Source organism: Fonsecaea pedrosoi, assembly GCF_000835455.1.
Source record: "Fonsecaea pedrosoi CBS 271.37 unplaced genomic scaffold supercont1.6, whole genome shotgun sequence".
In the NCBI taxonomy this organism is placed as follows: domain Eukaryota; kingdom Fungi; phylum Ascomycota; class Eurotiomycetes; order Chaetothyriales; family Herpotrichiellaceae; genus Fonsecaea; species Fonsecaea pedrosoi.
Genome location: NW_013550610.1, coordinates 1 through 212,742, shown reverse-complemented (window position 1 = coordinate 212,742; position 212,742 = coordinate 1). Strand labels below are relative to the sequence as shown.

General features: G+C 52.0%; 68 protein-coding genes across 68 annotated transcripts; 32 read left to right on the top strand and 36 right to left on the bottom strand.

Moving 5' to 3' along the window:
- Nucleotides 1–1,588: 1,588 nt before the first annotated feature.
- On the top strand, nucleotides 1,589–2,809 carry Z517_09056 (uncharacterized protein; the record flags this gene model as incomplete). The annotated part of the gene is made up of 1 exon (XM_013424966.1): nucleotides 1,589–2,809. The coding sequence occupies one exon, from the start codon at nucleotides 1,589–1,591 to the stop codon at nucleotides 2,807–2,809; it is 1,221 nt and encodes a 406-aa protein (XP_013280420.1).
- An 859-nt stretch (nucleotides 2,810–3,668) lies between these two features.
- On the top strand, nucleotides 3,669–5,669 carry Z517_09055 (uncharacterized protein; the record flags this gene model as incomplete). The annotated part of the gene is made up of 1 exon (XM_013424965.1): nucleotides 3,669–5,669. The coding sequence occupies one exon, from the start codon at nucleotides 3,669–3,671 to the stop codon at nucleotides 5,667–5,669; it is 2,001 nt and encodes a 666-aa protein (XP_013280419.1).
- A 732-nt stretch (nucleotides 5,670–6,401) lies between these two features.
- Z517_09054 (uncharacterized protein) lies at nucleotides 6,402–7,903 on the top strand (the record flags this gene model as incomplete). The annotated part of the gene is made up of 3 exons (XM_013424964.1): nucleotides 6,402–6,603; nucleotides 6,723–7,651; nucleotides 7,742–7,903. 3 exons carry the CDS (start codon nucleotides 6,402–6,404, stop codon nucleotides 7,901–7,903), a joined length of 1,293 nt encoding a protein of 430 aa, XP_013280418.1.
- A 4,625-nt stretch (nucleotides 7,904–12,528) lies between these two features.
- Nucleotides 12,529–13,127, top strand: Z517_09053 (uncharacterized protein; the record flags this gene model as incomplete). The annotated part of the gene is made up of 3 exons (XM_013424963.1): nucleotides 12,529–12,540; nucleotides 12,638–12,789; nucleotides 12,872–13,127. 3 exons carry the CDS (start codon nucleotides 12,529–12,531, stop codon nucleotides 13,125–13,127), a joined length of 420 nt encoding a protein of 139 aa, XP_013280417.1.
- A 1,036-nt stretch (nucleotides 13,128–14,163) lies between these two features.
- On the bottom strand, nucleotides 14,164–15,159 carry Z517_09052 (uncharacterized protein; the record flags this gene model as incomplete). The annotated part of the gene is made up of 1 exon (XM_013424962.1): nucleotides 14,164–15,159. One exon carries the CDS (start codon nucleotides 15,157–15,159, stop codon nucleotides 14,164–14,166), a length of 996 nt encoding a protein of 331 aa, XP_013280416.1.
- A 1,501-nt stretch (nucleotides 15,160–16,660) lies between these two features.
- Z517_09051 (uncharacterized protein) lies at nucleotides 16,661–18,211 on the bottom strand (the record flags this gene model as incomplete). The annotated part of the gene is made up of 3 exons (XM_013424961.1): nucleotides 16,661–17,488; nucleotides 17,542–17,681; nucleotides 17,737–18,211. The coding sequence occupies 3 exons, from the start codon at nucleotides 18,209–18,211 to the stop codon at nucleotides 16,661–16,663; spliced, it is 1,443 nt and encodes a 480-aa protein (XP_013280415.1).
- Nucleotides 18,212–21,857: 3,646 nt separating this feature from the next.
- Nucleotides 21,858–26,429, bottom strand: Z517_09050 (uncharacterized protein; the record flags this gene model as incomplete). Its single annotated transcript, XM_013424960.1, has 1 exon — nucleotides 21,858–26,429. The coding sequence occupies one exon, from the start codon at nucleotides 26,427–26,429 to the stop codon at nucleotides 21,858–21,860; it is 4,572 nt and encodes a 1,523-aa protein (XP_013280414.1).
- A 922-nt stretch (nucleotides 26,430–27,351) lies between these two features.
- Nucleotides 27,352–27,820, bottom strand: Z517_09049 (uncharacterized protein; the record flags this gene model as incomplete). Its single annotated transcript, XM_013424959.1, has 2 exons — nucleotides 27,352–27,499; nucleotides 27,570–27,820. 2 exons carry the CDS (start codon nucleotides 27,818–27,820, stop codon nucleotides 27,352–27,354), a joined length of 399 nt encoding a protein of 132 aa, XP_013280413.1.
- A 1,678-nt stretch (nucleotides 27,821–29,498) lies between these two features.
- On the bottom strand, nucleotides 29,499–33,439 carry Z517_09048 (uncharacterized protein; the record flags this gene model as incomplete). The annotated part of the gene is made up of 6 exons (XM_013424958.1): nucleotides 29,499–29,989; nucleotides 30,039–30,134; nucleotides 30,186–32,588; nucleotides 32,646–33,200; nucleotides 33,265–33,295; nucleotides 33,350–33,439. 6 exons carry the CDS (start codon nucleotides 33,437–33,439, stop codon nucleotides 29,499–29,501), a joined length of 3,666 nt encoding a protein of 1,221 aa, XP_013280412.1.
- A 2,234-nt stretch (nucleotides 33,440–35,673) lies between these two features.
- On the bottom strand, nucleotides 35,674–37,960 carry Z517_09047 (uncharacterized protein; the record flags this gene model as incomplete). Its single annotated transcript, XM_013424957.1, has 2 exons — nucleotides 35,674–37,859; nucleotides 37,930–37,960. 2 exons carry the CDS (start codon nucleotides 37,958–37,960, stop codon nucleotides 35,674–35,676), a joined length of 2,217 nt encoding a protein of 738 aa, XP_013280411.1.
- Nucleotides 37,961–38,626: 666 nt separating this feature from the next.
- Z517_09046 (uncharacterized protein) lies at nucleotides 38,627–39,487 on the top strand (the record flags this gene model as incomplete). The annotated part of the gene is made up of 1 exon (XM_013424956.1): nucleotides 38,627–39,487. The coding sequence occupies one exon, from the start codon at nucleotides 38,627–38,629 to the stop codon at nucleotides 39,485–39,487; it is 861 nt and encodes a 286-aa protein (XP_013280410.1).
- A 662-nt stretch (nucleotides 39,488–40,149) lies between these two features.
- Z517_09045 (60S acidic ribosomal protein P0) lies at nucleotides 40,150–41,261 on the bottom strand (the record flags this gene model as incomplete). The annotated part of the gene is made up of 4 exons (XM_013424955.1): nucleotides 40,150–40,172; nucleotides 40,226–40,903; nucleotides 40,965–41,152; nucleotides 41,200–41,261. The coding sequence occupies 4 exons, from the start codon at nucleotides 41,259–41,261 to the stop codon at nucleotides 40,150–40,152; spliced, it is 951 nt and encodes a 316-aa protein (XP_013280409.1).
- Nucleotides 41,262–41,651: 390 nt separating this feature from the next.
- Z517_09044 (uncharacterized protein) lies at nucleotides 41,652–43,469 on the top strand (the record flags this gene model as incomplete). The annotated part of the gene is made up of 3 exons (XM_013424954.1): nucleotides 41,652–42,106; nucleotides 42,158–42,889; nucleotides 42,941–43,469. The coding sequence occupies 3 exons, from the start codon at nucleotides 41,652–41,654 to the stop codon at nucleotides 43,467–43,469; spliced, it is 1,716 nt and encodes a 571-aa protein (XP_013280408.1).
- Nucleotides 43,470–43,939: 470 nt separating this feature from the next.
- Nucleotides 43,940–45,311, top strand: Z517_09043 (uroporphyrinogen decarboxylase; the record flags this gene model as incomplete). Its single annotated transcript, XM_013424953.1, has 2 exons — nucleotides 43,940–43,994; nucleotides 44,317–45,311. 2 exons carry the CDS (start codon nucleotides 43,940–43,942, stop codon nucleotides 45,309–45,311), a joined length of 1,050 nt encoding a protein of 349 aa, XP_013280407.1.
- An 85-nt stretch (nucleotides 45,312–45,396) lies between these two features.
- On the bottom strand, nucleotides 45,397–45,772 carry Z517_09042 (uncharacterized protein; the record flags this gene model as incomplete). The annotated part of the gene is made up of 2 exons (XM_013424952.1): nucleotides 45,397–45,421; nucleotides 45,570–45,772. 2 exons carry the CDS (start codon nucleotides 45,770–45,772, stop codon nucleotides 45,397–45,399), a joined length of 228 nt encoding a protein of 75 aa, XP_013280406.1.
- A 1,510-nt stretch (nucleotides 45,773–47,282) lies between these two features.
- Nucleotides 47,283–48,379, bottom strand: Z517_09041 (uncharacterized protein; the record flags this gene model as incomplete). The annotated part of the gene is made up of 3 exons (XM_013424951.1): nucleotides 47,283–47,501; nucleotides 47,555–48,029; nucleotides 48,096–48,379. 3 exons carry the CDS (start codon nucleotides 48,377–48,379, stop codon nucleotides 47,283–47,285), a joined length of 978 nt encoding a protein of 325 aa, XP_013280405.1.
- A 668-nt stretch (nucleotides 48,380–49,047) lies between these two features.
- Nucleotides 49,048–51,028, bottom strand: Z517_09040 (uncharacterized protein; the record flags this gene model as incomplete). Its single annotated transcript, XM_013424950.1, has 2 exons — nucleotides 49,048–49,569; nucleotides 49,622–51,028. 2 exons carry the CDS (start codon nucleotides 51,026–51,028, stop codon nucleotides 49,048–49,050), a joined length of 1,929 nt encoding a protein of 642 aa, XP_013280404.1.
- Nucleotides 51,029–52,448: 1,420 nt separating this feature from the next.
- On the bottom strand, nucleotides 52,449–53,716 carry Z517_09039 (uncharacterized protein; the record flags this gene model as incomplete). Its single annotated transcript, XM_013424949.1, has 3 exons — nucleotides 52,449–53,474; nucleotides 53,523–53,619; nucleotides 53,667–53,716. The coding sequence occupies 3 exons, from the start codon at nucleotides 53,714–53,716 to the stop codon at nucleotides 52,449–52,451; spliced, it is 1,173 nt and encodes a 390-aa protein (XP_013280403.1).
- Nucleotides 53,717–54,363: 647 nt separating this feature from the next.
- Nucleotides 54,364–57,205, top strand: Z517_09038 (uncharacterized protein; the record flags this gene model as incomplete). The annotated part of the gene is made up of 5 exons (XM_013424948.1): nucleotides 54,364–54,408; nucleotides 54,478–54,570; nucleotides 54,623–54,708; nucleotides 54,756–55,390; nucleotides 55,437–57,205. The coding sequence occupies 5 exons, from the start codon at nucleotides 54,364–54,366 to the stop codon at nucleotides 57,203–57,205; spliced, it is 2,628 nt and encodes an 875-aa protein (XP_013280402.1).
- A 738-nt stretch (nucleotides 57,206–57,943) lies between these two features.
- On the bottom strand, nucleotides 57,944–60,137 carry Z517_09037 (uncharacterized protein; the record flags this gene model as incomplete). The annotated part of the gene is made up of 2 exons (XM_013424947.1): nucleotides 57,944–58,717; nucleotides 58,773–60,137. The coding sequence occupies 2 exons, from the start codon at nucleotides 60,135–60,137 to the stop codon at nucleotides 57,944–57,946; spliced, it is 2,139 nt and encodes a 712-aa protein (XP_013280401.1).
- Nucleotides 60,138–60,957: 820 nt separating this feature from the next.
- On the top strand, nucleotides 60,958–64,998 carry Z517_09036 (uncharacterized protein; the record flags this gene model as incomplete). The annotated part of the gene is made up of 1 exon (XM_013424946.1): nucleotides 60,958–64,998. The coding sequence occupies one exon, from the start codon at nucleotides 60,958–60,960 to the stop codon at nucleotides 64,996–64,998; it is 4,041 nt and encodes a 1,346-aa protein (XP_013280400.1).
- An 873-nt stretch (nucleotides 64,999–65,871) lies between these two features.
- Nucleotides 65,872–67,073, top strand: Z517_09035 (uncharacterized protein; the record flags this gene model as incomplete). The annotated part of the gene is made up of 2 exons (XM_013424945.1): nucleotides 65,872–66,369; nucleotides 66,441–67,073. 2 exons carry the CDS (start codon nucleotides 65,872–65,874, stop codon nucleotides 67,071–67,073), a joined length of 1,131 nt encoding a protein of 376 aa, XP_013280399.1.
- Nucleotides 67,074–67,272: 199 nt separating this feature from the next.
- On the bottom strand, nucleotides 67,273–67,917 carry Z517_09034 (uncharacterized protein; the record flags this gene model as incomplete). Its single annotated transcript, XM_013424944.1, has 1 exon — nucleotides 67,273–67,917. One exon carries the CDS (start codon nucleotides 67,915–67,917, stop codon nucleotides 67,273–67,275), a length of 645 nt encoding a protein of 214 aa, XP_013280398.1.
- A 627-nt stretch (nucleotides 67,918–68,544) lies between these two features.
- Nucleotides 68,545–70,047, top strand: Z517_09033 (uncharacterized protein; the record flags this gene model as incomplete). Its single annotated transcript, XM_013424943.1, has 3 exons — nucleotides 68,545–68,577; nucleotides 68,644–69,718; nucleotides 69,770–70,047. 3 exons carry the CDS (start codon nucleotides 68,545–68,547, stop codon nucleotides 70,045–70,047), a joined length of 1,386 nt encoding a protein of 461 aa, XP_013280397.1.
- Nucleotides 70,048–70,824: 777 nt separating this feature from the next.
- Nucleotides 70,825–72,086, top strand: Z517_09032 (uncharacterized protein; the record flags this gene model as incomplete). The annotated part of the gene is made up of 5 exons (XM_013424942.1): nucleotides 70,825–70,896; nucleotides 71,074–71,224; nucleotides 71,321–71,398; nucleotides 71,477–71,989; nucleotides 72,058–72,086. 5 exons carry the CDS (start codon nucleotides 70,825–70,827, stop codon nucleotides 72,084–72,086), a joined length of 843 nt encoding a protein of 280 aa, XP_013280396.1.
- A 649-nt stretch (nucleotides 72,087–72,735) lies between these two features.
- Nucleotides 72,736–73,927, top strand: Z517_09031 (uncharacterized protein; the record flags this gene model as incomplete). Its single annotated transcript, XM_013424941.1, has 4 exons — nucleotides 72,736–72,837; nucleotides 72,959–73,031; nucleotides 73,142–73,369; nucleotides 73,446–73,927. 4 exons carry the CDS (start codon nucleotides 72,736–72,738, stop codon nucleotides 73,925–73,927), a joined length of 885 nt encoding a protein of 294 aa, XP_013280395.1.
- A 1,119-nt stretch (nucleotides 73,928–75,046) lies between these two features.
- Z517_09030 (uncharacterized protein) lies at nucleotides 75,047–75,724 on the top strand (the record flags this gene model as incomplete). Its single annotated transcript, XM_013424940.1, has 1 exon — nucleotides 75,047–75,724. One exon carries the CDS (start codon nucleotides 75,047–75,049, stop codon nucleotides 75,722–75,724), a length of 678 nt encoding a protein of 225 aa, XP_013280394.1.
- A 1,532-nt stretch (nucleotides 75,725–77,256) lies between these two features.
- Z517_09029 (uncharacterized protein) lies at nucleotides 77,257–77,841 on the top strand (the record flags this gene model as incomplete). The annotated part of the gene is made up of 1 exon (XM_013424939.1): nucleotides 77,257–77,841. One exon carries the CDS (start codon nucleotides 77,257–77,259, stop codon nucleotides 77,839–77,841), a length of 585 nt encoding a protein of 194 aa, XP_013280393.1.
- Nucleotides 77,842–78,285: 444 nt separating this feature from the next.
- Z517_09028 (uncharacterized protein) lies at nucleotides 78,286–78,758 on the bottom strand (the record flags this gene model as incomplete). The annotated part of the gene is made up of 3 exons (XM_013424938.1): nucleotides 78,286–78,368; nucleotides 78,410–78,426; nucleotides 78,541–78,758. The coding sequence occupies 3 exons, from the start codon at nucleotides 78,756–78,758 to the stop codon at nucleotides 78,286–78,288; spliced, it is 318 nt and encodes a 105-aa protein (XP_013280392.1).
- A 1,361-nt stretch (nucleotides 78,759–80,119) lies between these two features.
- On the top strand, nucleotides 80,120–82,729 carry Z517_09027 (uncharacterized protein; the record flags this gene model as incomplete). The annotated part of the gene is made up of 1 exon (XM_013424937.1): nucleotides 80,120–82,729. The coding sequence occupies one exon, from the start codon at nucleotides 80,120–80,122 to the stop codon at nucleotides 82,727–82,729; it is 2,610 nt and encodes an 869-aa protein (XP_013280391.1).
- Nucleotides 82,730–83,140: 411 nt separating this feature from the next.
- Nucleotides 83,141–84,896, bottom strand: Z517_09026 (uncharacterized protein; the record flags this gene model as incomplete). Its single annotated transcript, XM_013424936.1, has 2 exons — nucleotides 83,141–84,783; nucleotides 84,845–84,896. The coding sequence occupies 2 exons, from the start codon at nucleotides 84,894–84,896 to the stop codon at nucleotides 83,141–83,143; spliced, it is 1,695 nt and encodes a 564-aa protein (XP_013280390.1).
- Nucleotides 84,897–85,664: 768 nt separating this feature from the next.
- Nucleotides 85,665–88,877, top strand: Z517_09025 (uncharacterized protein; the record flags this gene model as incomplete). The annotated part of the gene is made up of 1 exon (XM_013424935.1): nucleotides 85,665–88,877. One exon carries the CDS (start codon nucleotides 85,665–85,667, stop codon nucleotides 88,875–88,877), a length of 3,213 nt encoding a protein of 1,070 aa, XP_013280389.1.
- A 1,229-nt stretch (nucleotides 88,878–90,106) lies between these two features.
- Z517_09024 (uncharacterized protein) lies at nucleotides 90,107–94,537 on the bottom strand (the record flags this gene model as incomplete). The annotated part of the gene is made up of 1 exon (XM_013424934.1): nucleotides 90,107–94,537. The coding sequence occupies one exon, from the start codon at nucleotides 94,535–94,537 to the stop codon at nucleotides 90,107–90,109; it is 4,431 nt and encodes a 1,476-aa protein (XP_013280388.1).
- Nucleotides 94,538–95,173: 636 nt separating this feature from the next.
- On the bottom strand, nucleotides 95,174–97,381 carry Z517_09023 (uncharacterized protein; the record flags this gene model as incomplete). Its single annotated transcript, XM_013424933.1, has 1 exon — nucleotides 95,174–97,381. One exon carries the CDS (start codon nucleotides 97,379–97,381, stop codon nucleotides 95,174–95,176), a length of 2,208 nt encoding a protein of 735 aa, XP_013280387.1.
- Nucleotides 97,382–97,746: 365 nt separating this feature from the next.
- On the top strand, nucleotides 97,747–99,099 carry Z517_09022 (uncharacterized protein; the record flags this gene model as incomplete). Its single annotated transcript, XM_013424932.1, has 1 exon — nucleotides 97,747–99,099. The coding sequence occupies one exon, from the start codon at nucleotides 97,747–97,749 to the stop codon at nucleotides 99,097–99,099; it is 1,353 nt and encodes a 450-aa protein (XP_013280386.1).
- Nucleotides 99,100–99,252: 153 nt separating this feature from the next.
- Nucleotides 99,253–100,368, bottom strand: Z517_09021 (uncharacterized protein; the record flags this gene model as incomplete). Its single annotated transcript, XM_013424931.1, has 1 exon — nucleotides 99,253–100,368. One exon carries the CDS (start codon nucleotides 100,366–100,368, stop codon nucleotides 99,253–99,255), a length of 1,116 nt encoding a protein of 371 aa, XP_013280385.1.
- A 508-nt stretch (nucleotides 100,369–100,876) lies between these two features.
- On the bottom strand, nucleotides 100,877–101,971 carry Z517_09020 (uncharacterized protein; the record flags this gene model as incomplete). The annotated part of the gene is made up of 1 exon (XM_013424930.1): nucleotides 100,877–101,971. One exon carries the CDS (start codon nucleotides 101,969–101,971, stop codon nucleotides 100,877–100,879), a length of 1,095 nt encoding a protein of 364 aa, XP_013280384.1.
- A 1,575-nt stretch (nucleotides 101,972–103,546) lies between these two features.
- On the bottom strand, nucleotides 103,547–104,068 carry Z517_09019 (uncharacterized protein; the record flags this gene model as incomplete). The annotated part of the gene is made up of 1 exon (XM_013424929.1): nucleotides 103,547–104,068. One exon carries the CDS (start codon nucleotides 104,066–104,068, stop codon nucleotides 103,547–103,549), a length of 522 nt encoding a protein of 173 aa, XP_013280383.1.
- Nucleotides 104,069–104,354: 286 nt separating this feature from the next.
- Nucleotides 104,355–105,593, top strand: Z517_09018 (uncharacterized protein; the record flags this gene model as incomplete). Its single annotated transcript, XM_013424928.1, has 1 exon — nucleotides 104,355–105,593. The coding sequence occupies one exon, from the start codon at nucleotides 104,355–104,357 to the stop codon at nucleotides 105,591–105,593; it is 1,239 nt and encodes a 412-aa protein (XP_013280382.1).
- A 65-nt stretch (nucleotides 105,594–105,658) lies between these two features.
- Z517_09017 (uncharacterized protein) lies at nucleotides 105,659–106,534 on the bottom strand (the record flags this gene model as incomplete). The annotated part of the gene is made up of 3 exons (XM_013424927.1): nucleotides 105,659–105,780; nucleotides 105,840–105,982; nucleotides 106,044–106,534. 3 exons carry the CDS (start codon nucleotides 106,532–106,534, stop codon nucleotides 105,659–105,661), a joined length of 756 nt encoding a protein of 251 aa, XP_013280381.1.
- Nucleotides 106,535–107,654: 1,120 nt separating this feature from the next.
- Nucleotides 107,655–108,713, top strand: Z517_09016 (uncharacterized protein; the record flags this gene model as incomplete). Its single annotated transcript, XM_013424926.1, has 1 exon — nucleotides 107,655–108,713. The coding sequence occupies one exon, from the start codon at nucleotides 107,655–107,657 to the stop codon at nucleotides 108,711–108,713; it is 1,059 nt and encodes a 352-aa protein (XP_013280380.1).
- A 32-nt stretch (nucleotides 108,714–108,745) lies between these two features.
- Z517_09015 (uncharacterized protein) lies at nucleotides 108,746–109,300 on the bottom strand (the record flags this gene model as incomplete). Its single annotated transcript, XM_013424925.1, has 1 exon — nucleotides 108,746–109,300. The coding sequence occupies one exon, from the start codon at nucleotides 109,298–109,300 to the stop codon at nucleotides 108,746–108,748; it is 555 nt and encodes a 184-aa protein (XP_013280379.1).
- Nucleotides 109,301–110,049: 749 nt separating this feature from the next.
- On the top strand, nucleotides 110,050–111,249 carry Z517_09014 (uncharacterized protein; the record flags this gene model as incomplete). The annotated part of the gene is made up of 3 exons (XM_013424924.1): nucleotides 110,050–110,426; nucleotides 110,487–110,925; nucleotides 110,977–111,249. The coding sequence occupies 3 exons, from the start codon at nucleotides 110,050–110,052 to the stop codon at nucleotides 111,247–111,249; spliced, it is 1,089 nt and encodes a 362-aa protein (XP_013280378.1).
- Nucleotides 111,250–113,104: 1,855 nt separating this feature from the next.
- Z517_09013 (uncharacterized protein) lies at nucleotides 113,105–114,400 on the bottom strand (the record flags this gene model as incomplete). Its single annotated transcript, XM_013424923.1, has 3 exons — nucleotides 113,105–113,341; nucleotides 113,451–113,907; nucleotides 113,985–114,400. The coding sequence occupies 3 exons, from the start codon at nucleotides 114,398–114,400 to the stop codon at nucleotides 113,105–113,107; spliced, it is 1,110 nt and encodes a 369-aa protein (XP_013280377.1).
- An 11,991-nt stretch (nucleotides 114,401–126,391) lies between these two features.
- Nucleotides 126,392–128,798, top strand: Z517_09012 (uncharacterized protein; the record flags this gene model as incomplete). The annotated part of the gene is made up of 3 exons (XM_013424922.1): nucleotides 126,392–128,338; nucleotides 128,412–128,429; nucleotides 128,493–128,798. 3 exons carry the CDS (start codon nucleotides 126,392–126,394, stop codon nucleotides 128,796–128,798), a joined length of 2,271 nt encoding a protein of 756 aa, XP_013280376.1.
- A 6,619-nt stretch (nucleotides 128,799–135,417) lies between these two features.
- Z517_09011 (uncharacterized protein) lies at nucleotides 135,418–138,547 on the top strand (the record flags this gene model as incomplete). The annotated part of the gene is made up of 3 exons (XM_013424921.1): nucleotides 135,418–135,712; nucleotides 135,763–137,897; nucleotides 137,960–138,547. The coding sequence occupies 3 exons, from the start codon at nucleotides 135,418–135,420 to the stop codon at nucleotides 138,545–138,547; spliced, it is 3,018 nt and encodes a 1,005-aa protein (XP_013280375.1).
- Nucleotides 138,548–139,462: 915 nt separating this feature from the next.
- Z517_09010 (uncharacterized protein) lies at nucleotides 139,463–141,481 on the bottom strand (the record flags this gene model as incomplete). The annotated part of the gene is made up of 1 exon (XM_013424920.1): nucleotides 139,463–141,481. One exon carries the CDS (start codon nucleotides 141,479–141,481, stop codon nucleotides 139,463–139,465), a length of 2,019 nt encoding a protein of 672 aa, XP_013280374.1.
- A 1,173-nt stretch (nucleotides 141,482–142,654) lies between these two features.
- On the top strand, nucleotides 142,655–144,190 carry Z517_09009 (uncharacterized protein; the record flags this gene model as incomplete). The annotated part of the gene is made up of 1 exon (XM_013424919.1): nucleotides 142,655–144,190. One exon carries the CDS (start codon nucleotides 142,655–142,657, stop codon nucleotides 144,188–144,190), a length of 1,536 nt encoding a protein of 511 aa, XP_013280373.1.
- A 953-nt stretch (nucleotides 144,191–145,143) lies between these two features.
- Nucleotides 145,144–147,006, bottom strand: Z517_09008 (uncharacterized protein; the record flags this gene model as incomplete). Its single annotated transcript, XM_013424918.1, has 1 exon — nucleotides 145,144–147,006. One exon carries the CDS (start codon nucleotides 147,004–147,006, stop codon nucleotides 145,144–145,146), a length of 1,863 nt encoding a protein of 620 aa, XP_013280372.1.
- A 319-nt stretch (nucleotides 147,007–147,325) lies between these two features.
- Nucleotides 147,326–148,345, bottom strand: Z517_09007 (uncharacterized protein; the record flags this gene model as incomplete). The annotated part of the gene is made up of 1 exon (XM_013424917.1): nucleotides 147,326–148,345. The coding sequence occupies one exon, from the start codon at nucleotides 148,343–148,345 to the stop codon at nucleotides 147,326–147,328; it is 1,020 nt and encodes a 339-aa protein (XP_013280371.1).
- A 393-nt stretch (nucleotides 148,346–148,738) lies between these two features.
- Z517_09006 (uncharacterized protein) lies at nucleotides 148,739–150,172 on the top strand (the record flags this gene model as incomplete). The annotated part of the gene is made up of 2 exons (XM_013424916.1): nucleotides 148,739–149,635; nucleotides 149,693–150,172. The coding sequence occupies 2 exons, from the start codon at nucleotides 148,739–148,741 to the stop codon at nucleotides 150,170–150,172; spliced, it is 1,377 nt and encodes a 458-aa protein (XP_013280370.1).
- Nucleotides 150,173–150,537: 365 nt separating this feature from the next.
- Nucleotides 150,538–152,390, bottom strand: Z517_09005 (uncharacterized protein; the record flags this gene model as incomplete). Its single annotated transcript, XM_013424915.1, has 3 exons — nucleotides 150,538–150,882; nucleotides 151,099–151,473; nucleotides 151,566–152,390. The coding sequence occupies 3 exons, from the start codon at nucleotides 152,388–152,390 to the stop codon at nucleotides 150,538–150,540; spliced, it is 1,545 nt and encodes a 514-aa protein (XP_013280369.1).
- A 334-nt stretch (nucleotides 152,391–152,724) lies between these two features.
- Nucleotides 152,725–153,978, bottom strand: Z517_09004 (uncharacterized protein; the record flags this gene model as incomplete). Its single annotated transcript, XM_013424914.1, has 2 exons — nucleotides 152,725–153,358; nucleotides 153,410–153,978. 2 exons carry the CDS (start codon nucleotides 153,976–153,978, stop codon nucleotides 152,725–152,727), a joined length of 1,203 nt encoding a protein of 400 aa, XP_013280368.1.
- Nucleotides 153,979–154,799: 821 nt separating this feature from the next.
- Z517_09003 (uncharacterized protein) lies at nucleotides 154,800–158,530 on the top strand (the record flags this gene model as incomplete). Its single annotated transcript, XM_013424913.1, has 3 exons — nucleotides 154,800–154,837; nucleotides 154,891–158,147; nucleotides 158,202–158,530. 3 exons carry the CDS (start codon nucleotides 154,800–154,802, stop codon nucleotides 158,528–158,530), a joined length of 3,624 nt encoding a protein of 1,207 aa, XP_013280367.1.
- Nucleotides 158,531–159,179: 649 nt separating this feature from the next.
- Z517_09002 (CTP synthase) lies at nucleotides 159,180–161,109 on the top strand (the record flags this gene model as incomplete). The annotated part of the gene is made up of 3 exons (XM_013424912.1): nucleotides 159,180–159,340; nucleotides 159,391–159,862; nucleotides 159,916–161,109. The coding sequence occupies 3 exons, from the start codon at nucleotides 159,180–159,182 to the stop codon at nucleotides 161,107–161,109; spliced, it is 1,827 nt and encodes a 608-aa protein (XP_013280366.1).
- Nucleotides 161,110–161,782: 673 nt separating this feature from the next.
- Nucleotides 161,783–163,435, bottom strand: Z517_09001 (uncharacterized protein; the record flags this gene model as incomplete). The annotated part of the gene is made up of 1 exon (XM_013424911.1): nucleotides 161,783–163,435. One exon carries the CDS (start codon nucleotides 163,433–163,435, stop codon nucleotides 161,783–161,785), a length of 1,653 nt encoding a protein of 550 aa, XP_013280365.1.
- Nucleotides 163,436–164,421: 986 nt separating this feature from the next.
- Z517_09000 (uncharacterized protein) lies at nucleotides 164,422–165,410 on the top strand (the record flags this gene model as incomplete). Its single annotated transcript, XM_013424910.1, has 3 exons — nucleotides 164,422–164,497; nucleotides 164,566–164,679; nucleotides 164,764–165,410. The coding sequence occupies 3 exons, from the start codon at nucleotides 164,422–164,424 to the stop codon at nucleotides 165,408–165,410; spliced, it is 837 nt and encodes a 278-aa protein (XP_013280364.1).
- Nucleotides 165,411–166,145: 735 nt separating this feature from the next.
- Nucleotides 166,146–167,824, top strand: Z517_08999 (uncharacterized protein; the record flags this gene model as incomplete). The annotated part of the gene is made up of 2 exons (XM_013424909.1): nucleotides 166,146–167,255; nucleotides 167,336–167,824. 2 exons carry the CDS (start codon nucleotides 166,146–166,148, stop codon nucleotides 167,822–167,824), a joined length of 1,599 nt encoding a protein of 532 aa, XP_013280363.1.
- Nucleotides 167,825–169,495: 1,671 nt separating this feature from the next.
- Z517_08998 (uncharacterized protein) lies at nucleotides 169,496–170,137 on the top strand (the record flags this gene model as incomplete). The annotated part of the gene is made up of 1 exon (XM_013424908.1): nucleotides 169,496–170,137. The coding sequence occupies one exon, from the start codon at nucleotides 169,496–169,498 to the stop codon at nucleotides 170,135–170,137; it is 642 nt and encodes a 213-aa protein (XP_013280362.1).
- Nucleotides 170,138–171,258: 1,121 nt separating this feature from the next.
- Nucleotides 171,259–175,379, bottom strand: Z517_08997 (uncharacterized protein; the record flags this gene model as incomplete). The annotated part of the gene is made up of 2 exons (XM_013424907.1): nucleotides 171,259–174,106; nucleotides 174,160–175,379. The coding sequence occupies 2 exons, from the start codon at nucleotides 175,377–175,379 to the stop codon at nucleotides 171,259–171,261; spliced, it is 4,068 nt and encodes a 1,355-aa protein (XP_013280361.1).
- Nucleotides 175,380–176,600: 1,221 nt separating this feature from the next.
- Nucleotides 176,601–178,641, bottom strand: Z517_08996 (uncharacterized protein; the record flags this gene model as incomplete). Its single annotated transcript, XM_013424906.1, has 8 exons — nucleotides 176,601–176,736; nucleotides 176,787–176,997; nucleotides 177,046–177,511; nucleotides 177,564–177,676; nucleotides 177,731–177,865; nucleotides 177,919–178,070; nucleotides 178,124–178,232; nucleotides 178,287–178,641. 8 exons carry the CDS (start codon nucleotides 178,639–178,641, stop codon nucleotides 176,601–176,603), a joined length of 1,677 nt encoding a protein of 558 aa, XP_013280360.1.
- A 1,016-nt stretch (nucleotides 178,642–179,657) lies between these two features.
- On the top strand, nucleotides 179,658–181,295 carry Z517_08995 (uncharacterized protein; the record flags this gene model as incomplete). The annotated part of the gene is made up of 1 exon (XM_013424905.1): nucleotides 179,658–181,295. The coding sequence occupies one exon, from the start codon at nucleotides 179,658–179,660 to the stop codon at nucleotides 181,293–181,295; it is 1,638 nt and encodes a 545-aa protein (XP_013280359.1).
- Nucleotides 181,296–181,695: 400 nt separating this feature from the next.
- Z517_08994 (uncharacterized protein) lies at nucleotides 181,696–185,568 on the bottom strand (the record flags this gene model as incomplete). The annotated part of the gene is made up of 2 exons (XM_013424904.1): nucleotides 181,696–181,802; nucleotides 181,863–185,568. 2 exons carry the CDS (start codon nucleotides 185,566–185,568, stop codon nucleotides 181,696–181,698), a joined length of 3,813 nt encoding a protein of 1,270 aa, XP_013280358.1.
- A 1,174-nt stretch (nucleotides 185,569–186,742) lies between these two features.
- On the bottom strand, nucleotides 186,743–189,138 carry Z517_08993 (uncharacterized protein; the record flags this gene model as incomplete). Its single annotated transcript, XM_013424903.1, has 3 exons — nucleotides 186,743–188,711; nucleotides 188,769–188,880; nucleotides 188,937–189,138. The coding sequence occupies 3 exons, from the start codon at nucleotides 189,136–189,138 to the stop codon at nucleotides 186,743–186,745; spliced, it is 2,283 nt and encodes a 760-aa protein (XP_013280357.1).
- Nucleotides 189,139–189,987: 849 nt separating this feature from the next.
- Z517_08992 (uncharacterized protein) lies at nucleotides 189,988–191,918 on the bottom strand (the record flags this gene model as incomplete). The annotated part of the gene is made up of 2 exons (XM_013424902.1): nucleotides 189,988–190,135; nucleotides 190,189–191,918. 2 exons carry the CDS (start codon nucleotides 191,916–191,918, stop codon nucleotides 189,988–189,990), a joined length of 1,878 nt encoding a protein of 625 aa, XP_013280356.1.
- Nucleotides 191,919–193,727: 1,809 nt separating this feature from the next.
- Z517_08991 (uncharacterized protein) lies at nucleotides 193,728–194,664 on the top strand (the record flags this gene model as incomplete). The annotated part of the gene is made up of 2 exons (XM_013424901.1): nucleotides 193,728–194,523; nucleotides 194,579–194,664. 2 exons carry the CDS (start codon nucleotides 193,728–193,730, stop codon nucleotides 194,662–194,664), a joined length of 882 nt encoding a protein of 293 aa, XP_013280355.1.
- Nucleotides 194,665–195,539: 875 nt separating this feature from the next.
- On the bottom strand, nucleotides 195,540–196,064 carry Z517_08990 (uncharacterized protein; the record flags this gene model as incomplete). Its single annotated transcript, XM_013424900.1, has 1 exon — nucleotides 195,540–196,064. One exon carries the CDS (start codon nucleotides 196,062–196,064, stop codon nucleotides 195,540–195,542), a length of 525 nt encoding a protein of 174 aa, XP_013280354.1.
- Nucleotides 196,065–196,809: 745 nt separating this feature from the next.
- Z517_08989 (uncharacterized protein) lies at nucleotides 196,810–198,243 on the bottom strand (the record flags this gene model as incomplete). The annotated part of the gene is made up of 1 exon (XM_013424899.1): nucleotides 196,810–198,243. One exon carries the CDS (start codon nucleotides 198,241–198,243, stop codon nucleotides 196,810–196,812), a length of 1,434 nt encoding a protein of 477 aa, XP_013280353.1.
- Nucleotides 198,244–212,742: the final 14,499 nt, after the last annotated feature.

Genomic DNA, 212,742 nt, shown 5'->3' with positions numbered 1-212,742 from the left:
TTTTGCAAGGGAGCGACCTGGTCTTTTCAAAACGATACCCCGACCTGTTTTCCTCGACGACGAGGTTTCAGGGGCGTGGAAAAAGGAGGAAGAGGTTTTTCGTTGCGTGTTGTTCGGGGTTTTTCTGTGTGCCAACTTGTTTGGTTTCTGGGGGGAGCCTTGTGCGGATGGATTTCAGATAAGCGAAGCCTGAATGAAAATGTGTGTGTACGCGATGTGTGTGCTGATTTCTTTTCATTGGGGGGTTGTCTCAACTCTCTCCCAAGTCTTCCTTTTTGAGATATTCTATCCCCTCAAGGAGATACCTCAGGTACCTAGCAGGTCTAGGTAAGTGAATAAAGAAGTAAGAAAGTCATGCACGTCCAGTCCCAGGTGGAACGTCTTGCAGCGTGAGGCGTGAGGTGTGGCATTGATCGAAGGGGAGGTTCCCCAGGAAGTCGGCGGCGGCAGTAGGACACCAGCATCACGGTTTAAGGTGCTCTTGGTGGTGCACTAGAGGTTGCAGATTGCAGATTACATGTAGATTGGAGACGTAACATGCGGGTCGTAGGACTAGAACATTAGAACGATAGATTGCGTGGGCATGCTCGTACATGTATGCGTGGATAAGTACAAGGCAAGGCTCGGTCAAAAGCGATCGATTCGGTCGAGAGAAGAGAGAGGACCGACCATTTACCATTTCCATCACCGAGGATCAGGAGGGGAGGAGGCTCTTATGGCCGAGATTGACATGAGGTGATGTGATGTGATTTGGTCTGTTTCTGCCTGGTGCCTGGGATATAAAGACGTAGGGAGAGTGCAGCAGTCAGAGAGAGAGGGAGAGAGGCTCGAGTACCTTGTTAGACATTATCTGGGCACCTATTACTATACCTTGGACAGCTACGACCTAGCTTTCTCATCCCCCCTCTTCACCTTCAGCTTATCACTTTACTCTCTTGACATTGACCTATGCTCTTCTCTCCTCTCCTCTAAGCACCCAACACACTTCGCTCCTTCATCCATCCAGGTACTCGCTCGGTCGGTCGGTGTTGGGCGATCGGCCCAAAATACGCGCGGTACGACAGCAAATACCGAGTAATCAATCAATCAATCAATCAACACCCCCTGCCACGCACGCACGCTCCCCGCCGGAACACATTCCGTGTCTGATTGATAAGATAATCACACATACTTTTTTCTCCTCCGTCGGGATTGTGGGGAAATCTGTTTCGTCAAAAGGCCCTGGCACGCAGGAAGGCAGGCGGGTAGGCCAGGCCGTGCCGTGTATTCGTCATTGAGGGATCGTCGGTACAAAAATAATATAAGGGTATTGTTACTTTTCTAGACGAGAAGAAAAGGGACGAAGGAAAAACAACCCCCCAAACTTCCCTCCACCCTTCAGCCTCTAGCGAGGAGGACTTTTCTTCCACGACTCGACCAGATCAATCGACCGATCCATGTCCTCCTCCTCCTTCTGCTCTACGAGGGACGGGAACAAGCACAACAACTGCTGAGAGACACATACTCCCTCCTCAACCGCTGCTAGATCCTCCAACCGGAACATCCCCTTCTCCAAGTCCGCCCATCCTCCCTTCCACTGGTGGTCGGCATGTCGTCGCTACTCCGCAACGTCAAGACGTTCCTCACGCCCTCGTCATCACACTCACACCTCCCGACGCGCGACGGCTTCACCACCGCAAAGACCGAGGCCGACCTTTTCCCCGCGACCGACCCGGCCGTCGACGGCCAGGAGTGCCTGCACGACTGCACCTCGTGCACCGTGCACTACCCGGCCAAGTTCTCCGTCGACGAGAGCGACCGACTCTTCGGCCACGTCAAGGGCTTCAACGTCCACCTCCTCGTCGGCACGGGCAAGTCCGACTGGGTCCGCGATGTCACCGACGAAAAGGGCTCCGTCATGCAGGCCGTCGGCAAGGTCGGCTTGGACCTGAGCGGGAAGCGCGGCCGGGTCATGCTGAGCGCGAGCAATTTCCCTTCTGGGGAGGAGTGTCACGACGCTGGCGAGGAGCCCGGCACGAGTGATTGCATGCTACTACCTAGTTGGGTCATGATCGAGAAGGTCAGGCCGAGTCAAGCGGCCTCCCTGATGAAAGACGTGGTGGACAAGAGTCCCAGAAACGACACGCCTGTTGGCGGCGCGAAAAGAGCGGAGGTCAATGGGCATGATCATGTGCCGTCACGCGCAGGAGAGCAACAAGAGCGTGAAGACGTTGCGGATGTATCTGGTTTGCAGATTGGAGAGGGTGCAGAAGCGCCACATCAAAACAGCTCACAGCAGGAGGAACAACAGGAGGAACAACAGCAGACGTCCCAGGACAACACACTTGACCCAGCGCCACTACCGCCATCAGTCTCCTCGTCCTTTAGAGTCCGCCCTATACCTCATTCCTATCTAATCCTCATGTGCAGCCAAAAGACCCGCGATGCCCGCTGTGGCCAGTCCGCGCCGCTCCTCCGCAGAGAATTCGAACGCATTCTGCGCCCCATGGGCCTCTATCGTGACCTCCACGACGACCGACCCGGTGGTGTCGGGATATATTTCATCAGTCACGTCGGCGGCCACAAATACTCTGCCAATGTGATGATCTATCGGAGACAAGGACGGAAGAAAGAGGTTGGAGGAGATGATGTGGACGTGGGCGGAGAGAAATTGGAGAAAGAGGCGGTTCAACTCATCTGGCTCGCGAGAGTGAGGCCGGAAGATTGTGAAAACATTGTGCGGTATACGGTGTTGCAGGGTAAGGTTGTCAAGCCGCAAAGGCAGTTGAGGGGGGGATTCGATCGGGAGAGGGGAGTGACGAGTTGGTAGAGCTCTGCTTGCGTATATTCATCTCTCCTGCTGTTTAAGCGGTGACGGTTGCACAGCATCATGTACTGCATTGCACTGGATCACATTAGACTGGTTATAGACGAAGATAATAAAGGCTGGGCAACAATCGAGCGGCACTCTGCAGCACATCAGCATCGAGTCCTCGAAGCACGACTCTCGGGAAATTCTATAACTTTTGGGATTCATATATCTTCAATGTTGGAATGTAGACAATAGCCTTGGTTTTGCCCGGTGATCATGCCTCGACGAGGCTCAAATACACCACGCTTGGGAATAAGACGTCTCCCCTACTACCTCAGTCTACCGAGCTGACAAGGCTCCCCGTTCGGGAGAACCCGAGATCGCGAGGATCTCAAGGGCTCTCTGTCCCAAGGACCGAGCTCAAGGGTAGACTGGCCCCCCCGCGAAGGGGGGCAAAAGGATTCGGTGGTTTCTCTCAGTTCTGTCGACGGGGAAAATAGACATTAATGGGGGTGCTGTTAATGGCTCCGCAGTGTTTCGTCGAGAACGTCGCAAAACGCTGCAACCTTGGACTAAACCGCCGAAACGGTTAGGAAGGGAACGTTTGCGACACAGAACTTTTTGGTATGAAAGGAAAAAGAAAAGAAGGGAGGGAAGGAAAACAAACGGTTGAAATGAAATAGGGCCTCGAGAAATTCTTGCCAAGATTTAAGTCGCGCTAGGATAAATATGGTTTAGTGAGAAGTGCCTGTCTGATAACCTCCGCAGCCCGATGAGGGTTTTGCCTGTTGTCTGCGCTGTTATCATCCTACCACCCGCTGCCTACCTGCTGTCCTCGTTAGTATTTCTGTTGGCAGTTCAAGCAGCATCTCTCAAAATGGCGGCCGCTGCGGATATTGAGCAGATGAACAAGCTCAGAAAGACCTTGGGTCTGCCTCTGTTGAGCGTAAGTGGACAACCTCCACAATCATCTGAAGGACCAACATTCAAAGAATCCAAAAGAAGAGACCAAGACTCCGACAGCGACCAAGATGACGACCCCGCGTCTACCCTAGAGACCCGGGAAGCCGCCGGGTACGAAAACTGGAACCAGTTGCGCGAGGAAGAAAACAGGCGTGCGCTCCGTGAACAAAGAAAACGGGAGATCCAAAGACAGAGGGATGCCGAGGCCAGGAACAAGAAGCTCGAGGGCAAGGGTCTGGGGGATCTCGATGATGAGGCAGAACTTGACACGAAGGCTTGGTTGAAGGGCCAGAAGAAACGGCAGTCCAAGATCGAGCGCGAACGTGCCGAGCGATTAGCACGAGAGCTGGCAGAGCGCGAGAGAGACGCCGCTGTCGAGTATACCTCCAAAGACCTTGCTGGCGTGCAGGTCGCGCACGAAATTGGCGACTTCGACGAAGGCTTGGGAGAGCAGATCTTGACGCTGAAGGACACGGAGATCGGTAAAGGCGATGACAGTGAGCAGGAAGACGTGCTGGAGAATGCGGACCTTATGGCCAGAGAAAAGGTCCAGGAGAAAATGAATCTCAAGAAGCGAAAGGTCTACGATGTTAACGACGACACTGAAAAAGGACTACTGGCTCAGTACGACGATAAGAAGCGGAAAGCATTCACCTTGGATGGTCAGGGTGCCACTATCGAAGAACGCGAAGCCAAACGCCAGCAGATCGGCGAGAAACTCAAGAATACCGTCAGCTTGGACGTTCTCAAGGCAGAGCCTGTTTCGGACTATTTGGAGATCAAGATCAAGAAGCCCAAGAAGGAAAAGAAGAAGTCAAAACGCCAGAAACTTGTGGATGAAGATGATGACGTCGTCGTTCCACAAAACAATAGCAATGGCGATGCTATGCAGGTTGACTCTGCTGGCACCGCCTCCGCCCCAAGGGCGCGAACTGCTGGAGACCATTTTGATGACGACGAAGATCTTGCGAGTGCCCTTGCGAGAACCAGGACTGCATTACTGAAGAAGCAGAAAAGAAAGGCTGAAGACATCGTCAAGCTGCTGAAACAAGAACAGAACGAAGAGCCTGAAACTGGAGACACGAATGGTGGTCTCGTGCTCGACGACACCACCGTCTTCCTGGACAATTTATCTTCCCGGCCAAGGGATGAGCAGCTTGAACGAGGTGTGAAGAAGTCCATTGAGAAGGCCGAGTCAGAGAGCCCTACTCGGCAGTTGAAAGATGAAGACGAAGACCACCAAATGGGCGAGGCTTATAGTGGAATCGACAACGAAGAAGAGCTCCTGGACCGCATCAAGCGCGAGCGCTCAACTGTGACGCCAGAAGTGCCGCACACGGGTCTTGAGGAGGAAAAGACACTCGATCAAGGTATGGGAGCCGCCCTCAGTCTTCTCCGACAACGTGGCCTTCTCAAGGAGAGTGATGCACCCAACAAGAATTCTTTGTACAAAGATCGGCAAAAATTCATCATCGAAGCGCGCTTGCGCGAGCATGAAAATGAACAAAAGGCACGAATGCAGCGCGAGAGGGACCGTCAATCGGGTAAACTGACGGGTATGTCTGTCAAAGAACGAGAAGAGCATGCCCGCTGGCAAAACACCCATCGAGAGCACCAATCTTCCATTCAGGCTGCCGCCACCTTCAACCGGGAATACAAGCCTGATGTGCAGATCAAGTATGTGGACGACGACGGCCGTATCATGAACCAGAAAGAAGCTTTCAAACACCTGAGCCATCAATTCCACGGCAAGGGTAGCGGGAAGTTGAAGACGGAGAAACACCTCAAGAAAATTGCCGAGGAGAAGAAGCGCGAAGCAGCCAGCGTTCTAGACAGTAGCAAGGCCACTGGAATGAGTAACGCGCAGGGAACGATGGGCAAGAAGAACAAGGTTGCTGGCGTAAGGCTGGCCTAATATCAGTTTTGTGTGTTGTGGCTTGCGCGGATTCTTGACAAGGCTATGGTTTCTTTTCACAGATTCATCGAGACGGGCTTTGGTTGCTGTGAGGAGGTGACGGGCACGTGACAGGGTAAATGAATCCCGGCCTTGGGGAAGTTTGGAGGCAGCACCCAGTGGCACCTGGCACTGGCCGCGGGTGGCCGGAGCTTATACTTGTAGCTGTTCCGGTGGCTGCAAGCCCCTAGAACCAACCCTGTTCATTGGCTGCGCTCAACCCGATCCCCGCCTAACACGCACCTAGTGGCTCGCCTGTACCTCCCTGGCCTCCTGGAACACGCCCTTCCCCCAAGCATCAGTTCCAGGTACCGAAACGGAAAAGCAAAAGCGTTACGAAATTTTTTTTGGAGAAGCAATCTCAGAGACAGTCGAACTCGAAGGGAACCATAGCAGACAAGAGTTAATTCCACCACCTCATCCATCATTCATCATCAAAGGTCCTCAACGCCTTCATCTCTCATCTCTATTAATCCTTGGCAGATCTAGATCGAGACGGATAAAGTGTCTCTGCTGTCCTTTTGTTGACTCAAGTCCCCTGAAGTCACTGTACCATCCACACGACCACCTTAAACCGAACGAGCTTTGACTTGAGCTGGCTTTTGCTCTGAAAGAGACTTTTCTACAACCTGTCCTTGCGTGTGCCATATCAGATATCCATCTCTAGCTTCACTTCTGTTGGCCCTCTCAACAATGCTCTCCACCCTTCGACCTGCAGTCGCTCGCTCAGCTCTGCGCCAGCAGGCTGCGACCGCCACACAGGCAATCCGCATCGCGAACGCATCGACATGGGCAAACGTCAAGGAAGGACCTCCTGATGCCATCTTGGGCATCACCGAGGCGTTCAAGAAGGATAGCTTCCCTGAGAAGATCAACCTGGGTGTGGGCGCATATCGTGAGTGAGCACCAGAGCCGGAACGCATACCCTAGGATAAATCATTGGCCTTTTTCTCCTCTGATAGAAAATGCAACCCACCCTCACGAGTTGTACTGATGTTTGTGTTTCTCTTGCAGGCGATGATAAAGGCAAACCCTACGTCCTCCCGAGCGTGCGCACTGCCGAACAGAAAGTCGTCTCCTCCTCCCTCGACAAAGAATACGCAGGAATCACCGGTGTGCCCTCGTTCACCAAGGCCGCAGCGCTGCTTGCCTACGGACCCAACTCCAAACCAATCCAGGAAGACCGCATCGCCATAACTCAGTCCATCTCCGGCACTGGAGCGCTGAGAATAGGCGGTGCTTTCCTCGAACGCTTCTACCCGGGCGCAAAGACAATCTACATCCCCAGCCCTTCGTGGGCGAACCACAAAGCCGTCTTTTCCGACTCGGGACTCGAAGTTAAGCAGTACAAGTACTACAACAAGGACACAATCGGCTTGGACTTTGACGGCATGCTCGCGGACCTCAAGTCTTTCCCCACCGGCTCACTCGTTCTCTTGCATGCCTGCGCACACAACCCCACCGGCATCGACCCGACCGAGGAACAATGGCAGCAGATCGCCAAAGTCATGAAGGAGAAGTCACACTACCCATTCTTTGACATGGCCTACCAGGGATTTGCGAGCGGTGACACCAACAAGGACGCATACGCCGTGCGCCTGTTCATTGAGCAAGGCTTCGGTCTCTGTCTGTCACAGTCTTTCGCCAAGAACATGGGTCTATACGGTGAACGTGTGGGCGCCTTCAGCATCGTGTGCGACAGCGCCGAGGAGAAGAAGCGGGTCGAGAGCCAGATCAAGATCCTCGTGCGTCCGTTGTATTCCAACCCGCCGGTCCATGGAGCCAGGATTGCCAGTGAGATTCTGAACGATGCTGGGCTGAACAAGCAGTGGCTAGGTGAGGTCAAAGGCATGGCAGACCGGATCATTGAGATGAGGGCTCTGTTGAAGAAAAACCTCGAGTCGCTGGGAAGCAAGCATAACTGGGATCACATCACGAATCAGGTACGTCTCAGCCGTCCGCGGAGCCAAGAGAAGATAGCTCTAACCCACTGATATAAATGAGAGCTGGGACACTGACAGTTATGCTTCTAGATTGGCATGTTTGCCTACACCGGCCTGACGGCCGAGCAGATGGATAAGTTGGCCAAAGAGCACTCTGTGTACGCGACCAAGGATGGACGTATCTCCGTGGCGGGCATTACCACCGACAACGTCAAGAGATTGGCAGAGTCGATCTTCAAGGTGACTGGTTAAACTTGGTTCGAATGACACCTCTCTGTGTTCCAATACGAGCAGGCAAGGAGTTTTGGGTCAAGAGCGAATACTCTCCAAGACTACCAGCCAGCAATACTCGGCTATCTAGCACAGGAAGCCATTGCTGACGATCTTGCTGGTGAGTGTTTAAGCCAGTTGGGGTGGAGATTTTGTGGTTTTTTGTTTAGCGTATCGATCTGCACGTTCCGACTTCACACCAGGCACCATGTATCAAAACCGAGGGCGGCATCCGGGGATAGATAGAACGGGGGCGGACAAAACTCTCCATAGATTTGAGCAAAGCACAGAAAGAACGTTGAACGTGGAAGATTCCTTATGCGATTTTATCTTTCCCTGTCTCTAACTGTGTACCTCGGGGAAGTGGTTTTGATTGAGATGCTGTTTGATTAGGTGGAAACAGGAGAGGGGAGGGAAGCAGGAAATCGACCGAGTGCAGTGTGCACCATATCCATCCCTTTGGACGCCTGTTTTGAGGTACGTGGAAGGGTACGTACATGTATATGCACATATGTGTACCCCGTAGAAGAATGCATATGCATTATGTATCTACGTTATGCATGTATGCCATATAGGTATGTAGGTGGGTATCTACCGAGTACATTTGTGACGAACCGGGACGAACCTCCTCTCATCACACCCATCCCTTCTATTCTCCTTGGGTACTGGAGTGTACATAACATATTATGTCCATATTTAAAGAAAGCGGACAGACACAGATAAAAGCAAAGAGAGCAAAAGGGAAGGGCGAGGGTTCACTAATTAATTAATTGATCGGATCCCCGAAACAACCCAATAATAAATGGAAAAGGGGGGCCAGCACCAGGACCACGAGCACGGCTTGGGGCTCAAGGTTGACGATGTCCAAGGTCCCAGAACAGCGGCACCGGCACCGGCACGGCCACCGGTATCAGCATCAGCACCAGTGCACAGTTGAGAGTGGGTGGAGAGGGTTCAACTTCACAATAAGATTAATAAAACATCTTGGGAGACCTTGGGATCTCTTTCAGCGCGACCATCTATGGATCTGGGCGCTGGGGTGGGGGAATGAATACACAGCACACGGAGCTGAGTACCTCGAACCCGATCGACGCGTTGCTTCTATTACTTGGATGTTTAATGTTTTCTCCTCGTAAAGTAAGCGAGATGGAAATAATATACTGTACCTCGTACCTTGTCGATTGTTCCCCTAAATGGGTTTGACGAGGAGGTGAAAAAAAGGGAGTTTGGCCGTATTTGGCCCGCCTCGATCTCCCTCTCTCTCCCTCTCTCTCTCTCTATGCACGCTATCACCGCTGGCCATGTGGGCAACATGTGGGTAGCATGCAAACTAAAAAGAAACTATATCCCGGATCCCCCTTTGCTCCAAGAGGCCGACCGGACCCCCTTATACTACCACCCGTTCTGGGAGGGGGAAAACCATTTACTGGGTCTTCCGGGACAGATTTCCAACGGCTCAGACAAAGTCTTTCCGTTTACTGTTTGCTGCTCGGTGCCGCTAGCCTCACCGCTGAACGCCTCCACGTCTCTTGTGTTCGCTTCTTGTTGCTCAATAATTGCTCGCGACCCGAGATCTTCCCAGGCTGGCAGAGGCTGGCAGGGTCGCGGGTGCAGGCGGTTCCCGCCGCAGTGGAGGGCCATTTCACTACGATGAACATTTCGACTGCTCGTGTCATTGGAGAGGGGTTGAATCAGTTGACCTTTTGTTCGTATAGTATTCTCTCACCAGCAACCACCAAACAAAGCCCAGACAAATGCCGGTCAAACTGCGTTGGGAAGTCGAGGTAAGGTGGGGAGAGCCGCTGCTTGCTTCCGAACATGTCGTTTGGGCCCTTACTCCCCCAACCGAGTGGGAAGACCAAGAGTGTGTTCCAGTGGCGCCAGTGCTAGGCTCTGGCGTGATGGCAGCCGAATGGGCGCCCACCTGCGGGTTGACATCATTGGCTTTGTGGCCTCTTCGCCTACCTATCGGCGCGCCTCTGCTTTGCTTTTTCGTCTTTCTCTTGCAGCTTCAGCGGCCGCGTGGGCTGCACGAAAAGGGGACCAATCAAGCCTATTTCAGCGCTTAGTTGACCCCTTGGACAAATACTTCTGTTCTATAAAGTCGTCGAGGCCCTCCTGTGTTGCTGCCTCGAGACTGGTGACTTGTGCTCGTCTACACTCCGTATGTGCGACACCGATGGGACCCTGAACGCTTATCGACGTCATCGCGCAGGTTCGAGTTGAGGCAAAATATTTGACGTCCAAGGAGGCAGCGTAGCAGCAAATTCGAGGGGACAGGGTGATTCGGAAAACGAGGGGCAAACAGGCCTCGAGGGACCTCCACAGTAATGGCAACTAGCTGGAGCAGGTGGCCCCCTCCGTTGATTTTTGGATTGCATGCACCGTAGACAGGCGGACTGAACACTCACCAGAGGGATGAAATTGTAGTTGCACAGGGCATGCCGTCAGCTTTCCCAATTCATGGCGTATCAGTGTCGATCTGCCGTCTTCCTGGCCGGTAAACCGACTGTTTCGGGAATGGACCCAACTGTGCGGCTGCTCGTTGGCTCAAGCGTTCTGGGGAGTCTAAATATGCTCCTGCAGGATAAGAGAGGACTTGTCTTGTTTCCCAGCTGGAGTGGCAGAAGACTGGAGAGTGAGTGAAAGCATTCCACCTTCCGAAGTCCGCTAAAAAGTGGTGGTGCTGGGTGCGATTGGGGAACCACAAATAGTCACCTCATCTCTTGAGTCACTTGTTCTCCGTCAAGCAGGGTATTCCCCACGCGACGAGCCACCCGTCAGCTTACCGAGCCCAAGATACGAGTAGCTGGCTGGTGGCTGGAAAGGACGGGATGTGGTGGTATCGCCGATGTCTGTTTGAGGGTGAGAGAGAGTTGATACGTAGGTAGAAGCCGTGGGAGTGGTATCTATGGGAGGTACCGATGGAGGGATCGAGGGAGGTGAGGAGTGAGCAAAGGGTCTCGTTGGAAATCGGAACGAGAGTAGAATGAATAATGGGTCTCGAGACGGGGACTGACTGGTGGTGGGATGGCGGGTATCCTAGGTAGGCCGTGGTTCTCTTGCGTGCCGTATCTCTCTACCTCTCTCTTGATACCCACGGGCTCCAGTTTTGTTCCTTGCGCTGTCCTTAGCCCATTGAGGTGTTGAAAATCCCTTCAGCCTCGAACTGGTCCATCATAGAGTAGGCTCCAAAGTCGCCAAGCAGACAAACTCGTCCCCAGATTTTATTCCCTTTACCTCAAGCTCCCTTGTCGAAACCATCTCTTCCAGAACGAGCGTCCAGGTATACGACAGGGTCGCCTCACACCCTTCGGACACGGTCGAGTTTCAGGGTCCTACTTTCTTCCTTCTTGTTCCATTCGTGTCTTTTGGCCGCGTCCGAGTGTGAAGTGGGATTGCGCTTGGCCCCCGCTTGTCTTTGGGACGACTTGACGCTTTTGGTGGTTGATCTGCGCTGCCGGACGGAGATCTTGGGCTCGGTTGCTCGCGAGACAAAACGCATATCGCAGGCCAGCATCGCAGGAAGTAGCCGGTTGACCCGAGTTTCGCGCAAGAGAGCAGGGCCTGAGGTACGTTAGCAGCAGTCTTTTTGCCCCTCCCAGTTGGTCCAGGGGTGGTACATTTTCAATCGCAGTTTGGTGCATGGGTGCGTAGGATTGGAGTTTTTTTTTTCTCGAGGGGACATTGACCCCCTTCACCACATCGGTAGCCCCGCCCCTTGGGAAAAAAAAGCTGAGAAAACAAGAGCCCCGTCAGATCTGTTCCTGATATCATTTTGCAGGCCCAGTGCTGTTCAGCCTCAAGCAAACTTGCCGGCTTCTGGTGAGGGTAATCCAAGGGACATTTTTTCGAATGAGATTTGGTGGCTCTCCCGCTCTCCCGCCCTCGCCGCAGACTCGAGCACCTCTGATTTCGGCAGAGCGAGTTGATTGAGCTTCAGGATCAGCAATTCATCGACAAAGACGTCCGACGTACGTCACTTCCCACTGGTCGAGCGGTTTCAAAATTCGTCAATTCGGCTTCCCAATTCACTGCAGGCAATCGTCTGTCGACAACACCTCGTAGCATTTTTGTACAACTGCAGTGTTACTTCCATCTACAATCTTGACGTTGGATTCCCGAAGGAGTTGATCCGTTGCTGAGATCTGATTACCAAAAGTCTTCGGCTCCCGCACATCCTGGTTGCCTCTTGCATTTTACTCGACTGTTTACCTTTTGCCCTCTGTGGGATTCTGAGGTCGGTTGAACCCGCTGCACATACTTTAGGGGTCTTGTGACGCCAACCAGCACGAGGGTTTTGAGTCTCGATCTGACCATCCTGCCATCTTGGTAAACCGCTGACACCATGTCTGCAGACAGACTATTCCCACCAGCGTCCTATCTGTTATCCTTATCTTCACCTCTGACTCCGCATCATCAACATCAGCGACACCATCGTCACCCTGGTTGCCATCCCCAGACACGCCTGCGACGGATTTTTGCCAGGATACCCTACAAAGCGGCGAGTGAGATTGTGACGCTCCTATTAGCCAAGGGCTCGCCCACCACCTCGAACAAGTCTGCATCCTACCCACAGACTCCTCGTTTCACATACACGTAACGCCATGTCTGAGGAAGTAAGTACGACAGGCAAATAGCGACGACCTATTCCGGGGGCAGGGGGCTGAAAAGCCATCGTGAACCTGCCATGGCTGACATGTGGGCTCGCAACAGATCGAATTCGACTTCGGCGATAATGTCGAGAAGAGCACATTTGAACAGATTCTCGACATGGACGAGGAAGATGATCGAGACTTTTCAAAGTCAATAGTCTTTGGATTTTTAGAGCAAGCAGAGCAGACTTTTGGCAAAATGGACACTGCCATGTGAGTCTCTGCATGCCGGCTGCCGATGGTCAACGTCTCGCTGCATGCATTCAGGGTGTAACTGACCCATGTTTTCCAACAGGAAAGAAAAAGACCTCGCCGAGCTTTCCAGCCTGGGTCACTTTCTCAAAGGCTCGTCTGCGACATTGGGCTTCACAAAGGTCAAGGATGAATGTGAGAAAATCCAACACTATGGACACAAGAAAAACGAGACCGGCGAAGTGGATGAACCAGATGAAGACAAGTGCCTGAGACTCATTGGCGAAAGTCTTGCTGAGGCTAAACGAGCTTATGAGGTTGTCAATAGCCTGATGAAGCAGTTCTACGCCGAACCCTGACGAAAATTTGGTTTCCCGGGATCAACGTTCCTGCGCACGAGCACTGGCATCACCACCTGGTTCTCTGTTTCAACGAGAGAAATCTGGGATCTGGACCACCAGCTGGTATGTCTACGGAGCCGAACGAGACTACGGCACTCTTTCGCAACTCTATGACTCGAAGTGCCAGCATGGAATCGACCAAATCACCTTTCAAGACTCCTCTTTACATACGGCATGCGTTTAGACTGCAAGATATGATGGCTTGTTTGATTTCATTTGGGACGGGGAGGGAATTGGGCATCGTTCGTCATCGAACTGAGGACTGACAGAACAGACATTCTTGCACGCACTGTTCGGGGTTATGCGCCCACGAACGGATACATAGTAACCCCTTTCACCATTCCCCTTCCTCTCGAGGCAATCTTCTTTGCTCCTATTTTCGTCTCCTAACGCAGTCACAGTTCTCTTGTCTTTTTTTGCCTCCAAATCGATATTGGGTTGCACTGGCGGTGTTCGGCGACATTGTTACATGGTGAGCGACAGAATACAAACCGACTTCCTTCGCCGCTGGCTATGCTGGTCCTGATTCGCGCGCTGCAAGGAGAATCGTTGTCGCTAGTTTCGTCCACTGCACCACCATACCAAACTGGCCATCAAGCTCAGACACAACGCGAACGAGGGACATCATAGAGAGCAAGATTATCTGCCTCCGGCATAATGAGAACAGTAAGAGAGGTGCAGGGCACAGGGCGAAAAAGGCAACAACCGATGCTAGACGCCGGATCTGCTAAGCAGTTGGACACCCGTAACACACAGGAATCATGATCCATCACAGCCTGTGGCTTCATTTATCCTCTCGACACCGCGGTTGATGAAATGCGGTGCTGCCACTATCAGTTGGGAGCAGTTGCATCTCTCACAAGGTGTCATTATGCGTGCGACACAGCGAGGATGGGGTGTTCAATATTCTTGAATTACCTCGGTTGATCAACCAGAAGCGTTCCGTTGTCGGGTGGCTCGGTTGGAGGACATGCTGCTTGTCGCCGAAGAAAGTCTACACGGTGGTAACATGTCCGACAACGGGTTGGAGATGCGAGCCATATCCACGTCTTCTGACACCAGCTCTGCAGTTCCAGTGGTGAGGCGTCGGGATCAATGCGCTGTTCTTGGGTGTGAATCGAGTGATGGCGCATTTGAGGGATGTCTGTGGCGGTGGCATTGGAACGACGCTGGATGTTGGAATTTGACCTTGCGCTCTGGCAGCAGCAGTCGAGGCCGCGTTCACACCATTCTGAATGATATCATTGTCGGGCTGGTCGTGCAGATGCTCGTGCAGATATGCGTGTTCCAACGTTGTCCTCAGAGTTTGTGACTGCCACCTGTCGGCCCGGTGCCCTGTTCGCCCCCATGTTGCGCATTGGAGGGTGGGAATCTCCATCTCTATCTCAGAGGCTGTGGCTTTGCTGGCACTGATGTCGTCGCGCAGCCAAGAATTCGGCAACAGGGGTGCTTGTTGATGCCTACTTTCAAAAGGACAAGGACCTGCTCGGGCAAGGGGGTGTTCGACGATACTCGCACCTGCGGCTCTGCTGGACATCGGGGAAGCTGGAGTAGAAGCACGAAAAGAAGAGATCGAACTTTCGTTCTCCCAGTTGTTCTGACTTGGTGGTGAGGAGAAGGCTGACGAAGACCGCCTGCTTATACCACCATCTTGAGACTCGCCGAGGCCACGATACTCCTCTGGGATCGGGCTGTTGTCTTCCTCGTCGCCGGAGTATACACGTGCCTCTGTCGGCGTCGAATGGCCACGAAACTGAGACTGAGACTGAGACTGGGCCTGAGACGTGGCGGGGATGATGTGACTGTCGCTTGTCGCCGCAGATACAGAGAGTTCCTCCGGAACGACACCCGCTTCTGCACCACCGCCGCGGCTTGCGCTCCTCCTCTGTTGTGCCCGAAACGCCAGTTCGGCAAAGAGTCCAGCGAATCGACTTCGTCTCGGGCGGTTTCGATACTGGATCGCCAGGCTCGGGGACTCCATCGGCGTCATCGTTCCTCCACGCCTCTCTGATCCCCAGCCGCCGTCGCTTGCGATTGTGATTGTGAAGTGCAATGAGGGTTACCGAACGGAACAGAGCTCCGCTAGAGGAGAGAGAGAGAGAGAGAGAGAGAGAGAGAGAGAGAGATGGGAAGGAGAGACGCAGTCTTTCTCGTGACGACTGATACACGAAAGGTAGGGAGAGTTGGGTTGGTGGACGAAGAAAAATGGGATCGACGATATCCGTGGGCCAACAAGAGAAGAACGATCGGGTCTTTAGAATGAGGATTGAAGAGAGAATTTTCTTGAAGCAAAGGAACGAGATTGTTTGCACGAGGAGAAAACAGGTCTATATATTATTATTACTGTGTCCATCGTCGTCACCACCGTCTCCATCACCATCTCCATCCCCAGAACAACTATACAATGCAGTAAAACGCAATGTAATGCAATGCAATGCAATACAGTTCTTTGCCTCTCTTGCTTTGTCTTGTCTCCGGCTTGTCTGTAGCCAGCCGTGTTTGCATTCCGTGTGTCTGCGATTGCGGTTGTGGTTGTGGTTGTGGCAGTGTTTGTATCCAAACCTTTGTTTGTCGTCCTTGTTGTCTATCGACATGCAGGTCTATAGGTTTCTTGGTCTCCAAGTGTCCAGGTGTCCAGGTGTCTAGGTGTCCAGGTCTCTTGGGAACATCCTCGGGTTCTAGGAATCAACAACCCTTCAGGCAGAAGGAGAAACTAGGGACAGCGAGCTGGAATTCAACCTCTTACAACAAACAACAAACCAATTTGGCGTATTTGTCCTCAGAAAACCCACACTAAATGCCTACATCCAGAAAGGGACATTCTCTAGATTGCCCGCGATCAATGTAATGCAAGTACAAAAGAAAAGATACTAAAGGTATTAATGTCCGCCATCGAGGACGACGATGACGATGCTGATGCTGATGCTCCGTGTGAATCCCGCCTTGTCCCCTTTGATAAAATGCCACCCACAGACCTGCCGCAAGTCAATGCCACCAGCCAATGTTGCTCCCTTGTTGCGCCATGGTTCATGATTGCGCCTCTGCCTGTGCCTCATAATTGAATGGTGTATGCCGAACCCTGCCGTGGTATCAAAATCACCAGACTCCTTGCTGATCGATAGCCTTGGAATATTACCCCAGCCCACCCCCATACCTGACCGACTTAGTTCGTTCCCTCCAAAGGGTATTCCTTGTTTTTATACAAATTTCAAAGGTATAATTTGTTGATCCACCGTGCTCGACCATGACAGACGTGGCTGTTCGTTGAGCAGTGCGGATAGTGACGGAATTCCCGACTTTCTTCTCTTGGGCCTGGCCGTCCTCGCAGCTATACGCCCAAGTAGATAGCTCGACATTCTACCCCAGGATCGTCGCTGATCGACTTCTTTGGTAGAGGGCTTGCCACCATTAGGAACACCCTTCACACCACGGTCACTTCGAGTTTCAGGACCCCCTTCGCCAGAGGTCGGGCAAAAGGTCTGAAGCCCATGCTACATGACGTATCGTTCCTGTCGATTGTCCTGGACAGCCAGTGGCATTGAAGTCCAATCAGTCGGAAGCGGTATGTGGGTAACCATATGAGGCTGACGAGGTCGAAGACCATAATCTTCGGGCTCCGTGCTCTGAGGTCTTCGAATCGCACTTCCAGGATAGTAGAGCGAATGCCCACCATAGGCTGGTTCTGGGTAACCGTAAGTCTCCAATGAGGCTGGTGTTGGCAGTGATCCGCTACCAGGCGACCCCCATGCCAGGGCTCCCAAGTGAGGAGACGTACTGCCACTGCTGGTGCCGTTGGCGGGAGGCTCCAGAGGTTGAGGTGGTCCATACGCTGGCGGATGGGATGTGACAGGTCGCTGTTGCGGCGCACTCGTATATTGCTGGAGGGAATGGCTCGTTAAAGGTGGTGTCGAGCGGGGCAAGTTTGGCCCAAAGTCGGTCCGCATATGAGGGGGTAGGGAATGAGTTTGGGGCAAGAATCCATAGTCTGAACCTTGACGTTGCATGCCACTGGTCATAGGCGGAAGCTCTGAATGCGGTGAAATCGACAAGATTCTATTTGCGGGCGATGCTGTGGAATTTCTCGAGGAGCCTCCTGAAGTCGACTCGTAGGTGGACTGGCTCCGAGGATGCGATAGTGCTAACTTCGCATTCACCTCCGCGGCAGCTTGCTCCAGTGTGCCCGTATGTTGGGATTGGTGCTTCGTCAGGGTGGTACGTCTTGTGAAGGTCTTCTGGCAATTGGCAAATGCACACTGGTATGGGCGGGCTCCCGCGTGCATACGCCGGTGCCGTGCAAGGGAGCTGGAGTCTGAGAAGGGCTTACGTGCCGAATTAGTCTCTGAGGGTGACTTGGTTGGTATTCAAAACTCACCTTGCTACAATGAACACACAAGTGCGGTTTCTCTCCTGTGTGAACCCTCACATGCACAGTCAAAGCAGATCGTTGTATGAATGACTTGTTGCAGCCTGGGTGTTTGCAAGCGTGAGGTCTGTCACCGCTATGAATCCGTTCTGGTGGGAAGGTTAGCGCGTTAGCCATGCCCATGCAGATGTGGAGGTCTCTCACCGTGTCTGGCAAGATCACTGCGTCGTGCAAACCGTTTCGAGCAGGTCCCGCAAGGAAACAGTTTGGGAGCTGGCTCGCTCTTGATTTGGGTAGGCGGCAAGTTTTCGTCCGAGATGGTGCTCTGGCTGTCGTGCCTTGGCATGTAACTGCTCGCTGCGTATATCTGAGGGCTATTCTGAGGCGGCGCCATAAGACTGTACGGCGTCACATGAGACTGTGGGAGGGATGGCTGGTGGTGAGCCATATCCGAGCCTTGGTCCATGCTGTACGCTGCACCGTCCAGGTGAAGTGATTGCCGAAACCGGGCGAGCTCTTCGCCGCCCTCAGAACGCTTCCTCGAATTGAGGAGCGTCGAAACGTCCATCCCTCCCTTGACTGGAAGAGGTGGCGATGGTGCCAGAGCCCGCTGATAGACACCCAGACCCCGAGGATTTGGGAGGCGCTGGAAATTGAACCCGAGGTGTAATGACTGCATGATTTTACCTGTTAGCAGAGGAATACGTAGACGAAGCAGGAATGGAAGATGGGAATCGAGGCATTGAAGAACACCTTGGCCTTCAAAGGATCAGTGCTGGGACGAAGAGGGTCAAGGCGCCGTGGAACGCAGACGCTCATGCCTTTGCCCTTCCTGGTCCGGCGGCTGGAATGGTCGAGGGCCTCAATGCACAGTCCCTTGTCCTCACGAGACCACCACCAAGTGTACGGGGCGTTATGGTATCTCACCTAAGGCAGTAGAAGACAGTCGACCAGATGCTGAAAAGAAAGCACCAAAGAAGGGAAACGACTGAAAGGTGGCAGACGTGTAGCTCCTCGAAGTCCCCCTACACCTAACAGGAATGCCAGCAAAACAAGGGGAGCAGCAATGCTGGTATTCCCTTGGCAACCACCTAATTCTTCTCCGAGACAAGTTCTTCGTCGACACCAATAACTCGGATTTCTGTCCCTGTGACGCAAATCTGGCTGGTCTCTGGTGTGGATTGGGCGGCAATGTTCCAGGTCTCGGTCAATTGGTGTTGGCGTGGGCAGATGTCGGAGATATGCTTGTAACGCAAGACTGAAGAGGCCGTTGTCAAGAGGGGGTTCTTGGAGTTCTGGAACTCGAGCTTCCCGCACCAGGCGGTATTTGAGAATGAATGAGGTATGTTTGTGTATAATGATAAATTCCAATGCCAACGGAATCGATCCTCTAGAACCGGGGGGTCGGTCCGAAGGTACAGAGCCAGAAGGTCAAGACTGCATTCGATTGTCCTTGTAGGGAGCATTGGAGCGGCGGATGCTGGGGGCGGAAGTTGAGGAGCCGCGAGGTGAAGGGACAGCGATTGTTCTTCTGAATCTAGACTGCACGGAAGAGGAAGAGGTCGAAGCGGCGATTGAAGGGAGTGACAGCGATGGGATTGGCAGTTGAGGACAGGAGGAGCCGTGCATCGAGCGCGGTCTCGCTGGGAGAACTGGCAGCAGTAGTGGCAGCAGCAGCAGCAATAGTAACGACAATGTGGAATCGATAGCATAGACGGCGGGAGTACGAGGAGGGCACAGACAAAAATGGTCAGGCACGGATCGTCTGAGAAAGGGTCACAAGGGTGTAGGGACGAACGCTTGTTTCTTTATGTCTCGAGGGACACTGCCAGAGCCAGCTGGAGTCGCAGAGACAAGGAAAAAGGCAATTCAAGAATTCAAACACATCATGACTCTTTAGAAGGGTGTTTGAAGCCACTGTAGTCGTCGTTAGGGACAGTGGTCTGCCAAAAAGTTTGAGGCGTTTGTTGGAGGTGGAACTGAGGGATTGGGATTTGGGGGAGAGGAGAGAGAGGGGCCACCTTAATTGCCCAGGCTGCCTTAAATGACTGGCTCGACAGCACCTGGTGACACCAGCTTTTTTCAACTGCCTCAACTGCCTACCCACCTACCTTAGGTGACCCAGGTGCCTAACTAATTACACATGTATTAATGAACTTGGGGTCTGCCAATGCGAAACGGCGTCGGGTTCCTCGGGCCCTTGCCACGCTTGCTTAGACAAGCTGCAGGGGTGCGCTGCAGGTTCGCAGCCAGCAGCCAAGCGGAGCTTTCTCTGTCTCTGGGTGTCTCCATCCCCGGCCCCAATTCCCTGATGGATCCCCTTTGTTCTACCTCCTCCACCTCCTCGTATCAACCTGGTATTCCAATTCCTTCTAGTTCTCCCCCTTCTCACACTTTGCGTTCCTACTAAGTTAGGCTCTGGCAAATGAGGTGTGCAAGGGTATACGGGTACCGACACTGACATGGACGACGCTCTCCACCAAAACCCAGTCCCTGCATGGCGTTCGAACTCTATGGCCCGTTTCCCTCACCTCATACCTCCTCCGTGTACCTCATACAACTACGGTTCCATGATGATGAGACTGCATAACCCTTCAACTTGCTCATCTGGGGGCATAAACCCATGCGCACATGTGTCTCGCTTGTTGCTGCTGGCATGGCATGGCATGGGCCCAACTCGACCAAGGTAATCACCTCTTTGGGATCTTATGCGATTGATAACACTCAGAGAGATCGACCGTCATCTACCGAGATCACGAAATGACCCCTCCTCCTGTACGAGTAGCTCCTCATCCTTCCTCCTCGTCGACTTGCCGGCTTGTAAGCGAATACAAGCTTGTCAGCATTGACAGCATGGTCTGAGAGAGAGGAAGATTAAGACAGCCTTCGCGGCCCAGCAATTGCCTGGATTAGCGGGTTTTCGGTACCTGTCAAAAGTTCTTGGTTCGCTGGAGTTTGGCAGTGCGATGTCCTTGACTTCGGCTTTGTCTGATTCAACACGTCTCTCGTTCATTAACCCATGCCAGAACAACCACGAAGTACCAACTCCCCCCAAAATCCAACCTGTTTCCTCCAATCAAAACAAGACCGGCAAGTTCCTCCTCCCCGGAAAGGGTTAGACCAAAGCATGGGTTTCCGATCCTCTTTGTCTGATCAGAGGAGACTCCCGGCGGCGATCTCTTATGCTGCTTCTGCAAGAAATCCTTGACCAGGCACGAGTATGAGGTATTCGGTATGCACGTTCCAAATCCCATGTCTCGGCGTCATTGCTCGTGGAGCTCACCTATAGAGGATGAGCCACGCGTGCATCACTCAGCAGGAAGGAAGCTTGAAACGATGCACATGCGCATCCTGTGGAGCGACGCACTCACCAACGGTTCCGCACCAGTCTCTCGCACCAACCACTACTGGGGAGCTGATGAGCACAAAGACCAAGAGACCAGATCCCCAGGTATGTGTGTGATGTATGTTAGAGGCCTGAATTGGATCGTCGTCATCAACCAACATCCAAAAACCGAATATGTCACCACTACTTGAGCATGTTTTTCGTATACAGCTTCTGGAGAAGAAACAAAGAAAAAGGTTGGAAAAAGTCGATTGAGAATAGTTCCGCCCTCCGCCCCCGATACCCCGTTTCCGACATATTTATCCCATCATCATTTGAAATTCTTCATATGCTTGATTCCTGATTCCATTTTGTCTTTCTTCTTGGCTGCTGCTCAAAGCCCGGCGCTCATCGGGTGCCAGGCACATCTCTGAAGCAAAAAAACATCAAAGGGCTTTCAGCTGGACAGGGACAGATGGAGACAACAAAGAGAACTTTCGTCGGGAAGGCGTTTTTTTCCTTTTGTTTTTGGTTTGGTCTTCTTCTTTGTACACAGGACACCGATATCCTCAATCATATACCCTTGTATCATAATAACAGATATCCCAAGAAGATGGAACTCGCATGAGCGTCTTTGCAGTCCATAGTCACGTACATTTCCCCTCGACGGCATCGGAGCTGAATGCGAAATCCCCTGTTCGTTTCCCCTTCATTCCTTTTCATTCGTTTCAACCTCCGCCAACCAAATGCGCTTCAAAATCCCGTGTTCCTTTTCGCGAGAGCACTCCAAAAGTAAAAAAGACGCTCCTTATTCCCCTTGGACGTCGTTTGGAGGAAGGGGGAAGAAAAACTCCCATGTAAACACTCGGCTGGAGTTTCTCAACGTCTGTACTTCTGGATCCTGGGGCGACGTGGTGCTCGTAACAATCGCCCTCAGCCAAGAGAGGGTTTGTCGCCTCATCTCCTCCTTGTCGGACACATTGCCATACCTCATCCCTCCCTACCTCTTAAACATGGCCTGCACATCCTCTTTTCTCCAGTCAATCTCTAGACTGCCCTCGTAGACTCTGTCCACGATTGTCTTCATCCGGTCGTGGGCGTGAGAGTATCGTACTGCACATTCTTCAAACACCCGCGCGATCAGATCCTTCTTTCCAGCCCTCTCGAGGGTTGTCGACGATGGATCGTCCGCATCAGTGAAGTGCTTTTCGATCCTCTTCTTCAATGTCTCCACGCCCTTTCGGACCTCTTTCGCGTCATAGCTGCCGAGAATCTTCTTGGCTGCGCTGCGTGAGTGGGATGGCTTGTTCGCAATCGACGTAAAGGACGAGTCGGTGCCCTTCATGAGCGCTTCGGTGCTCTCCAAGAAGTCAAGCCATTTGCCCAGTGGCCGTCGGATCACAGCATCTGTGTACTGTGCGAGATGGGATAGTTGATCGCGCGACGCCCGTTCCACCCATTCTTCGAGCACCGCATTGTTGTGTGTCTTCACTTCCTCAACAAAGAAGTTCATGTTCTCGATCAAGAGAATATGATAGTTCAATGCCTCTTTGTCTTCGGGGTCCCCGCTCAGTGGTACGTTCGAAGGGCCAGTCGTTGTCCCACCAGAAGAGTTTGCGGCCGGATTGTCTTTGGCGATGAAGTTGAGAGACTCCCACATGGCTTTCAGAAGTTTGGTGTACGCGTCGTTGACGATGAAGCGCACTTCAAGGGACTCGTGATGTGCAAATTCCTGAGGAATCATGTCCTCAACGACGGCAATAAAGTCGGGGAAGATCCTCATGAAAGAAATCAGACCTTTCCTCTTCTTGACCTTCACCTTGGTTTCCTCAATCGCCTTGACTTGTTCTTCCACAAATCTATTGAAGAGACCCATCAAGCGTTCATGAAGGGTTCTCACTGTCCGCGTGATGAATTCTTGGTTCGTTTCCTCATACTTTGACAAGCACTGTTCGAGTGAGACCAGGACGCCAATGCCCTGCAATTGATCCATCTTGAACACCCATTCCATCAAACCCTGAAGGTCTGTAGGCCAGAACGAGTAAATCCCTTCTGTAGTGCGCTGTACGATCTTGGCCAAATTACGATCTGGATCGTAAGCTTGTTTGGCCTGCAAGTTGGGCAGCTTGCGCTGTTCAGGAGGTCGAGATTGCACTAGTTCCATAAAATCCTCGTTCGACTGTGAGTTCAGATGGAAGAAATGTACAATGAAATTCTGCTCTTCCGAAATGGCTGTGGCTTGTTGCTCTAGGACAGTGTCGAATACCGCCCAAGCATCGGGTTTGCCGTCTCGTCTTTCGCCAACCGAATGTCTCATAACGCTTGCCTTGACTGCTCTGCCACGTTTAACCGTGAGCTTGCGAGCTGCCGTGGAAAGATTGGACTCCTCTGCCTTCTCTTTCTCTTGATGGGTGAAAAGGATTTCCTGCTCTTCTCCCATGGGGTGCCTGACAGTCTTTCTCAGACCCATGCTGAAGTCTCGGAACTGGTCTTGGTAGATGCTCTTGACATTGATTTCGTAGCTGCCAATTAAAGTCTGCCATTCATACTGGTTGACTTCCCGCACAAAGAGCATCATAGCATTGTAGACCCAAAGCTCTTGTCGCGAAGCGTTGAGAGCCCGTAGGTTGAGCGTGAAGGAGGATGTCCCGGAAGAAATGCTGATGCTGGCATTTTCCTCACTTGTTCGCTGCTCAGCCAGTTGGAACATGGCCTTCATGTGCTGGTTGAAGCGGTTGACAAACATCATGCTCTCATCCTTGTATTCCTCCTTCTTCTCACGCACCGCTCGCATCTTGGTGAGGTCCGCTTCGGCATTCGTTGGAAGTCCAGTGCGGTTGCTTACTGTGGTTGCTTGACGGAGTTTGTTTTGACGCAGGTCTGGATCGATTGTCAGCATCGCTCTGTAGAGCAAACTCAGTGCACGCTCGACTGCGTGGACGCCTTCGAAATTGTCGATCGGCGCTTGCCTTAGAGCGCGAAGATCTGAGGGTGATATTGTCAATGTTCTCAGGAGATTTTGCAACTCAGCCTGCAGCAACTTCTGATTGGCAGTCTGCACTTGCAACCCCTGTCCTTGTGCCTCGATATACTCGATATCTTCATGGAGAGTATCGAGCTCATGGGCATACAAGGTCAATAACCCGTCAAGCTCTTCACATTCGGCAATCGCCTTTTCGAACGCTTTTCCGAGCTCCTGAACTTTGGTCTCCTGGTGTTCGACATGGCCGAGCCAGCCACTCGCTTGAGCACGGCCAATTTCCCTTCGAATGTCGGTCTCGAAGTTGTCCAAAGCATGGTCTTTGGCAAGTCGCCCATCCCAAGAAAATTCTGTCAAGATTTCGTTCAGATCTGCTCCGCGGCCCTCAGTGACCCGTGGATCAATGCCTAAAGCTGTACAGTGCTTCTCAACTTCCGCCTCCAGTCTTTGGCGACGTTTCCTTTGTGGCGAAGAGGACCGGCCCTTATCCGGGGACTCCGCACTCGGTTCTTCCTTTGGAACCTCAGGCTCGGCCGGGAGAGGCTTTTCTGCTGGCGTTTGCGGTCTGGCGACGCTGTCTGAGGTAGCAGAACGCTCGACCTGAACTCGAGGAAGAGGCTCACTAGACACAACCTTCGGTGTCGGCTGATCCTTTTCATTTTCAGTGTTGATCGGATCAGGTGTTCCGCTCCTTGGGCCATCCGAGCTCATGCCTCTCTTCAAAGGCGCCGGGACAACACTGGTTATGCCATCGGGCTCGTTGGAGAGTTTGTCCTGCATTGCCTTCAATCGTGCACCTGCACCGCCTTGACGTGGTTGAAATGCACCTGCGGCAAGGGCAGCTTTTCGGAATTGGTTCGCGATGTCCTTACCAGACCTCTTCTTGATCATAGGACCAAGGCCGGGGCGATGCTCTTCTTCAGCTTTTGGAGGGGCTGGAGGCTCGAGTGGCTCTGGAACAACGGGCTCGTTTGGGGTTTCGACAGGTTTGGGCTCTGACGTAGTTACTTCTGTGTACACAGTCTTTGGTGGCACGACGTCGTTTGCTTGTGACTGCTTGTTCTCTGTCATGGCCTTCTCGCCCACAAAATAGTCCGTTTTCTTCTGTGACTGCTCCTCTTTCATCGTGGACGGCGTCCCCGCCGGTGTTACAAATGCGCTGTTACTCTGACTCGTGGGAGCTGGTTGTTCGGGTTTGAGGTCGGGCGCAGCTGCCGCTGGCTTCTTACGCTCAGGGAAGAGCTCAAAGTCAAGTGCTGGAAGACTGGGAGGAGGTTCGGGCACAGGGACCCTGCGATCGCTCGCTGCCGTGCTCGGCCTTGAGTTGTTCAATGGTTCGCCACGAGGAATATCCCTGTTTAAGTCCTGACCCGGCATGGGACCCATCCTTTTCGGCGAAAAATCTTGCGGACCAGCCTTTGCGACGCTCAATCCGTTCGGTCTTAGAGGTGGCGGCTCGAGGGTAGGATCGGGTCGCTGTAGGGAGGATTGAGAGGCTTTGGGACTAATGGAAGGTCGTAACGGAGCTGGTTGGAGGCCGTCCGACAGCGACGGCGTACGGGCGTCATCACGCCTTAGCGGAGGGCCATAAGGTTGTGTGCGAGAGAAGTCCTGTGCCGGTGTACCGCGGTTCGGTCTAGGGGGTAAGCCCAGAGGTCGTTCTTCTGCCTGAGAAGGTAGCGGCACGGCATCTCTTGTCGGTGGACGGTAGTCTGGTCGGCCAAATGACCTATTTTGTTCTTGCACCTCCATCCGACCACCATCTCGACTCGGAGGCGGCTGAGCGACATATGGAGACTGTGGCCGGGCGGCGCTGAGTGGTGGTACGGGAGCAGGTTGGCTCGCAGCCAGGGGGGGTGGAGGAGTTGGGGATGGGATGATCGGGGAGAAAGTGGTCCTCGAAGGGGGAGTATTCTGGGCGGACTGGACACCAGTGATTTGTTGTAGTTCCTGGGGGGCAAATCCTATAAGCTCTGGAAGCTTTCCTCCCGTGTACTTTCGGTATATCTTGATCAGACTGGCAATGAAGAAATCCTTCTCTTTTGGTGTGGGGGCGGACCAAAAATAGGGCTTGCCTAGAGACACGGTGAAGCCGGTATTGGACGCCCACTGTTTCTCCATCTGCTGCTGGGGGTTCGCGGGGACGAGAGAGGTGTAGGAGATGATTGCGGTCAACTCGTCGAGATTCCATGTCTTGCCGATGGAGAAGGAGCCGTTTGGGTTCTCGCGAGCCTTGTGAACCCTGACCTTGCCGGAGCGTCGGACGGCGACAAGGATGACTCGGTGTTTCTTGTTGGAGTTGGGGGAGTCCGGAGGAGGAGGAGAGGAAGGGTAGGAGGCATCTTCAAGCACTCGGACGTGGGTGATATATGACTCGAGTTGCATGCCCTCGGGATCACGCTTGCTGAAGCAGGCGTCGATAATGCGCCGCTTCTCGTCTTCGAATCGCGCGGCGCGAGACTGATTGGTGTCTTGCTGGTCGGGTTGCTGCCTCGTGTGAGGTCTCGGCTGAGAGAAGTTGTGGTCGCCATTCGAAATGGGCGCAGGCTGTCGAGGCCCAGAGTAGAGAGGTTGCGGTTGTTGCTGATTCATGGTTGGGAGAGTCCAAGGTTACCAACCTCATCTTCCAGAGAGAGAGGCGGAGAATGGTGTGAATGAGGGAGACAAATCACTCATAGCTGCCCAAATATACCCAGATGAGACGACATGGCCTTGCCCCAAGGTTTTTCGTGGTGTGGGATTTCAACTCCAACCGAACTTGTAGAACCCTTCATGCCAGACAAATCGAGACGTGTACCAGAAGGAGAGAAGTGATACAAGTGCGCATGGCATTGGCGAGCACGGAAAGCCGCCAGCCGCCAGCCGACAAGCCCCCAGCTGGTGCCAGCGGTGCCAGCGGTGCCAGTGGTCCGCCGTGGGCCCAAGCCTAAAACGAGGTTGGGCGGCCAAGCCCCGACCCCCCCAGTAGCCGTTATCCTCCAAGTACAGTTAGACTCGGTGCCGTCCGCAGGCTCCTCCTGACCCTGAACCTCTACCACCTGTTGGACGTAGAGGTAGACGACCTTATAGCCTTGTCCCTAGCATTACTCTACAGACCAAGAAGAGAACCCTTTATATCGGAGGGCAGCAAACGAAGCCACAGAATTGACCTTTGACCCGAGTACATTGCTTGTCATACACGTCTCGTTAGGCCCAACTTCATAGTGCCTGTGCCTGCGCCTGCACCTGCATTGGGTATAGATGGGAATGTAGCTTTTCGGCTCCTATCCTACCCTATCCTTCCTACTGCACTCCTGCTTCTCATCAAGCTGAAGAGTGTTGACAATCACTTGAAACGTTTGAGCATGCTTTCACTGGCTGCACAAATCACTTCCGACGTCTGAGGCTGCGCCTGGTGCCTGGTTCAGTAGGACCCCCCATGGTATCGTGAGATCCCTTCACTGGTCCCTTCAGAACGGCCTCAAGAACAGCCCCGACCTGTGCCAGACCAGTGGTTTGGCCCCATCCAACGACGTTAATGTTCAGGGCGGTAAACCACGAGTCCATCGATTTGTTGGGTGTAGTGTTTCCAACTTCCTTTCTTCCACAAGACGAAGAGGCGGGCTTCACTCCCGGCCTTGGCCATGCTGAAGGCGGTGGTGTCCACGGGCGGAACGGTTGACCTGTTGAGCCCATCGACGTATCTGTTCAGCTTTTCTGCCATGTTGACACAGGCTGCTGCCACTCCGAGACCTTGGTTTGTCGTAGCCCAAGCTGCCCGTTGTGTCTCCGGATGTGTCGCCTGTGAAGTCGACCACGAAAAACGGATAGATGAGTCTTAGGTTTTTGGCGGTATAGTCGGTATGGGTCATCCTCATCAATTGTGTTTGCTGGTTGGTTGTAAAGGCATCCCAGGTGTAACCGTAAAGGATGTCCGGCTTCGGTCGACTTAGTCGAAGGCCGATCCTCGGATCGAATAACAGGGGAACATGCTCTTCGTGCATGGTGCATGCTTCATTCACGGCAATTTGACCCTTGAATCTACTTGAGGTCAACGGATTTTCGGCAATGCGTGTTCTAAAGTGATTTTTCACCACGGACTCGGCGCCGTTGACATCGGTAAGCTGCGATGGATTGGCCACATTTCTGATATAGCCCGGCTCTTGAGGCTGACCCTCCTGAAACACTTTACTCGCAATGCTTTAAACATTCTTCGGGGCTGTCTCGTTCATGCCGCGCAAGTGGATGCCATGGCTGGCGAGGTCGAGTTGCCGGTACCCAGAGCTTCCAGCGAGGTGAGACGAGATGGTACTGTTACGAGAAGGTCCCGAAGGCGGATATTATGAGGCAGACTCTGCGGGCATTATCAGACAAATTTTGGCCGATCCTTCCGTGGGTTGGAATAACTGGGAAATCCGAGCCTCGTGACTATCCGACTCGGAATGGTGTTTCTGGTGTTCGTCCAAGGATTAGAACCAAGCATCAACGTACGGAGTGTGACGGTGACGAGGGCTTTTGGGACTGAGAGATGAAGCGAGCTCTGGAGAATGCACTCGCGGCCAAGGGAGGTCTTCCGCCTGCGCTTCCTTCAATGGCGATTTCATGGAAACGAGTCGAACAGGTCTCGAAGGACGAGGCATTTCGATTCAGGCAGTTTGCACGCAGTATGAGTATGCGATGGCATCCCATGAGGCTGGGCCGCAAGCAGAGCAGAGAAACCTTTTTTTATAGGCATATTGACGACGGGCGAATAAGTGAAGTGTGTTTTTGATCTTTATTGATTGAGGCACATGGTCCTTGCAGACGTGTACAGACAGACCTGAGATCAAACATGCTAATTTACACTAAGACGCTAGTCCTATAAAGGACTAGCTCACAGAAGACCTGCACCTGCATCTCCTCATCTGTACAAGTGGGTAAATACATAGGGGCTCTGATTGGTCTCGTGATGATGACGGTGCCTCAACTCTGCAAATATTTATAGTACCGAGTACTTGGAATAAGTGCAGTCTACTCCGTACCCCCTCCGGACAAGGTACTAATCGTAGGTACTTGGGAGGCTGAGAGACTGGAATATTTAGTTGCCTAGATCGTCGCTTCTAGAACATGGGGTAAAATACGTTCTTTCTAGCCCCCTACCAGCGTAACCCGAGGCGTGAGATGAGGCCATCACGGAAGGTCAACTTGACCAAAATAGGTACGAGGGTATTGTAGCTTTCCATTTTGGCAAGTCGGTCAATCATCCTAATCCAACTGGTCTCGCAGATCACCCTCACTCTTCCCTCTTGCCCTTGAATGCCTTGGTCTTTGTCTGTCCTTATGTTTTTGACGACCCTGATATCGTCTCGCTGTACCCATATCTCAAGAGCGAGAGAAGAAGGAAAAATCGGATAGATACAGCATTTCAAAAGGCCCAGCCAAAAACAAAAACAAAAAACAAACATCTTCCCGTTCTAGACAGACAGTGGTGGACCTTGACTGTCCACCGTTCGCCTCGCAAAAACCCGAATCCTCTTTCCGTATGACGCCAGGCTGAAATGGATGTAGTACACACACAGAGTATCGTGGTCATAACTTGCCGCAAGAGACAACCCTGCTCTTTGCGCCCCTAAACTCAGCCGGATCCAAAAGATATCCCTATTCAATGCTTCGAAACTATAGCAGCTCCAACTCTTTTCTCTTTCACTTGCCAAACAATCTTTCGCTGTTCTCCACCATCCACATCACTGCTTCATTCTTCATCTTGGTGTCACTAAGCTCGCGATTTAGACTCTCCGGTCGCATGATGGTTGGTGCGAACACCACCGCGATGTTCATGCTCGTCATGAGATTCTCTTTCTCCTGTTCAACCACCCGTGCAAGGTGCCGAATCAGATACTCCAGGGTCTCAAGATGGACTTTGGGCAAGTCCTCCAAGGCTCGCTGCATGGCGTCGAGTCTGAGCTCCTTACTTTCAATCGTCGTGGTATCGAGAAGTTTGTCGTAGACGTCGAAAGTTATGAGTGGGGTGGGCAGTCGTCGGAAATACTGTTTCAGTCCAGAGGTCACGGCGTGGATGTCGAGATCGGGATCAGAAAGATCAAAGTCCTTTGAAGGGTTCTCGAACCAGTCTTTCACTTGTTGCACCTGTGAGTTACCCCCAGATTTTCGGTAGATGCCTTCAACATCCATACCTGAAAGAATATCAGCGCGGTCAGATCAGATATTTACGGCAGGGCTTACCACGCGACTCCACTTCTTCGACACACCTCTTCACAATCGCAGGAACGGAGGTCTTCTCATATTCGGCCCGGTGTTCGAGTTCGGACCCAAACAGTTCTGCTTTCAATGTTAGCCGGAGTACAACTGAGTAGAGGACAAACTCCTTACGTGCGCCAGCCTCAGCCAGTAAAGATGGTGTGCTCGCATTAGCTTGCGTGGCGTACAGTCCATTGGATTTGGGAGCCACTTTCTGAGTGCTGAAGAACCCAAAGCCACTTTGCTTGACAGGTTCTGGGTTGGCTCTCGGCAGACTAGAGTACTCCTGGGGAGGGCCAGTGGTCGACCCATAGGCCCCTGTCTCCGCAAACTGGAGGTCCCGGCTGTAGTTCTGTTGAGTTGACGAAAAGGCTCCTTTCAAACCTTTCGTGACACCTTTGGCAACCTTCTGTCCTTTTCTCCAATCAAATTTCTTTGGTTGGCCTTTGCGGATGTTCACCATCTGAGGACCTTGCAGGACGGTCACAGGTTCTGCTTCCCCTTGTAAAGTACTGGTCGAATCGATATTGGTCAAGTCGGCGGACATGTTGCGCATTTCCCTCGAGTCGAAGGACACATTCGACTTCTCTTTGTGGTGAGAGTAGATTCCAAGTCCGTTCATGGCCGACTTTGGCTGATCAGTGTCCTTGCCCGAATTGGCCTTGTACAGACCTTGGATCTGGTGGACCAGCTGATTGTTGAGTTCAGCCAACTGGGCATTTTTCGAAGACAGCTGCTCGAACTCCATGAAGCTCTTATCTTTCATCTGAGTTAGATTGGCTATCTCGTCGACCAAATCATTTCGTTTCTGGATTGAGGCTTCGATCTGAGGCGCGAACGAGTCCTTGAGCTTCTCCAGTGCCTCTGCAAAATCGCGAAGCACAACGTTGCTCAACTTTCCAAGGTCGAATCGCTCGCCGCTGTGCTTTGCAGCCGCTAGATGTTCCGTGAGAACTTCCAGCTCTCTTATGACAATCTCTTTTTGTGTATCGAGGACGACTATCGTTGATCTCTTCTCCTTGAGCTCAACATTCACCTGCTTGATATTTGCGGCCGAATCAAGCTGCATTTCCAGTTCAGCAATCCTCTTCTCCCGTTCAATGGTTCTCTGCCGCTCACGTCGTAGCTCATTCTTGAACCAAGCGAGTTCATCACGATTCTCGGGAGACGCTGTGCTGGGGCTGCTGATTTCCTGGCCAATTGACGAGATCGGCATAGCCGGCGATCGAGGCCAGCGGTCCTTGGACAGTCGACCCGTTTTGTCACTGTAACTGCGACCATGGCGAACAGAGTTCGAAACCCTCCTAAGGAAGGACTCATGCGCGCTGGGTTCCTCGCCGGCCATTATCCGGGCCATGTCCTCATCCATAGTGAACTCTCCGCCTGCCGAATACCTGGGCAGACCTGGAGACCTGTAGCCATCTCCAGATCGCTGGTTCTCCGACTGAAGAGTGCTAAAGGACTCATTTCTCGACCTTGAATGATCAAAAGGCGGCAGTGGTGGCGCTCGGGGGTCAACGAAAGATTCATTGCCCGTCTTGCCGGTGTTGTGAAGGTCGTGAATCAGAGAATCGTCTACCGCCGCATCGAAGATACCTTTAGAGTTCGGAGAACCTATGGGGCCAGAGATGACCTTCCCACCATTTGCCTTCGCGAGATCGGCCACCGGTTTGGGAGTAGATGAGCCACTGTTCATGCTGCCACCTGACGGGGTGCCAATGTTTGCCGCGGCGCCCAATTCCTTACGCGGTATGTTTTGAGTGCGCTTCGCGCTGTCTAAAGAGTCCCCTCGTTTAGGCAGGTTCTGTAGGATCGAGGTCGCGGGTAACTGTGCCGGCTTTGGGGAACCGTGTGAACCACTGAATGCTGGACTGGAGTCGTTCGAGAGCATGGGCGTCGAGAAGTCGCCATCTGAGGGTGACCCGATGTCCGCGGCAGTCAAAGGCTTGGTGGCTAGTTGGTCAATGGGATCGGTAGAGATGTCGGCTTTGGGAGTCGACCCCTCTGACCGTGATCCCGTCGAGGCTGAAAACTTCTTGGATTTTGGTGCTTCTTGAAGTTTGAATCTGTCATTGTGTTGTCCTTCGTTGGTGTGGACGATTTGCGACAGCCGTGGTGAACCCTCCGATCTCTTCGACTGCTCTACCGGGATATAGGGTGATGCGTTCGCAGACCCCGAAATGCTCAGATTTCCCCTACGAGTTTGGTCGACAGCTTCTCTCGACGGAAGACGCCCTTTCTCTTGGTAGGCAATATGGGGACTTGAGGTATTGGACTTAGTAACGTGTGACTGGGCACTTGCCGCGTTGGATTTGCTGGTAAAATAATCCGTGGACTTCTCCTCGATAGATCTTTGGGTTGTTTGGTTTGATATGCTGGGCGATTCAGTCGCCGGTTGTGGGGTAGGGTCAAAGGCAAGCGGGATCAAGAATTCTTCTCCCCCACCACCACCTGCTCCACCAGATAAGTCTGATCGTTGCGACATCACAGAATGTCGATTGTTGCGGAAGGTTGTCGATGGCAAAGTGAGCATATCTAGAAATAGATTGGGATCAGCATGCGGCCCGCAAGGCTCAGACGCGGGATGCTTACCGCGTGAATGATTTTGATCTGATGTGGATGGCCTCGAGTCCGAATCGCCTTGCAATTCGCTAACCATCTTACCCACCGAAGGTATGCCTGCTTCGGAGGGCTCTGTGTAGACCTCGGGAAAGGGGGACGAGTGACTTTCCGGAATGTAGGCGGTCTTCCTGGCTTCTGGGGGCGGGATTGCGGGCAAAGACTTGTCCAGCTGGACATTATTTGACAATTTGGAGCGTTGCGAGCTGTTTTTGGTCGTCCTTTTGCGTCTCCGGGCCATCAGAGCCTCGTGACAATCCATGCAGAATATGCCCTGCGACGTCCGGGCATAACGGAGATTTTCGATCTTTCTCTTGCAGTTCCGGCATTTGAAGCAATTGGCGCAAAATGCTTGGTCTCCTGTCAGAATAGCCAGATCCTCAATCTTATTTCCACAATTACTGCAGCTGTAAGTGCAGTTGTTACATATCAAAGATCCATCGCCCAGAAGAAGTAGATTGGCGTCGGAATCGAGGAGGGTGCCGCAGGTATTGCAGGCAAAGCAATCGATGTGCCATCGGTTCCCAGCTTGATGATGTTAGTCACAAGGGTGTCCCCCAGCCAGAAACAAGAACGGGGGTCTGATAATTACCCAGTTCAAATGCTTTGCCCTCCTCTAGGATCTGTATTCTCTCATTAGCTTGTCTGTCTGGGAGATGAAGTTGGAGCACTCTCACCTTTCCACAGCCTTTGCAAGGGTATGCGGCGTCATCTGCCTCCATTGGGGACTCAGGGAAAGCCACAGGAGATTCCATCGCAGTGGCCATTATGTCCTGTGCTATCGGTATGTGCTGGCGATTGTCGACATATGGTGGATTTTATGTCCACGTGAGATTTCGCCGTTTCAAAGTCGATAGAATGGGTGTAATGGCATTAATAATCCCACTTTTTCTTCTTCCCTCTCGTTGCAAACAAAGCTCAAACACGTTCAGATCCTGTACATTGTACGTTTGGCGGGGAATTATTTTATTCTTCTGAGTTATGGGCGAGGTCGTGTGCTGACCTGCAGCTGAAACACTGATCGGGACAAACTTGAAGGACAATCGACGCTCGTGCCGCGGCCAAGTGATGCTGGTATGGTCGCCTTTTTTCCCTCCGTTGGCCAATAAGCCAAAGACCGTAATTGAGGAGTATGAAGAACAAGACAGACAACAATGCCTCGAGTGGAATATTTCTGTGTCGTACAATGGCGAGTGTAGGGAACGAAAGGTAAACCAGTGGCAAGGATCGTAGGGCGGATTCAGCTCGTGCAGAGAAAGGCGGGTTGAGGAGAGTGAGAGACTGGGATGTGGTTGCGCAGACAGCAGCCTTTGGTGACGGGATGGTGTCAAGTCAAACGGTCAACGAAGGATCATGACGGAGGGTCTAGACTTGTTCGCGGCAATTAGAGTGATGGTGTTCAGCGTACAGCCAAGTGTCGAGGACGGGTGACAGAAAGACAGGGAGGCGTGGAAGATGGGTTGCTGCTGGTCAATGGAGGGTGGTGGTTGTGAGAGAGAGGCGTGATGCAAAAGATGGATGCTCTGGGGGAGTTTGCGCAGAGTTCACACTTGGTGTAGGGCCACGAAAGGCTCACGCCTCACTCACACGCACACACGCACCTACGAGGATCGAAGTACGAGGCCCTGAATTGGCCTCTCAGGGTTCAAGCAGGTGATTGGATGTGCTCGAGCACAAGTGTGAAAGTGTGTGCAGGGAGCATTTGGACAGGCGTTAGCGGGCGGATGGTGCACCGTTCAGGAGACTTGAGGGCCCCCCATGGGCCTCCCGTTTAGTTAAAGGTCACTGGGGCTAGTGGGCGACGCGCACCACCCAGTGCCACTGAACCCCCCGAAGTGTCCCGCTAAAGTGACCTTCCAGGCGCAATCGAACGAGTGAGGTTGCGCAAGAGCCTTGAGAGCCCTAGTTGGGTTCAAAGTGCCTCTGTGGCTCTGCTGCAGCTAAAACTCTTGATCCATTCTTGGTCCCGCCTGATCGCATTTGATCGCTTGGATCGACTTGCACCACTGGAGCATTTTTAGCACTTTTAGCACTCGTCCTGCAATGGTCGAAATGACTAGCAGCGTAGCGTCAACGCAAGTCAGAAAATCTGCTGAAGCTTTACTTGCTCAGGGGGGGATTTTTGAGGGGGAGGAGGGAATACAAAGATGCAGTGCGCAATCTCATTGCCTACCCACCACCATAACATACTCGTACGAGGTACATCTGGTACAGGGGAGAGAAATAACAGTTGTAACGGCAATCGAGCTGGAACTGCAGTGGCCTAGCAGGTTGAGAAGAGATACGAGCAGACTCCGTACAGTACGAGGTATACCCCCAAGTTACACAGCCTCCTCGTGGCGTGGATACCAATCTGTAGAACAATCACAAACTCATCTCTATCTAGCTTTACCCCCTCCATGAGAAAAGGTCGGCATCCTATAGTCCCTCATAGTCCCTCACGTTTCGTGTCACAACTCACTACCCTGGCAGATTACTCCAGGCCGCGTGCAGCAAATCTATTGTTTCACTTGGCACAGCCCCTGACTCCAGCTTACGGAGTACATATGTACGAATTGGCCACCTCAGCCTGATCTGTTGATGCCTTAGATAAGTACTCGGTGCTTATGGGGATTAGAATGCGGTTTGGGATGGGGGCCGTCAGAAAGTCCAGTGGCCAAAAAGGCAAAGAGGCAATTTGACAGAAACAATTTAAATTCATCTTCTCTCTATCCATTGCCCTGTCCGATTCCACCTGTGACCAGTCCCAGAAACGCCCAACTTACCAAAGCCCGTGGACATGTCCCCTGGGGTTCTTTCCAAATGCCAGCAACTGCTCGTAAGACGTCGTTGACAGTGACCTTCATGATGTTAATAACGACAATGGTACAAAAACACTGGTTGAAAAAAAAATTGAAAAAGAAAAAAGCCCCGTCCTCCCCAGCCCTTCAACGCCAACAGTGAATGTTAAACCCAACCTCCATACTAACAATAATAATAACAAGGTGTGCGACACCCCTATTCAATAAGGTGATGCAGCAACGTCAACATAATAATGAATCAAGTTCTTGTCCGACTCCTTCTTGAAGTACTTGTAGAATCGAGCTTCAGGTTTGATGACGGCGTGAAGGTTGATGCAAAAGTTCATGACCGCTCTCTTGATGATGGATGTATAGGTGGCGAGGAGGTGTTCGGCGTAGGCGGCGAGACGATCTTCTTGGATCTCGTAGAGGGTTTCATTGCACGAAACAACCCGGAGGAGGAGAGCATTAAGGATCTTCAGTCCAAAGTCCATAACAATAGGGAGCCTATTCGCAAGGCGAGGTCTTTCAGGGCCGAAGTCCGACGCCAGGCTCTGGAGGCTGTTGTACAAAATAGTGTCCGTCGACTTGGGGGTAACAATAGGATCGTTGTCGGTGATGATACACTCGATTTGTTCAAGGGTGTCGAGCACCGCATCGATTGTGGGGAGAACAGTCTGTGTGTGGCTGCACAGAAGAAAGGCGCCGTCGTCGATGGCCGACAGCACGGATGCGTATGAAGAGCTGTGATTGCATCGGGCAATGAGAAGGGCCGACAAGGTCATTCCAGGCTGTGGTTCAGGCCATTGAGGATATTGTTGGAAGAGGTGTACCAGGGTGATGAGGATCGTGTGCGTGTTATAGGCGGGATGGTTGATATTGGTGGCTCGCTTATCTCGAGGTTCGGTGATCATGTCCAGCGACGCCATATTGTGGATGAGTAATTCAAAAAGTTCATTAAACTGTGAGTGCTTGGTGATCAAAGCACCAGGATTCTCCTCAATCAGTTTTCGGAGCCTGCGGTAGCCTAGGGCATCCAAGCTGGACCGTCGAAGTGCCTCCATGGCCATCAGAAGCGTCTTTTTCTCCGAGGCCAGTCGATCTCGTTCGGGAGACCGCTTAGGTGACCTCTTAGGAGATCGCTTCTTGCGTGGACGTATCACCATGGCATTTTCTTTGCCATCGGATTTGATTGTCTCGTAGCTGGACTTGGTGACCGTCTCAAAACTGGATTTGGGCACGGTCTCCGGCACTATGTTGGTGGAGTTGTCTTTCGACACGGAAGACGCCGACGTTGCAGCACGGCCACGAGAATCAGGGCGCTGGACAGTGCTGGCTGAAGGCATTGGGGTAGCAACGATGCGTCTCCTGACGGGTGCTGAGAGAAGACTAGGTTTCTTTTCGGTGTCGTCCATGGTCCCAAAGACTTTGAAGTCGTCGGACTTGATTGGTTCGGGAGTCAAGCCCCGTTGTTGGGACGACTCCTTGGTTTGAGCCATGCGTTCTTTGTTCTGGGCTTTGATCGAGGCAAGTGCCGATTTTGGTCTGGGCGGCGCATTGGCATGCGCAGCAGTGGCAGAGGATTTGTCGGGATTGTGTGGATCAGCTTTCAAAGCCTTTTGAGCATGAGTATTGAGGGTCCCCATGATGGCTCGGGCACCTCGTGGGTCATATGAATGGAAAGTCCAAAAGACGGCGCGGCTATTTTCGCGTACTTTGACTTGTCCATCTGTGAGTCCTGCGGCAATGGCCTTTTCACAAGCAGGACCGTCCTTTTCACGATCCATCTGAGAGCGATAGGTTTCAATGAGGATGCGCAGCCACTCGGGCGCATAAGTGCGGGGAGGAATGCGGTTGTCTTTGAAGGCAGCGCAGACATGGTAGAAGAGGCGGGGGCTGTAACCAGCATGTTTGCAGATGTTCATGATGGCGTCATTGGCGTTTTTCTGATTGACCATCTTGGTCGAGCCGCAAATGGCAATGAGGCCTGGAAGAAGAAGATCGAGTTGAGACTGGATTTGATTCTCGAGGTGTTTGGCAATGTTGGAGAGGGCTCGGCATGCTTGAGCAGACAAGGTGGTACGCTCAGAACCGGCCGTGGAGACAATGTAAGGTAAGACGGCTTTGACCTTTTGGACAAAGTCGTTTGGGATGGTGCTGTTTTCTTTGCGTTTCTCAAAGATGTCCGAGAGTTCAGCTAGGAGATCCTGGCGCTTCTTCCAGCTCTCCTCGGTCTCTGGAAGGGTGAGTTCGTAATGCAGCAAGTTGAGCACATCAGCATAGGTTTTGCCGAGCATCTTGGCTCTAGCGCCTGCAATGGCAAAGTAGACGGCTTTTCCAACAGCAGGGATGGTAGTGTCGACCTTTTTGACGGTCTGATTGAAGGTAGTGGCGGTAGTAGCCTTGACTATACAAAAGGAGGTCAGCACCGAAGAGCGACACAGCCAGCCAAAGATGGTAACACGGTAACAGCATACGGAAATCCAAGTGATTGCGGAAGAACGCCATCTTGTCCTGCTTGCTAGATACCCAATGGTATTCCTCGCACCAGTTTGGCAGGTAGAGGGGTGAGAGGGGTGACGGACGGGGGAGAAGAGTGATATGGAGCAGTGAATAAGGCAGAGAAATGGATCAATGCAGTGCAATTGATTTCAATTGAACAGCTTACGGCAACAGTTGTAATCTCTTGCCAACGGGAATGTGTCTGGGGGAAGTCTTCATACAATCGGCGCAAGGGGGGGGAGCTGGTACATATGAGAGAAAATTTGACACCTACCTGATCAAGGCGAAGCGGGTTGGCGAGGGAATTTGCGATAAAAGGTCTGCGTGCTCATGGATATCGTTCTTGGTTCCAAAGGCTGAGAGAGAAAAAGGTTGTTGAAACAGAATGTCAGGAGGTGAAGCAGGCGACGACGTTGTGGTGGTTGAGGTTCGTGGTTCGTGGTTCGTGTTGATGTTTTGGCTCCAGCGACTCGGAGCGGGAAGTTGAGCGGGTGTTTCTTGGCGCGGGACCCAATCAGAAGCCCGCAACTGCCTCCGCTTGCCTTTGGCTCCCTTTGGCTCCCTTTGGCTTCTTTGTGGTTCACGGACCCTCTGTCATCACTTCCCACGGATTAACCATTGACGACTCTTCCCTTCTGTCTCCATCTCTCAAGCTCTCTAGAAAATATAGACATGGCAGAACTTCCATTGACTGCCCCTCCCTCCCAGGACACGACCGCTCCCACCCTGCCTCCACAGCTACATCACAAACCCGTCCTGCGACTTCACCTCGACGACGTTGGCCACCCGGCTGCCCAGGTGGCTTCCAGTTCCCTGGATGGAGGCCTATATCTGACCAGAGCTATTGAACACGTCGTAACGCACTTGTACAGACCTTACGGGTTGAGCGAAATTCCCAGAGTCAGATCGGTCACGGTAGTCCTACGCGCCATGGGTGGAGTTGCCTACACCACTGGATTGCCACTTGATGACCTCCACAAGGAGATTCACCTGTCGCTCGACTATGTGCACGGCGTCTTATCAAGAAACTCAGCAGGACTACGCCACGAGATTGCCGGAGTCATTACGCATGAGATGGTTCACTGTTTTCAGGGGAACTGCCATGGCACTGCTCCTGGTGGGCTCATTGAGGGCATTGCAGATTTCGTTCGATTGAAGGCCGGCCTCTCGCCTCCGCATTGGAACAAGTCACCCGAGAACAGAGGGCAGAAATGGGACGAGGGCTACCAGAAGACTGCGTGGTTTCTTGATTGGTTAGAGGAATTACGAGGACCCGGCACCGTAAGTCGAATGAACGAGACTATGCGGAGGGTGAGGTATCATGAGCACGAGTTCTGGACCGGCATTTTTGGGGAACCCGTGGATCAGCTCTGGACCCGCTACAAGGCGACGTGGGAGACTGGAGCTCAGGGAAGTTCCCTTTCAATAGCCAGAGTGCAAAGCAGTGACGGTTCAGCAAAAGAGGAGCCTGAGCAAAAAGAGAAGCGGCTGGTGATCCCAGAGCAAAGGAAACCCAAGCAATTTGCCGCTTAGTATTTGTCACTGCGCCATGCGCAATTCTGTAATTCATCAAGTCGGAACTACCTGTGGGCCACCTGTTGTAATTTTCGGAGGTTGAGCGAGCGGATTTCTGATGGGAATGCTGGAATGGAGGCACACTGGAAGACATGACTTAATCAAGTAAAAGATCACCATGGGGATTCGAAGTAAGCATTGAGGCATTGGACGAGGTTGATTTGATGCTAGGAGTTCTGGCATTGGGCACGAGGCTGGATGTGGCGACCGTAACTTGGAGTGGATACCAAACCTTGAATCAAACATCAGCATTGTGTTTCCAATAACAGAGGATAATCAATGGCAGAGAAAATGGGGGTCAGTAAAAAATTAGAGTGTTGTTGCATGATTTTGTTCTTCATGGAGCAAACAAGTTCTCGGGGTTAAAAATGGATCATCACATGGGCCGCATTCGAGGCAGCAGAGAATGGGATCATAGCTTACCCGAAGATGAACATTTGGAGGCAGAGAAGCCCTGGTCGTCCAACCGATTAGTTCCGAAAAGAAACGCCCGACTTGCGCGACATCGTGTTGCAATCATGCTATTGCACCTATCTTGCATGTCTATCGCTCTAGCTGTGGCCGCCTGAAGCTTTTTATTTGGATATGCACGTGCTGAAACCCGCCAATATTCGAGGGGTTTAATCGAACAAACCACCGAAGCCTGGTACGTGTTAGCTTGGACTGTTTGATCTTTGTGCAGGGAATGTTGCGCACCCTCATCGTCAGACTCTTCCTTCTCCTCTTCCTTTTCTTCTTCCTTGGCCGCGGCAGGTGCTGCCTGCTCAGTCGCAGCAGCTGCCACCGGCGCAGCGGCAGCATATGCGTCAGGATTGGCAATGCGATCCTTGAGCTCATGGATTGCGTCCCACTCGTAATCAATCTCAATGGCAACCGCGATAGCTTTCTTGTAGCCATTGATCAAGCTGTGGATGACGGATGGAAGCGTCGGGTAGTTGGCAGCGAGGGAGATGGTGGTAATAGTAGCGATGGCTGATGTAAGAGACTTGAGCAGTTGGCTCTCCTCAATATCCAACACATCAGGCGAGAACGTTTGTCCTTCCTCGTACACTTGCTGAACCTTCATACCATAGGTGAAGGGAGAAATATTCAACATGTTGAGAAGGGTGGCTTCAGAGGCACCGACTTTGGCGCCGGCCTCGACGAGCTTGAGATCGGTGGTGATTTCAATGGTACCACGAGCAATCTTGGTAGGGACACCGAGAGCCTGGAAGAAAGAGGTCTTGCCGGGTTCCATGCCAGTATTCCCAGCTGGGACGTAGACATCTCCGGGAGCAACTGCACCAGCACGAGCAGGAGCTGCGACACGGTTTGAGAGAATCTTGTCACGGATGGTCTTCAGGTCACCATTAGTGAAGATGAATCCAACATTTCCTGCCATCGGTCAGATCAATGGTATTCCTTTCTCTTTTTGGCTTGAAACTTCTAAACGCACCCTTAACGTGAGGCAGCAAACGTTCGTACTCGGGGCTGTCGGTGATGAAACCCTTGAGAGCTCGTCGGACCATGGTATTCTTCCCCATCAAGACCACGGCTTCACCGCGCAGGTTTTGTCGGATCTCGTGCATCTGTTGCGACGAGACATTGTCGACGCTGACCTGTTGAATCTTGTTAGTTGTCTGGCTGATTGGTCTTTTTGAGGGGGACTTGCGATGAAGATGGACTTGTACTCCTCGAGCAAGCCCTTGAGCTTGTCGAAGTAGACAGCTTTAGTGCCGGATTTGCCCCCCATGACTTCTTATGGGATGAAGTTAGGATGTTTAAGGGCAAACTGTTGGAATTGTGACGGGGTGGATTGGTGGTGATGTTTGGTGTACAACTTTTCGGCCAGACCTTGGGAGATTATTTTCGTGAGTGCGATTTGTGTCACGTGTACATATCTTGGCATAAACGGTGAAGCATTATTTCAGGAGAGGCACTATCAAAATTCTACCACACTCCAAGGAAGCAGGTTTCTCATGTGGTTCGAATCTGTTCTGCCTCGCTACTTTGTACGCTGGAGTTCTGCAAACCAGAATCCCAGTGGTGGTGAGTCCTGTAAGGGAGGATTTTCCTCAAGACCCAGATCCAGAAGGCAGTCCGCAGTTGGCTCAGACGCCTGATATATGCATTTAGTGTCCAAATGGTTCTTTACCCATTCCAGAAGCTATGCTGCGTCCAGCCGGTCGACGGTCAACATCCGTTCCTGCTAGCAGCTTCCGGACCAGTCGTCAATTCTCTCAACCTAAAAGATGGAACGTTATTAAGCGAATGGCGGCCGTTCGACGAGGAGGACGAGGAGTACGATGAGGCCAGGACCAACGGCGAGGAAGCTAGGCCACCAAAGAGGCGAAAAATAGGCGACGGACCTCGTGGAGAACCCTCCCACCTGGAATCGGAAGATTCGATTGAAATCATATCGGAGAGAAAGAAGGGTGAGCGACGGAAGCCCAAGGTAGAAAATACTACCCTGCCGAACGTCTCTCATATCATCGCAACCAGTGACGGAAAGACGGCCATCTGCGTCACAGCCGAGGACAAATCAGTCATCGTGTTCGATGTACTGGCGAGAGGCGTCTTGCACTTGAAAAGTCGGAGGTAAGCAAAGCTTCGACAGATGGGCTCGCTTGTGACGCTTAGTCTTACCAGGTCAATGCTAAAGCGCACCTGTGCAATAGCCCTAACGCCAGATGAGAAGAGTCTTCTTGTCGGTGATAAATTCGGCGATGTCTATTTGTTGCCTCTACATCCTACTCCTGGGTGGACGCCACAGAAGCCTGTTTCGGACCAGCAACAGGTGACTTTTTCCCCTTCTGCTTCAGAGTTGACAGTACATACAAAGGGTAACCTGGAAGCACTGAGGCAACAGCGTCAGCAAAAGGCGGCGCAACGCAAGAAGGAGGGTCCCCAGTTCGAATGCAAGTTGCTGCTGGGCCATGTATCACTCCTGACCGACGTCGCTATCACCGAAGTCCAAACCGGCCCCAAGCGTCGCCAATACATTCTGACCTCAGATCGAGATGAGCACATTCGCGTGTCCCGGGGAGTAACACAAGCTCATATCATCGAGAACTATTGCTTCGGCCATCGTGAGTTTGTGAGCAAGCTGTGTATCGTGCCATGGAATCCAGAAATACTGGTGACGGGGAGCGGTGAGCCTTCTCTGAAGGTTTACCATTGGCAGACCGGGAAAATACTCGATCAGGAGCTCTTCCAAGGCGACGTTGGGACAGACATCGTCAACTGCCTCGACTCGGAATCCGGTGCACGTTCGCTAGAAAACTTGGCAGTGTCCAACATTTGGCCCGTGCATTACACCGTCTCGGGCAATTCACCACGTTCACGCCATCCTCCGCACTTACTCCTGGTTGCACTTGAAGGGTAAGTAATACAGTCGAGAAATTTTGGGCCAGCGCTAAATGAGGTTTCTAGGCTCCCGATGCTGCTGAGCTATAGCATCAACCAAGACGGTCACTTGAAGCACCATCAGACCCTGACGTTAGGAGGGAACGTATTGGACGTGACCGTCGGTCCGGCGATGTGGGCAATTGTTGTCAGTATTGATACAATACATAAACCCGGTTCCATCCAGGTCTTGAGACCCGAGGAGACTCCAGCAGCAGAGGCCTTTGAGACATTTGAACTGTTTTCGAACCTGCCTATTGACGACATCAGCACAAACAACAACTTACTTGGGGACTTCAATGGGTCTGAGGCGGAACTGAGATGGGAGACATCAAGCCTGGCGATGCTTTTGAATTCGTCAGCCCGGGACTGCGGTAGGGGTACGCTACCGTCAGACGGTCGAGCAAAGGACAAGGGGGCATATAGCGCTGCTGGAGAGATGCTGTATGGCCTTGAGAATCTCCGTAAGAAAAGGGGCCAAGCTGAGGCGGATGCTGAGGAGGAAGCCGGAGGAGGTGCTGAAGGTGTTCCCGCCGATGCAGAAGGGATGTCGTGATCAGTGATGACTTACATAGCCATCAATGGCCTCTGTCTTCTTCTGAGGGTACTGAAGACTGCCTCGGGGGGATATGATGCCTAAATACTACAGCTTATCCAGTGCCTAGCTAGGTACAAAAGTAGGAAGGTCATTTGGTGCTCATTAGGGAAAATGCAGCCTTGCCGTATCATGTAGACGCGGGGCATGGCAGATCCTGCAAGGCTGCTTGGGCAAAAGACCTCAATGAGATTGTGGAGTCGATTTTGACCCAAAAAATATCACCTCTGGCGCCACCCCCCATCTGCGCCCCTCCAAGCATCATCATTGACAAAGGACCCAATGACATTTTTTCCAAGTTCCAAAGTCAGAGGGGTCCTGTACAAGGCAGTTTAGACTTGACCCGGCCTCCCTCCCTCCCTCTCTCTGTCTCTCTCTTTCGAAATCTTTGTCCCGGAGTTCAGTTTTGTCCGTCGGAAGGGGAAAAAAACATGGGGAAGACTTGGCCGCCTCTGAAGAATGACCGACTCCTGCGGGCCGCACGAGGTGCGTTTGTATACCGAATCACACAAGGGCGTTCGAAAACGTCTGCAAAGCAAAGCACCTGAAAAGGTTATGCAAATCGCCCACCGACTAAAATAGATGTACAGGCGAAAAAGTTGACAGGCCACCGATATGGGTGATGCGACAAGGTACGACCACACTACCGCTGTTGTTGTTGTTGCTGCTACTATTCCTCCCTCCCATGGTGGCATTGAAGTGTCGCTCTCTAGACCAAATCATCTTTCCCCTGTTCCCTTTTCCCTTACTCCCTCATCTCGCTGCTAACATTTCCCCCGCGCACCGCGGTTTCAAAAACCAAAAACAGCTGGCCGCTATCTTCCCGAGTACCACCAGGCCAAGGGCAAACGCGACTTCTTCGAATGCTGCCGGTCCCCTGAGATCGCCTCGACCCTGACTCTCCAACCGATCGACCGGTACGACGGCCTCATCGACGGGGCCATCATCTTCTCCGACATCCTCGTTATCCCGCAGGCCATGGGCATGGAGGTGCTGATGGTCGACGGTATCGGGCCCCGGTTCCCCAACCCGCTCCGCAGCCCCTCGGACGCACAGTACCAGGAGATTGTGAAGAGGGAGGTGGACGTCAAGAAGGAGCTGGACTACGTGTACAAGGCCATCACATTGACGCGGGAGAAGTTGGGCGGACGGGTGCCCTTGTTTGGGTTCTGCGGCGCGCCCTGGACGCTCCTGTGCTACATGGTGGAAGGAGGCGGCACGAAAATGTTCAAGGAAGCAAAGACGTGGGTCTACAAGTATCCCGAAGAGAGCAAGGTTCTCCTGCGAAAGATGGCTGCCATCTGTGTCGAGTATCTCGCGTTACAGGTGGCCGCAGGAGCACAGATTGTGCAAGTTTTCGACTCCTGGGCGGGGGAACTCTCGCCAGTCTCATTCAAGGAGATCGCTCTGCCGTCGCTAAGCTATATTGCAGAGCAGCTACCCAAGCGGTTACAGGAGATGGGCGAAGATGTGGTCCCCATGGTGGTCTTTGCAAAGGGCGCATGGTACGCTCTCGACGACCTGTGCGACTTGGGCTATGATGTTGTGGGTCTGGATTGGTTGCATGACCCCAAGGAGGCCGTGAAGATCGCGAGAGGGAGGGTGACATTACAGGGAAACGCGGACCCGGGCGTGCTCTACGGAGGCCGTGAAGCCATCACGGAAGTGGTCGAGAACATGGTCGAGGGTTTCGGAGGAGGAAAGGAACGATGGATCGCCAACCTGGGACACGGTGTGACTCCGGGCGTCAATCCCGACGATCTCAAGTTCTTCTTTGAAGAGATCCACAGGTGTACTGCATAAAGAGCCGCAAAGAGGGGGAAGAGGCAGTACAGATGCCGACTTGAGATGAGTGTCTGCATGCATATAGGATTTTATTGCTGTGTAATTATTGCTCCCCAATATCCTCGTTCCTAGAATGGGGTAATCAGCAATAAGATCCGAAAAGAAACACCCCCAGAAGGAAGAGTATTAGACGAAAAGAAAGTCTTCTTGACGAAGAAAAAACCCCCACACCCCTCCCAGACAGAAGAAAAGAGATGATCGGAAAAATGACCGTACCAGACATTCGGCTTCTCCTCGATAAACCTCCTCATCAGCTCCATGCACTCGCGGTTCTCGAGCACGACGACCTCGACGCCCCGCGCCTTGAGGTAGTCCTCGCCGCCGACGAAGGTCTTGTTCTCGCCCACGACGACCCGCGCGACCTTGTAGAGGATGCAGGCCCCCGTGCACATGTCGCAGGGCGACAGGGTCGTGTACATTGTCGAGCCGGCGTAGGCCGAGGCGGGCAGACGACCCGAGTTTTCGAGCGCGGAGATTTCGCCCTGCGGGTCGGACGGTATTGGTTTGAGATTCCATACGTGTATGTAGGCTGGAAAGGGGAGTGGGAGGGGAGGAGAGGGCAATTGGGTGGGTAGGAGGGTAGGTAATAAGCATAGGTCACTCTCGCCTCGCAGTAGAGGTCGAGATGTGAGGAGTGGTAGACAAAGGTGCGAGGTTGTGTATCTTGCGTGGGTACCCAGGAATGTGCTGTAGCAAGGGGTGCTGGGAGGTAGGTAGCCTGTGTAGGATGTTATGTACTTACATGTAACGTGGCACTCCCCTTCTGAACGCGCATGTTGTGACCGCGACCGAGAATCTTCCCGTCCTTTGAGACGAGGCAGGCTCCTGTTTTTTCCTCGAACAAAATTCGACGTTTAATTCTGACCTTCTTACTCTCTCTCATCACATGGCATTCCCCTCCTCATCCTCGTCCCTCCTCAAACGTCTTCTCCCATTGAAATTCAAGGAGGGGAGAGGGGAGAGGGGATTGGATGCTCCCATACCTATCGGCACGCCTCCCTCCGCAAAACCCTGTCGAGCCTCTTCCACGGCGGCGAGGAAGCCGACGTCTGTTTCTGACATTGTTTGGTCGGTCGGTTGGGAGTTGGAAAAAGGGCTAGGGTGTTGTGAAAGAGAGAGAGACACACACGCACACACAAAGATGCTAGACACCAGAGAAAGAGAAGGAACAAGAAAAAAAGCGCAGGATGACACAAAGAAGACGAGGCGGATCGGTTGGGGTCAGGTTAACGCAAGGGATTATAATTCTCGATATCGATCTACGTACATCTCTCCATATAGAAATGACAAGAGGGAGAATATTGTGTGTCTGTCTGTACCTCGTAGCTGGTGGAGTAGAAGATCTTCGAGAGCTCAGAAGTCCGCTTGATATCAGCCCCCATCTCGCGCTACTCCGATCGGGAACACAGCGAGATAGATACCCACCTACATGGAGGTATATAAATTATGTACTCGGAACAGTCATGTCTAAAAATGGTCCCGATGAGTGCTTCTCGAGTGAGGCGAGTATTCTCAACACCCACACACCTTCTCAGGAGGACAAAACCGTCTATCTGTATCGAGAGAGCCTCGCGGCGAAAAAAATGGTGGCAAGTCGAGCGTTGTGTTCAATAAAATTATTATTTCAAAAAGAGCTGACAGAGGCCTCTCCCTATCTATCCTTGCCGCACTTTGGACCAGGATCGACGGCTCGCTGGCCCATCGACAGAGGTTGAGGCTCCGCTTGACTGTCAAGATATGGACGGGGCGAGCATCGCTCTCTCTAGCTAGGTATGAAACAGACAAAGCCGTTGACGCCGCTCCCTCATGCACTCCATGCCCATATCCATGTCCATGCCATGCTCATCGTGTACACTTGGGGGTATCAATTCATACTCAATCATGAAATCGTTCTCCGTGGCTGCGCTCTCACAGCAGGAGCAAAAGCTGCTATCCACCCTTTCGCTGTGCCCACAAGGCCTTCATAGCTTTCTCCACTGCCTCGGCTTTCTCCACCATCGCATACAGGTCATCGGTCTGCAAGGTCATGGTCACGGATCCAGGAATTGTATTGCTGGTCAATTCGTCACCAAGAGCAAAGTCTTCGAGGAAGAGAGATAGTCCGATGCGATCGTGGGGATTCTTGATGCCGTCGATGCTTCGAACTTCCTAATTGACACAGTCAGTAATAGCATATGGCAGGTGGGATCTTATCATCTCACCACGCTATCGTCGCAGGCGACGCCCTCGAACTTCCCGTTTTCACCAAATTTGGCCCTCCACACCGAGATGCGCACCCCCGCTCCCATCCGATCATCGACGTCGAGGCCAATGACAGTTCGAATCTGACCGTCAGTTGACTCGACATACTCTCGTGCGAGGTTATCCAGAGCTTGTGTGGTCTGCGAGACTGCGACTTCGCCAATCATGACTGGGTATTGAATGGTGTTTTGGTTTATGACAGTCAGGTCTGGACGTCGCTCAATCCCGCCCTTACCATTCCTGGAAGGATACTTGACTTGGGCGGAACCGGTTTGCATGAGAGATGAAGCGAATGCGGCAATAGCTGGTTCCGGGTGCTCCATTGTCTTATTGATGAAAGATCCCAGACGCAGCTTGAGATAATCAGCAAGGGTTTCGTGTCTATGGCCAGCCATTCTGAACGTCAGTGTTTCGTGGTCGCTGGAATAGTCGTATCTGGGTCAACAAGTTAGTTATGGGTCGGGGTCAGGACATGTCACTGCCTTGCGGGTTCAAACGTACTTCACCTTCGCTTCAACAAACTCGTCATTTTGCATCAACTCTTGGAATTGTCGGTACTGCTCTGAAGGTAGGAAGAACTCGATTCCGTCGGCCACGTCCAAGCGGCATTGTTGCGTTCGGAGCCAGAGCAAGATTCCCTGCAGCTCAGGCTTGTAGGTCTCTTCTGGCTGTGCACAGACTGAATGCTCCATCACCACTCTTGCGACGTGTCTATATTGACGTGCAGCGACAGGAGGGCTGTCGTGGCGCAAGTCTTGTGACTCCTGGGTTTTCAAGGATTCCATCATTACAGTTTAACCTTGATGATCAATTTGTTGACGCGCTGATGAAAGACGTTATTCAGTGCTTGAAGATGAGTGTCAAGTCGCGCACGCTCACAAAAATATAGGTAATTCGGGTAAACATCGGATAAACATCGGACATTCCGCATCCTACTCTTCATTCCCCTTTCGCTGCCTGTGCATACTATTATGTGCCTCCTATGCAAGATGACTGACAGCTATATATACGAGGTAGACGAGAAGTAAGGTCCGGCAGCAAAGCCGTCAATTGCTACAGAGCGGATTCATCCCCAGCATTACAACACAAACTCAGACGTAAGCAATGTTCATTCATGTGGGTATTATCTATCTATCCTGGCATAAGACATATCTTGTCTTGTTCGCCTGGACGCCTGTTCTCCAGCCTCGCAAACCACTATCCGCTAAACAGCAGTCGGACCTCTCTGTTAGTGGAAGTCTTCGACAATTTGTTCCAGAAATGAACAAACGCACCAGCTTGGAAAAGTAAAAGCATAAAATGATCAAGTCCGGGCACAATGTCCTCAGCTGACGACGATACTGTACTTCATCGTAAAGTGCATGTTCCAAGGGCCGCGATGGGACCCGATTTGCAAACATTCATCTCATGGAAGGTACCGTGGACATGATGGGAGATACGAAAGATTGATAATCTAAAAAGCAAGGTCCGAGCCAGGTCCTAGCTTTGACGGACCAGCGGGAGAGTTGCGCTTGTCTCTGACGTTGCTGGCAGAGTTGCTCCTTGGTCGATTTGCTGCAGCCATTGGTGGCGGGCCACCCCGAACACCGTATGGTCCAGGAGACATGCTGCGACCCGGCGGTCCCATCCTAGGGCCCGGAGACATCGATCTCGGTCCCTGATTGAAGCCTGGGCTCATCGGTCGCCGCATTCCGGCTGGACTCATTCTTCCGCTGGGGCTCATGGGCCTTCCCATTGGACTCATTGATCTTCCTGCTGAACTCATTGGTCTCCCCGCAGGACTCATCGGGCGTTGAGGACCCATCGGAGTTCTGGGGCCACCAGCGGGAGACATAGGGCGGGACATCGGTCCTCCAGGTGGTGGTGGTCGGGCATATTGGTTCAGATGGGATGGCTTGGGCTTGGACGGCTTGGCAGCGAGGCATGTTCGAGGAACCACACCTTGTTGAGATCGATCAAGTCGAATGCAAAGCGCCTGGGAGTACATTAGTTGAGCCATCAGATACCATACGAGTATTGTCACTTACCCATCCATCGTCATACTCGTGCAGTAAACGAACCAGCTGGCCGTTCTTCAACTCAAGTTCGTCATCCATGGAAGGCGCGAAATCCATAAGAACTCGGTAAACATTGCCTTGAGACGATTCGGATGCAGAACCGGCCGCGGAGGATGGAGCTGGAGATGCGGGCGCCGAAGAAGCTGGGGAAGCAGGCTGCTTCGGCGTGGATACGGCAACAGGGACAGGGATAGGAGCAGGAGCGGGAGCTGTGGTCGAAGCAGATACAGGGACTGGAACAGAAACAGGTTCCGCACTTGGGGCCGGTGTCGGTATTGGTGCTGATGCAGCAGACGTCATAGGAGCTGTGATCGGCTTCGGAGCAGGAATGGTAGCTGATCCTTCAGGAGGAACCGGGGCTGCCTTGGTCTCGTTGATCGGAGCGGCAGTAGCAGCAGCAGCAGCGCCAGTGACGGCAATGATGGGAACGACAGGAGCTGATTTCGCGGCGGATGTTGCATTAGTGACCGGACCAGAGGCTTCCATGGATTTCTCAGGGTCTGCAAAAGGATTCTGTGGATCAGCAAAAGGGTTGTTCGGATGGTCATCCTGTGAAGGGCGAGTTGGACTTGGACCTCGGAGGCGGGTTGGGCTTGGACCGCGAGGTTGAGGCGAGGGACTCAAATTGCGAGCAGGGCCGGTAGCAGGGGCAGAACCAGATTCTCCGATGGTGTTGAGTAAATTGCCAGCGCTGAGTCTGCTCTTAGAAGACGATCCCATGAACTCGGGCAGCATTCGAGAAACAGGTCTGAGGCTTATTCGTGGAGCAGTTGAGCTGATGGGCGGACTCCTGAGCGCCATCTCAGTGCTGCTGATTCCAGCACTAGGATTGGGTTTCTCATTGTCTGCAGCAGCTTGCGCTTCGCGCTCACGCCTCTTCTTCCCAAGCAGCCACAGCAAAAAGACAGCGATGAGACCAACGATGGCGATCACCGCGATGGCGATACCCGCTTTCGCACCAGTCGACAGGCCGGAACTGGAGGTGGACGAAGACTCGGGGGTTCCAGTAACCGCAGCAACTGCGCCGCTGTCTGTGTTCGTCACAGACGCCAAGCCAGTTGGAGAGCCGTTGTCTCTTGTTGTTGGTGCAACCAAGGGAGTAGCAGTGGTCGGCGCAAGACTCCCACTTGAGACACTTGACGACCCGGCGGTGGGAGCAGATGAGCTAGCAGAATTCGTTGCGGCAGCGCTCGGACTGGAAGCTTGGGTAGCCGTCTCTACAGCAGAGTCGTCGGTGAGAGTGGTATAGCCTCCAATGACACCGGTAAAGGTTGGCTGTGCCGTGACATAAACGACGGAATAAACAGTGCCTCCATCAGTGATGGAATCTTGACGCCTGGCCAGCTCCACCACCTTGTCGTGGAAATTCATCTTCATGCTTGAAAAGTCGACTGTACGCAGCACTCGGCCTGGTAAGATTATGGCTCACCACCCTGATGCGAAGCTTGTTGCGGGATGGATTTCTTGATCGTCGCGTGGTAAATCGAAGGGTGTTGGACAGGCCTGCGGTGGTGGCTGCGGCCGTGTGTTTCGAGGACGACAATGTACAAAGGAGGATGTCACAGCGCTGCTGGAATTGTTTGAAGAGGGAGTGACTTGGTGAGGGTGGGAGGATAAAGGAGTGGCCGGTGATGAATTGTCGATAAAAGAGGGGCGACAATTCACACGCAGTGAATAACAGGATGAATGAAGGGTGTGAGAGAAAGAATCGAAAGAATGTCAACAATGGACTCGGCGGCGTCAACGAGCTTCGAGCAGAAGATGCGCGAGGTAGAAGAAGGAGCGACAGAGAATCGAAGCTAGAGAGCGTGGACGCTGAAGGGAGCGCGAAAGTGGCAGTGAAGCTGGGGTGTGAGATAAGAAGGACACCAGGGAAAGTGGTTTGACTGAAGGTGTTTCAGACGAGGGCGCAGTTGTGTCTGCCACTTCTGCCACTGTCTGGGCGTGGCATGGAAGAGGGATGGAGAGGAAATGATTAAACCAAGCCGAGCAGGGGCCCCTGTGGCACATGATTGGTGTGCCTGAATTTAGGCCTCAGTAGCCCAAGCCACCCCAACGCCTCCCTCCTCCCCGGGACCCCAAAACAGTTTAGGGGACCCTGTACCTGCAGCTCTAGCGGGAGATGAGCGAGATTGCTCCTTTTTTCACCCAAACTTAGTCGACCAAAGTCGTACAGGAGGGAGTCAGTTCGGGATCGGACAACTGTGTGGGTTGCTGCATGTGCTTTCAGAACAATGTCTATCAATTTGGCAGTTTAAACGACTGACTTCTGCTTGTTGAACTCATACACAGAATGTGGCTACTCGGGAGACTTCATCGGTACGGAGTGCTCGGATGCGAGGTGGATGTCGGGTATGTACAAAGCAGGTACACAAGCACCATACAAATATCAAGGAAGCTTCAGCACGCGAGATTTGCCGACCAAATAGACGCTTCATCCACTCGCTCATCATCCAATATTTCCATCAACACCCTCGTCGATCATGAGACTGTCCGTTTGTCCACATGTCCCGAGGACTCGCCAACTGCTCCGCTCTCGTCCCACTCACCAAACAAGATCCATCTCACTTTTGTCATTGAGTCGGCCTTTGTCAGCTTGTCGATGTCTGCGAGTAGGCTTCGTATTGGTTTGCGATTTGGCAGTTTGCTATTGGCGCCATACATCGGGTAAAATGCACTCTTAAGCGCCTGCTTCTGACGACAAGAATAGCTTGTGGGTAAGTACTCCCAGAGGTCGTTTTCCCTTTCCAGATCTGGCAGCAACTGTTCTCACTTGGCATCTGTTACGATGGCATCATCATCTCCCAATGACATACTTCAGATCATGCTGAAGAGCTTCCTTTGCGGTCAACCTCCGTGTCTTTTCGTAGCACACAGTTCTGGACACAAAGTCAATGGCAGACGCGGGAGCACCGGGCAGAATGTCGCTCCAAGGTTTCGCTGGGTACTTCTGAAATCTCATCTTGCCCCAGTCACGACATGCTTTCGCAGAGGGCCAACTGTCAGCATCCGGTGTCCCAAGCGTCGTAAATATGGATCTGATCAGACTGAGCTCGCTTCCCAACGGACCTGCGTCGAACACTGGAAAGTGGCCCTCTTTGACGATTTCTGCGACAACGCATCCTGCTGCCCATATGTCCAACGAGGTGTCGTATGAATGATCACCAAAAAGGATCTCCGGAGGGCGATAGCAGGTTGTACCAACATCGGTTATCTTGGACTCTGCCGGCTCCGAGTTCTTGTCCTCGGGAGACCATGCGATGCCGAAGTCTATCAGGTAGACTGGTCCAGTCATCGACTTTAGCAGGATGTTGGACGGCTTGACATCTCTATGGATTATGCCCAGTGTGTGAATGTGTTCCAAGGCTTGGAAGAGTCCATCAAATACCATGCTTGCTTGGTTCTTGTCCAACCTGCCTGACCGGAGCAGATTTTCCAGATCTTGCCTCAGAAAGGGGAACACGAGGATGAATTTCCCCCCTGATTCGTGAATGGTGTCTAGGAGAGGCACTACATGCTCATGCCGCGCCTTGACGAGCAGTCGGGCTTCCCGCTCCGAGTTATGCGGCGGCGCCATCATGGCCGGACAAGTAACTTTCAGGGCCACTATTCGATCAGGGCCTTTGTCATCCTTTGCCTGTGCCTTGAAAATGGTCGACATCTGCCCGTCTGAATGGTAAGTTGCGAACTCGTAAGCTCCAAAGCTAGGACCTTCATGGTTCAGTATTTCGGGCTCTGTTGGAGGATCGGACTCGACTGAGGGCGATACATCTTGGGTGTGGAAGGCTTGTAGGGCTTCTTGTAGCTGTCTCTGGTATTCTTCCTGGTCCTGTCAGTGGCAAACTACGGAGTTCTTTGGAGTGGCGAATACTGGAGAAGAAGCCGACTGCAGAATTTCGCCCTCGACATCTCTGGCCTTGTTGCGAGCCGCATCTCCCTCGTCGCCTGCTGAAATGAAAGCATTCGTCCTGGTTCTAGATTAGATGGGGCGGCGCGAAGTGTCTGCTATTCTTACAAAGACACAATGTTGCCTAGTCTTTCGGTAAAGCTGACGTCCACCGACATGGTGATTGTGTATTGCGCAGAGAAGTCGACTGTTGTCCCTGTTGTCCCTGCTGTCCCTGCTGTTCTGCGCTTGTCCCTATGGGAGGCTCGCTTTCGTAGTCTCCGATGACATACAAGGCGAAGTCGGTGCTCAGACCTCAGGAAATGACCTGGAGACTGCGTAATAGTTCATCGTTCACGTAGACACGGCCAATGCGCCCTAATTCAATGGGGATCCGTGTCGGTGATGGAGGAGTCAGTCACGGCGATACATGACACAGAGCCGCAGAGACACAATTGTCCATATTCTGAGCACTTCTGTACCAAGTAGAAAAAAGGGACGCCCCTTGAAAATTCTCCGAAGCGAAGTGTGGAGGGAGTGTCATTGCTCGGCCCTCACCATCGGCCCTCTGCGCTTATTTTCATCCTGGTACCTACCATCCCTACCAATAAAGGCACCCACGGCACCTAGTTGTGTATGTAATCGCGACCCGCCGAATACCGAAGAGCTTCCAGACCATTTCCATCATCTTTTCTCTGCTTCATCGACGGTGCCGTCTCCACACCTCATCCCGATTTCTTGTATCTGCCATGCCACCTTGTCTTGGAATAACTCTGGGTTTGATCACTTGATAGAGTGTGTTTAATGCTTGAACCATCTATTCACAATGTCCAATCCGGATTTCCAGCGCACCGACTATCTGAATCTTCTGGTAAGACCAGCCCTCCGAGGACCCGTGAGCCTTCGACTGTAGAGAAACTCACCATCTTGTTTGCGCCAGGCCTCGTTACAACCGGAGCAAGCCGTAAACATCCTCAATGACCGCGTCACACTCATCACCAAAATCAACAGTGACATTGCCGATTGGCTTCAGGTCGGTCATTTTCGTGTAACGCCTTGGAGCTGCGACGTTGACACTTAGCCAGGAACGTCGGAAGGTAGAGGAAGCCTACGTCGCAGGTCTGCGGAAGCTTGCACGACGGCAACAGCAAGATGGAGCCGCTGCTCTTGGGTATGCACCGTTCCGGTCGATTGTTTGTGGTTGCTAAAGTGACGCAGCATTTTCCAGATGCCCTGGCAGCGCATTGTGTCTGGTACCGAAAATCTTGCGGCTTCACACGAAACTCTAGCGACCAAGATCGAAACCGACGTCGAGAACCCCCTGCGCAATTGGGCGACACGAAACAAGGCACTCCATAACTTAAACACCGCGCAGGGAACCCTGACCTCAATCGCAAAAGAACTGTCCAACGCACAAAGAAAGGCTGCAAAAGGTGGAAGAAGGGCCGACACAGCCAGTACCACGGTGGAGGACGCCTCGCGTCAGTGGGAAGCTCAGGCACCATATGTCTTTGAGCAGTTGCAAGTCGTGGATGAGTTACGAGTCAACCATCTGCGAGACGTCCTCACACAGTTCCAAACACATGAGGTGGACTGCATCGAAAAGAACAAGGTCAGCGCGGAGTCGTGTCTGAATGCATTACTCAATGTCGAGACCGCGGACGAAATCAAGACCTTTGCAGCGAGAGCCGCGAGTGGGGGACCCAGTACTCTGCGAAGGCTCAGTTCCGCGACAGCTGGTGGGAGGCCGACCAGCTCTTCCCTTCGTCCTCCACCAACGCCGCCGCCTCCTCGTGGCACGTCTGATGGTCAACGCTCAAATTCTTTTGCCGGCCAAGACAGACTGGCGCCCCGTGAGTTCCATCAGTATGTCATTTGACTGGCTCTGACTTGTTCTAGTACCCGATGCCACACCGCACAAAGAGAAGAGCAAACTGGGTGGCCTCAAGCGACTTGGTACCGTCATGAATAGAAGAAAGAGCGTTGCTCCACCAGTGCCTCCCACGGAAGAGAAAAGGAGAACACGATTTGTGCCCTTTAGAAGAGGGGACTCATCACGAAGCTTTCAGGATCTAGAAGAGTCAGGACCGGATCTTACGCCAGCCGTGACCCAAGAAAGGCCAACGTCTTCCGTTTCCCAGGACCGGCGGCACGATGTTCCCATTCACGATATGTCAGAGCCACCTCTCCCTCTACCGCTAACAAATGGAACCACCCATCCACAGTCTTCCGAATCACAGTCGTCTGTTGTTCAAACGCAACCTGGCGTGACAGACAGCATCAGCCCAATACCAGCTCCGCTTAGCAATAACCCCTACCAACAAGTTGTGTCCTCTCAACCACCTGTTGCTGAGTCCATGAACCCGATCACCCAGGCTCAACAAGAGGCAGCCTTGGCTTCCCCCCCTTCGGACGAACCGGCTCGCAATTTCATGATCCGGGATAAGCCAATTGAAGAGGACGAGAGTGAGGCTCAGCTAGCAATGAGCAATATGGCCAATCAGCTACGTTCTCAAGCGCAAACTGCCGGCATTAACCGTGTCCAAGGCAGTGTACGTGGACGAAGAGATGTGCGGAACACGATGTACGTCCCGAACACCAAGGACGTCCTCCCTCAGACAGGTCGCAGTCCTGCGCCTGTGACAATACCAGAAAACGCCACCTCGCCCGAGGCCACCCTCGCATCACCCCTTCAACGGCCGCCACCTGTGGGGGTTTTGCACGACGATCATGGTGCAATGGGTTCCGACACCGCCTCAATGCACTCATCCAGGAGTTTGGCTGGGCCGAGTTTACATCCAGATCTGCACGAGCCTGGCCTCAACGCGTCTGTGGTTGAAACAGTACACTCCTGGTTTAACGAAGCCGGCATCAGCAGGTCTTTCGTGCTCGGCGAAGTGGCACTCGCCTGCAATTCGACGGGTGCGAACGATGCAGATACGGAAACCATTCGCATTCAACATTTCGAACTGCTGGATAAGGTGGCCGCGAATCCCATATTCATGAGCCAGATCAAATCTCCTGAAGACTCGACAGCTCAAGCCGAGGAACGAGCGGGCTGCTATTCCGTGCTTGCCTCCTCTCTGAGGCGACCGACGCCCATGATCTGCTTGAAGTACCAATTGCATATGGAAGAGAACCACCTGGCTCAATACAGTCCTGTCTTGATCACGCCAGCGTGGCAAATTGTCGAGGGACAAGTGAGCGTGATTGTGCTGTACAGCCTCAATCCCATCTTTGGTAGCGAGCCAGTGACTCTCAGAAATGTGAGTATCAGCGTGAGTCTCGATACGACCGATACGACTGGGGAAGGAACCGGCAAAGCTGTGTCTGCCATGATGGCGCCAACCCAAGGAGCAACTTTCCGGCGCAAGACATCGTCAGTGGTGTGGCGCATGAACGAATTCACCGTCAAACCCGAGCAAGAGCGTCTTCTTGTTAGGTTTATGACCCAAGGCGGCTTGGCCAAAAAGGGTGGCGTTGAGCTGAAATTTGAGCTTCCTGGACGAACGGCAAGTGGTGTTGGGGTAGAGAAGCTTGTGGCAAAGGAAAACGACCCCTTTGCTGATGATGGAGGGGCGGTAGAGGATGGAGAGGCGGTGAAGCAGAGCTGGGAGACGGTGCCGACCAAGACAAAGCTGGTCAGTGGACGGTACACTGCCTGCTGATGAGGCCCCTCGACATACCTCTCCATCATGTTCCCGCTGTTGGGGAAGGCGAAAGGGACATTGCTAAGGGTTTTACCAAAAGGATCTGAAGAGGGAAGAGCGAAGAGCGAAGATGGTAAAGAGTAGTATAAATTGGATACCGGATCCCTATGTTTTTACTGCAAATAATGTAACGACCAGCGAAGCCACAATCATCCACCACCACCACCATCATCATCATATAGTGTGTATAGCGCCAGCGGATGTCCATTGTCTCTTCTTCTTTGTGTGTGTGTGAGAGAGAGAGAGAGAGAAATGGTCAGAAAGAGATTATTCAATTTCCCCCTTGTCTGCCATGTCTGGTCTCACAGGAGTTCTACAGCACATATGTAGATAGATATCTCGACGAGGCTGTGGCATTAATGTTGCCGGTGAATTGAATGCCCAGAAGGTGATCCATCACTGGTAACGAGTACAAGTCTGACCGTCGGTCGGATGGATAGAATGCGTACAAGATATATCATTGGGGTGTGCTCGCTGCCTCTAATCCTTTCAGCAACATCCAGCGCCTCTTTTTCATCAATAACCATATGTAGCCTGGGTTCACAAAAGCCCGGTGTTGTTGGCGGCTTTCTATCAATCAGAACTGGACAGCAATACCACCTCCACACCGGAAGAATAGCACCTCTGCTCGACGACAGCTCTCATGTCCACCATTCATCTGTGGCGGCGACATGCCACCTCTTCGCTGACGAACGTCTATTTCGGCAACAATACACCCCGTTCCTTGTCGTAGCTCGCCACCTCCTTGACTAACGCCACAAACTCCTTTTGCTTGTCCTTGGGATGTGCCACTACCTTCATAAGATCTTTGACAGTTATTCCCTGAGGTGGAATCGCGTTCTTGATGTCTTGTGCCGAGGGGAATGCTACCGGTCGGGGGATGGACCCTCCAGCAGAGACTGGAGTTGGGGATGCTGCACGCGAGGATGGTTGAGCTGCCGGAGAGGCTGTCCCTGCCGCACCACTCGGGGGAGGCGAGGTTGACATTTTGAGCTTAAGGCGTCGAGCACGACTGCTGTCGGACATGGCGGCGGCGTCTGTGTCAGTGTCTGACCCAGCCCCGACAGAACCTGCGGCCCGCTTTCGCGCTTTCAATGCTGCCAATGGGTCCAACGTCTGCGGAGCAGATGAGCTAGGCGGAAAGTTGACGGGGGACATAGGTCTCGAATGACCCGGCGTGGGTTGGCTTGAGGCCAGATGTTTCGACTTGAGCTTCTTCTTCCGCGTTGAGACATCCGTGCCGGAGGCGTCAGAGAGATTCGGCGAGCCAGGGCGTTTCAAGGACCGTGTCGATGTTGACTTCTTCATGCCACCTTCATCTTCGCGGTCGGAGGCTCTCTTCTCTTTCCGGCCCGAGGGAGTATTGGCACCAGAGGACAGAGCAGACTTCTTGGCCTCTGCGTCTTCGTCCTTCTTGATGTTGGCCAGACGCTCACGCTCGATTCGTTCTCGTTCTTCCTCGCTGTCGGTCTTTCCGTAACGTATTAGTGAGCCGATCGAATGGAGCACAAAAGGAGGGACTTACCGAGGACTCATATTCAGAATCACTACCATGGTTGTAATTCCGTTCCCGTCTCTCCAGGGCCTTTCTCAGGTCCCGGAAATTCTTCTTTCTAGCCTCTGCTTCGCGCTTTTCTCGGGCTTCGGCCTCATCATACTCCTTGAGGTCCTTGAAATCAAGGAAATTGGCCTGCAGCTGATCTTCCTTGATCCTCTTCTCTGCAAGCTTCTCGTCCTCGTCCTTGTCCAGGAAGAGATCGCCCTCCTCGTCATCGGCAAAATCGTCTTCATAATCCAGATCGGCTTCCTCGCCAGTCCGCCCCGCATCGACTGTGGTCCGGGCTGCGCCCGAAAACAGTGCCTTGCTTTCTCTCGCCGCACGCTCTTTCAGGGCTTCCTGGATGCGAGCTTCTCGATGGCGGATCAGCCACTCGGGGTCAGAGCCTCCCTTTTTCATCGCGGCCTCGACCTCCTCGATAGTCATCTTTTGAAGGTTCTCGCGTTTCGGCTTAAATTGGTAGACCTTTTCAATGGGTATCAGCCGGAATTTGCCAGTCAAACCATCTCCTGCCGGCTCGAAGACAAAGGCCGCGTTGGAGCTGACAGAGCCGATTTGATGATGTCCCACGAGGCAATGCTTGTTGTCAAAATCTTCCAGATGCCACGGCAGTTTCTCTTCGTAGTTGTTCTGGATTCGGCGCTTCTCCTCGGCCGAAAAATCTGGACGGAAGACTTGTTGGGTTTTCTTTTTGAAGTTCAACTTCTTGCCAGCGTTTTGGGAGGGAGCTATTTGTGCCAGATTCGCCTCGCGCTCTTTTTGCCGAACTTCTTTCCGCCGGTTCAGCTCTTCTCTCTCTGCAGGATTGAGCCCGTCTTTTGGTTCGGGTTGCTCTTCCTCCTTCTTTTCCTGCTGATGTCCCGGAGGGGGGGCGCGAGGGTCGCGTCGATGTAGCCGAACGGGCTTTGCGAACTCGGATTCATTGCGAATGTCTAGAGGTTTATCGGTTACCACCTGGAGGATATGATACCTGAGGCCGTTGAGGAGATCCCTCTTTGTTGTCACTAGTTTGTAATCCGTATAAGATATCCCTTCAGCTGCAATTCGAGGGTCACTGAAACCGCTCACACGCTCGCGATCTGGAATAGCTACTGCGGATGGGGAGGACGCGTGTGCGGGATTCGCAGTCACGGGCGGTAACTTGGGAGCTGGATGACCGTTGACATTGACTGGGGGAGTGAGATGGCCGTTCAGCAGAGGCTTGGTCGTAGCAAGCTTGATCCTAGGGCCTTTGAAAAAGGGATCAGATGCAGGCTTCTTTCTTCTGATCATAGGAGGAGCGCCAGGAGGACGGGTTGCGGGCACCCCAGTGGGCGCGGAGCCTGGATTCATCGCTAATGCTGGGTTCTCCGTAACCACAGCATCGATACAGACAAATGTCAAGAGAAGGAGAAAGAAACGTTGTGGAATAAATGCGGTGACTTGTGAGTTCGACAGCCGAGGGTGTAGTTTGTGGGAGATGGGGATGCTACGAGTGACCCTTTGAACGGTTGATGTTTTGGGATGCAAGGGCAGCTGGAGGTTTTGCCGTCATGCAGAGTTTCCCCCCCACTAATTTTGCTGCCTCGCTGCCTACTTGTACTTGTCAGGTAGGACCTAAAAGTTGGAGGTGGATGCCTAAGAAGCGTGGGTGCCCGCTGCCGCAGGTAGTAGCGCCCTAGCAGGTATGTACGAGTGCGAGGATATAAACTACTCGTAGCGAATGCCAAGACATTCCTTTATCCTTGTGCGCCGCTGGGATGCACGAGCATCTGGGGGCCCTTGGGGGGTAAGATTTGCACCTAAAAGTAATGCTAGGCGGCTAATTCTCCGTGACTGGCAGGTGGCATATCCCATTCGCAGGCAATGACGAACTTAATTAGTCGTAGGTTCACCACTGCACTTCACTTCACTTCACCCCCATCTGATTCCCGTTCATCCATTCACATTCACTCCCCACATTGTTGACATTTCTATTGCACTCAGAGTTCCTGTTGACAGACGTGCTGTTCAAGGTCTTCACCTACTGTGAGAGGCGTCATTCCACTTCTGCCTCTTTCACTAATCGTGACACAATGCTGATCGATTCACCTCTTGCTAGCCAATATCACCCTGGTCGCGGCCTATCGTAAGGTTCATCTGAGCCTTGTTTCGCGGTTTCATCAGCGAAGTCATGGACACACCAGGGGATCAGTCCGGCTTTTCTCCTCACGTCTGGAATCGACTCAATGAGATGGCTCAGCAGTCTGCACCTCGAGCAAGAGGTGGCCGTCGTGGCGGCAGCCAAGGCCAACCCAGAGCAGCCTGGTTACACCAAGACCCAGGAGAGCAACATCGTCCGGATAGTCAACAACATGCTTTCTCGTTGACCTCTAATCCTGATTCATTCCCTCCTCTTGGAGCACAGCCACCATCTCGTGGGAGAAGCCGTGCTCCGAACCCACCAAGATCGCAATATCCGCCAGAGTCCCAACCCCAGTACTTCAATAATGCGCGCCACGGCTCTCCCAGGGAGTATCAAGAACGTGCAAGGGGTCACAACCATCGAGGTTCGCGCTCTTTCGGTGCGCAGCAACATCAACCACAGCACCATTTCCATCCAGAACATCAGGCACAGTTTGCAAATCCAGCCGCGTCATACTCAAACAGCCGACCTCAAACCCACCAACATGGGCAGCTCTACAACCCCAACGATGGCATGCACTCCAATACGGGTCAACAACAGCGCTCCATGAGACATTCGATCTTGATGCAAGCGGACTACCTCACCAGCGTCGGTAGAAAGGCATATGAGGAACACAAATTTGAACAAGAGGAGAGAGACGCCAAGGAGAATTTCCGACGCACTTTGGAAAGTATTGCAAAACAAGCACTGGGTTCCGAATACCCAGACTTGCAGCAAGACCAGATCAGACTGAGGTGCTATGGCAGTCTTGCCAACGGCTTCGCCCTTGCAGGATCCGACATGGATCTCCTTCTATCGTTGCCCACCAACAAAGAACCAGAAACTGAAGCCAACCTGCAGCCCACAAGTGAATCCAAGAACGCATCGGATAATGAAGAGCAAGAACAGGCCTTCAAGATTGACACTGGTCGCATCTTGGAGAAAGCCTTTCTTGACCACGAATATGGAGCCCGGCTGATCACTCAAACGCGTGTTCCGATCCTTCGCATCTGTCAGAATCCAACCCCAGAGCTACTTCGCAATCTGCGCGAGAATAGCATCGCGTGGGAGGCCTCTCGTGGCGATTCAGGTGTTGTCGAGTCCGACGTCCCAATGGCAGACGAGCCCTCAAAAGAGATGGACTCGGTTGAGCAGGCCTTGACCGATCTCAATCTTGGAGAGATTGCACCTGCGAGGCAAATTCGCCGTGGTAATGCTGGTCTAGAGTTCACCGATAATTGTGGCATTCAGTGTGACATCAACTTCTCCAACTTCGTGGCTCTTCACAACTCGGCCATGCTTCGACTCTACCAGAGTTTCGATCCGCGAGTCAGAGAAGTGGGTGTCTTTGTAAAGATCTGGGCCAAGACTAGGGACATCAACACTCCATATCGCGGCACTCTGTCAAGCTATGGTTGGATTCTGATGGTTCTTCACTATTTGATGAACGTTGCGAGGCCACCCGTCATCCCTAATCTACAGCATCTCGCCAAGGTTGACGACTCATGGCATCCAGATAGACCAATCGAATTGTTCGAGGGGTTTGATGTCCGCTTTGTCCAAGACCCCCAAAGTCTGAAGGAAATTCGGGAAGACATGGCTGCAAACCCAAATAGAGAGTCGGCAGGCCAGTTGCTGAGGGGCTTCTTCCAGTACTACGCAACCTATCAAGGCTTCCATTGGACTCGGGATGTCATCTCGATCAGAACAAAAGGTGGTCTCATGTCTAAGCAAGCCAAAGGCTGGACTGAGGCGAAATGGCAGCAGACACAGCATAAATCAGTCCGACTTCGTTATCTGTTGGCGATTGAGGACCCTTTTGAGGTTGAACACAACGTCGCGCGCACTGTCGGACACCATGGCATAATCGCTATCCGAGACGAGTTTCGCCGAGCGTGGTCAATTATCAACACAATTGGTACGGATCGGGAGACCCCTGCAGAGGATTTTCTCGCTCCTGTCACGGAGCGGGTTGACACGCTGAGAAAAGACTTGGAGTCCCGCAAGGAAAGACAAATGCAAATGAGACAGGAATTGGAGGCTAAGGAAAAAGCATTGCTTCGGAAACGGAATGAGGAATTCCCGGATCCACTTACAGATGGTACGTTGGGAGTTTCCAGTCCAGGGAAAGCCGAGACCCATTTATCTGAAGAGAGCAAGCGCTGGTCAACAAAGTCGAAGCTGACATCGACAAACTATCACCAGGACAGGAACCTCAGATTCAAACCAGAGAGCTGGCGACACAGAAGGGTATTAGTCGAAAGTGACGACGAAGAAGAAGGTGATACCACCCATGCTCGTGATCAAGGAAAAGGGCAAGAGAAACCCTATAGTGCCGCTCCACCAGTCAACACCGACCAAAAGGAAGGTTTCTCCTCCATACCGGATGTGCTACTGAGCCATGGCTACAATCAGGAAGGGAATCCTGTGGCTTGGGATATTAGCACTCAGGATGGACGCTGGCTCCCACGGAGAGATCAGAAAATGAGGCAGGGCACATTGTTGTCATCCTCCCAACCAAGTCTATGCAAACTCAACGAAGGGTGTCCCTATGACCCTAGACGACCAAGTCCGTACATCGACAAACCACACGCGGGGCATCAACAGAGAATAGCCTCCGAGCGACCACCATGGCCTTCTAGTAGCCGTGATGGGAGAAATAAAGGCAGGAGCACACTTGTCCAATCTCAGTCTGGCGAGAACAAGCCCACTGTATCCAGAGTTGAAAGAGGTGTCCAGGCGCAGGACATGTTAGCTGCTGATGTGACGGAGAAAGGGGTCAAATCGTATGAGGCAGACAACTATGAAAATCGCAAAGTCGCCCCTACAGGTCCTAATCACAACCCAGCACGTCAGAGTCCGGCAGATACAATCGGGTCTGACATTCCATGGGACGGAGACACTGAGGGTGGTCGCTGGCTCCGATGGCGAGATGCACGCATTCGTGCAGGAAAATGGCAGCTCCACCCAGACTCTCGGTATGCAGAAATCGACCTTGCGTTCCCGTACAATCCGGAGATGACACGGAAAGAACTAGATGGAATGAACAAACTATTGCGGCGCTCCTACAAGCGAAGTATTTACAGTAGCAAACAGCGCCACCCCTTGTCTCGACACGTTGCGACAGACTCCCCTAGCATTAAACGCAACGATCGAGCTTCATCGTCTGGGTTGGGCCAGACAGCAACGTCAGCAATACAGACCGATGCAAAGAAGTCAACCGAACACACATTGGCAGCAGAAAATGATCCACAACCATGCAGTCGCTCAGTTATCTACTCAAATTCTTCTCCCATCACTCTGGTGACAGACAAACCACCTTCGGCTGACAATCGGGCTTCTCATAATAGCATTTCCAAAACAGTGCCAACACCCAGCCGAGATGATTCTCGAAACCCAGATCTAGACTTTCTACGGTCCCAGCGACTCGCCTTCTTTTCAAAGACGATGGATGCGTCCGAGGGCGAGTCTGACCAAAATATTCCATTGCACTCCAGACCAGCTATCGCGAATAACTCACCTGCTTTGGTCGATCAACAGCCCCAAACACCTATTGAAGTGGCGTGTGGCGCAATTGGAAATCCCTCTCACGAGATGGGAATGAAGGCCTTTTCTGAGAAGGCGAGCAACCCTTCTCACTTGGGCGACAACGAATCGTGCTTGGAGATAATAGAGTCGGGAAAGAGCCAAGATACGCAGAATACCTCGCTTGAAGTCCCTGCCACATTATATCCCTGCGTCGACAGTAACGAACGACCAAGAGATGAAGACCCCAAGATTATTCCTATCCCTCGGCATCTCGGCTTTCGTTTCGATCCACGACAAATGGAGGATCTTGCTGTCATTGCAAGAGGCGGCAATGGATGTGCAAGGGCAGGAGCCCAATTCCACATTGAAGAGGAGTACGAATGGGGCGGCGGGGGGATGATGGGATGGAAGACGAGCAGCGGACCGCAGCTTGCCAGTGTGAGTGGCCACCACACAACGTACGAGGCTGGGAAAGGGGATGAACAGGGATTGCTTGAGGAGCTTCCGAGGGATGTGGACTGATGGGTGACCTGGAGATGTTGTCAGAACGACGTGGGGAGTGGACATGGACATCTAGCAAGTGCATCGGTATTATTCCAGCATTACTCGGAGGGCTACAGATGGTTGAAGTCTGTGAGCATTGTCCGTTTGCCTGGAGGGCGAAAGACCAAAGATCAAAAGGCGATAGATTTGCAGGGCAAAGAGTCAACATGGTTTTAGCTGAGAAGTGCTCTTCTCTCAGCATCTGGATAGAATTGGTCAAGAGGATGAACAGAGAAATGCCTCTCGGCAGTCGACAATATGAAGTCGTCTTGCCAAAATGGGTTTGAAGCTGTGTCTTGCTTCTTCTTCTGCTCGTTCCTGTCTACTGTCCCATCTACATGGTTCTGTGGACATCTGTCGGCGACAACTTGGTCACTGTTGTCCATGGTCGAGTCCAGCTATCGTACAGGAGAAAGACTTGCCAGCCTTTTCTGAACAAAGGTACAGTAGTTCTGTCGTCACAGTTCTACAGCATAAGGGTTTCATTATTGGTCTTAGATAAATGCCAACTGTCTCCCTGAGGCTGCACGCTGCACAGGCTGTTGACCAGATAGAGAGTAAAGCAGCGTGGCCGTGTCTGTCCAGAAAGGGTCTAGCCTATCTTGGCTGCACCGTTGATCATCTCCTCCTCGATGCTTGACTTGTCATCGTACCAAACGTTATTTCTTCTCCACCTGGGCCGGCTCCAGACTGTTTTGAGTCGTTGATCTTTTCAAGCACTGTAATTACAAGTGTTTTACAGAAGGCGTCCGGTACGCTGTCAAGGGGAGAAAAAAAGAGAGAAATCGAGGTCAGAACAAAGAAAAAAGGGGGCTTGCAGAAAGACCAGGGCGGTAAAAAAAGGCAGAGATCATGGTGTCAAGACCCTCGACATCACCGAGACTTGTCCCCTCGGATCGACTGTCATGGTCCCGCCACGTCACGCTGGATCTGCTGCTGCTGATACTGGCCAACTCGGTCTTCCACCCCTGGATCACCCTCGTCTTCTACCTGTGTCTGGCCGCCGTGCACAAGCACAAGGAACCCCTGGCCTTTTACACGCTGTACTACACGGCGTTTCTGGTCGTCGCCGAACTGGCCGTCTGGCTCAACCACCGCCTCACGTACGGCCGCCACCGGAAAATCGATTGGGAAGACGAGGTGGTTGTCGTCACCGGCGGCGCCCGCGGGCTGGGCAGAGTGCTAGCAGAGATGCTCCTGAGAAAGGGCGCAAAGGTGGCGGTCGTGGACATCCACGGGCCGGACGAGGAGGCCCGCGAGGAGATGGAGCGCTGGGACCTTGTCTGGGAGGTTGTGGACGTGAGCAATGCTGCAGAGGTCCAGGGGGCGGTGGACCGGGTCGTTGACGACGTAGGTTGGACCGTCCTTCTGATTCTCTACTTCTTCTATTCTCTCGTAGGCTCACGATAGATATCAATCAGCTCGGTCGGCCGACAATCCTGATCAATAACGCAGCAACATCCATCAATGGCCTCCCTCTGATTTCTCCAGCGTCCTCGGAGTTGTCGACATCGACGCTGTCTCCCCAGCAAGCCACTAAAACCATCACCACCAATGCCCTCGGCCACTTCACCGCCCTGTCCGCCGTCCTCCCTCATCTACTCTCCTCGCCCCAGGGGGCTCACATCATAACCATCTCCTCGATCCTCTCGCATCTCAACCCTGCCCAACTAGCCGACTACAACGCGTCGAAAGCCGGCGTCTCGGCGCTGCACAACACCTTGTGTCACGAACTCCGCACTTGCCGCGATCCCACTGTCTTTGACAAGGTGAAGACCATCCTCGTCGAACCAGGTCAGCTCTCCACGCAGCTATTTGCGGACATTACACGAGTACCCTTCTACGCACACTTTTTCGGGCCCGTGTTGGAAGCCAAGGATGTAGCCAAAGAGATTGTGCGGTGGGTGGAAAGAGGTGACGGCGGAGTGATACGCATGCCCTTTTATGCCAAATGTGTGCCCTTTCTGAATGTGATGCCGGGGGCAGTGCAAAGGGTAGTGCGGTGGTGGAGTGGAATCGATCGGGCGATCGTGGCGAGGGAAAAGAATGCCTGAGGAAAGGCTGTACTGCCGGATCTGAAGGATACTGCAGGCAGGAGTCCGTTGTATGATATGTCAAAGTTGTAAAGTGGTTCGGCTCTTTGCTCGGAATCTGTCAAGTGGTCGGTACCCAAACCTTGGAAGACGTGCCTGAGCTTTAGTGAGCCGTCCCGTCTAGGCTCATCCCATCCATCAGACGCATGACGGTGGTTTCCTAATCATCATCATGGATCGTGATGCCAGTTTCTTTGACCACTTCCGCCACACCAAAGTCGGAGCCTTGATCCTCTTCCTGACTCCCTTTTGGTGGGATCTGCAACCCACCAGCCTTTCTCTTCACGCCTTGCGTCTCCCCATTCTCAACGGGCTCCTTCGTTCCATTTACAGTGTTGTCTGTCTTTTTGTCTGTGTCCTTTTTGCCCTTCTTCCGATTCCTGCGCTCCCGATTCCGTCTGGTCTTCTCCTCGTCTCTCTCCCTCCTTTCCCGTTCTTCTCGTTCCCACCTCTCGTCCTCCTCCTCCTTTTTAGCCTCTTCGTCCATGGCGCGCAATCTCTCATACTCTCTCCGTCGACTCGCCTTGTAGACGTGAAACTCTCCGGAGCCGGCACCGGCGCTGGAACCCTGGACATTCGCGACGATTTCGGGAGGCGCGGGTCGAGATTTCTGGACGGCGGTCGACGGGGGCGGGAGTTGGACGGGACGCGAAGGGTCGAGGAAGAGTGATTCCACTTCATGGGCCTGCTGCGAGATTGCGCGGGCGTTGGGGTTGGCAGTGTAGGCGCCACGAGCGCGTTTGAGCGGGCGGTGCGAACGAGGGTCGGCAGAGGTGGGGATGGCTTCTGGAATGGGTTCAGACATTTTGTCGAGTACCTAGTGAAGGTGGCTGTCTCTTTGTGGTTCCAAGCCCAGCCTGAGTGAGGATGAGGCGACGAAAGGATGGGGGAGAGAGTACCTCGTACGGCGCGCGAGATGCAACTGCAAAGTGACGTACGTACGAGGATCCCCGACTTTTTCTCGGCGCTAAAGAAACCAAAGATCCGCAGTAGCATCACGGCAGTTCTCCACGGTGAGGCATAACTCCATACGTGGCGACAAGTTCAACTTTCGCAGTCATGGTGGAACGAACTCTATGCATAGAATTATCCTATCTATTCCTGAAGGCTGCTTCTCGATGTTCATATTGTCAGGCGGCTTTTCTACTCCGCCATGAATCGGTGACGGGAAGAAAAGTCCACCGGACTGTCGATCGGTAGTGCTCGACCCGCAAGATGCAGAAAGGGACCGTGCCGAGTTTGAAAAGAACGTACGAGGTAGGCCAACTCCCTCTCAACCATTCGAGAAAACCCGTGCTTAGAGGGATAGAATGCATTGCGACTCCTCGACACCAGGCGGAGGAAGGCGAGGCCCCAAAATGCAGCCGGCCCGATTCCCGGGCGTCATGTTGCTGTCCAGTCGTCTCTCCGGGGAACGCCCAGCATTGCCGGCATGCGGAATTGGCTGCAAAAGATGGGCTACACGGTACGTTGCGAGAGTCTCTGTTTTCAAAAGCTCTGCAGATACTAGTTCTGACGAAAAGGGGGGAAGGACGGCGACGTAGACGCTTTGAACATTGTCCACGTTGCCGGGACCAAAGGTAAAGGCAGCACCTGTGCTTTCACACGATCTTTGCTGCAAGAATGGGGCAAACGAACCGGGTTCCCTACCAGGATTGGCCTCTACACGTCGCCGGATCTCACATGTATTCGCGAGCGGATCCAGATCAACGGGCAACCCATCTCCGAGGATCTTTTCACAAAGTACTTTTTCGAGATCTGGGACCGGTTATTCTTACGGCAGGATCGAGTGGCGGCCGAGGACGAGAGACAGCCCCGGTACCTGCAATTGGTTGCGTTACTGGCCATCCACACCTTTTCGAGCGAAGGGATCCAAGCGGCCATCTTTGAGACACACCACGGCGGCGAATACGATGCCACCAATGTGTTTGCGGCGCCCGTGGTGACAGGAATCACCTCGATCGGACTAGATCATCTGGCGCAGCTGGGGCCCGGGATCGAGGATGTGGCCTGGCACAAGGCGGGCATCTTCAAGCATGGGGCTCCCGCTTTCTCTGCTCCACAAATACCCGCGGTCGAAGCCGTGCTGAAATCTCGGGCTGCTGAAAAGGGCGTTCACCTTGAGATGGTCCCAGTCAATCCCTCGCTGCCTCTCAATACGAATGCGCTGCGTGCGCAGGTGCAACACATCAACTGTTCCCTGGCCATCGCCCTCGCTAACGCCTTTCTCTCCCGAAAGAGCCCCTCTGAAGAGAAGCAGCTCGGCGAGCAGGATGTCAGGAAGGGGATCGACAACTTCTCCTGGCCGGGCCGATTTGAGGTGATCCAGACTGCCACATGTACGTGGTTCCTGGACGGAGCTCACAATGAATTAAGCATTGGACAAGCGGTCGAGTGGTTTGCTGAGATGACGAGGACTTCGTTCGGCGACGGTGATGGACAAGATGCTCCGCCGTCTATGATCATCTTCTCTCATATGTCAGAAGAACGAGACGGTCCGTCATTATTGAGGGAGTTGGCAAGTGCGGTCAAACAGAATGGTGTCCCATGTCCTGAGATGGTGTTTACTACGTACCAGGAACGACGCGACGGGACCATTCGACCAGGTAGGCCGCCACATGCTGACCTACCTGTTTTGGGAGACTGACCGAAAGCAGACAAGACGTTGCATGTGCCGGACAAGGTAGTGGCGGATCTTCCGAGACAATACTGTGACCTGTGGGGGTCGATTTATCCAGACGCAAAGACCAGCTATGTGCCTTTTATTGAGGACGCGCTGGAGTATGCAGACGCGGTCGGCATGCATGGAAGGGGCCTGCAGGTATTGGTGACGGGCAGCTTACACCTGGTGGGCGGCGCAATTTACCTGCTGCGACAAGGGAAGGAGAAAGCGGATGAGGACGAGGAGAAGGGCAAGGACAAGGCTGAGTATTGATGAGGGCATGTACAAGGTACCATGGCGAGAATTGGTTGGATATACCAAATACGGGACGAGAATTTATGGGGGAATGTACAAGATACTCTGATGAGCATTGACTGGGAATATACAAGAGACTCGGTTCGCATAGCTTGTACACACACGTACTTGTTGATACAGATATACAGGTGCAAAAAGTCCCGTGCTTGATTGGCTGACGAGGCTGGGTATACCAAAAAGAGCTGATTGGGTAATGTTCAATCAACTTATCACGTGGAATATCACGTGATCATTATTTTGCTGCTGACCCCGAGTATTTTCAACCGAGGCTGTTGAAAAGAGGAGAGAGGATGATTCGGCGATTCCCCTAAACGGCTGACTGCCGGGGCAGCATGGCATGGGGGAAGCAAGTAAGAGCAAGTGCCCTTATACTGTACTTGGTACTCGTAGTCATCCTTGTGTGTTACATAAACTTGGACACGTATTTTGCATGCTGATTCTTTCCCACCCTACTACCTAGGTACGCTGTTTCGGCTATTCAGCTATCGACCTACATACCTACTTGCTCAGCTACTCAGCGACTCAACTACTCAGCTACCTACTTCCCCATCGATCTTCGGACCAGAGCACATACATATACATATATCTCTCTACCTAGGCATCCTACCTACATACCTAACCTAGGGTACACACATCAACACACGCACGGAAACTTTTCAGCGTTTCATTCTCACCCCCAACTTCTAAGCTCGATTTCAATTCCTCGGTTGCTTTGTGTTTACATTAGCCAGAACCATGTCCAGCCAAAGCAAATACAAGTACTCGGACATTGTCTTTGAGATCAAGGGTAAGGTTGGGATTATCAAGGTATGTTACCAACCCCTACCTATCTAGGATACCGAGAAGTATACTTGTACACTCCATTTCCTTTCCATTTCCTCCCAAAGAGAAAGAAAGCAAGCAATGAAAATGTCATGAATGAAAGACCTACCCACCCACCCTATGGCACTCACTAACCTCTTCTTTTAATGTGCGGATCTCCAGCTCAACCGGCCCAAGGCCCTCAATTCCTTTGGCGGGTCCCTCCTCCTTGACACCGTTCAGGCCCTGCGCGAGCTCAACGAACACCCAGACACCGTCTTCACCGTCCTCACGGGCGAGGGCAGGTTCTTTTCCTCGGGCGCCGATGTCAAAGGTACGTTTGGTTACCTAATATACCCTCCTACCTTGATAGGTATCTACTTGGTTTATATATTATTCCCAAGACTGATATAAAGCCGCCCCTGGTCAGCCCACGCCAACAAACCGGTCGAAGAATTCCCTCACCCGGCAGCAAAGAAAATCGACTTTATGGCCAAAAGCAGCACCAGTAAGTTTCCCCCACGTTTTCCGAGGAAGGGGGGAAAAGAAGACACAAAACCAACCTTTTTCTCTTGTCAAAACACAGACGTCGAACTCCTCCGCTCCATGATCGACCATAAAAAGGTCCTCGTGCTCGCGCTCAATGGTCCAGCGATCGGCGCAGGCGCCGCGTGGTTCCCCGGTGTCGCCGACATCGTCCTGGCCGCCGACTCGGCATACCTCCAGGTGCCGTTCAGCGCACTGGCCCTGGTACCCGAGTATGGTTCCGCCACGTCCTTTGCGCACTCGATCGGCCCCCGCCGCGCCAACGACATCCTCATGCTCGGCCGCAAGGTCACCGCCCAGGAACTCGAGCAGTGGGGGCTGGTCAACCGCGTCTTTCCCACCCAGGGTTTCCACCAGAAGGTCGACGAGTTCCTCGCCGAGCAGCTCGCCGTCAACGACGGCAAGTCCATGATGGAGGCCAAGCGCCTGCAGAACCTCGCCCTGCGGCGGGACCGGATGCTCGCCGTCCACGAGGCCGCCGACGCCCTGGCCGAGAGGTTTGTCGAGGACGCCCCGAAGCAGAGGTTCGCCGAGAAGAGTCGGCTGTTGCTTGGTAAGTTCTTTTTGACGATGCCCAGGCCTCTCTCTTTTGTGTTTTTGGCGCTAACGAGAGGATCCCAGAGAAATCAAAGTCTCGCTCGAAACTGTGAAGGAGGAGGAGGAGGGGAGAGACTTGATTTGGAATTGCGAGGGTTTAAGGAGGAATCGTAGCGCTGTACTCGCTAGCAGTGCGTACATACATAGTGGTGGTAGTTGTGCATAGTGGTAGTTTTGTTGGCGGCGGGACAAAAAGAGATTCTTCATCACCAATCAATCATGTCCCACCTCACTACATACATTGTACTCCCTAGTAACCATTTCCCTCCCCCTTGGATCTGGAATTAATTATTGTTTCCCACCCCTGCTTGCCTGGTATTAGCTTTGTAGCTTTGTACCTTTGCAATGGGATAACCGAGGTTCATGCTTTTCATGCGCGGCCCCCCAATGTCTCCATGACATTCGGACTTGGTCATTTGACTGGTACATACTGGTGGGCGGGCTTTTGTCTCCAACCTACCTACCTACCTTCATATTATTCAATCCTCACTTGGCGCGCCGCCGAGAGTGACTTGATAGCGGGGTTCAAAGACAGCCTGGGACATTTCGTCAAGGGACCCGCGATATATATATATATATATATATATGCTGGTGGTGTCGCACTGCACCGCACCGCACCGGCTGCTCAGCGTGAGACTGTCACCTTTCACACAAAGGGTGTGACACACAACACAGAGAGTGCCCAGGGAAACCAAAAAAACCATGGCTAGCGCAAAGGAACAGAGCATCCCGCCTGTCGCCCCGACCAGGCTGAGACAAATCGCTCTCATTACAGAAGACTATGATCGGGCTCGAGATCTGTTGGTATGTGAGACCAGTTTACATACATACATATTGTCTGCCCTGTTTCCCCCCCCACAGGCCCCTCCTCTCGATGTCAATGTCAATGCCAGCTCACTCACACACCTTGTACGACAACCAAAAGACCAGGGTTCTCGACACGGAAGTCGTATTCGTGGATCCGCAGGTGGCTCAATGGGGTCTGAAGAACTTTCTAGGTACAAAAATACCCTCGCTGCCCCGTTCTTGGGGGTGGATGGTTTCCCGTTGTGCAGGCCTTTTCTCAAATGCTTCGATTCTGATTGATCTTAATCTCGTAAACTCTCAGTGGCCGTTGGAGGTGACCTGATTGAAGTGTGCTCTCCGTTCAAACCCAATACGACGGTGGGGAGACTACTCGAGAAACGCGGCGACGGTGGGTACATGATCATCATGCAGACATTGGACGCCGCGTCGAGGCGGAAATACATCGAGTCGAGGAACCTGGCCAGGGTCATCTTCCACCACTCGCACGGAGATGTCGAGTGTGTCCAGTATCATCCAAAGGGGATTGCCGGTAAGTGTGCTTCGTGGGGCTTTCCGCTGTTTGGGACGTGCGATGAGACGCTGATCAGACTGAACATCGCAAAAAGGGGGAATGATGCCGGAATTGGATTCCCATACCCCGTCGGCCACGAACTCAACCCCACTGGAGAGCCCCTTTAGTCCATGGCACGCCTGCGGATCGGATTACCCAAAGTACTCGGCCGGGATGAGGCGTCGCGCACACCTGAAGCTGGTCAGGGCAGTTCTCCGCTTGGCGCCCGGCCAAACCGACGTCCACGCCGCCGCTCAGCAATGGCAGGACTATTTTGGGGTGGAGAGACGAGGGAGTGAGCTGGTCTTCACAAATGCCCGCCTGAGTTTCGTGCCGGGAGTGGAGGGGTCGCCCGAGGGGCTGGAGAGCATCACTATTGCAGTTCAGGGCAAGGAGAGGCTGGACAAGATGTTGAGAGTGGTGAGCGACGAGGGTCTTTGCGGGAACGGATGGACGAACATGCTGGGCGTCAAATGGTACTTTGAGCTCCAGGGCGAAGAGAATGACCAAGCAAAGGGACGAGAGAGCAGACTCTGAACCTGTGATCAGCATGAAAAGAGCAGTGGTGATGGTTATTGTCTCATGGACCCATGTGCCCTCGCTGCGCCTACAGCATCTTCATTCCGCATTGCCGCAGTGACTGCGGATGATCAACCATCCCGTGCCTGATGTCATTCGTGGCGCGTTGGTTACTGAGGAGGTGGGAGGCTTCGAGGCTTCAAGGCTTCAGCCTTGGTGCAGTAGGAATGCGGCGATCGCTGTGGGGGGGAGGGGGGGGGATGACAATGTTTACCGATTGGCTGCAAATCAACCTTTTCCAGCAAGGGTCAATCTTGTGGCGCAGTAGCAGATATTCCTCATAACTCACAAACGAACCACTACAAGTAGGCTCTATTATGTTCTCGGAACAAAAGATTGGATTAGTGTGCCAATATTGCGAAAATGTCTCGAGTTGTCGTCGTGAAACAGTCATGTCCACTGCACGGCTTTGATTCACATTCTTGTCCTGCCTGCCTGTCTAGGTCACTAGACATATTAGGGACGAGAGGAAGTGTGACAGTAAACCCAAGTTATTGTACTCGGCAGACTTGCAAGTTCTGAGCCCTTTGAAGCAACTCAGCCGAAGGGTCTGTGTATAAAAGAAACTAAATATCAAACAAGTTAGCCAACACCTTTTGGTTCACTTCCTTGTCTGTTTGCAGTATTGTCTCATCACAAAAACTGTCTCATCTCGGTCTGTGAGCCCTTTGATATTATTGTCGTGAACCTGTCTATAAACCCGCGACAGAAACAGAAAATGACACTTCATCGCCAGGGCGATGGCGCCAGCACGAGTCACTCTTCGGGTCCTTCACTGCTTTCTCCCACAGCCACGCATTTATCACTTCCATCAGATTGCCCTCGCACCGTGTTCTTCATCATCCATGACATCAAAGCTCGTTTATCTGGTAGCTGCACAGACGAGTACTGGAAAGAATACCCACTTGGAATCGACGACTGGAAGATCCTACATAGTTTCCTTGACAACAGTGGTTGGAAAGTGCGGTATGTCTTGAAGCCCAGTCTCGATTCCTTCATGTTGGCTCAAGCTAATCCACCGGCTCCGGCGTCTACAGGTTTGACTATTTTTCCCGAATTTCAACCTTTGTCCACCGTATGCCTTCTTCCGCCCACGAAGCCTTCCTCTATGAGTTCTACTATCAGCTTCGGTCCAAGCTGAGCCGCCTTTGCGCGGGGGACCAGGAGCTCGAACAGTTTGTGGCGCGGATCATAGCTCATGGGAGTGCCGATGTGGTCGGTAGGACAACCTGCGACAAACATCAACCTGATAACTACATCACATACCGGGCTGCACCAACCTATGGTCTCTTTCTCGAGTTCGCCTGGTCACAAAATCGCAATAAGCAACCGGAACTGGCCGAGTTCTATCTACTGGAAGCTAAGCGACTTACTCAGATGGTGATTGGCATCGATTGTGACTCCGCTCGAACAAAGAGAGTGACTCTACGCACTTGGAGACGCGGCAATGAAGATCATAGTGATACCAACAGCGGTCTCATTGAATACTCTCAGGTTAGTACGTCCAACCCGGTCTCGGACGATTGCTTATTCCGACGGCCTCCACAGGAACTTCGATCGAAAAATGGTGTGCGTGTCTCCGGTCGTCCCTTGAGAATATCAGTGCTCGACATAGTGCCTCTGGAGCATGTCCCGCTCTCACTGCACAACGCGACCATCGACTTCTCGGTTGACGAGCTTTGCGGGATTTTGGAGATGGCAGAAGAGCAACAGACATTGGTGAAAGCTGCCGAGGGCGAGGGTGTACATCAATGAGCCAGCACGAAATGAGTGGCACCTTCAGCTCGCTGTGTGCGCCCGTTGCTGTATGCCGCAACGCGATCGATCCCCAATTCAAATCCGAAGCCGAACTCGCCGAGGCCGGCATGCTCCTCCCAAATGTACGACATACCTTGAGCAACGCTTTTCTTTCCTGCCTGTCTTGGGCGCTTTCGGCGAGGACAAGTCACACGAGACCCGCATCAGATACCCGACAGCCAGGCTTGGAGGCACCAGACCGAACCAAGAATACAAACGACAGTGATTACGACCAATGATAATAATAATAATAATAATAATACCAGCACAAGCACCAAGACCCCCCCCCTCTTGGCCCCCCCCAAAAAACCAAGTAACCCTTGAGTTCAGCTCGTGATGCAGGCATGCTATTCGGTGGACCTGAATAAAGGATCGGCGTCTATTGTATTTTCTTTTCTTTTCAATTCTATTCATGCTAGGTCTCAAATGTCTTGCCTAAATCAAGACAGCAACCCAAGACAGAGACAGTGATAGCGTCAGAGATAGCATAGGTAGTGACCAAAAAAGGCACACGCCACAATAAATCACAGTTTGTAAACGCCCCTCCATCCCCCATGTTGCTGCACTTCTGTTCAATACCGGTGGGATAGTTCTCCCCTGCGACAGAGGCTCAAACCCGAATGATAGTCCATGTTAATATTGCGTAGGCAAATTACCATAGCCAATCCAGTTTCCTACTGTACCAAGGGTGAAGCATCGAAGGATCGAAACCCTTGGAGGAAAAGGGTGATATGCAGCCAATCGGCAAATATTGAGATCACCGCCGTATTATTTCTGATCGATGCGTCCATGTAATATTTGGTTGCTGGCAATATGGCCTACAATCTAGGTAGATTTTTGGACTTGAGGTTAAGCATTTGTCTAGTTGGGGAGAAGCGGATGATGCACTAATCCCAATCCGGAATCTCGAGCCTGGTCCCCACAGAGAGTTCAACGGGAGTTCCCATGCGAGCCAGGATCTGAGACAAGCCAAGCGAAAGAATTTTTGCTGGATTTGTGGAGAACTTGCACAGCCTTGCAGCTCGCATGACCCTCTTCACCTGTTTTTGCAGGGGGTTACATCTGGGGAAAAATGGCTCGTTGTCACCACCACCACCACCACCACCATCGTCATAGGTCTGGGCTGTTTCTAAGTATACCACAAGGAACACACGGAAAGTTTGGAAAAATATGACTGCAAGTCTGTGGACTGAGCCTCATAATATGAAAACATGTGACCACCTATCTAAGCGTAGGGCAGTCCCAGCCTCTTGTTTTAGTTCGCCTATACTAAGTGAGGTCAGTCGATCAACCTTTCCCTCAAACATATAAAGGGTCGCATCCGTCTGGCTCAAAGCATTCGGTCGCTCCCAACGCCATCACAGTTATCAGGAGCAGATATTGATCACAAAGCATACCACGTCGCAACACCGACAAGTCTCCAATCAGTGCACGTCAAAACACCTTCAACTTACCGCCTGTCTCACTCACCCCGTCCACTTCTTTTAGCCATGCTCTTCCTGTCCACGGCCGCGGCCGCGTTGGCCCTCCTCTCCACCGCCAGTGCCGTCCCCCTCAAGGCCGAAAAGCGGCAAGACGCCGTCGACGTCACGTTTGGCCTGGTCGTCGGCAACGTAGACCTCTTCGACAGCAACGAGGTCCAGTACTTTGGGTTCTCCTACGCCAACAACTCGGCGTATTTTGGCCAGATCAGGTACCAGACGTACTCGGAGCCGCTGGTCATGGCTGGGGCGCACGTCGGCGGCGACACGCAGGGCACCTTGGTCTTCGACTCGATCCACTCGAGCCCCACGGGCTGGCAGAACGGCTACATCCAGCCGGACAAGACGGCGCCGTTGCAGTTCACCGTCCCTCACACGGGCGGCAGCGTCCCCGCCGACGCCGCCTCCACGGGCTTCTCCTTCAACCAAGCGGGTTCGCTGGTGTGGGACGGTGAGAACAAGTTCTGGGCCTGCCAGAACCCGGAACTCCAGGCCCTCAACACCTACCAGATCTGGTGGAACGGTGCGGGCGAGTTCCCTCTCGGCGTCGACTGCAAAGGACCCATTGACGCCAACATGGTTGCTGGCTGCTAAGGCGTGTGCAACTAAGCGCTCGGGATTCGCCCATCTCTTTTTCTCGCATTGCCATGGAGTTTTGGTTGGTCTAGTCTTTTTCGCTTTTTGTCGTCTGCATTGCACGGGGTAATTGGTCGGTGCTTGTTATCTAAATGATTTCTCATCTGTTCTGATATTGTCAGGTGCTGAATAGTACTTAATATCATATACTTAATCAACCCTCAAGACACACAAGAGTTCATGTGAGGCGACCCTTTTCGAATAAAATTACGGAATCGGGGGGAAAAAAAAAAGAAAAGAAAAAGACATATTCTAGAGGAAAACGATCAATTGTATATTGCTCTACCACTGCGACACAAAGCCATCATACTGTCAGACCTTTGTGAGACAATCATCGAGGAAAAACCCCTAAAAAAAACTCCCCACCCCGGACCCTCACTTACCATGACTTATTGTTTTCACTTACCTTGTCGGTTTGGCTGCTTTTCGCCAGACGTCTTTATTGTCGTCGAGATCAGTAGTAGCCTGCCACTGCCACTTCACGTCTGTTTGGTCAGCTTTCTAGCAGGGCCTTTTCATTGCTTACCTGTTTTGGAGGATTCACTTGAGATAAAATAGTGTATCTCCTCAATTGGGGAAAGGGAACTCAGGGGAACTTATTTGCGGGAATAGTGGTAGGGGCTGTCCGCATCGGAAATTGCGCCGCGTCTTCCATACTTTCCGCTGGCGTCACGAGTCGTGCCACCATAAGTCCCGTACTCTGCTTTGACCGCTGCAGTCACAGCGGTGGCCAAGCGGTCATAGTCTTCGGAGGACCAGGTCCGAGCAGAGCAGGTGTTGGAAGAACCAGAACCGGAGCCAGAGCCAGAGCCTGAAGAAGAGCCATCCTTCTTGTCCGAAGACGCCCCGCCGCAGGATTTTGAATCAGAAGGCATTGTCAAGGTGCAATTGGAATTTGATGGGTTTTCGGAATAGTTGGTGAGAGTGTTGATAGGTCTTGGCCTTTTGGAAGTTGAGAAGAGCGGTGGGATTGAGAGAGCTGGAGTCTTTAGAGAATTTTGTTTTTCTTGCCTCAAAGATGAAGGTGTTGATTTTGTTGCGGAGCTTTTGGTATGGAGAGAAGCACTGGAGCGTGGAATACTTCGAGATATTTAAGGGCCCCAGAATCGAGTCCCCACGGCAAGAGACAGGGTGGTACACAATGGGTCAATGCCTTTCGAGAGAGCTGCCTCAGACAATGCCCCATTGAGGTAGCATGAGGTTCAGGAATACAAAGCCGATATCAATGGGAAAAAGACCTAAATCCTGTCATCCATCAATGAGCCTTTGTTGGCGTTCGCTGCAGCGTTCAAGGAGACATTCTAGTTGCATAAAGTCTTGGACAATGCTTCACTCGTGCCTTCGAGTCCTTCATTGTTCTTCCACAAAGACCGTAAGAAGAGAGACCATTTGACTTCTGGAACTGTAGCGGGGCTGACAGGGAGCCTGACAGGTTGAAGGTTTCTACCGCGACGTGTTGAAATGTTGGCTTGATGTATGCTGATTTGAGTTAAAAGCTCAGGGCGAGGAAGAGTTGTATGTGCTGCCCAAGTCTAGATGAGCATTGGGTTGCGCCTTGCACGAGTATCACTCACAACTTAGTGGTCCAAACAGAACAGGAAGCATTCGAGGAACCTACGAGGACGCTAATAGCCTGTGTGGCTTTCCGGATGGGGCAATAGCGTCTTTTTAGTCTGTATTAGCACTAACCTTATCGCCAAGTCTGGCAGGGTCTGGATTCCTACATTCGGTTTCTTGTCACTCGTCACCTTTTCTGCTTGAACAGTCGAGATAGATTGCTGCTACCCCGTGAAGTTTGTGAAGCAGAACGGCTGGCTCACGACTCATGATGGTGATGGCGCTTCTGGAACTAGTCAGACCCCAGACAGCGATCGGTTTCCCACACATCCACTGCTTTATCGAGGTGTCCCTTCGTGAACACCGCACCATAAATGGCACGCAATCAGTACCACCGCACATACCAGTTCTCAGCTGGGTTGCTTGCCACTTCCCCAGCCGTCAGATTCTGGTCCAAACATGAATACATGCCTTGACTGCTTGAATATATCGAGGACTTTTGATCATACGTATCACGTGTACCCGTGACGTGACGCGAACGCGTCGCGTCACGTAGTCTATATTTTCGCGATGGAGTGTGCCCCGCCGAGACGAATATACGCCAGGCTACTCTTCACACAATAACCGTAGCGTTGCTCCTGTCACCCTCTCTTGTGTCAAAGTATAGCATGTATGTGTCATGTCCGGAGTTGTTCGGTCGATCACAAGCACCAAACGAAAGACCACGCCTGCACCTACAGCGGCGAGGAAGCGACCACGACCAAATGGTACGGAAATCACCTCTAGCGCTCGACCCTCGAAGAGTCAACGGACTCTGACCCAAGTCGAATGGATCTCCACCTTCTCTCCGAGCTTCGACGACCGCGACATGCAGTATCTAGATGACGTGAAAAAGCCGAATGCGGCACCAAAACGGCCCCGTCCGAGAGCACAAAAGCCTGATTCTACATTGACGCAGATGGATTTCTTCGGTTTGACACCTCGAGACCATCAAGAAATTGATGACACTATGATTGATGATTCAAAATGGGAACGTGACAATTGCGTTGTGCCACAACTGGACGGAACATACGACAGCCCGAGGAGGCCTCGAAAGCGCAAAGCGACTCCGAAGGCCACCAGTCTGCCAGGCCAGAAGACCGAACCCTCCAACCAAGATAGCCAGGCAGAGTATAAACCTAGGAAGAGAAAGAAAAAGGTGGGATTCGCGGATAATGGGAGCGCAGAGGCAACTCGAAGGTCATCTAAGCGACTGGCAGTAAAGGATGAAGTTCTCTCAGATCCGGTGAAGAACTTCGATTATTTTGCGCAGGCATTGACCGATCAGGTAGAAGACAGAAAACACCACGCCGCGGATGAATCCTTGGACCGACCTTTGGAGATTGAGGACTCAACAGATGAGGTGGAGATTACATCCGATACGGTTTTGGGAAAACAGGACTCTGCCCTGCCCAAAACGCCAAAGCGGAAGACGAACGTCGTTCTCTCAAGCCAGTCCCCGGAAAGCCTATGTGAGAGTACACACAAGAGCAACCGAAAGACCCCCGAAACCCTTTCCACACTTCGCCGAGCACCATTAGCTGAACGATCGGTCAATATACCTCCGGAAGTCTCTCCAACTAGGAAAGAAATGAACAGGTCGCGGACCCCGAGGCGTGGTTCGCCGAAGAGCAAGGTGATCGTCCTGAAGCTTCCAAAGCGCGACCAGCTTCGACGTCCCGCACGTATTGAGGACTCTCAAGTCAATTTGTGGTCAATTCCGTCATCCTCGCCAGAGTTTACAAGATCTGCTCCCACCGTTCAAGCACCCACGACTTTGAATAAAGCGACCAAGGATTTTGAAATTCCTCCCACAAGCCAACTGCAAGAAAGTGGATTGACTACCTTAGTTTCCGCGAGTGAGGACAATCTGCCAAACTTGAGTCAGATTTTTGCGAGCAGGAGCGGTAGCTCAAGGGGAGACATTGCCGTGGACTCTCTACAAGAAGAAAACCTAAGCGTGATTGTTCGAGACTTTGCTGACGCTCATTCTCCGCCGTCCAAGTCCACTGCTCCAGGTCTTGACTGCTTCATCAGATCTTCGCCGCCCGTTCTCGCAGAGACACAGGATCCGAATGAGCACGCGCGTGAATCCTTGGAGGAAATTTGCGACGCTGCAGATTTCGGCTCGCCAATTGCAAACGATACGCAGTTCAATATCCAGATCCTGCATCGTGTGTCATCCCCTATGCAACCAGAACAATTTCCTGGGCAGTCAGACGCCGGATCTAATGCTGTTATATCCTCCGCACCGCCGCCGAATGGTTGTGATGATGCCGGTAAAGAGGGTGAAGCTCCACACTCTGGTGGCCCAGACATTGATCATGTGCAGCCTTCGGACTCGTCACTATTGATTCCTACTCTGCTAGGAGGATGCGGCGCAGATGCAGAAGGCGAGGCGCCTGAGATACAAGATGAGGAAGCAGAAGAGGTACCTCTGCCAAAACCGGTGTTTGTGCATCCAGCAAGCACACATCGGAAGATGGCAAAAGCGCCACGGAGCGACAAGTTGCATACCTCTTCACCTACCCTTTCATTCGGAAGACACGTCACGCAAAGATCTGTTTATCCCGCGTCAATTCCTCACCCGTCACAAATATCGACCCAAGATGTCACGCAAGGATTTCTCCCACAATCATCGCTTCCACAATTGCCTCAGGAAGGGTTGCTCGAAGGCGAACCTGACAAGATTTCGATCAAAGACTCCAGTTCTTCGAGCATTCCGCTCAGTCAGATTCCCCAGCATGTTGGGCCGGAGGAATCTCAACTGAATGGCTACATCAATGCGGCTCAAGAATCTAGTTCTGAAGATGATTTTGATCTTGATCTAGATCCACCTTCACTGCCAGTTCAGCCATCTCGAGCACCTGCTGCTCTTCTTCAACAGCATACCGAGCAACTCATGGCGCACAAAGTTAGATCGGGAACTCCGACGCTGATCAAAGACAGTCACGCTTTCAAATGTGAGGAGTCTCTGCAATGCTCACAACCCAAAGAAACTCAATCCGGACCCGAATCGACAGCCGCGCACTCGCCCGAACCCTCCCTACCGTCCTCTCCAGAACGGCTAGCACCGTTGCAGAAACAGTATTCACCTATCCCTGGATTCGACAACGACACGCAATCGAATTTTACACAGAATGGACACGTCACGGCCGCGTATATTCATCGACAGCGCGAGTCTGGGACATTCCCCAAATGGTTTGTTCCCACGCCGTTCCAGGTCCCGGGTTATACGAGAAGGAAATAGACTGCGGTCCATTATAACTCGACGGGAAATTGGTGTTGACGTTGACTGTTTGAGCTTTTTCGTCCCTTTGCTGGTTCTGGAGCTGTCCCGATTTCCTGGTAGCATGAATTTGTGTTTCTGCGCGCGCAGTCATCCCATGGTAAGCCCATGGTAAGCCCATGGTAAAGCATGCATCGCATTCTTTGTACATCTTCTGTTGTCTTTTGCTATCTGGAAGATCGTGGCATGGGTCTGTCGTGTGCAATGGCACTGTTTCTAGCAGTTTGTGAACGGATCGAGTTACATTGCGCAGCATGCGCTACAAGGCACTGATGAAAAGGTCAAATTAGGCAAGGAGTTTTTGCAGGTGAAATGACCGAGTGAAATATCACTCAAGAAATATCTCGGCCGCTTCAAAAAGAGGAAATAGTCCTAACTCCTGAAGAGTCTTAATGCTTCGACCTCTCCCGTATCCTCCTCATCCACACGCAGCCCATCCACTCCGCCCGTATCGTCGTCTTCAACACTGTCTCTTTCCCGCTCGTCCAATGCCCCAACTTTGCCCAATAGACTGCCGAAGAACTCGTCACGGGCCGGCTCGGTCCACGTCGAGCGATCCTCGGGCGCCATGAAGTTCTCCAGCTTCTCGTGCACCGTGTACCGGACCTTGCGGCCTTTGCTGGCCTTGGTGTCGACCCTCTTGTGCTTGCTGCCCGACACGTGGAGCTTTGCCGGCAGCACCGACGTGCCGGCGGGACCGTCGGTGAGGATGGCGGCGGAGCGCGAAGCGATGAGGTCACGCAGCAGGGACTGGTAGAATGGCCCGTCATCGTAGGTCTGGGTCGCGGGCGAGAAGGACTGGGCGACGAGTTTGGAGGACTCGGTCGCGAGATAGGTGTCGAGCACGTCTGTGAGCCGCGAGGTCGTGGTCGACTGGTGGGAGGGCCTGAGCAGTTTCGACCGCGGCGCGGGATCGACCACCGGCTGGGTTTTGGTGTGCCATTTGTCGATCACGCTGCGGCGGTGCGCGTGGGCGTCCGCTTCGAGGAGGGTGTAATGCTCCCAGAGCTCCGGCAGCGGAGTTGTTCTCGTCGGGTTGAGCGGGCGTTTTCGCTTCAGAGTCTTCTTTTCCGGCCTGTCATCAGACGACAAGGGCCCTTCTCGGGCGGACAGGATGGCCGTGCGGATGGAGTCGACGGTTGACCACAGCGCCAACGCGGCATCTTCAGCTTGTTTCGCTGCCGTCTTCACCTCCTCTTCGTCGACCAGGGGTGAAGGCAGGTCGTTCATGGCCGTGATGCCTTTCTGCAGCTTGATCCTGGCATCGAGGAGGCGATCAAAGGTTTGCCGCTGTTGCTTGACTGCTTGACCTTTTTTGACGTCGGCAGCGGTGCCAGCTGACAATGCCGACGCCAGTGCTGCTGTCGATGCAGATCCGAATGCAGCTTTCCTCAATTCTTCGCGCTCCGCGCTTCGAGTGGATTTTCCGGCTCGTGTTGGAGGCGGTGAGGCGGCTGATGATCTCGAGGAAGACGAGGAAGCGCCATCGTCGTCGTCGTCGTTCATGCCAATGTCAGAGTCGTCCAAAGAGTGCTCCTCTGATAAATCTGATTCATCCTCCTCTGCCTCGTCTAGCGAGTCTTCTCCCGTTTCATTGATATCCTTCTGTGTCGTCGCCTGGCGCTCCTGAAGACCAAGATCCTTGAACCGTTTTGCGTTGTCTGCGCCGAGTGGTTCATCCTTCTCGGAATCTTCATCTTGATCTACCTCTGACCCTTCCGAGACCTCTTCAGAACCAGACATCTCCTCATGCCTGGGAGCAAAGGGATCTTCCTCCTGTTCTTCGTTGACGGGCGCAAAGGGGTCATCGTCTTCCTCATTTTCAAGTGCGCTGCGACTTACAGCCACTCCTCCATATTTTGCGTCCAGCGATGGCTGCTCTGGCTGCCTCAGTGCGCTCTTTCCCACGGTTTCATAGTGTGACCGACTGAAGTCTTCTTGGAGGCCTGGTTCGTTTCCGGAGTCTTCGTCGTCGCTCGGGCGCAAGTCATATGCATCGTCTTCCGGGTCATAATCTGCCAGGTGTTAGTGCGCGAAGAAGGAAAACCAACAAATTCCACGACTTCAACGACTGACCTTTTACTTTCTTCCGCTCCAGATCAGCGAATTGCTCCCGAAGACTCGGCATTTTATCACGGTGCTCTACAAGGTGACGGGGGTCGCGGTGTCACTGGCTCTTTTTCTGCAATCGAAATAATTTTTGTTGGAGAATTTCGCCGCAAGGATTCCCCGCAGGCCCAACGCCACGCGCTAATAGGGGGCTTGAATGCTTAGGAGCCTCAGTACAACAGCCACCCATTCCCCGGATGATACCGGGATTTGATCATTGTTCATGTATTGCACTTCCCAAAATTAAGCTAAAATTCGGCTGAATAGTTCAGAGGTAGAATTCTTGCTTTGGGAGCATCAACGTCTTGATTGTAAGAGGTCCTGGGGTATGTTGGCACTGCACTCTCTACAGTCATCGGTGATGGATAACTAACTCTCTGCTTCAGTTCAATTCCCAGTTCAGCCCTATCTATAAGTTTTTTTTTGGATTGGAATATTTCCAATTGTTTTTTTGTTTCGTTCAAGACAAGGTCTGCTCTTTCATCCGGTATTCAAATCTTCAAAAAGGCAGCATTGTTTTCATCGGTTCGAAGGAACCGGGTGTGTGATCACGTGGCTGTCAGTTGACGACATCAGGCAGCCACGTCGATCCTTTACAAACGCAAGTTGCTGGCATGTCAAATGTCTCCCTCGACATTATTATTGACATCAAGTCCATGTCTCTGACCTGCCCCCGGATCAATACTCGCCTTTTGGATAACAGTATTTGTACGATCACATCAGTCACACGCGCAAAGGAAAAGCTCTCTGCTTACAATGAGTCACGGTCGCCACATGCTCGGACGCAATGCCACGCAGGACGAGTCGGCCAGCCGCAAGATCGACAAGGGCTACGCGTCAGTCTGCTCGTCAACCCCAAAAAACCGAAGATGATATCCCAGAAGTCTATGGCGACATGCTCGCCGAAGCTGTCGCCCAGGAACAGGCGTCTGCCTCTGACCCGCGGGCCACCAAGCGGCGGAAGATAAGCGACGAACCAGCGGCTGAAATCTCTCTCGACTTTGATCTATTTGGCTCCTCGACACATGTCCAGGGTATTGACAATACGAGGTCTGCCGATGATGCACCGCCGAAGCTTCAACAGGTCGTCTTCGATGATTTCGAGGTTTCGGACGAATCCGATGCTGAGTTCGAAGATGTGGATCTCGAGGCAGCCGCGAATGATGTCGTTGACGATCAGCAACTCGAACAGAAGACTCTCGAGCTCGACTTATCCAAGAATAGTACGCCGAGGCGATCTATACAACGACGCAAGCCTGTCGGTCTGGCAGAGCGCAGGCTTCGGTTGGATGCACACAAGGCACACCTTGTGTTATTGCTGGCGCACCTCAACTGTCGTAATAAATGGTGCAACAGTGAGTCGGTACAATCCGTCTTGAAGCCTCTCGTACCTCGCAAAGTGATCTCATTACTTCACGTCGACGAGTCCAAGCCTCAGTACCAGAGATCGCATTCGTTCAACAAGGGCATTGAGGAGGTCTGTGCCATCTGGAGACAGCAATGGAACACTACTGCACGAGGCATGAAACGGGCTTTCTGGAGAGATGACATCGACGTAGTCAAGGAGAGCGACGATGCGGAGGACTTGATTGACTTTGACGACTTCAAGGCCGCAGCGGTCTCTCGCTCTGGTTCGAGGGACCTGGGAGCCCAGTTATTCTGCACTTTACTACGCTCAGTCGCAGTAGATGTCCGATTGGTATGTTCACTTCAGGTCTTGCCGTTCTCTGCAATTGCCAAAGGGCAAACTCCAGAAAAGCCCAAACCTCAATACATCTATGCGCCTCCCCAGACTTTTAGTTCAGCCGCGAAAGACACGGACGTCACCACCAGGGTCGCACGGACGCCAAATCCCAAGAAGAGGAAAATTGTTGAATCTCCGTTTCCCATCTTCTGGGTCGAAGTCTTCTCTCCTTCTATACAGACGTGGATCCCGCTGGATCCTCTCGTTCGCAACACAATCAACAAGCCGAAGACTGGTTTTGAACCTCCTGCATCGGACCAACTCAATAGTATGACTTACGTTGTTGCATTTGAAGACGACGAATCTGCTAGAGACGTCACGAGGCGCTACACTCAGTGGTACAACGCAAAGACACGAAAGCAACGGGTCGAAAGTACAAAGGGTGGCGAGAAATGGTGGGAGGTGACGATGAACGTCTTCCAGAGACCCTTTAGTGAGACACGAGATGAGATCGAGGACGCAAGTCTGCTCAAGCGCGCCGAAAGTGAGCCCATGCCGAAAAACATGCAGGATTTTAGAGGACATCCTGTGTATGTTCTGGAACGGCACTTGCGACTGAACGAGGTCATACATCCTCGACATGAGGTCGGTAAAGTGAGTGCTGGACCCTCGAAGAGTGCAAAGCTTGAGAGTGTGTTCCGTAGACGAAACGTACACGTTTGTCGGACTGCGGATGCGTGGTACCGGCGTGGCCGTGATGTCAAACAAGGAGAGCAGCCGCTGAAACGCGTAGTCCCTAAGAGACAGCGGAATCAGGACGGCCCAAGTACCGAAGACATGGAGGATGAAGACCAGGGCATTCAAGGAATGGCTCTCTATGCTGAATATCAGACCAGCCTCTACGAGCCACCCCCAGTTGTCGATGAGAAGATTCCTCGCAATGCCTACGGCAACCTGGATGTCTACGTTCCGTCAATGATTCCGGCTGGTGCAGTCCACATTCGCCATCCGCTCGCATCGGCAGCGGCTCGCGTTCTCGGCATTGACTATGCGGATGCAGTGACGGGATTTCAGTTCAAAGGTCGACAGGGCACGGCCGTTGTCGATGGTGTGGTGGTAAGCATGAATATGACCAACGCCATGATCAACGTGATTGAGGGATTAGAGTCCCAAGCGACCGAGGAGGTGCAGGAAGCGAGAACTAGGATCATTTTGGCAATGTGGAAAAGATGGCTCACTGCTTTGCGCGTGCATGAGCATGTACATCGGCAATACGGAGACCGCAGTCATGGCACAAAGGGCGATGCCGGTGGTGCAGCACAAGTCACCGTCTCTCGAGATGAGGAAGATGGTGGCGGATTCATGATGGATCAAGCAGACCTGGATGAACGCGAAGCATCTGTTGACACTGTTCCTTTGACGACGCCAAACCTGAAGCCACTCAACCAGCTTCTTCCCCCAGAAGTCGTGCATCAAGATGTGATTGTTGTTAGGTCTCCGAACAAGCTCACCCGACTGCCTTCCCCTGTTCGGACAAGGTCCCATGACCGTATCGTAGGGGAACCACCAAATGCGACCAACAGTGGCGGGCTGTTCCTTGATGCGGAGGACGCGGGCGGTGGCTTCGTCTCCGAGGATGGTTTGAGCCTGCACCCTCCAGCAAGCCAAAGGCATGAACGCGCGGTATCCCAGGATGGTAAACTCACCAACGATGAAGCTGGCGGTTTCATTGCCGAAGAGGACAATGAAGGAGGTGGTTTCCTAGCCGAAGACGAGGAGGCAGACACCGAATCCCATAGGCGGTCTGTTACGGGTCATGGCGACCCGATCCAGGCAGCGGAAACAGCTGAGATGCTATTTGAGACACACTACGCGTCAAGCACCGAGAAGCTGAACGAAACCGGTGCGGGAAATGCGACCGCGGCCGCTGCCGGAGATAGCAGTGCCGAGCCCCGGAGCATATCGACCGGAGAAGGCGGAGGACGAAGAGAGGATCCAGCAATCTCGACGTGCTCAGTGCAAATTCCTGATGCGGACGACGTGGCGTTGTGTGGTCAGCCACGGTCAATCAACGCCACGCTCGACCCGCCACATCCGAGCCTTGGGAGCGGGGAGACGACCGCAGGTGAAGACAAAGGGGGAGAAGGGGGAGAAGAAGAAGGGCAAGCAAGAGGACCAAGAGGCCAGACTTCGCGATCTGGTTCTGGTTCTGGTTCTGCCAGTGCCTCTGTGGCGGGTTCTCTGCTCTCCCACGACCCTGAAGAAGACGACGCCGAACCCGAGTGGCTGCTCAGTAGTTTGGGCGAGCTGGATTAGATGGGTTTGCTGTGATTACTCGCACTCGGTAGACGATGACGAGACGGGCAAGTAGTCCTCGTACTCGTACCTGCAAGTCCATGATGCATGGAATGTGTTTCCTCTACGAGGTATAGGGTATAACTAACGGCGAGGTAGGCAGGGGGAGGAACTCGTTGTTCTCGCTCCATTTACCCAACTAGGTAACATTACCACTTAATTAGCAGGGTAATAATACCGAGAGTACCTCCCGAATCGTACATGACCAACAATAAAATATTATATTATTACATATGTACATACCGAGTACATACCTCGTGTCCGGTACATACGCACATGGCCGGAGTCCACACACATACTCGGTACGGAGTACATACATACATACAGACCGAGCGGGCGACGCACAAATTTACTTCCTATTCGGGTCTTTGCTTCCTAACTGGGTACATATGTATCCATGTGCCTAGATAGGCAATGGGTACGCGGTATTACTTCTTCGTTACTTCGTTACTTCGTGACTTACTTCTTGTACCTGGTACCTCGTACTCGGTGGCTCGGTACTATGTATATTCGAGACATGCATTGCGTAGCACGCACGCACGCCCTGCACGGCGTCTTCTTTGTAACTAATTACTTACATTTCAGGTACCTAGCTAGGTAAGTGGTAAGTGGTAACTGGTAGGTGGGACCTCGGTTTGTTTGTTTGGTGTACTGAGGACTTAAGTCCTGAGCGCTGAGTGCTGAATCCTGGGTACAGAGTACAGAGTACCTCGTTCTGAGGACTATCTGGCTATTATCGACGCGCTTGCTCGCTTGCTGAGAACGAAAAGAAAAAAAAAAAAAGACAAAGCGGGAATGAATGAATAAATGAATATTCAGAATGAACGAGTCGATGAATGGGAAATCATGAATATAATCAAATCAAAAAAAAAAAAAGATACACACAAGCAATCACAACACAACACATTAGGGGGGAGAGGCGCTAGCTGAGCTGGCAGAGTCGCTCAACAACATGGAAGAAAATCCCATCGACAACAAACACCACACCACATGACAGGGACAAGAACAAAGGACTCGCTGATAAGTCGTCATCCCAAACAGAATCGAAACACCCTTCTTCTTTCTCCTCAGAAGTCCAATACCTCGTTCCCGGCCCGCGTGAGACGGACAACAGGCTGACAGCCTCAAAAGACATCCCATACATGTCCTCAATTATTCCATCACATCCGGACTCCGCCCGGCGAAGACCACTAATCTAAATCCTCGTCGTCGTCCTTTTCAACATCGGTCGTCGCCGTCGCGCTCTGAGTCTCGTCGTCAACACGGCTCAAAATCCCTGCCATCTTCTGATGCTCCTCGAGAAAGTCCTCGCTCAGATCGTCCAATTGCTTGATTTGCTCCTGAATGCCGGCCAGTTGGCCTGCAACATTACGGCTTTTCTCGTTTGATGTTGATGGTGGTGCTGATACTTCTTCTTGCCCTGCTAGAGGTGTTGTCTCGTTAGCCATGGCGCTCGCTGCCGCGTCTGTAGAAGCTGCGTCTGCAGGGCTAGCCCATCGACTAGACTCCAGACCTTGTTTGGGAGAGGCAGGTGAGAGGGGATTCACAGACTTCCCAGCGGACTTTGGGCTCTGAAGCACAGTAGTCTCAGTCTTGAATCGCTGCACTTCCTTCTGGGCGCTTTCGGCAAGGTTGCGTTGGGTGTCGATCTCAAGCATTGCCCTTTCCAGCTCGGCTTCAAGGGACGCGATCATCTTCTTTGCTTCATCGAGACTCGCTTTGATAGTGTTGACGTCCTCGGATTCCGAACTTCCCTTGTCCGCCAGTTTGGCGTCATTCAGCTCAGTAAGGACTTTCTCGAGTTGAGTGTCGTATTCCGCCTTGGCCTCGCGGATCGCAAGGTCGTGCTTCTCTTGCAGCGCCTGAAGCTCCTTTTGAGCATCCAGGTACTTCTCGTTCAGTGCCTCAAGCTGGGCTGGATCAGGTCGCTGCGCCGCTGCCTCCTGGGCATTGAGAAGCTCTTGCTTCATGGCTGCTAGAGCCGTTTCGCGTTCTTCGAGTGCTAGAACCATGGCTTCGTGGTGCTTCTTCTCAACTTCTCTGGCCTGTTCTTGTGCTTCTGCAAGTTGAGTTCGAAGTTCGTCCAGCTGCGCAGATGAAGACTGGCTCGACTCGGCGGCACTGTGCGCCCCCTGCAGCTCCGCTTGCAGTTGCGTCAGTGCGGCTTCGTGCTCCGACTTGATCTTTCGCAAGGCTTCCTCGTGTTGTTTCTCGGCTTCCGCAAGGCGGGCACTAGCGGCCGCACATTGCTCCTCAAGCTGGTCAACCTGGCTCTTCCACTGACTCTCCAAGGTCTTCATGATCTCGTCTAATTGGTCGTCGTGTTCTTGCTTCATCCGGTTTTGGACTTCTGCCAACTGAGACAAATTCGCGGCTTGACTCGACTCAATAGACTTGGTATGCTCTGCACGAATCCGCTCAATGTCTTGTTCATGTTGTCCCCGTAGCGTCTTCTCTAGCTCGCCGAGGGCTTTTTCCTGTTCTGCGCGTAGGGCCTCCATGTCCTCCTCGATTTTGGCCTCCAAGGCCTCCTTCGCTTCCAAGACTTGATCGTGTTGCATTTGAATTTCACTCATTCGTGCAAGTTTGAGGACCGAGGTCGACATGTCTGCTTGCAGTTTCTCGAGAGCTTCATTGAGTTCCTCCTCCTTTTCCTTGGCCTCTTTTTCGGTATTTTCCAGAATGGATTTCACCATCTGTGTTTGGAATCGGTTGCCCTCGAGTTCTTGTTGGAGAGATCTGGTCTGCGACTCCAACTGACGCTTCTCTTCAGCGAGGCTCGATCGCAAATCATCCAGCGCCTCCTCGTGATGAGATTTCGCTTTGATCTCCATCTCCTGAAGTTGCTGTGCGTGCTCCGCTTTGAGAGAGGCGATTGTCTCTGCATGACGGGCGGAGATCTGCTCTTCCAACTCACTGAGCTGTTTGGCGTGCTCGGCTCGGACTGTTTCCATGGACTCTTGCATGGACTTGAGCTGGTCCTCTAGATCCTTGACCGCAGTGGCGTGCGACTCTTTCAACGCGTTCACCGCCACTTCCCGCTCATCAGCTCTCTGCTGCTCCATCTCTGCTATCTGCTCCGAATGAATCGATCTTGCCTCTGCCAATTCGGCCTCCACAGTATTGAGTTGTTGCTCGAGATTCCTCACTCTTTCAATGTGAATCTTCTCGGCCTCTTCGACAGCTTTCTGCTGAGACTCCCATGCCTCAGACTTCACACGGTCGAGTTGCTGCAGATGTCCAGCTTCAATGGATTCCAAATCCCTGAGAGACATGTTCATCTGGTCCTCCAGCTGCTTGATCTGGGATGCGTGGGTTTGCTTGAGGATTGATGCCTCCTTTTGCGAGTCGTGGAGCTTTTGCTCAAGTTGTTGGATCCGCTCAGCGTGATCAGATTTCAGTTTCGCGACTTCTTCCTCATGTTTTGCCTGCGATCCGGACACAGCGAGTTCAAGTTCCTTCTCATGAGCAGATTTCACCGCAGCAATTTCCTCTCGCGCAGACTCCCCTTGGGACTCGCGGTCCTTCAAGGTCTTCTCATGATTCGCGGTAACCTCGTCGAGGGCGGTGTTCGCGGCGTCTACTTGACTTTGCAACGCCGCGAGAGCCCCTTCATGGTCTGCTCTTTTCGCCTCCGCATCTTCCCTGGCCTTTTGCAGTTCAGATTCGAGATCCTGAACTCTATTTGAATGCGAAGCCCTACTGCTTTCAAGCTCGTCGTTGATGGCGGCTAGGTCAGCTTCAGCCTTCTTCAACACTTTTTGCAATTCGCTGTCTTGCGCACCCTGTACTGTCTTCAGTTCTTCTTGGGCGTCGCTCAATTGTCGCTTGATGGTGTCCATTTCCGCTGCATGGGCTTTCTCGGCGGCCGCAAGAGATGATGCGGCCGCGGCATTCGTATCAGCCTTTTCTTGCTGTAGAGCTTTGATCTGGTCCTCCAGCTCACGCACCAGCGCTGCTTGCGCGTTGCTTTCGTTGTCTTTTGCTTGTTGGAATTCGAGCACTTGACTTTCCAAAGATTGAATGACATCGTTTTGCCGGGAAATTTCTCCGGCGACTTTCGCAAGTTCCTCCTGTTGACCAGCGATGTCTTTTTGTTTGCTTGCGATCTCTGTACGTGCCTCCTCAAGCTTGTCCTGGCTTTCGGCAAGCCGCGCTTGGTACTCGGCTTCGAGGGTTGCAATTCGGGTCTCCATCTCCTTTTCTAGTTGTGCATTGCTATCCCTCGTCGAAGTCTGTTCAGCAGCCGCACTTCGAAGTTCCTCTAGCTCCGACTTGGACTGATCAATCTCCTTCTGAGCAAGAGCCAGTGCCAGAGTGAGCTGTTCGGTTTTGGTATCGTGCCCTTGAGAAAGCTCTTGCAGCTTTTCTTGATGTGCACGCTCCATTTCCGAGATTTGAGTCTCGTGAAGCGATGAAAGTTGCTCAATTTTGGCGGCGTGTTCCTTTTGCATCGCGTCGGTGACCCCTAGCACACGCACGCTCTCTTCCTCCGCAGTCTTGCTGAAGTCTTCGAGTTTGGACTTCAGTTCCGTCAGCTCGGCTTGTAAAGCCGCGACCTGCAGACTGCTGTTTTCGTCCGGTAGTTGAGCGCCAGGCTCTTCCAGCTGAAGTTTGTCCGCTTCGACCACCGACTCAGAGGGCGTTTCTTCAACCACCGATTGAACCTCCTCCAACTCTGCGGCCGTTGGGACTCGGCCGTGAGTACGTTCAAACGCCCTAACCTTGGCAAGGTCCGACTTCAATTTTGCGATTTTGCTTGCAGCCTCGTCATCCATTGACTGCTGTTCTTGTTCATCGGCGCCATCCGCCGTCATAGCTGCCCTCAACATGCTGTTCACGAGCTCAAACTCTCTGATCCGCTGCTCTATCAAGAGCGACCTCGTGGATTTCCTCGACCCCAATGGTGGACGAGCGATACCGACTGCGGCGTTGTTGTCTAGAGCCGATGTAGCATTTTCCTTGTTGTCTTCCGGCTCTTCCATTCCAGCCTTGACTGCGGGAGAGGCGGGAATCGTGCTCAGGCGCTTCTTATCAGCAAGAGCACCGGTCCCGACACTTCTTGAGGAGGTGAGAGGTCTTGCTCGTGTGGTAGACGGAGTCGACAACGAGGTGCGGGTCGAGGTCGGAGTGGCAGCTACCTTTCTAGCAGCAATTGGACTGCTGCTGGACTGTTGTGCCGATGTAGTTGCAGCCTGCGTTGATGTGCGTCGAGCAGGGGTGGGAGCAAGTGACCTGGAGGTAGGGCCTCGATCAGAAGTCGTCGAGGCTGCCAGCGACATCCTCTTTGGTCTTGCAGATATGCCATCTTTGCTCTTCTCGTCGCCAGAAGGCTTCTCGTCCACCGACGTCTCTGATTCTCTTTTCTTGTGTGTTACAATTGACGAGGTCGAGGCTGTGCTAGGGGTCTTTCGGGCGGTCGTACTGGTCGCGGTCGGTCTGGCCGGCGGCTTGCTCAATGAACTTCCGACGGCAGGCCTGGTAGCGGAGGAAGTAGAGGTAGAGGTAGAGGCCGGTCTGCCCGTGGTAGACAACCTGGAAGCTGGAGTCCTGGCCACTGGCCGCGATGGAGGATTGGTCGCCTTTGGCTTGAGCGTCGCGGTTTCATCCTTTTTGTCCATGGCGGCAGTGCAGGGTTTGGGGCAGGATTTTTCACAAATTCAACCGCAGAACAAGAGGAAGACAGATGGGACCAGAAGCAGGAATCGATCGGGAAGGGAGAGGAAGGAGAGAATATCAATCAGCCTAGTCTCAGACCTGCTGGCGTGCGACCGATTGGGCGAAGTCACCGCGACGCGTTTCTTTTTGGCTGCGTGGGAAATGTCGTGAATCTAAGACTCCTAAGGACGAGCCACTCGAAAGAAGCGAACAAAAGCGAAGAAGCGAAGATGCACGCCCCCACCACCAGCAACAGCATCACGAGGCTAACTTCTCTATCACAGACGAGTCTCTCGCCAGTTCCTCCTCCCTCACTGATTCCCCGAGATTAGTGGTTTCAGCCTGCTCCCGTCCTCGTTCTCGGCTTTGAGACACCTGCGCGCCGCCGTCTCACCACCCATGACCGATACGATCAAGACTACTTTCAAAGGAGGTGGAAGTGACACGGCTGCTGGCTCGACCAGGACATTCGGGAACCAGAGAGCCGGTTCCCAAGGTGCCATCATTCAGTATCTCTGACATACGCATCAACTAAAGGGGTATCATGCAGCCAATGCTATCCAAAAAGAAGCAAAACAAACAGCCCACGTCTTTATACATTAACCAGGAACACTCCTCAACCAGTCCCAGGACTCATCCAGCTCATCTTCCAACTGTCTCGCCATGGTCTGCTTTACCCATCGGGCCTTCGCCATCAGCTGATCCATGTCGTATTTCTCCAGACTACCTCCAGGCCCACCGTAAGCGTCGATGATATCCTCCCATCTTGACTCTCCGGTGTACTCTTGCAAGGCGTTGACGAGCACGATCAACTCACATTCATTCCATTCCGTATCATCTGGAGGGGGAATCTCTTCCGTGGGTTCTCGTCTCATCCTCGGCCTGACACGCACAGCCGTGCCGTTGAAAGACCCAGTGTCTTGTCTGCGGCTAGACGCTGGCAGGACATATTCCTCGCCAATAGATATATCGTCAATGTCGATGAGCTGGCATTGTGAGCTGGGAACTGACTCATTCGGACGCGCCACACCATCATGGGAATAGTGATATTGTCGATGTTTTGCCAACGCCGCTTCTATGCTCCGCCGGTACTCTGCCTTCTGTTTTTCCAGGTTTTGCCTCTGTTGACGTTCAAGCTCGTCAAGAAATCTCTCGCGGTCATCCTCGTCAACCGCGCGACGATAGTTCTCCACGATGTTTAAAACGTGGACCTTGATATTGGAATGTGTCTTGCTTTTGACCGCATTTTCCAGCACAGGTCTCGGACTCCAAGCCTGGGCGCTTCTCACCAGTTTGGATGTGATTTTCAGGAGCTGGCAGAGTTCTCTCAACGCTGGAACGCTGAGCTCATCGTTCTGAAATAAAGCCCTGAGGGCCCGCTTGGCCACGTCCAACGACGTAGGTATCAAGTGCTCATATAAGTCACGAACCATTCTTTTCCGCTTGGGGTCGAAACGCATGTCTGGTTGATAATGGTGGTCACAGATATGTTTGCATCGTCGCCTCAACAGGCCCAGCGTCTCCCGTTTTTCACGTTCTAGTCCTCGAGGAGGTCCGGGGCGTCCACGACGGACCGCCTTGTAGATAGATGCAAGCTTTGTGAACTCGCGCGCGCATGCTTTGCCTTCGGTCGACTCTGGTTCAGAGCAAGAGCGGCTCTCGACGACTTCAGCGGCTGCGACTAGGGACTCCGTCCAAGCATCCATGCAGCCATGGATTTGCACTGCTGTCTCGATCCCTGACAATGCCGCTGTAACCAACCGTTCTCGTTTAGCTTCAGCCTCTGCCACAGTCTGTTCTGCAGCATCGCGGTCAGCTTGAGTTCGCGGGCGCCGACTCTGTTGCGTGGTAGGTTCGGCAGACTCTTGTCCTTGGTCAGCGTTGCCTATTGTGTCCCCATGGTCTGCTTCGATCGCCTCAACAAGGACATGAGGCTCGAGTATTGCCTCAGCCAGGGCCTGCTTTGCAATTTCAACGAGTGGGTTAGATGATCCACCACCGGGTGGTGGATTTCGTCCAATCTCGAGGCCTGCATCCGTCCCAGATCCAGCAGGCTGATGTGCAGGCTGTTGTATTTTGGGCCGGTATGACCCTTTAGAAGGCCAATTTTGGACCACCTCATTTGTTGGAGCTTCTTCTGAAAGTTCTCGCTCTTGTTCTGGTGGAGCTTGGTCTTGCCCTTCTCTTCGAGAGGCTTCGAAAAGATCCTCACCGTCAAAAGGCTCGCGATCAGTAATTGCAGTCGCTTCCTTCAGCTTGCTAGCACGTTGGGGTTTGTGGAGAGACCGACCAATCCTCTCAATCCTCCTCCTTACAGGCCGCTTTCTGGGCGAATCGTCCAAGTTTACCAGTGCATTTGTCCTGGTTTCTAATACGCCCTTGCCTTTGAAAGGCGATGCGGTGTCTTGCGGTCGTTGATTGAGCGCCCTGAGCTTCTTTGACGGTCCTAGCAGCACCGTTTTCCTAGAGTTCGTTTCCGCATCGTCAGGGATCTCGAACAGGTCGCGTCTATTGATAAAGGTAGGTGCTGAGAGGGATTTCCGCGCCTGTAGTCTTCCGGATCTGCGTCGGGAGGGGCTGGCAGTCGTTGCCATAACCACATCAGAGGCAGACGGGACAGGTTGTTCGATCCGGCTGCGCTTTCTCGGGGCGATTAACGCATCGGACGCGCCACGAGATTCGCTCTTCCGCTTCCTAGGAGAGCTTTGCACTGAGTGGGCTGCCTCTTCGTTGAGAATGGCCGTCACGTCGTCTGCCTCCCACTCGAGCGCATCGCGAGCAGCAGATCTGCGCGTTGAGCGCTGCATCGACGGCCAACCAAGGAGCGAGAACACAGTTTGGAAGTATCATAGGTTTCACTGTCATGGTGTTCAAAGTGTTGGTGCCAGGCTGAACTTGGGGGTTTAAAGTTCAACGTGATGCGCCCCGCGATGCATCGGTTGCGCAGGCGACGTGGCCACGAGGCTGAGATTACATAATCGAACCTCAGCCTTATCGACAAGCCAAGCACAGACGTCGCCAACATTGTATCATCACATCTACCAACAGCTGGATTCATTATCCTCGTTTTGCAGGATAATTCGACTTCACATACATCTCGCCACGGCCATCTCCATCCATTCTCAGATATAACCAGACTGGGCGGATCGCAAGGAAACCCCAAACAGCGGTCATGGCGAACTTTCCCCTGCTCGCGAAGATTGCGGACGTGAAAGAACATCGATTCGAGAAGCCAGTGAAAAAGATATTCGATGGTCCTGATGTATCCTTCTTCCTAATGTCTCTCGCGTATCGGGACATTATGATATTCATGCTTCAACTCAACAGATCTGTTTTACCACGCAAAGTTCAGACGGGAGGAAAGGACACAGTCTCAGCCTGGCGGTTAAACTCAGAGGAGGTCGTGTACTCAGAAGCTATCTCTCGACTGCGCACTCTGTTAGACCACCTAATAGATCTAGTCGATGCTGTTCCTCCCGATACCGGCCCCAGGCGATTTGGCAACGTCAGCTTCCGCAAGTGGTACAAGATCGTCGAAGGAGAGGTTGGCGACTTATTGACCCAGCATCTGCCAGAAGAACTCGGCCCAGCGCATGAAGAGCTCTCGTCATACCTCTTAGGGAGTCTCGGAAGTTCTCAGCGGCTGGACTATGGAACGGGCCACGAGCTCAGCTTTCTTGCCTTCCTGGCTTGCCTATGGAAGCTGAGTTTCTTCGCCGAGCGCGAACCAGGTGTGGAAGAGCGAGGAATCGTCCTCGGTGTCTTCGAGCTGTACCTCGTCCTCATCAGGAAACTCATCAAGACATACACTCTGGAGCCGGCCGGGTCTCACGGGGTCTGGGGCCTAGACGACAATTCATTCCTCCCGTACATTTTTGGTTCTGCCCAACTGTGTCCGCCGATCGCCGAAACCGATGACACCCCTACTGAAGGCTCGCTGCCCAGTGCTCCCGATGCGTCTGCGGTGACTAAACTCAACCTCGTCGAGAAGGAGAAGGACTCAAACATGTACTTTTCGGCCATCGCCTTCATCTACGACGTCAAAAGAGGCCCGTTCTGGGAGCACAGCCCCATGCTTTTCGACATATCCGGCATCAAGGACGGCTGGGGCAAGATCAACAAGGGCATGATCAAGATGTACAACGCAGAAGTCCTCTCCAAGTTCCCCGTCGTCCAGCATTTCCCGTTCGGCTCCCTGTTCAAGTGGGAGAAGGATCCCGAGGCTAAGCCACCACCACCCTCGACACACGCTGCGAGCCAACCTCTCCGAAACCCAACAGATACCAATGCACCCAGTGCAATGAGGCCGGGTGGTCCTCCGATGGGGTCAACAGCCGCGCCCTGGGCCTCGAAACCCTCGGCCGCACCAGCGGGCTTTGTCAACGGTGTCACGCAGGCCCCGTGGGCTGGTCGAGCACCTGCGCCGCCCCCTCCTCGTGGTGGCTTCGCTGCAGCACAGAGACGACCCCTCCAAGCATTGAAGGAGACGGAGACGAAGACGACCCAGCAAGTGCCCAAAGGGTAGAAGTTAAGCGCTGTACCAAGGAAATGCGAGACACGACTTCTTTTCTCTTGTGAAATGTATGATTTATGAATATGAACACCCCAGACGTAAGCCCCTGGAGATATCCTATTGAAACCCCGGAGGAAGTACTGCGTACATGGAGGGGCAGGGGTATCACGATGAATCAGAATCATAGCCCACCACCAACGCCGTGCTGTTTGTTTCCACTTTCGTCGTCTTCGTTTCTTTAGCTTCTGGATGGCGATGATGCCCTTCTGCGTCCCCTTCATCCGCCCTTTTGCGTTTGACTCTCGGCTGCCAGACATCTTGCTCTCGTAAGAAAGGATCGGACGTCATCCTCGTGTTGCTGCGTAGTGTGCTCTGAAGGATCTCCTTCCTTTGGTCCTGCTTCGCCGCGGTGCTCGACTTGGACCGAGAGGAGGAGGATATGGAGGATGTAGTTGCCGAAGAGGTCAGATTTCCCTTGTCGCGAGGGCTGTGAAACATGGGCGTGGTCTTGGAGCTACTCGTCGTCGCCGAGAACGACGAAGCCAGGTCGGGATGCTCGCCAAAGTCGACAAACTTGGCCCTCTCGCCATCCTCGGCACTTTCACCCACCACATCCAGCCCCAGTCCAAACTTGTCCTTCAACGCTTCTCCGGATTTCTCGTCAGCCTGTCTTTTCCGCCGGCCCACGCGAAACTCGGCGCGGAGGCGCCGACTCCGCTCGTACGGGTCGGCCCAGTCGCGGTCGCTGGCCTTCAGGAGGTTCTCGAGCCTCTCCTTCTGCGAATCGAACAGGGTCTTGTCTTGGATCTTTTTCTCCAGCGTGCCGAACGCGCCGTCGCGCTCCAGCCGCGCTTTGTCCTCCTCGCTCACAGCACCGCCGGCGATGAGTATCTCGCCGTCGAGGACCTTGTCGGCGCCCGTGTCCCTCCTCCGCCCGCCCTCGACGACCACGTACTCGGCGTTCTTGGGATCGGTCCGCACCTCCAGCCAGCCTCCGCAGGCGGCGTGCTTGAAGCGGAAACTCCACACGGGCGTGGAGAAGTAGTTGCCCACCTTCTTCTTCTCGGCGTTGAACCGCACGCCCTGCCCGATCAGCTGCTCGGGCCGGCAGTGTGTGCACCAGATAGCGAACGGGCATTCGAAGCGGACGGTCAGGATGCCTTCGGTCTTGAGCTTGCGGGCACGCGAGCCCAGCGCGTGGCCCTTGCCGGACGCCGTGTTGAACGAAACCACGCCCTCCAGGTCCGGAGGGACGTAGCGGCCCATATTGAAACCCTGCATTTTGTCGGCGGTGACGATTCGTTCTCTGTGACGTCTTCGTGGTTAGAGAAGGGAGGAGGGAGATTAGGAGTCGCCCGCGCGGCCCGACCTCGATCAGTCGGGCTCTTGTGATGTTGTTATTCGGCCTCCAATTTCCAGACGAGCACCCATTTCAGTATCTGCTCGGCTGTACGACGATGTTGTGAGGCAGAAATGCCAGAGGGACAGAGAGGTTTGGGAGCGGTGGCAAGTCTGGTGGTTGTCGAATGCCGTAGGGTCCAGATTTCTGAAGCGCAGTTGCACATGTGCATCGCGAATAAGGCTGAGGCTTAGCCGTTCCTCGGGATGGAAGATTGAGTTTATCCGCGTGCGGCAGCCTTACATACCGAGATACCTACTCGCTTCATATGATTGTGGTTTGACCAGCCACAAAGCCCGACAAGACTTGATATATAGTCTCGGCGCCTCAGAGAGGCGGAAGAGTATATACGTCGAGAAACAGAGTCCCTTCGCTGACCGTGATCAGCCCTCAGCACTGAAATGCTACACCTTCCCGCTTCGCCACATTCGACCCTCCGCCAGCGAAGCCTGTACCTTCGCAACTAATTTCGACCAACCTGCCGACCTTGCGACTATTGTCCTTGGCCTGCTTCTGTCTCTGCTTCTTGTCCTTGTTCTCCTTGTCGTCCTTGTCTCCAGCGGCTTCGGGTGCCGGGCCGCTCAGATCTGCTTCGCAGACATAGCAGAGAATGCTGGCATTGGTTCCTTTATCTGCCTTTGACGACACACCTTTGGATGCGGTGCCCACCAGAAATAAGTCAGCGCAGGCGCCGCAGACGACGTGCCCGCACCCTTCTGCCGTTCCCAACATCGGTTTCGAGGTGTTAGTCAGGGCCTTCTTGCAGCTTGGACAGAGCCTCGTTGGCTCATCCGCACCCGCGCCCTTTTCTGGCTCGATCTCTGCAAAATTGACCGTGATGAGCGATTTCAGCGAGTAGTTGTGTTTGTCCTCCGGTGTCGATGCGGGACACAGTGGATGGAGCTTTGGCTGTTTAGATTTTGACGTTGTAGCTGTGGATCCGGAGAGGCTGTCGGAGCCTGGGATCCAGAAACTCGCTTCGGAGGATTTTGGCTTCTTGTTCCTTTCGCTGCCTTGCTCACCATTACTCTGTGTTTCTGACAGACGGGCATGCAACTCCTCGGCTTCCCTCTTCCTCTTCCTTCCTATCATCTCAATCCCATCGTCCGCAAAACCCATTGCGGTCCTCTCAAACACTTCCAACTCCCTTTTTCTCTTCTCTTCTTCCTCTCTCGCTCTCTCCTCGCGCTCCTCCCTCTCCCTCATTTCGGCTTCCTTCTCCAGCCGTTTAATCTCCTTTCTCTGCGCCATGAGATCGTTTAGCGCACATTCCCTGCAAAAGAGATGGACTTTTAGATTGTTGTTGTTTCCCCCACAGCAAGCCACGGGAACCTTGGCATAGCCCAGACACAGGCGGCAATATCCAAAGGGCAGAAACGAGTCGCGTGTAAGTCGGGTTGTTTGGGTTCCCCAGCTTGAGCGCAGGAGAGAGCGTTCGTGAGAGGTGAAGAAGGCCAAAGATGTGTTGCGCTTCGAGTGGGACATTGTGAGCAGCAGGATCGTGGCCAACCCCCGAGATGGCGCACGGTCGACAACGACGACAGGTGGTCCTCAAACTGTGTTCCGCTTCTGGGGCAAATCTGCTTTACCGCTTGAAATTCTCTGAGGACCGCAAACTCTGTCCAAAAAATAGACAGATTTCCAGACAGCTAACAAATTCTTCGAGCCCGCTGGAGCCAGTAAACGTCATCCACATGGAACGCTTCGAGTCGAAATAGCCGGCTCTTCTTGATCGGTTTGTCAGATCCAATCCTCGTCGATTTCCGATATAGAGAGCGCTCGTGTCGTAGAGCAATCGTCGTAACTTTGTGCCAGTCTCGGTATGGTTGTATGTACCCAGCTGTGGGACAACAACCGCATCAATGTGGTCTATGTCACTGGTGGACGCGCCCTTCGAGAAGCGATTGAGGGACAGGTTACACCTACAGCTGTGACTGATTCAAATCAGGTACAAACAATACAGATCCGCTATCTGGAAAGGCGCTGTCTAGTACATAGGAGGACTTCCGGACCAAGTGTTGGTGACGATGCGCTTTTTGTATGTTCGGAACAACTCCGGATAAAAGAAGGGCCGGAGAACACGGGGATATCAAGAGATAATCCGGGACACCAGCCTGACCACTTGCAGGCTCTCCGCCAGCCTTAATTCATTCTCGCATAGTATGGGATAGAATATGTATTACTAGTGGCCGTCGTTCTCAAGCAATAGCATATTAATTGTACAAGACACGGGCCTACGGTCAACGTGTAATGACCGAAGCAATCATCTTGTACAGTGCGCATTCCGAGCCTCCTAGCTGATCCATCCATGCATCTAATATGTATCAGCCTCATATTGCACGAGCAGACATACAGCTCCCATAGATTCACAATGCGCTGGACCCCGACCCCCAGTTCGTGACAATGTAGAGATGTGTTTGCCCCTTTCAACCTGTCTCTCCTCTCCTACGACGCTTGAAGCAAGAGCATTCCATGAATAGTTGGACGGTAAAGTATGCCGGAATCCAGACCGTAACTACCAGCACCACCAGTAATATCTGAGCCCACAGAGGCCAGTCTAGGTAATTCGCCGCTGATCGACGTAGGATTTGGTCATGAAGACTGTAGTCCATTCCAGGCACAGGTGCCAGCTTCGGGGGTGGCTTTGGATTTGTGGCCTATCACGAGGCAATAACGCCTGCAGTAAAATCGTCAGACAAGAGTTCTAGCTCGTCGTTTATTGGCATCAAAGCTTTACCTGGCTCAAAAAGACCAGCCTTATCACGGCAAGCTGTAGCTGATAGATCGGACGACGTTCCAAATAATAATCCTTACGTGGCGCAGGTGCAAGCGATTCTCCGCGTTTAAAGTCATGATCGACTGCAATGCATGGCGCCGACGAGTCCGGGTGTACCGCAGGTTGACAACATAAAGGTAGTAATCTTGCCAGCTATGCCCGGGTGACGGAAGTCCTCGCTGGTTCCAAGGCATTGTTTTCGCGTCAAAGACGTTTGAGTGTTGCGTCTGCAAACAAATGTCTGGACAAAGACACATCCCACACAATGACTCGGAGCACAGTCATCACAGCCATTTGCGGCCAGCAGCAGTGACTCTTTGCTTGAAGACGGGACTCTTGATGGGATTTCCAATCGTGTAAAATGGGTTCATCAAGGTCTTCACCCAGAGTTCGAAGACCTCGTTCATAAATTGCCGAATGGCCTCTTCTGTCTGTGGACTGGTGGGATTCTGCGGTATCGAAGTCGATGAAATGGTCGTCGATGCTCGAACTCCAGCAGAGGAGTTTGTCATTGCCGATGGTTGGTGAAGAAGCATAAATCGCACATTCGTCCCGGTCATAAAGCAGCTGATGTGCGAATTGGTGGGTGCGTAGTTGTCAATGACTTTGAGCCACATGTTTGGCGTAAGCCACTGCACTTCTTCCACGACGTCGAGAGCGGCGTGGACGATAAATTGATTCATATAGCGAGAGGTCTCGCCATTGCGGAACCGAGCGACACCGTCACCGCCAGCTTTGGATGTGCCGAAGGTCAATTCGAAGAGCGGCGAGTCGGTGGGTGAGACGATAACGAAGTAGTATGACATGTTCCTTTCACGCGGCGCGAATTACCGCTCCCTCGATAGTCCTTGAGATGCGAGATCGGCCTTTACCGGCGGAATTATTTCAATGTCGCACACTCAAACGTGTAGAAGAGAGAGATTAAACACTGCAAGTGGTGATCCAGACGAGGCTCGGCACAACTCCGGGGAAAATGTTGATGTGGTGGCACGTCAAGGTATGAAACTCCCATCCGCATTGTGAATCTACATTCTCGACACAATCCACAGGTACGTTGTCGGCGGTGTTGAGTGCGATCATCACTATTGCGGCATGCCCCCTCTCGCTTTCGGCCTCAACTCCGCCAAAACATCCTCAGGCGTCTCGAAGCCCGCGCAGAAACGCAAAGCGTTCTTCGATGATGGCGATGATGGAAGCGAGGAGGCCGCAGCCACGCCTCCCCCTGCTTATGGCGCGAAGAAGACCTCGAAACCCCTACGACCCTTAAGAGATCTTGACGATGACGACCATGACCACGAACCTCCGAGAAAGTCGCCCAAGCTGTCGCAGTACGGTCTGCAGCTTCCGAAGTCAAAGGCCTCAGGATCTGCAATCGAAACGGACAAGTATGTCAATCTGTCGGCTCTGCGTAGTGCCAAGTTGCATGACAAAGAAGCCTCGAAGATTGATGCATCTGTCTACGACTACGACGCTGCCTACGAAACGTTCCATGCGGAGAAAGAGAAAAAGTCAAACGAGGCAGGAGGATCGTCGGGCCCCAAATACATGGGATCACTTCTACAGAGCGCCGAGGTGCGAAAGAGAGATCAGCTGCGAGCCCGAGAGAAGCTCCTGCAGCGTGAAAGAGAAGCAGAGGGAGATGAATACGCTGACAAGGAGAAATTCGTGACTGGGGCATATAAGAAGCAGCAGGAGGAAATCAGGCGCATGGAGGAGGAGGAGAAAAAACGTGAAGCAGAGGAGGAAGAACGACGCAGGAAAGGTGGAGGCATGACCGCTTTCCACAAGCGGATGCTAGAGAAGGACGAAGAGAGGATGCGGTTGATCAAAAAGGCCGAGGAGGAGGCCGCAAAGAGAAAGGAAGACGGCCTAGAGGAGGAAACGCCGATCGAGGAAGAGGAATCTGAAACGAAGATTGCTGAGAAACTGAACAAGCAAGGAGCACGCATCGTTGTCAACGATGAAGGTGAGGTGGTCGACAAGCGACAACTCCTGTCCGCTGGCCTGAATGTGGCGGCCAAGAAGCCCGGAAGAGAGCAACAAGCCACCGCGGGATCAGAATCTGCTCGAAAGGACGAATACTGGAGATCATCCAAGGCAGTAGACGCGCGCCACGCTCAGCGGGAAAGACAGTCACGGATGATGGAGCGGCAGATCGAGGAGATGATGGAGAAACAGAAGCAGGTCAAAGTGGAGGAGCAGAAACAACAACAGGACAAGAGCAAGAGCAAGGTCAGCGAAGCCGATAAGATGAGTGCCAGAGAGAGATTTCTGCAGCGGAAACGGGAAAGAGAGGAGGAAGCGAGGAAGAAGAAAGAGGCTGGCGGTTGAAGCGAGTCGAGGCATTGGTTCAAACCACTTTGTTGACGCAGTCCTCTGGCTATGCCCCGCCCGTCTTACTGGATGAACATGCCTCCATCGACGGCGATGATTTTGTTGTGGACATAACCAGTCTTGACAATCCACAGCACTGTCTCTGCGATTTCTTCAGGCTTTCCCAGTCTCCCAATGGGAATTTCTGAGCAATGTCTGGGTCAGCAACCTCAAGCACCAGAAACAGCGAGAAGAGTGGCTTACTAGCAGACAACTCTGCTGTCCCTCCAGGCAGCATCTTGGTCTCTTCGATTAACGCCGGTGCAACACCGTTGATGGTTATGCCGGTCTTTGCATAAGCGCCAGCTAGCCAATGCACCAACCCGTGCAGGGCCGATTTAGAGGACCTGTTGAGTGAGCACACAATTTACAATAACAAAACTCGTTACGTCGCAGATGAGCACTCACGCATAATGGGGTCCCACCACACCACCGGTGAAGCCAGCGACACTAGAACAGAAGATGATCCTGCCCCAACCGGCATCAACCATCTTGGGGATACACAACTGGGTGAGCAAGAATGCTGTGCCACAGTTTGCTCTCCACGTTTTCTCAAAGTCCTCCACGGACACCTCGCTGATATCCTTGACTCGGGATACCCCCATGGTCAGCCCGGCGTTGTTGAAGAGGATGGTTGGATGGCCCATTTCTCGCACGACGTCGGCGTGGAGAGAGCGCGTCTCGTCGTAGGAAGATAGGTCCGCGCGGAAGGCAGAGGCGCGCACATTCATCGATTTGAGCTGCGCGACGAGGGATTCTGCCGTGTCCGAGGCACTATGGTAATGCACGGCGATGGAGCAGTTGAGGTGAGCCAGGGCGAGGCATGTCGCCTTGCCTATTCCGCCTGTTGCTCCGGTCACCAAGGCGATATGCGAGGAGAGGTCTGTCGTCAATGCCATGGTTCTCTCCTACTCTTCCTCAAAGCAATGTCTATGGGGAAAGGATCCGTCTAGTAGCCTCCTATCAAATGTCCCCTCTCCAAGTACTTCCGTGTCTCTTTTTGACAGAGTCTCGTGCTTTCCTCCTCGGTCTTCTACCGTCGAATCCCTTGGTTCTTCGCCGCACTAGTTATTCTTCTTCTTCCTCCTCTGCCCGAGTCCTCTACCGTATCCGTCGGCAAAGGATATCTGGCAAGAACCGGTCGGTATCACAAAAATGTAGAGAATGCTGCTAGTAGGACGCGGTATAAGTGGCACTGGCACTGAGCAAGGACCTGCGATGATTGATGACAATTGCAATTGAAATGGGGGATCTTTGTATCTACCGAGTACTCGATACTTGTTGACTGGTGATGGTCATGAGGGCCACGATGGCGGGACAAATCAACCATGATGCTGCTTATCCCCGAAATGACAATCTAAACGCCGAGGGAGAACCGAAGGATTCGTAGAAAAACCACAAACCTTTGCGGTGCAGTGCCCTTGTTAATTCAACAACAGACACTGACACATCCTCGATACAAACTCGGTACGTGTCAAGACTGTCCATCATCTGCAACTTACACACACTCGTACCAGAACGGATATATACTCTATACCCTATACTCTGGACGCATCTTCCCGTCTCTCGTACACTCAGGGAGAACCGGGCAGTGACGGACAGCAGAAGAGAAAGACAAAGGAGCAAAAGTACGGCAAGAGAGGGGACGGGAAAAACAGATAGGAGAGGGGGGTCAAAGCGCTCTCAATAGATAGATCACTTTGCTTTATCTCCTTGGGAGGGAGGGGAGGGGACGGAACGGACACCTGTGCACCCAGACAAAACACCCTTCCTCATACAATAGGAATTTCTTTGTTGGATATCAGACCGGCAAAAGGTCTTGTAGTGCTACACAAAGACCCAAGAAGCGGCGGCGGGACGGGGTGGGCTTTTTCATCGCCTGATGCGAGTCTTGTATAACGATACGATACACAGTATTCTGGGCAGAAACAACAAGGCTGTCTACAGCATTCGCGTTGGAACTTCACGGAGGAGTATAATATATTTGGAGCTGGCCAGAAGAAGTGACCCGCCTCCACAATGTCCCTGTCACCTCATCGATCCTCCTCATCATGCCCCTCGAGCCTGATCACCGCCACCCTCCAGCTGCAATACCTGGCCGAAGGGGCTGCCAACGTCATCTACAGCGTCTCGGTCCTGTCGCCGCAGTCTCTTCAACAACACTCAAACTGCTGTGTTATACGTCTCCGCAAAGACCTGGCCTTCACGAAACCGGCGGTGCAGGTCCTGTCGGAATTTCGGGACCGCATCGTACCGCTTTTCAACGAGCACGGATCATTGCTACTAGAGCAGGCGCTATATAAGCTCACGCCAGAAATGGTGAGTAGGGCAAACGAGGAATTGCGAGAGATGGACGGCGTGGATTTATCTGCCCTTTCGGCAGAAGACGTCAAAGGCAAAAAGATCCGCCATCATCACCGGCGACACGTCTATTTGCCCTCGTACGAGAATGAGCAGTATGGAATTCTGATGCAGAACTTGCAGGGCCCAGGGATCGACTGGCTAGTCGAGTTCAAGCCTAAATGGCTGGTGCAAAGTCCCAGTGCGCCTGTAGACGCAAGAAACTGCAGGACGTGTGCACTCAATGCAATGCGGAGAAAAGCTGGCGCTCACCAAGGGAGAGGTGACTCGGGGTTTTGCCCGTTGGACTTGTTGGCGGATGAAAATGCAGTGTTGAAGCGGACGCTGGCGAATATCTGGCCACTCGAGAATGGAATTGACGACTTTGTGACGGTCTTTGCAGAAAAGGTCCAGCCTGCTTTGAGACATCTTCAGACTCTTCAGAAAGAGTACGGGTGCGTGGCATTGGACGATTTTCTCCACCCAGCTGGCAAGGACTTTGGCGTGGCCATGGCGTTGAGGGACTGCAGCGTCTTTCTAGCTCTCAGGCGGAGTACCAACGCCGGCGATGGGGGGGTTGATGTTGTAGACGTCAAGCTGGCGGACCTAGATCTCAAGACGGCCGAAGGAGGCAAGATCCACAAATGGGCGACCATGGAGCAGGATCTGCTTGACGGTGGCTGGTATCAGAGCTTGGACGGGTCGGATTGTTGGATGAGCCGTCGGCACCTCTCATGAACAATTCCTATCCACATTAAGTGTAGATTCCGTCACCAGTTATGTTTGATGGGAAAGATGAGATCGGCCAGTTTCTGGATGTGGTGGTGCTCGATGGCTCTTATCCCGGTCTTGATCTGCTCCAGCAATTCCTCAGACAAGCCGCCCCTGCGTCGAGCGTAGATATCGATGCCTGCAGGTGTAAACAGGGTCTTCTGGAAGTATGTGACAACCCAGCCGCCCTCTTCCTCGCCATATCCCAGTATCTCCCAGTGGCTCGATGCGACCTTCAAGAGTCCCTTGCCGCGCCAGTGGTATGCGCCTTTTGTGTTGGCGTCCGGGGTATCGACACCTTCGACTCGCTTGTGCTTGTCCGAGGTCAGGGGCTGGTATTCGACCAGGTCATCGAGCTGCTCGGCATTCTGGGGCAAGGACGTGTAGGTGATGGTTACATTGCGGTTGTTCTTCCACATGGGAAGCGTCGAGTGGGTGACATGCCACGTGCCCTGGAGGAAGGAGACATGAGGAGACTCGAAGGTGTCCTGATTTGTAGTAGAAGCCGTCGACGGCGGTCGGAAATTGAGTCGTGGACCTTGGGCTGCGGTCATGATTGTTGGTGTTGGCGCGCAAACAGGTGCGTTGGAGATGCGGCTTGGGGAATTGGAGAATGAAGACAGCACAGACTTGACTGAGCACCGAATAGAATGTGCCGAGTACCTGGTAGGTAGTTGGGTTGTTAATAGAGGTATCGGGTACTGTCCGCGGAGGTGGATGGTACAGAGGACAAGACAGACCAGCTACTTAACTACGCCGTGCTGCGCCTCACTTCCTACGTATGTACTTCCCGCAGACATTCATCTCTTTTCTGTGCTACGCATATATCGTAATACTTGGTACTTGTACACAAATGGCTCGATAATCACACCACATTTCTATCTTATCGATCCTCTTCGTAACTCGATGCTTTGTCACTTTGACCTAGACTGATGGACACCCGACGCGGTGCAAATCGACATACTCTACCGATGTCCTTGAAAACCCAGACGTCTGCAACCCCTGCCGCACAGTCTCAGTTGTTTCGAACTGACTGGGTCAAACACGAGTCTCTGACCGAAAGTGTCTTGCGTTTCAGTGGCATAAATGATCTACCGTAGCGAGGATTGCCCCGCACGCACATTTAGTGACATACCAACGCGCATTCCAGCATCGAGGATTCACAGCACCAAGAGACGTGGTATGTGCAGTGTATATCGTAACCAAAAGTACGGCCTTTGTTTACTCTATTGACAATCCGCGTTCCTCTCTTTACCTATGTGTCTATTCTGCTCATCCAAAAGTCTGGCATTGAGTCGACATCATGCCGTCCTCTACATATTGCCGTGACGATCTAAGCCCAAACACAAAAGACCCCCTTGAGGCGCTCTCTCGCCCCACCAGCGACCAAATTTCACTTGACAGCTATGTCACTGCCGGCGAAAAAGACCCCGAAGAAAGAGATAATATGTACTTGGAAACTGCAGGCTTTTCTGACTCTTCGCAGAGTCCTTGGGATCTTTACACCGAGCTTGCAGGTGCATCCAACGACCCTCCCGCTATGAGCTCCATTCTCAAAGCAATCACCGCCCAGCCCCGTGCTGTCGAGTCTCCTTGCTGGACCGAATACCAGCTCGACGCGTGCCATGTGGACCTTCTAAGACAGCGCCTCGAAGAGTGTGGTGTGAGCGAGAAAGTCCGGTATGGTTGAGAGATAAATGGAGGGTCAAGTTTCGGACCGTTACTAACTCTGGGATACAGGTCTGGGTATTTCTCCGAGCTTGGGATCTTTGTTCACGAAGCACATTCGTACACCCACAGTATCTACGCATGCCATTTCTCCCGATATTTCTTCAAGAAGCTGGATCACCTGTCCTCTTCCCCAGAAGAAGAAGCATGTGTGGCCCACATCGTTGATAGTGGCTCCTCTGATGCCAAAGCCAAAGATTCTACTAACAAGGACTACCATCAACCAGACAATTTCTACAGCCACTTTTTCTCAATCCATCATGGTTGTTGTTTGGAAATTGCATGCACACAGAAGCGCGCTCGACTAAACGACTTGGCTGAATTCTACTTCTTCGACAGTGACCGACAAACACAAGTGCTCGTTTGTATCGACTTCGACGCCGATCGCTCCAAAAAAGCCACTCTCTTGACCTGGAGACGCAGTGGAGGCAAGCTCACAGCGCATGTCCAAGTTAGTATTTCGTCCTGGGTACTATACAAACTCCTTACCTTTGGTGTCTAGGACATACGAACCGAGGATGGCAAGCTTGTTCCAGGCGACTCTTTACGAATAACCATGCTCGAGATAGCGCCGCCAGACCGCATCCCACCCTCAATGCACAATATGGCGATCGAATTTTCGGTGCAAGAACTTGTCGAAATCCTGGAGCTCGCAGAGTCTGCTCGAGCGAAATGGGATGAAATACAACGTGCCAAGAACACTGTGCCGATCGTTCCAAAACCCACTGCCTGGCTGCCAGATGGTGTAGAAGGGGCTTCTAAACCGAATTCCTGAGATTTTGACGAGAGTCCTACGTCAATCTCCAACAGAACTCGAGGCATGGACTTCCCACAACGCGCCGAACAGGTGCCATCACGTTTCGATGACGCCGAGAGACTAAACACCGGCTTGAGAACGTGGAATTGGGAGTTGTGAGATTTTCAAGAAGGAAGCGGGCAAAATCACCTTTGTACTAGTAATGAATAAACGCGTAGAGGGACGTACCCACCAGGAAAAATCGAGCCCAGCGAGCTCATCTATGTATTGTACGAGTAATGAATACCCCTACCAGAACCACTTCTGGGAGAGAAGAAAGGATGAGAAAACAACCCATGTATCCCAACAGACGCGAATTCTGGGCTGCCAATGTATGGCGCCTCCAGGACTCCTTTTGATCCAGTTTCAGTGGCCAAACACCCCCCTCTATTCTTCGATCCTCTCCCATGCATGTATGTATGTGTGTTGTATTCTGCCCGAGTCGCTACGCGGACCAGAGTGTTGTGCCACAGATGCAAAACGTCGAGATCTTCCAATCAACTTACAACACAGCGAGGTTCTTCAGACAAAGAAAATCGAGGTGGTGGGCCAGGGTGCTTGCTTCGATCTCATCTTCGACATTTGTGATGATGTACTGGTGCGGGAGAGATGGGGCAACGAACTACTGTGTCTGGCCACTCCTTGACCATTAAGAGAACTGTTTCAAGAGGCGGCTCACAGCCCGGCAATGAGTGATGAACTTCTCCTCTGACACCTATGGCGAGACGTAAGACGTGCGGACAACCACCATCATCATCACCAGTCTGTCGAGGAGGCAGTATGGCACAGCCACGTCAATATCGTTGGTCAACTCGATGAAAGTGGAACAACAAGGCCATCGAGGCCCCCGCCTTCAACATCGCGACTCGGCAAGTACTGGATCTCACGGTCTCCCACAGAGCAGCAGCACTTTCGTACAACGCAGAGGGCGAGACGTAGGTGGTGTTGTTGTCCTTCCCCCCTTCTGGCATTGCACGTTCTGAAAAGGCGTTGCACCCAAGTCAATTGACCGAAGGACATGATGGCGACAGAGACACGCCGTTGGCATTGGCGCGTGGTGGCGGGTGTCGACCCTTTTGCCCTCCTCCATCAAGGCGCTTTTTGGAGTTGAAATTACAAAAAAAAGGGGAGGACCCTACGTTGATATGGCCGAGATTTTGCTCTTAAGCTATGGTAAAGGTAAGGCCAGGTTCTAGAGAGTCTTTTGTGTACATTCCCAAGCAAGTAGTTGACTCGCTACCTAGTATTCTACGGCGAAGCACCTTTCGCGCGACGTGTAATATGTATGTGACATACCCACTTCGCCAAGTACTATTGCATGCAGGTAGGAACCTAGCGTGCCAAGGCTGCACACTAGTACATATCGGACTACTATAGACTCTTGGCGAGATCCAACTAGTCGAACGTCGATTTGTCCACCTCGTACAAGTACGAGGCACCCAACCGCCAGTTCACCGCACCATACCTGGCAAGCCGAGGTATGGACGAACAATGCGTGAAAGGAGACTTGGGAATGTGAAGTGAGTTCCATAGAGAGAGACAGTGAGGGGTGAGTGAGAAGTGAGTGAGACGTGAGAAGGAAGAGAGGGAGAATCATGTTCACAGTTCAGTTTCAATTTCTTCTTTGGATTGGAAAGCTCACGCGTGCCTCAACTGAGGCGGGTATCATCTAGTCATACAATTGAGGGTGAAAATAAATCCACCCATGGCTTTGTGAGCCAGCCGAGATGTTGTTGTTGTTTCTGTTCTTCCTGATTCTTCCGAATGTCGATGCTGATGCAGATCCTGTATCATCTCCATCTCCATCTCCATCTCCATCTCGCTTCTGGCTTATTCATGCCTGTGTCTGCAAGTGGGTCTGCATGAGCTGGTGGTTTCTGACCGCGATGTCGAGTAAGAAGCACAATTCCGACGCTGGAATGTGGATGCCAGTGTCGTGGCCGAGACAGGTGGGGAGGTTGAGCAGTGGCTTCGCCTCCTCGGGGATCATGCGGGCGGGGCAGAAATCGGCCAGGCTGAGGTGGATGCCCCGGCAGTCTTTGTTCACTGTTCCGTCTGCCTTTTGGAACTCCTGTGGGTTTACAAGTGAATCTTAGTCAGACGATGCATGGTTTCAGTCACAAGAGAAGGGAGAGAGTGAAGAAAATGATTCGAGTGCGGTGGGATAGGCGAGAATGTACCTCCTCATCGACCAACTCGGCCTGGATCTCGCCATCCGAGGCCACCTTCTTCTTCCAGACGTAGTACTTGGCCTGCTTGGCCGCAGGGTACTCGATCTCAAACGCCACGACAACCTGTATCTCCCCATTTGAGCCCTGGATGTACGCCTGGGCGAATTCCCCAAACGCCATCTTCTGCTGGGCGTAGCTGATATCAAACACCACACCGGGGTAGTAGGCATCGACGTGGGCGAAGCCCACATCGGGAGAACACCAGCTGCCGTTGGCGGCAAGTTCGACGGCCGAGTCGGTGCGCTTTTTGATCTGGGCGGCCACGTCGGCGATGAGGATTTCGGGGTGGTACTTGCGAATGCGCAACGCGTTGGCGACATGGTCGCCGACGTTCCAGGCGAAGACGCTGTGGAGGACGGTGGTCCTTCTGATGATGATTTTGCTGGTTGCGGAAAAGTAGTCGTGTCTGTTTTGAATCAACAAGGTTAGCGAGGCCACGACAAGGTCTTCTGGAAGATGAATCTCAAGTTGTTGCAAGCGTACCTCAAACAGCCGATGCCCCAGCGGTCTTGGAAGTCTTTCAAGAAGGCCTTGTGTGCGCCGAGGGTGAAAGGAAACTCGTGGTAGGTGTTGGCAAAGGTGCTGCGTTTGTGGATGTCGGTGGGAATTTGATTGATGGCGAGTTTGGTTTTTGTGTCTTGATCAGTCTCGGCGCAAGGTGGAGCGTTGGTGGTAGAAGCGTCGTTACCGCTGTGGAGCGCAGCAACAGCGACGGCGTTGTCAATGTTGGAGTCGTCGGAGACGACTTGTGATTTCTCTTCTTTCTCGCTCATGTGCACCTCCTGCGCCGACTCTTGTTTCTCGTCCTGTTGTTCTGTCCCGCCACCACCACTGACCGTGCCGGAGTCTTCTGAGATGGCACGGGTTTCTTCGTTGTCCATTCCGAGCACAGGATTCATTGTGAGCAAGTTGGGTTCACAGATCCACGGCGAGGTGTCAAACAAGTCACCGCTTTGTGGAGAAGGGGCCATCAACAAAGAAGACAACAAGCAGAGACAAAAGAACAGGTAGGATGGTGTCTTTGGAGTTCACGGAGGCTGGTCTGGGTGTTTGGGCAAGTTCAAATTGAATCCAAGGACGCGATCAAAGTGAGGACTGACTAGGAGGAACTTGTATATTGAATTTAAAGTGGATCGATACGGTGGACCAAGTGGCGACGAGGCGGTATACAACGGCCGATCATCTTGCGCCTCATGGCTGGATATACGGTAAAGCATTCAGAGCCTGCACATCAGCTGGACGAACGATACAGTCTTGTTCTCTTTGTGGGCCAGAACTACAAGACTCTACGACAGTCAGGGACTCGTGAGCTGCTGTGATGAGAAGGCATCGTCAGAGCAACCCAGAGGCAGAACCATGAAACACAGCAAAGAATACATCAACGACACACTCGCAACCAAGACCAAAGAGAAGCTTCACCTCGCTCGACTAACAGCAAACTTGGATCCAACACCGAGTTACCTGCAAGGTTGCAAGGGAACCCTCCGGGGACGTATCAAACATTGAAAGCTTGCAGGCTGCGGCCGACATCCTCCGTCTGAGCATCCTCCACTGACGAAGTTTTTATCGGACTCAGTGTCCTTTGTCACCATCATCTGTTGCCCAACGCGGGTCAGACTGCAGTGATTGACCCGCGCTTCAAGACGTCTTTCCGCTTGTGCGAGAGAGAGGCTCCCACTCTCTTGAGTTTGAGGTCGTGGCCTTTGCAATCTGGGTTGTCAAGAGACAGAGCGGTCCGGAGGAGACCTGGTGCAGAATGAAATGACAGAGGGTGATATGCAAGAGGTTATACTTGAGAGTTTGCTGTGTGAGAGGAATCGATCCAGGATGACCCTTGGCCTTGACCTTGGACAAGTCTCTCCCAGCGTCGACCCTGTTTTACCACTTGCAAAGCACCAGGGCTGCCGACCAGCATCTGAATGCACAGGACCACAAAGGTACCTGAGCGAGCGCACGCCGGAGCCGCCCCCCGCGATAAATAGAAACAGCAACGACGGGCGGAGGTAGGCACCTCATGAGGATGGAGACATGGGGAGATCCGTACTCTACAGGTTCATAGGCTGGTAGGTACATAGCTATATATCTAGATGGATAGGGGTATAGATGGATGGATAGACGCATCCCTCGACGCGCACTACAGACTGGTATTCCAACAGGATATGTACGGGTATAAGTATATGTATACGGCGCATGTAAATGTATATGTGAGTACCGGGTAGATGGTGTGTCCACCGTCAAGTCTCCCTCGTCGCTGTCGTCCAAGAGCCATGGATGTATGTGTAACTCCCCTCCCTTCTCAATCTATCTCGCCCCCTTTGGCGCTCACGCTCACTCACACTCTCTAATATCGTGCGACGCGAACATATTCGGACTTACCCACTTACTCATCCACCCACTCACTCATTGATGTCATCGTCCTCTTTTCCCTGTGTCTGTTTCCCAGCCTCACCGCCTTTTGTCTGACAGCCATTGCGAAAGGGGTGGAAATGTTTGACGAGGCTAGGACACAGGGAAGATGGAGACGAGAATGGAGCTGGAGTTGAAGAGCAGGCGGTTTGGTATTTCTTATGTAGGTAGGTAGGTATATAGTTAGCGTGTGTGACGTGTGGTACCGGGTGCGTAGGTACCGAAGCGAAGAACGCAATCTAAAGATGAGAGAAAGGACACGAGAACGAGAATGAAATTATGTATACCTGTACGGCAAAAATCCTCCGGACATCAATGACTGACTGGTCACTGCTGCATTGGACTTGCGACAACAACATCTTCTCTCCGACACTTGTCACAGCGTGTCCAAAGGTCCTTCGTCAGTAGAGGAGGTTGCTCAATCACAAGCTTATTGTACGATCGAGTGACTCCCTCAATGGGAACTCCTATAAGATCGATCACTCGAGCATGAATCAACAAACAGTCCCTCACAAGAGGTCCATACTGCAGCGGCGACAACATCGAACAGCGAGCACCAGCAGCTGGAGTGGACTCGTGACAGTCTATGGTACCTCTCGGTGTGTGCAGTTCGGTGCTTTGTGGACATGTTTTCTGTGTATGGACCTATGTCGTGTTGTGAGCACAATGGGAGGCGGACGCTGGCACCGGATCCACGCCGCCAACCTCGAGGTCCCCTCTCGTCCTGATCAGCTGGTTCAAGTCAACATGGTTCCTATCCCTGAGTCTTGACCGAGTACGAGGCAACAAAGCAGCACCTCGAGACAACCACCCGAACAACGGAGCATTGCGCAGTCCGTCGAAACCTTTTGGGTGAGGAAAACTCTCTCCGTGGTTGCATGTCATGGCGAGCCAGACCTTCAGGGTCGACAACACGAGTCTCGAGGGAAGAGCGAGCACTTCGGTCGGACTGGAGGGTGGGACCGCATGCTGATTTTCCAGCTCTCGGGGCAATGACGCAGGGAGGATGGATCATGAGAGGGTTTGCTTGTGCAAACATTGCATTCTGGGACACACTGTCACACCGAGCTATGCTGTCAGAATGGAGCTCGAAAGATCCAGATCCAGGCCATGCCGTGGAAGTTAACGGCGGAGTTCATGCAGAATAGAACATAAGGGAAATGATTTCTCGAAAGGTGACACAGACACGGTCAACGGTGTAACCCAAAGGCGGGGAGATTGACAGTGACAGCTGCTTCGCAACAACGGAGGGGAATGTCGTGTAGCACAGAATGCAGTCGGTTACTGATCATGAGCCCAAAGTTTGGCTTGATAGTTGAAATTCTGTTGCTAATTAGCATAATCAAACCACGTTAATGATGAATGCTCTGATAAGCAGATGTGATCACGCAAGATATCAACGTGTACTCCGCATACCACTCGCTCCTACACGCATTAGTGGCCTTGGCCACAACGATGACAAGAGTTTTGCCACGAGAAAGGCAGATTGAGCAAGTCGGTTGCAAGGTGGGCATGGTGCTCGACATCGACGATGAGACCATTCTAGAGGAAAGACGTTGAGGGTTTGAGACATTGAATATCCTGGAAGTTTCCAGATCTTCAAACATGTACGCCCAAGAGGAAGCTCTCACAGGTAAGTAGTTGTGGTTGAGTTAAAACGAGGATCATCGACCAAACGAGTGGCCAACACGCAGCGAGGATCGGCTAGGTGGTTCGACTGTCAAAATGCGCTCGATCGCATGGAAATCAAGGGAGGGTTTGACTATCGAGCCACCTTGATATTGCTCAGACGGAGCACGCCGATCAAGGTCCCAACAAGCTGAAAGAGGTTGCTGCTCTCGTGTGCTTCAACCTCAGAAGGGAACGCGGTCGATGCATGGTGACCTGTCCCGTTTAAAGGGTTCTAGCCTCAAGTCGCAGTTGCTAGGGTCGGTCGATAGGACAAATTTGTACATGAATGCGTGAACCCTTGGAAAGATGAGCGAAGGTCTGGGGATCCCCACAACCTCCAGAGATATTCTGGAGACGGAGTCCGCATACTTGTGCGATCAGAAAGGGTTTGAGGGTCTCACGTCGTAGAGTCGTACTCGCAGGTTGGCGACGGGTTGCTCCAGGACGTGCAAGGTGTGAACCCGGCAGGACGAGGAATTTTCACATGCCAAAAAGCAACTCGCATGAAAAATTTCCAGGCTCGACAAATCACGTAAGAGAAAAGGCTGCGAGCAAGAGACCTGGGGCGACTGCACCCCGCCATCACTGCATAGATCAGCAAGGGATCTGGTCCCAACAAATTTGGTGAGGGCGCCTAGACGCATATTATGTGTGACAGTTTCTGTTTATAATTGTTTCGGTGGCTCGAGCGTTAGAAGATCGTGCGCCATTAGTTCGAAACGAAGCATGTGCAACATGAAAACGGCGATGGATCAGAGAGCTCCGGTGGCGGCAGAGTTGGGTACCAAAGGGTATGCCATTTCTGGCCCAACGAACGGCAATTCCTGGCCGATATCAGTAGTAGTGGCAAGCCGCAAGTCAGCTATACCCACCCATGATCCATTTGGGGGGGTGATGGCGCCAATGTGGCTTGCATAAGTCTTGGTATCAGAATTGACAGTAACTCCTTCAACCGTGAGCTCTCTGGCAATCCGACGGTGGAGAGGTCAACATGCCGAGTCTTGCTGGTATCATGCATGCAAACCTGGAGAAGAAGCAGACGAGATCATCTCCACCGCCTGCATTTGACGGTCGGGGTATTCTGACACAGACGGTTCGCTCGCAAAGTTATGTTTGCGGAGTACATACGAGTATTCACACACCGCCAACTTGTCACAGATAGATAATTAGTGGACCCGACGCTGGATCCAGCAGAGGTCGAGGCCTTCCCCCAGGTGGAGATTTGCCAGGGAGTCGCTTGCAACAAGATACTGACTCTGGAAAATGGAGGGAATTGGACGTTAGAGGGAATGGGGACCAGACTCTTGATGTTGCTTGAGATTGTTGGGGATATCGCCTGCCTGCTCGCCATCGTGTGGGACTGAACCCCATGGATACATGTACTTCGCATTTGGAGGTAGAAGCAGGCCTTTTGTTCGCGTGTTACTGTGGCTTCCACCTGCAATTTGCCACCACAACGGTTGAGGAGGGCACGATACGAGGACCTGGGCGCTGGAAATGGCCGGAGGAATGCTCGGGTAAGGAGTGCGGGAGCATATACTGCATATCACCATGCTATTCTGGCACAAGGCGCGCAGGCAGAAATTTTTGGTGGACCAAAATACTGCCGCCCGTAGGAATTTCCGCGGTGGATTTGTGTGTGGCTGATGTTTGCACCGTTTGCAGGGTTTGTAGCTGTTGCCATCGATGGATCGGGGGATCTTTCCCCGCTTCGGCTGCTAGCGACGAGTTTTTCCGACCGAGCCACTAACCCCCAAACTGTCGGATCATGTGATCTTGGACAAAGGAGCCCAAAACAAACAAAAACGCACATGCTTCGTAACCTGGAAACATCCAAAGACTTGACTACTGATAACACCTCATGCTTCTCATCTGCGGCTTGACTCTGCACCGCCCCTAGCGCCATTTACGCCCATGTCTTTTTTATTAATGTATTAATAATGTTTGATTCCGATGAGATTTTTGCCACGTATACCGTTACCTATCATTGAATAAGCGACCTTCGTGCCGGCCTGGGCTGTCCGTCCTCCCTTGTCTAGTGACCACCCCTCCTCCTCCAGTCCCTGTGGGAGCCGCCCCTCCAGGAAGGAGAAAAAAGATGGATACTGCTCTGGCTTTACCGGCAGCTAAAACATGGAGGGGTGGTCATGTCAAGCAGGGCACGCTTCCAGGGTCTTTCGCTGTTTGAGACAAGAGCCAATGTTGTGCAGCGACACGGCTCGTCAAGTGGGAGGGGGGCCCTTTTCCCCAGCGCGCAAGGATTTAATTATCCAGCATCCGAAGGCCTCACCCGCCGCAGGGACTTCTGGGCTCAAAATTTTCCCTGCGCCTAGGAGGATTTACAACCAACAGAGTCGATCAGTAGGGTTTCTGATTGACGAGAATGAGGAGGGGTCCTACCGAAGCCCCTCTGCCTGACTTGAGAAGAGGAGGGGTCGAGACCAGGCAAAAGCTACTGTAATCGACATGCAGCCACAAGGAAACTCCATTGCTTTGCATCCCAGGGTTGCAGGTTGCCGGGGGAGGCTCCAAGCGGTTGAACAGCACATTGTTTCTCTACCTACGACTCTTCATGACTTCTCCTAAAGAGGGTCTTGGAAGGCTGGTGGGGACAGTGAAAACCCACTGACGGGCTTTAACCTGAGCAGCACTACCTTGTTCCTTTGCGAGAATAGAAGGCGATAGCAAGCGCTCAAGATGGGAAGGAGAGTTCACACGAGCAGAGACGATATCCACCTCGTACGTGATAGAAACAGGTTGGCAGCGATTCAATGTAAGCGCCCTACCCAACCCTGAAGACGATATCTTTGTTTGAGGAAGCCCTCCCAAGAACTCTATCTAGAGGATGAACCGCCTACCATCCGAGACCGTTTGAACGCCTCTCCACCGTTATCATCATTTTCTTCAAGAGAAGGGCTGCTTTTGATACAGGCTCTTCCTGCGACATATCGGACGCAGTCAGAGTGCCCTCAGCATACCAACTACCTAAAATTGAAGAGGATCCCTGGTCTTGCTTGGAAGATTGAAATAGTAGCGCTTATCGCAAAAGACAACTCCCTCTTTCGGAGCCGACCATGGTTTGCGCCGACCCTGAACGAACAGCCGTCATCCGGATGTGTGGCGAGAGCACTGCTGTCACTTTGTCAAATGTTAATCGCAACGTCTGATGGGTGTTCTGGAGAGTCACCGAGAATGACCGATTCTCAGATAACTACCCATAATGCTGTATCTCGTATCAAATCATAGACGGTACCGAAATCGTTCGATGTGGTTTTGATTATTACCGTATGATGTGATGGTCTTTTTGTCGCGTTTGTCACTGTCGGAATTGAATACTGCTTTGGTCGACATATATTGTCTGGGGGAAATGACGCCTAACGCTGGCTTCTACGATATCTTCGGTCCACGTTGACTTCACACTCGATCTGTGTGGATGGAAAGATTTCATCGTACGATTCCGTGGTACGGAGCAGACCTGTTCGAACGGTGGCACCTCAGTTTTGACCCGAGTTGCGACACAAGGTGACAGTTAGTGCATGCATGAAGGCGAACAAATTCTCCCAGAGATAAAGGTTGACCCCGCCACGCGTCGCATTGATTGGGCCCTGCAAGCTATACCGCCTTTTGGGCCGTGGGGGTTACATTCTTGGTGTACGCCCACCTCCGAGGAGCCGCTTTGGGAGTGCACGGATGGGTTCTTGTTGAGCTGCCATTGTCCAAGACCATGACCAGACACCCTATCTTTCCGTCACTCGGGTCCGCGGCATGGCGGTGCGCCGTTGCAAGGGAAACCGGGTGCTATAGTAGAGCCAGAGAGCAATAAGCACAACATTATTGTGCGTCATCAAATGATGAGGCTTCGCCATCAGTGAGCATTTTTAAAGTGCATGGGATTCCCCTGAATCCTGACGGCAATTGTGGAAGTGGGCAAGTCCCCATGACAAAACAAGGTACACGTACATAGGTACGTACCTGGAAATCACAGCATCTTTTGTAAATGTCCGTCACTGCCGCGAGATCCGGGACCCATTGCAGAGGCAGACCCATGGAAAGTTCGCACAGATGGGGAAGGTTCCCCCAGGTGTCGCGAAGCCCACAATCTCTGACGCGAGCAGCCAGAAAAGCCCATGAGCCAGGAGGTCAGAGCTTGAAGTAAACTGTTCGCCTGTGTCAAGGGGCGTTGGTTTGATTGGAGGAGGCGCTCGTGCTCACCGCCTAGATTGAAATTTGAACCGCGTCCTGGCGTCATCCAGTCAGATGCTGCAAGGTAACTCACCGCCCTGCTAGAGTTATCAAAGCGAGGGAGGGCGCTTTGGCGCTTCAATGCTTTGGGAACAAGGTCAACTGGCGAAAGGTGTGTCTGCGGCGTCAAGTCTCTGGGCTGTGCCGTCGCCTGGCTCGCTAGCACCGTCGCCTGCTTAGGCCCTCGCGGGGTAAGATGAAAAAGTATTCGCCCATCTTGCGTTCGCAAAATCGCCAATGACGGTGGCATCCGTGATTGCTGCAGCTGGCAGTTGTTTCCTTTTGGCAGTGAAGGCTTATTGACGCCTCATCACTTTGTACCCGCATGCCAATGTTGGTCTCGTGATGGGGGAGAGGTCCTCGTAGGTAGAAATCAGAGCCGCTAGATGCGTTAAAAGCCCAAGTCATGATGTCGATTTGGCGGTGTTGCCCAAAACCTTGGAATTGCCCAAACTATAGCCCACATCCTGTCGCAAACTGCGCCAACTGTGCTCCAGAGCTTTCGGATGTATGATCCGTTGCCTCAAATCCACAATGGACATTTGGACTTCGCCATGCAGCTCTTCCACAGAGGGAAGTTGTGGCAGCTGAAGTGATACGACCAGTGCCAGCATCAACCTTTGCTTATAGTCCTGTGAGATCAAGGCCGGGGTCGACCTGGTCGGCCTTGGTACCTATGTACCTACTATGGGCGGCCCTTTGCTCCCGCCGGGGACGGCTTTGGGCTGGGTCATGAGCTGGATCTACTTTTCGACAAGATCGTCGAGGCCGACGGACTGCAGCATTGTCTCTAGCCACAGGTGCTCTCTGAAAGTTCCCGGGGGGAAAGTGGGCAAATAGCATGGGTTTCCAAAAGGCATTTCACAGGCCCAAGTGACCCGACAAGTCACGCCCTAGGCCCCGCCAACAGGTGCAGCTATTCGCTGTGAATTGAGGCCTGCTCACTGTGCATGAGCCACCTGGGGTATCTCGCCAGTGCCCACACCTTGAACTTGGAAAATCTTGATTTTGCTGGCAACGAATACCATTCCCAGGACCGGTGCAAGATCTGCGCTGCCACGCGAAGGATTGCCAGGTACACAAAAACAGCGTCCAAAAAGATCCTCGGGGCCACCATTGTCGGCGACCCTCCGCATACAAGGTGGTATATTTTGGAACAAATATCCCCTGCTCGACACGGGAAGGAAGGTGTGACTGCATTGAAGATGGGGGGAAGAGAGGCCTTCATTGGTGTTATGCCATGGAAATGTGGCCGGTTTAGCGGTTTGCTCTGAAGCGAAGAGTTGTTGCGTAGGAGGCGGTCGTCGCAAAGAGCCCGACTGCAATGGCAGACAACGGGAGATTGGTGCTAATCCCCTGCTTAGACTGGGTTATGGGCCTGACGCGACTTCTCAGCAAGCACGGGCGGGACAGTCAGCCTGTGTCGCAAACCTTCACAGCAAGTTAGTCCTCGTCCGAGTAGAACGGAGAGAGGGGGGACAAGATAATGAATGGGTCTCGTGTTTCATTTTGCTACAAGAACTCCATCGTCGAACATGGCGCTGGTGTCGGTTACGATGTCGATCCCTGACAATGCTGGAAACCTTTCTCCGGAGCAATGAGCAGGACGGAAATGCCACCTCTTTGCAATGAGTATGCCATACAATTGGAACAGCCGATAGTAAACTTTTGACAGCCAACAAGGCATCCATGACTGTGAGTGGCACTGCTGACTGTGCTATCTGCGTATTGTTGTCATTTTTGGTGGCACGTAACGGACTAGAATGAGGAGGGGGGAACGGGGAGGATAGTTCCTAGGCTGATGGGCTTATTCTCAAAAGGCCCATGCTCTGCAAAAGGAGCCCTCCGGGAGGGAGCCTGAGGAAGAGCCTGAAGAAGCTTGAAGGGCGGAGCAACGCGCCAAAGCGCCAAAGCGAGAAAGCGAGAGAAGACTGGAACTTGACCTCGACGTGTGCCTGTAATATTATTGGTCGGAACTGCTAGCCGGAGCCTCCGAGTATCTAGCCAATGGGCAAGAGTTTTTCTGCCGGATTATCTGCCCGCAGCCACCAAGTGCCAAGTCTGTCACCATGACTGGTTTGTGCTTGTCTTTTGAAATTTTATTTTAGCGCTTTTCCGTTTTCTTTTTATTGCTTTTGGCGGGGAAAAGCTGAACTGAATGGCATTGTGCGCAGAAACTCAGTTCAGTCAATAATTTGTTCCCAGCCAGTTCTGCCAATTCGATTATGGAAAACTTGGACGCGGGCCTGTGCAACCTGCCACTCACTCGATCTTGATCCCCGACCACCCAACGAGAAAAAAAATGAGGACAAGCTCAGACCATCCTATGATCCTGTCCCCTCTGTCCTCAGCTTCGAAATACCCGCCGCCTCCCGCGAACGGCTCCTCCGTTCCCGGTGGAGAGTAACAGATGGGAACTGGGCGCTGTGTGCGTGCAATCATTGCTCCCACCCATACCCACGGGCTTCTTATACAAGCAATCATTATTAATTTTGGGGCAATCAGGTCATAGCTCCGAGTGGTCTGTTTGGTTTTTCGCTGAGAACATCATCTCATGATGTGTTATATGTGCTCAATGCGGTCTTGTGCGGCTTTTTCCAGGCATCTTTTCCCTCCGAACACCCCCGCCACCAATACTCGACGTACACTTGCTGGTATCTGCTCGTCGAGGCCATTTCCGATAGCGGACGAGGTGGAAGTCGGAAAAGAAGAAGAGGTGGGAATCTTTCATATTAGATATGCAACACATAAGCCGCAGCAGCTCTTGGGACTCTTTGGTGCCTTTCTTACAATAATATCAGACCACAAGCGAAATACGGAGGCTGTACCGTGTACTTGTATTCGTACTCGTACACCACAAGCCTCTCATCTTCCTCTAATACTCGTATCTCTCTTCTCTCCCGCTTCCTCTATCTTTTGGTGTGCCTATCTATCGCCTATCACTGAAACGACGCCAGTGCGTTCACTCTTGTCATCGTCTTGGAATTTCTTCCCACACCGTTACCCTGTATTCTGTATTTTCCAGCCACGTTTGGATTGGCATTTTCAGTTGCCATCTCTAGTCGCCAATATCTCCTCCTCGACCCCCCTTTACCATGTCCACTTGCCATTAGCGTCGCAGGCCAAAATTCTTAGCCGCAGCAACACACCCCAGGTAGCCGTCGTGTCGTGCTGGGCGAGCGTTGGGATCGTGCAGTTCTCAAGACGAGTTACGCCACCCCAAGGCCCTCAGTCCACCGCACAGTTTTAGCCTGCGCCCTAGGACCCACTACTGCATCTCATCGGACCAGGGTTATCAGTCCTCGCCTCTGTGCTCAGAAATGGTCGCGCCAACCATACCCACTCTCTAAAACCACTCTGAGCAGAAACTAGGGCCATTAGTCCTCCCAGCTCCAAGGTTCCCAGCGCCCGCCCCTCCGTTCTCACCTCAACTTACTTACCCATCCGATCCTCATCTACCGCCCATCCTCCCACCCTAAACCCACCCCCCAAGTCGCCCACACTACCTTGTTCGCGCAGATCCGAGCTTCCTGCTTTGGGCCGCTCGAGACTCAACACCTTTTGGCTTCTTGGTCGGCCTGCCTTGCCCACTGGCACACCACCGCTAATCAACTACCAACCCAAAATACTCCCTCCTTCCTCCCTTCTTCATCCTCCACCACCACCAACTCCTCCCCCATTCCCCCTCCATTCTCTAGGCCTTCACCCAGCCTGTCTCTTGATATCTATCCTAGAAAGAACTGGGACTCTTTGACACACGAACACGGCCAGCGGTATCACCACGGTCGAACCTACCTGACCTATTTTGTCCTTTGTCGGTCACCGATCAACAAGCAGCCCGGATCTGCCTGTGTGGACAGTCTCACCAACAAAGAAAAAGAGGAGGATATCAAGAGAACATTGTCACACCATTTTGACTTTGTTCCTGTGTGTTCTCGGAAGTCCTGCTTGTCACTGTCTCTGGGAAGTGCAGAAACAGTAGCAGTCCTTACAAGTTTGTCGCTGTACGGTTGATCTCTGGTCCCGTGGCGATAACTGTGTTTGGTCGCCGTTCTGCACTGGTAGAAAGTGACGGAGGCTCTTCTCTTTTTCCACCTCAACGGACGAATTGCACACTCGAACATCACCCTCAGTAACTCCCTGTCAGATTTTCTGCTTGCTTTGTTCCTGCCTGGACTCTAAAAACCCGGGCATTCGACACGCTCCGTAAGTACCTTCCCACTTCCCTACCCCGGACTGACGCACGGCACTCGTGTGCGCGTGGCTGGGCGATAGTCGTCAGGAAAGTTGGCATCGCGTGGTCAACTCGACCGTGGCTGCGCTCATGGCTCTCGTTACGCTTGTCCTTCACTTGTCCTACCATTACATACAATGCTCCTACGATTGACCTTATTCTTATTCACAATGATTTTGATTCAATATACTGACCTGCCTCGTCTCGTTTCAGATCGTCTTTAATCCTCCGAATAATCACCTTCGACCTGCTGCAGGTTGTACTTTAATGAGCCTCGTTGCACGTTGAACACCTGCAGTTTTTGGTTTGGCCCATTCATTCCTCACAAGCCGACCGAATGCCTTACACGCCACCTACCCATCATACGCCCTCGAGCTCCAAACAATCCAGTCCCACCCCAAGCCGTTCCCACTCGTATATCAAAGGACCTTCACTTTCTCCGGACGCTGCCGATCGACCGAATCTCCCTCGTTCTAGTGGCTCCTCTTCCTACCTCACCAAGCACCGACGGAGTCCCTCGTTGACTGATGCAGCAAAGATTGAGGTCCTTCACAATGGAGAGGCGTACGAGGTGAACGGGGACTTCGACCCACATGGTAGCATTCGACAGTCACCTCCCCCTTTGACGAATGCTTTGATACCTGCAGGAATGACAATATCACCCCCAGATTCCTCTCAAAACTCGAGCGATGAGGATGAACCTCAGCAGCGAGGGCGTTCGAGGGATTTTGACGAGGATCTCCAAGCGCTGCAAGAGGCCATCCGGTCGATTGAGCAACGAAAAGATACAGGTTCCCCAACTCGTGGGGAGCACAGCTCTTCCATCACAAGGTCGGACGTTGTTTCCCGTCTCGACGGCACACAATCGGCGGGCCCTGCTGTCTTGCGACTGCCCTTATCGCAGGAAGCTCGGAAAATCTCTCATTCGAGGTCGTCGACCGATTCGAACATAATCTTCGAGTCTCCTTCAAAGCAAACACCCTCTGTGGCCATTCGGCCAGACACTGATGACAGCGACAGCGACAATGCTCCCGCCGAGCGACCGGCCATGGTGCGCAAAAAGTCAGGTGAACTTGTTCGTCCTGCTCTGCGACCGTCTTCACGGCGGCGGCCCTCGAGCATGCCTGGCACACCTACCTACTCCAAAGCTGTCCACTTTGACTCTCACCTTGAACACGTCAGACACTTCCTGCAGGTGGACAGACCGCTTGCTGTGAGTGCCGGCTCATCTCCCGTAGAGAACTACGAAAGCGAGACCGATTTTCCCTTCGGGTCGGATGAGACCAGTACTCGTTCTCGCACGCCCTCATATGAATGGGAGATCCGCTTGAACAATTTCCCCACCGATTTGGATGCTCGAAGGGCACAGCCCGTTCTCGTGGAAAGGGTTTTCCTCTCCTCTGACAACAAGAATCTTATCGGCACTGTCGCAGTGCAGAACCTGGCATTCCACAAACAAGTTGTTGCTCGTTTCACGTTCGACTACTGGAAGACCACTTCGGAAATCGTTGCTGACTACAACAATGATGTTCGGCGGAAGGGTAACCACGACGGCCTCGATCGCTTTAATTTCAGCATCAAGCTCGAAGACCAAGCGAATCTGGAAAGCAAGACATTGTTCTTCTGCATCCGCTATAATGTCAACGGTCAGGAATTCTGGGACAATAATGGTGGTGCCAATTACCAAGTTGATTTCAGCAAGAAGTCCAAGTCGCCACCAAGCAAGTCCAGCCCTGGCCTTGGTGAGAGGCCCCTCAATGCCTTGCCACGTAGTCGACCATCACCACCTACCTCTTCTGCAAGACCGGTGTCAATGCCTACCTCATTCGACGATTTCTCAACTGGTTTTGACAGTTTTGGGAGCTTCCTGCAGTCTCCAAGTCTGCTCATGGGTGAACCCAAGCTCAAGTTGAGGAGTCCCAAATCCAAAGCTGAGCTTCTTCCCGATGCTCCCCAGCGCCGTAAGCAGGCTGGGCCTCAAGCATTCGGAAACCGATATGACTTCAAGACATCCTTGACGGCTGCAAAGAACAATGCATATGCCGCCATGGGCGAGTGGTCTGGCTTGGGTCCAAGGACGTACACAAAGCAGTCTTCCCACGAGGTTCCTGCAACAGCTCCTGAACAGAGTGTTGCGGACGCTGCTCCCAAGCATGAAACTGGCATCAACGGTGTCAAAGTCGAAGCCGGTAAACCGGCTTCCGCTGCTCTTCCTTTGACATCCAAGCCGGCTGCTTTGCTCTCTGAGAAACCCTCTCTCAGCTCACAGAGCTACAAGGAGCTCGTAAGTCTCTTTCCCCCAGAACACCCTGCTGTATTGATGTTCGCTTCGGGCCCAGGCTAACAAGATTGTGCAGGTGGACAAGTACTGCTTTGTAGGTACCCGGGGAAAGAGCGAGGAAGTCAAGACACATTGATGTGCTAATTTTTTGTTGCAGTTTGGGACGGTCAAGGTTGATGGTTCAGCGGACTCTGCGTCCGCGTCGGAGAGCAATGGAGGCAGTTCGTCTGATTCTTCTGGCTCGACTACTCCGACACCACCTCGAAGCATGTCGCCCGTTCAACAACCTCAATCGTCAAAATCGTTCGCGCAATTTGCGGCGCGTTCTTCGTCGCCCTTGTCGACAGGCGGGTTCTTCGGTTCTCGCTCTGGGTCGCCAGCCTCGTTTGGATACCCATACCATTCAGCGGCCCAACATACCTTGATGTCCGAGTCGCCTACCCCGACGGCAATTCAAGGATAACATCCTCTTCATCACATGCATGAAAGAATGCTTGCATCAACCTGGCCAACGTTGTCCCACGTTGGCCTCGGCAGCGCATAGACACTGAACTAATCGACGCAGTCGGACAGTTTCCATGTCCGACGACCTCGACAAATCCTAGTATACCACTCCGGCAGATGGTTGATACGGGATATCCCGGTCGAGACACCACGACAGCATTTTTTCGTCCGGGGCGGATCAAAATCGTTTCTTCCTGTCTGCTGTTCTTTTAGCGACCCAGACAAATGTCTTCACCTTTTTTTCAGCATCACCCGCATTACAGCACCTTCGTTTCTCCGGCGGCGTTCGCGAGGAAACCTCCCCACTATTTTGTTAATAGACGCACCTCAACTCCAGACTGGGTCGGCAAATTGACGACAACCGCCAATCGAGTTCTTTAGACTGGAGATTGTGAGGAAATGGCTGAAAAAGCCAATCTGCCGAGGTGCCATTGGGCACCGGCAGTTAAAAAAGTTCGGTGGGGTTGAAGGCGTTGAACTTGCTTTCTTGTAAACACTTTTTTGGGATGTGTTTTGGTGTGGCGGAACAATTGTGGGATTTGGGTCCAGGTCAACGGGACGTGAAAGGTGGAAAGTCGCTTGCAAGTGTCCCTGAATGAAGGTCACGTCTTGGTGCGTTGGGTTACTCGAGTTGCATTGTGGCCTGTACTGGAAGTGCCCTTCCTGTGCTACGGCCTGGCAATTTCGACGTCGCCGATGAACGATTCGAGGAAATGATGATTTGGACGTGATAAGACCAAGGGCGGTTGTCATTTTTGGGAGAAGGCACCAAGGTAGAGAGCGACATCGCATCCTTTCTTTTGAACCAAATAAATCAGTAGTTCTCTTGATTGCGTCTGTCGTTCATGCCATCATGAGGTCCATACGATAGCAAATGCAGGTTTTGATGACGAGACTGCTCGGAGCTCGTTTGCCGTTTTGCGGTATGTCGAAGGGAGACGGGCTCGCATTTCACTCTTCCCCCGTGTACGACCCGATCCTTTTCTTTTCTGGCCTCTCTCCTTCTCTTGACTCTACTGCGGTAGGAGTAACACCAGGGGACTTGTTCCCACTCACTCCCACGTTCCGATAAGGGACTGAACAATAGGACTTGGGTGGGTGGGGATCGGGGAAGAGGAGGGTGTTGAGGTTCCGACTTTGAGAGCGAGTATGTGCAGTTCCAGGGTGTGTGCGTGTATGTAGATCCGTGCACGAAGGACATGTACTCGACTCTCAATTCCGTGCCATGAGATGAGATCATGCTACCATTGTACTGAGCACTCGTATGTGCAGTGGGACCATGTGTCAAGCAAGGGTGCTTGCCATGCACCAGAGCAACGTGCCTCTTGTATGGTTGGTACCACAGTTGTATGCATGAACTGCAAGCGTGAAAGTGGGTCGTCGGGCAGGAGATGGCGATGGCGATGGCGATGGCGATGAACAGATGGCAGACATCATGTCGCTTGTACCCGGCTCCGATACGCGTGCCATTGTAGGCGATGCGCCATGGCACGGCACCGAGCTGAGTAATGCCGTCAATGGACATGGCTATGAGGCAAGGGAGGATGCGGTGGAGAGGGTGTTAAGAACGGGCAGGGCAAAGATATCCACAGCGAGGGTGGTAGCTTCACTCGTGGTTGTGGTGATGGTGATGGGGAGTCCGCGAGAGTGAAGAGCCACTTGACCATTGCATCAGCAGGGGTTGCATGTCGATTTGCCTGGTGCCACGACGGAACTTGTATTGCCTTGACCTCGTTGACAGGCTTCATGTTGGTTTCAGTAGTTGCCGTCGACAGGGAAAAAGCTTGCTCGCTTGTGTCCATATCTCTGACGAGCACTTGGTTTGCGGCTTTGCTTCGCTGAGAGGCTTGATTTTGATGTCCACACTGGCTGACCTGTCCGTTGCTGGAAGCACTGCGCTAGATAGGGCGACATGCAGTAGAGTCTCTGATAGCGGTGACAATGGTATTGGCGACGACATGCCAATTGCTGCTGCTGCAGAAAACTTTGAGGACGACATGCATCACGACTGTAAGATGGTGTCCCAAGCCGTGATGGCCAAAAGCATCAAAGACTCTTCTCCGACAATACATGGTATCGTAGCCGGTGGCTCAAAGACCAAATTGAGCATGGCTGCGGTACGGAGCGGCGCGGGTCCAGCCTCAGCCTCATCGGTAGGTGGTGGCTGCGGCAGTGGTAGTAGGAGGTCAGCCTCGCCTTATGGACTGCGAAAGAGGGAAGCCATCCAACGCGAATAACGAGCGAACTTGTTTATGTGCGCCCGGGTCTCAGCACAGTGCTGCGCCATGTGATGATAGGCTCGCGACCAGTAGCGCTTTACCCAGCCGGTTGCATAGGCGAAACTGGAGCAGATCAGGGTATGTGTGAAAGGAAGAAAGCCGACAAGACTCTCTTCTTAAGACTGTCCTGAATAGAATGGACTTGACAAGGTTGACTTGACATGACACTCCTGCCGTGTACCACGATGATGTGGGCATATTTGAGAGGAAGAGGATGAGAGTGGCACAGAGAGAGGGAGGGAGGAGGGAGAAATACAACCCTTCCCAAGGGGGTGGTGAGTAAAACAGGGCAACAACACACGGTGGCCATGATATAAAGTACTCGTAGTCCACTACACCCTCCCTCGACTTGCCGTACCGAAAGTGATGAGACCTTGGGCCCTGGGCTGGAGGATGGAAGAATGTCGGATGTCAGAATCCACGATAGCGTTGGATTTGTTTGGCTTGCTTGTTCGTGTCTGTGCCTGGGGCTGGACCCTCCTCCCTTGATGGCTTTGTTTTGGGACTTCAGGGTCCAATCCCTGGTGGACAGACAAGTCAGGTCCCAAAGGGAGTTGCGGCCTTTGCCCACGTCGATCGTCTTGAGTGGTCGGGGAATGCGAGCTGAGGCTGCTAGGGGCCCGATGAGAGCCCAAAAGAGTGGGTGATAGGCAGGGGTATCGCCCAGGCTTCAAGCCACTATGCCTGAACCGACCGGATCATCCAAGGGTGCCCGACGTGGCACCTGCATTGCCTGCTCACCCGGCGGCGACGGTCCGGATCTCTCCTTTGTTGGCACCGTTCGCTAACTTTGGGTCAAATCCTGGAAGGGAGGGCGAGACGGGAAAAGAAAGATCCAGCCGTCTTTTGCCATTTGGCGTGTCGTGACTCGGCCCCTTTCTTTTTGTGGCTGTCAGGGCAGCTGGGAGGGCCAGATCACCAGGCTGAGCCAGTTCGTCCGAATCAGTGAGTCAACCGGTGGGCTGAGGGCCAACAGAAATAACAGAGAAGTCCTCTCTCTTCCATGTTGTGGGTGAAGGGCTCCAGAGTCTCTGGGTACGTAGAAGTAGAAGGGAGGGCGAAAGAGAAGGAGGGGAAAAGGGAGAGACCAATCTTTCCGAGAGAACTTTGGGGGGGCCTGGCTGCGGTATATACTCGGTAGAGTAGTATGAGGAGAAGAAGAGCGCAGCTCAGAACTGGGGCAAACAGCGCTCCTCGTAGTGGAAGAAAGATATGTACCGAGTAGAGAGGGTAGATCGAATGGATCCCTTGGCCAGCCGGTGCCATATCGAGGTAAGTTGGCTGCAGCCGAACGGATAGAGTCCTCTCTCTCCATCCTCCCCGTCGTGCACCAGCTTCTTTTTTCATGTCAGCAGGACCATGTCCACGCCCGGGGTTGGGGCTGGCAAATGGGCTGGATCATTTTGCAGATGTTTTAACCAGTGAGGCTAAATTGTGTGTGCTTTACTGGTCAGCATGGGACCCCATCCAAGATGGAAAGCCACAGGCTCCGCGGCCGTGAATTGCGCGTGACCAGAATTTCTCGCAGAGACAGAGGGGGTGAGTGGCTGGCAGCCCTAGTAGTGGAGGAGGGACAAGGCCGAGAACGACGGTGGGTGATGGATCTGTGTTCCCCTTCTCTTTTACTTGTGTTTGTGTTTCCCTCTCTTTCTGTGTGTTTGTGTGCGTGTGTGAGAGAGAAAATGTGTATGTATTCTTCTCTTCCCCTTCTGCTTCCCCCTTCTCTTCTTACCCCCCTGCCTGCTGATGGATTTGTGAAAGGGTATTTGAATCGTGGACTGGGCTGATTGGAGTACTAGGAAGTACTCGTAGGCTGAAGTGGATAAGTCAATCTGTACAGGGTAGACCAGTCAGCTGCTCTTGGGCCTCCAAGTTTGTGTTCTGGAACCAGAGTCAAGCAAAAGACTTCAGATTTGCCTTGTACCTGTCGATCCACAGGCCCTGCATTCAACTGCCGAGCCTAAAGCCTCGCCGTGTCTCTGCATGCACCCACGTATCCTTTGGCGGTGTCATTGGTGACGAGGTACCGAGTATGTACCTCATATTTGGTGAGTCCTGAAGTACCTAGGTGTGCGAGGTTCTGTGTTGGTACACAAGGTACGAGGTACTTGGGAACAAGTTGAGTGCGTGGTTCTTGGACGTCTCGCACTGCGCTCCGTCCTAGCCCGATACTCTGTCAGTCTGCAATTCCCCTTTGTCGCACGCGTGACCAAGCACCGCAGATTGCTTTACGGCCACTACTGACCAACAACCAGTCATAGCCAGTTCTTTCTGCTTCGAGCTTCACGAACTTTGGTTGGAAATTTGCTCTGCCTCCTCCACACTATTTCCACGGCTCCATTTCTGTTTCTGACATCCCCGCCTCCCTCACCGACCCTTTGACTTGTCCTTCATCACCCGACGATAACCACGGCTTGGCTTGCTATTCGTCCGAGTCTCCGCTAGTGGTTTGATTTGATTTTCTTTCCTCGTTGTGTAAAGACTCTACATAGGTCGTGTGGGTTGTTGGTCCTTCCTCTTTATTCTCTGCACCAGCACTTCCTGTTGTATACCGCCATGTCTCTGCCGTTTATCCGGGAGGATGACCGGAATTTCCCAGCTTCCCCAGGCATCGCATCGAGATCGGGTTGCCTCGAAATCTCGTGATTAGTCCATCTCCCAGTCCCGATCCTCGTGGTTATGTGGGGGCATATTTCCTCCAGCTTCTGTCCGAGCACGGGTAGATCGCTTCAAACGACTTGGGGGATGGCAGGCTACACAACAGGTCCCCGTCTTCACCAGGAATCTCTCCGGCCGAGTCAGCTAGTAAGAGTTTGGGGACCACAGATTGGACCCTGTTGTTTGTGCGCCATAGTTCTTCTGCATTGAACTCCGCAAATCATTTCCGAGATCTTTTCGGTCGAATAGCCGAGGTGCATTTGTTGGCCTAACCACCATCGAGTCCTGCAGTTGGGGAAGTTCCAGACTTGGAGAGTCGCACGGCCAACAGCTCAATACTAGACATGAGGAGGATGGCAGCTGTTGAAGATGTCGGCGTTGTATGAGATGATACAGGTTCAACTCATCTCCTGTGGTACAGAAATAGGGACATGTTTCATGAGAGATGATTCCGTGGTTGCAAAAATGCCTTGTGTCATATCTCCAACCTTAGAAAGCCGACGAGCTTGAGCGGGAAGGACATTCATAGGGGCACGGATAGCAACAGGCCGGTGCTGGAGGTCATAGAGGTGCTCGATTGTAGGAGACAGCGTCTTCGTTGCCACATGTCCCTACAGCAATGTAGACCTCCTAGAACCTATTCACTGTCTCAGGGTATGACTATTCTAGAGGGTAGCAACGTGTCTGCGATACACAGCAAGACAGGTGCTAGCATGGAGAAATGCCCACTGCCACATTATACGCCCACAGCATCAAATCCCTCCACCATCTCCCCTCTCACCTCTCCAGTGTTTCCGGACTCCAGAGACACACAGGACATCTACTGTAACGATCGGGTGTAATTTTCTGATTGATGATGATCTTTGAAGCCAATGGTACAAAGGGTCAAAACAGATTACAGATGCCCAATACCTAGCTCAACTTCCACATACATATTCTTTGACCATCCGTCTCACCTCCGACACATCTGCCGGTCCGTCCTTTAACGCTGCATTTCCGAGAGGGTGTATCTTGAAATCCTTCGACCGGCAAGCGGGTTAAGGAGGTAACTCAAACTCAGCGCACCGAAAGGCTTTGTCCTGTGCAACCAAAGATTGAAGGCCTCTCTCTGACTCGGGGTTGTTTGGCTCCACGCGCTTGAGTGATGATGAGACGGAGACAACGTCTGCTTCTCACATCAGCAGAGGGTCCCCCAAAGTTCCATCAATGATGTGGATGCTCGAGCATGAATGGCCAACCGTCCTCGTCTCTTGGTGGGATCATGGGAGAATCCATAACGGTATCATCGTATCTCCAGAAACTGTCGTCACGACATTAATTACCTCTGTCCCGAAAGCATTAACAAGTTTGTCGTCATTGCTCGAGCATGAGAGCACAGGCGTTGTAGGCATCTGAGAGAGATCATCCAGCGATGTTCTACCCAAAGGCAGCAGCTGGTGTTGATCAGTTGAAAGCGGCAAGACGCCACTTTTGCTCCTCCGTAGTTGCCAAGAACCACTTTACGCGAAAGACCCGCGTCTGCGTGTTTCTGCGCGACGCGTCTGGATTTCACAATCCGCTGGAGGTGCCTCTAGCCCCCCTTTCTGACCACTTTGATGTGAACAACTTACCCTTACACCGCCATAATTGCCCATTGTCGCCATGTCGTCGACACCGTCTTCACGCCGCCGGGGGCATTCCTCTCGCAATTCTCAGTCCTCCATTCCAGCTCAACAATCCCAATCCACCCCCAGGAGTTCGAGACGAGCGCCCAATGGCGCGTCCGCAGTTGCGTCCTCGTCGCCCTTTTCGTTCCATTCGTCCCCTGCTCGAGCAACTCCCCCGCCTCCGGCGCAACTGGAAAGTGATGGCATGCTCATCAGCTCTCCTCCCCGACACTCGTCCGAGGTGGGTGACCGCGAGACAACACCACGCGCATCAAACCGGTTGGTAGGGGGTTCGTCAATCCTGCACTCTATAGTCATTTGCAGTGCTAATATCCTATAGATTCGTCCCCAGTCAGATACGACCCCAGCTCAAGCCCAGGGCGAAGTTCTCAGCACCCTCGATCCGACATTGGCAGTAGCAGCAGTGCCCTTTTTGTGCGTCAGGACCATCAGCCGAGAATATCCTCCCGGAGAGGTGACATCCACTCCGATGCATTCGCGCCCTCATCAGCCCCTCGTCGTCGAATCTATATAGGCGAGGATGGCATGCCTGTTCAGGACGGCAATGATCCGACATCAGAGGCTACGTTTTCAAACCTCAATCCTGACACGTCCGAAGCCGATGCAATGGGGGGTGACTCGACCAGAGTTATCTGGGGCACCAACATATCTGTCGTAGATTCCATGGCCTCATTCAAGAATTTCCTCTACAACTATGCTAAGAAATATCGCATGTGGGCCGACGGCGCCACCGAGGAGGAAACACGTGCTCTCGGGGCGGTTGCTGACGAAAAGGAATACCTGACAATGCTTCAGAATATGAGAAGAATGGGTATCCACCCGCTTAATCTAGACGCCCGCAATCTCAAAGCGTATCCTGCGACCTTGAAATTGTGGCACCAGCTTCAGGCCTATCCGCAGGAAATCATTCCGTTGATGGATCAAGCTGTCAAAGATGTCATGGTGGAATTGGCCCAGAAGGAGATGCAAGAGTTGCACCGGGCTCACACCAATGGTCCGGCTTTGCGGGCAGCGAATGGGAGCTCAATGCCTCCCATGCCGTCTTCTGATCTGGGACGGGGGACACCGGGGACTGGACTGAACGCGGACGAAATTCCCGACCTGGTTGAAGAAGCAGAGATGCAACCTTGGAAGGTTATGCCATTTGGCCTGGACAAGACGATCAATATGCGGGAGCTTGACCCAGCCGATATCGACAAGCTGATTGCGGTCAAAGGACTCGTCATCCGAACAACCCCGGTCATTCCCGATATGAAAGAGGCATTCTTCAAATGCACTGTCTGCCAGCATACGTTGTACGTATCGATTGATCGTGGAAAGATCGCGGAACCCACCGAATGCCCTCGGCCAGCTTGCAAATCCAAGGACAGTATGGAGATTATCCACAATCGGTGTATATTTGCGGACAAGCAAGTGATCAAATTACAAGAAACGCCGGACTCGGTTCCAGACGGACAAACGCCTCACAGCGTGTCTCTTTGCGTGTACGATGATCTGGTTGATGTTTGCAAGGCCGGTGACCGAATTGAGGTTACTGGCATTTTCCGGAGCAACCCAGTCCGTGTCAATCCCCGCCAGCGCACAGTCAAGGCACTCTTCAAGACTTATGTGGATGTCCTACACGTGCAGAAGGTCGACAAACGTAAATTGGGGATTGACGTGTCGACGATCGAGCAAGAGTTGTCGGAGCAAGTTTCTGGCGATGTTGAGCAGACTCGGAAAGTCACTGCCGAGGAGGAAGCCAAGATTAAAGAAACCGCTGCTCGCGAAGACATCTATGAGCTCCTGTCGAGGAGTCTAGCCCCAAGTATCCACGAGCTAGACGACGTCAAGAAAGGTATTTTGCTGCAACTATTTGGTGGCACGAACAAGACATTTGCAAAAGGTGGCAGCCCCAGATACAGAGGCGACATTAACGTCTTGCTGTGTGGTGATCCGTCCACCGCCAAGTCCCAGCTTCTGCAATATGTCCACAAGATTGCGCCGCGAGGAGTCTATACCTCCGGTAAGGGTTCCTCCGCAGTCGGGTTGACAGCATACGTGACCCGAGACCCAGAGTCCAAACAGCTTGTGCTCGAATCCGGAGCTTTGGTTCTTTCCGACGGCGGTGTCTGCTGCATTGACGAATTCGACAAGATGAACGAGTCCACTCGCTCGGTGTTGCATGAAGTCATGGAACAGCAGACCGTGTCCATTGCGAAAGCGGGCATTATCACCACCTTGAATGCAAGGACCAGCATCCTCGCCTCGGCCAACCCCATTGGGAGCAAGTACAACCCCAATCTACCCGTACCTCAGAATATTGATCTTCCGCCGACGCTGCTGTCGAGGTTTGACCTCGTGTATCTGGTGCTGGATCGGATTGATGAAGTGAATGATCGGAGACTTGCAAAGCACTTGGTCGGCATGTACCTAGAAGACACACCTGATAATGCGTCGAGGGAGGAAATATTGGTAAGTCCAACTCGTCTGCACGGGGGTTCCGTCTGGAGCAGACAAGCTAACAGCCATTTTAGCCCATCGAATTTCTTACCTCGTACATCTCGTACGCCCGCAACAACGTCCACCCAAGCATTACTCCCCCTGCTGCCAATGCATTGACAAACGCTTATGTTGCCATGCGCAATCTCGGGTCAAACATCCAATCGTCGGAGAAACGCATCACGGCCACAACTCGTCAACTGGAGTCGATGATCCGTTTGTCTGAAGCGCATGCTAAGATGAGACTCTCGCCTATAGTGGAGGAGACAGACGTGGAAGAAGCCGTGAGATTGATCAAGTCAGCGATCAAGGCCAGCGCCACGGACGCCAGGACGGGCCTGATTGATATGGGGCTGTTGAGTGAGGGCGGCGGTGTAAGCGAACGACGGAGGAGAGAGGATCTCAAGCGGGCAGTGCTGGAAGTGTTGGACATGGACAGCACTATCCGCAGTGGCGGCGCCATGAGGTACACGGACCTGTATCGCAAGGTCGCCGAGGGAAGTAGCGTTGAGGTCGAAGGAACCGAATTCAACGAGGTCATTAGAGCGGTGGAAGTCGAAGGGAAAATCACAGTGACGGGTGAGGGAGCTCGGAGATCCGTGCGGCGGATCACAGGTGTCTGATTTGATATATACACATCACGCAAGTCAGGAGTCGAGGGCAGCTTTGATGCGAGGCCTGGTACTTACTTGCTCAGGGATTATTCGATGGATTGGAACGAAGGACGAAGGGACGCAAGGACGTTAGGACGAATTTGGCAACAATAGATGTTTATGACTACAAACGTGTGGATTGCTTTGCCCTTCCTCCTCCTCCTCCTCCTCCTCCTCCTCCTCCTTCTCACTTGTCTTTTCAGATATTCCTCGCTAGTAAAACTCTCATTGCGGCCGCAGTGTTTGTATTTGTGTTTGCATTTGGGAGACATGGGGTAATATATCCATCCGTCCTACTCACCTAGTTAGCTGCTATCTACCTACCTATCTATCATTGGTCAATATACGTATGCCAAGAAACATTCGTCTTGGCAGACAGCATCCACGCATATACTACCAGATATCTACCAGGTGCATTGCGAGAGTGACTCGTACGAGGCATGCAGTATCATAGTACTCGGTAGATTGTGCGTAGTTGTAGTTGATCTTTATCTCCTTATGTGAGCGCCGTGCGACAGGCATCGCAGCCATGCAAGAAAGCAAATTGGTATCATGCCGGCCAAATTTCCCCCCCCCCCCCAACAAAACCTGATATCCTTTTCGCGGAATAACATCCCTTGACCCTTTTTTTGATGCGTAGCAAGCAGAAGCATACGTGTCCAGCCCAGCAGAGTCCCCGTAAGTACGCCGCACCTGACCACTGCCATATAATCCGGCGTTGTTGATGGACAAAGACACCAACGCCATGCTTTTGCTGTTGCACTCCAAAGTTTTCAGTCGCAATATCCAGTGACGCCATATGTCCCAGTAAGAAAATAGTAACAGGTTTTCGATGATCTCTGTCATATGGCAATTCCAGATCCCTTTCAACAAAAAGCTCAATCATCATGTGAAATTGTACACCCTCACCTCTCCGTCCTCGCCACCACTACACATTCTCGAATCACTCAGCCCAATGCATGTCACTGGTCCTGCGTGTCCTGTGAACGTCCGCTCACACTTTCCCGTTCGAGGATCCCACACCTTCACCATCCTGTCTTCCGCCCCAGACACAATCCTCAGGGTATCTGCCGCCACAGCCCAGACACCCTCGACGTGTCCGAAGAATTTGCGGATACAGCGGCCCGAGTGGACATCCCATAGACGGATGGTGGAATCCAACGCTGAAGTCAGCATGTAATGGGGTGGGTGGGGACGATCAGGCTGAGAGGCGAAGAGGTTGTTGATACCAATGTCTTTGAATGAGACAATGGGAAACCCGCCGTTCTCGTCCATGACTGTAGTCGAACTGTCGGGCGACCCAGGATCCGACACCTGCTCTTCGTCGTCCTCTTGCACGTCGGTACCAGGTTCAAATTCGGCCGGAAGGGGGAGAACCTGCTGAACCTGACCCACGTGCCCCTCAAACGTGTGGATGCATTTCTTCGTGTCCAGGTCCCATAGCTTGACCGTGCAGTCATCGGATGCGGTGAAAATGGTGCGAGATGCCGAATCGATTTGCACCGAGTTGACCCAATCTGTGTGGCCCCGAAGGGTAAAGACCGACCGGTCCTGGAAATTCCACACCCGGGCCGTGTGGTCGACAGAGCCCGAAACCAAGATGTTTGAGTCAAAGTGAAGCGCAATCACTCCTTCGGTGTGGCCATTGTATGTCGAGATACATTCGCCTGTCCGCCAGTTCCAGACCTTCAGCGTCTTGTCCAGGCTGCCACTGATGAGCTTGTTGTCATCGAACTGCAAACAACGGATGCCCATGGTATGACCAGTCAGCGTCCTGAGCTCTTTGCCGGTGTCCAGATCCCAGATTTTGATCGTAGCATCATATGACCCCGTTGCGAGGATGTTGTCGTAAAATTGGAGGGCCATCACCCCATTCGTGTGGCCCTTGAGAATCTTGATACTGCATCGGCCGTACTTCCAATTGGTGCCTACCTTGAATCTATCCTTGTACACATCTTTCCAAGGTCTGGTTTTCCGAAAGTATTCGCTATCACTCGTCCCAAGTGGCGGACGGCGGGCAGCCACAGGTGAGAGTCGTCCGTCTGACGAGGAGTCGTGGTGGCTGTCGGTGTCTGATATCTCGACACTCTGCGATGAAGCAGGTACGTTGGCGTCAAAGGCAAGGTTGCTTGCGGCACGCAACTCAATCTGCCTCTTGGTGGCACGCAACATCTTCCTCTCCAACAAGGGTAAACCCCATCCACACTTGGTACACTTTCGATCAATGTGTTGCTCACACATACGGTGCCAGACTACGTCGTCATCCGCCAGCTGTCTCCACTTCCTCGATACCTGTGCAGCCTTGCAAAGAGATGTCGTGTCGAGGAAAGAGAGAATGCGAAAGGCGACCTCGGATGGTAGAGCGGAGAGAAAGTCGATCCGAATGAGTTCTCGCACATTGGCTGAGAGGAAAGAGAGCTGTGGGAAGCAGCACTGGGCAAGAATGCCCTGGAGCATGAGGTTTCGATGTTTGGAGGGCGCCGCAGAGAACAAGGACCACATCTGCACGATACCTTGTCTATCTTCCTGTGACAGTGTGTCCAATTCTTTCTGCAGTTTGTCCATCGATGGCTCGTCCGCTTGCCGCCGGCACAACATGTCAGGTCGGTGTCGATAGCAAAACTTGGAATTGGGGTCTTTCATAGGGTCGTAGTGCTGAGTCGCAGGTCTGCCAACCTTGCCCAAGGGCGCATATTGCGAAGGGATGTGCTTTGCCAGAAATTGGGCGACATTCTGGTCAGCATGTTTGGCGGTCGAGGCAATCGTGATGCTCTTGTCTTTTGTGGCGGCATGTCTTTCGTCGTCTTCAGAGGGGTTCATTCGAAGTCTCTTGCGGGCTGGTTCCTCCCATTCTGAGTCCGCCAGACCCTGCCTCCGGTGCTGGTCGAGTAGATCAAACGGCATGACGAGGTTTCTTCAGAGAAGTAGCCAAAGGAATTTCACATTTCGTCTAGCAGAGAGTCTTGGATCTCTCTGCTCGTGCGACACGAGGAAAGGAATTTGCAGGTGACTACTCCGAGATCCGACCGGTGTGGGGGATGCCAGCGAGTAAAGTAGGCGGCGTTCATGGGAGAAATGACAAAGTAGGGGGGGAGGCGCACAGCGAGAGGAGTCGTAAGCAGAAGGACTGCTCGTCAGAAGGGTCAGAATGGTGCAAGATGGCGAAATGCGGTGCTTGGGCTTCGCAAAGCTTCCGAACCTGAAGAGGACGAGAGAATCTGGAGACAGGCGATTATCATCACCGACACCCGGGTTTTTTCGAGAACCGACAAGCGGCCGCAGGCGGTGGTGGTGATGGATCGAAACGAGCGGCGGGAAGGCTGTTAGCGGAGCCTGAGATGGTCAAGTGCGTCGAGTTTGGTGCTCAATCGGAGGCATTTGGGCGCCCAGATTGGCGTGCGCAAGGGCCTAATGACCTAAAGTCCCGGGGGAGGCGGTAGTGACCGGAGGGTTGGAGCCCAGGCTCGCCCTTTGGTCGCCTAGAGCCAATTGAGCCACTGAGGGCGCTTTCTTTTGCAGGCCAAGTCCCAGTCCTGGCTGCGCTCACAATATTTGCCTGCGATGGCGTTATCGCACGCCATTCCCACCATCGAAATCATCATCGCTTGAGTCACCGATTTCATCCATGAGCCCTTGTTCCTGCAGCGCCCATCGGGTTCAGCTGAGAGTTTCAACCTCCAAGCTGGTCCATTTCACATCTCGGAACCCTCCTTGTGCACAACGGCAAGCCTTCATCCGGGGCAGAAGAAGAAGCCTCTCCGAGTAATACTCGAGGCCAAGGCATGGCCGTGCATGGCTTACAAGATACAGACAAGCACGGACTCCAGGTTCCGTATTCATTACCCCACAGTAACCAGGGGTTCATTTTGCCTGGGGTGTGAGTTAGTCTCTTTTACAGGGTATACGGCACAGATGGCGCAGCACAACAGTTTCGTCGTTTAATGTATCCAACAACTCTGACCAGTTGTAATTGTCGACTTGTCCTCACCGCTCCTCACACACAGACAGGCGGACAGACGGACAGAGAGAGCGACCAAACTGCTCATGTTTTTGTGAAGCCAGAAGATGAAATAAGCAATGTCCTCACTTGACCCTGTCATGGCGCAATCGCCTCACCGTACAGCCTCAGTTCGATCCTCTCCTTCTCAGTCTGCGCATGCCTCCAGTCCTCCGCCGGCATCTGTTGAGACTCTCGTGTCATACCTAGTGGCCGCTAAGCGGTCCCTCGGCAGTATCCATCTCGTCCATCGAGCCACCACCATCCTCACCGAAGCACGCGCCTCGATCGAAGCTACCACTGCCCTCCTCGCGAAAGCCACATACCTTCGTCGTTCCTTGGCATCTCAATTAAAGATTCTCCGTGGTGTCCAGCTGGAACTAGAGACCGCTGCCCAAGGCATTCAGCATGAATTTCAGGCCGTGATCAAAGAGTTGGACGAGACTGGTGCAAGACTGCTACAATCCATAGATCTCTTGAAGCAGACGAGAATTGAAAATGCCTTTAAACCCTCGACCGAGGGCGAGCTGGACGATGGCCCAGGTAAGGAGACCTTGCACGATTTTGTGGATGACAACGGTGTCGAAACAATCAAACAAGCCATGGAGATTGCCATAGACAATGTACAACACGCCCAAAATGAGATGGGACAGTCTATCCAAACTTTGGAGGATGACCTCCAATCCATTAACGAAGTCCTCAATGGCAGAGGAGACCTTTCTGGCACAGACAGTGACTTACAGCAGCCTACCACAATTGCTGGCACTCTCACAATATTAGAGAACCACGCCCGAATAATGGCAGAGGAGCTAGAAAGTCTGGTCAAACACTTTGACCTCTGCGTTACGGCCATCAAACACACCGAAGGAGGCGGCGAAGCGTTATTCCAGACCATGAATACCGGCGAAGGAGTTGACCTTCCGGACACGGTTGGTCTAGGCATGGACGACCTTCGCGCACCAGCACAACCCATGAACGAAGAAGAACGCCTAGAGATGCTACAGGTGCTCGAGAACGATGCTCAGGAGGTTGACGAGGTAGTCATGGAACTCCAAGATCGCAGTGCCGAGATGGAAGCCCACCTCGACAGGGTCCATCAATGGTGCGAACGGCAGGAAAATGCCTACGCAGATGTGGCTACAGCGTTCAAGCTCCTCGAAAAGATCTCGGGACGGTTATCTGGGTATGTGGCCGAGATAGCCCGGCAAGCTCTGAAATGGAACGAAGAAAAGGCCAAGATTGAAGACGGCATCGGCGGGATGGAGGAGTTGTGCGAGTACTACGCCAACTTCCTCCACGCTTATGACGGCCTTATAGTCGAGGTCGCCCGGCGTAGGACCGTCAAGAAACAGATGGAGAGAGTGGTGGCGGAGGCGCATGCTCAATTGGAGCAAATGTACGACTCGGATCAGCAGTTGAGGCTCGAGTTCAAGAACGACCTGGGCGAATATTTGCCGAGTGACATCTGGAGTGGCGTCAACACGCTGCCGCCTAGATATTCCATTTCAAGGATCGACGAGGAAGAGGCTGGCAGTGTACCTGAGCTTCCGAGACGGACGGTGGAAGAGGCTTTGAGAAGGCTCAAGTCTGGCAGAAGTGGAGGGATTGCACGATGACCAGACGGCCAGTCTGGATCGTCGTATGCTTTTTTGGACATCACGGTAAGGAAGAACTTGTATCTCCTCAACCCCAGATCCCACAGCACAATACAACATGACGACACTGGAAAACACAACACTTGATATGAATCGCGATGGACTGGGACGAGCGTGGCACGATGGTTGTACTTGGTTCACCTCCCCAACCTCTCACTTCCTCGCTCAGCCCGGATTATGATATTCAAAGAGAGCACTGAACGCTTGTCTGATTCGGTGTCTTCTATCACCCTCAATACCGAAGGAATTGGAGAGCTGATTTGTGTGTAAAGACCTAGGTAGCATCGGCTCCACTTGGTCGACATTCTCGATCACGCTCTCCAGGAGCTCGCGTACCCTTTCGCAAGCACCCGCTATCATGTATGGCATCGAGAAGAGTGCGCCCCAACAGGCTGAGTTGTAAGCACGTCAGCACAGATGCTCCCTCCTGGGAGAAGACATTGTGCCTTACTCATCTGATGTTATCAAGATGCTCGTTCAGGCCATTCTGTACCTGGGCAGTATTGTACCACCAGGACTCGCCCTGCTCTGCCATTCCACGTTCCATCCTTTCCTGCTCCATCTCGCCCTTGCCGGCACAATGATATTGCCAGAAGTATAGGACGCTAGCCGTCCCCACAAATGCGAGAAGCAAGCCTCTTCATGGTCTCCTGATGGTGGGATGGTTCACTGTTAGACTTGTTTCTACCTACCTGGACCTGATCTGAGGGAGAAGAAAGGGGGCACCACTGGATTAATTTCTTCGAGCGGCTTTGGCTGTGTATCAAAACAGGAATGCTAATGGGGTTATGTGATCGGAGAGGAGGAAAGGAGCAAGCTTAGGTTTATGCCATCTGGACCAAAGTGTCTTGGATTGAGTACTATGGACATACGAAGAAGTATGTATGTCGACCATGAGGACAACAAAAACGTTGTCAATGCTTACCCCGCCGCGCCGAGTCCTTGACCAGCTTCTTCTTGGTGGCCTTGGGGATCTTCTGGCTCCGCTTCTCGCGCTTCTCCTCCTTGACCTTTTGTTTGTGTTGCCGTTTGGCCTCCTTGTCCTGGAACCGCTTGCCGCGCGGGCGACCTGGCGAGGATCTCGACGAGGCCGAATCTGACGCGTCTTCGGAGCCCTCGCCATTGGATGCGGCGGAGGTGTCCGAAGCGTCGGAGCGAAGAGCGGCGCCGCCTTCTTCGTCGGGATCTTCTTCTTGTGCATGTTGTTTTCCGTCATTTCTCTCAAGATTGTCTTGGTCTTGACCTTCGGTCGAAGAAGAAAGGTGGTTCTTATCGACGCTCTGGGAGGGAATTAAGGTCGACTTTACCGCTGGTGCGTCTTCGCTTCGCAGTGGCGCCAGCAGATTCTTGTACACTAGTGCATCTCGTCCCTGCGTCTGCAGCGTCTCTGCATCCTTCTCCGCGTCGTACACCTCGTCCAGTGTTTGCGGTATGTACTGCTGACGGAAGACCTCGTTTTCCACCTCGTCTTCTTCCTTGTCGTCTTCAGACCGCTCCGCCATCAATCTGTCAAGGTCTTTCCGTTCCTCCTCGATCTCGAGCCCCTGGCCGCTGGCAGCGGGGGCTTTTGTGATGTACTCGTACGCCTTCCGCTCCGCCAGGACGTTGACGCCCTTGCGGCGGAAGAAGTCGGTGACGTTCTTGATGTCCATGCGCAAAAAGTCGAGACTGCGTGGGTGGTCGCCCTCGACGCTCTGGCTCACGTCGATGATGTACGGCTTGTTCTCGTAGTACAGGATGTTGTACTCGCTCAAGTCGGCGTGGACAAGTTTGCAGATCTGTAGCATGATGCGCATGTATGCCACCACGTCGATGTAGATGGCACGCCACCTGGCGCCGTCGTCGTCGTCCTCAAACTCCACGTCCTTCAGTCGAGGGGCCGCTTTGCCCTTTTTCCCATTTCCGATGAAATTCATTCCCAAGACGTGCCGATGAAGATAAAGCGGTTCGGGGCAAGGGATGCCGGCGGCATGAATTCTCTTGAGATTCCGCATTTCCTTCTCCGCCCACATCTTCACCATGGCCCGGTTGTCCCGAGTCCTGTAGCCCTTGCGGAAACGGAACTCGCCAGTGACGTACTTTTCGCGGTCTTTGAATACTAGAATGGCCGTTTTGTACACCTTGATGGCGACGTGGGTGTCTTCCTGCGAGCCGTCTTCGGACTCGGCCACGGCGTGGTAGACGTTTGCTTCCTTCCCGGTGGAAATGGTGCCGTGGATCTCGGAGACGATGCCCTTTTGGATCATAGAGAAGAGGATCATCCGCGTTTTGGGATCGAGTACTTGTTCGGCCGTTGCACGCTCGCTTTTGTCCTTGTCCTTGCTGCGACGGCCATCCTCGTCCGGGGCCACGTCAGAAAACACGAGATCCTTCATGTCGCGGTATAGATTGCTGACTGATCCTTGAGACGCCTTTTGCTGGGGGTTTGCTTTGGGATACTGCCAAGCGGGGATCCTGGGATCTGAAGCGGCTTCATCGAGGCGCCGTCGTCTGTTATATGACTTTGTCAGGTCGGCCGGATTAGACGTTGCGAGGTCCTCAGGGTCGAGGACCTGGTCGCGGTCCACTTCTTCGTCGTAGAGGTCCTCCAGCTCATCCTCATCCTCCTCGCCGTCCGCATCCTCCACTTCGTCGTCGTCATCTTCCTGAATAAATTGGCCTAGGGCTATTCTTCTCCGGGGATGTGCTGTATCGGCATTTACATAGCCATGATTTGGTACGTATGTGTGCGAAGGAGCGATTCCATCCGCAATTCCTTTGGAATTGTCGGTTGACATTGCGCCGGGGTATTCATCAGACAGTGGCGGGAGGCGAGACACAGTGTTTGTCAGGAAAAGAGTAAAATATGCAAGTCACTTGTTGCCACACAGAAAATGAAAGTGGCACTTGAAATGCGTCATTTGAACCGCATTTTGATGCCAAGAATACTTGACCGTAGTGATTGATATCAATACGGCGGATCATTACTGCAACTGCGGCAACATCATTTCCCTTTTGAGTCTTTACTCATTCATTGTCCACTGCCACTCCATCTGTGTTACTTGGACACTATATTCTTTGCCTGCGACATTCTCAAGCCTGGGAAAAAGAGGCTCTTCAGGCACCACCAAATTCCTGCTCTTCTTTGGCCGGAGGAATGTACCAGTCTGAGTCAACCACCAGCTTGACCCGGTGCAGATCCTTGGCCATGATTTTGTCCTTGTCTGCCAGGTACGCCTCGACCTTTCTGGAGCAGTCAATATACCTGCCAGACATGAAATCCAGTTGTCCACTGGACAGCAGGACCACATAGCCCGCTGGCATCTGCGGCGTGTCCCAGGTAACATCCTTGAAGAAATTAACTGCGATATTGGCTGACTTGTCCTCTCCAGGTAGGCTTTTGGACACATAGCTGCCCTCCTTGATATTTCCCTCAGATGCCTCCTTGAAGTCGGTGAAGAATCGAGTCGGAATGGCGCCCGGGTGGATGGCGAACGTCCTGATGCCGTGGTCTTTGTTCTCGTGATGGAGAATTTCCGCCAGACGTACCAGGCCCAGTTTACCGAGGGCATAGCTGCCCATGCCGTTGCTCACATGAGCGCCAGCACTTGATGTGAAAATGATTCGTCCGCTCTTCTCTCGCCGCATGATCGGAAGTGCTGCCCGAGCAAAGTTGAAGCCTCCTTGCAGGGACACTGCCAGGGTATCCCACCAGACAGTGGGATCTGACTCCCAGGTCGCCAGCCATTGTGGTGGACGGCCTGCATTCGCGAACACCACGTCAATGTGCCCAAATTCGCGGTCGATATCGTTGATGAATTGCTGCACTTTGGCATAGTCTTTGACGTCGAAAGCTGCGGTCTTGGTTAAAAGCTGTGGGTTGATCTTTTTACATATACTGGCAGTCTCGTCGACCTCGCGCAGCTCCAGTGCCATCAAGCTTAGCGACTTGGCTGCAGTGTGAGCAAAGAACTCAGCAGTGGCTCTTCCGATGCCGCGGCCAGCACCAGCAATCACAACATGCTTGTTTTTGAATGCAGCTGCCAGTTCACGATTCTGTCTCGGGTCGGTCGCAGGTTGGCAATCATGTTGGTCTCCAAGAAATCTTTCGACCATAGGTTCACTTGGTTCGCCCATGGTGACTGAAGGTGTATGGCTACGACGTCTGTCTACTACCAGCTACAATCAGAAGACAACAAGTGCTGGGGAGAAGACATTATCATCTGGCCACACCAGATGTCCCCCACATGTTGCCAGGACTGCTGCTAACCTAAGTGGAGTAGGTACATTTGCCGTTTCCCATCTGATCGGCAAAAAACCTTGCACGCCCTCGTCAATCGTAGGTCAAAGATGGGTCAAGATGGGTCAGAGAATGGGAGCGACTGTGGGGAAGATGTTTGTGGGGTTCTTGGAGACATAAGAAGCAAGGTGGGTTCACGGGTAAGGACCATACAACACATTGTCCAGACAATCATCCCAGCTCTGTTTGGAGTTTCTTTGCCCTCGGTTCGAATACTTCGCAATCCCAAAATGGGTTCAATTGGGCCCTCCAAGGCCGAGCATCATCCTGTCATTATCGTTGGTGCTGGCCCGGTCGGGCTCACGACCGCAACCAATTTAGCAAGGCTTGGGGTCCCTGTCTTGGTCCTCGAGAGGAATCACCAGGTCGATCAATCTCCCCGGGCGGCATCGTATCAACCATGTGCGCAGGCCGAGCTGCTCGAGACAGGAACCCTAGACGACGTCAGAAAGGAGTCTGTCATCAATGATGTGGTATCATTCTGGATCAAAGGCAAAAAGGTGGCGCATGTGGAGAAGCGAGAAGGAGGCAGCCTCTTCCCTTCTGGTATTAATTGTCCTCAGCCGAGACTGGCCGCCATACTCCTGCGCCATCTCACCACCAAATATAACTCGGAAGTGCGGTTCAATCAAAAGGTCATTGAGGTCTCTCAAGACGAGAAACAGAGTCTGGTTTCTTTAACCGTCGTAGATCCAGCTACCAACCAAGAAACTCTTTATACCTGCGACTGGCTGATAGGGGCGGACGGAGCAGGGTCGAGCGTGCGCAAACTGTCCCATATCCCCTTTGAAGGTTTCTCCTGGCCGAAAGAAGATTTCGTGGCTACGAATGTGCGATTTGATTTCTTTAAACATGGATTTGACACGGCGAACCTGATCTTGGATCCGGTACATTGGGCTGTGGTCACAATCCTCGACGACACAGGACTATGGCGCGTGGCATTTGGGGTCAGAGCGGGCTTGACCAACGAGGAGATACGCGCTGAGCTTGACGAGCACTATAAGCACATCTTCCCAGTGTGGCCCGTCGAGTATGAGCTGGTACAGTTGAACAAGTACAAGCCGCATCAGAGATGTGCACAGACTTTCAGACTGGGTCGGATATTGCTGGCCGGTGATGCTGCGCATGTAAGTGATTCGAGTTCAACTGTCCAGTAACTCAAATTCCACTGACACACATTCGAGAGCAATAACCCCATTGGAGGACTAGGCTTGACCACAGGTCTCCTGGATGCTGGGCCTCTAGGCCGTGCGCTCGGCGCTGTCATCAACGGCAAAGCGCCCGAGTCGCTCCTCGATACGTGGGCCAAAGCGCGCCGGGATAAATGGCTGAACTTCACCAACGAATTTTCCATCGAGAATAAACGCATGTGCCAATTGGGAGGATACAGCGACGATCCACTGGGGATATGGGAGATTGACGACGTGGCCAAGGAGCACAAGATGGAGCAGTGGTTAGCCATGGCTACGCCGGAGAAAAAGGAAGCCGACGCGAGGATGTACAAGGCTCTCGAGGATCCACAGGCGCAGCTGGTCAGTCGGATGAAGCAGTGGGAGATTACCATGGATCCCATGTGGATGGCGGAATACGAGGATCCGGAGCTGGTCAAGTACAGAGTATCGCTGAGGCCTGCGGTGCTTTCGACGCCCGAGGCTGCGACGTGAAGGAGAGCTCGACAGACCGTGGGCTTTGCGCAGAATTCATCCAGGCCGTGTATATAGACTGAAGGGGAGACCAAAGGAGCGATGACTCAACGAGGCGGTCTTTTCTTGGCCTGACCGAAGAGAGTTGGATGAGATCCCATTTCTTACAGAACACATGAAGATAATTCCCAACGGCCAGCCAAAAGCACGCCTCTTAATATTAGTTGTTAGGTACACATTTCATTTTCGTTTTTTGCCCAATCCGATCCGATAGCCAGCCAGCCAGCTACCCCTGACTGGGACTTAGGAACTCCTCCGTGATTCAAATCAATGACAATCCTTAATCCTTGCGAGCTTGGACCCATCAAAGCCATGCATGCATGTGGCTACACCTTTGCGGCAACAGGGACGCCAACACCAGCGACACCGGCCGCAGCCGCGGCGGCGGCGGTGGCAGCAGCAGCGGGGGAAAGTTCGGCTGTTTGTGACGAAAACGACAGCGACGACGATGCGGCAGGAGCAGCAGCGGCGGCGGCGGCAGCAGTAGCAGTTGTCGGTGTAGTTGTACTCGTCGCCACACCCGTCTGATTCACGTTTTTGTCGCTCGGGTCGTCGTACGGCGTGGCATCCATGATCTTCCACATCTGGGCCGCGTGCAGCGCGTCGTCGGGCATCTTGCGCGAGATCGACGTGTTTTTGTGGCCGTCGCTGATGAACATGACGCTCTTGCCCTGTATTATTGCCAGGTCCGGGCCCGAACCCCCTTTCCAACGAAAGGGGGGAGGGAGGTGGACGGCGACGTTAGTCGTGCTGGGTCTTGGTGCGTGGTGGATCATGTATCTCATGTAGGGTGTATGTATATGGTGCGTATAAGGGGAAAGGAAAAAGGGAGAAGGGAGTAGTAAGTAAAGGGGATGGAGGGAGGGTGACAAGACTATAAAACTCACCAGACCCAATGTCAATTCAATGGATGAATCGACCATTGTCGGCGTATACTCCTTCAACTTGACCGCCGGCGACGAAGCGACCCCGTTCGTCGTCTTGTTGGTGTCTGCGTCTGTCGCATTCCTCCTCTTCCTGTTCTTCTGATCCGCTCGAATTGTCCGCACAATGTTCTCCGCGACCAGGAACCCTTGCATCGAGGCTGGGCGGCCCATCTTCGGACCGGGCAGGTCGATCACGTCGCCCAGGGCGAACATGTTGCGGGGCGCGTCTCGGATCTGCAGCGTCTTCTCCACCAGGATCGAGCCCGACGGGGACACAGACTTTGGGGAGAAGCTCTTCAGGAGCGCCGAGTTGGGCGCTTGCCCTGTGCATTGGATCTGGTGTATTTCGGTCAGCAAGGGACGTGTCGAATGCAGCTTGATGGCCAGGACGACGAGAGAGCACCCCCTCCTTGCGAGAGAATACTTACCACTAGATCACACTGGATGGTATTGCCGCTGCGAAGCTTGATCTGCTTGGAATCATCCCCCTCCAAGCCCGCGATCACCCGGTCGCCCAGGTACAGCTTGATGCCGAGCTCTTCGAGCGCCTTCTTCGCAATGACGTGGAGTTCGGCGCCGAAGTTGTTGAGCAGGTTTTCGCGGGAATGCACCAGCGTGACGCTTTTCTGCGGATACTTGCTCTTGATGTCCGAGGCGACTTCGACGCCCGCGGCACCACCGCCCACGATGACAATGTCCTTGGAGGCCACGATGCGCTGCTGCTCCTCCTGGAAGAATCTCACACAATTCGCCTTGTCGTCGCCGTCGCCGTCCTTGTCGAGCCTCGCCGGATACCGCGATCGCGATCCGGTCGCTACGGCGAGATACTCGTACGCAATCTCTGTTCCATCCTGCAGAATGACCTTGCCGGGCTCGATCGCGACGACAGAGCCCTGCTTGAACACGTAGGCTCCGACCGGAACGCTGCGTGGGCCCTGGTCCGGATACGGGATGATGGCATTGTGCTCCTGGCCCGCGAGGACCGTGGCGCGAGGGAAATTCCACGTAAAGTGGAAATGGGAATGTTTATCGATCAAGACCACTCTGTACCCCGTGGGAACGGACTCGGCGAGTCGCTTGGCGAGAAAATACCCAGCGAAGGAGCCGCCTATGATCACGATGTTGCGCGGGTCAGGTACGGTTTTGTACCTCAATCGGTGGATATATGTGGATATATAGATACATAATCTCTCAAAAGAGGCAGACAGACCGAAGCCAAGCAGTTTGGTATAGAGAAAGGCTTTGGCAAACATCTTGGAGGGAGAGAAAGATCTTGAGACAGAGGACGAGGCGGAGAGGGTAAAGGGGCGGGCGAGGCATTGATGATCTTATCAGATAAAAATCAGATTGAAAAACAAACGAGATTCATCGTCATCTCTGCTTTGGCTCCTCGGAATGCGCGGTGTTTCCGTGGAGGTGGGGGAGGAGGCGCCGATGTCGGCTGAAACTCGCTTGAATATAGTGTTTCTCGGCTGTTGACAAGGGTATGGTGTACATATGTACGAGTACTTGTTTATCCGCCAAGTCCTATGGAGATCGGTCCAGGGGATGTGCTCCGCAAATTGGCATTTCCCAAGGCTGCCGAGACTATGGCTCGAAAAGTCCCTTGCGAGACGTCACTGGCGGCTTCGCAGCCTTCAGATACCGGATGCTCTCCCTTGCCTGCTGGAAGTGGACAGTGCCGTACCGGAGCAGCTCGGCAAAAGTACCTGCCTGGTGATCCTTGTCCTCGTTGCCTGGCTCCTCCCAAAGGACACCAGCTGCCGGCGTCTTGGTTAGGTTCTTTCCATGGGTGATTTTTTGCAAGCTTGACTCTGTCAGTAGCCGCCAGACCAGCTTGTACGCCGTCTTGTATTGCTCAGAGTCCGTTGGCGCGTCGAGTGGGGTGGCTAGGGCGTTGAACAGGTTCGGTCCGCCAAAGCCGATCGTGGCTTCAGCGCCCCAGTCTTCTTGCAGAACGTCGAAGATGAGGACCTTGTTCAGCCAGTACTCGGTCGCGTTGAAGCCATCTCGCGCATTCTCCAGCATGCAGAGTCTTTGCCAGGACAGAACCTGGCTGATGTATTCCATTACCGTCTGGGGCTCCACCGCGAAGTCCCATCCGAAATTCGCCTGTTCCGCCGCCTCGAAGGTGTGAGTCAATGCGAAAGCGACTAGAGGATGTTGAATCAAGCCTTCGTGATTTTGGCGGTCCTTCCACAAATAAATGAAGAGGTCGTGCCTACAAGCGTTGTTGTTAGCTCGCGCCCGGCAAGTCTTGAATGTCACATACCAGCATTTGATGAAAGGGTCGCCCTTCCGACTCGCGACGAAATGGTTGGCAATGGTTGTTCCATACATGATTGGGACACAGACTTCAAAAGGTGAGTTGGGATCGGCCAACTGATTCCAGCATATCCTGTCAAGATCACGTATCAAGATGTTCCCAGTGTCCATGTAGACTCCTCCATGAGAATACAAGCATGCCCCTCGCAGGAAGTCAGAGCTATGAGGCCCAGCATATACCCCAGTCATGGTGCTAGTGACGAATGCTTGCGGAAGGAGATCAGCTGAAATGTATTTGAGGGCGTTATTGGGAGAGCCAGGTATGGAATCGAGGATCCGGATGGTCCACGAGGGCGAACAGATCCGAACCCAATCGACAACATTACGCTGGCACCATCCAGGCATCGCCCGAAGACCCTTGTCCCAGAAGGCCCAGATATTCTTTTCAGACGTGACAGGCTTGTACTCCTCTAACGAAGCCAGGATTTCTTTGTCAGAGCGCTGATCAATATGGTCGACATAGCGCAGCTGGGCTTCAAATTCCGCTGGGATCTTAAACTTCGTCGTAGAGGCCATCATCTGGAGATTGAAAGGTGAAATGGAGATTGACTTGAGCAAAAAGAGATCACCTCACCTTCTGACGAGTCTGTCGTTCCATTTATACTGGCCTTGGGCTACCTCACAGTCCAAGGTCTGAGGTTGATTCCCTCTATGCATAAGCTACTCGTTGGATACTACATGATCGAGTCGTGGAGCGCAGCAGCTTTGGGCCTGAATTGGAGGCCTGACGAACAATTTGGGAATATATCCATTGCTGGCACCCTTCGATGTCGTTTCGGGTGGATGCCCGAGTCCGAGCCAATCCGCCGGGTCAATGAGTCTCCGAGCTTTTTCGGTCTGAGTCACCAACAATCCTATCCAAGAATGGCGTCGGAGGTAACAATTCACTCAAGGTTAGCGTGAAGCGTCACAGATTGGGCGGAGCAGCTATGTTGAGTGATGTCCCCCTGTCGCACCGCATACGGTAGAAAAACCAAAGAGGGGGGAAGTTGTTCTCCTCCTTGTTTGGACGGCAGGACGGACAAGGGAACGAGGTGCATGGAGGAGAAATACGACCTGAACCAGGATATGGATGAGAGATCTCGTACAACGTAGTGAGGCAGGTGAGCCGATCACGTGCTTATATAGTGCCAGTTTAACAAGCTGCGACCGACTAGCCTCTTTAAGATTAGCCTCAACATACCATTGGGGAGTTCGCGAAGCGCGTGCTTGTTCCACCTGGAGCCTCGCGTCGCTTTGATGATCCAACAATCCCTCACGACTCTCAGCTCCACGGCGCTGTTGTGCGCACGCCTCTGAAAAGACACCAACGCCTCCGAGAATCTCATCTGCGCATCATGCACATTAAGCAGATCACCATCCAAGGCTTCAAGAGGTAAAGACTACCCAGGTGTTGATGCAGAACCTGGTTTTAATCAATTCTTGCAGCTACAAGAACCAGACCGTTGTCAATCCCTTCTCCCCGAAACTCAACGTCGTTGTCGGTCGCAATGGCTCGGGCAAGAGCAACTTTTTCGCCGCGATTCGATTCGTTCTCAGTGATGCCTATTCACAGATGGGACGTGAAGAGCGACAGGCCCTCATTCACGAAGGGTCCGGCTCCGCTGTCATGTCCGCGTATGTGGAGATAGTGTTCGATAACACAGATGGACGGTTCCCAACCGGAAACGATGAGCTCATACTGCGCCGTACGATCGGCCTCAAGAAAGATGAATATTCACTCGATCGCAAGAATGCGACAAAACAAGATGTCATGCAGCTCCTTGAAAACGCAGGATTTTCGCGCGCGAACCCATACTACATCGTTCCCCAAGGTCGCATCACCAGGTTGACCAATATGAAGGACTCCGAGCGACTGGACGTCCTGAAAAGCGTCGCAGGTACACAGCAGTTTGTCGCCAAGAAGGAGGAGTCGCAGAAGATCATGAGTGACACTAGCAATAAACTGGCCGCCATTGATCAGACGTTCGAGCAGATCGAAGACCGTCTCAAAGAACTCGAGGAGGAACAAGCAGAACTCCGAGATTTCCAGGAGAAGGACCGCGAAAAACGCGCACTTGAATACACCCTCTTCCATCGAGAGCAAGATGAAATCAACAGAGCTTTGGCAGAATTGGAAGATCGAAGAGCGGACGGGATTGACGGGGTCGACGGGGACCAGGAACGCTACGCACAAAACGAGGACGAACTAGCCCGGATCTCCCAACAAATTCAAAAGCTCAACCATCAAATCCAGGCCGCGCGGCTTGAAAAAAGACAGTACGAAGAGGAAAAGCGAGAAAAAGCGAGGGCGCGAGCCCAAGTCGAGTTGGAAGAGAGAAATCTGGTCCACGGACAAGCGGCAGCTCAACGCACCAAGCAGGAGCGTGACAAAGAGCTGAAACAAGTTCGCGCGCAAATCCAGGAGATCGAACAAGAACTGAGCACCATTATCCCGCAATTCCAGGCGGAGAAGGCAAAGGAACAGGCCGTCAAAACTCGGTTGGAGGAAGCAACCGCCACGCAACAGCGGCTCTATGCGAAGCAAGGGAGAACTGCTCGATTCAAGTCAAAGGCAGATCGGGATAGCTGGCTACAAGCACAGATTGACGAAACATTCCAGTCTCTCTCCCGCTTCAAAGCGACTCGCATGCAAACCGCCGAGGGCATCACAGACGATGAAAAGCAAATTGCCAGTCTCGAGAAGGAGATCGAAAGCCTTCAGCAGCGACTGGGTGCACCGGACCATTCCATTGACCAAGACATTCAAGCGGCCAAAGAGAGGAAGGACGCGCTGATAGATGAGCGGAGAGCGTTGTGGCGCAAGGAGGCGCAGCTTGACTCGGAATACGCAGGGGCTTTGGATGACCTGAGAAAAGCTGAACGCAACCTGTCACACATGATGGATGGCAACACCAGCCGGGGTTTAGATGCCGTTAGGCGCATAAAGGAGCAGTACCGCCTGGAAGGTTGCTATGGTCCGCTTGCAGAGCTGATTGATGTCCCTCAACATCACACAGCCGTTGAAGTCACTGCAGGAGGTTCCCTATTCCACTATGTGGTGGACAACGACGACACAGCGAGCAAGGTCATGGAGATCCTGAGCAGGGAGCGCGCTGGGCGACTTACCTTCATGCCGTTGAATCGACTCAAGCCTAAAACAGCAAACTTCCCCAACGCGCAAGATGCGAGACCACTTATGTCACTCATCAATTACGACAAGAAGTTCGAGCAAGCTGTCCAACAGGTTTTTGGCAAAGCCATTATTGCACAGAACCTAAGCGTCGCAGCACAATATGCTAGAACTCACGGTGTGACCGCTGTAACCCCCGAGGGTGACCGGTCTGACAAGAAAGGCGCATTGACCGGTGGTTACCATGATACCCGCTCTTCGAGACTCAAAGCCACGAGGGCCGTGATGGCAGCTCGCGAGAGATTCGAGGCGGTCAAGGCCGAGGGCACCGATAACAAGAAGAAGATTGAAAAGATTGACCAAACCATCACAAAGGCTATGAGCGAGGTTCAAAAACTCGAGCAACAAAAAAACCAATCTCAAGGTAGCCAGATCTTACTCAGGCAAGAGATCAAAAGCAAGATGGACATGCTACAGCGCAAAAAAGAGGATCTCGAAGCAAAACAGAAGCAAGAGGCTTCGATAGCGGCCAACGTTAAGATCCTGACGGACCAACAGTCTGCCTACCAAGCTGAGTTGGGCTCAGACTTTAAGAAAGCACTGAGTGCAGCCGAAGAGAAGCAACTAGAGAGTCTTACAATCACTATACAAAAGTTGAGGCGCGAATACAACGATCTGTCTGCGTCTAGAGCAGAGATTGAAACCAGGAAGGCTGACTTGGAAGCACGGTTGAACTCGAGCCTGAAACCTCAGCTCGAGGCGCTACAGACCGACGAAGTGGACGAAGAGGCCGGCAGCTCTTCCCAGATACGCGCCAAGAGGGCCGAGTTGGCACGTTTGACCAAAGAGCTCAGCTCTGTGCAGACTTATCTGGATGAGCTCGAGGAGAAACTGGAGCAATCGGCGACTCAAGTCGGCGAGCTCGAGGCTGAAGCGGCCGAGATAAGGCGCCAACAAGAAGGATTGACCAAGGCGATCGAACGTCACCAACGCCGTCTGGAGAAATCGGTCCAGAAGAAGGCTGCTCTCTTGGCCTCGAAGCAGGACACTGTGGAGAACATCCGCGAGCTCGGTGCCATCCCGGAAGACTTGCGGAAGAAGTATCAGAATACTGACTCGAACGTCATTGTGAAGAAGCTCCAAAAGGCAAAGGAAGCCTTGAAGAAATACAATTCTGTCAACAAACATGCTTTTGAACACTACCGAAAATCAATGAAGCAGCGGGAAGAGCTCACTGCAAGACGAAAGGAGCTTCAGGCAGGAAGATCGTCCATAGAGAACCTGATCAAAGTTCTCGACCAGAGGAAGGACGAAGCCATCGAGCGGACCTTCAAGCAGGTTAGCAAGGCGTTTGCCGAAGTTTTTCAGAAGCTCGTCCCTGCTGGTCGAGGGCGATTGGTCATTCAACGCAAAACCGACAAGCGACAAGCTGACGACTCGGATGAAGACTCGGATGCTGAACGCGGGAACAAGCGCGGTGTTGAGAACTATACCGGCGTGGGTATTAGTGTTAGCTTCAACAGCAAACATGACGATCAGCAGCGGATCCAGCAGTTGAGCGGTGGTCAGAAGAGTAAGCATGTTCACGTCTCTGGGGACGCCTCTTTACTGATCGCGTGATGTCTAGGTCTTTGCAGTCTTGCCCTCATCTTCGCCATCCAAGCCACTGACCCGGCACCATTCTACATCTTCGACGAGATTGACGCGAACCTCGACGCACAATATCGGACCGCGGTGGCCGATCACCTTTTGTACCTTGCAAATAGGGCGGATGAGGAGCCCGCAAACGGCGACGAGAGACCGCTTGGGGGGCAGTTCATCTGTACAACATTCCGACCTGAAATGCTGAGGGTGGCGGACAAGTGTTTCGGCGTGCGCTTTGGTAATAATGTGAGCACCATTAGGGAGGAGACGAAGGAAAATGCGCTGGATTTCATTGAGAGCCAGACTCAGTGATTGGGAGGGTTGGGATACTGTGTGCTTGCTGGCTCTGGGACGACGATACTAGTATCTTGGGATTCAGGAATAGACGATGATGATGATTGACGCGCGAGGCCTTACGATATCGTTTGAGGCTGGTGATTGGGTGTAATGGCACGAGGGATTGCAGGTGCAGTTCAGGCACACAGAGCACTAGGATCTCGGAGAGGAGAGGGATTACGATATCATGTGTTTTTTGGACCGCCGTGTGAGAGTGTTGCCTGCGCCTTTGTTCTTTGTTCTCGTGTGTTTGGCCAGCGCGTAAAGTACCGAGTACAACGCGTCCGTGTCAACAACGCCAAGCCCATTGACGTGCCTGTGGATCCCGAGCCAGTTTTTGGCTGCAACAAACCTTGCAAATTTCCATCCATTTTCCCTCTCTTCCCGCCTGGCGGTAGCCAGCGACGGACCCCTACCTTTTGCTCTTCCTCAAGTCTTTGCTTTTAATATCAAACACGATACCAGTCCAAGGCCTTTATCGGACTCGTCCACACCCTTAGACCCGGGCGGACGTCACACCTCGATTCGCTGAGAGACGTCTCAAGTCGGACTCGACCAATAGTTCCACTACAACACTCTCCCGCTCTATTTCTTACACACACACACACACACACACTTGGTCAGGATGAAGTACGTTCTGGTGAGCGGTGGCGTGATCAGTGGGATCGGCAAGGGGATAATCGCGTCGTCCACGGGTCTTCTGCTCAAGACCGTCGGTCTGAAGGTGACGGCGATCAAAATCGACCCATACCTGAATGTGGATGCAGGAACTATGGCCCCAACCGAGTATGCAGACTTTGGTTATGCCGTCAGATGGCCGTCTAACTATTGTGTAGGCATGGGGAGTGTTTTGTCCTGGACGATGGCGGCGAGGTCGACCTCGATCTCGGAAACTACGAGCGATACCTGAACGTGACCTTGACCTTTGAGAATAGCATCACAACTGGAAAAGTGTATCAGCAGGTTATTGAGCGTGAGAGGAGAGGAGACTACCTTGGTAAGACAGTCCAAGTGGTCCCTCACATCACAAATGCAATTCAGGACTGGATTGAAAGAGTGGCAAGAATCCCAGTGGATGATACAAAGGAACAGCCGGATGTGTGCATCATCGAGCTAGGTGGGACGGTAGGTGACATTGAAAGTGCGCCCTTTATTGAGGCCATGCGGCAATTGCGAAGAAGAGCAGGTCGTGACAATTTCATACACATTCACGTTTCGCTGGTGCCGGTCATTGGCGGTGAGCAAAAGACGAAGCCTACACAGCAAGCCATTCGGGATGCTCGCTCGGCTGGTCTGGCACCTGACTTGGTAATCCAGATTCTTCCTGAGCCTTCTCCTGGCTAGAGACTGACGATGACCAGATTGCATGCCGTTGCCGGGACCAGCTTGTCGAGGCCACAACCAACAAAATTGCCATGTTCTGTCAAGTTGAGCCATCACAAGTCCTGGCCGTCCACGACGTCGAGTCGACATATCATGTGCCACAGCTACTCAAAGAACAGGGTCTGCCTGACCAGCTCCGCGAGCTCTTCCGTCTAGACGTTTACAAGATTGCTCCTTCGTTGGTCATAAAGGGCCAGCAGATATGGCAGGAATGGCAGCGCTTGACAACGTCACAAGATCGCTTCTTGGAATCGGAGAAAGTCAATATTGCCCTGGTCGGCAAATACACAAACCTCCACGACTCTTATCTCTCGGTCATCAAGGCTCTGGAACACAGTGCCATGGCGTGCCGGCGCAAACTCAACCTTGTTTGGGTCGACGCAAGCGACCTCGAAAAATCCACGCTGGATTCGAACCCAGAGAAATACCACAAGGCATGGCATGAACTATGTACAGCCGACGGTGTCCTTGTCCCCGGTGGATTCGGACATCGCGGGACTGAAGGGATGATTGCAGCTGCCAACTGGGCTCGAACAAAGCCTAAACCATATCTCGGCATATGCCTGGGTATGCAGGTCGCTGTTGTTGAGTATGCTCGCAACGTGTGTGGTCTGAAGTCGGCTGGCTCGGTCGAACTAGATGCACAAACGCCGGACCCCGTGGTCATCTTCATGCCGGAAATCGACAAGACGACCATGGGCGGCAACATGCGACTGGGCCTGCGCCCGACAATCTTTCAGGAGAATACACAGTGGTCGCGACTGCGGAAACTCTACAACAATGAGCCTAGCATCCATGAGCGACACCGTCATCGCTACGAAGTGAACCCCGAATACATTACCCGCCTATCCGATGCCGGCTTGTCATTTGTTGGCAAAGACGACAAGGGTGAGCGCATGGAAGTCATGGAATTGAAAGACCACCCCTTCTTTGTAGGTGTACAGTTCCATCCCGAGTATTTGAGTCGTGTACTCCAGCCCAGTCCGCCTTATTTGGGCTTTGTGGCCGCGAGTGCGGGAATGCTGGAGCAGGCGTTTTCTGCGGTGGCGGCACGAGACGAATTGCGCAATGGCAATGGCGCCAACAACCATTTGCCGCACGAAAATGGTGTTAATGGCGCCTTGACCAACGGGATGAGCCAGGTGTCGCTTTCGTCCTCTACGGGATTCTGACGGTCAGAGGATGACGGTACCAAGGCTTCAATTTGATTTTGGATGCCAGCACCCCGAGGAGGTCTCAGCGGAGGGCAACGCATGGAATATTGGAGTGTCCATCAAGCACCATCGTCAATCCTTGTCCATCACGAATTCTTTTGTTATGAGGAGAATACACACACATCTTATCGCATGCTTGGAACTTGCGCCTGGTACGAAGGACTTGAGGGAAATTTTTATGGACACGCACGAAATCTATAGAATATGAAGGAGCCATTTTCCCCGGGTCTCATTTTTGGTTTTCAGGGACCCGTGGCGTCAGGAACTGGTGTAATTAATTCTTCCTATATCGGTTATTAGGGCCTATATAACTTTTGGGGAGGGGGGGGGGCGCCCTCCGTGCCTCTTTTTATGTGAATGCATCATGATGAATCTTGGGATTTTGTCTCTGAATATGGTATGGACTAGGCTTCTCTTTTCGGTTTTCGCGAATATCCTTTTGTTTCATGTGAATACGTTGTCAGGGGTCCGCTGTGTGAATGACTGACTAGCTGAGCTGGTATGGATCCAGTCAGACGTTGGAACGCTGTGTATTCATTACAGAGCGATCCAGTTCGGTGATCGGCCATCATCCCTTCAATAATTCAGTCTCTCACGACTCAGTGAGCTGGTAGGTCATACGTCGCAGGGTCTACGACGAACCTGCTCCGCTGCCACTTGGGCCCCCGCCAGGCGCTGTCGAACCAACAGAGCCGGAATCGAACGGCTTGCCGCCCACTCTGTGTCGGTGGGCGAGTGCAGTCTTGCCATCTACGTGGACTAGCTCTGCCTCGCGGACGAAGACGGCACCCTGTTCGAGATCGTCTCCATCTCCTCCTCTAGAACCGTTCGCGAGGCTTTGAGCGCGCCGTGCCATGTCGTCGTCGTTATCGTCATCGTCATCACCATCGCCAGCTGCAGCTCTGAGGCGCGCCCTCTCCCGGTCAACCCACCTCCTCCAAGGCCGGTAGCACAGCACACTGATGCCGCCGACAACGACGAAGCTGCCGCAGATGGCGCCGCCGATGACCTCGTACAGATCGCCGGCCTTGGCAACGCCGTCCCAGAAGGCGCCCTTGGGGGAGGCGACGTTGAGGATCAAGGAGAGCAGCTGCAGCATGCCGATGATGATGGCGCATAGCACGGTCAGCGTGGTCAGCACGATCGAATAGTACAGGAAGGTGAGGGGATTCTTCACGCGCGCCGTTGTTGTTGTTGTCGTGGTTGTAACAGGGTCATCTTGTTGATAGGGCTGTTCTGATGTCGCTGGCTGCGTGTGACCTGATTGTTCCACGTCTATGAGAACCAGGGGCTCGTCCGGCGTCGTGAGGATTTGTTCTGGAACTCCGTGCCGAGTGACCTCTTCCCCTGAGCGGTCCTTCTTGCTCGTCTCGTCCAGGCCCATGCCCATCGGGGCAACGTACAGACTCATCATCAGCGCGCCATCTATCGTGTCGACGAGGCACATGCCCGCCGTGAACAGGACGGGAAAGATGAGTATCAGCCAGATGCTGGTGCCTTTTGCCCCCTGGATGCTGCTGATGCCCAGGAGGGCGATCTCGGAGCTCGTGTCAAAGCCCATGCCAAAGAGCACGCCCAGAGGATACATCTTCCACGGTCGGTCGATGAGCTTGAACATCTTCTTCAGCACCCGGAAGAGACAGCCACCGCCCTCGATCTTCCAGGCCTCCACAGCCTCCTGCTCCGGCTGCAGGCGGATGACCTTCCTAATCTGCACGACTAGCTTGTACAGGATGTAGGCGTTCATGATGCCCAGGAGGATCAAGAACGCCGCGGAGACAGAAGTCCCGATGATGCCACCGACGGTGCCGAAGCTGTCGAAGCGTCCGGCAATGCCTGCCGCGGTGGCTGCCACGACGATCGAGGTTATGATGACGATGGTGCTGTGGCCCAGGCTGAAGAAGGTCCCTACCGTCACTGGTCTTTGGCCCGTAGCTATGAGCCGGCGGGTCATCAGGTCGATGGCAGAAATGTGGTCGGCGTCCAGCGCATGTCGGAGGCCTAGCGTGTAAGCCAAGGCTGCCGTAGAGAGAAGATGGGTGTGTGTAGACAGGATCAGGCCGCATATTGCCCAGACCACGAGGTTGACCACGATGAGCAACGTGACAATCAAGATGACCGGGAGGGGGAGCTTTCGAAGATATGGTATGCTGGCATGAAGGGCAGAGAGACGGCCATTTATGCGTAATCGCTGCCTTTGAAGCCGTGATTTCCACGAGCTCTTTGGAGGAGGTGTTGTCGAGGGAGAACCCTGCTCTTCTCTTCTTGAACCTGAAGATGCCATGGCTTCATCCGCTTTTTGGCTCCCGACAAGAAAAAAACCTTGCTGTGTCACTCCAGGTTTCCCTTTTCTCTCTCCTCCTGTTTCTCCTTCTACACCCTACCTACCTCGACAGGGTCTGCAGCGACAGCAACTGCAGAACTGACAAGTTTTGGTAGGCGATTGTCACGAGGTTGGACGAACGGACGGAGGGAGGTGAGCGAGGACCAGCAATGGTGATATCAGACATTATAGCGGAACAAGCCAGGCCGGGATGGTGGGGGTCGATTGGGAGAAAACGTCCATTTGCGCGTCCCTAGCAGAGCAGTTAGTAATGCTGTATCATAGCTGGAGGGGATCATGCTTCGCAAAATCGAAAATGGTGTCACCAGGCGTGGTGGTGATTGGGAGGAGATAAGTTTGTGAAGGGGGAGTGATTGGTGCGGGGTGGTCCTTTGATAAGATCTGTGAGATCGGATAGCCCATCAGGTGCTAGGCTTTCCACCCGTAGAGCCGTGCTGGGGGATGCCCTATGATGATAATTATTTTACCCCTCGTCTCGCCTCGCCTCCAAATGTGCGCCCTGTGGCTTGTTGCTTCCCCCCTGAAACCTGCCAACCCCGAGAGAAGCCGGAGCCTCACTGGATCAAGTATACAAGACATGCTCCTTTGGGAAGTTATCCAGATTCCTATATCAATGGGCGTAGTCTGTGAATCTGTACATCTCGCTTGTGTGTGTCTGGCTTGTCGCAAGGCCTACAGACAGACAAGGCTGAATGACATCAGGCTGACAGCCTCGTCGTCCCTTAGTCAGCGAGGCTGAGGCCAAGAACACAATGCTTCCCCCCTCCTCAGCCCTCGGCAACCTGACCCATTATATTATATATTATATGTAATTATATTCCAATGGCCGACTTCCTCTTCCTCTTCCTCTTTGTCTCCCCCTCTCCGCCTTGTTTTTCACGTCACCGTCACCCGCCCGCCCAGTAAAATTCCAGCTACATCCCAAGATGCCGTGGCCACCCCTTCAAGAACGTCTGTTCAGTCTCATCGAACCTGGATTCCTATTATATGCCAGTGCCCTGTGTAGGTTCCCTCTCCTCTATTCATCTCACTGCCCAAAAAATTCCCATTTCTGACCCTGAACGTGGTAGCCTTCATCACGACTGCATTTCAGTTCTATATTCTCCAGTTCAACCTGCCCTCGTCTTCCAATCTCAAGAAAGTGCGCGACGATGCTTTCTCAAAGTTCTGGACTAAAGCTACTGGTAAGTCGGGCAAACAGCCGTCACTTTCTGCGAGAGAATAGGAAAAGGAGTCAAACAGGGCGATGGTGTTGACGCAGTCTTCAGCACCCGTCGACCCGCCTCTCCCTCCCAAGGGCTCTGCCCTCCTAGTTCCACCCCTGTTATCCCGTGCTCATGGAGTGGTTCTGGACATTGGGCCCGGATCAGGCTCTTACGTGTCGTTGTTCTCCGACAACCCCAATATTAGCGCGATATACGGTGCTGAGCCAACGACCGGTCTTCACGCCCCCCTGCAGCTTCGGATCAACGAAGCCAAACTTACTGGCAAATACCACATCCTCGGCAGTACTGCTGATAAGGCAGAGTTGCTGGCCGCTCTGGCCAAGGAAGGTGTCAAGCCATCCCCCAATGGCATCTTCGACACCATCGTATGTGTCAGAGTCCTTTGCTCGGTACCCAACTTAGAACAGACTGCCAACGAACTGTATTCCCTCTTACGACCGGGTGGAGAATTGATGATCGTCGAGCACTTCCGTAATCCGTGGACCAAAAATGGCAGCGTTTTGGGCCGTCTGATGCAACTCGTCTACCACCTGCTCGGCTGGCAATTTTTCCTGGCTGGCTGCAATATGGACCGCGACACGCCTGCCGTGTTGAGGAAAGCGGCTCCTTGGGAAGCCGTCGAGTTGAAGACCAACTTTGAATGGAGTGCGTTGCCCTATGTCGCGGGGACATTGACGAAAAAACGTTAGCCGGGCGCGCAGAAACCTCATGGGCGGCCAAGGAGGCCAAATGTGAAGCACGAAACCAAGAATTGAGTCCCATCAACTGGGTTCTCAAAGAAATGCGACGGGCTGAGTGTATTCAGGCCTGCTGTTCCCCTGGACTGCGTACGGCCAGAAACCCTCCATCCTTTCGAGAACTCTCGCTCAATAACGGGGCCGGGGGGGGGCGGGAATGAGGGCTGCGAGACGATACCGTGGTGCTGATGTTCGTGCTGAGTCTGAGATCTGGTTGCCCGCCAACGGCTGATTGTTGGCGTCGCGTGTTTCAGTGCCGGGTAGGTGCATATATGTACATATTGGTGGAGAGATTTCTGTCATGCCGTTTCTTTCAACAAGCCGAACCTGCGGATCGAGATAAATCTTTGCTGTCAGCTCTCTCTTTGGCAAGGTTTGTTGCCATGCACGAATCATTTTGTAACCCTACCAGCCCTTTTGTTTCCCTCTGTTTCTTTCCAGTGACATTGAACGCATCTGGGTGGAGGCAGAGTGCATCTATGCTGAGGGTAGCACTGCAACATCGCCCGACACAAAGAAAGGTTTGATGTGAAAGCAATGTTTGATGTGGGTGTTTTCTATGTTCTTGTTTGCTCGCCCATCTTCGCTGCCTAGCGAAGTGAAGAAAAGCAACTGTTGGGATGATTTACTTCTCCTGACCGCTGTAACTCTTCCCTTTACAACATTTGACATTCCACCATCTCCAAAATGGACTGCGAGATCAGCTCTGACAGCCCTAGGTCTTCGAACCACAGTCAACCCAGCAGTAATGACAGCCTCGACGAGGAGACAGTCAGACACCTGGCCCTGTTTGCCCCTGAACCCGACACCGAGGATGAATGCGACGAACTTTCTCACGCCCCTCTTCGCGAGCTGGGGGCGATGCCCCTGTTCTCCAGCCGAGTGAAGCAAGCGCTGAACGCACGGACAGAGGACCGAGACCCAGTGCTTCCAGCATACGGGCTCTTGGGACTACGAACGCGTGCCATCGATGGGTCCGACTCCGTGACGACGCAACAGGACCTGCCGAAGGAGGACAATCTGATCTACGCCAACATGCAGCATCCGTGGTCGGCATTCATCTGTGGCCAACAGGGCGCTGGCAAGAGTCATACCATGTCGTGCTTACTGGAGAACGCGCTCATGGGCGACAGCAGCATGGGGCCGAACCCGAAGCCCATGTCCGGCCTGGTGTTCCACTACGACAAATTCACCTCGTCCAGCGCAACCCAGATCTGCGAGGCGGCCTACCTCAGCTCACAGGGCATCCAGGTCCAAGTGCTCGTGTCCCCCTCGAACCTGACCGCCATGACGAGCCTCTACCACAACCTGCCAAACTGGCCGCCGGGGACGCCGAAGCCAGAGGTCATCCCGTTCCTGTTCCGTGAGACACAGCTCAACGTGGCCAACCTGAAAGCGCTGATGGGCGTCGACAACGAAGAGAAGAACCCACCTTTGTACATGGCCATCGTGAACAAGGTGCTCAAGCAGCTTTCGCTCGCCGACACCACAGCAGGGGTCAAGTACCGCGCGATGAAGCAGGCAGTGGCCAACCAAGGGTTGACCCCGGCACAACTGGCCTTTCTCGAAATGCGCTACAGTTTGATCGAATGGTTCTTGCAGGAGACGGCGGCCCCGACGGTCCGAAACCGCGCAGGCAAGATCAAAGTCCGACCGCAAACCATGTTGATTGTCGACCTGAGTTGTCCCTTTATCACCGAGTCGGACGCGTGCACGCTCTTCTCCATCTTTCTGCAAATCTTTTTGGGGCAGCGCGACAAGAGTCCGCTGATCATCGCCCTGGACGAAGCGCACAAGGTAAGTCCTTTGTATCTTTGTGACGGTCTTGCTCTTTGGTACGACGAAGTGGAAAAAAAGAAAAACCTAACTGTGAACAGTTCTTGACCGAGACTCCGGCGGCCAAAGCATTCTCTGAGGATCTAGTGCAGATCATCCGCCAACAACGCCACCTGGCCACGCGCGTGGTCATTGCGACGCAGGAACCCACCATCTCGCCCAAGCTGCTCGACCTGTGCAATGTCGCTGTGGTGCACCAATTCCAGTCGCCGGAGTGGTACAAGGTTCTCCAGAAGCACCTGGCGGGGCTGGCTCGGTCGAAGAACGCCAGCGACAGGGGCCGCGGCGGTAACAACGACAAGGACGACAGTGTCTTCAAGACCATTGTCCAACTGGGCCAGGGAGAGGCATTGGTGTTTTGCCCCAAAGCGTGCTTTGACCTTGATGAGGGTGTGGAGAGGGTGGATTTCAGACCTTTGGAGGACGGGTATGCTCGGGTCCAGATTCGGGGCAGGGTCACGGCTGATGGGGGGAGGAGTATCCTTGCGTCTGATGCGAAGGGGAGGAAGACGAGGCGACACAAGGGGTGAGTCGGACGATGCGGGAGAGCTACGATTACTCATCCTCGTCTTCGTCTTCGTCCACATCCTTGTCCTCCATCCTTGAACTTGTATGAACTCGACCTTTTGCGGGATCTGTGGAGCTCAGTGCCAGCCAGGGATACGCAGTGTTTTTGGTCGATTGATTTCCAGTGTCGGGATACAAGTGGCAGGGGAAGGGGTGCCAACATCAAGACCTGCCTACTCGCATCCACGATACCCTAGGTACTTGTACTTGTATGTAATCAATAATCAAGTCTACAAGTAGTCCAATCCAGTCCAGTCCTTGGAGATAGACACCCGTGAGTCCCAGGCCATTGTTTACAGGATACCTGTTCAAGTCCTTGTTCTTTTATTTGTTCAAGGATGGACCAGGATGAGGATTTGCCGAACACAGGGAGCACAACATTGGCAAAGAGACTGGATGGAATACAAGTAGCAAGTACACATGCTTTGGCACCATATCCACATCCATGGGGAGACTAAATCGCCGTAGATATACAAAGTACTTGTACGGGTAGTCAACACCGAGGATACATGTAACCATACGAATGGATGTGTCAGGTACCGGTCTGGGTAATACCTACTTGGAAGGTATCCATGATTGGACCTCCCTCTCATCCACATCAGTTGAAGGATCCAACCACCCGCAATCGTTGCTGCACTGCGCGGCACTTTCGTTTTGCCTACTTGTATTTCTTAGTAACAAGAAGAGTGTGAGAGCCCTTTGTTGGCCTGATGATGATTATGGTGTGATGTCGAGTGGTTGTAGTCAAAGCCTCGGCATGGAATCGGGCGGATTTGACGCAAGGCTGCCAAGCCAAGCCAAGCCAAGCCCAATCGGAGGGGAGCGAGCGAAGGGGGGAGAATACGGGCTTGGCAAGGCTGTGGAAGGAATAATGAGGGGATTTTTCTACTCACAATGTTCCACCATCAACTCAAAAGACCATTGATGCCTGTCCAAGGGAAGCACGAATCGTTTCTTCCCATGCAAGTACTTGTAAGGAAAAGATGCGATATACTGTCTTTCTCTTCCAACGAAAGAAAGAGAGATGAAAACACCACCCAGAAAATTCTTGTCAAGAAAGTGGATGGTGGTGGCGTGAGAAACATGCCATCCCATAACATAATGCCGTACCTGGTCCCTCCTTGTACAATTGCCAATTGGTTTGTGGGAAAAAAAAATCCCTCCCTCGTGACTTTTACCTTGTGTGTCGTGTCTCTTGATGGGTAAGAAAAAAAGGCTGTTCGTACAAATCACGGGTTGCACACCACACCACGTCCCCTGGTACATAAGTTCACGGGGGGGTGGCTGCGACTTTGGACGGGTGGGTGGGTTTATCAACTTACCAGACACACGTACAAGTACAGACAACCAAGACAAACAAAGCAAGCAAGCAGAAGAAGATATTCTTTGCGCGAAGAACGAACACATTACTCACATCAACATAAACACCAACACCGACACCGATACCGACACCGACACAAATATCAATATCAGTATCAACACCAACACCAATACTACTCCCGATCAAAATCACCGAAACATCCTCTCAATATCCGAAATCAATCAGAAACCTCCATACTCCGCTCTAAACCACCAATATCAGGAAACAAAGCAAAAACAAGAGCAAGGCACCAACCAAAAAAAAACAAAAAACAATGGGCGTCCTTCAACAAACCCTCCCTCTCTCGCTCGTCTACTTCTCCCTCGTCGCCCTCTCGGGCCTCATCCTCGGCTCCATCCGCGTGCCGTACCTGCACCCGCTGCTGGGCGCGCGGTACGCCGAACTGGTCGAGATGCCCATCATGCTGATGGTGGTGTGGCAGGCCGCGCAGGTGACGGTGTGGAATCTCGAGTCGTCGTCTCCGTCGTCCGCGGACCCCAAGACTCGACCCGCGACGACTGCCAAGAATGGCGGCGGCGGTGGTGGTGGTGACAACAAGAGTCTGACGACCAAGCTCCTCAGTCTCCTGACTTCGCCGCCCCCAACGGCGCTGCTCGTCGGCGCCCTCGCCCTCGTGTGGCTCCTCGCCGCCGAACTGGCCGGCAGCCTGGTCGGACACCTCGTCTCTTCTCGCGCCCCTCAGACCGGGTTCTGGTGGTCGTGGGGCGACGGCGTCGACATGTACATTGCCGGGCGGGACGTCGTGTCCTCGGCGCCCGTCTACGCCATGGTGCTGCTGGCGTATGCGGTCATGCCGTGGATCGCGTGGCGCGCACAGGCCCGCGAAGACGCCGACAAGCTGTTGTGGGAGTTTGACGCCGCGCAGACGGGGGAGGAGGACTACTGTTCGCGGTAGACAGGGGCGACTCGGTGTCAGAACTATGCGGGGCCGGGCGGAGCTGGACTGGACTGGACTGCAATGGACTACCTTGGATCAGATGGGCTTGAATAGCATCGGATTATGTTGGATTGGTCAGGACAGGACAGGTCAAGAATGGACGGACATTGGGATATTGGACGCCGGAATAGCGTCTCCGGTCCGGTCAATCCACGTTGGCGCAGAAAGGATGGAATATTTCGCCAGCAATATCCAAGTAAGTTACGAATCGACCAGCAGGGACTGCGCATGGATGGAGCGGCTTGCGCACGGAGATATCGATATCTATACGTGTATTATGTATTATTATTATTATCGATTTCACCATCATGTACCAATACCACCCACCTCCCAGGAAATACTCAGAATATCATGTGTTAGTATGAGTATAGATAGGCATAGACACGAAAACACATTTCTTCTTGTTCCGTACTGTTGTTTCACTCCATCTAACCTCATCTCGTCCGCTGAATGTACTTGAACGACGATGAGAGTGATGATGATAGTGATGGTAGTAGCGACATTCCCATCCACCGAGACACCTACTCGTTGGTTCTTTAGATCTTTCCATCTCTGGAATGGTAATTGCCCCTGTTTTCTTCTTCTTCCTTTTCCACGGGCTTATACCTGTCGTGTCCTTTCTCCTTTTATAAACTCGTCCCGTCGTCACTCGTACCGCTACCACGTTGTAGACTCTAGACTCTAGAACTCTAGAATCTACACGCAGATTACTACACCAGGCGCAAGTCAGCAAATGACCTTTCTTCCTTTCTTTCTTTGGGGGCCCATCTCATCTCAAAGGGAGGGTTTGCATAGCATGGTATTGTATCAAACTGTATGGTATGGTAGGCAGAGTCTGTCCGTGTCTTCTTCTCCCCTTCCTGGTAACCGCCACCATCTTGCACCCAGAAAAGTCAATATCGCAATATGTCGATCCATCCTTTACTCTCGGTCGGCAAGCTCTGAGAAACAATTGATTCACTTCCTTTTTGCTGTGATTTTGTCTGTCGACTTGTCGAGAGCGTGTAAGATCCCAAATCTCCCGGTAGCCACAACCACACAACCTCGTTGTGAACCTCAATATCAATATCAATATCATGTCAATTGCCCGGCCCCTTGACCGCAATTTTCTTCACCCACACTCGAATCTTCTCCTCGACCCGTCTCTGGCCGCCGTGCCCGCCGCGCCCGCCGCGCCCGCCACCCTTCTCCACACGCTCAAAGCTCTCTTCGCGCACAAAGAGGCCCCAGTCGCCCAGCGTCTCCAGGTACTGCTCCATCGACTCCTCCTCGAGCCGCCGATATCCCTCGTCCTGCCAACCAGGCAAAAAGGTATTGTGCCACTCCAGGTACACCGCCTTGGCGTGGCGGTTGGCCAGGATCGGCGTTGTGAAGTGTTCAATCTCATCTTGCGGGATGAAGATCGTCACGGGCGCCGCGGCCACGGCGGCGGCCTGGGCTCTGTCCTCTGCAAACTCGCTGAACACGTCGTCAAGCTCGTCGGAGCCGCGGCCACGGTCGGCCTCGGTCTCGGTTTCTCCATCGCGGCGGACGACGGGAGTAATGGTCTTCTCCCAATACACCGCAAACGTCGCGGCTTGTTTCACGGCTCTTTGTCGTTTGGCCGCGCGAAAGACTTTCTGGCCCAAATCCACCAGGTCTCGCTCGATCCAGACTTTGGCCTGGACGGTCTCATCGTCACCCAGCGCGATATGCTGCTCCATCAACTCGTACTTCAGCTCCGTTTTCATGCTCACCCGACTGACTTCGATCCCAGTCGCCGACGCCGCGTACCGATGAACACCGGTGACGATCTCACGGACCTTGTCCTGCGCCTTTGCCGCGTCGTACGTCTTCAGAAAGTAATAGTGATCGGCGTCTTTGTAGATCTCGACCCCCCTGAACACACCCCAGACCGTGTACCTGAAAACTTGGTCATTCTCGCCTCGATCTCCGTCGGAGGCGTCCTCAGACCCCAGTTCGGTCTCGCTGTCCGATTCACCTGCGGTGGCGCGATCGATAATTGTCGGGTCTGTCAATGCCTCGAGTTGCTGCTCTCTCCTCAGTTGCATCTGCCGTAAGAGCTCCAGGTCAAAACCCTGGCTCTGCATGGCCTGGCTCCTTTTCATCCGCATTTGCCCAAGGAGTTCAGGGTCGCGTTGCTGTTGACCGGGACTTGGGCCATGAGGCGCTGAGTCTCTTTGACGCCCATCTTCCAAACGCTTGACTTCTGCAATATCCTGTTCCTTTTCTGTGAAGGACTCCCGATATTGACTCTGATCCATGGCTGATCCCTGTGACGCCGATTGCGCATTTTGCCCAGCCCCAAACACAAAGTCGGCGCCGTCATCTTCTTCGCTTTCCTCGTCGTTGTCATGGCGATATTGGGTGGCGCGCTCAAGCTCTGCTTCGATCTCGGCAACTTGACTCTGAAGTTCGGCGGCCTCGTCTTGGTCGGCCGTTTCAAAAAACCTCAGCTGGGCTTTCAGCTTGTTGATGATTTCTTCTCGATTGTCAGACTGCGCTTGTCGACCATCAACTGCTCTCGCCCTCCTCATCGGACGCTTGTCCCGGGCAGCTCGTGTCTCGTCTTCCACAAATCGGACTTGTTTCTTACCAGACTTCTCTTCTGTTCGCACGCTCGGCCGCTCCTTTTTCCTGTGCTTTCTCGGCCTAATGCTGTGCCGCCGGCTTTTGCGCTCACTCCTCAGCCCTCCCCAATGGTCGATCTCCTTCTGGACCTTTGGTGTTTCGTCGTTGATAAAATCAATATGCTTCTGACTAAATGTCCGTCGCATCTCCGTCATGACTGCAACGTCGCTGGGCTCCTCTAAGCTCTCTGCCGCCTTCTGAACGCGCCTTCGGATGTTGTCGCGAATGTCCTGGACCCGCGTCCGTCGCATTTTGCCGGGCTTTCCCTGCTCGATCACGAGCGAGATGAACCTCCCAATGTCGTAAAGCTCGTTTGTTTCCGTTTGCATGGTTCTCTCGGTGATTTCGCGATCCGAGAAGCACCGTAATTGCGCAAACGTCCAAAACACGCCTCCAAGGGCATCCAGGTCTCGCTTTCTCTCCTTTGCAATCTCGTGCTGGACAATCACATCTTTTTCTTCTTCGGAGAATTGGTCAAAGTTTTTGGGAAGTGTCAAGCCTTGATTTCGACGGGGGCCAAGGGTAGACGGCGGCGCGGTGTGTTCTCCAGATGGCTGGGATTCTGTCGCCCTGGGATCAGGAGGCACCAGATCGCGTTTTCGTGGAAGTTTCTGGGGTTGGGAGAGGACTCGATCGAGGGGCCTGGAAGTACCCTCACTGTCACTGACGGTGACTCTTTTAGCTGCAAGCGCCTCAAGTCCAGAAAGAGGCCGAGTCAACGGCTTGGGGTTGCGTTTTTCTTCGTTGATAGCTCCTCTCTCCGCTGTATCTGTCTCATGACTGGATAGAGGCCGCGGGTATGTCCTGTAAGTTTCATTCTCAGCACTGGGTCCAATCTGCGATTGCTGCACTGTGTTGCGCTCCAAATATAGAGGTGTCTCGTTCTCTATAGCACTGATCTCTGTAGCACTGATTTGTGGCTGTTGCTCGGTGTTGCACTTCAAGTGTCGAGGGGCGTGGTGTTCTGGCGTAGCAGTCAATTGCTGTTCTCTATTGCACTCTGGATATATCGTGGAACCATCAGGTCTCTCAGGAAGAGGATTCTGCCGACGAGCTCTACAGTTCCCGTCATCTGCGATGAACTGTCTGCTTGGGGGAGGGGTGCTCACGCTTCCCTTCGCCGCAAGCCCAGGACGAATAGCTCTTTTAGCCTCACGTAAATGATCATCGCCCAAGGGTATGGCCCCCGATTTGTCGCGACCGATCTTAGCGTCCCGGTCATCACTTAATGGCTGGCTTTGCATCCGATTAGGAGGATTCCTTGCGCCGGCTAATACGTCTGTCCTCTGGACTGTCCTGTCATTGATTAGTCTCTTCATCGTGATAAGGATCGCTTGCCTCTGACCTACTTCGATTTGTCGCCCCTCTCCCTCGACTCTGAGTTTTTACTGTGCTGTGCAAGGTCCCGGGGTTCGTCGGAAAAAAGGCCGATGGTTGAATCGTTGTCGTGGTCGACATCCGTATCAGATATTGTCCTACTGTACTCCGAATCCGAGCCTCTTTCAGAGTTTGTAAGAAGTCCACGCCGCCGCAAGGCCTTCTCTCGTAGCTGTCGACTCCGCTCTGCTCCTTCTTCTTGATATCTGTGCATGTATTCGCGGGCTAGATCCAGGAACTTCTGTTCTTCATCTAGCTCGATATTGGATGTTTCCTCCTTTATTTCCTTCTGTTTAGGTTTTGGTTGGTGGTGTCTCGATAGTAGTTCATTAAGGCGCGTTCGTTGTTCCTCCGACGTGCCCCCTTCGCCAGAGTTCGCTGGACTAATTATCTTCGACCAGTGCCCTTCATCCTCGTCCTCCGAGTCTTGGTAGAGACACGAGCCAGGGTGAGGGTCTGGACGTAACCAATCTTCCTCGTCGAGCGGAAAGCCATGAGGGAATGGATTGAAGAATCCAAATTCTGCTTGGCGATATGTCGATGCCTGGGGTTCTGACGGATTGGCTTCGTTTTCGCCGAACGTGTCGCATTTCTGATCGGCAATTTCGACGGCGCGCTTTGTGGGGAGGAGACGCCGTTTATTCTTTTGCGCGGGCGACACAGATAGAGAGCGTTTAGCTCTGGCTGGTGGAGAATCCAAGACAATTGGGAGATTTGAACCAGTCTTTTGATGACTGAGTGGTGAATCTTCCTGATATACGGCCAAGGCTTCATCAATTTCCGCCAGCGAAGGCTTTATGTCCAGATCAGAATATTCTGCATCGATTTGTGAGTTGAAAGATGTGGGGTGAGGGTAACTCGTTCTTTCAGTGTCGATCGACTCGTAGATCTCGTCCGAACCATCAACGATCCGCCAGCCATCGATCTGAAACGCTTGTGATTTTACAGTCTCCCGGCTCTCCACTGGAGGGAGCCGCCTCGGCCGGGATGGGGCCTTGGGTGACAGGATCTCTGGTGAATCGGAGGCAACACGGTCTTGGCTGTGGCCAACGGAAGCAGCGGCCGTTTCATTTGCCTCTCGGCTTGAGCGGAGCGAGGATGGGTGCGGTTTGAGGGGTTTGATTGTGATTTTTCCAAGTTGTTCAGAGAATATAGGGAGATTGGCATCGATTGTTGAGTTGTTGGCACCCATTCTGTGAGCTGTTGGATAGAGATAAGCTGTGACAAAATCCAAGATGCATGAACACTCCCAGAAGTGAAGAAAGAGTGCCTGGATGATCAAAAACTACGTAGAAAGTGATTGGTGAGGGGGTCGAGTCGATAGCGTGGTCGACGTGAGTGCTGACGGCTCTGTTGCTTATGGTGAGCTTTGGAGTTGGATAGTGGTACCGGATGTTTGGACTCGGGTGCAACGGGATTCGCAAAGGGTAGCTCAAGGGACAATAGCTCCACAATGAGAGGACAGGTCTGAATTAAAGGGCCCAAGCAAGTGACACGCGAAAAGGGTTTCAGTGCGTCCGAAGAGAGAGGGATACGGGCAAAGAGATCGATGAATGAACGTGGAGAAGACATGCGGGACGTAAAGGGTCTGAGAGGTGGGCGAAGCAGATCTAAGCAGAGCAGATGCTGCTATACCATGAACTGAAAAAGAGAAGACAAAAGAACGGTCAAAGGAACGGTCACCGGGCTGTCACTGACGTTGTAGTGAGAGGTACCTCCACGACTAGAGAGAACCCATTCAAGGAGAGTGGACAAGAAACGCCGCTGCCAAGCCTATCGTATGACGAGACACACAAAGTCCATCACTGGATAGGGACCGATGACCGTGTGAATATGCATGTTGGACTTGTCTTCCTGAACATCATTGTTCCGACTTTTAGGGAGTGAACGGTCCTGCTGTTGTCCTTGTTCAGGGAGGGTGATCCAGGGAAGTGTGTTTCACGTGTCGCCGGCTGGACTGTGTGGCAACCAAACAACCAAAGTGTGCGGCCCTCTTGGAAGGACGTGGTTTGGGTGCGTTATTGAGATATGCTGATCATCTGCTGGCCGCCCGCACAGACATGCTGAGGTCACCGACGCGACCTGCGCCGGACGTATATTGTCGCCGAAGGAAGTGGTCGCGGGCAGGCACTGAGATATTAACAATTTAGAAGCTCTCTGACTATGTCAATGACATCAATGACATGGATGCCCGAGGAGATGGATTGAAGTCGGGATTGAAATGCTAAGCCATTCAACTAGCGCGAGGCTGAGGCTCGAGAGGGACGAGGTTGAATGCGTCACGTGACAGTCAGTTCAACAGATGCGACAGTGCGACAGTGCGACAGCTCGGCTCTCAGAAACAAGCAAGATATTATTTTGTCCTTGTAGGGCTTGAAGGACAAGATGAGACTACTCATAGATGTTTCCCCCTTCACGCTTTATACACGATGTCCGACCCCACACAGCGGTTGCAGGTGAATAGGTTTGTAGGATCCTTGGTCCTCTTGATCCTCAACAAGCGCTCGTAGTTGGATCCCCAAAAGACTCTTTCCCAGTTAGGCTCGAAGCTGTCTGTAGATTAACCAGTGAAGACTTTTCTAGTGGACATCAAACTCACGGGTTGGCTTCGTTCGCATACGTCCCTCCGTCCGGTCCAACGATCTTGGTCCATCGCTTGCTCATTTCAACCAATTGAAGTCTCTTCTGATGCTTCTCAGCTTCGGGCGCTTCATCGTCCCAGTTCGTGCCGAAGCTCATAACCGCCCGGCCCTCCCGCCACGAAGGGTGAACTGACGTGTTGTCCCGCGTGGTGGAGTTGACATGCCCAACTGGAAACTGCGTCAGCAGGCATCATCTAGGAAACAGAAGGAACAAACCAAAGTTGAACGATGGATAGTGGTCCGGACCAAACTTCAACATCATGTCGATAATCTCATCGGCTTTGTTGAACGCCATGTCCGGAGTAAGGAGCCGAGATGAATCCATGACATTCAGAGCGATGTTTGGGTCCTGAAGAAATGTGTTGCAGTAATCAATCCAGCGGGGAAAAGTGAAGTTGAACGCGGCGAAGCTGGTGCCGTTGATGAGTCCTAGCTGCTGAAAGGCCGCTGAACCTTGGGCCAGTTCTGCATCGGTACCTCCAGGTCGGATAAAGAGGCCAGAGAAACCATTACTGAGGTACCCGTATCCAGTATAGCCGGCATCTGTCATATTCACCAAGGCACCTAAAGACCCTTGTAGGAGTGGACGAAGGCTTGAGTTCGTAGTGGCGTTGATCTGTATAGCGGCCACCTGAATATGCGTGGGTTCTGGGTGAGTACGATATGTCACTGAGGTTATGACCTGCTTTGAGTCAGTCATGAGCCGCAATATCCATTCTGCAATGTGGACGAACACCCCATGCGCTTCCTCCGCCGCCGCGCAAGGCCCAGAAATAATCTGGATCAGTATACTGATTAATAGTGACGTGTTCTCCCTGCGCATTGACCAATTTGATTTCCAGCACATCTGACACCATTTTGTTAGTGACAGTCGTGTCCACCTGATATTGGCATTACTTACTGTCGACGCCGAGACCGTAAAGATTCGACCAGGCCGAGTGACCGCCTCCCGTCAACCAGCCGCCAGCGGCTCCAACTGTTCTGGCATGGCCACCGACGATGATCACATGCTGTTCGGCAGCAGCTCGATACACATCTGAGCTCGTTAGTCCGCCAAAAGCACTAGCCAGCGGCCGGACAGGTAAATACCTAGCCACTGCTCTCCTGCTTGTAGTGTGACAGCTGGCACACCTTGACTCTCTGCGGGTGCACCCTCGACGACATAGCTCTGTGTCCACTGTCTCCCTTTCAGATTGTGAGTCCAAATGGCAAAAGCGCCCCGTCCACTCGATCGCCCGAGGCTAATGTAGGAGTTTAGACATTGAGCGTCTTATTGTTGAAGAGTGAGACTTACTGATCATGGCCGGTGTTCTTTACCACAAGGTAGAGGTGTCTTTTGTTGGCGAACTTGACCGCGGCTTCAATGTCTCCCACAGATTGTGCTGCCACCGAATAGTGTGGAACTGTGAGCAAAGTCAGAATCAGCTCTCGGAGCAATGGACATGGAATAGGGTCACGGATACCCAACCCTGGCTGGCAGGGTGCAGTCCTTGACGAATTGATGAAGCACTGTTGGCTGCCCAACTCCCATACAATGGCACTATATGCCCCCGACTGATTGGTTCTCCAAAAACTATTGTCCCATTCCTGTCTTGTCTGCTTGCACTTTTCGTTGTCGAATTGTTCCTCGTGGCAAACAGCTGCTGAAGGGAAGGTCCGGACGAGGCGGCCCGAGATACTGTTGTTGAAGGCTTGCCATTCCTGTTCATCGGGCCAGCAAGGGTCTCCGTATCTGCACCGAGGACGGTGCGTGGGCGGACAGGCCCAACAGACATGTGCGAGGAGAAGAAATAGTGTGATGCATTCGAACATGGCGACAAGCATTATCATATCCCCTGGTCCAGGATCCGGAGCAGAGTTTGATCATATGTCTATCGAATTGAGATTGGAAGGGTGAATGGAGGTAGATTTATATACCTCGTATACACTCCAGCATACCTCTTTTTGGAACATGTTCTCGACCTACCATTGGTCCACCACCTTACCTGGGAATGCGAATACGAGGGATAGAATGTACCATCCTTGAATTCAAGGAGAGGCGTGATCCGAATACCCGCGGCAGGTTGCTCAGTCTTGTGTCATATGGCTGCTTATAGGCAGCAGGATTTGTTTGCTGTTCACGCTGCTTCCAGCCTAGAGTGATGCCGCCCGCCCATTCACAGCCTTCCCCGTTAGCGATAATCATTGCACTGTTGAAGCCGGCTACCTGCGCCTTGTAGGGCAGTTCTGCATCCCAAGAGCACGAGGAACGACAGCGACAGGCTCTGTTGTTTGAGCCCTGATCGTGTTCCCGTGGGTAAGGTGAGTCGTGAGCGACGGATTTTTCACAAGCGGCACGTTTCCCGCCAATATAATGATCGCCATGATTCAGCCCTGGTACTTCGAGTCAGCCTCGCGGCCAAGGAGAGTATGATGTAGATTCGGCCATGGCACCAAGACCAATGAATACGAATACGATGAGATGGGGGAAGTTCCGAATCAGTTGATGGAAGAGGTCAAAGAATGGCAGGACCGCTTTACGAATGAAGATGTATTGCAGATTGGCCGACGGATATCAGGAGAAGATTGGACCAAAATAGAGAAGAAAAGAGAAGAGAAAGAAGACAAGGAGGCCGTCGTGGACGTCGTCGAGCCAAAGGTCAAGAATTGCCAAAATAGGTTTAGCTTCTTCCATTAAACCATCAACGCGCCACCACGCGTTCACCTTCGCCCGCCGCTTCAAGAAGTGAGTGGACAACTGCGCAAGTCATCCAAGTTGTACTCGTATACATCCCCGGTATATCGCAATCATTACCTGATATTGCTTACAATGTCAAGGCTTTGAAACTATGGCGCCCACCCAATTTGAACCGCAGCCTCTCACGGCGCCCCTCAACGACCAAGCCCTCAGGTCCCTCTCCGAGCTGCAACAACATCGAGACCGCGAAAAGAAAGCACGAGAACCCCTGAAAAAGGCGGCAGAGTACCTGACCGACATCACGGGAGAACTCAACGACCGAGCATACCTCCGCAGGGTTAGGCACTCCAAAGAGAAAGCTCGCCGTAGAGCTGCCAAAGGTGTCGAAGATGGTGCAGAAGGGAACGACGACCCCGCAGAGGCCGAGGCAGATGCAAGACACGATGAGTTCCAACGCAAGGTCGAGGCTCTGACTAAGAGGATGGACTTGAGCATCCGTGGTGTCATCGACGACATGGCCTGGCTGACTGAGTATCCGGCAACTCTAAAGGCAGTGGTCGAGAAAGCACAGGAGATCACGGAGCAGCAGCGCAGTGACTTCCACGTACAAAGTCCACCGAGAAGAACCAGGCAGAGTAGGAGGGTGGTCGATGCTGACGAGACTGGAAACGTGGATCAGGACGACGAAGGGGAGGCGCATGAGGCGGAGGGTGACACAGAGGCTGCATCATCGTCCCACCAGACAAGGATGCTGCCGACTATCCACCCAGCCGACTCACCACATGTCCATCTATCCACAGCACTGACCCAGCAAGTGCGGACGTGGACATCCAAGACGCTGACAGAGAGATATGCACACAACAACGACTATAAGGGGTGGTACCGAGTTCTCTACGACGCCAAAAACCCTGGAGAATCCGCACCTCCTATGCCAGACGAAAGCCTGTGGTTCGCCGCTGAAGAGGGACGGATGAGTTTCTCGTCCAGTCAACGTCGCCGCCACCGTCCCCTGCGAGAAGGCTCCCAAGCCGAAGCCACTAGCGTGACAGAAAATGGCTCTAGGTCCGGGTCCGACGACGAAGTCGAGATTGCCGCCGAAAAGACCCGGCTCAAATGCCCCATCACACTGCTCCCCTACGAAGACCCGGTCACATCCAAGAACTGCAACCACAGCTACGAGCGAAACGCCATCCTGTCGATGCTGAGTGCCTCGAGCAGCCACGCGCTTTGGACGCCGACCCAACTGCAGGAGCTGAGCCAGCTGAGTGACAGACAGCGGAACCGGCGCGAACGCGAGATGCGGGTCAAGCAGGTCAAGTGTCCCGAGTGCAACGTGCTGCTTGTGGAGGAAGACCTGGTGGAGAACCCGGCGCTGAAGCGCCGCGTCGCGAGACTCCTCGCCCAGGAGAGGCGGGACAACATCGCCACGAGCGACGTAGATGGCGATAGTAGCGGCGACGACGACGACAACGAGAACCGCCATCGCCATCATAACGACATGGACCTTATAGGCACCCAGCGACGCCCCGTCGGTCTCGGCTCGAGCAGTCCGGTGCCTTCACGCTCGACGACCGCGCGCAGGACCGCCGAGCCGATCAAAGGCGAGCGCCTGTCGAGCATGAGCGTGGTCCCGCAGACGCAGCTGGGGGAGGATGATGGCAGCGGCGGTGGAACGCACAAGAACAGCCAATCCCCTGAACCTGCCCTTGTCCCGACCAGGCCGGCTCGTCGAGGCCGCGGGAGAGGGCGGAACAGGCGAATCATGGACGTGGACGATGACAATGAGTAGTGATGACGAGTGACAAGAGATGAATCCGTCCGCCACATGTATGGTCTGTTCCAGGACAATCGGATTAAATTCAAGGCATAACAAATAAAAACACACATCGTGAACAAATCCTTCGTCCAGACCAATGGTTTCGCGCTCGCGAGTTTTACAATCAACGCCTACGATAGCCAAGTACCAAGGACCAGATACCGAGTACAATGCAAAATATTACGTTGCCTATCTGGACACGTGTACCTTGCACATAGTAATACTCTATACCCAACGTGAGGCACGGGAGACAGGAACGCGGGACACGGGACACGGGACAAAGTTCAATATGCCAGACCAATAAATCAATTTTTCCATCAGACACGAGGCCGAGGGAGTTAGGGAGAGAGGGTATCATCTATTTGACCCCTGGTCACTCATCCTCTGAATCGTAGTAATCGTCATCCGGGAGCAGACTCCGGTATCTTCGACTGGCGAGGTCCTCTTCTAGCCCTCCTTCGCTCTCGGGATCAATGTAGCCTGTCGATAGCTGTCAGCTGCTGAATCCTCTTGTTCAAACACATTGCGGGAGAGACTTACCGTCACCGCCAAAGAAACTCAACGCCACGGGCAAAAACACCAGCGCGTGGCTGCTCGCGAGAATCACAAGCGCCAGCCAAATGCGAAAGTAATACACTTCAAAGATCTTGCTCCTGGTGAATGCCAACACAACCACGCCCACAAACTTTGTGATGGTAATGCCGCTGAAGACGCTCCCACCCACGTTGACCAACGCCGTCCACGCCCGAATGTCCCTGGCTCGGAACTTGTGCCTTGCTCGCTCCATGATCGACTTGCTGGGGAACATGAACGCCCGGGCAATGTGTGCACAAAATTCGACACCAATGCCCACGGAAATAACCAGGTTCACCAGTGACACGGCGTTGAGGGAGACGCCAGCCACCGCCATGACACCAATGATATCCACCACGATCATGACGACTGTCCCCGCCACAATGATTCCCGTCAGTAGCGAGCCCAGCAACAATGAAGAAATGACAAAAATGATCGCAACAGCCACACAGAGAAGTGTCGCAGTCAGGCGAACAATGCTGCTGTACTGATCGAAGAAGATATAGTGTTTGCTGTAAGGGAACACGTCGATATTGTGGCGTGCGGAAATATCATCTGCTATCCGCCTGGCTGCGGCATAGGAATTGATAAAGTCGGCTTGACCTTGCAGAGGTGTGTGGAATGTGCGGAAATGACTTGCCGGGATATCGACATGATCCTTGTCGATGACCACGGCGTTCGAGTAAGCGGCCTGTCCTCCGTTTGGACATTCCTCATCGGTCGGAGCGTGAACCCACTTCTTAGCATAATAGACAAACTCGTCCCCTTCAGGCATGCCAGAGAGTGTGACATTCCAGTCATCTTCGCCGAAGCAGGTCTCGCCGTTTTCATCCTTGCAACAATCCGAAATTGGGTTGAGCCAGTAGAAAAAGTCATCGATCCAGCTGGCGGTGGCGGAGTTGATATAGCTGACATTCGGACGCTTCGACTCTTGCTCTAGAATATACGCTAGCGAATACTCGTCGCAAGTGGTGAACCTGCCGCAGAGTTCCTGCTGGTGCACCCTCGCCGTCACGTTGAGGTGTCGGGTGACAAAATATACCGGTGGTCCAGATCCAAAATAGTCATACAGGTCGTTGAAATACTGAATCATGTAGGAATCCTCAGGTAGTGCGATGCGCTGATCGAGTCCAAGTTGCACTCTCGGTATGAGTGCAACCCCGGCGGCGAAGAGGGTTACAAAAAAGGTAACAACCAACGTCTTGACCTTTTTGTCCAACAGACCTGGTGCATAGACTTTGCGGATGAACCGTTGCAGCCAGCCTTCCTCGTCACTGCCGAAGAAATGGCCACCAGGCATGCCCGTTGAATTGGCTCCCCGAACTGTGACACAAGGAAAACAGTCTGACCGGAGACTCTCGACTCTTCTTTGATTAAGCGCTAAGACAGAAACAAACATGGTGACCTGCAGCAGCGCGTTGATGAATACAGCACCTGCGGCGTATGCCGCGAAGTTCTTGACTGCGGGCATTCCCACAAATGCCCCCATAGCGAAGGCAATCGTCTCGGTTGAAGCCGACAGGAGAATGCTGGGTCCCATTCTGCCTAGGGCTTTTGCAACACGCACATCAATCTCTTCGTCTGGGTGGCTGACATTGACACGTTCGAACTCGTGGACAATCAAGAAGATGTTGTCCACTCCAACAGCGAGAACCAAGAATGGAATGACTTCGGCAATGATAAGCGTGACTTTAACCCCAGCCGCAGAAAAGAGGCCGACCGAGCCAGAGACTGACATGAGTACGATCAGGATGCCGGCAACACCCAGAGTGAATTTAGATTGAACAAACGCATTTGCGGGGTTACTAAGAAGCGACCTCAGGGACAGCGTTGTCGAGCCCAGAGAAAGGGAGGCGTAAATGAACATGACAACATAGCTGATGGCGACAATTTTGGCATCGGTGTTGGTCGACTTGTTGAGCTCCTCCTCGAGACTGATCTCGGTGTTGAAGGAGAGGCGCAAGCCGCGTGCTTTGGCAGATTCTTGGTAAATGAGCAAGTCATGCTTGAGAGCTCGCTCCCATTCCTCAGCCCTGGCCTCGGCCTCGGTACCGGGCTGATCATTGTTGACCACCCAAGTTGTGATCAGTGCCTTTGCTTCGGCGACATCGTCAATGTTCGCGTAGCCACCGAGCACTCGTCCCGGCTGAAGAGGGTCCATGAATTCTGGGAGGCACATCTGGTCACCAGGATGTGCAGCACAATGCTCAATTTGTGCTTTCCAGTCATCCATCAAGCCGGCGCCGAACCATCCACTCACAGATTGGACCACACAGGCAGAGCCCGTGGGTTTGAAACACACATCGTCTAGTTTGATCCCCTGCTCAGGGGACATCATGCGTGAAATACGCTGTTCAACGTCGAACCACCAGTCGAGCGTGTCGTAGCTCAAGACGGTGCTGTCTGGGGACGAATCGTTGACGAGAAAAGCTTGCTCTGTCCTGTAGAATGGGCCGAAGTTCTCGTCGAAGAAAGCCTTCTCTTGCGCCGCATCTGAGCTCGGGCTGACCCACAAACGGACTGGATCCCTCTCGACTTCGAATCTGAGCCATCCAAGACTGAGCAGTCCAATGACGACAATGTTTGTCCCAATGGTCAAAGCCGGGTACCGGGCGCAGAATCCGCCCAGTGCATGAAACGCCTGGTCCAAGATCTGATTGAGGTAATAGTTTCTCTGTGGCCGGTCAAGAATGCCCGCATTGTTGACCAGCTCGCCCTCATCCTCGTCGTCGCTTGGGGCGGAATCCTGCAGCAACTGAAGCCTCTCGCTCTTCCACTTCTTGTGTCGTTGATACGCTACATGTCCGGAAATAGCCACAACAAGGAGCAGCAGGCCGATCGAGTAGATGATGATGACGGCGAAAGAGAGACACGGAAGCTTTCCGACATGGCAGTAATTAACTGAACTGACCGGCTCTAGAGTTGGGCAAACCTCTGGGCAGTCGACGCAGCTGCAGCGATACTTGGTATCGGTGTCATTGCAAGCATAGACACGAGGGTCAGAGGCCTCCATACCCTGGCTGTTTCCAGCCCGAGGCTCCTCGGGGAAGTTGATCTGGAACGGGCTTCCCAACAGCTTCTTGTCACCCAGGAACTTGAGAAACTCGGTATAGTTGGTTGCGCCACCTCCGATAAAACTCATGGCCTTCCCACCACTCGCACCATTCTTGACCTCCTTACAGCTGTCATAGAAGCCACTCTGGTAATCTTTTGACCATATGTTATCCAGCTCGGTAACCACATCCTTGCCATTAGAAGCTTTGCCGATATCGGTGACGTTGACGAACAACGATTGATCAGGAGAGCAGGTAAATGTGCAGAATATATTGAAGAAATTCTCCTTGCAAGCAGGACACGACGCGATGATTCGTTCCGCCAGTTTCAGGTTCTTTTGCAGGGCATCCACTTGCTCCTCGTTGCAACAGACGTCGGTGTCTTGCCATTTCGCCCCGCATAGATTGACCAGCTTTTCACGCACCACGTCCGAGGGGGACTCGGCCTTTCCATTGTCCGGACAGGGTAGATCGGAGCCGAAGAAGCCCTGTTTTCCACAGTGGCCACGGATGGCGCATCGACCGGCTTCGTGAAGGGGCGTAGGGGCAGAGCAGAGTGCAAGCGGGATAGAGGTGGAGGCAGCAGCAAGCGCTGCTAGGGAGGGAGAAAAGAGGCGCATCGGTTTTGCTTGCTCTGGGAGGATTGAGGGAGAGGATTGAGGACTCGAAGGGTGTTTGTCGATTGAAATTGTGGCTGGGAGTCGCAGGCTATGTCATCCTGTAGAGGGGGCGAGCGTGGAAGCTTGGACAAAGGTACGAGGACGACTCAGATGGACCTCAGGTGTGGTTTAGGCCAAAAGAAGACAGAAGGTTTACAGAAAGACCGGAGGGATGTAGAGCACCAGTGCAGGTACCTAGGAAATCTGTAGAGAAGATACAAGTCGTTTTGTTTTGCAAGAGGCCGAAGCAGGTAAAGGGCATCCGCATTCTGACACGGAGACTGAATGACTGCACACCCACTCACTTTTCTCACAGGCTACGATGACGAGCCAAATTCCGCTCCTCCCACGTCACCACTTTTTGGTCTCTCACACTCCACCATGTACCCGACTCGCCGAGTACGAGTAATATGAGGACTGCGAGGTACGAGAATATCTGCAACATGTAGTTACCTCGGATTCCTTACACCCTCGGTGTCCTTTCTAGCCAGCGAATTGTATTGCCTTGCTTCCCACCCTGTGCTACTCACCCTTTGCACCTTGTTGACCATGAGCCACCCAAAGGCCGGCATTGACTCCCGACGCCTAGAACCCATTGAACCATCAGGGACGATCCTCTAAAGCTTGCCAGGCATAGCCTCAGGTACCAGGAACGTGCTTTGTACGAGTAGCTGCAGGACATTTGGGATGTGGCCCAGACGGCCATACACAATAGAAAGAATAGAGCGCAACAAACACAATGGATTGGCACCGGGTATCTGTGCAAACACCAGCTCCTCTTCGATCTCACTCTCCTCGCACACTCCGCAACTCCTCAATTTCCTGTTCTCTTTTTGGGTTTCTAGCAAGGCTAAAATACATATGTTAGAAGGGAAAAGAAGCGCTCAAAATCCCCGGAAGCTCCCCCTATCCTTCCCAGGTATCAAGTGCCAACCGGAGCCTCAGCCCTCAAAGAATTGATCGGTTCAAACTCCAGCTCAAGCAGTTCCCTCAACATCACATCCTTTGGCGCCTAGCCCATAATGCACATTTGTTCTTTCCCTGTCGCTGTAAAAAGGGCTCCATGATGCAGAATCTCTTTCACATGCCGGAAAGAAAAATGTCACCGGCCGCTCTGCGAAGTCACAATCCCTTTTCAGCTCTCTCCTGCAGTAGCGGCTGGCTTTACTTCGCTAGGCTTCGAATCTGCGGGCTTGCTGTCGGACGCTCCATCTGTAGTCTTCTGGTAAGTGCCTCGTCCACCACCACGGCCGCCACGGCCACCTCGATCATCTCCCCTGCCGCGCCCACGTCCGCGAAATCCACCTCGCCCTCGGCCGCCTTCACTATCACTTGCCCCTCCACTCTGATATCCTCCACGCGTGGGAGTATTGGCCGACCCAGCCGCGCCCCGATTACTGGGTTGCCATGTCCCAACACCGCCTTGGCTGTGATTGTCGCGTTGATGAAGACCTGGCACTCGATCCGTGCGCTCTTCAAACCACGTAAACTTTGGTACCTTGCCGGAAGAGTTCTTGTGGTTTTGCGCTTCGCCTTGCACTCTGGTCAAAGCAGCCTCGGCAATCTCGTGAGTCTCGAACTGCACCTTCCAATTGGGGAATTTACCCATTCTGCTAATGGCTCTGATCTTTTCGCGGTCCTCATCACCAAAACAGTCTCGGATATGTTGTTCACTGTCAGCCTGAGACACATAAAGGGCAGTTGGTGGTCTGCGCTCGGAAGGAGGTGTTGCAGCTTTGGCTTTAGCGGCCTCGCCTTCACCGGTCTTCTCTCCACTCGTACCGTTGGTGGCTGCGATTGTAGTTGTTGGAACCCCAGAGGATGAGGGTTGGGGGGTCAATGGCTTGGCCTGGGACACAGGCGGCGCCGGAGACCCTACTACAGGGGGAGTTCCTGTTTTGGCGGTAGGGGTTGGTGTGGGTTGGGGGGGTTGACCGGGTCTGGTCTGTTGCTGATGAGGTGGCGCTTGTTGCTGTAGAGGCTTTTGTTGTTGTGGGAAAGGCTGTGTCGGCGCAGAGAAGGCAGGAGTGCGGTTCTGAGCCGGACCGGTTGAGGCAGGGACAGGAGGCATGGAACCCGAGCCCACAGACGCTGGACCTGTCGGCGGTTGTTGAGGAGCCGTTGGAGGCCCCGTGGGTTTTCCTCGATGAGCAAAGTTGAAGCCTTGCGCTCGCATCTCTGTCCCAATACGACCGCCTTCGATTTCCAAGACGAGATACCCGAATGCAGCGTCCGCGAGATTGAAGTTCCACATGTTCTTGAAGGCACTTTCGTCCACCTGACCTGCCCCAGGTCCACCTCCCACAGGTCCGCCGAAAGGATTGCCTCCATTCGCAGTGCTGGGCATCTTCTCTACAATTTCCAAGGCACTGTGGAGGAGGGCTTTGTGATTGGTATTGTTTTCGATCGCCTGCTCCACGTCCATCTTGACCGTTTCCCACACGTCCTGGAAGGATGCTTTGGACGCCGCCAACTTTCCGCGATAATGATCCAGAGATGGGTTAACGGAGAATTCGTTGTACGAGCTGCCATATCGGAAATGTAGACCCGCCGAAATGGAAAAATCGGCCTTGAGAGTGACAGAGAGTTGGTTCAAAATGCCGTCTCTGGCAGGGGACGCGTGTGTCAGAAAGATGCGGGTTTCTGAGGGATCGTACACGCGGTTTGCGGTGTCGATTAGAGCGCCAATTTGAAGCAGCGTCGTCCACATGGTCCCTTGTCCGCCTGCAATGTAGGTCTTGCCTTCTCCATTGTCAAATAGCTTGTGAATAACGACTGCGCCACCGAGTCCGAGGAGTCTCAATTTTACTCCGCCAATATCAAGTAATCTTGAATTAACTTCGTCGATAATGTGCAGGTTGTCCACCTTGTACTCGCCTGACCGAAAACGTTCCAGCACTCTCACATCTTCACAAGCTCCCCATACCGTATAGACTGGTACGTCCAGGGTGATTTGCTTGTTGAGTAGAAGTGGTAATTCTGAAAGGGGTAGTTGGTCGGGTGTGAACATTTGCTTGATCGGCCGCTGCGGTTGAGGCTGGGCGATTTGGCGCTTCACATGTTCGCTAAGGAGGGGAGAATATTGCGCGACATGTTTCAGTGTCCTAAATTTTGGTGTAAGCCATCGTGTACCAAATCCCAGGGCTTGGAGTAAATCCTACTTCTCGGCTATTCTCTCCAGCGAGGTGTTGTCATAGAATCCGAAGTCGCCGGTGTGTAAAATGTAATCGGCCTTTGCGGTCTTTGCCAGTTCATTCAGAGATCTAAGATTTCCTAGAGTTCCTGGAGTCAGACCTGTTTTAAGGCTGGATGAAACACCGCAAACTGACCTCTGACATCTGCAATACAAAGAACTCGAATGGGCCCGGACTGAATGATGCGGCCGTTGTTTGGCAATAGCGCCTGAGCCCCAGGAGTCGGCCCTGTGGTGGTACCGTTCGGCAGGTATCCTGGATTCGGGAACTGAGGACGTGGCTGTTGACGGAGGTGAATCAGTGGAAGTGCTATGGGGGCCATGGTTCGGGATGCCATGGTCGCGCAAGAAGAGAGGGAAAGAAGGACGTGAAGTTCTTCGTTTGATCGGAGAAATGGGGAGGACTTACTGAAGCCATGAGTGAATGGCGAGCTAGAGGCTGCGCGACACAGTTGTGATTTCCACGTAAGGCCGCAGGCGAGTGAAGCGTGCGGCGAGTTGAGAGGTTTGGGGAACGGGGGTCAGAATTAGTATTAGAAATTTGTCTCTAAGAGGTTTGACGAGATCAGGCGCGTTCAACTCAGAGACGCTGAGGGAGAAGATGAGAAGAACAATGGTCGAAAGGCGATGAAGAAGATACAAAGACTCGACTGTTCAGACACTTCAGGTCGTCGGGACAAATTCATGGACGAAACCCCAGGAAAGCAAAATACAAGCGGCAAGAGCTGCTCTTTCCTGTCTTGGCCTAGTCTCTTGGCGCTCTCCCCCCTTTACTTTCTGTATCAGACTCAACGCTACCAGGCTACGAAGCATTTCAAGAAGCCAAGGACACCAGCCTTTGTATCAGAGCTAGGTGACAATTTGTTGTTCTTTTCTGCTGCTACATCTTCCGCATGGCTGGTGCGGAAGGCCTTATGAATGAAGGTTCCCCGCCAACATCACAAAAAGTTGACGGGCAGACGTTGTTACATGTAAATGCGTCAAACCTTTGCCTCAACAACCTCAACTCCAGATCGCATCATCTCCTAGATAGCTTCAAACAACACATGCAAGCCAGGTATACCCCAGAGTCGTCCATTTTTTGATGATAAAATATACCCTCCTCGTGAAGCCCATCCGTAATAAAGGCCGACCAATCGTCCCTGAGCACATCTCGAACGTCTCAGTCAAGGGTCTTGACTTTGTGTCTAGACAGCGCCCAAAATCTCGTCGACATCCTTCTTGTAGACAACGGCGCCACCTTCGGAGCACTTGGCCTTTGATCGAAGCTCACTACACAGGTTATCAATATCAATTTCGCCGTTTCGGAATTTCTCCATGGACTGCAGTCGATCCCTGTGATGGAAGTTAGCACCTGTGGCTTAATTCTAGGTGGGAGGGTCACGAACCAAATCTTGTTGCAGGTCATAGGTTTCTCATTATCGGGAACAACTTCCTCGTTGCCATTCTTGGCTTCTTCAACTTGTTTTAGGAGGTCCACCTTTGATGCCGGGTCTGGCGCCACGTCGTTATAGTTATGAAGAGGGCTGCCTAGATCCGGGAGCGGATAGGCATCATTGAAGAATGCCCCAAAGTCTTGCGACAGGATATTGTCCTGCGTCTCGCGATAATCGCCGAATAATATAGGGTCAAAGGTATTGTTGTTCTGTTGAGCGAGCCAGTTGATACCGTTGACATCGAAGCCGGGGTCATTAACGTAGCCTAACGGATTCTCGTTAGACATTTTCAAGATTGGCGGTATCGGATCCTCTGCACAGCCACAGGCCAGCTGGAGTTGATCGCGGAGATAGTCCTTACCACCAAAAGGAACTTGATGTTCTTCGCTGATAGGGTTGAGATTGTACTCAGTAAGCTTGTTTGCAGGAGAGTTCAAGCTTGGCTCCGGAGAAGTGCCAATTGATGATATAGCATTCTGCGATTCGGTACATGAACTGGGGGAGTCGGAGTTGGAAGTACTGGAGTTTGAATACTGCCCGGGCAAGTTACTCAAGACTCCATTGTCAAGACTGCCGCGATTGCTCTGACTCGCGCCGTTGAAAGCAGAGACAGCGGATTTGGGGAAGTAACCTCCCAGGCTAGCGTGGCGACTGGCTTCCAGGATGGATGGACTAAACAATCCAGACAAGCTGTCAACACTTCCATTCTGCTCCTGCCGTTGGCTCTGAGGCTGGGGAGAGGCGGTAAAGGTGTTGCCAATGGGCGACTGGCTCATGGACCCGTATCTTGTCGCTTGGTTCTGCGAAGCTGACGTGGAACGACGACTGGCAGGATTTTGAGCGCCAGGCGTGGCACTTGGGGTTGGAACCGAGGGAGACCTGCCATTGCTGGAAGCTTGTTGCCTCTGCGAGTTGGAATTGCCAAACAACCTTGTCGCAGGCATCGGAGGAAGGTCACCGAATTTGGGAAATTCAAATTGGAAGTCGTTGCCACTGGTGCTGCGATTTTGGCTAGTTGTAACCGGTTGTGATCTATTCAAACCATTACTGCTGATCCAAGAGAGTCGCTTGCGGTATTCTTTCAACTCGACTTGCAAGCGCTCCACCTGGGCGCGAAGAAGGCCGTTTTCATGGTTGGCCGACTCCGAGGCTTTTTCTAGATCCTCGACTTTGGTTTCTAGGTCCTTGAGATGCTTTTCCTTGCGCTCTCTGAAGGCTCGTTGCGCGGCCCGGTTCTGGGCCTTGCGTTTTGAGGTAGGCTCCGAAGTCAATGGCTTCCTTCCGGGCTTTTTGGCAGTCTTGTCTTCGCCTTCTCTTCTCTTACCGCCGCCTTCATCGTCGTCGTCTTTTCCGTCGACGCTCTTGCGCTTATCGTGGAGGTCGGTGGACGCCGGCTCTCCGGGTATCTCGCCGATCATGCGACTATTCTCATCAAAGTCAAATGATTCATCGCCAAAGTCGGCGTCAGGATCGAAGTCCAGAAATGGGCTGTCATCACTGAACTCGAGGTTTCCGGAGCCGGGAGCACTGGACATGTTTGGAGTGAAGTTGAAATTCTGTGGAGTGTTCTTTTGAGTATTCGACGTCGATTGATTTGATGAAGAATCGGTCTTCAGTGCCGCCAGGAGAATCTCTCGTTGTTCCGAAGATAGGTAAAGACCTTCTATAGACTGTCGCGACATGAATTTGGTGGAAATCGATGGTTGCTTGAGAGCACGACTTGTCACGGTCCGCGAACACCAGATCAAGGTCGTCGGAAAAGAAGGGGAGAAAGTTCAATTGCAGAATGCACGAGACAGTGCCCCCCTCTACTGCGTCGATAGGCAGTATCAAGAGGCGGCTTCGAGGTCGCAGGTTGGATACGAAAGGCGTGGAGGAAGGAGTAGAGTGAACGAAGGGATGAAAGCAGAGTGGGATGAAGGGAGGGTCAAGTTTGGGGGGCACGAATAATAGGCGGGGCGATCACCGCACAAGGGCGAGCGGCTCCCAAAGAAAAGTATGGGTGATTCTAACTCGTCAGAAAACCCTCAATGATGGCAGCGGCGGATATTGGTATGAGAAGGCTCTGAGGACCTGGAAACGGACAAATGAGATGGAAGGGAGGTGGAAAAGAAAGGGAATTGAGAGTTGCGATGAGATCAATCGGAGCGGAGGGTGGTAGAAGAGAGGAGTTTGTGTGGATGGTACGAGTTAAGGGCGCAGACCCTGAAGTGTCAGTTCGATAGTGAGCACCGCCTATGGGGGTACCGACTTCAATGCCCCGTTAGTGATGCTCTTTACCCGGAAGCCCCCAAACCGCTAGGTGATTCTAAATGATTTCTGCTAACTCCCTCTGGACGGAGTAGACTGCCTAACTAGAGCCCTGTCCTGTCCGGGGGGAGGGGTCCTGCATGCCTGGACCTTGCCTAGGGATCACCTAGGTAGTAGGTACCGCCTACAAAGTACAGGTGTATCAAGTGCCGCCATTCACTGCGGTTTCCGGGTACATATTCCCCTCTTGGATTATTGCCTCTTTGCCTCTTCACAATCGCCCTGCGGTCCATACCATCTTCTTTACAATCTCTTGGTCGTGGATGGAGTAAAACCACTCGTTCAGCGAGCCAAGGTAAGATGTGGCGAATACTGGTCGGGAGATGCCAGCAGGAGTAGGCAAAGCAGACTGCGTATGAGTGGCCCTCCAAGTTGATTTCTAAGCGGCAGTGAGTCGCGACCGATCCATGCCCATCCACGGCGGTCCATCTCAATACCGATTCAACCCTGTCGGCGAATCAGCGGTGCTTGCTGTCTACGGCCACTCTACCATAAACAGCCTCCCAGCCCGTCATCCTGCCTTTCCACCAATTGTCGCCAGGGTTCCGAGCGCAAATTTACTTTTGTCCTGATACGAGCTCAATGGGTCCGGCGTGGTACGTTTTGGCTGTACGCAGCAGAGTCACACTTTGCTGTGCCTGTTTTTTTTAAGTTCTCACTCCTATCACCAGCTGTCTTTCTTCAAACCGACGTCATACATCCCTGTCTATCCGTAATGTCCGCATGGTGTTACTTGAGGCTGTGGTAGGGCAGGCAAGCTCTTGCGTGGGGTGACTTGTCGACTTGACGTTTTTCGGGTTCTCGACAAGTTTGACGATCACAAAGTAGAAGAGCCGCGGCAGAGTGACTAAAAAAAGAGGGCAAAATTCTTGAGGATCGGAAGGTGATGGAGCCACAGCTAAGAAAGAGGTTCGAGAAGCACCACCGAATGTTAGGTATTGGTAGGTTCAGTATTTCCGGCTGCGGAGGCGAAAAGCCTTGGCGAGCCGCAAGCCAACTGCCCTCATCTCTGGCACGTTATCCAAAGTACCCGGTACAGGCAAGGCTTCGTAGGGAAACCATTTGCAACCATTCTCTCATATCGATTGTCTTTCTTTGGTGTACCTGTAAATCGGATCCACAAAGATCTCGCATCTCTCTCTTGCCATCGTTCGAACTCCGCCGTCCACAAAACTGCAGTCATGAACGCTGCCGAAGTCGCGGTCCTTGAAGGCGAAGTAAAGGAATATAAACTGCAACTGGAGACAGTCCAGCTGAGTTTGCAGAATGACCCGGACAACAGCGAGTTGCAGAGTCTCAAACAAGAACTTGAAGAAGTCATATCCCTCACCGAATCAGCCATTGCAGAGCTAAAGCCTCCATCAGCACCCGCTCCGCCTGCGCAAACTGCCACCCCGCCAGGGAAGGAAAAATGGTCCAAAGAGAACCATCCTGCGTACCAGGCCGGTTATCGGAAGCCTGAGGTCGAGACGGAAGACACGAGCAATCCCACAGCCTTTTCTGTCAACGACACGGTCTCGGCCAGATGGAAGTCCGGGGATGGAGGATTCTATCCAGCGCGCATCACCTCCATCACAGGTTCCTCTAGTGACCCGGTCTACATCGTAACATTCAAGAACTACGGCAATACAGAAACACTCAAAGCCAAGGACATCAAGCCGCTGACCAATGAAGCCAGGAAGCGCAAGGCTGATGGAATGTCAGGATCATCCACACCAGTGCCTCCGCCCTCGAATCCGAATGTTATCTCGGCCGCAGCCAGCGTCGACCCTGCTCTAGCGCAGCAAGCCCGCCGTGAACCAAGCAAAGTCAGCGATGGGCCCATCCGACCAGCGAAGATTCCTCGCAAAGTCAAGGCCAACAAGGAACTCGAGGCGGGCAAATCGAAATGGCAAGATTTTGCGGCCAAGAGCAAGGCTGGAAAAACAACCAAGAAGGAGAGCATGTTCCGCACGGGCGAAAGTGTTAACGCTAGGGGTAGGTTTTTGTTTTGTTGCACTAAAGACCAAGAATCCTACTGACTGTTGGCTAGTTGGCTTCACCGGCAGCGGTCACGAGATGCGCAAAGATCCTGCAAGAACGCGACATATCTACCAGCAGGGTGGTCAAGAAGACTGAAGACGACGCTGGGAGGCATTTTGAACCTGTGTTTCCCATCAGTACCTATCTTGCTTGTTTGCTTTGAGCGTTCATGGATTTTTATGAGGCAAACGCTGACGGGACGGCCAATTGCAGATTCAACCACGACATGCATCGGCGATGTACAGATCGGAGCCGGGCGTAGATCTATAATGAGACAAGTATCTTTCCTATCTGCATCATGACAGTCTCTGACGTTTCGATTTATCCAGAGTGGTGGGTGAGAGAACGGCTGCAAGGTCTGGAGTCACACCCAACCCAGCCCAAGCGGGGATGGCCTGATCCAGTCAGTTGGTCTCTGGGATCTTGTCAGAGACTGTCCATCTTGCGTAGGTGATTTTGATTGACTACGCGAGCATTCGTGAACCTCACAAATGTCTCTCTGATCTGTTCTCGAGGCATTGTATTGCAGTCAGCCATCATGCGCTGCTGTCCTGACAAACGCCATTGGGAAGCGCTATTCTCGATGCCGGTTCGGGTTCCAGATCCGACTGTGCTCGCCATATCATTGTGTCCGGTCCGCCTAAATCTGGCACACGTGTTTCTGTATCAGCCCATGCTGTTGTCCTGCGGATTAATCTTGCTTTCTGCGCTTAGAGCCTCGACGGACTGCGTGTGCACGTCCTATTTGTGATCACTCTCCCCTCCTGAGGTACATGGACTCAGGCAAGCACATGCTAGCAGGTACTTGGTATTGGAGGGGTGACATCCACCTCTTTTCAAGTCGAGTATCCGAGATGTATCGGTAGATGTTCTGGGGGATGTCATGCAACACTGTAGACGGAACCCAATGAAACGAAAACAGCGTTTCCATCGTTTCCTTCCTTTTTCCTTTTTTTTTGTAGGTCGTGGGATCACAATCCACCCTGAATCCTAAAGCTGCTGACCACCAACACCAGCATATTGATGATCCCCCACAAGAGCGGCGTCCAGGTACTCATCCCAAAGTACCCGGCGTTGTAGACGGCGCCGAGGACCAAGCCGACCAAGCTGCCGGCGAGGAGGGCCTCGCTGGCCCCGATGACGATGTAGACGACGGGGACGAGCCAGACCCAGCCCAACGTCTCTGCGATGGGGTTCTTGCTGTCGCCGCCGCCGAGCAGTATGCGGTTCTTGGGACTCAGGGCCCGTCCGGCGGGTGAGGCGAGGTACTTGCGCCGCTGGTCCGCCGAGGCGAGCTGCATGAGCACGGCCCAGGCGGCGACGCACCCGTGCGCGGCCACCATGGTGAGCAGCGTCCAGTACAGCGTGTACCGGTAGATGTCGGACAGGAAGTACAGGTATTGCGGCTCGCCCGGGTTGGCGTGGACGGGCCAGTATAGGGCTGGGAAGTCGGGGGTCACGTAGGAGAGGGGCACGCCGCTGCCGTAGGTGGTCATTTTTCTCTTCTTTGGGGAGGAGAAGTAGTCAAGGAGTTCGCGGTGGTCGTTGGGGAGGAGGGAGAAGTGATCCTAGAACTGACAGAGGTTGAGCAGGCCAAAAGTATCTCTCAATACTACCTCCTACGGCGTGAGGAGCTCGTCGTGACGGACCGCATATTTCAAGGTGAAGCTGAAGTTGGGATTGGCATTGGCATTGACACGAAAACGAACCTGCGACAAGTGACGCTTGATGGGAGGGAAACACACTCTGTATACATGATCTGCTCTGGGGGTTTTGGTCGGAACATACCATCCGAGGTTTATCCGAGGCCCTCAGAGCATGATTGGTTCACTCCTGGACTTGCCCTTCCCACGCTTCCCCGGGTTTATGGACTTACATACTCCACAATCTCAGTGTCACAGAAGACAAACACCATACCGAAACAACAAAAGGTAAAAGAGAAATCGAGGCTCGGAAGAAACACTGTGAGATAAAATGCTAGGGGGCATAAGTGTGTCTACCGTACACTCCCCAGAAGGAGACGTACAATCCCTGCTGCTGCTCCTTCCACGGGAGACTATGCGATCTTTCCATTGATTGACTCCCTGGGTAGTTAGCATTACTTTCATGCTTGATGGACGTTCTATCACAGACATAGTCGTCACAATGTAACAAAGCAACAGGAGAGTTACATTCCTTCACATGCTTCAAATTACCAACCAATACGCTAGTCCAGAATTCAAGCCTGAAAGGCAAATTCTATTATTTCAACAAGGCTGCGGGCCTCCTAGGCACCATTGTCTGGTTGCCCACCACCTGCGGTCTTCTGGGTGTTTTGGTGGCTTTTGATAGCAAGTCATCAATCACGTGGAAATCGGGGTGTGACTGGCGAGGGTCCACGCTGTAGAGGATACATCTGGCATCCCTACTCTGTGGCGGGTTTCTCACCGAGGTACAATAGTTGCAGACTGGATTCCCGGGTATGCGCGTTCTCGCATCTACCTTTTGGCCCAAAAGTGCCTTGATGGCCATCAAATTCATGTGGTGAACTGCAAGGTGCAGCGGAGGCAACAACCCATCAGCTTTACCAGACGCAAGCTCCATATCGGCCTTAGCGTCGATCAAGAGAGACACCATACCTGGCTGGTTGCTGATGATGGCCTGGTGCAAGGCAGTATTACCTGTGCTGTCCTTCATGTTGATGGCATCGAGGCTTGCCACCTTGCACAACTTCTTGAGGACTTCTTCTTGGCCGTTTTTGACCGCTTCGTGCAGTGCCGGTTTGAATTTGCTGTCAAAGGGCGGCTGTGGTTTCCACGACACGAGATTGGAGTGGCTCTGGATCATTGCTTCGACCAATACCAGCTTTCCATCGCGGCTGGCCTTGGACAACACAGGAAAACCCGCGCGCAACGATGCTTGATTTTTATTGTCATGCAGAAATGCGCGCAACAGCTCCAAGGATGATGCTTCTTTCGACGAGTGCATCTCCATAACATATTGTAGCGGATATTTGCCAGCGTGATCCTTCGTCTCCATCTTACATCCGTGGCTGAGTAAAGTCCTAACGAAGTCTGGGCTTTCGCATTTGACGGCATAATGGAGTAGTGTGTGACCATTGCTGTCGGTGGAGTTAATGTCGGCCTTGTGATTCAGCAAAAGTTCAGCCACACTACGTTGTTTCTCTCTCACTGCCGGATCACGGTGTTTCTCTCTCACTGCCAATGACAGAGGGGCATCTCCCTCGTCATTCCTTGCGTTGATCAAACCCCGAGCTTTTTCGACAAGGTAGCTTGCGACTTTGATGGATCCATTCCGGGCGGCGCAGTGTAGCGGCGTATCATGAGGGTACTTTTTGTTGGTCCCCGCAATCTGTGCGAGCTTTTCCTCAACAAGAAACTCGACAATACCCACTTTATCGTTTGAGATGGCGATGTAAAACAAGTATTTCGAGGTCGGAATCTCGACACGAGGACTTTCCATTTCCATCTTTGGACCTGAGCGTGGCCCTGAGGCTCGCCGCTTCAACCTGAGATGCTCCGCACGTGACTGAGTACTGTAGAGTGCGGCCTGAGCAGTGGCGCCCATATCTGGGCCAGGGCCGGCTTCCCGGCACCCGCCTATAGTTGCCAATTTATCGCCTCGGCTAAGCTTATAGTACCCATAACCTGTCCCACTAATTCTAGTTGACGTCATGGTTACAAAAGTTCCTTTCTCTAAATTAGGTTAAGTCTAGGTCCAGCTTCGCTATCATCCCACTCCCCTTACAGTTCCGTATCTCCATAAGGACAACGAGTTAAGTGCTCGATTGCTTAAGGTATGTTAGCGCTTGTGTGCTGTTATATCATCAAACATCGCGGTATTCGCGATTAGTGGCAAACAGCCTATCACGAAATATTCGGCCACGGGTCGATCTAGCAGCTGTCTAGCTGGCCAAAGTCAAGGTTCGTTACGTTCCGTCCTTCGATAAACTTTACTACTAGAGACCATAAGGAAAATCTTTTATCCGATATATCATGCTGTAACGCTAAGCCCAACTATTAGTTGGTCTCACCCAGCTATTGAAAGCCGAAGCTATCTGTTAGAAACGGCCTTCATATGACCTGGAGCGCGGGGCGCCCGGAGGCAGGTCTGCCGGTTAGCAGCCTAGCGATACAAGGCTAGGTCACGTGCCGCACGTGACTACCTAAAGGGGAAAGAAATGATATGGCGATATATTAGTATAGTCCATATCAACATATCAACATATCGTCCCCGGTTGTCTATTCAGGACACACCTTATAAGTATATAGCTACGCTCATTCCCCCTTTCATAGTTACACTCTCTCGTAGCTAACTTATAACATCTACTTCACTATACTATTCTGAAGTCACTCGACTACTCATACCTTACGTACTCTCGACCCAGCTCATGCAAAAAGGACTGTAACTGAGGAAGCCTAACCCCGTTAGGCCATATAGGAAGCAGCTCTAACACTTTAGCTACCACTAACTAGTACGAGAGACGACCTCTATAAGCGGTCACGGAAGACATACAAGACCTACATCCCCGACCGACGAACTCCTTACACGACAAGCATTACGCCTATCCCTAGACGACACGATGGCAGGACCTAGTACACCAAGACTAACGCCATCGGACACCACTACGGTAGAGGTAGCATCGGCGACCTCTACTACAGTAGAGTTAGTACCTAAGGGTAAGATCGGGAACCTACCTAAGCCCTTTAATGGAGCGTAGGAGAGACTCACGCCCTTTATTCACTATATGGATATATATCTATTAATGAACCTAGGAGACTTCCTAAGCGACATATAAAAGATCCTCTTTATAGGAAGCTACTTCGAAGGAGGAGCCGAGGCCTAGCTTCGCCCATTCATTAAAGATTATATGGAAAATTAGCTAGGTAATAGAGAAGAAGAGACTGTTACACTGTTTCGAACCTTTCAGGGGTTCAAGACGAAGGTCCGAAAAGTGTTTAAGGCGAGAGATAAAGAGAAGGAAGCGGAACGATAAATTATAAACCTACGCTAAACGGGCTCGGTCTAAGATTATATAACTAAGTTCCGGACCCTAAACGTAGCATTAGGATAGGGCGATAATATATCGATCCCTATTTTTCGCGAAGGCCTTAAGCTAGCGATTAAATGGGAAATAAGGACGTATAAAGGCGAGAAAATCGAGGACTAGATCGATAAGGTAATCTAGGTCGATAACGATTACTAAGAATATAAACGCTACGACAACTACCGACGAGGGTTCGTAGTAAGAGAGTAAAGGTCTAATACTAAGAAATAGAGGTAACTATACTACGGACTAATACTAATGGATCTCGACTAGGTCTAGAAGAAACGAGGAACGGCCTAGAATAAGGACACGAAGTAAAATAAAAAGACTAATAGGCTAAAGAATTAAGGGAACTACTATAATTACGGGAAGCCTAGATACTATACGAAGGAATGTAGGTCCCTAAAGAAATAGGTAAATTAGGTAGAACCCTAAAAAAAGAATTAGGTAAAGAGATCAGAGATAAAACTAGAAGTAAACGTAGTCTACGTAGGAGAATCAGTAGATTACTAAAGCGTAATAATCCTCGCTATTACCCCGAATCGCATCTATATTAAGATAAGGTACTAGAGCGATAAGGAGTACGTAGATCCTATATACTTAAAGGGAACTATATTCTAATACTGTTATACGGTATACGAACCGATAGAGGAACCGAAGCTAAGGGAAAGGATCTTTTCGATTATCCTATATAAGAACCCGGAATGCCCTAGGAATTAAATAGAGGGCTACGTTCATTTATATTAGGGGGGAAACCTAGAAACATAATATATGTATAAGATCGAAGAAAGCTAAGTAGAACCGGAAATTAATATAATAGGCCGATACGACCTAAACGGATGGGAAGAAGACGACGAATACCTAACTATACTTACGATGCTCGAATAACTATATGAAGAGGCTCTTCGGATCGTATAGAGGGTACGGGACCTCGAAGTAGGAGGAACCGAAGAATAGCGAGACGAAATACTCTAGGAAATAGCTAGACTTATAATAAGGATCTTAGAAGAACGGCGAATCCTTAGAGAGCGATACGAACGAGCTAGAATACTAGGATTAAACGATGATAGAATCCTAGAGGTGTTCCGTATCTATAGAGAACGAGGAGTCCCCGTACCGTACGTAGACGAGATACTAGAGGGAGTGTTAATTAGGGGTAACTTCGCCTATAACGAGGTAGCGAGATGTCCGCTAAGGAATATACCCTATTATTATAAACGATACCTAGACTATCTATAACCGGAAGCTCTAGGAATGTTAATTAAAGAAGCTAGAGAGGTATACTAGTTATTAGTTAAACAATGTAGAGATTAGAACTATAAGGTATCCGACCTACGGAACGGGAAGATAGACTACCTATACTGGCTAAAAAACTAAGGTAAGGACGGCCTATAGAGTAGGCCGCCTAGGGAAGAACGGCTCTATTAAGGCGTAAGCGGGAGAGGGCTCGTAATAAAAGCGTAAAGGAGGATTAACCCGAGGAACTATATAAAATAGCTATAGCGACTTACTCGCATTTAATCATTCTATATAGAACCCTAAGAGATCAAGAAGTACATATCCTTATCGACTTAGGATATACCGGTAATATCGTTAGCCACCGGATAGCTAATAAGCTAAAGGAGTGGAAATACGAGAAGGCTACGACCTATAAGCTATTAGGATTCACCGGGAAGGCACTATCTAATGTCATATACGAATTAAGAAGAATTCGACTATCGATCGACGAGTACTATAAAGAAATCAGCCTTAACGTTACGGAAACGAAATATAATATTATACTCGGAATGCTATAGTTAAAAAGGTATAATCCTATTATCGACTAGGTAAAGGTCTAGGTACGGTTCGATAACTATAACTATATAGAAAGACCTTAAGACCGAGAAGTAATGGCGGTATAACCCTTCGAGAGGAAGGAGATTTAGGTACGACCTATGAAAATACTGGCCGAAGTATCCGTATACCCGCCGGAATATAAAGGACTTAAGGAAGTCTTTAAAAAGAAGGTAGGACTCGAGGCGCTACCTAAATATAAGCCGTAGGATCATAAAATACGACTCTAGGAGGGGAAAAGACCTACGTTCAGACTACTCTACTTACTATCCGAAGTAGAGTAATAGGCTTTACGTAAATACCTTAAGGATAATCTAGTAAAAGGCTATATTAGACCCTTAGAATTAGAAGTAGGCTATCCGATCCTGTTTATCCTTAAGAAGGACGGTAAAGAACTCCGACTGTATATAGACTATCGGAAGTTAAATGACATTACCGTTAAAAATGTATATCCGCTACTACGGATTAATAAGCTCTAGGATAGGCTTAAAGGCGCGAAGTACTTTATAACGATCGATGTGAGAGACGCGTACTACCGTATACGTATAAAAGAAGGCGAGGAATGGAAGACAGCCTTCAGGACCCGCTATAGTCTATACGAATACTACGTGATGCTATTTAGGCTCACTAATGTACTAGCGACGTTCTAAGTATTAATTAATAATGTCTTGCGGAAATACTTAGATATCTTCTACGTCGTATACCTAGACGACATTCTAATCTACTTAAAGGATTATAAGTCGTATATAGAATACGTTATAGAGGTACTGGAAGTACTAAAGGATTACTAACTACCGGTCAAGCTAGAAAAGTGCCAGTTCTATAAACTAAGAGTAAAGTTTCTTAGTTACATCGTCTCGTAAGACGGACTATAGATTAATCTAGATAAGATTAAGAGCGTATTAGAATGGCTAGAACTAACGACGCTAAAGGAACTATAAGCGTTCCTTAGATTCGTAAATTACTCGAGGAAGTTCATCAGGAACTATTCGCGAATCGCAGTACCCTTAACGGACCTAATAAAGAAAGGAGTCGCGACCTTTACTCTGATAGACGACGCTAGGGGGGTAATATAGAAACTAAAGAAGGCGTTTACGGAGGCTCCGATCCTTACGATCTTTAACCTAGACCTCTAGACACTCCTTAAGACGGATGCATCAGATAGCGCGATCGCCGCGGTCCTAATATAGATAGGACTAGATAAGAAGATAAGACTAGTAGCTTACTTTTCAAGAAAGATAATAGTACTAGAGCTAAATTACGATATATACGATAAGGAACTACTTACTATCGTCGAAGTACTAAAGTACTAGAGAGTATACCTCGAAGGACCGAAACATACGGTTAAGATATACTTAGATCATAAGAACCTATTATACTGGAATACGACTAAGGTTCTTAACCGAAGGTAGGTAAGATAGGTAGAGACACTTACTACTTATAACTTCTAGATTTACTATATAAAAGGAAAGGAGAACGGTAGGGTAGACGCCTTAAGCCGGAGAATAGATTATATAGTAGACATTAAATTAACGCCCGCGTCACTACTACGATAAGAAGGAGAGTACCTTACGTACGCTTAACCTACTTACGTAGTAGGGGGGCCGTTATATAATACGAATAACGGGTATAATACGAAGATCTAGATAAAAGATATAATAGGACTAGAATAGCCCTAGAAAATACAAGAAAATAGGAAGATAGTTATAGAATACTACTACAACGACCTACTTATAGGATACCTAGGAATAGATAAGATAATCGAACTCATTACTCGACATTACGAACTATAGAAAGGTATGAGAAAAGACATCTAAGAATTTATATAGAACTACGAAGTATATATATAGGATAAATATAATAGATATAAACTATACGGGTTACTATAACTACTATAGGTACTAGAGGGTACGTAGACGTCAGTTATAATAGACTTTATTACGAAACTACTAAAGTTAAGAGAGCCCCTTACGAGTATAACTTATGATAGTATTTTAGTAATATACGATAGACTTATAAAGTTCTCCTACTTTAGGCTATACTTAGAAAGCTCGACGGCCGAAGACTTCGTATATAAATTCTTAAGAACCGTATTCGTAAGCTACGGTATACTAAAAGAGATCATTATAGACCGAGATAAACTCTTTACGTTAAAGTTCTAGAAAGAACTAATGAGGCTATTAGTTACGAAGTATAAACTATCTATATTATTCTATCCCTAGATAGACGGTTAAATAGAGAGAACGAACTAGATACTGGAATAATATCTACGGATATACGTAGACTACGGATAAACGAATTAGATTACGATGCTACCGATCGTATAATTCTACTTTAATAACTATAAGTTAGTAATAGGACTAAGTCCATTCTACGCTAACTACGGATTCTATCTAAGACTAGAAGATAACATCTAAGAGAGCTCGAACCTAAGAGTACTAATAAAAGCTAAGATAATAAAAGAAATCTACGAGAAATTGCGAGAAACCCTGTAGTTCATCGTAAAAAGAATGGTAATATACGTAAATAAAAGAAGGGTCGAGGGACCGCCCCTAGAGGAGGGGGACCCCGTCTACCTTTTACGAAAAAACATTAAAATAAAGCGGCTAAGTATAAAACTGGATTATATTAAGCTAGGACCGTTTAGAATTAAAGAAAAGATAGGAAAGGTTAACTATCGATTAGAGCTTCCTAAAGATATAAGAATTTATAATGTATTCTATATCTTATTACTCGAACTAGTACTAAAGAACGCTAAACTAGTTAAATTACTACCTTTAGACGAAGAAGTTATAACGGAGGAGTACGACGTAGAAAGAGTACTTAGAAGACGCGTTAGGTATAGTACTCCCTAGTACCTAATTAAGTAGTTAGGATATAACGAATTAGAAAATAGTTAGGAACCGGAGACTTACCTAGCGAAGGAAACTCTAAAGGAGGCTTAAAGGTAATACCCTAAGTAGTTTTACTAGATAATATAGCTTCCTAATTAATCTATTTAACGCTCGGAGCGTCGGACTAAGTAAAGTTAGGCTTAGCTAGAGCTACCTCCTTAGAATTAGGTAGCTTATCGAAAACACCTAACGCCTACATCTTACGACGTAATATACGACTTAAAACCTCCTCTAATCGCTTAAGCTCGCCCTAGAAGGATACGTCCTCTTCCTTGGCTTCTATAATTAACCGGCGAAGGCGAGCGATTTCCTTTCGCTTCGCCCGTAACTTTATAACTAATTATCTCTTTTATTCCCCTACTTTTCGAAATTCTTCCATCGAGAAGGTACCGTTACATTTTCGCTGTTTCCGGAGGTATTCGGTATAAGAAGACGACTATTCGCGGTCGTAGTAATAGATAACCCCGTAGTTAACGCACTCGGTGTAGGCTACTATTACGATGTTTTCTAAATCAGTAGAAATGGAGTCGGCGAGTTCGATACGACGTTCGCTTTAAGTTTTCACCGGCTTTATAGATCGACGAGGTTTAGCTATACGAAAGGACTACATAGTTAGCCATAAGGAACAAGGAAGGAAAGGGACGAGAGACGACGGAGGGTAGGCGCGGCCTACCTTAAGTACGTTAAGGATAACGAACAGGAGGGAGGGGAGATGGTGTTAGAAACGGCCTTTATATGACCTGGAGCGCGGGGCGCCCGGAGGTAGGTCTACCGGTTAGCAGCCTAGCGATATAAGGCTAGGTCACGTACCGCACGTAACTACCTAAAGGGGAAAGAAATGATATAGCGATATGTTAGTATAGTCTATATTAACATATTAACATATCGTCCCCGGTTGCCTGTTTAGGATACACCTTATAAGTATATAGCTACGCTCATTCCCCCTTTTATAGTTACACTCTCTCGTAGCTAACTCATGACATCTACTTCACTATACTATTCTGAAGTCACTCGACTACTTATACCTTACGTACTCTCGACCTAGCTCATGCAAAAAGGACTGTGACTGAGGAAGCCTAACCCCGTTAGGCCATATAGGAAGCAGCTCTGACACTATCCTAACAACCTTTTCAAACCCCTTGATCATAAGTAGGACCTAAACCGCCTTCTACCATAAGACAATTAGTGAATTAAACGTACAGTCCGAACGTTTTCGCGTAGGGTTATTCCACTATTATTATCTATACTAATTACGTTGTACTTTCCCCTTCTTCTACCTATCGATACGATATTAACCCGTAGTATCATGCTCGTAAAGCTTTAACTATCTAATAAGTAAATCTCTTATTCGGACGTAAAGGACGACGAATCGAATGTATTATATAAACTTACGGCGTGGGATCGACGGTGTAAATTCTTCAATTACCTATATCGAAATCAGACTATTCTTCGTACAGTTACTACGCATCATCTTAGATTGAATGTTAAACTATATAAAGTATTAGAACTAGAAGAGTGGATTTATAGTAGCTTTAATCTATGTATTCCGGTCTTTATCTCTAGTAGGAAAGGGTAACTAATAAAACGGGTTATTATTCGATTTCCACTACCGTATAAGGTAGGCGGCCTAGAAAATGCGGACGAAAAGCTTCGTTACGAGGCTGGTACCTACATCTAGCTTCAGTAAAACTATCCATCCGTCCTAATCCCTCGCCTATATAGATTCGGACTCTCAACGGGTTAGAGAGTAAGAGGACTAATTAGGTTTTATAAACTTACTAACCTAACCCTAGTTTACTACCATCGAGAAACTACCTCTCCTTCGCCGGCTGGTACACGATTTCTATCACCGACTACGAAACTGGCTGAAGCTCCCCGTCCCTTCGAGATACATTCGTCATCGAGGTATAAGCTTTAACTCCTTAGGTTCCGGCTACCTTTTAATCGATTATATAGAAAAAAACGAGGGTAAAATGCTGTTATATATATAGAACGAGAGGTATTAAGAGAAGGGACTACGTAGGAACCTCTTTCGAAACCTATCCCGGATCCTATTAAACATCGCTTAAGTGCTACTTCCGCGCATTAGTTCCTTTACCGTAGATAATAACGGATTCTTACATTTAGGTAATAGGCTACTATCGCTAGTAATGCATCAGCTTAAGAATGAGTAGATCCCCGTAGATATCCCTCGTTATCTAACCTATACTTCCGTAGACTTATATGTAATAGATATACTTAATTATGTATACGATAGTCGGTTACGCCATCAACTAAACGGCGTTAGCGATACTAGTAACTGTATCTACTAGATGTCGGCTCTAGCCGCTATAAAAGCTACCTTATTACTCTTCCTACGACGCGACCTCCGCTATAGACCTTTTATTTTTAGCCTAACCGATTTACATTAGAGTAACATTTTTATTGATGAAAACTGGAATATTACCTATCTTATTAATCTTAAATGGGCTTTCTCCTGTCCCGTCGAGATGATTTACCCTCCCCGCTGGCTAGCGAATTAGGTAATCGACTAGATAGACGAGAAGAAATACGACCCCCTCCGTCACGAGTTTCTAGATGTTTTAGAGAAAACCGAGCAGGAGCTTTCCATTTAACCTCGATATAGGCTTTCCGTTGTCATGAAATAAGTATAGAAGATGGGGACGTTCTAGTATACTTTAGCTCTTCGAAGTCTAATGGAGCTTACTCGAGTATTCTACGATTATATCTAGCCGATACTCGCTAACGGGCATGAAGATAACGATGGGTTTTATATAATTATGATGGAATATTAGACTATTAATACGAGGACGTTTATTAAGAGGAAACTAGTAGATAAGGAGGCCTACGATAGGAAGCTCCGTTAGGCGTTTAAGGATAAAGTAGAAAATCCCCGTTAAGGATAATTTTAGTTTCCTATCGGCCCTTACGAATGATCTTACTTCTGACTAGTTCCTACTTCCCTTACCGCTCCTCCGGCCTTTCGAGCTAGCCTATCGAGGGCGTCCAGCTTCTTCTAACCAGTTCCCTCTTCCCTTACCTCTCCTTCGGCCTTTCGAGCTAGCTTATCGAGGGCGTCTAGCTTCTTCTAACCAGTTCCCTCTTCCCTTACCTCTCCTTCGGCCTTTCGAGCCGCCTTCTAGAGGGACTCCAGCGGCTTCTGAATTCTCTTTACTTTAATAGTATCCGAAGACGAAGAAAGTTATCTTATGTCTTTAGGCTTAACTCTAAGAGCGATGTTTACCTCTTTAGCAACGCTATTATAGGAGTCTAAGCGTCGATCGGCCATTCTTATGATAGGAGCCTAAATGTAATTAGTTAAAAGACTGCTTCTCGATTAGTAAGTAGTTAAGTACTAATAAGAACTTACACTCTTACATTTTCAGGTAGAACGCTATTTAGTAATGTAATCGTATAACGAGGCCTTAAAGATAGTAAACTTTATTAAAGGTTAGGCTGTAAAGGCTAGGCATATAATAGTATTAATAAGCATTCGCGATTCCCGCCGAGCCGCGTTACTGACGGGGCTTATAAGAGCCACTAGAAAGGTAACCTTCCCGAGTTACATATAATCACTGAGAGGGGCATAGTTAGGTACCGATTCTCCATCCGAACCGAGGATCACTACTAATTAACTAACTCTAGAGGGTAAAAGTCTCCGAATAGGGTATATATAGAACCATCCTAGGCGGCTAAGATGTACATTCTCCCGCCTTTCGCAGCGTTATAAAGGTGACACTCTTACATCATTGAATCTACAGGTTTTCTCCACTTTCTAGACATATAAAGATGGCACTCTTAAATTCCCCGTCAGCTTCCCATTATTCTTAATAAGTTGGTAAAGCTACCCTACTCTTAGTGCAGAAGAGGCCTAGATCCACTCTCGCATTCTAGAGAATTATTTGATTAATTAGCGCATGGCCTAACTACCTATCATCAGCATTATCCCTCAATTTACGCGCTTCCTTACATCACTATGGACGAGAGCGAAGACGCCTTATGGTTTTGACGACGCTATATAACGAGTATACCTAGATACTACCGAATAGATCTTTTTAAGTGTTAACTTTAGAGCCTAGCTGTTATTCTTTCTTATATAATCAAGACGCTCGGGACGTAGCTCTAATACTACTATCGATCGTACCCGACGGCTCTCTACTAAGGATCAGCGGGAGGTCGCGAACTAGGTCTTCGCGGCTAAACCCTATACTATAGTAAGTATTACAGTGGAAAAGTTGCGGAAGAGGTATACCGAACTATTAGGCGCTCCATCTAGAGCGGTACAGCCGGCGATTGTACCCTCAGTTGAAAGCTATTTAAGGTCATCGTCGCCTATTATGTCGTTCGTATAACCCGAACCTTTTTATTATGCGCTTTAAACAGTAACTACTAGATCATCCGACGGTAACCTTATAACGAGTGCCGAAATAAGTCTACCCTTAACGGCTTCGACGAGTCTAGAAGTGTCTAAGCTGTAGACGTAGACCATCGAAAATCCTGCTACCGAACAACTACTTTAGATTTTCCCTATTTACTTATGCGGTGCGATTAGTAAAATTAGTATAAGAGCCCGGATTTTAATGGTCTTCCCTTATTCTCTCGACCTTATTTATCTTATAGGACTAACTATTAAGTCGAATAAGGTTAAGTATATCGCGATGGAGCTATTCGGGATATATCTTAAGACAGCGGGTGAAGTTCGCTATATGATCCTAGATACTAGAGTGAGAGTTACCCTAGGGAAAGATCTGACGCTATCTAGTGCTCGGCCTAAGGGAATAGAAAGGCTATTAGGTCTATTAATGAGCTAGGAAATTAATATTATCCGGAAAGACGAAAAAGAAAAAGCGATTCTAGTTACCTACCTCGTCACTATATAGATAAGCAGCGACGCCCGTAAGAATGCGTTTCTTAACGTATCTCTTCTACAGACATATGGACTCCAGATTAGGAGATCCTTATTTTAACCATTAAGATCAACTTAACGACCCTACTACTCGTCTACTATCTCCCTAAAATACTAATATTAGACTAGAGCGAAGAATTCCTTTCCTAGTGCTCCTATTAATGTTTCGAATCTCTTTTAATTGTTTACCCTATAATTGAGTAAGGGTAACTTTATCGCATCGTTACTAATAGACTCTTTCGCCTCTACCCTTAACATTACAGGGCGTACTTTCTCTATCCTTATTAAAGTCGATTTCGTCGTCGTCGTTATTAAGGGCTTCATCTTAAAACTCGAGGGGCGCTTTCGTAGAGGCCTAAAGTATAGTTAGGAAGTCATCGCCTATAGATAAGGAGACTTACCATTAAAATAATTCAGATGTCGATCACTCCGTAAGCGAATCTGATCGTAAATGACTCGTAATAATGCCGTAGCCGGAGATAGTAGGTGTAGGTAGGAATTAGGGGCCGGTAGAAGATGGAGAGAGATAATGTAATCGTAACGGAACAGTATAAACACTAGGAGATTAGGTTTAATGAAATCAGAAGGTATATTTTATTGTCTATATTAGAGTAAAATTATGTAGGCTACGGACGGGGCCTTATAGGATGGCGGGGTTAATTCTGAGTAAGAAGGTTTAGGCATTAATAACTCTACGTAACTTTATCCGAGTCGGCGATGTTCCCGCCACTGTTCGACGGCTAATGCCACTTTTTTAAGGTTAACACTATCAGGGTGACACTTTTATAAGGTTAACACTTTTTCAAGGTTGACACTATCAGGGTGACACTTTTATAAGGTTAACACTTTTTCAAGGTTAACACTATCAGGGTGACACTTTTACAAGGTTGACACTTTTGCAAGGTTGACACTTTTTCAAGGTTGACACTATCAGGGTGACACTTTTACAAGGTTGACACTTTTGCAAGGTTGACACTTTTGCGTCCTGCTGATAATCACGGGCACTATAATAAACATCAAACTATATACTCGAATTAATGCATTATCGCTGCAATGCACGGTAATGCTGTCGTGACCTCCTACAAGACCTGCGTTAGATTAGGAGACTTACCGGATTGCTTATAGAGCTGTTTAACTCCGTTAAGGAGAACGGCTAGACGAGACTGGTATATATATCAAACGTATATAGTATTACTCCTTCTAGTCTCCTTCGAAGCCACTTACCGATGTTAGTAGTAGTACAGCTTTTCGTAACGCTATATAAGCCCTAATCGAGATGAGTACATTCGATGTACCTATTGAAATGTAGGGTCTCTCGGTAAAGGTTTATTTATTGAGCTATCTAACTCCGTTAAGTTAGAGAATAGTCGGTGATACGTAAGGTACTTACCTTCACGAGGATAGAGTAGACCATCGGGTATAAGAACTACTCTTACTAACTTCTCTGGAAGCTACCGGGCCTTTTAGAAAGCCTCTCCAGTACCATCATTTTTACATCTACTCAATTCAGTATACCTATTCTCGCTGCGTCTCGGACATCTCGTTTCTAAAGGAACTCTTACCTCTCTCTACCTCTTTTAATACTACGCTTATTATATTATAAAATCCTAGTGACCCTCCTAAGGAAACCCCTAAACTAGAGGCGAGCTCTCCCTAACCGGGCGACGACGAAAAGCTAAAGAAACCTCCGACTTAAAACGGAGTTAAGTAACCTACTTAAGACGATATTATTCGGGACCTAGAGCTGGATAGGTAGGAGAAGGATAGAGACTCTAAGGGTAAAGAATAAAGGTGTAATATACCCCGCCCTATAAAGCTCATCATCTATAGGGTTGGAAGTTCTATATATCCTTCGTATTTTCCTGATATATTCTCGGTTCTAACAGCATTACGGTAGGGATAGTTACTAAAATTCGCCGTCTTGGAGAGGCTTATTTCCTTATCGATGTATCTATAGATGGGCTAGTTCTAGTGATTTACTTGTCGAGGAGACGGTCCCTTTCGAGAGAGTAGTCTACCGAAGAATGCTTTTACTGTCTTAGGATGAATACTTCTCGTCCTCTCTAGCTGTTTGACGAGTTCGAATGTAGAATTAGGAATATAATTAAGGCCCTATTCTACGTACCGCCTCGATCGTGATTACTAAATAGTAGTAATAGGCCTAGGTCTGGAATGAATCATTAGTAGACTATAACCGGGTCCGGGGGACTAACTTTATAGCCCTTAATACCTAGTATTTAGTATCATTTATCTGTAAAAGGGCTTCCTCTTATCGCGCTAGAGACTGATATTATTCGATAGGATGTCGTAGTATTCGCTTCCCCCTACCGTACTATTCTCCGTATTAACGTGACGTGGAGGTAGATATATAGTCACGTAGTATTATAACTACACCTACCTATAAGGCTTAAGCTTTCGTTTTCCTACTTTATTACTATACTATTATACTACGCCGACTATTCTAGCTAACGAAATGGCTGGGCATTAATAAATAAGGTAACCATTTTATACATTAACTAAGAATACTACGCCTTCGATAAAACGGCGTATCTTAAATATTTAAACACCGGAATTTCTTAACCCTTTTAACTGAGCCGAATCTACGGCTTCTATCTTTACTTTCGCTCGTAATATGTATTATACGCGCGCCGCTAATGATTCGGAATTCCTCGAGGCGGCTAAGGCTATCTAACTCTTTTGTTAGAAACGGCCTTCATATGACCTGGGGCGCGGGGTGCCCGCAGGCAGGTCTGCCGGGGCGGCAGCCTAACTACGTAAGGCTAGGTTACGTACCGCACGTGACTACCTAAAGAGGAAATGTTTGATATATTGGTATGATGGTATGCTACTATATTAACATATTAATATACCATTCCTAGTTACCTATTCGGGACATGCCCCTTAAGTATATAGCTACGCTCATTCACCTTTCATAGTTACACTCTCTCGTAGCTAACTTATAACATCTACTTTACTATACTATTCTGAAGTCACTCGACTACTTATACCTTACGTACTCTCGACCTAGCTCATGTAAAAAGGACTGTAACTAAGGAAGCCTAACCCCGTTAGGCTATATAGGAAGTAGCTCTAACACTTTAGCTACTACTAACTAGTACGAGAGACGACCTCTATAAGCGGTTACGGAAGATATATAAGACCTACATCCCCGACCGACGAACTCCTTATACGATAAGTATTACGTCTATCCCTAGACGATACGATAGTAGGACCTAGTATACTAAGACTAACGCTATCGGATACTACTACGGTAGAGGTAGCATCGGCGACCTCTACTACAGTAGAGTTAATACCTAAGGGTAAGATCGGGAACCTACCTAAGCCCTTTAATAGAGCGTAGGAGAGACTTACGCCCTTCATCTACTATATAGATATATATCTATTAATGAACCTAGGAGACTTCCTAAGCGACATATAAAAGATCCTCTTTATAGGAAGCTACTTCGAAGGAGGAGCCGAGGCCTAGCTTCGCC